This window comes from Aptenodytes patagonicus, chromosome 5 (genome assembly GCF_965638725.1).
Source record: "Aptenodytes patagonicus chromosome 5, bAptPat1.pri.cur, whole genome shotgun sequence".
Taxonomy (NCBI): Eukaryota; Metazoa; Chordata; class Aves; order Sphenisciformes; family Spheniscidae; genus Aptenodytes; species Aptenodytes patagonicus.
Window position 1 is genome coordinate 59,275,225 of NC_134953.1, and position 244,451 is coordinate 59,519,675.

Consider the following 244,451-nt stretch of genomic DNA (forward strand, 5'->3'; position numbering starts at 1 on the left):
TGGGCTAATCCTGTTATGAGATTTTAATGCCAAATTACATATTCAGACTGGAATGATACTACTTAAACTACTTTACAGATGAAGAGCATAATCATAGTTTTTCATTTCATACATTTTTTCCCTGTTAGTGCCTAATACCATTTACATAGACAAGGCTGTCAGTAATAGACAATGTCGACAGTAATCCATGTACAATGCTTGAGCTCCCGAAGTATCAAACTTTCCTCAGATATACCAGATTATATTTTGATATCTATGCGTATATGGAGTATCATCTGAAGTAGTGAGTAGGATGCAAGATATGCCACTCTAACTAGGGGATCAGGTGCAAAACGAGCCAGTTTGTTACACTGAGGCAAACTGTTGCTACAACCAACAGGGATATTTCTCCTTGACCCTTGCCACTGTTTTTCAGCTTATAAAAGCAGACCTCAAAGTAAAGGCGTCCCGTGAAAATGTGCTGAGCAGAAAAATACATGGGTGCTCAGTAGAAGAGAACAGCTGTGATTTACAGTCAGAGGGATATCCCTGGGAGTATGGTATTTCCATGCTAAGGAGCAAAAACAATGGCACCAGGGTCAACCAGCAGAATAGATGTCTCACCTGCCCTCTCCACATGTGGAGCACGCCGTTGTTAAAAACTAAAGCATCGCACTTCATTTGAGCTGACCTTAACGGGTAGCTGTTGCTCCAGCTGCTGCGGGATACCACGACAACAGGCAATGACACCAGTTGTGGTCCCCCCTTTCTCCGGGGCACTCAGCTTCATTAGATGCTGCACTAGGGTTTGTATTTGGTCAAACTTTCTGATGGAGCCGGGACAATCTGCTGACAAAGTGTGAATTATTTACGAAGAGTATCCGGATCACTTATGCAGTAGGTATGCAATTACCAGGAAGCCACTGGCATGTTAAGAAATACAGAAGTAAGCTCGTATTCATTAGTTACCCTTTATTGGATAATTTTTGGAAGGAGAGAGCATTCAAAAATAAAATGCGAGATCAAGTTTTGCAGTTAATATTCATCTCTAATAATGATTTTTCTGCTGTTACAGCCATGCTGTTTGTGCATTTCAAGCAGAATATGCCGAGTAGCACATCCTGAAGTAAAGGAGTGTCTTCATTAAAGCGTGTATGTCTATATTTCTTTTGCAAAAGCAAAATTACTCTTCAATTTTCTGTCATACAGAGACATTCAGGAAATACAATGACTCAGAGCTAGAAACTTAAGAAAAAAAACAAAAGTAAGATAGCTACTCTTGGTTAAATGCTAGAAACAGTAGGATAAAATTGATAGACCTGACTTGGTCCAATTATTATGCATGACCTGATGCGCCTTTACATTAGCTGCTAGCAAATTCTTTTTGTCATACTTAAATATTTATCAAAACAAACTTTGATTTACAAGTGATAGAAAACCTACAGAAGTCAGTTTGTTCTACAGACAGATGTAACTAATTATACAGTGTACTAACAAATACACTTACAAAAGAGCCACTTAACTATCAGAATTGATAATGATGATTTTTTTTAAAATCCACAATTTAAAATAAAACACACAAAAAAAATTTAAAATGCTATATAGATTACTCTATATGTAGCTTTATAATTAGTCTGAATAGCTAGTTAAACCTATTTCTAAACAGCATTAGCTAGTACAAGATGAATGGGAATTTCTCAGCTCCCTGGCTTTCCATGCATTTTGCCAAGTGACAATACAAAGATCACATCTCAGTTTTCACAGTAGATTATAAATCTCTTAACGAAGTCTTAAATGCTTTCAGATCTCTGAATGAAAGGTATAGCTAGATAAATCTAGGGGATCTTTGAAACGACAGGCGATAGACCATGACAAAGGGTTTCCTTTTCAAGGCTTTGGGTCCCAGACAGATGGAAACCAGTGGAAATTCTTCTTCTGATTGCTCTGCAAATTCCTGTTTTAGAAGAGAGGAGGAGAGGACTGCGGGCAACATGAGGTTTTAATCAAGAGACTAAGGCGGCCACAGCAAACTTGATCAAAACGTATAGGTATCGAACACAGACCTCAGCAATGCACAGAGGAGGCTTCAGGTTTGTGCCACCACCTCCACACCAGCTCTGGCAGAATTGCTCCCAGGTTCTGCTGATGCAAGTTTCTGGCTTCCAAAATAATATTTTACTTCACAAAGGTGGTTTGGGTGCTAAAAAGCTAGCGTTTTTAAAGCTCGGTGTCCTCCATCTGGTTTAAGTGCTAAGAATCTCTCTCATGCGTCTGGCAATCAGCACCTCAGGGTTTGAGGTTTACAAACGTACGTACCAGTTCCGGCATGTCCTCACAAATGAGTATTTTGCTTGCCTGAACCTAGATCATGTTTGTGAAGAAAGCTCAGAAACCACAGGCCATGGGGAGTCCAGCCAACAGCATTTCCAGGCTGGTACGGAGGGAGAGCTCTTCTACACTAAAACGATGAAATTTCCTTTCCGTTCTCCCAAAAATGCGTGAGTAGCACAACATATGGCAAAACTCAGTTTGTGAATCACCGCAGTGCTAAAAGATTATTTTAGCAGAGGCACATGCGCTCAGCGGCGTTGTACTATGAATAGATTGGCTTTAGAGGGGTGTCCCACGGCCGCAGTGCAATCTGCACCAGAGAAGTCCATATAAAGATGTGTTTCCCTTCCCTGGTGCAGTTCTTGCAAGCTTTTACCAAAGCCAGCAGGCAATTTCTGGTAGCAATGCAGCACGTTGCCTACTTTTCAGAAAAATGTAAACTTTACAAGTGATCTAGAAGGAAGCTCGTCCTCTAAACTCATTTGACAATCAGGCTTTCACCTAATGGTTTCAAAATGTCCTCCTTCTTCTTCCCTCTAATTGAATCATAGATGTACTAGTTTAACAGGTTTAAAAAATACAGTCCAAGTTCTTCAGTCTTAATGTTAGGGTTCATGTCAGCGAACTTTTCCAATACATCAGAAAAATAAGTGTATTTTCAAGTCAGTGCTCTCATTCCAAGGCAAAGGAGTAAAAGCCATTTACACCGATGTTCTTTGAATGCATTATAGAGGTGTAAAAAGCACTTGAAGCAAAGTGACCAAAATCAGTATATTAAAAATTTGTACTGACAAGCCTCTCTTCATTACTGAAGGAATGAAAGCAACAGGATGAAATTAGATTATAGTCTTTAAAATGTTATCAAAGTGCTTTATGCTATTGAAAGTTGGTCATGAGACTTTTTTCTTGCAAGAGCTGGATCCATATCCTGACAGAGAAACCTACCCCTCTGATTTAGCGTCTCCAAGCACTCCCCCCAACTCGTTTCAGTTATTTCTCTTCTATCATTTACAAACCCTTCTCCTCACACTCTTTCATTGCCCCATGTACTCCCCACTTCATCTCAAAGGGTGAGCCCCCCCGTCTACCTTCCTCCTATTGCCCTCACACCGATTCTGTACTCACCCAACCCTACACTGGCCCTTCAGTTCACTACCGGGGCAAAAAACTTGCTCTCAGAAGAAAGGCAGTCTGGCTTTGATGGTTTTTTTGCTGTTGATACAATTCATTTTCTGCCAATTTAATGACCTATGAGGTCAGACAAGCATCTGTGACAGTACAAGAGAAGGGACAGGAGCAAGAAGCCCCATCAGAGGAGAAGGAGAGCAGAACCAGCCCTTGTAGTGGCACACAGCTATTAAACCAACCTAGCTGAGTCAGCACACTGTACCTTCATGAACACACATGCAGGGTAGCAAGGAAATACCTTCATCTCCAGCCAGGAACACAACCACTGACTGATACAGAACAACTGACAGTCAAAATGGCAGCTGTGATGTACTGACATGAGAACGAATTGCATATATATGAAGGATACCATGAGGTCTTAGCAATCGCCCAAGGCAGAAAGGATTGCTTTTATTTGAAAAAATGAGTACTGATGAACCAAGTTCCTCTCACAAGTTACAAACAAGAGATGAAAAAGAGCATGAACTCACAGCAGGGTATTCAGGGCCTGCTTATCTCCAGCATTGGGAAATCCCTGCGAGGATCCCTATGATGATTCCTGTCTTCCAGGGGAATAGGAATAAGCTTGCATTTGGCAGGGGAGGGATGGAGGAGTGCAAACAGGAGAAAACCATTCTCGAGCTTTTGCACATTAACTTGCTCGTGTAAAATGTCTCTGATTCATGCAGTTTTCTATGCTGGAAGTATAATGAAATCTAGACCACAGATTTCCCTTCTCTAAGTAAGTTTTTCTCTTGCATGATTTAAAATAATGTGACATATAGGGGATAAGATTGAACATCATCTTCTTATATCCCCACAACTGACATTTTTACATTTACCTATATGGAAGACAAGATAAGGAGCAAATAATCAAATATTAAAACATCAGCAAAATGTGGACTAGCTAGTTCAGTTTTTTCTCTGCAAGCTCATGATAGAGGGAAGTGGGAGAAGAACCCCAGACCAGGAGAGATGTTGTTACAGCAAACCATTTAGACAGCTCCAGACACGTATGCAGTACTTTTTAAATATAGGATGGGGCACCTCTCCCCTACAGTTCTCATCACCCAACAGACAACATAAACACAGGGCATGAAAAACAGAGTGGGGAAAGAGTAAGAAAAAAGAGGTGTGGAAAAATTAATAGCAAGGAAAAGGAAGAGGAACTATTGTTGAAAGAATTGGCTGTTGGAGAAAGTTTTGAAGGGGAGAGAAAGAGTTTGGTGGAGGAAAGACTAACCCAGGCTAAAATCTGTCCTGACATGGACAGCTTACACACAAGAATTGCAGTGAATTGCCCTATTCTCAACCACACTAATACGGTCAAACCTTCACTTCCCTACTCTCTCTTTCCTGTGTTATAAACCAGGCACCCAAAAGATGATTCCAGAAGTCCAGGTCTCCTCTTTGTGGCCAGCTACCCTTTTATTCAGGAAGAGAGGGGTCCTTGGTGGAGATTTGGGATATTTCCTCTCTTTTGTGGCTGAGAGTGTAACTAGTTGGGATTTTTTTGGTAAAGACTCTTTAATGATCCTATAACCTCTGGCGGCAAACACTTAGTAGCTTGTTTCATTACATATGATGTACTTTGAAATAGCATCTCACCCTAATAGTTCTGCCAAACACAGAGGAGACAGGCTTTCCACACCAAAAAAAGAACCAAACGCACCCAGTGCAAAGACCACAGACTTTGCTGAATCCAAGCAAGGTGTTTTACATAAGGAACAAGAACCCAAACACTGACTTGGATAACATCCTTCCCAATCCCACAGCAGGGCCAGAAAGATACACTCATGTCTATAGGATGCCTCTTAAGAATATACCGATCACATAAAGGGGCCTAGTTGATTAGAATAAACAGAAATGTTCTCTCTGCCTCATGTGTATGTTTTTCCCATTTTCCTTCTATATCTGCTAATACCTGCAAGCAGAGCTGAAGACATTCAAAATTAAACTAGTCTCTGTAGAATGAGGAGATGAGCATATGGGCTTCTGGGAGCAGAGTTTGCTACCAGCCTGCCAGTCGGGTGTTATCACATACCCCCCGCAGCTGAGTGAACCTTCTTTGATTCCTCAAGTCTTTACTCAAAAGCCAATCAATTGCCATTAGCATAATATCGTCCTAATGAAGAACTGGGCCCACTGATTTTGCGGTAAGCCTTTGCACATGTAAGGATGCTGGGGACATTTTTATATGATCCTTCCTCTCAATCAGGTATGGGCAGATCCTATCAATTAGTTCCCATGTGGGTGAGCGACTGAGTGCCCCACAGCCACTGCGAATAGTCAGGCAGACGTCCAGATCCTTGAACTAAATGGCTGAACTGACATTTAAGCTTAATGAAACAACTTCTAAAATCTAAAGCACTTCTGGCCAGCTCTGCTCTCCCTCCCCAGCTCTGCGTCAGCTCTTCCTGCAGCCCTTGCAGCTGCTGTAGGCAGCCATCCTCCCCCTTGGGAGAAGTTAATCATTTAACAACAGCCTTGGCAGACTTCACCTGAGCTGTTATTTTGCCCGCAGCTCTCCCTCCCAATTCGCAGTAGCCTACTCCTTGCTGTGGCACTCTAGAAAAAGCAGCTGGGCTTCATTACTTCTCAAATCTTACTTTGAGAAAGTGACACAGAAACGTCTCATTTACATGTCTTCCTTCTTCTCCAAGTTGGGTGTTTTTTCCTCCGCCTCTTGCTTTAACGCTGCATCTGATAATGGCAATTACAGCCATCTAGCCACCTAGGGTGGCTACAGATCATCTGGATCAAAAGCCCTATCAGCACAAATGACTTTGAATCAAATGTAGTAAAATAAGAGTCTCTCCTTCCTGGTGGGAACTGGCAAGGGCAGGGCGGAGCAGAATCCAGTTGTGGCAGGGAAGGGTGTTATGAGTGAGCATCCTGCTGCTACCAGGCATAGGGGCTCAGGGACAATGAGCCAAGGGCTGCCTGCCAAATTCTGCTGCAGATGGGCAAGAAGAACAGCACACCCCACCTAATGAGCCCCAGAAAGCTCTGGTATTCAATTTACAGGACACTTCTCCTCCCTGCCATGCAGTAATGATGTGGAGGTGACTAAAGAGACTCTCTCCATTTCCAGCTCTCAATGTACACCTGGGCACAATCTGGCTCTCATTTAACTCGATCGGACTTCAGCTGCTGATTTCAAAAAGAAAAAGTCTGTGCTTTCTCATTTACTTTTGAGCACAGGAAGATATTCTGTTCTCCTTAAGAGTCAGAGGTGCATCTTTCAAAACAGAGGGCCAGAACTGGCACTGCTCCATCCAGCTAATGCAAATACATCCATTTACACCAATTAGGATCCGGTTACTGCAATACTATACACCAATGCATTTTAAAAATAGCATACCATTAAGTAGAGTCTAGGTTTGCATGTGTTAGTATCATTGCACAGCAAAGGAGACTGAGAGGTTTAAATATTTAATTGCCCCCTTTTTTTAGCCTTATATGGGAAGGGAAAAGTTACTGGGAGACTGAGGTTTTCTTCTTTAATAAATTAAGCTGTCATGGTAAATCAAAAACATGTACATGGATTCACTTTTTAAATTTAACTAGTTCATTCAGTTATTTCAAAAGTCTTTGAATGAAATGCCTAATAAAAACAAGTTGTACTGTGAGCAGCAGCAGAACTAACAGAGTGTTTCTAACAGGTTTGTGTCTGTGGCCCCAGCCTTTCACCCAGTGCATCACCCCGAGTTCTCTTCCCCGTGGTCTTTTGCAACACTACCAGTTCCCTTCCTGCATCCTTTAAGCCTGCTCAGCTTCATTTCTGCAGCTAAATTAATGGATAAGGAGAGGGAGTTTGCAAAAAATTTCATGAGTGTTATCAAGTCAAACCGGAGATCATAGAATCATAGAATAGTTTGGGTTGAAAGAGACCTTTAAAGGTCATCTAGTCCAATGCCCAAATGTTTAGGTATGGATAGCAATACAGAACTCTTAAGTTGCAATTTTCATCCGTAGCTTTTAAAGACTTCTGAGATGTCAAAATGATTATCTCCCTCCTTACATTTGGGGAAAATGCAGTACAGAGAAGCAGGGCACCTTGCATGATACTCCTGGCCTCCAGCAGAAGCAAGAAAAGAGCTTTCATCTTCCCAACCCCATACTCTAGCCTCCAAACCATTTCTTTACATAGAAGAGAATATTTTTTTTCCATTTTCTCCACCCATGTTACTCCTTGATGTGGAGGTAGTGTTCACGGTTGTCAGGAGGTTTTATATCAAGAGCTTTGGGATTATATGATTTTTATTTCTTTGCTTAGTGGATCTTTTCTTTGGACTTAATCTAAGCCACGCTGTCTCTAAAGCCAGCTCAGTCCTGGTGCCAGGAGGGCCAACAGACCCTCCCAGGAGGCAAAGCACAAGCAAAGCATGGTGAAAAAAGACACAGAGCCAGTGGGGATGGAGCTGATTTGCAACTAACAGCCCTGATGGACCTGAATGGTTTTGTGCAGGACGATACTACTCCATTTATCTGCATTCTTCTACTAGCTGGAGTATGGCAACCTGTCAACATTATAACAGAAAACTGACTGCATTCACTGAATTTAATGCAGATTTACTAACAATTTGGGCTAAGCTTAAATTGCATTTTTCAGCAAATAAATTAGTTGTATTTGAATTTTCCTTCACCTTTCTTTTCACTGCAAGCAAAAATATTATCTTCTATAATAGCATTCAATTTTAAATGTTTTCAAACTATGTGTGAGGCTCTGTCATCAACACTGATCCCCTTGCTGTTAGCAGTCAGCAGCAACTCTACACAGAACTCTTTCTTGACTGCCAGACACGTACTTTTTAGAGAAAGGGGAAATGTCTGCCAAATTGGTCTTATTTACCCAGCATCTTATTTGTTTTATATTTAGGGTCACAGCCTGGCAGCTATTACCCTCCAAATTCTGTTATGCAAAAACTTGAAATAATTCTCTTACTCTGAGGGGTTCCTTTGGGTTTTACACTGACACAGTTTGGGGTACGATGCCATCACTGGTATTAGAAGCTGCAGTGTTGGTGGATGCCGCAGTCTGTCCCTGCAGGATTTAGGTAGTGGTTTCTATTTCTTCCAGTGACCGTGAGTAAGTTAATTCACCTCTTCTGGCTTCAGCTTTGGAGATGATGCTTTCTCTCGTAAAGCGTACGATGTTTTTCTATGTATTGTCATTGGAAATTGCAGCTTTCACTTTAGTTTGAAACTTGCAAGAATTAATAGAGTTTTGCTTAAGATTGATTTAGAATGGTGGGCAAGGACAAAACCATGCTGGATCTGGCAAGCACAAAGAATACCTGCCCCGAGGAGATGCTTTTGCTTGTCTTCACTCCTACATTTTTCTTTTTATTTCACTAATCAATCACCAATGGCCATTATGTCAGCTTGGCTTCTTCTGACATACATACACTGGTATAATTCCCAGTATGAATGGATGATTGGCTGAGGAGGGGATCTGGGTGTTGCCTCTGGAGCCTGGCCTGCCTTTCCCATTGTATGTGCCTTCCTCTCTTGCCGACAGCTGATCAGACAGTGGTGTGGAATGTGCTATTTAATTTCTCTGCAATGAATCCACCAGCTCTGCCCTGTCATTGCAATTAGTCATACCCTCTCAGCGTATTATAATCCTCACATATCACATCTCACCAAGTCGTTCCTATAGTGTTAGGAACAAAGCTCGCTCACGAACATCACGAAAGAGAAGCTTCCAGAGGAAGTCACTGCCAGACGCTGCGTTTGGCGAGAAGCACCAGAAATAGGCAATTTGATCTAACATTAACCTACTAAAAATTAAGAACGTGCCGGTGTCTTCTGTGAATGCAGGACCATGCCTCTTGAGGCAAGGATAAAACCTTCCTCTGCCTGCTCTGAGCTGGGCACGAGGTATGACTTGTCCACAGGTAGACAGAGTGGGAGAGAGGCTCTTGTACCTCATTCCAGTCGGAGAGAAAGCAATGGTGTAAGCACAAACAAATTTCACATCGGTATATCCCCAGCTACGCCTTACTGTGCAGACTCCGTCCATGCTGCATAACATTGAACTCAAGGCAAGTACAGTCAAAAAGAAAGCTGACCTTAACATGCAGAACCTAGCAGTTTTCTTCTTCAAAGGCTGCCGTAATAGGTACACTTAGGGGTGTTCTCACGCCTTCTTGGGTGTATTTCCAGGACAGTTTAATTCTTCAATCCTTAACAACATATTAAATGCTACTAGATTATTTAGGCTACGTCTACACTAAACTTTAATACCTACTCATTTGACCACTGAAAGCAGGAAAATTGGCATCTGTTAGTTGTGGGAATGTAGATTATGATGCATCACAGAGTTTTAGCCCAGAAAATGACAAGGGTAATAGTTATCACAAACCACCACACACAGTAATGACAGACAGCTGTTGTGGTAATAAGAGACCAATCAATAATTCATTTGATATTCCTTGTGCAATTAATCATGATAAATTAATGTGGCTTTAATGTGGCACTAACATGCATTTCCTGGGCTATCCGATGTAATTTAACAATTACTGTGCCATCATTTTAAATTGCAGCTGTCCTTGCTCTGCAGACACACGGAAGTCATCAGAGCCACAACATCCAACAGAGATGGGATAATAGTTGGAAAGCTTTCAAAGACTTGGGTTCTGGGAGGCTCATCTGCCCAGCCATGAGCGTTTTGGTTTTGTCCCCCACCCTCTCCCCAAGCTACTTAGGACTATTACTGTCTTCAGGGCAGAACAACATTGCCTGCACCCAAGGAAGGCCGATAGTGTATTTGCTGATACTAACCGCTTTTTCATTAACCACGAGAAGTGTATGCATTCAGGTTCTTTAAACTACTGTACCCAAATACATTGAAGAAGCAGCATTAGCTATATCCAGGGGATGATTAAATACAGACAAAAGCTAGAGAAGTTGTAAAGTTGTTCTCAACTCACCTGTCACACTGAAAGACTAGGTTTTTTCATTAATAGCAAGCACTGCAGAGGAAAGCTCTTTAGCACGCTTCATGTTTGGAGCTGCTAAACTGGTCAGACTAAGAGGTTCAGAGCCATCGTTTGTAAAAGTGACAGACCTGTGGAAGGTATTTTGGGGGGGGAAGCTAAAAAACAAATTTGGGATGCCATATGGGTCATTACTAAGGTGTTGCTATCAGGAGAACAGGGAATGCTATTCTCAGGAAGACAAAATAAAACATAATGACTACCTTGCTATTCACGTCCCAAAACATGGGGCTCTATAAGAAGGCCATGTGGCTTCTCTGGCTATTTCCGAGCTATACTAAGGGTTTCCAAAGTCCCTGACTCAATGGTGTAGAAAAGCAGCACGCAAGGATGGCTGCTCCACCTTAAAAGCGGTACAGCCCTGGCTGTCTTCTGTCCTGCTGGCTGCTGTTCAGAGCAGCTGGGAGAGAGGGGCAAGGTAGGAACTGTGGTGCTGGCAGAGATTCCCCACAGGCTGGGCTTCACTTCAAGGCAAACCTTGCAACCTTTAGGGCTATTCACACCAGCAACCAACAAAACAGGGGGCCTGGCCTGGAGATTTTAAGATCATTTTTTATTTTTTATTTTTAAAAAACCCACAACAACACAAAAGAACTAGGCAGCCTAACTTTAGCATAAAGCACTTTGCCTTGGGCATCAATCTAATTGAGAATTTGTTCACACCTCTTTCTTAGGCTTAGAGTCAAATGAAAGATTTGTTTGATTTAGCTGCTTTGCAAACAACTCTTATAAACTTCTGCCATTCTCTCACCTCCCTTTCAAGTGCTATCTTTTTGTCCTTGGATGTTCTAAATTATTAACATATTTTACAGTGTGCTCAAGATAAAAGAGATCTTTCAACTTTCATTCTCTCACCCCTTGGTTGAGCCAGTCATGTTGTTGCTCACTGGATACCTTTGATCAACCTGCTTGTCGGATGTTAAACCACAGGACACCCCTAGTGAGAAAAGAATCAAGAGGAAGCCTTTCAGCAATCCCTTGCCATCAGAATTTTCTGCTGAGCTAGGGCAGCACTTTGAAGTCACCCAAGCTTACGGCCAGGCTCTGAGAGAGGTCACCCTTAACGTTAAGAAAAGCATAATTATAAAAAGGAGTACACATTTGTTATAAACATCTTATAAATCTAAATAGGCAGTGTAATACATATGGTTACAAACACTCTACCAATGGAAGTTGCTACCAGCAGTAACAAACCATTTACTGTCTTCTTTGACTCCAAGATTGGTCTTACTATGAACAAGGTCTCGTGTATTTACTAACCCCTTCTAAACTATTTTTCAACCTGTCCTTAATATGAAATGTCATTGTGATACAGTAGTACAGAGCAAGCAGTACCTTCCTCTGCATGTAACCCTGCTGGTTTTCTCAGGATTATTTAAAGAATATTATTGAAAATGAGAATAGCACAATGTAGTCCATAGAAAGTATAGCAGACAGGAGACAAAGCACCTTCAGCTCCATGTGAGGATGTCTATTCACATCACTGACCTATATTATAGACTGAAGACAGCATACGGTCTCTGCTATACTTCTGTGCTTATTTGAAGCTGTGTAACAACACCGTCAGATAGCCACATGTAAAAATAAGACACCGTGTTTCCCACCGTCCCATTTGTGTCCCCCTCACTGCAGCTGCCGGGACTCATATGTTTTCCTTCAGTGATCCTTTACAGTGCTCATCAGCACTGTACCCAGTTTCTTCAGGCACGATACTTTCTGAGGGGCTGCACAATGTATACAAATTTAACACTTATATGGGATGGTGGCATTCAGTGTAACTCTTCTGCCAGTGGTCTTTGAGCTGGTGATTGTACAGACCAAGAGTTACCCGAACAAGCAGAGCGCATACACCAAAACCACGGTGATGTGCATGGAGGCAATTCCTTCGGCATCAGCTGAGACAACATTTCAAAGACAGTCTTTCTAAGGGGCTTCCCCCTCTGCTGCATTAAACATCTTCTCAGGTAAGACTACACATTGTCTGTTGAAATGGCGAGGAGCTCTCGTAGACTGTTAGAAGTGGAACTATACCTTTTGGCAGCTGACACTCAAACAAGGAGCTTCTGAAAGCAGGCAGCACTCCTCTCCCCTGCCCGGGAGCAGCCGGTGTGTCCCAGGCAGGGGCACGGGGCCATCTAGAGGAGAAGGAGCTTCAGCAACAGAAACCGCCCTTGGGCAGCCTTGGTGTGCATCTGCGGCAGCTTCAGCGGGGTCAGGCCTACACCTGTGACTAAACCAGAAACAGGTCCGGAGAGTATCTGCTGTTGATTAGTTTTTCTACTGGTATTTGATAAAAAGTGAGTGAACAACCTTCTCTGTTAATGAAACCACCAGGGGATATACGCTGCTTTTTCTCACAGCAGGCACACACAGTTTGAACTACACTCTGCTTATAATATGTTATACGAAGCAAAGGTCACAGATAGGAGCCCATAAAGAAGTGTGAAATTTAAAGGACTGCAGTTCGGCGTCCCATTACCCTGTATGCAGGAAAATCTGGAGCTGGATTTTCATTGGAAAAGACGTGAGGCATTTGTAGCTGGAGATAATTTTCCACACATGGTCAATAGGATTAAAATGATATCATCTGCATCCAGACTGAAGTACAAACTACAGCTTTACTCAGTTATATATTGTTTGCATTCCTGGCTGTGAACCGTTTCTAGAAAGGCACCATCAAAGATACAGTGCAGTGACCTTCCAACCCTCCGGATGCCGGTCTGACAGAGCTAATACCTGTTCAGACCTAGTCCATGTTCTGTGCCTGCTGATTATGAAAACCCCTTTTAGACCAAAAATGTCTATTAGTTTTTCCAGATGTACATGTATAGCTCTATACAGGATGCAGCGTTGTCCCTTGTTTACCAAAGCCCTAGTTACGTTACTTACCCAAATTAAGCAGATGTCAGAACTCAACAGAGCTTGTAATACATACAAGATAGAATAATTCGTCACGTATTGCAAGGCTACTGTGAGAATTTTCTTAGGAAAGTGAGTTTATTGATAAGTTCTGAGGCTCCTGCTTTGCTTCAGAAATAGTACAATATTTTCAGAGCATGACCGGACTGGCTATGAACATTCAAGCACATTGCAGAAACAAATTCTGGTCCAAAATTTACCATCCTCACAGGTAAGAGACAAGTCAAATGAGAAGGATGTCTCAGAAAGGTGAAATGGCTTGACCATGGTCACGTCGTAGTGGCACAGCTGTGGAGAGGTGACAGATTATCCACCCTCCAGTCCTGTGCTCTTTTCTTAGAGACTGATGCCTGCAAGCACTGTTGTACATGCATGTCCAATGTTTTTAGTCTTTCAGGACCAACATCATAGGCATAAAAATCACAAGATACCTGTTACTGAGAAGAAATTTCATGTGTGTGCATTTCACACGCACACAGAGCAAGCTGTGGAGCAGGGTTGCTTTATGGCAGCTACTCTGTTTGCTTTGTCACTTAGGGAACAGGTTTCACAGGTGGGACATTCATATCTTTTTTACCTCTAGGTATTCAGATAATAAATAATTTTGAAGTTTTATTACACAACTGACATTTCTAATGGATTCCTACAGCAAAGTGCTTGTGTCTTTCACCAGTCCTATGGGTTGGTTTTTTTCTAGGACACAGTGTGCAAGTATAAAAGACACTTACATCTCTCTTCGGGCAGTGTACAGACATGTTAAGAGGCCAGTGACTTGAAGATGGAAAAAACACATTTCTTTTGTAATCTCAGAGATCTTCTGTGAATGTGATTCTGCAGACTTTGTAACAATGTGGCTCTTGTTTACTTAATGACAGTATCTGGCTGGCTTTTGAAACCTGAGCCTGGATCCAAGCTGTATGAATCTTTACTGTCTTGTCTACCTACATGTCATTTGTCCTTTTTATAGGTCTCAACATAGCTGCGTTAATTACTTAGTGATGGCTACAACTGATAAGCCCGGAAGAGTTGAGAGACGTACAGTTCTTTTAGGAAAACTACAATACCCCACATCCATACCTTTCATATCCAGTGTAAAGAGCAGAAGAACACAGGAAGTTTGGAGTGCAAAATTACCACTGTTGGGTTCTCAATTCTGAACGCAACCATAGTCTGATTTTGATATAAGCAATGGCATCTTCTCACTGAATAGACATGCCCTCCTGTGCATTCAAAACTAGATATTTCTCCTACACCTTGTCATTGCTCTAGGCCCAGCAGAGGTTAGAATACCTAAAAATACCAAGCTATTTAGACAATAAGATCAAAAAAATTACACAGCAACAAACCACCAAGGGCAAGAGGAAGGCACAAGTGCTGGTAAAAAGCCAAGCTTGCACGCACAAAACAGATTTTTATTCCATTCCTACTCAACCTCAGTTAGAAGCTGACAGCACCATGCTGGCGAAACCCAACCAACAAAAAAAATCCAGCTAAGTAACAACTGAAGATTTGCCTGGTAGGAATGGTACAAAAATCCTTAGACTGTTTAAAAGGTAATAAAGTACTTGCTTATCTGTACATGCAGTCTCCCTGATTTAATCCTGTAATCTTTTGTTAGAGAGTTAGACCAAGCTACCAGATTGTCCACTTCCTTCCCCCATCGTTCCTCTTGGTTGTCATGTCTATCTTCATCAGCTATTTGCCTTTCTGATAGGAGATCAGGCACGTGTGTTTGAAACAAGGAAGATCGATCATGACTGAAGGAAACGAAGTACAGCAGGAAAGAGTAGAAAGGATGCTTCTAAAACAAGCCAAAACATATTTTTCATTTTAAATACAGGCCTGAATTTGTCATAATACATGAAACTGCATCTGCTGGGAATGCACAGAGAACATGTAGATTCACATGCACTATAAATAGAGAAGTATTTGTATAACAAGTTGCGGAATAATGTAATAAACTACATTTTTCATCTGTCTGACAGTTCTACCTGAAATCTGACCACTAATCCATTTAAACTTGAACTTTATAGATTCTTCCAAACTATTCTGGACAACTGCTTTTTAACCTGTCAAAAATAAAGTTTTTTTCTGAGGCTCTGAATGACTATGTTGTGTTTTGAATGAGTGAAATACCCTTTCCACCACTCCCAGCATTATCAATATCAACGATTCTGTCAGCAGGATTCCCATTTGCTCTTTTATAGCTCTAGGACTCTGCTGTGTTAACAGTATCATAATTTGTTTTTTTCAGTTAAGTAAGCCCATATGCCTCTAATACAAACAAGGAACAGATTTATTGAGAAAATGGTGCTATTTTTAAACATTTTTTTCTGACTAATTTGCAGCCAGTTAGTGATGTCATCTACTTTGAATGTTAGAAAATCACAATGCTCCAAACCACTAAACTCTTGCTTTGTATACTCTTCTAAAAAAAAAAAAAAGAGCTTAGGAAACTTATATTTTTCACATGCAAAACGTGGCTAAAATGTTTCAGGTTATGAAACAACAGCCCATACACTTACGAAGAACATGTATGGCATTTGCAGTTTAAGGTACTGACAAAAATGTCATTTTGAATGTGTCACTATTTTCTTTCCAAGCACAGGCTTGGTAACAAAAACAGGTTTACAAGGAAAAAAGCAATCATAAGACAGTGTAATTAAGCTCCAGAGTTCACTGCTCAGTCGTGCGCTCTCAATAAACAGCTTCCCCTCTCTTGGACTGTCAACCTTAAGTCCTGCTCCTTCTCTTACTGACTATGAAAGCTTCAAGCTGCAGTGATTTGCTGTGCAGGATTTTTCAGTTTTCAGTCTCTTCCATCAAAAAATTGACATTTCAGGAGATCTTCATGCAACAACTGGCTGCAGGTCCCTGAAGCTAAAGCAAGTGGGGCATTGGGTGGAGTCAGCAGCTCCATGGTGGCTACTGGAGTCCTCCAGTTACAGCAGTTATATCACAGCTCTGCTGGGGTAGGGATCTTGCTCAGCGCTGCAGACATCCCAAGTGCCTGCCGACTGCTTGGGTCCGGAACAAAAAAAGGGAAGATTTTCCTCTTACTGTGTAGAGGCTCAAGTTCTCTAGGTATAACTCTTGATAAGAAAATCTGGTCCCAATATTCTATTTTTAAATTCCACCCCCCCACACCCCCCCGATTTAGACGTTGAGTCATTTGAAACAAACAAATCTAATGCAGTACTATTTGGGCCACTGATGATCTCTTAGCAATCTTAGGGAGAGTTAGTTTGAGTCAAAGTAAAATATATCAGAAATACTAGGATGATTCCCTTGTCAGCAGACAATGATAAACTTTGGAGAGCCATTAGCAGTGCTTCCATGAAGTAATAAATATTTAAAATCAGTGTGTAACAGCTGTACTCCAACAGTCTCTCTACATAACAACTTTACATCTGTTCTCTTCTCTTTTGGAAAAAAATGGAAAAAAATAAAAAGAAACCTTATGCTAATAAAAGTGTGTAACCCACCTCCTGACTTCAGATACGTAGAACCCAATTCTTCTTTCATTTATATAAATTCTATTTTGGTAAAGTTTCTACATATTTGAGTTGAGTTGATCCCAATTTCCTTTGGTTAGTAGGGAAAAATTAAACCTACAAACTCCAGCCAAAACATGATCCACTACATGGTTTAGAGCAGGCTCCTACTCAATTCTCACTGAAGAAATGGTCATGTATTAACATTTACACTTCTGAATAGGTCAAAACATAACCTCTGACCATTACTAATATGCTGGGGATCTGCACTTGTATTTATAAGGACATGGATTTTTCTTTCATAGCGTCTGGTTCTGTCCATAATTTCCAGTGTGATTTTTTTCCCCTGGGTGGAAGCACATTTAAATCCACAAATGACAACATTAAAATACTTGATTCAAGACTCCCAATAGCATTAAATTACAATGAAGTTGTGGCAGATTTACGCGGGTGAAAGAAAGAGGGGAAAATCATATCATATATATTCATAGGAAAGATTAGTTTATGTGGTACTGACCAGCTCTGTCTTGTTCATTTCAAATAATCCTGTAGCTGTTTGTTTCCTTTGCTTTCTGATGAGCAGAGAGATGATAGCATTGCATCTGTGAGCAAAAATATAACTTGATGGGTAAAATCAAATTAGCATACACTTCCTTAAGACAATTTTATATAATTGACACAACGCCCACTTCAGCTGTTGTTCACTTCAAACAAGTGCTTATAAAAAGCATTTGGAGGCAGAGATGAGTGGGAGTTTTCTGAATAAATGTGTTTGATTTTTGGTTTTGCTCTTTATTCATGAACCAGACTTGAAGGGACACACACGCTTGTTTTGACCAGGGTGTCATTTCTGTTGACATCTCTGTATCTTGATCAATCTAGACTTCCTTCCCCTTCTGTGCCCCAGCTTTCTCCCCACCCTTTGGTCTTGCAGTTCAAAGTCAAAGTTTACGCTTGAGTCAAAGCAGAGAACCAGACTATCAAATCCTCTATCCTAGGCCAGCAATACAGGATGGATACAGGTCTCTTTCTCTGATCTGTTTCTAAGAACAGTTTGTAAATGAGAAACCTCTGGAAGATGCAAAAGCCACCTGACTGAGCAGCTGTAGCATATAAAGAGCTGAAAACCGCACAGGCTGGAGAGGCTTTATCCTGCAAAGTGCTGAGAGCTTTGACCCAGACTCAGTAAAGCACTAATCACACAACTAACTCTACAAGCGCTAGTAAGGCACTCTAAAGTTAATAGCTTGGAGTTAATTGCCAGCTTGTCAATTTTGAAGATAATTATGTGGTAAGAGCTTTGCTGGCTCATGACTAGATTGCTGAACACCTTTCAGGTGTGAATCTCAGAAGCATATGAAATAGACTGAAACAACCTACATTCTCCAAAAGATGTAAGCAATGTAAAATATAACCATGAGAAAGCACCAAAAAATATACTGTGTTGCTTGTGTCCTAACATTTTTTTTTAAAAAAGGTGATACTAGTAACATTTGTACACAAAACTTTGTTTTACCATGTGCACATGATAATGGTTCTTAGCCTTGCCACATCCCTTCCAGTTTTAGCAAACAAAACAACCTTGCTTTCTATTTTATATTTGTTTAAAACACCCCACAATTCTGAAAAGCAGTGGTGTACTGGGGATGAAATAGTACAAAAGAAAGATAAAATAAAATTCTTAAAAATCACTCATGTCCTCCACTTTCATTCCCCTGAAATGAGTCAAGTACTACTCTTCAGTTTGACTTCTCATCACTTCTTCTCTGCTGTGTCAAAATATAACTGGAACTGGAAAGAAAACTGCTGTAAAGTAAAAAAGAATCAGAGAATAATATCCTTTAAAATATGAGCCAACCCAGTAACTTGTCTAAAACCTGTCACTCTGCTTTGGCTTTTAGAGGATATTTTTTATGTTCATACTTCCTGGAACATTTATTTTTGTAGTGGGGGAAAAGGGTTCCTAAATATACTGCTGTTAATCAGATGTTTAATTTATCTCTCACGGAATGAAACCAAGGAGTCATCAAAATAGAGCATCTGGTCACTGCATTCTCTTTCCAGCCACAAGATGGCAAACTAGGTTTTAACAGGCAATTAAATCATAGCGCCTCTGGTTTTAAGGCGCTTAGCAAAACACACACAGATTCTAACTGTATATTCTTTACAGTCTTCTCTTAGCAGCAGTGGTTTTAGAGAGCACAGGGCAGTCGATCCATATGCTGAGAATGCCTGCTGTATCAGAGAGGGAAAATGAAAAAGATCTAAAAGATCTCAGTACATTTCTACTATGCATGTTTTTGTTTTGTGGATTTCATAGGTGGTCATGAGTAAGGAGGAGAGCTCCCGGGAAGACGTAGGCCTACACTGTGAATGCTTAGCTGGGAACTGGAGGCTCTTGCTTGCATTCCTTTCTTGGTCACTAGAGTGTCTACCTTGTGGCTGTAAGCATAGCTGCTGCAGAAATATTCCAGCTAGCTGGAAACTGGCTTGCAGCACTGCCTCAGATGCCTGCAGAACAGCATGTCTGGCCACTTGAATATTCACCTAGCTTCTCAGATGGACTTTTCAACCTGTATTGAACTTCACGTTATGATAGCCACACTTCTGAAGGTATTCCTCCCCTACTGTACACAGTTCTGGCACAGACTATAGTCACTGCAATAGAGACATGCCCACTACCAGTTCCCTTGCCAGTCCCCCCTGTTTGTTCAACAAGTTCTCTGAAAACATGTTTTTTGTTTTATTCTTTTTGTCCCTGCACTGCAAGTACCGCTTCTGTCCTTCACCATCAGAAAACCCCCAGTCTCTATTGTGATTGCTTAAGTGCTACATCAAGATCTCCTCTGCTTCTTGCCCTTTAATTCCTAAAGCTCACCAAATTATAGCTGCATTTTTATACCTTGCACCTCCACATTTCCCTGTGTTTCACCATAATTTCTTTAACAATATTCAGTTCTTCCTAAGGATGATGTGCAACAAACTGCTTATTACACCAGGACAAACCACTAGTCCCTGAAGGCTTAACACTGATTTAACGATGCAGAAATTGACTCAGTGCCACCGTAATTAGTGAACATGTAAAAACTCAACAGGGGCAAACTGCTCACAGTAATGTGAACAGCATATTATACAAAAACAAGCTGTATTTCAAATCTCTTTTATGGAAGTAATTGAATTTAGAGATCCAATTTTATGAAGAAAACACATTTAAGTATGAACATTTGCCTTATTATATAACTGAAATTAAGATTTCTGCTGCTGCACTTATGTCAGCAAATTTTTGGCCTCTTTCCTCTCTAATCCCATGCCAGGAGTTAAGAACAGACGGCAAGCTTTTAAAAAACAAGCATGTTTTGTGAGCTGTTTGCAATTGAGGAAAAAAAAATACAAAATGAGAGGCAACCCTGTGTTTGAACCTGCAGCTGAATGCTCGGACCCGTCTTTGATCTATCAGACCCAGCAGTTCAAAGGCAAGAAGAAATCTGTTAAAAGCCCATTATCTGCCGCCACCAGGTGGCACCGAGATGTCCCCGTTCCCCATCACCAGGCGTCTGGCCCCCACCGCGCCCCCCAAATCAGAAAGTTCACCTTTGCAATTTCCTCCCTAGTTCTTACGAATTTAATGGGGGGAAAAATATCACTACAATGGGAGATGAAGACACCACCCTAAAACAAGTCCAGGTTGCCTGAGCTGTATGCACAAAAAGGGACGTTCGCAGCATTTTCTACAGTCTCGTAGGATGGTGTGCCACTGCATAATGAAACAATTATCAAACATATAAAACAAAGGAGTTCTGTTAAAGGATGTAAAACCAGGGAAGCCATGTCAAAGGAAAATTAACCCTATATTCTAGGGGCTTCTTGTGAAAGAAAAAATACTCTTAATTTGAATTCAGGACTTGCTGTCCTTCAAATTCAATGAAGCAGTCCTTTCCTTTCTAATTGATGTTGAAAACAAATGGGATTCAAAGGGAAAAGGGATTTTTTTTAAAACTGTTACAGAGTTTCCTCTTAAGAAATAAGAAGGAAGAAAACTCCGGTCACCTCTGAGACACAAGGCAGCATCCTGGCTTTGCAACTTCCATAAATTTTTTCCACTAACTAAGCCACAGGAGAATTCAAGAGTAAAATTTAAGAACCTTAATCACATCTTCAGCTGATCTTAAGTGTGTGTAACTTCGCAGTTACAACAAGGAATTTGTTCCAGCAAGTCAAGAGCTGTGTTTGGTAGAGAACGCCTTCTTTCTGAGGGGTGAAGCTGCTGGTTTGGACAGGTACCGTCCCAGCTACCGTGTGTCCTTCCTGCCCCAACTTCCCCCCCCCATAGATGCACCTTACAAGGGAACATTTGACTTAGGAGTTGAAATTTAAGATAAGGTGAGAACTGCTATAACTTAAGGACACACAGGGACAAACATCCAGAATCTGAAAATACCATGATAGCCAAATATTGCCACTGCACTTATAAAGACCCCCAGGTGTAAATGCTCAGCAATTTAAACTTACATATCTTCATCCCAGTCTTCTGTTCTTGTCACAGGTTTTGCCTTCCAGTTATGGTAGCTCTCTATGACTTCTGGGTCTTCCAAAACTAAAATGGCATAATTACCAAAAATTACATTTAGAGAGAATTACACACCAACCATTAAGTTCTCCAAAACTAGTGACTGCATAAGTCCTGCTGATATTTGCAGTACTCATAATAAAATCCCATTTTTATTATACTTTGTTATACATATTTTATTTTCTTGTAAGTCATTATGAATTTTCCTCCACATTTCAATGAGGCTGGTTCAGGACCAAATCGATTTACAGCTGAGTACTGTTATTAAATATGGACCCCCATGCTGTACTGCTGATCTCACATCCATGGATGGCAAATTCAAAGGAACTCTATCAAAATCACCTTGTCGCTTTCTAGAAATCACCCTAACACTTTCTAGCATAATTTAGGATTGAATTTGTCCACTTACACATAAGGGGGTGGCAAAACAGCACACATGCAGTTGAAGCACAGCCTCCTCTGCATGTGAAGAGATTATTTAGGTTGCAAAAATTATTCCACAGGTTCAGAGACACTTGCACTTGCTCTGTGTTGGCCAGAACACTCCTTAGCTCAGGCACCACTCCATGAAAATGCATCTCTGCTATTTCTAAAGACACCAGAGGACGAGAGGAAGGGCAGCTGCCTTTGTCTGAAATTATGTCCCTCATCAAGCTCTGCAGGATTTGTGCTTCCAACAGAGTTTGGGCTCTCCCCATCAGTCTTACACAAATAGACTTCTCCAAAGACAGGGTGCGGACACTGAGCAAGTGTGTGCAGGGAAAGGAAGGGGATGAATTATCTGGTCCCTTTGGCCTCCACTGTAATTGCACTTGGATACGCTGCTTCTGGACCCCAGTGGGATCTGTCAGTAAGTTTTCCTGGAACCAAACACCCTGGGGACTTCAGCACCAGAGGTGGCTTTATTAGGAGCTACCTGGGTCTAGCAGCAGTAGTGCTACTTACAGTTTTTGCTTTAGTTGTGCTGCTTGGCTTCCTCACTCTTCATCACCCCCAGTCTCCTGAACAACAGAGAACTGGTTAGCTTTGTCTTCATGGTGGAATCCAAAGTAGCACTGAGTTGCTTGGCAGGAGAAAAACAGAAAATGGGGACTGCCTGCTATTTGTTTTCCATACAGTACAACAAATAATAATAAAACCCTCATGCTGCAAACCCAGATTAGTAATGAGCCCATATAAAGCCCTTCTAAGAGACTAGCAATTACTCAGTTTGGTTAGTAAATTAGGCACAGCAAAATCCAGCAGTAGAGTGTTGGTCTTCACAAAGACCATAGCTGACGCACGCACTTTTCTTGTCACCTCTCAATGCTTTAATACTTGTAACTAACGACTTCTCAATACGATGGTGCCCAATGTAAATTCAGACTTCCAAGACTGTCCCAGCCAACAAGGTCATTCTCCGACTAGAAGGCCTTTGAGGTAAGGATCATCCCTTGTGCTGGGTTTGTACAATGCCAGCACATTGCCTGACTCCAAATCAGATACTGAAGGCTGGATTTCCAGCAGGTGTAAACTGACATGGCTGTCCTGAGATACATGAGCTCACGCCAACACACCATCTTGACTGCAAGTTTTGGACACCTGGCTAAAACAGCCTGACTACAGACACTATCTTAGTTACACTAGGATAAATCTGGCACAAGGACAGCATCAAGTCCATTATGTTCAATTTTGCTAAACCAGGCATGTCATCTTGCATGGATCTTTAAAATGCTCTCTTGCTTTTGATGTAGCTATTCTAGACCATGTCCTGTGGTAATCTTCAAATGAAATGCTTCTAATCCCTCTGAAAACATAAATACAGAACACGGGAGGAGTTTCTGGCAATTACAGAATTTGTTAGTTAACACAGGCACTCGTATAACTTTCACAAAAGAACATAATCAATTAAGTGGATTTAAAACCCTTACAGTATTAATAGTTGACAAATGGCAGAAAGAAATAGGTGCACAAAGCTCCAACAAACACAAGAGGAATGACTTCCACAAGAAATTGGTATGTCTGTTCATTACTGCTGTTAAAAGCAAAAGCAAAGATTATTTTAATAATCTGTCCTTCCCTTCTACTCCAAGGAAAATAAAATATTGTTTAAAATCATTTATAAAGCCAATCTAAAGCCAAGGGAAGAAATACTTTTGCCATTAGGTAGAGTTTTGTAAAATCCATTTGGTATTTTTGTGTGAGTTTTCTGCCTTAGTTTCAAAGTTACTACACAAACATTGAAAATAAATGAAGAAAAGTGCCTATTTAACTATGATTCCTTTATCATTCATCACATTGCTCTGTGGGCTATTCACACTGTAGGCCTTGTTCCTGCCTCAGATATACTCTATACATACGTTATCTTTTACTAAACCAAGTGAAAGAAACCGCAACCTAAGTAAGGTAAGGCAATTTTCAGTTTCATGACAGCTTAAAAGAGCCCAAGCTGGTGCTGTCATGACACGACCGTCTCTTGTGCTTTTGTCCACGCATTCCTATCCCTCCCACAGGATTCATCTGATCCTGCTGTGAACTGAGAGGGAAGCCATCAGAAAACCATAAAATAAAATAAAATAAAATAAAATAAAATAAAATAAGAAAAGGATCTTATTCTCCTAGTTTGGCTTCCTGAGCTGGGACACCGCAGGGTCAGGCAGGCACCAGCACTGGGGTTAGGGAGGGGGCAGGACCACAGCTGCTTTAGGGAGGTTTAAACTCCCATGGACCATCATCTTTAATCAGAAAGTCTCTGGCAGCACTCTCCCATTCCCCTCAGGGCCAGTTCTGGCATCCGTGGGATCTTTCTGTCAGATCATTCTGTCCACAGGCAAAGTGGGGAATGAGCAGCTTCCTTCTCCGGGCTTGGGGATGGGATGGGCAGTGAGCAGACGTGGTTTGTGGGAGGGTGCGACTTGCAAGAGAGCTGGTACGGGCACACAGTGGGGCTGCATATCTGGGAATGGAAAGGGAAATGAGCCCTCCTCTTTTTGACAGAAGTCACATTGGCTCATCTCATCTGGAACAACGCTCCTTGACACCACCCCAGCCCTGTGCGGTTTTCTGTCACAGTTTTACCATTGACTTCATGAGATGAGATTTTTGATTAGGTGTGTGTCTATTCTAGAGTAAGGCAAGAAAGAAGTTCCTGAGGCCCAATGTGCCCATGAGAGCACAGGGAATGCTTTTCCTCCTACACTGCTCGGAGGACTCCTACATCAGTGGATCTGCTTGAAGACTGTGGCTCCATCACCATAAAACTAATAGCTGTCAAGAGTGCTGGAAGCCAGCACTGACCACTTTCCTAAATCCCATCTTAGGACACTTACTCTGAAACAACTCCAAATACCGAAGATTTCTTTAGCAAGATGTTTTTATGGGAAGGAGGAAAATTAAAAATTGCATCCCCTTTGCTGGCCTCCACCAGAAACCTGGCAAACTTGCATGAGACTCTTGTCTACTTGCGGCTAGCCAGCATTGTCTGACTTGGCGCCCTCCTAAAGCTCTGCATTATCTCATTCTTATTACTCCTGCCTCTATAAAAATAATTGATTGGGGGGGCAGATTAAATTGTAAACAAAACTTATTGGGCCAATGCAATTTTATACATAAAACATTGAATCGCCCACTGTCTGCATTATGAAATCCCCTGTGATCCCACTACTGTCTATTATCTTTCAGGAAGTAACAATGAAAGTGAGAGGAAGACACCAGTTATGAAAAAACATGGACACTTGAGCTCAGTGATCAACATCATTTTTGTCTCTTTGATATCCTTCCAACCTCCCTTGCCATTGTAGTCCTGTAAAATGTCAAAAGCTGCTTGCCAGAGGCCTTTTGCTTTTAGCAATATTTAAAGCTGTGTCCATAAAAGGAAACAATTCCATTACAGATCTGAATTTCCTTCCATTCCACACTTGCAATTTGTGATGAAACCAGTGGAAGCTGTACCTGAGCATCGAAGGCTCAACTAGATCAACTTTGAAGACAGACTGAAGATATTTGTTTGTGGTTTGCAATCAATCTGATTCTGTACCTGAGCAAAAATTCTACAATGAAATCCTGTTTCCACCAGCGTGAATTAGAATCTAACTTCAGCAGGGCCAAGATTTTATCCTTAATGTCTCAGACACATCCCCATTGCTAGGGTCTGGAAATAGAATGAGTTACGAATCCACTGCACTAGTATTACCGGGGCTGAGAACTTCTTGTCCTTAAGAAAACTGTCAGCAGGCCAAGTACTGCCAAATTCTGGAGGGAAGCAAAGGCAACTGACTGAGAAAAAGAATCTGGCTCCATCTGCTAGTTTGAAAGTTAGCTTCAGAAATATTTCAACAGTGATGCCATGTACAACTCTAGCAGTACAAAAAAGAAATACATCATAAAAATGATCCAGGTTTTTTTTTTTCTTAGAGTGAATTCACTGGTTTCCCTATGCTATTTATTAATATAATAAATGACCTTAAAATATGCATTGCCTGAAATAAATGTCATTGATGAGGTCAAATTAAAATATCACTTGGCCCAACAATGACAAATTTTCTGGCTATGCTCCTGTAGGCCAAGAACTTGTTTCATTTAGGAACAAGAGTTGCTGGCAGTAGCTGGGAAGGAAACTGTTTGCCAAATGTCTCCATAGGAAATTAAATAATTGAGAATATTCACTAACAGGAAAAAGAAAATAATTGCTCTCTTTAGTATACAGACCCAAACACGCTGGACTTATGTTGCTTTTTCTGAAACAGTGGCAGTGAAAGCAGAATGTTCATTGTAATTTGTTACCTGGCAAAGCTGAGAGAAGACCCTTTATCTGGCTGGTAAAACTTCAGAGAAGAAACACGGTCCTTCTCAATATCAGGAAGTTCTGCAATGGAAAACAGGGTCTTTTAAAACATTGCTCATCGAGATCCTACTGGTATAAACTGAAGCTGTGCTGACTTTTTAACAGAGGAGGGACTTACCCTCCTTCCCTATCTTTAATAGTCATATAGGCAAGAACTGGCTATGCATGCGTTTGCATAGAGATTGGGCTTGATTCTTGTTTGCACGCGGTGTATCTCACCCCAGCAGTGTAATAAAAGAATAAGGGAAATGAAGGAGAGTCAGCTGACCCATGATTCTGATGGCCTTCTGAAAGCACAGCTTTCCTGCCTTCAGGCTAATGGGAACTTCTGTATAACCACCAAACTCTGGATGCTTTCTGCCACTGTAATGGGCTAAAGCATCTGATCTGTTGCATAGAAAAAAATGTACAGGATCCATACCTGCACCTTCCCTCTCCCTGTTGGCACTTACTAAGCAAACTGAGAGAAGTTCTGCCACCAGTCAGATTGCCTCCAGGCAATCCATTCTGGCCGCTGATCGCTGTAAAACAGAAGCACTGGGCTTAATCAGCCCCTGGGCTGCCAGTATGACACACACATCCTTTAAAAAGCCGGGAGAAGAGCTTGCCCCACTGTGTTGAGAACCAGCATGCCACTGCTGGGAATCACTAAGGAACAGGATTCCTGGCTAAAGGACTTATTTAAGGGCCAGCCAGGAAGGAATGGCAGAAATAGGATTCTCTGGAGGTGGAGGACTTTTAGGGATCTTCCTTTGGGAAAGAAGGTTTTTTCTTCCATTCCAGAAATATCTGAGCAGGGGAGGAGAAAGAGACATGAATGAGGGTTTCTGGCTGCTTTCGCTGGATGGTTTGAATGGACAGAGTTTTGTTTTCTGTTTGTTTCCTTGAAATAAAGCCAATATTTGTTGAGCGGCTGTGCTGTGCTTAGACTGGAGGGTAGAGAAACCAGCTGGTGTGTCAGAGAGAAAATATCAGCACTTCCCCTCTCCCTGTTTCATCTCAGCTGTGTTCACCAGAATGCACAAATTTTGCTGGGTCTCATTCACCACTACACCATTTGTAAGACCAGGCCACATATTTGCTTTCAAAACACTACTTCTTGCTCATTAAAATTAAATCAGCATTCAAATTTACTTGTTAATGGGTTTTAGAGTCGTTTAAAAAGTTTTTAAAATTCTTAACATTTATTTATGAATAATAACACAAAAAGAGGCAGTGTTACTTTCTGGGTGCAGGCTCTTTCTAACAGACCGCAAAACCATCTGCCTATATAAAGATATATTGGATTCCACCACTTCTGCTGCGTCCATGTTCACTGCATTTTCTGTTACCGGATTTGAAAGCATCACCTAAAGAAACGTGAACACACACATGAGTCTGTAAAACATAAGCTATCAAAACCCTGATTTCACACATAGTTAGTAAAATTACACAACTCTGTTCTGTTAAACTGGTTGCTTTGTGGCCAGAATAATCACAGTAGCCTTTTAATTTTGATATTTTGAAAAAAAGGACAGAATCTTCTTGTTCTTTTTAATTTCCCCCTTCATTCTTTTATAAATCCCAGCAGACAGCTGTAAATGACACATGAATTTACCATTTGTTTTACTCATATTCAATACAAAGTTGTCTGGAAAAATCATGCAAACACCTGGGGGACATATTCAGTTATGAGAGGAGAGTATAGTATCATTTAAAGTGATGGCAGGCAGTGAGGCTGGAAATGAGGACAGAAAGAAGGGCAAAGAGTGCTCCAAGAAAAAATCTGGATTAATTTGCCTTTAAAAAAACCCAACCCCCAACAAAAACAGAGGGGGCAGTAAATCTGAAACATAGAGGCCCATGTGGCAAAATGAAACTATGCTTTAAGTTATCACTGATCTTAAGACTCATCCCAACACTCTTGATGGAGATTGACAATACGATAGCCCAGAAAACTTAAAAGTAAAATTATCAACTTCTTTAAAGCATTTTTCTGAAGTGCAGAGAGCTGGGTGGGTACATGCCTCTTGAGCAGTTGACTTACACAAGATAAAAGAGTGTAAATCCTAAAGATCAAAGGAACCAGTTAGCCTGGTCTATCTAAAAATTAGCATTGGTAACAACTCCAATCGTAGTCATTCATTTCATCATCTGTTTTCATCAGACTTAAGGAGCTGCGAAAAGAGCCACTGGTGAAGAAGTGCAGAAGTGAAAAGAAATTATTCCTGTTTGCAAAGAGGAACGGCCAACAGATCCTATGTACCCCAGCTCGTGAGTCATCCGGGAGTTTGTATTTTAAAATTCACAACCATTGCATGATACATATTTTAATATTTTCTGACAGAGAAGACATGTAAACCTCCACATTTTTCCTTACCTGGATAGCAAGTAAAACGTTACTTTTCTTTCCACTTCTCAGGGTTGCCCAGGAAGTCTATACATGGCCTCCCAGATCCCAGAGTACCGATCCTCTGCACAAAGGGAAAACATTCAGATGCTGTATAACTTTAAGATAGGACAGCTTTGTTGCTAGGCACTAAAGGAACTAGAGGTCATTACTGTTTGCCCTGTATATCTTGTATTTTTACATGACTCAGAAACCTATCTATCTACAGACTTCCTATCTATGGGACTATTTGCATGGTTTCCCAGATATGTTCCCGTTTTTCTACCCAGAAAAAAATCTGTCCTGGCAAAAACTGTTAAAATTTCTATACTTGTCCAAGACTTTTGGACATTCAATGACCAGGCTAGAACAACAGCTCAACAGTTCCTACCAGCCTGTTGTATTTCAGCCCTGCAAAATTTGATGAAAAATGCACTGATAAAATGAACAGCGGTATGCCGTAAGTCCTACCTGGAAGGTGTCCCTGCTTCTTATCCTGGAGAGATATATGGCAACACTACCCAGGTGACCCCTGACTGTTATCTTCCCCATTCTCCTCTGTTCTTTCTGATTTTTCAGGAATTCACAAATTCCTCTCTGAGGTTCTAGTTAACATGGTCATTGCCATGGCAATTTGGTGGGTCTGTTCTCCTCTCCTCCATGGCAAAGAGCTGTTAGGCTGACAGCATCCACCTCATGTTAACGACAGCCTAAGTGTTTTGAATCACTGCAGGATCAAACCAAGAACTGGATGCTACCATCAGCTGGGTTCCTGCCACCCTCCACAAGTCACTTGGAACAGCACCATTTTTAGGAGCTGAACAAGCCCTCATGAAGCAGCCAGCAGTGAATAAACACAACTGCCTTACAGTCAGCAGGATGAAAAACAACGGCATGTGAACCAGGCTCTCCCCATATCCCTCCCAGCTGCTGCAACAGCAGAATATGGGAGAAACAGCATACGACCCTTCTTTCTGCACCGGCATGGAACAATCCAGCATTTGCGCCATCGACAGCTATTGCACCGTGCACCGCAGCAGCTTTTGTAGGATACAAACCAATGATAGTGTTAAGTCTCGATCCTGCTCTGTTAAGTGGTCTGCATATTTTCAGGGCTGAGACTAACTACCAGATAAGAAACTAAGTACATAAATTATCTTGCAAAGACATTGCCTACAAAGCAATGTTTGAAAGGAGCAGTATTTATGCTGCAACGCTGAGCACTCAGAAATTAGGAAATGCCAGATTTATGGCTTCTTGTGCAATCTTCATGGCTTGGCTACTTAGGAAGGCTAGCTTCCTTCAGACTGGAGATTTTTTCAGCATAAACTAACTTGTGCTCACATACAAAAGTAATTTTAACATTTTTATCAAATATCTAATCCATTTGATGCCAACTATCTTTGGATACAGCTTATGTGAATCTACTTTGGAATAATTATTCCATTTCTGCACTGTTTCCTGCTATACCATAATATAGTGTCTGGACCATCTGGTTTTTTGTGCCTTCTCTAATGCTCCTAAGTTAGTTTACCTGGATTTGACCTCTTTGAAATGCTAGCACACAAGACACATACACGCCTTTACGGCTGGGACTAATGGTGGTTTTACATACTCAGCATCCCACCCACCCTTAGCGCGGCAGCTCGGTCATGCAGTTTTTGCCCTGGGACCTGCTGCCCTCTGCACAGCCTGAACTCCTAACAGGAGTTACTGGAATTATCAGGCTCTGAAGGCAGGTCTCAGAGTGCCAAGGGAGAAGAGGCAATGACCTTCCAGAGGAAGAAGAGCACTCACATTGCTCCTGCTCATCAGTGAACCCTGTACAGATCTCTATGAATATGACTGTCCACAGCCACAGCTGTACTTCTGACTGGGGACCTTAAACTTCTGTATCCCCTTCTTCTTCCAGAACTCAGCGTCACTGTATGGAGTCATGTTAAAAACCTAATTGTTCAGTTTCCTCCTTCTCCTTGTCTAGCAATATCCTTATTGCATTGGCACAGATATTTTTCAAGGCAACCATGGCCATCCAACAAAGCAGCTGCCCAAATGTACAGAAAAGCATATTCACAGTAAACAAGAGTTAGGTTCACACTGCCCAGCAGTCGTCCTCCTATACCTCTTCCATAGAAGTCCAGATGAATCACGGCATGATGTGGGAGGAATTATAGCAACATGCTGGTTTGAGCCAGTGCCCAGATCCTGACAGTCCTGGTAGATCCTGTGAGGAAAGGGAGGATTTCTATTCTGGACACTGCATGCTTAGCCTGAAAATGTACAGAGCCAGGTAAGCCACCATGGGGGAGGAGTGGCTGAGGTGGAGTAGCAAAAGTTTAGATGCAAACTTTTGGGACAGTCATACCAGCAGAAACCTGGAGTTCAGCATGGGCTGCTCAGCAGAGCTTTTACCAAGCCTCTGTACTGCCTTCAAGTACTAATTTGCCTTTTTTAAAAAAAGATAAAAATCTCTAAAGTGTTCGCATTCTTTGGTGCATAAAAGTACTTTGGAGACAAGAAAACATGCTATGAAACATAACAACAGAACAACAAATATGACTTCTAAGGTGGCTCCTGAGCCAAGCTGAATTCCCACCTTATAGCCCTGCGCAAGCAAGGTGAGACTAACCGGGACCAGCGCTGAGCCGCAATGGGGATGCCTTCGGACGCTGATCACCTTTCCTGCAGCTCACAATGAAACCTCAGAATAAGCCAGGCCTACTGGAGAGGAACCGGCTACAGTGAAGTTTGTTTAAACAACATTGGTTCAGCATAATGATTTTGGGTAATACCAATGAAAAACAGAGATGGCAGTCTTTAAAGAAAACAAGCTGTGGCCTTCACAGACCACGATTTTGTTTCATTTGCTGGAAAGCTGGGTATGAGAAGGTGAATTTAACCGGAACGGGGGAAATGCAGGCCTTGGCTGGGAAGTACTGCACCAGCCTCTCAGATCAGCTATGGAGGACTCGGGAAAGGGCTCAGGAGCCGGCACTGCAGAGAAGTCCTGTGTAAGGGCTGTGCAGGGCAAATCAGTCAGTGCCTCCATGGCAGCCTCCTTGCAGGGCGGCCTCCCTGAGGTAACTCACCCCAGGGTGCTGCCGAGGGGGGCTCAGAGGGTCATGCCCACCATGTTCCCTGTGACTGGGCCCAGTGGGGTTCCTCTCTCCAGAGCAGGGAGTCCTTGCCCTCCTCCCTGGTTGCGGAGGTCCCCCACCTTCGTTTTCCATCCCCTCACATCTGCCACGCTGCAGCGTTCATCCCCCCGCAGCCCTCCACCCCGTCTCCTCCACCCTTCCATCTTCCTCACATTTCCATCTTCCTCACCTGCCTTGCCGCTCCCCTGGCTCCTACCTCAGCCCTCGCCACCTCATCGGGACTCCCCAGCCCCTCCGGCCCACCTTCCCTCAGACATCCATCTTGTTTCCCAGATCCAGACTTAGCCCAACTCTTCCTGCGCGCGAGGTGCACATCGCAGAGAGACTTGTTGCTCTTCTGTAGCTCCATAGGATCCATCCCTGTACATGCCCGTACCCCCAGGAACCACGGCGGCAGCTGCTCCATCCTGTGCAGAGAGGAAAAGGATGCAGACAGGCCATTACTGCCCAGTGCAAAGTAACTCATACCTTATTAGTGAGCTGAATAAAGCATGTCTCAGGCTGTGTGGGATCCACCGGCCATGTGTTACACAGCCCTGCTCAAAAGGACATACTCTGCCTTAAGCGGCGCTTTGGGCTTGGTGTGAGAAGGGCTAAATATGATGTCTGCTGTTAGGAAGTCACTTGTCCTTTTCTGCCTCTTTTGGCCTTAAAATGTAGGCAGGTGTGTGTGAAGGCAGGTGAGCTCACATTAAAGGGTATTTTTTCCAAGGGTGAGATGTTTTGCTCATGCGCCCCATGGCTCTTGCCGCCTGGCTCCTCATCTGGCCAGTGGCTGAATCATCCCGCAGCTGCGCTGAGAGCGAGCATCCAAACGCAAGCGACCTGGCAGTGCTCCTTCTATAGGGACCCATCAATTACAGACCGCACCATAAAGGCAGCACTTTCTGCCTTCCACAGCTCGGAATCGACCCAAATAAGCTCGCTTGTGTTTACACTGAAGGTGACTGGAGATAAGTGTTATCCTAGTTCCTGTTAGTTACTGTTTCGAAATGTTCCTGGATTTTTTTTAAACTATGGAAATACCTACCAAAAACATTTGAGTGTGTATAGATACATGTACCCACGTACATAAACAAACATACGCACATTGTACAAGCAGCAGTTGTGGTTTGAAAATTCACGTGCTTCGTATGAATCTAATAGATATTTCTGTTTTGTTTTAAATTCCTCAGATGTGCGAAAAAATAACCCAACAACTTCTTCATATAGGCCATAGGTTGCAGCATTGGAAAATGTTCCTTTGTGCCTTAAGGTCAAAACTCATTAACCAACAGTTGCTGTTCCCCTCTGCAGGAGCAGATAAACCACGGGGTTTAGGGTGCAAATCAGAAAATTAAGGCAGTACCAGGTTGCCAGTTCAAAACTGTTAGACACCATTCCCGAATGTGTTGCACTGGTAAAAGGAAAATAAAGGACACCACAGATGCTTCTAATAATTCCAATTTCAAGTCAATTTTCCTTCCTTTGTCTTAAAGAGCTTTTGATGTGTAGTCACAATATTGTCTCTCTCTCTCTGTTTTTAATAATTTTATATTACCTCAGCAATATAACTGTCCTGAAATATACTGAACTTTAATCTTTGAGAGATCAAACAGGAAGAAATATGATGGAATAGAGAGTGACTGACTTGGGGGCAATATTCTCTCCTCCTATAAAAGACAGCCCACAGCAAGATAAAAATTGCTTCTCAGATTCCATGAACATCACATCTTTAAGAGAGGCTTTCAGGCCCATGGAGAGAGCAGACTTGAGGCCACAAAAAAACGTCGTCATTGAAGATGCAGCCAAAAGAAAGCATGCTCTCACAGAACTTGAGGATGTGGTTTGGGTGACTACATGCTTTAAGATTGGTCCCAGCACCCTCAGACCTCCTTGGTTTAGCCATGCTCTGCCAGTCTAACAGCCGAGAATCGTTTGGCTACTGTCTTTTCACTGGAATAAATGTGCTGGCTCTGTCTCAAGCAAAATAAGTGTCTGGGACAAAGGTGCAAATTTGCATACCATGAAGACATTGTGATATCTGGGGAGGGGAATTTAGGAATCAGTACGCAGATCTTATGGATGCAAAGGAGGTGCTCTTTCAAAATGCACCTAGTGCTTCCTCTCCAAAAGACGTTTGTTCTCCATCAGCTTAACCCAGTTTCCTTGTTTTTCCACTGAGGTTCTCCAGCAGAACCAGAGGTGGTGAAATTCGGCTTAGCATGGCTGCTCATTCCATTCCCTGACCACACAATGATGATGAATTCATATTCTAGAGAAATACTGGTTAAAATATTGTAACATACAATAAAGATGCTGTAATTTTTTCTGACAAATAAAAAATTGACCTTTTTTTGTTTATTGTAGTACTTTGGAACAACAGTCAGGTTTTGAACAAAATTATTCTTTTGAACAAATGTGTTAACATGTCTCTCTGCTGGCTTGGGAACCTGCTTTATAACAAACTCTGTGCACACATCAGAACCGTTTGTGAACTTGTGCTGCAAGATCAAATTTCTCATAGGTACAGGTTGAAGGTACAGGGTTTCATCAAGTTCATTAAAACTCCTGAGGACTCTCCAGGAGGTAGAAAGCCTGACTCAGACACAACTAAAATGAATGCAAAGACTCCTGTGGATTTCAGTGTGTTTTATGTCAAGCCATAAGCAACAATGAGAAGAGTATTTTTCACAAAACTGGCCTTCCTATGAGATTACCACCTTTGCCACATGTAGACAGCCCTGTCTCCCTACCTGCAGCTTTATTGTGTTCATGAATTTCTAAGTAATATATAACTTATAACCAGTTATTGTGTCTTATGCTTGTACAGGGAGGGTGGATAATTGAGTCATAGCCACCTTAGCACTTTGGTGTACTTAACACCTAGTGTGACATGGTACGCAAGGACAGAGGGTGGCTTAGCCCATCACCCTCTTCCTACCAGCACTCCGCCGTGCCTCCTGAAAGGCAGTCCTGGCTATGTAGCTCCTCCCTTTAGCCTGAGCTGCGCCTAGCCTACCTTGACCAAGCTAGGCCTAATGGTATATAATTATATAAATTTATAATATATATATAGTATATATTAATGGTATATAATTATATGTTCTGGTAAAACCAGAAAACAGGTATCCTTTGGTCAAACGAGTCCACTTTGTGAGGAGGCAAAGACATCGCTCATACATATTGAAAAGAGTGAATCCTGCCAACGAGCCAAATACCTTCTGATAAATACAGTAACCAGAGCCAATAGACGCTGAAGGTACTCATTGCATAGAATTGGGTCCATAGGGAACAGCATGTGTTTGTACTTGAGATAGTTTTTGTATCATCACCTGCCTTACCGTCAGGAGTGTTTTGAGTTAGGTGGACATTTCAAAGTTCTCCTGGTGTACATAGGTTACAGAACAGTATTGGAACAACAAGCAAGTGTAATAGAGTATTTCCAAGCCTGCAACCTTCTTGGATATCCTTATTCATGTAAAGCAAATAGTTGATTCCTTTTTGACAATTTCTCATGCTCTGGATAAACATATGCTGGTATTTCTGAGTTTTCCAGCCCAAATTTCTGCACAAGTAGTTCTCTGCTTTACCTTCTGCTTTCAATCCAGAGAATGTAGAAACCCACTATAATCACTCCTCTGTGGGAACAAAGGATACAAATCTCCATTTCAGTCTCTGCATTTTGGTCTTTAAATCAGGAAATATTTATTCTTTTTTACAGAAATATAAGCTAACCTGGAGGGAATGAGATTCTCCAGATTGAAGGCTTACTAAACAGTGTTTATTCAGAGTTTTATTTCCAAACCTCTAGAGCTTCTCAATCCATTACTGCATTTCCAACAGTCTTGGCTGTCCTATCTCTTTGAAGGAAGAAGGGATGATGATTCTAGCATGTAGCATTAGGAATCTGGAAAATTCCCTCTTCCTTCGTTTGCCACAAAAATAGCTTTCATCTGTATGTCTGCATTCCCACCTGAGGAGTAACTCCTTAATTTCTGGCAACATTTATCCTCCACATTATCTAATTGGTTTTTAGAAGATTTTTTCCCTCTAATCTCTCCCTGATGAATTCCTGCCTCTCTACGTTAGCATTTGTTCCCTATGTACCGGTTGTGAGCCAGACTATGATTTCAGCCTCGCAGTTCACAAACTTCACCCGCTGAGAGAGGGAGAGAAGGGCAGGAGGAGGTCTTTGCAAGAGTTTTCAGGTGTATTGTTGGGTGCTGGTTTACATCTGTGAGTCTAAAAATATTTTAACCTTAAGGACCCAGCTTACTTTGAAATAAAGGAAAAACCCTAAATTGAGCTGTGAGTGGGCTTGCACTGTAGCTCCTGTTTTTTTAACATAAAACCACAAAGCGTGTGAGGGACTATTTTATGACTCCCATTGCTGCTCCATTAAGTATTAGGTTACTGCTTTCCTATCAGGGTGATTAAAGCTAAGTATGCAAATTCACAGCTAAGCTTACCTGCGTCAGACGGTGGTCCCATGGGAGCAAAGTGTGTATAGCACTGATGTGAGGATGGTTTGACTCGAGTGTGGCTCACGCTTGTCTTTACAGAATTGAACTGAATAATGGCATTATGCCTAATGTGTTCGGATTTGCCCTGATGGGATATGTATCATTTGTCATCCCAACTGGCAGAGACCATCTGTCCAGATGTCTCGTGAGCTGCTTCCATGGTTGTCTTTTCCAGCCTGTGTAGATGAAGAGAGCCACCTGAAGATACTTCCATTTTCTTCACACATTCACCCAGTGGAGGCTGTTACTTGACAGTGATGAGAAAATACTTTGATGTCACTGATCATGATATCTCAGTATCTTTTTCAGCCATGTTTTTGCACAAATATCTGTGTGTCAACTATGATGCAAAGATTCTTATTTCTCCATTGACTTCATTTACAGCATGTTTTTTACTGAAGATTTTGCAGTAACAGCATAACCTAAGGACCACAGACTTGTTTGGCTGCATATGGTTTCTTTCTTCTTACATATGTTTCTGAAACCATATACGTACGAAGTGGAAGACTGTCTTTAAATTGGCACTATCGAAATTTCAAGCCCTTAATGGTACAGGCTAAGAAATCCCATAGGAAAAATGGGTGAAAAAAAAGGCTTCTTCCTTCTCAGTGCATTTGATGCTTAAGGTGCAAAAGAATTGTTTGCACTGACGCAACCACTCGAAAAAGTATGCAGGAGTAGATGAGAGAAAAGATGGATCAAGAACGACAATACAGTAACTGTCTGTTGAACAAGATGCCAAGCGAGCGCTGCAAAGCAGTGTATGTATATAAGTGAGAAAGAGCAATCCCCTAGCCTCTGGTTATGTCAATAGCTATGGCTCAGAGAAAAACATCTCATCCATTCCTATAAAACACCTCTGTTCAAAAGTAATTTTTTAGCATTTGAGTCTGATAACCTGACACAGGTATAGAAGTTAGTAAGATGTAATTATTGTCTGAATCTTCAGTCAAAACTAAATTTTAGCTAACTTGTAACATATTTTCGTTACTGATCCAGCCGTAAATTCAACCCACATGGAAGCTGACATCTCAAATTCATAAAGTATCTCAGAAGTCACAAAAGTCCTTACTATATAATTACTGATTGTTCTTAATCTGCAAGTATGGTTTCACACATGTGCAATGGAGAGGAAGCTTGACAGCTCTGGATGCAGCTGCAATACGAGGTACCATGAAAGCTCATAGGATGCAGTGGACATAAAACTTAAGTGAGGGGCTGAAAGGGCGGTGCTGGCCCTTGGTACAGAGCTAAACGGCACCGACGAGATCACAGCAAAGACTGCATCATTCTCACGGGGTAGTTTTGCCGTCCCGCTTCTTTTGTGTGCTCTGCAAGTATCTGCACGGTCAAATATTCATTTAAGCCGCTGTATGTTACCCCTAAGTAATCTGTCTGAAAATGTTATTTGCAACACTCTCACGTCCCATTCAAAGTGAGCATTTCAGCAGACTCCCTACCTGAGCTGAGTGAGCGGATTTTAGCTCTCTGTTAAATACGAAACTTTTCAAATATCTTACACCAAGATGGAATAAATACCGGTACGTTAAAACAATGTTTTAATAAACAGCAGCATAAAATAATCAGTGTTTAATATCATCTCTGGCATGTGAAATACAAAAATGCACATATCTTAATTAGAAAATAGCCTTTGTCATTACATTTTCATGCTTGCCTAATTGAAATGCCCATAATTAATAAATCAATCATCAAGTAATACAGTGATTAAATGCATGCAGTGAAAACAAAGAAAAATATTTGTATAAGGTAGTGGCTGAATATCACCATAATATATTCAAGAACATCTACATCAGGTTAAAAATAAAAAGAAACAGACCAAGATATAAAATGCAGAGATGTATTTTCACTTCTGCTGTACAAAACATTATCACACTTTTGTGCAAAAAGATAAAAATAAAGTCATATTATACAACATTGTCAACTGAGCAAGATTGTTTTCATTCCGTGTACAATAAAAATACCATTCAGTACAAAAAAGTCTGTGAAAAACTGTAATGTACACAGCACTTTTGTAACTCATTAAAGTGGTTTCAAATGAATAATCTCGATTGCTTATACCTGAATTAATTTTTAGTAATTATACAAATGTCATATTTCTAAGTTGCAAGTTAACACTAATTCACATTATTAGAATTGATAGACAAAATTGCTATCAATGGATTTGCTGCCTCATGGAATGTGAGTTTCCCTTTTTTCAGGGTTACTGGAGTCATAGTTACTGAAATTACACATTGATCTGAAACAATAAATATTCCTGGGAAAACTGATTGTCATATATAAAATTGTGGTTTGGAGCCTTTCCATTAAACAGTTGCATAGCAACAAAAGGATATAAAATTTCTGCTTTAACTACTAGATTATGAAATGTTATCTTTGAATAAGTTGATTCAGGTTCTGAAATTAAAATACTTTAATTTCATTTCCTTTAAGGCAATTTCTTAAACTCCAGCCATCTTTAGCAGCCAATAGCAGATGATTTTTGTAGACTGCAAGTTGATAACTCAAGCTATTGTGCTGTCATATAAATGACTCTTTTTGGTCTGAATCTGAACGCAGACTCCCAACTTAACAAAAGACCAAAATCCTACCTGAAGTAATTTATCCAGCTCTCAGATCACATATTTGAAACATAATCCTTGACTGCAAAATTTACAAATATTTTAACTAGCTATTGGAACTGAAATTGCACACCCAGTAGATCTCCGAATATTTGCATCTCCTAAAAAAAGAGACAAATATTAAAATCTGTTTTCAGTATAAAAAAGTTTCTGTGATTTAAACCACATCAGAGGTTTAAAAAGCTGTGAAAAAAGCATATGATAAAATGTTTTTATTTAAAAAATAATCCCCCTTCCCCTTTTTGAATTGTCGGTGGCACTTAAAGAAACAATGCATCCATTGACAAAGCTGAGTATTCATACCACAATGATCTTTGTCTGGTTGAGTCTGCCCATCCTGTTAAGCAGTTAAACTTCACAGAAGATACTTGCTGCAATGTCTGTTAAACAACCAGAAGAATCTTTAATAAAATATTTGAATATAAATCTTTTCTACGACTTTCTAGTTTGTATTGTAAATAGTTATATGTACAAAGGCCTCGCTTATTTACAATTCAGCTGAAATCATAGATTCATTAGGTCCATGGATGCTGGAGTCTCCTAATAGGGAAGACTGCTTTGAGTCAATTTTGTACGGTTTCTGAGTTTTATTTCCAAAAACTGTAATACCGATTCCCCCTGGATGACTAGGAATTGACATATGAGATAGCAAAGGAATATTTGCTTCCTGGTTGGATCCCGAAGACGGCAAACTAGTGACGTGACCTGTGCTAGTCGATCCACTGGCACTGCTCGGAGAACGACTCTTTGGAGGAGGACAGTGCTGGATGACCCTGGGTGGACCTTGTGGTTGGTAGTGGGCAGCTGGGAAAGCAGCGTATCCTGGTGGAATCGGGTACCCATTGATCGGGATATATCGCTGGTTTTGAGGTATTGGTGGTCCGATGAACCCGGCGATTTGGCCTTGTGGTATACCTTGTGCTGGAAACATGTAGTTAGGGTACCTAGGATTACTGAGATTACTAACTGGACTTGCGCTGAGGGAAGTCGTTTGAGTGGTGGCATTCCCACCGGAGGGGGTAGTAGAACTAGTGTGACTTGAAAGACCCTCCCACGAGCGCAGCCTGGCATGGATTTCTTTAAATCGTGGCCTCCGGGATGGCAGATCATGCCAGCACTCTGTCATCAGGCTATACATTCTGGGAGGACAGTCTTCAGAGCATGGCAGCAGTTGTCTTTTCCTGATCATCTCTATGACTTCTTGATTACTAAATCCATAATACGGTTGAAGTCCAAAGCTGAATATTTCCCATAAAACAACTCCAAATGACCAAATATCTGAATCAGAAGAGAACTTGCCGTACATAATTGCCTCTGGTGGCATCCAGCGAATTGGCAAGAGAGACTTGTTTTGAACTCTGTAATAATCTGCTGAGTAGATTTCTCTTGAGAGTCCAAGGTCTGAAATTTTCACATGAAGTTGTTCTCCAATTAAAATGTTACGAGCAGCGAGATCTTTATGGACAAAAAAATGACTTGATAAGTACTCCATCCCTGCTGCAATCTGGACTGCAATATGCAGGAAATCCCCATGGTCCAGGCTGGATTTTACAGTCCCATCCTCATCGCTGCTGCATCCAACATCTGAATGCGGCGATCGCATGATGAGGAACTCATGAAGGTCTCCTTGATTCATGTACTCGAAAAGCATGCAGACAGGTTGTTCCTGGGTCACAACACCTAAGAGGCAAACGATGTTAGGGTGATGGAGCTCAGCCATGAGAGATGCTTCTTGCTGGAACTCTGCCCACTGCTGGGGGTTGTTAAAGTCTTTTAGTGTCTTGATAGCAACAAGCTGCGCATGATCCATGCCTGGAAGGTAGAGATGTCCCTTGTAGATCTTGCCGAAAGCACATTCACCCAGTTCTTCCATGAAACGAACGGCAGACAGAGGCAACTCCTTAGCCTTACTCTGTTAAAGAAACGACAGCAAAAACACATCAGAAAAACAGGACTGAAAACATATTTTTAAGTAAAAGATCTTTTCGCACAGGACGTCTGAAAGCCAAGCAGACCGACACAGGAACTCCCTGGGCCACATACCCATTCGGCAATGATCCTGCTCAGCCCTGTGAGATGCGGGCACTGGTGTGACAGCATCAGCCCCAGGCCAGATACAGCCTGAGGGACACCAGTACCCTAACATCAGCAAAGCTCAGGGCTGAGTGCCACCTAATCTCTGTGCACCCTGCTCCAAAACTAAATTTAGAATTACTTTTTACCCTCTACACAAGATCAGATAGAAGTAGTAAGTATTAGATCTAAATATATGCAGGAAGCATCAGCATTTGAGCAAAGGCATTTACGTCCTTGGGCTTGGGCATTTATATACTTAAATTGAATCTGACTAATTTCAGGAATTGAGGCAATTCACATACTTTAAGTAAGTACATGCTGAAGTGTTTTCTGGGCCAGGGCCTAAAGTTTTAGCAGAAAACTTTTCTTTTAAAACTATGTCCTTGTAGCCAATTCTTCCTTGACTTTGCAATTAACCCTTCAACGTACAGTAGAGACTATTTTGTTCACACTTGACTGAATGTTCAATCCTGAAACACGCAGGACAGAGTCAGCTGGAAAAATGAGATAGTGGTCAAAGAAGAAAGGCAAACTTTTTTAAAACTCTGTTGTTATTCTGGGTGCATATATTCACTCTTAGGCCATAAAGAAGTTGTGTTATTTTCAGACGTTAACTTCCACATGTGCTTGGAACACCTACACCCAAACCCACTCAGTTAGCGTCCTCAGTATAGCCGTAGGTAGTAATTTAAGGCTAATGAGTTTGGGATCTATGTTTTGCAAATTAGTGTAAACATTAGCATTTGCATTCCTGAAATAATATAATGGCAGCTTTACAGTGGCAATATAGGAAAAGAACTGACATTTAAAAAAATCATTAAAAAATGACGTTTTAGAATAAATGAATTCTAATCGTATTGACCACTTATGATTTTTAGACAAATACTGCATTAATAATAATAATATTAGTAGTAATAATAATATTAATAATAATAATAAAAAAAAAACATTTAAGCAGGCGACCAGTAGACTGTACGGTGATGGCAGGAAATTAGCTATATTGTTGAGGAACAGATGGTTTATATTATACAAATCCTTTAGGCTAAAACTTGTTTAGGTCTGGCATATTGTAAATTATATTTTAGTAATGAAAGTGAAATGACCTCTGTCTGACCTGAGGCTGGGTTCGTCTGTTTGAACCAACATTGTGGAAAACTATGAAAGAAAATGAAGTCATAAAGTTTTGGCAGGAAGGGCTCATTTCAAGTTAAGCGGTTATAAATCTGCTTAGTTTTTGTTTGACAAGTATTTGTCATACATCGGTGTACAAAATTTAAAGAAGTGTAAAATACATATGAGGCAGCACGCCAAAGTAAACCGAGTACAAAGGGAGAGCAGTAAGAGTGAAGCCCACCGCCTCTATCTCTTTATCGGCTCCTTCCATTAGGTGAATGACAAGACGAGCTTAGTTTATTATATTTTTTGAAGGCAATTAAAATCCCTTAAAACTGAAACAGGCTTTTGGATGAAATGCTAACGTTTTTATTTGTACGAGCAAACACACATCTACCTCAGTTGGAGCTTGACGTCTAAGACTGTTTTTACCCAAAGTTGACATTAATACTGGATACAGTATTTAAAAATAGGATTCTATTTCCTTTCTTTTAAAATTTTGTTTGAAAGGCAATCAAAACATTTGAGACAGGGAGAGCTGGGTTTCTCAGTGGGAAAATACAGACTTAGCATAAATAAGATGGAAAGCTTTTTGTAGCATATGACTGAACATAAAAAGAAAACAGTGCGGTCTATATTTGCAAACATTTCTGGGCAAGCTGCTTTCCTATGTTGTGTGCATAAGGCATCAGTGCGTCAGCAGCCTAGGTGGAAATTTTGACCTGATTAAAATGATGCTGACATTCCCATTATCTTCAGTTTAGCCAGGCTTGTACCCCAAATATCTAGTAGAACAGGGATCAAGAAGCAAATCCAAATTTATCAAAGCATTCCATGGAGGTTGGATTCAAGACATAGTTTTGATGCTTACCTAATTAAATGTTTTTTTGTATTGTAACCTACATTTTGGTATGAAGCATGTATTAACGAATAACATTTTCACCTACTCTAAGCTGTACATGAAAGTTGAAATTAAGAACTTTAAAGGAAAATCAAGATAAATTCACTGGGACAGTACGTGTGGGACTGAGGAGTTAAAATATAACAATAGACCAAACTCTGTCTGACCCCCTGAACAGATACCCCGCACAACAGTCCTGCTGGCATCCCGGCATCAGCACCCAGTGCCTATTTAAAACAGGAACCCTAGCATTAGCATTACACCATGTAAAAATGTCTCTGTATGCAGTTTGTATTACTAATGGGCAAAAGCAGCACTGCATTTTCCAGCACAGCCGCACAGTGAGTTTACTCTTATCACTGACTTAAAAGGAGTCTCCTACTGCTTCTGTGGGCTGGCAGTGAGCTGGAATTTTCCTCTGCAACAACCTTCTGTGTCTGCCCCTGACACACTGAGTCTGCGGCTCCACAGACACACGGGGCAGCACCCCGAAAGAGCAACTACTGCCTGGGTGGCACCGCTCCATCCACCCCTGCCCCTTGTAGTGCACTCCCTGTATGTCACAGGATACAGCTACTTAAGTCATTTTCCCTAGGTTGCCACAATTAACTCTTTATAACCTCATTCCATAAACTTGACATTTAAGAGCAAGCAATAGCGGCATCCCATAGCTGCTTTATAGAACTTAGGAAGAAAACTACTCCAGAATTTATTCAGAGATGGAGAACACAGCTCCTGAAATACAAGGGTAACCTTTCCTGATGCTGAGTGATTAGCTCTGCTGAAGGAATACCTACGGCAGCAATATTTGAAGATTAGAGTTCACATTGTTGAAACTCAATAAAATGAGAATTTGGATTCATGTTGCTATGTCATTTTGTAACAAAAATAACAGCTTACTCAAAGGCATGTCTGACTGTTTCAGATACTACAGTCTACACAGTTTCTATTCTAATTACTTGTAGACATTGATTTTCACTCTGAAATGCTTCAAAAGAACAATCTCCATCAAGTTGTTGAAGAGAATTGACATGGTGTGAAAAACAAGGCAAATACTCTTTCCAGGGCATTATTCTGCCTGTAGGTGGCAGAAGGCAGTTACAGCCCTGAAATGGGTGATACATACAGGTTTGTAAATTGGCTGCCCTGCCAATAAACAAGGAGCTCAAGGTTAATCACGCTTAAATCTTAAATGATTTTTAAAAATGCTTCATGAACCTGAGACTACAGTGAAGCAAAACACCACCAGCAACAAGATCCGCTATGCGTCAGCTGTGCTGGCCAGAACTGCAGGCAGATTTTTGAGGCTCTGTTTTGGTAATTTCTCTTTTTAACTGAGAGAATGGGTAAGCCTGAAAAAACAAGGAACAAATCTTTCCAAAGTGATTTCAGCTGAGTGAAAGATGATATATGACTACAGCAGACCCATGAAAAAACTATCTTGAGAAAATGCTGAATCACATCTTTATCTGCACTACTTTCTAACTTAAATGAGGCAATTTAGAGATGCTTCAGTAATGGGTTGCTTGCTTTATTACAAAAAACCTCCATCTCCTATTTATCCAGATACATGGACACATAGGAATTACCTCCACAGGTTCAGCACACTTGCTATGCTGCTGATGAGAAAAGTCCTTACAAAAATTACAGCTACAGGCACCAACAGAAACTGCAAGTTGGAAATCAGCTTAATATTTCAGTGCTGAGTTGATCAAAGCATTTCACTCCCCGCCTTTACAGACAGCAAATGTCAAAGCAGAAATAAGGGATTACCTTTGGTTTATAGGCGTTGAGCATTGACATCTCCACATTTTGTCCTCTTACGTGTTTAGGCTGTCTTTGAACGGGAGGAGAGGATGACTTCTGATTGTTGCGACAGATGCAGATGAAGAAGAAGAGTAAGGCTATGGCCAGGGGAATAGTAACACTTGGCACCAGGATATACAGGATTTCCATTTTATTCTTTTCCTTGGAATCCTTATAATCTGGTTCAGAAAAAAAACCCAAAACAATGAATGAAGTATCCCACAGAGTCAAATACATCCCTGGGTCAACTAGAAGAGTTAAGAAGAATAAAACATCCAGGTAATACTACTGCAATCCACCTTGAATGCTGTTTTATTTCCTTAATATTAACAGAGCAATTAATTTTGTTGAGTAACATTTCTATAAGAACACAGAATGGCCAGGAACAATTTCCCTGCAGCATGTCAGTTCAAACCTACTTATGGTCATGAAATAGCTGAATACTGTGAGGTGGCTATTGCTCGGAGTGAAATGAAGTAATGGTCTAATACAGGTCCACAGAAAAGTTAATTTCTAAAATAGTTTATGCAAGAAAGGCTCTGGTGGGATTATGGACTCCTTATTCTAATATGTATATTAGGTTTTGGTGCCATAGTTTCCTTAATCCAACAAAAATGTGGGGAGCTGTTAAAAAGGATAGTTTTACCCCCCTATTTATTTCCAGCCTCCTGTTCTCAACATCTCCTAGCATTGGCCAAAGCATTTGTGTGGCCACCCAGGGCACTGGAACAAGCAACATGTGCAACTGAAAACTTATTTTCTACTTAGTTTTAGGTGCAGGAGCAGGATGATTAGGGACTCTAGAGCAGAAGAAATTGAGAACACCTGGGAAATGGGAGGAAATGCATGGAAATGGCAAGAAATAGAGAGAACAGTCCTGTTTTTTATCCCAGGAAGTCAGGAAAGGGGTTCAAAGAGTCTGAACACAGACAAAAGCTGTAGCATAATCTTAAAAAAAAATCTTACATACTGAGGACTTGATCTAGAACGCAATCTGGCCGCTGTCATTAAAGACAACAAAAAAAGTTTTTACAAATATATTAATGACAAGAAGAGAGCCAAGGAGAATCTCCATCCTTTATTGGATGCAGGGGGGAACATTGTCACTGAGGATGAGGAAAAGGCTGAGGTACTCAATGCCTTCTTTGCCTCAGTCTTTAACAGGCAGACCAGTTATCCTCAGGGTACTCGGCCCCCCGAGCTGGAAGACGGGGACGGCGAGCAGGATGAACCCCCCGTAATCCAAGAGGAAGCAGTCAATGACCTGCTATGCCACCTGGACACTCACAAGTCTATGGGGCCGGATGGGATCCACCCGAGAGTGCTGAGGGAGCTGGCGGAGGTGCTCGCCAAGCCGCTCTCCATCATTTATCAGCAGTCCTGGTTAACGGGGGAGGTCCCGGATGACTGGAGGCTTGCCAATGTGACGCCCATCCACAAGAAGGGCCGGAAGGAGGATCCGGGGAACTACAGGCCTGTCAGCCTGACCTCGGTGCCGGGGAAGATTATGGAGCGGTTCATCTTGAGGGCGCTCACAAGGCATGAGCGGGACAACCAGGGGATCCGGCCTAGCCAGCACGGATTCGTGAGAGGCAGGTCCTGCTTGACCAACCTGATCTCCTTCTATGACCAGGTGACCCGCCTAGTGGATGAGGGAAAGGCTGTGGATGTGGTCTACCTGGACTTCAGCAAGGCCTTTGACACTGTTTCCCACAGCATTCTCCTAGAGAAGCTGGCGGCTCACGGCTTAGACAGGTGGACTCTTTGCTGGGTCAAAAACTGGCTGGACGGCCGGGCCCAGAGAGTTGTGGTGAATGGAGTTACATCCAGTTGGCGGCCGGTCACGAGCGGTGTTCCCCAGGGCTCAGTACTGGGGCCGGTCTTGTTTAATATCTTTATTGATGATCTGGATGAGGGGATTGAGTGCACCCTCAGTAAGTTTGCAGATGACACCAAGCTGGGCGGGAGTGTTGATCTGCTCGAGGGTAGGAAGGCTCTGCAGAGGGACCTGGACAGGCTGGATCGATGGGCCCAGGCCAACTGTATGAGGTTCAACAAGGACAAGTGCCGGGTCCTGCATTTCGGCCACAACAACCCCATGCAGCGCTACAGGCTTGGGGAAGAGTGGCTGGAAAGCTGCCTGGCGGAAAAGGACCTGGGGGTGCTGGTTGACAGCCGGCTGAACATGAGCCGGCAGTGTGCCCAGGCGACCAAGGCGGCCAATGGCATCCTGGCCTGTATCAGAAATAGTGTGGCCAGCAGGACTAGGGAAGTGATCGTGCCCCTGTACTCGGCACTGGTGAGGCCGCACCTCAAATACTGTGTTCAGTTTTGGGCCCCTCACTACAAGAAGGATGTTGAGGTGCTGGAGCACGTCCAGAGAAGGGCAACGAAGCTGGTGAAGGGTCTGGAGAACAAGTCTTATGAGGAGCGGCTGAGGGAACTGGGACTGTTTAGCCTGGAGAAAAGGAGGCTGAGGGGAGACCTCATCGCTCTCTACAACTACCTGAAAGGAGGTTGTAGCGAGGTGGGTGTTGGTCTTTTCTCCGAAGTAACAAGTGATAGGACAAGAGGAAATGGCCTCAAGTTGCGCCAGGGGAGGTTTAGATTGGATGTAAGGAAAAATTTCTTTACTGAAAGAGTGGTTAAACATTGGAACAGGCTGCCCAGGGAAGTGGTGGAGTCCCCATCCCTGGAGGTATTTAAAAGACATGTAGATGAGGCGCTTAGGGACATGGTTTAGTGGGCATGGTGGTGTTGGGTTGACGGTTGGACTCGATGATCTTAGAGGTCTTTTCCAACCTCAATGATTCTATGATTCTATGTTAAAGCACTGTCGTTTGATCTCAATAGGATTAAAGGGCTAATGGGAAAACCCACCCCTCTACCAGCTATATACTAATAGTGTGTCATCTGTGCAGGGCGGCAAATGCTGGCACAAAGGACACAGCAACGATGGTTGAAAGGAAAGCTAGAGCATGGATAAAAAAGAAGGATCCAGAAGAGGTTGGGAAGCCGGTTTATTTAACATAGTGCGAATGCTAGCTGCAATATTTGCTCCCTCTGCACACAGCTCCCTTCATAGCTAGGGAGCGAGTGATTAATTTTAGAAACATGAAACCCTCTTCTACCATTGCCCAGCAAGGCATAGCTGGGATATCAGACACTCACCTCCCTCCAGCTGGCTCTGGTTTCACAGGGCGTGTTGCTTAAAGGAAAGGTGCAGTGGGAGAGGAGACAGAGGCTCGGGGAAGGAGCTCATGTCCACGCAGCACCCGCTTGCGTTGACAAGGACATACCTTCCAGACGGACTGCTCCGAGCACGGGGATGCTGAAGCATGCTTTGCTCTGGTATTTCCCAGGAGCATTCATAAAGTTTAGGGTATAATTACACATGGATTAACACACTAACTGTAGGGCACCCCGAGAACTTTGAGGATCATCTTGAGCTGCAGAACTGGTGGCCGTTGCCTGGTTGTTTCTGAGGGAGATGGTGAATGTTTGCAGCAGCATCGGGCTTAGTGGATTCTGGCAGAATGGGGAATGTTTTATTATTCCTACAGGGTCATTTCAGTTTGTTTCTCTGTGTTTTCCAGGCTGGATTTGTAGAAGTGCTTAGCGGCCCACACAGATATCTTTTATGCACTTAATTAAACATGAACTTGATCTGAAGCTTGGGTTTGACTCAAATTGTGACAGAAGCAAAGTTCAAATGGTTCTGGATGTCACTTTGCATAACCCCTCTCCTCTTACAGGCTCACGCTGTTCTTCTGCTCCCCCCACGCTCCTTTTTGACCATTCTTTTTAGACTAAGATGTGCCATCTGTTTTTTAATTGAGAGGAGAGGTAGTCCAAATATTTCTACGGCCTTTGGGAAACAAGAGAGGACTAAAGCACCGTCCCTGTTACAGTTTCCCTCTGCCCAGCAAAAGGGCAGCATGTGCTCTCGCTCTGTCTTCAGTGAACATCCAGCTCTACAGTGTGGACCCACTGCGGGTTTCTTTCATGAGTTGCTGCCCTCTAGCATGGACACACAATCAGTGCCTTCCCCTCTCCTTCAAAACCTTCCTATGTTTGTCTTTGCTAAGCCTCAGGCTTGAATTGCTCCATGTTTCACATCTTCCTATATTCAGGTTGACAAACTGTTATAAAACGAATCTATTGCAGCTTGTGAGACAACTGAAAGATACAGTTGAAGAAAGAAAAAGAAAGCATCAGCACGAGGCAAATGGAGACCTGGGCACTAGTTCATCACCTGAGCTATTCCAGTCAAAGGGAATTATTATTCTTATTAAGTAGCAGCCCCTGCCGTGAAGCCTCATTAGGTTAATAGGTTTCTTGGGAGCCACCCTAATTAAATCCATTTCCCATCTAGGCATGTCCTGGTGAGGCAGAATGCACAATACTTACTAAAATGTACCTGACATGGCTCTTTCAGCCAGTGCAAACCCAGCAGAATGCAAGTCCCACATGGTATTTTGGTTTTAATATGCAGATTAACATTTAACAATTAAATTACTACTCACCTGATATAGCTCTATTTGTCTGTATTTAGAATAATAATGTCATATAACCCAGCTGTACAGCGAGTACCATTTAAGGCAGTGGTGAGAGGTAATTAAAACCCTTGTCAGGAATTCTTCAAGCTAGCCAGCCTATCTCATTTATTATCTAGTAAAACGTTCAAATCGGAGTCTTTTGCAACACATCCAAAAGCATCCTGCTTTCAACTATTTCAGATCAAAAGACTGAGCCAGTCCTGGGTTCTCAGAGCCCATCTAGAGGGGGCCTGGCAAGCAGCCCCCCCATCAACTCTTAATTACCCAATTATCCAGAAGTTGTAGAAAACACAAAACGCACATGGCTGAAAGGTCGTACAGCAACAGTTCAGTGGAGTACAGAAAGCTCAACAGCATCGCTGGCGGTGGACATGCAGAGACCCCTGAGCTTGCCCAAACCAAGCTGCCCAACCCCCCCCCGGGGCTGAGCTACATCTCCTCACCCGGATCAGCCCAGGCATCTGCGCCTGCAGCCGTGCAGCTCCCAGGGTGGAAAGCCAAGAACTGACAGTACACTAAGGGGAGTCCTGCTGATTGCTACTTAGATCCAGAATTTTGTACTGAAAGGCTGAAGAAGATCTTTGGAACAGTTTATATAGATTGAACTATTCTTGTGTAGTCAGTCTATCACTGTGCCTCATTAACAAGAAAAATGACAGAAGTTAAATGCATTGAAATAATAGCAAAAGAGATACAGGACTCTAAAAAGCGTATATGAATGTTAGAGAGGGTTTGAGATGCACATGATATAGCCCACACTGTCTGCCTTTCCCCTGATCTACTCTTTCAGTAAGAACATAATTTAGATCCCATTTTGGCATCTATTCCCATCTTTCCATTAATTGAAAAAGACTTTGGAGCAGGCTCAGAACATGTCTCATTGCAGGAATGTTCATAACCATAACCAGAAATAATTTAATTTGGTTCTGGCTATCAAACAGTAACATCAAAAGGTATTTCCTTTCCAAGGGGAAAGGTAATGTTACTGTGACAACTTGTAGGCAACATAAAATTTTGAGTGAAACTTTGTACCGTGAATTTCCAGAACATTTCTGGATGCATATCTGGCTTGTCCATGCAAATAGCTTTATTTTTGTCTTGGCACACTATCAATATTGGTATTTTTAAATGCAGATAAAACAATTAGGAACCATTGTTCAGGTCTTCCACCGGGTCTCAGAAAAGCAGAATAAAATGAGAGCTGAATCTCCATTTCTGTTCATTTTGCAAAACCAAAATGCAGCCAGGGCAGTTCTGTGAATACAAACTTAAAATACAGCTAAGAGGATCTGGCAAAGTAATCTCTGTTTTTTAAAGAAGGCCTGAGCTCTGTTAAGTGAGGTTTGCATTTATTAAAATGGCTTTTAATAAAGCAAGCAAAATGGAGAATGTATTATAACCACTTTGTGGATCAGCATCAACAGTGCAACTTCTGTGATCCGATTTAATTTGGACTCAGGAGTTGTACTGATCCTAACAGCAACCTGGAAAGCCTGGGACGCTCGGGCTGGTAACGCACTGCTGCTTCACCCCCTTCTGGGGAGTGCTCAGGTATTCCCTAGTAAAATATTTTCATGCCACCACTTTGCCAGCTGCACAGGCAGTATGTGCTCGAAGATCTCCTTGGGGTAGGGATGCTGTGGCTTTAGCTACAAACACTGTAGTTAGCCTTTCCTACAGCTCTCTTTTCAGGGATTCAAAAAAGACACTTTGGGCACAGCTCCCCCGAGCTCCTGTTTTGCAGGATAGCTGTATGGACGTGACAAAACCGTTCCCCTTTTTGTTCCAAAATGAAACGTAAAAAAGGTCAGTAATTACCACAGGCCGGGACGTCACAAAGCTCAGACTTAAAGTTCTCATCTAAGGTGAAGCACCATGGGGCATCCTTCTGGTTCCCTGGGTTGCGGCAGTAGGAGTGGCCCCCATTGAGCTCAGGGTACCTGATGGCGGTGAAGGTGTGGGTGTGAGGGTACTGCGAGTTCCACGGCTGGCACTGCCGCCCTGACCTGGTCACGCTCACCGTCCCCCGGTAATCTACTCCTGTGCTGTTGTAGCATTTGTGATCTGAAAGAAAAAAAAAAAACCCAAAGCAATAGTTGGTGGCAGCAAGGCAGATGGCCACAGCACCTGGGGGAGGCGAGCTGCCGGCATCCCCCAGCTCCAGCGTACTGCTGCTGGCCCAGGGCCGGTAAACCCAGTTTGAGAGCACGGGCTCCCAATTTGCTGCGGCTGTAACACAGGGCCTGCTTTGCATTCACATTCCTGGGAGGATTTAAAGCTTATGCTTCTGTAATGAAAACAGCTTATGCCAAGCTTTTTTAATATAAGATACACAAAAGAAGTAAAAACTACAGTGGGAACCTGAATTGCAGCCATTATTTTCATATGAAGGTGGAGAATTTGTGGGAGCCACGTTTTATATTTGCCTATTCAGATGTATAAGGGTTGTGAACAGGCTGCAGCCCCGCCTGATCAAAGAGAGAGCTCAGCTGATGCCTAAAATTAGGCTGTATTAGGCAGGGACAGCCATGGACCTGGCCCCTACGAATGTTCCTCTTGATAAGCACCCTATACTACACACGTGGTCTCACTGGAGCACATCGGGCTGCTGTAGTAGGACAGGGAGGCTGAAGATACTGATGTTCCCCAGTGTTTGAATGCTTACACTGTCATTGTTTCCTAGTTCATATTAATTAGAAAAGACCTGAAGCCAATAAACAGCATTTAGTGTGAACCCAGAGGCAGCTAAAGAAATAACTGAAAAAATATTTCTGAATTTCTACCCACACTGGACTAGCTGGGGGAGAAGTGCGGGAGCGGGGTAATTTGAGAGCATGGCGTCTGCAAGCTTTCAAAGCCCAGCACTAGTTCCAACTCTGATGTGCAAGCCCTTACAGCCAACCTTTTCACAGCAGTATTTTTTGCACAGAAGTACTGACGGTTTTCACTTACTTTTATTTATGGGATCTGCCATTGGAATCCCAATCCGGATACAATTGACAGCTTCGGGGCTATCTGGCTGGGGAAGATCTTCGCAGTTGGGCAGCTTTAATCTCATCAGAATCATGGGATTAGATCTTGCAAAAATATACTCTGTCTGACACAGAACATTTTCCAGAATTTCACATTCATCGCGGCACAAGTCTCGTGGCTTGGGAGCTGACGAAGTCTCATCACAGTAGGGGAAGGCGTAATGGCACAGCGAAGGAATAGCAAACTGGGAGCACTTATCCGACAAATGGCTGGAAGTGCCAATCATGGTGAAGGCAGCTGTAAGATATACAAAAGGATTTTACTTAACCCAGTGGGAATTTTATTCCTGTGCTCTTGCCTTCCCAGTATAACCCTCACTTTCCACTGCAACTATTATTTTCAGATGTTCAGGTGATGAACGGGCCTTCCAGAAATACAGAGCACTAATTACATTAAAAGTTATTAACGATGCTGATTTTGCTGACAGAGAAAATACATCTGGCTTTCAATATGGGATTAATGTTAAGCATGTTACCAAAACCTCAAACCTAATTATACTTTTTTTTTTCCCCAGATAATTTATAACGGTTTGCAAAGTCATATAATATTTGGATGTCTTTTGCCCAACAGGTGAAAACCAAAGTTTGTGCAGGCTGCAGGATGACAGTACCAGTACCTTCGTGGAAAATGACAGCTTTCATATTATCCCAAATGCCTTTTCAAACAAAATGGTGTAATATTATGAACTGTTGGCTGTATAGAAACCATTGGCCTTTCCTGTGAGCAATGCAAAAGCCTTTTTCGCAATGCTGAGAGTGTTTGGAGACAAAGGAAGAACACTCTAGGGGGAAGAGAAATTTGGAATATTCTGACAGCAAGAGAAAATCTGAATATAGAGAAGATGATTACCGTGGCTAGGACCTGGCCAAGGTTAATTTATATAAAAAAAATAGAGAAGTATCATGATATCTATGAGGCCTCAGTTTGAATTCAGCACCCCGATCAGCACAGCATCTCCCACAAAAACAATGAAAACCGGTTCTTTACTAAATCTAAAGGAAAAACACTACCTGCTGTATTATTTAAGCAGACTCTTCCAGCACCTAAATGATCTCAACCACGTAAAAATCAACTAAGTCTGGTCTCCCTTCGCTTTTAAAATCTGCCTGGGTAACAGCAGCACAAGGTAGCCTGGCTACGAGACTCCCAGAAGCTGTAAATACACAGCCCCTTCTCCTTGCAAAATCATTTTTTAGTTTCTTTTGGGGGAGCTGGATGAGCAGAGACACGAAGGCTGCTCCGATTGTCACTCTTCAGATGACTCCCTCCACTGACACTCACAATGCAGGAGTCCCGGGTGAGCTTTGTGGTGGGAAGCTCACAGCAAGAGAGGATAAAGAGCAAATAAAAATAGTATTGAGGTTTATAAAACTCTAGCAGCTTTCTGGGAAAATACAGCTTCGTGGGGAAGAAGCAAGTGCATTTTTTACCCACCTGTAATCTGATTTTCTATTTCACCTTGCATATGCAAAGACTCCATATAAATGGTTCGATTTCCAATAAATCGTGCACAAGCAATCCCCCTGTAGGGCTGGCAAAAACCATCCTCTTCATACTCATCACTGAAATCAATCATAAACACAAAAGGGTGAAACATTTCACATGCAACTTTGCAACAAAATGTCACTACAGGGAGCTGGCACTTGTATTATTAGAGGACGATGCAAAGGGCTTACTGCGTTTGTCTTGCACTCTGCGATTCGTTCTGGGTGACGCTCACCCAGCGCAGGAGCCCACATGCTGCCTTCCCCTCCATTAAGAGCCTGTGATAAGGGATTATATGGTCTTTAGGTAGTGCAGGGGGTATGGCACGGGCTTTGTGCCCTGGATGATTTTAACCTTAAAGGATTCCCACAGGGCTGCAGGTAGTTTTCAGTATCTCACAAATGATCCCAAAGTGAATATAAGGATTATATCCTTATATTCAACAAGATCTTGAACATTTTGGTTTTTTAAAAAAACTTCAGCTGCCTGGTAAAAACAGGTAATGGCATTTCGGGTTAGAAAAAATATGCATTAATGTTGTATGAAATGAATGCTTTTTGCATGTGGGGGAAGGCTATACGCAGGAATATACCCAGCCTTGATTAGAAGAGAAAACTTAAACTGCCTGAAAAAAAGATTTATGTTTATTTAAAGCAGCTAACATGCTGTTTTCTATTTTTGAACCAAACTTGTACTTAATGTTGATAAACATAGCAGGAAGAGTCACGCTAGCAGAGACAGAATTTAAAGTGTATATAGAAAATCAAACCACTCCCAGCACTGATACCCTTGAAATAGGAAATGTTTCTTCAATCTTCCGTGAGTGTGGCAACAGTTATTGCTAAAACAGAACCAAAGCTAAGACAGGAGTTAAATAGACAGATTTCTTTCATTAGGTGCTTTGTTTTATGCAATATAGGAGACATTTAATACATAAATCCAGATGTGAAATTATTTGCCAATATTCTTCAAACAAAGCAGAGAAAGGAAATTACTAAACCTCTGAAGACCAGACCAGTCACTGCTTATTTTGAACAGATAATCAACAGCTAAGTGCTGGCACACAACAGATAGTTTTATGGATGTTTTGAGGAGGGGTTTGCATACGTGATCACTGAAACATGCACTCAACTGCATGAATCAGCCCTTTTACTTTTTTGCTTTGAGAATCCAGTTGGAGATATTTGGGACCCATTTTCTGGAAAGACAGACACCTCGGCTCTGCTGAGGCCCCAGCAAAGGGAGATGCCTAATGAAAATTTGCTAATAATTTCTTTGTTATTCATGCTGGTACCCACCCAAGACAGCTACTATAACGCTCTCAAATTAGGAAAAATGATATTGGAATATCCCCAAGTATTATCACAGCTGGGTAGGCAACAGGTTACTTTCTTTGTGTGCTTTTTTTTTTTGCAGAATTCATCCTCCCCCAGATGCTGAAATCCTAATAGTGGAATCAGACTATGCCATTAATAGGGAAAAATCAGAGCTTTTTTAATCAACTGTGCCATTAAGTTTAACAAAAGACACTTTCATCCCCTCCTGAAGACCTTGGCTGTGAGTGCTTGGAAATGCAAATTACATTTAGCCTCTTTGAAGTCACCCTTTCATTGTGTGTATGGCTTAGAGCAAGCGGCCAGCGTGCTGGCGGGCTCCCCAGCGCCCTGTCACAGCGGCCAGGGCGAGCTAATGGGATTAGCGGGAAGAAGTGCTAGGATCGCCTTCCAGGACACCCCAAACATCTCCCAGCACTCCTCAGCTACCAGCTCCAGAGCACCGTCCCAGGATTCACGCAGCGTTGTTTTCCAGTTCACAGAGAGAAGCTAGACACCATGAATTAACTGCAGTAATTTATGACTGTGAAGACAGGGGGGTGGGAAAGAGGGATGGTAGAGATGGAAACCTCCTTCCACAGACATCTCACTTCAATTGAGAAATCAACGGGAAGGGGGATGATGGTCCCAAGCTGTTCCCAAGTACATTGAAAATTGGATTGCAAAAGCGCAACCTTTAAACTGCCAATTAAACTCTTCATTAACTAGAGCGATGGTAGGCTGCGACGCCACGGATAATGGATAGTACCCAGCCAACACAGATACTCTGAGATGTAAACAGAGACACACAACCACATCCATGTGTTTCTGCGTGGAGTCAGCTCTGGTGAAAGTATTTTTGCTCTGTTGGTTCTTGAAGAGAAGACAAAACAGCTGAAACCTGAGCTGAAAAACCACTATAGCTACTGCAGGCTCTGGAGGTCAATTCTCCATCTTCTAATCAGTAAATCCCCCAATAGGATATAATTTATTATTCATTTATTATTTATTATAATTTATTATGGAATTTAACTCAGGGACTACACCTAACAGCAACTGCTCTTGAAGGTGATCAAGCATTGCAATTTAAGCACACAACTAGATAGAGAAGACAAAACCAGAAGGAATGTGATTAACATAACAACAAAGCAAACTCACCTCACTCTGATGATCACCTTTGAACTAAAGAAGATTTAACTGCAATAGCTGCATGCAGCAAGGATTGCAAGTGAGCAGGGACACCAGTTTACCTGGATGGAAATGCCCCGAGGAGCAGGATTTTGGAGATAATCTGAGAAGGTGAAGATGAGAGTAAAGAGGAGAGCCTGGATCCCACCACCTCTGCCTCTGGGGCTGCATGCCAGCCTTGAATTCACAGAGGTAAAAAACCATAAGATTAGTAGCTCAAATGGAGCAGGCACTACTTTGAATTGTTTTGGAAATCAGCTCCATAATGGGGCAGAAGGATAAATCAAACGAAAGGAACAGGAGCATCAGAGTATGACAGAAGTACCCCCAAGACACAGGAGGACATGGTCCCCTAGTCTCCACTCCCAGAGCTGCTCCGCCAGGGCATGGTGATAAAGAAGGGAAGTACTGGGCTGTGAGGTTCATCTATTGCTCCTGACAGCTATCAGGAGCTCAAAATAGCAGCTCCCACAATAGAGTCCTGCTCATAGACTGGTAACACGTCATTGTGGTTACTGGCACATGCTCATCAATGAACAAGTGGCCACATCTCACTCCCTGGCTCCGTTTCTGTGTGATCCTTCATCAGCCATTCAGCGTCACACGAAATCCCCTCTTGGCTCTGCATCTCTTCATGATGTCTCTTCCCCTCCCTCACTCCTGCAGCTCTTTTCTATGAGGTGGCTCAGGAAGGAAATGTTTACATCTAGTAACTAGGGCCTCCCTGGGCATCCCTTTGGTCCTTGACAGGCAACCGAAGCTGTACCCAGCGATATCCAGGGCAGCTGTGGAGACAACGCTGCTGCCAATGCAGATGCAGCTCTGCCAGATAGACACTCCCTGAGCCATCGCTCCCCACAATACAGCATTTTTGGGGGGCAGCTGTCAGCTCTCCATCTAAGACCATTTCCTGCTGAACAGATTGCTGCCGAGGCTGAACACCCTCTGCTTGCCAGACGTTTCATCCAAAACCAGAGCCGTAGCCTGACATGGAGCCCACAATAGCACGCAGAGCTCCTACACGGCTTAAACACATTCCCCACCTCCTGCTGCCAACTGGCAGCCGCTTCGGCGGCTGGCTTTAAAATGCAGCTATCAGTTTCCTGGGATCAAGGCTGAGATCACCGATTCCTTTTACACAGTTCACGTTTTGCATACCTCACACGCTTTTTGTAAGCAAATCACAGTATCACTGCTCAAATGTGTACCTGCTTCATGGTCCTGATCCGATTCTACCCAGAGAGAAAGGATGGGTCCCTTTGGCTCAAACAGGAGGTAAATTAGGCCTGATTAAGCAATTAATGTGTTAAAATTTACAGACAAGCTCAAGTCCTAATGAAATGGAAGTCAAACTAAGCCCTAGGCATTGCTGATTGGGGATTGACTTAATCACTTACGCAAATTCTATGCTGAACTAGAGAGGCAAGCAGTCAGCAGGTGAAAACTGCGGATGCCAGCTTTCAGGAGCAACTTCAGCACTAGTCACAGCACAGGTTTCAGGGCCTGGGTGCTGCCCCCCCCCCCCCCCCCCCCCCCCCGACTCCCATTTCTTCTGCTGCCTGCACCCTGCAAAGCCCTGGCGACCATTCAGTGAAGGCTACACAAGAAAAAGGAAAACGCTGGATTTTAATGACAGACAGATGATACAGCAGTGTAGCGTTTTAAGATTATTTCTTTTCAGATTTGGTTTCCACTCTGTCTTCTGTTTGGGTCTTTAAATATTTCTAACATTGATATTTATCTTGGAGCTTGCCCATTGCTTTTAGATCCTGCTGCAGTTCCCTCTGCGACAATACTTCTGGCTTCATGTAATAATAGTACCATGGATTAAATTTACTCTATACTCAGATGTCTGTAAGTATCTGATTGCACAAAGTTTACAGAAGACTGAGTAAGAGATTTGAAGGGTGTCCACACCAATTCACTAACGTAATCTGACCTAACCTAGAGCCTGCATCAACATGGGATGCGCTGGGTCTTCATGCAGCCCAACTTGATCAGCATCTTTCTTTCTACGGATTACAGAGGCTGCATAGAAAGTTCAGCACCGTAATAAGGTACTTCATGTCTCTCTGGGTACATCTCAATATGAGTTAAGTGCCTGTATGAGCAAAAGGATCCTGTCCTTCACATATAGTTTAAGATGACAAAGGTCGTGACAAGGGTCACCTAGGTGGAGCCAGAAAGAGAGACCAAGTCACAGCACACAAAAAAATTTGCAAACAACTGACGAAGAATTCACTGTCACTGCTTGGGTTCATTTCCCCCTCTAATTTTCTTTTGTTTTGTGCTAGCAATATTTACCTCTGTCAACCCTGGGTCACCAGCAGCTTTTCACATACTGAAATTGTAACAAAATAATAAACCAACCCTAAACCAAAGAATGGCCGGTGCAAGTTCATGTTTTTCCTCCTTCCCTTTGCTTCTCACTCAGACCCTCCCAATGGCTTTCTTGGTGTTACCTAACTTCACAGCGAGATCCTTCTCTTCTGTCTGGGATATTCTCTTTCACCCCATCTGACGTTGGCATATTGAAGAGGTAAACATGAAAGCAAAAGAGTGCTTACAGCTCCATGTGCAAAGGTCTTACAGTGAATGAAAAAGCACATTCAGAAAAGGTAGAGTGGTTTGACCCATTGCTGGGTCTGACACTGCTGCGGGACTGCTGCATCGCTGCGGTGTCAAAACACAGGGGTGCTTCATGCTGTGTGATGGAGGTGCTGCTCTCCGTAAAGGTTACCCCATTACTGATGTCTGCCACTTCCCACATGCCACAAACTCCTTGGCCCTTTTCCAGGCTAATGCAGGATCAGCAGCAGGCAGCAGGACTGAGCGCAGCAGGCACTCCCGAGACAGCGATTTGTTAATAGAAGCTCAGAGGGTTGTTTCTTATGGGAGACACAGTAATGTGTAAAAATGTGAAAGGAAAGGAAGGGAGGACCAAAATCTCTGACTTTGCACTGGGATCCCAGTGGAGGTAGTTACATGGGCCGTATCAGGAGAGATCTCTCTATCTCATCTGTTTGCAGCGTGACAGCTCCAGTGAATCAAAAGGTTGATTTGCCTCCCAGCGCAGCACCTTTCTGTTGCAGCCTGAAACCGGGGAGAATTTCTAATTGCCTCTGACTTGAAACAGCAGCAGCTTTTTAGGCATCCCCATGCAAAGTAGCTTGCAGCAGCGGAAAAGCAGTAACAATCAGTTTGCAATTTGTTTCTTATTGGCTCGCACTAAACCTGGAAGGGCTGCATGGTATCCATCTCATCCAAATGCATCTCTGTAGTCTGGTTTCTAAATACAAACCATTTCTGCAAGATTCTCCGTCAAAGTCCACTTCCCAACAACCTCACTTTTCTTTGCCAGTCTTTTTCTAAATTACCAGAAATTGCATGAATCTAAACAACGTTCCCAGCAAATGTCAACAACAGGTCCAGGAACTTAGTTTAGCAAAAGCTTTGTAGCCAGGCTTTAACATGAGTTCACTTAGGAGTATTTAATAAATTAATAGAAAAACTGAACCTTGTGAGATCATGTTGTATTTATTTTTACAATATCCAATGTATTAAAAATACATATTCCAAAGATGGTGTAATTGTGTGGTCATTTCTACCACACCCCATGGATTTCTTTCTTTCTTTTTTTTTTCTTTTTTTTTCTTTTGCTTTAAGAAGGATTTGCATGAGTACCCAATGAGAAAGAATCATAAATACAGGACTCATTTTGATTCTTGAGCAAAAATGGTCAAAGGAGAGATGTAAGACAAGGCAGGACAAAGTCCCAAATGCTGTGAGTGTTCTAAGACAAGAGGTAGGAGCATTGCTCTCCCTCCTGATGCCTGTTCCAACACCAGCCTGCTAGGATACACACTTACACTTAGTAAGTGTTAGTTAGTTGGTTAGATGGGATCATTGGATTACCATTATTTTGGTAAGCAAATCTCTAACTGACAGCAATGTAAATAGGGGAGTGTACATAGAGGCAGTGAGGGTTTAATAAAAGCAGCAGGGGAAAGGACATCATAATGTTCAGTGACACTGGAAGGTGGCCGTGTAAAGCCAGCATGGGATTAAGGTGTGCATGCAAAGCCAGACTGATTTATGAAGATTAACCAATTTGAAAAGCAAAAGCAAATAAACGGTGTATTATCTCCAAGATCTACCAAGTGGAGATGGAATAGCTTTGGCTCTGTGTGAAGACTGTCCAGACATTTTTTTCACTTACAAGGTGAAAGGTATTTTGCCTTGCTTAAAAAACCAAAAGTTCTACCATAGCACTAAACTAGTCAGAGCTGTTTATCTAAATAATTTATATTCAACAGCAGAGTACTGATAGGAAAATGCAGCCAACGTTGCCTAGTTCAGACAACCAAGTGCTTTATATCCTTCTCTTTGCTTGCTGCAGTGGGACAACAGAAGTGCGAGTGGATGGCTCAGCTCCCGTCACCTCGGCACGGGCAAGTCTCCCGGCACAGCTGGGGATCCGCACGGCATCTGAGGAGACTCTTGTGCCCTCTCAAGAGCTGCACCAAAAGGGTCTTGCTTAACGCTTGAATCATGCACTTACAAATGCAGCCTAAAACTGGGGTTATGGAGGGTGTTGCATTAGGGGACTTGAGTTCATAATGAATGCTGATAGGTGACAGCACAGAGGGAAGGAACATGCTCTAGAAAACTTCGCAGTTAATTAAAAAGTGTATCAATAAATTATCTTTATTATTACATATATCCCATACACCCTCTGTACATGCATTAATGCTGTATAAATTATTTGTACATTGTTAAATAAATTGTATTTTTTTCTGTACTCATGTTCCAGCTTCACACAGAATAAAATGAAGAGTTTTTACTTGGCAGATATCCCTTAAAGCAAACAGATGAATAATATTCTGTCATACTTTCCAAAGAGCAAAACCCAGTTGCTTGCATCTCACTTTGAAAATGGGAACATATTGGCTCTGTTTCATAACAATATTTCAGAAATGTGAGGGCTGCATTTTACTTTGCAAAAAGAAGAGAATTGCCCAGACTTGCACGTCACTGTGTAATTTAAGGAAAAGTTCTGTGTAATATAAGCTATTGCTGCTTTGACACCCCTTTAAAGTCGCAGGGCAGCTAGGATTTAAATGGTTCACTAGAAAAGCATAGGCATAAAACAAAAAATTAATAATACTGTCCTTTGGCATCATTAAATTTACAGAGTCCCATAGCACCACTGATACGCCTGGTTCCTAAAAATAATAATTAAAAAGAAAATCAATAAGCAAATATGATCTGCGTAAGTAACTACTTTACTTAGTTGTTATCTCACATTCCAGACCGATAGCTGGTTTAACATGATGCCTCCGATCCAGAGCCAGATAAAGCATCCAAAATTAATGTGAGTTTGGGATGCTGTTTTGCATGGCTTAGCACATGGGATGGCACCGAGCAGCACAGGCCAGTGCTGAGGCCACATTATGGCCATTCTCCACTAAAACTGGGACAGACAAAATTCCCTGACCGTCCCCAAAATCTTACAATTACCCAAACATATTGGTCTGTGCATTTCTCAGGGTTGCATATCGTTGTACTCCCCTCCCCCAGTCACTTCTCATTAGAGGATTTCGGTGCTGAAAGGAGGCAGGGTTGTGCAGAGACATAAACATCACTGGTGAGAGCTGACATGTGTTTTCTACTAACCTCATCTGGGCAGCATGGCAGCATCCACAGTTTTGGAAGCTTAATAAAATACATCTCTCATGCAATTAATCCCTTGGCAAGGATGCACCAAAGCAATTACTGCGTGTTTTTCTTTGTTATCATAAGAAAGTTTTACAGTGTCTCTATCAAAATGACTCATTTGGGGGAAGCAAAAGCTGCCTAGAAAAGCTCAATAATGGTGGCCATGAATTTCATCTAAATATTGACCAAAAATAAATAAATTAGCTGGGATGTTGGCCTCTGAGATTCACTCTTTTTCTCCTCTTAAACACTTTATAACAATCCCTTCCCTACCAAAACTCCTCCTGCAAAGTCAATAAGCATTCCTGCAAGCAAGGGTGCGAGGCGGCCGCGCGCTTGCTCAGCAGCTGCAGCTGGTTAGGAAACAACCCTGGTAACAGCATTTGGATCTTTCCTGGCAGATTTCTTACATCATTATTCAAGATGAACTGCAAATCATATGCTCGTAGTTATGGAAATGGCAGGAAACTTCTTGCACTTATGTTTTGTTTGACAAAGCTATTTTAAGGTTACGTTTGGAAGGTCGATTTGTCCAAGTTTCTAGATGCAGAGGAAAAAAAATGCAAAATGTTTTTGAAGAGCAGTCAAGCAGGATAAGATTACAAGTGCTAAACGTTGCCTATTCTATCAAACCTTTGTACTGCACAGAAAAACACACTCCCTCCTCCTGGATTCCCTCACGGAGCTGCAATGATCTCACACACACGTTCCTTATCAGCCTCTCATCAGGCATTAACCTTTAGATAAGGAGTTTTTGATGAAATGATCATCAGCTTCACCCCATAAATCGGCTGCAGACGCTCTGCCCTGAGTGATACCAGACTTCCCCGCTGCCCCACAGGGGCTCAGGCCATTGGTCTGACAGCCCTCAGCAGCGGACAGACAGGACCTGACCATATCACATCCACATCCATCTCCTACACGGTGAGAGAGCAACCCTCAGGCACTGCGCTGGGAAGCTGGACACAAAATACAACAGACAGGCAAAGGGAAGAGACTTCCTCTGTCTAAGTGCCTCGGCCCCATCCCTCAGATTTTTTTCCAAATCCCTAATAACTGGGACCTTTTTGAATGCACATTTTGTGAGTGGTCTCAAAGCGTACTACAGCCTGACTGCCGCATCTCCACCAGCCACCCATGTCCAACCATCACAGCCTGGTGTAGCTCTATTTGTACAAGTGATATCAAGCCACCAGATCCGATGGACCTCCTTAATCAAACATCTCATTGCTTTCATATGCACAGAAAGTATTTAAGTGACCTATTTGACCAGGAAGCTGATATTCCCTGGAGACTGTTCTCCATCTATAGCATTGCCATATGGGAGAGTTACTACAGGTTTGCTTGGTGCTGCATGAGGCTGGCACTTTTCCACATAGGAACGGGAGAACAACACACCCTTCTGCCTCTCGGGGTCTGCCAGGAGGATATACATAGGACTACAGATAGGTCATATCACGAAGGACATACTCTAGATTGTATTCAGTCTCTAGTCAGATAAAAATCCCCAATACTAAGGAATTTATTCATTATTTAGACACATGAAGTTATGGAGGTTGTTCAGATTTCATTGAGCAATAAGATGCAGATTACATTGTGCATCTCCCCCACAAATTTGATTTATCCCCCTCATAATATACAGAAAAGTGCACCTCTGTGATATATTAAAAAAAGAAACTTTAAATATAAAAGAAATGCAGTCAAGGTTGAGTCACCTTTCAAATAGCTTGATCTGGACATTAAGAGCTTTATTCCCAAATACTTTACTGCCTCCTTACAGGCATAATGGGGCCTCAGAGCGAGTGTTCATGCAACTGATACCACATGAGAAGGTCTCTTTACACCAAAAGCGTGGCATAACCAGGCTTTAATGCATAGGGCGCTGTGTCCTCCGAGGAGTATTGGTTGGAGAAAACAGCAGGGACAAGGGTACTTTGAACCCCTGTGATTAGAAGAGGGTGAGAATAATAACAAGGTTTTAAGTAACACCTTTCTGTTTGCCTTACGTTAAACTGCTTTTGTCAGATGTCCTTTTTTTAAGGAAAAATTAACATTTAAAATTTTTCAGTTAGCATTGCTAATGATTCCTGTCTCTCTCACAACGGCTTATTCATTTCTGAGGACTGAAACTGCTCAAGTGTTCAGCAAAAGAGATTTTGCTTGCTCCTGTATGATACACACCTACCTTTGCAACAGGATAGTCAAGTTTTCTGGAATACATAGGAAATAAATGATGAGAACATCAAACCCGAAAACATTTAGTCTAAAGCAAAAGACAATTTTTTGGGGAATTCACACATAGACTATTTCAATAACATGGGAAAGTATCTTCATTTTCAAGCTATTTTTCCATCCTATGCATTCTTTTAATTTCTCTCCTATGGAAAGACACCCAAACTTCCCATTCTCCAGCAACGTGTCTTAAAGACCTGGTTTATTCCCTGACAAAACTATTGCAGATTGTTCTTTGCCCGGGAGGGACTTCTTATAGAAGGCAATATCCCACTTCTTTCTGGGCCTCAGGACACTGCAAATACAGCTTTGAACTATTCCTAACCAATAAAAAAACTTGTAAGCACCAAGAGTCAATATTGAGCACTACAAAATGAGTTTTAGAACTTCTGCAGCCCATTTTGTCTCTCACAACCTCTTTCCTGCTTTACCTTATTTTCTGAAGTCACAGCTTTATTTCTGCTCCTCCCTCCCCTCTCCTTCCTTCTAACATTTAATTTGTCTTACGTGACTCAAATAGGTCTTTCTTCTGGTGACCTAATATTTTAACCTTAAGCATGATGAAAAACAGACTTCACAAATCTGACACTTGAATTAAAATTGAAACACATGCCTCAACAGAAGTTAATTAAAAATAATACGTATAATGTTAGCTTGTTTAAACTATTATTTGACCAAAAATTTGCACCCATCAATAACTACTATAGTCCACAATTGCTACAAAAATAACAGTAACCACCATAAGCTCAAACTCACTGCAAAAATCAGCTATATTACTTCTCCTTTTATTTAACAAAAGTTTTCATAGATCCTGCCGAAGCTGCTGAGCTGAATTGCTGAGCTCTACCCAAAGAGGTGCTGGAGCACACAGCGTGCGCAAGGGCTGTCTGAACATGGGGGCACGGGTATGGACTTCAGCACACCGGTACCCCAACGCATGAGTCCTGTACCTGCTCAGCATTATGCACTGCTGTTAGATGCCCCACTACTAATTCAGATGCCAATAATTACTTGCAGATAACTAATTTTACAGGTGTGTAGCCTTGTTCCTCTCAACGTGGTAACTCTTGCCTTGAAATGCATATCTGTGGTTCCCTTTGATGGGATGGGGGAGAGGCCAGGCACTACAAAGGACGGCCAGCGGATGGAGAGCAACTACATGGAAAAAGATGATCTGAAATTCCAGACTCCTTTAAAAAATCTAGCAGAAAACGTATTTTTCTAAACGGCCTTCCTAGGAATTATGTCAAGGTAGGAATACAGCGTTTTTCTCTGCTGACGAGCGGTCTGGGGGTTGCTGGGTTTATGAGCATAATACTCATACTTTGGCTGGGGTAGCTGGTAAGTCCAAAACCGTTTTAAGCAGTTAGTCTTACTGAAATGGTTGGTCAAGTTTAACAACTGTGAAAACATTTAAAGTTCACATAACTTGCAGGTCTATCATAAATTCTGCTCCTGACAGACACACATAAATAGAGGCTCCTCAGCTGGGAATAGCCAGTCTGCTTTAAAGGGTATCATGCGTTATATTAAACCGAGAATGTCTTGTGAAAAAGATTGCTTTCGAGATAAGAAACTCATTCTTAAGACAACAAACATGAGTGAAAATATGCTTCAGTGAAAATTAAGATCTGTCCATCCATTCCCTAATGGTAATTGGATAAGGCACGGAGAACTTGTTTGTTTTCTTTAAAAGCATTTTGCCTCTCTAAGTAGGCTGCACAGACCAGTGTGAAGCAACCACACTTCAGTAACCAGGCTGGGGACCAAAAGATTGGTATTTTGGTTAGCCTTGAGAAGGATGCCCAGCCCTAAATTCTGAAAATCCTGATTTGAAGGAAGAACTGTGTAAAAATGGCAGCTTTCTACTCAGAAATGGGCCAAATCCCTTCTAAAACTTTTGTTCTTAGGAAGAAAGGCAGTCACTGCCTTTTCCTCCTGCTACCCCAAAACAGTGAACACGTTGCAACACACCTTCCTGCCTACTCTCTGGCAGTAGCATTAAAAGAACTATTAAGTACATTCTGACCTCTGTTTTTTTATTTCTTGTTGTGGTAAATAAAGATGGAAACATCTAATTTTGCAAGGCCAACCAGTTCGAAACACTACAAGCTTAAAGTGTTTGTCTCAGCAACTCAAAGAAAAGCCCAGCTTGTTTGCAGTAAGGTGTTTGTAGAAAACATGTAAGCTAATGCCACTTTGCAGCTCATTTACAGCCAATAATTGGTATTCAAGGTGAAAAAACCACTTTCCTCCCTCCATAACCAGCACCATGTTTTTTATGATTCAAGTGGCAGAAGAAGGAAAAGCTACATATTTTTCTGGACTTGTCCAAGTTTGCAGGATATGCAATTTATTGGTATTTACCACCACCACCACCACCACCCCGACTGTTTTATTTTATTATTTCAGTGTGTCAGCAATTGAGAATAGTAATTCGATCGAATTTTGCATTAGAAGTAATTATGCTAACTTGCCACTGTGAATGGATCACAAATTTCTAAGACATTTTACACGTGATTACTTGTGTACTTTTATGCAAACTATGTTCAAGGTACTCATAACATCTGGCTGTACCATTTCTCAGTAAGAAAGCGCAGCTGTGTCTGCCAGACTTCCTACCCGCCTCCACATGGCGCGATGGGCTGAGCTGCATGACACCAAAATTTTAGCTGTAATTCTGAAATTAATTGGTATTGATAAAATTATATGCATGTTGTGTATTATATTAATGCGTTCCCTCACTGGAAAAATATTATTTAAGATAATACAACTGTTTCTAGAACCTTGTTTTAACAAAGTCTGTCCTGGCACACTTTTGCAGTTGTACTTTATCAAATCTAAAAGCTGGTTTTTATCTTTGAGTAGGTGAAATGCTGGTTCGTATCAATACTAACTCTTATCGCAGTCTGGTAATACAAAACATGTATTTTACAAATGCATAAAAAATTAAATGAGGATTAAGCCAAACATCATTTAAAAAGCCATGCACACATACCATCCATGCAGCAAAGCGATTTACGCACAATGTGTGTGAGATGAAAATCAAAGGAAACACTGGTATTTATATACCATTGTTCCTTTTATGCAGCCAAGGAACTTTATTTTGGCAAGACCACGATTGCCCATTTTGTCACAAAAACACCTTATATGCTAAGGATGGAGTAACATTCCCATGTTATTCACACTGAGGAAAAATATGGAGCAGCTCCACAGAAACCCATGGAGTTCCTCTGTGTTTATCCCCATACAGCTGAGATCAGACTCTGAAACAGTCACAGCTCCTGATGCCAACTATTGCCCCAAACACAGCTCAACATCACAAAGCAAACATTCTCCAGATCATTCTTTCACATTTATCATTGCTAGAATAGTATTTTCTCTCATTATCTTTTGCTCCTTTCAAATCTGCAAAAGACAGTACACTCACGGAAGGTCAAATCCTCATCTGCTACTTGTGTCTGGGCTAGTTTGCATCTGTTGAGGAGGAAAAACTGACACCACCAAATTTTAAATAAATGCTAAAAAATTACCATGAGAAGCAAAAGTCAGACAAGGAGATTTCTGAAACTAGCATAGCTGCAAACAGTACAGAAGAGGCTTTTACTATGTTTTTAAGTCCAAGATTAAGAGATTCGGCTATAATTCATATTTGTTTCTCACAAGATGGATATGGTGGAACTGTCAACAATAACGCCGAGTAAATGCATTTATTTATTTATTTATTTATCATATAAATAAAACAAAATAGTTTCTATTCCAAAAGTAACTAAAGAAGGCATTAGATAGCACTACTAAAACCAGATCTTTTAAACATAGGCAGGTCGAGATAGCTTGCATCCAAGAATTATAAAAGACAATGTCTCCACGATCTCTTCACGGCTGTCGACCTAACCGACTGCCTGGCAACCCTTGCATTGCTGGTACTCACACACATTGTGGAAAGACCCAAGTGACTCCACGTCTGCTGGCCTTACACCATCCAAGACAAAACAGTGGAATGGCTGAAATGAAGACCAAACAACACAGGATTTGAGGCGGTAACAGAGCTGGTGGCAATTCCCAGCAGCTTACAGAAAAGAGACCTCTCAGACGTGCTTTGGCGAAGTCAAGAGTTGGGTTGTAAAGATAACAATGTTTGTATATTTAGAATCTTACAAAGGCATTTGACTTGACACAGCACAAGCATGTTCAGAAGTTAAAGACAGATAAAATCAACATGACACTTCTTTGTTTTTTTTTCCAAGGATATGCCCTAGTTAATTCAAAACCACCGGATTTGGAACATAACATACCCGAGAGAAGTACTGCAGCCTGTGCAGTCCCAGGACTGCAATGGTCTCTCCTCACCTCTAAAACCTCCAAATCTCTAAACTAGCTGTGAACCTTGAAAGGGGATCAGCTTGCTAAGTGTTCTTGGTGCTAATTGCTGGGCAGAACTGTGGCAAAAGAATGTGCCCATTCATCTTGAGCAAAATCAGGACTGAGAGAAAATTTATTTATTTAAAGTAAATTTACTGACATGAGAAATTTGCCTGGAAAACTATGGCAGGGTAATATTTGCGATTAATTTTTGCTTAACACAGATCTTTGTTGGCTCAGGTATCAATAATAGCATCCAACTAATAACAGGTCAGATGATAACTGCTTTCCTTCCCCACCGAGGTACCCACACATATTTTCCTGTTAACAAGATCAATAAACTTGACACATTCTGAAATCGATGATTAACTCCTTTTACAGTATTTGAAGTTGCCCAGGGTTATTGCTTTGAACAACCAAAGCTAGAGCGTCATGCATGTTTTTAATTATCAGGATAAATAATGTAACACCTTATAATCTTCTTCCTCGCACTTAATGATTTTGTGATGAAGTAACACAAATTGCGATTGAGTAGGCAACTACATACAGACGGGCTGCACAGCGATGTTATCTTTATAGGAAAACTCATTCTGAAGGTTTTACACCGTATTGCAGTAGTGAAAGCAGCTTGGGTCAATACAGATTTATTCCCATTTTTAATGTTTTTACTAGACTGAATAAACACTTGCCCCAAGACTGAAACCACTGGTTCTCCTAAAGACTGCGGAAGCCCAGGGTAAACTCTTAAGTTGAGCTCCGCGTGATTGACACGTCCTTGCAACAAGGAGCCACACTGTTAGTTCAGGGTGAGGATTGTTCCCTCCAGCTTCATGTGGGCTTTCACAGCCCCTTCATCACGGGGCTCTTGCTCACAACACTCCTGATGCTGGTTGCTTACAGTGTGACTGCCAATGGCATTGGGTGGCCCTTTTAAATTGCTGATTTTCAGGTGGTCTTCACAAAAGAGACTCATTTGAATGTGGGAATGCCTGAAGCATGCCTGTATTCATCATCCCCCGGGAGGGAGCAGAGGAGCTTGCTGCCAGCAGGCACACCGGGCCAGCCCAAGGGAGGTAGGACACTATTCAAGGTGGAAGAAGAAACACCCCATAATCACTGAATGAAATCACAAGATCTAAAGATACATGAGGGGTGATTCAGAAAGGAAATTTTGCAGCTGCCCAGCTCCTGGCTGGGGCAGTGATTTCGAGGGACAAGCAGTGGTCCAGCACATGGCTCCAGGTCCCAGTCCTGGGATGTCTCATTAGGGGAAAAAGCAAAGGCTCAGTACTGAATCCACCTGAAGGGGAAGGAGAAGCATAAAGTGCCCATGGGAACGGGGGCAGGAAGAAGGAGGCTACGTATGGACAGAGACAACTTTTCATGTGGGTGAAAGAGAGGCTAGGACAGGAAACAAATCTATCGCACAGAGGCCATATACACTTCCTCTCCACCTTCCAGTACCCACACTTTGTTTGCAATACTGTAATTATTATTATTACTATTTTTTGTTCACTTGAATAATTCCTACCACAAGCAACCGGAGTTTTCACTACTCTAATGTTTCAAATGCTTCATCTTAATTCACTTTTCAGCCTGCTGGTAGCAGGGCTAGCAGCTAGTAGATAAAACAAAAACCTGCTTGAAGTTGTGCCCAGAGTTGAGCTATTGCATGCTATTACAATCTGATGAACCTCCGACAGATCCCTCATTGCTCCTCCTTTTCTTGGTTCCCTATCAATGCAAACTGAAAATAGCAGAGGAGGATTTGTTTAAGGAATATCAACAACAGCTGGTCATTAAAGTAAAAGAAGAGCAAAATGAGAAAGAGACTGAGATTTGCCCACTGAGATTTTACTACCTGGTTATGCAGGATATTTTATTACAACCACAGAAACATTATAGGCCTTTAAATAGGATTTCCCTTATAATTAAAGGCCTTACGGCATAAGGGAATCTCACTGTACCTTGGAGATGACCTCAGACACTAATTGGTTTCTGAAATGTTTGACTATTTCTTTATTTCATCTCTTACACCTGACCAACTCCCATGGCTGTGCAAATTGCCAGAAGCCCAGGAAAAGTGCTGTAAGGACATTCGACAACCAGAAGTTGCAGGTTTTTAAGTAAACAAGACCATACAAGACTTATAAACACGCTTGCTCCATGTGACAGAAGTTCCATTTTCTCTTTCAGATAATCATAATAAAGATGACTGATTCACAATTTCATTTGTCAGTTTTCTGAATTAGTTGCATTTAACTCATTCCATGACAGCTAGAAATCATTTTATACCATAAGTACATGACACAGGTTGCACGATTATTTCCCTTCTTTCCTCCTACACCTAAAGACCTTTACACCCATCTCCCCAAAAATAACACCTGTACACATTGGGCAATAGTGCTAATGAGGCGACAGCCAGATGAGAGAAACTCAAGTAATGTATTCCCCTGCAATACCAAAGTCTTACGCTGACTGTCATCCCACAGCAGGCTGGTGTAGAGGGAAATCAAGGAGGTTGGTTTTCAGTCTTCTAGCTTTTTGTTGTGTTTTTTTTTAACTGCTCAAGATAGACCAGCAAACCCCCAAACTATAACAGAAAGCTCCAAAAGCCTGGGACTGGGAGGGAGGAGGCTCTGGCACTTGGGCTACATCGTAAAATACGCCCCTCCTCCCCAAAACAACAGTATTCATCTCTATTTTAGCAACTCTTAGACGAAGAGCCATTGACGAAGGTACTGTGTAGTAAATATACACAAATAAAAGAACAGACCAATAATCTCTGCCAGAAACTTTAAGATACCGTGTTATCTGAGCATAACACAAATCAGGTCTAATCTCATGCGAATCAGAGACACTCTAAAACATAATTTTTTATATGCCATCTTTGAGGACAAGACATACATTCAGGGCAAGTCCTTTCCAAAATAAAGGCGCACAAAGACAGGCTCTGTTTAGCCAGTACTGTAACCTGACCCGGTCCAGGAAGGGTGAAATTAATTGTAATATTGTCAGATCTTGCCTCACAGCCTTTGGGCTCAAAGAAATCCTTGTAAGTCATTTAAATTGCTCTTACGATTAGAGCTAAATGAGAATTTTTTTGATGAAAATTGTCTTAGAGAGAAAACATCATCTTCTGAAAAGTGGAATGTTCCACAAAAACACAGTGGTTTGGACAAAGTTGCTGCTGCAATCTTTTAGCAGCTCCAGAAGGAATTTTTGAGTTGGCTTCAAAATAGCTGTTATCTGGAATGACCACATGAAATATGGGAAAACCAGGTTACACCTCTGCTCTAAAGCAAAGCCAGCGTCCTTCTCCTCTCAAGTGAGTATATGCTGGGCTAGGGGCTTTGCAACATTTATTTTCTGAGAAAAATGCCTAATGGTCTCAGCTTCATTTCAACATGGAATAAAACCAAACACTGAAGGGTCAATATTTTTAATCAAATCCAATACTTTTTTCCAACCAGTCTTAGCTGCAGCCTTAACGTGGAGCTTAGTAGCACGGGTTCTCTGTCCTGGGGTGGATTGAACTCCTACCCAGACAACGTCTGCCAGGGAGTTCAGTGGGACAAAGGCCTCTGTGTGACATTAAGAATATATAGCATTAATAGGAACAATACTTGGCGGGCCTGGCTATTTGGTTTAACTCACAAGACTCAGTTTATTATTAGTCAGACACAGATTGCCAACTGTGCGTAATCATCTTTTTTTTTTTGCAACAGTTAAAGAATATCTCCATAAACACAATACCCTGAAGGCTGCAGGAGATGATCAGGGTAAGTAATGCAACTTTTCAGCCTTTCTTGATTTTTTTTTTTTCCTTTCTGTTGCCAAACAGAAGAAACTTCAAAATGATCCTCACTTTGCTCCTTTTTAAACAAATCAGGAAAATACACACACAGTCTGTAACTCAGGGTCAAATTATATAATTACAGGATTTCTTTAAGTGTTTGTATAATCACTGACAATTGAGATCACCAATTAGAGAAAAAAAAATCTATCCTCTGCCCGCACTTCATGTGTCAGCCCCCCAGGTTCCTGCATGGGATTTGAAATGTTCCTAGATCCACAGTGTTAAAAAATGATAATAAGGTATCTGAGCCTAGTTTATAAAGACAGCGTAAATTCACCTTTCAGTGTTATCCTCAGCCTTTATCAAACATGGTCTAACAAGCTCAGTGCAACAGGACTAATGCAGCAAGGCTAAACTAACATGCTAAAAAGCAGCTAAATATAAAAAGGCACAAGACCTGATCCAGTATTTCCAAAATGCTGAAAGCTGAGCAATTCCTAAGCAAGTAGGAAGCAAGCCGCTTTCAATCATTTATCAGCAGTCCTGGCTAACCGGGGAGGTCCCAGTTGACTGGAAGTCAGCAAATGTGATGCCCATCTACAAGAAGGGCTGAAAGGACAATCTGGGGAGCTACAGGCCTGTCAATCTGACCTCGGTGCCGGGGAAGGTTATGGAGCGGTTCATCTTGAGTGCCATTACATGGCACGTACAGGACAACCAGGTGATCAGGCCCAGTCAGCATGGGTTCATGAGAGGCAGGTTCTACTTGACTAACGTGATCTCCTTCTATGACAACGTGATATCTATGACATCCACTTAGTGGATGAGGGAAAGGCTGTGGATGTTGTCTACCTAGTCTGTAGTAAAGCCTTTGACACCATTTCCCACAGCATTCTCCTGGAGAAACTGGCTGCTCATGGCTTGGACGGGTGTACTCTTCGCTGGGTCAAAAACTGGTTGGATGGCGGGGCCCAAAGAGATGTGGTGAATGGAGTTAAATCCAGTTGGCGGCCGGTCACGAGCAGTGTTCCCCAGGGCTAGTTTTGGGGCCGGTCTTGTTCAAGATCTTTATCAATGATCTGGATGAGGGGATCGAGTGCACCCTCAGTAAGTTTGCAGACGACACCAAGTTGGGCGGGAGTGTTGATCTGCTCGAGGGTAGGAAGGCTCTGCAGAGGGACCTGGACAGGCTGGATCGATGGGCCGAGGCCAACTGTATGAGATTCAACAAGGCCAAGTGCCAGGTCCTGCACTTCGGCCACAACAACCCCATGCAACGCTACAGGCTTGGGGAAGAGTGGCTGGAAAGCTGCCTGGCGGAAAAGGACCTGGGGGTGCTGGTTGACAGCCGGCTGAACATGAGCCGGCAGTGTGCCCAGGCGGCCAAGGCGGCCAATGGCATCCTGGCCTGTATCAGAAATAGTGTGGCCAGCAGGAGTAGGGAAGTGATCGTGCCCCTGTACTCGGCACTGGTGAGGCCGCACCTCGAATACTGTGTTCAGTTTTGGGCCCCTCACTACAAGAAGGATGTTGAGGTGCTGGAGCACGTCCAGAGAAGGGCAACGAAGCTGGTGAAGGGTCTGGAGAACAAGTCTTATGAGGAGCAGCTGAGGGAACTGGGGTTGTTTAGCCTGGAGAAAAGGAGGCTGAGGGGAGACCTCATCGCTCTCTACAACTACCTGAAAGGAGGTTGTAGTGAGGTGGGTGTCGGTCTCTTCTCCCAAGTACCAAGCAATAGGACAAGAGGAAATGGCCTCAAGTTGCGCCAGGGGAGGTTTAGATTGGACGTGAGGAAAAATTTCTTCACCGAAAGGGTTGCCAAGCATTGGAACAGGCTGCCCAGGGAAGTGGTTCAGTTACCATCCCTGGAGATATTTAAAAGACATGTAGATGTAGGGACATGGTTTAGTGGTGGACTTGGCAGTGCTAAGTTAATGGTTGGACTTGATCTTAAAGGTCTTTTCCAACCTAAATGATTCTATGATTCTAAGTAAAAGCAATTTCATCTTTTCATCTTCACTTCCACCGTGGGTTGTAATACATGCACAATCCACACTGCCTGCCTCCTTCTGACCTCTGCGAGCACGTCAAGAAACTCTTTCACCTTATGTACTTTCTCTGTTTGGATGCACAGTGGGAATTAGCACAAGGATCTGTGTTACCACTTCTTGAGGAAGGCCACCATGCAGAGCTGAGAACTGATTTTGCCAAGAAATGAAATAGCAGTGCCTGTGTTCCTGTCCTTAGGTACCACAGAGCAGCTGCTGAAGTGAGCTGGGTGTAGCAGGATGCTGCACTAAGCTGCCTGTGTAGACTTGCACTTGAAAAAGATGTGGTGAGCAGGCAACAGTGCCATTCATAAGCAGACAAGTTGGCTTCAGGACGAGGGGAACAAAACACTGGGGTCAAGTTTTCAACTCCCTCAGTCTCCTGGGGTCTTGCTACAAATCCTGCGTGCAACATCAGGGGTTACTGACTATGCAACTGGGTCATATTAAAGCCTTGTAGAAATAAAAGCCCAAATACTCTTCAACTACTGCCTGTAGCATTCCACAAAGGCCATTTCTATACCAAACATTTATTTGCATATGTAGTTGCTATGGGTGATCCTGTGCAGAATGAAAACAAACCCAGTTCTTAATAGCACATTGTCTTTTCCCTTGTATTATAAAAATGCATTAGGGAACTCTGGCTCCCGATGTCCAAGTCATAATGTACTTTACTCACTTTTCCCTCCCCACTTAAAAAAATATTGACATCAGTGTAATTAATTTGTTTTCAGATAATAACAACTACGTCTCCATATTGTGTCATACCTTTCCTTCATGCCACCTGAAGACAGAAGGGCTTTCTGTTTGCACTACAGGCAGATAAGGGTGGAACACTTCAGCTAAAATTTGTAAAAATATTTATCAGATACCCTTTCAAAAGTGAAAAGCACTTTCTAAGGTCAATCTTGCTCCAAAGTACAGGCCAGTTTCTTTTTTGTAGACTTACCACAGCATCACAAAACACAGTTTAACCCAATTCATTAGTAAGAGCTGGGGTAAGAGCTCTGTGGCAAAGAACTCGGATTTTTGCAGCATTGCTCACATGAAAACCAGTGGATGATGCACAGCCGTAGCAGACAAGAACAATAATCCAGTGGCACAGGTTTTGCTCTGTGCCTCCAGAGACAGAGCTCAATGCTCTATTTCGTTACAGGCTACACATGCAATAGCTCGGGCAAATCAGCCCAGGGTGTCAAACCCAGACAAGGTGACCAGTGTGACTTCAGCTGCATCTGAAGTAGCACAAACAGCTGCAGTTAAGGCAACTGAAACACACCTTTAATCTTACTCTGGCTCAGTTTCCCGTATGTGGTCTGGGAGATAAGAGGAGGCAAAGAGGCAAAGGATCCTGGGATTCTCAGATAATGTGTATATTTAGCTACGTAAGTACCCTGAGGTAGATAAAATGCACTAGAATGCTGCCTGTAGCCAATTCATTTAATACAAGACACAAGTATGGCTTCCTAAACCCTGTACTACATTTACCCAGAGGTTTTAATTTATTTTTGCTTGCTCAGGAAAGTCCAAGAGCATGCCCTCTCCTAATCCATACACCCTGGTGCCTCAGCAGCCACCTTACTGCCTGTGATGCTACAGGAATGTCACAAAGAAAATCGCAGCAGAATAATCAGAACAAGGGAAAAGGCAAGACAGTGGCATAGCAGATAAGCACGCACCAGACCAAAGACCCAGTGAAGAGGACAAGTCCAGCTCTCCCTAGAAACATTCCATTTCCACGACTGGCATGCTCACAGCAGATAATCTGACTCTCAGACCCTGGCAAAACTAAGGGAGTATTACTTTCACTCAAATGAAGTAATGCAACAGAACGTAACATGGTTTCTGTCAGCATCAGCCACTCAGACTTCATCTTCATACCGCGTGATTTTTTTGCACAAATGTATTTATATTGGCCTCCACATAGAATATCCCACTTCAAGTTTGCGTCTCAGATCCTATATGCCGTATGTACAAGCTGTTGCACCAACACACAGTGGGGCTATAAAAGATCCCGCACCAAAACTCATGGGACTTGCCTTCAGTCCTCATTCAAAATTTCCACCGTCACTAAGCAACACAAAGGTAGTTTCTGTGACAGCCACAAAACATGTTACAGGACTTGAAATCAATACACCTCTTTCACCAAGATCCTGGGGGTCAAGCTTGGTGCCCAGCCCGGGTGCAGGAGCCCTGGGGTGCGGGGGGCTGGCTGCGAGCAGCAGCAGGGAGGTCGGTCTCAGGATGCTGCTGGAGTGGCTCTCCAGTGAATCTACTCTTGCCTCTTTATTGGCATTTTTTCTTCTATAAAGCATAGCTTATGGCCAAAAGGGGAAAGTCTCTCTGTTACTCTTTGAAGTCCACAATCAAATACACAGTTGGCCAAGTCTCACCTGGATGCTGGCCAGTGGTTATGTGTTTTCTCGTTGAAGGACCATGCTGACATCCAGCCACACAGAGCCACTGTATAAAAGATCTGTTTTACTAAAAAACCCAGATGTGTTTAACTAAAAAAAAAAAAAAACAACTTAATCACTGAAAAAGAGGATGGGAGAATCCTGTGGGGTTTGTGGTTTCACAAGCCTTGCAAGCTATTTCTGGGAATCACAAACCCCATTTGATTTTATGAATCAAATGCCCCTTAAAATTACAGCCCTTTCCTCTCCTCTTTTCCTCCTCTCCTCTCCTCTCCTCATTCCCAGTGGTTAAATAAAGAACAAAACAATACCTTATTTAGGTTATATATATATATATAGAAAGAAAAGGCTCCGTTAAGAATAAAAGGACTGTTCAAGAGCAATACTGACACAAGGACTATATATACTCTACTCAGGAGGTGCCAGTCCGTGGTATACACATCCAGTCTGATTTACATTCATGCCATTGTCTCTCTGCTGCACTGTAACCACTGTACATCCAAGAGCAGTAATATTGATGTGCTAATAATTTTTCTCCTCTAAAACCTAAAACACCGTGTCTTGCGAACTTACAGAATACTTCCAAGAGGTGCCACGCTGTTCTTCCAATGTTTCAACTGTAATAAAGTCAAAAGTCTCTGTTGTTGAGTGAACTATTTCACCTGCAGGTTAAGCCTTTTTGAAACACGCTCACAACAAAATAAATTGTGGGTGGTTTTCCGACACAGAATATACAGAGCATTTTCCTGAACTCTTCCCACTGGACTACACTCCAGCAGGGTTTGTCTAGCTCATTTTTAGGCTGGACCATGTGAAAGAGCGTTTTTGTTTTCTTTCCCACTATAGCTCTTGTGGCAGTTCTCGAACAGAGTGCAAGTGTGCTCCATCTCCTCTGATTTCAGTGATTTGTGCCTAGGATTTCTCCTGGACCGGGTGAAGTTCAGGGCCAGCATAGAGCCATTGCTCCAGGTAGTGGAAACAATACAGAATGAGGAAAAAAGGACAATAATAATAATGGAGAGGACTGGGCACACAACCATTTTCCAGGCCAAAGTATCTCTATTGTTATATTAAATTCTCTCATCTCCTGCAATCTGCTGTGCTCTGACCTCAGCCCTTTCTGATTTCGATCTCTGTAGCAACCAGGGAGACCTGAGGTTAAGATACACACTTCTATGTCCTTAAAGGACCAAACCTTGCCATGGATGACAGATAAAAAGTGAGTTTCAAAGTGATGTGAAGCATGGGAACTTCAAAAATAATGTTAAAGTTATGGCCTTTCCGGAAATTTTTAGAAGTGATGGCTACAGCCATGAACATACATGTGTGTACAATATATATATGCACACAGAAATATGCAACGCACAAGTATACACCGACACATGCTGGAAAATAGTTAACTAGCAAAATGTTCCCTTTGATCTTCCTCAAATTATTCAATTAATTAAATTTGAGTTTGCATTCATAAATTCCATGGATAAAAGGGCTAAATTAGCTGATGGTGGCCTTTTACACCAAGAGCCAGCAGGACCTGACTTATCTCACAGAAGATGCCCCCCCCAGACTCCAGCCTGTTGTGGAGGTGCCCTTGACACCATTCACTTTATGGAAACTATTCCAGTAGTCCGAGAGCCGGAGCCGGCGTGGCCACCCAGCTCCTGGGCACACATCTGGACTGCAGGACAGAGGCGTTGGCACTGTCCCCACAGCTCACTGAGCTGCTTGTAGCTGGCACTGTATCTGTAGCGCCTTCCGGCAAAATGAAAGATAAAATAATGATTTATTTATAAAGCAGGAACGTGGGTTGTTTTTTTTTTTAAACAAAAGAAGCTTCTTCAAGCTATGTCAGAAACACAGAGCAGCAGAGCACATTAATGGAATGTAACTCCACGGCCTCGCAGATAAGGGCTTTAAAGCTGACCTTTGCCAAACACGAGAGTTAAAGGAAGGACGTTCAGGTCAGCCAGTGCTTTACACTGCAGCAATACCTTGGGTTCTGGATTTCCTTATGGACTGCAGTGGTACGTTTCTGCTGGAGTTTCTTTCATTCACTTCAGACTGATTTGCAAATCAGACATTTGGCTCTGTCTAACTATAACAGTGCTTAAGGAAAGCAGAAAGACTAAGGATATAACACAGAGGTGAATTATTATGTTATCTAGCATTGCCTGTCTTCTTTTACAGAAGTCGTCCGTTTAACCTTTTTATTTTTAAGCTACAGTTGGCCCATCTATTTTTCTGCCATCACATCAGTGCAGAACTCTGCACCTATAAATTATGCAAAGAAAAAGTGCTGAGCATATGGATTTTTTTAAAAACATGATCCTCAAATTAAATCCTTAAATGAACAGAACATTCCACTCATGGTAGATTGATAACGACAACATGGGAAAAGCACGCCCACTGAGCAAGGCTGCTACTTGCCATCGATTTTGTTCATTGCTTTATCATAGGAGAAGAAAGTCATGCTGATAAGGCACAAACACTACCCAAGCATGAGTTTTCATTTCCACAACATCCTTCAAAGTGCTTTCCATATTTAGCCTTCATTTCACCACTGTAAAATAATATGATATGTCCTTATGATGATGTATGGTAAGTGTCCATTTGCTCAGAGCAACACCAGCCGTCAGCCTGCACAGCAGGCGAAGAGACGTAGGTTCCCATGAATGTATTTTGGGGAACTGAAATCAGCTGAACCACAGACCCACAGCCAGTTTAGCCAAAGCACCAGGACCTTAACTTTTGAGAAAATGGCAGGAAGATATTTTCTGACCCAGCTTCCAGGACTATTCCTTGAAGAACATGTTTCCCCATAGGACTTCCATGAGTCTTAAACAATGGGGAGGGAGGTCGACCATGTAGTACATCTATCACCCTGGAACTTGAATATTGAGGCTGGCATAGATGGGGTTGGTTTTCACAGATAAAAGCAGGTATTTCTCGTTACTATATTTATTGCTCATCTAATAGCAATGCGGAGTCCAAAAATGGCATCAAGACTATGAAAAACATAATAGTCTGAGGGCTGATGCATTCAAAGGGTCTCACAGGGAGCAAGCTCCAACTTCTCTTCATATTTGAAGAAATTTGCAATCAAAATACCAGAAAAATTATGTTTTAATCTCTAGAACAACTTAAATAAATTTGTTTTTCAGGCAAGAAAATTTAGCAGAGCTGTACAAAATGCTATGTTCCCCTGTGCTGAAGAGTACTGCTGCCTTTAGCCAGTAGTCCTTCAAATGCTTTTTTGTGACACTTACCTGGGCTCACTCTTACCACAGGCACTTCCACCAAATTTTCATTAATTTCATAGCTACGAATTTGTTTGCCAACTTGTACAGGGAGAAGGCTATGCATGAGTAGGCTATACAATACTTAAGATATTGTTTGCATGGAAAGAACAGCAAACAGCAAGGAATAGATTTTGAGGCAATTTCCCTCCTGCATTCCACAACATGCAATTTCTCTTTGCAATTTTGCTTCACATAGCTGGACCTAACCCGCTGCTGCTATCCGTAAGGCTCTTGCACTCATGCCACTGGCAGCAGATATGAACTAGGTTCAAGACGACATACACTGACCTTTTTTTTACTCTCATTTAGTATGAGTTCCAAGTTTATAATTTCTTTGTCATAGGCTCCTTCCTGATTCTCTTATTCCATAGATTAAATCTGGTTAGCTTCTACAGGAACGTTAACGTTCTCCATTCAGTAAAACGGAGATCCCTCTGCACATTTCTCTGGATATGTTTCTCTCCAATGTTTAGTACAATGTGACCTCTTACTAGACAGAGCCCACAACCTCCCAGGGTAATGAAGTATGATTAAATATCTTTTTTGGTTACAAAATTATAAGGCACAATTATAAAGTCAACTATTAAAGAGGACGTCTCACTTTTTTTTCACGTTTTCACATTCTTTGTACACCTGTATACCAATGGGCAGCGAATGCTGAAAACAAAATTAAAATCTTGGATTAAGTCACTTTAAAGCCAATTTAATGTTTGATATGGTGCATACAGAAAACAGTGACTGTTTGTTCCCTGGATATATGGGCTTTGCACGCAGAATAAGACAGGGCCATGTCAAGCTAGAAGGGTGCTTAGCTCAGGCGGAGTGTAATACTCCTAGTCTCCAAACTAGCACTCATGACACTAGTTTGTTTTTTCCTCATGGTCTGGATGATACTGTGTAGACATTGCCTTAGAGCTCAGCCCAACACTCACTGAATTAGAGGGACCATTTGCTGTAATTTCTCCGTAACTGGGTGAGGCTTTTAGCTAGTTAAGTTGTGGTCTTTTTTTTGCAGGGGGGACAAAAAAACCCCAAAACCATGCCAGAAAGAAAAATAGGAAAAAGGTTCCAAAATCTATTTTGTTTTTAAAAAGTGAGGCAATCCTGAGTGACCTAGACAGTGAAATTCCAGCACAGCTCTCTGCTTTCTGTGCTCACACTGCTCTCCTGTGGGTTTCTGACCACCAAGGATGTGTTGCTTAACCTTACAAATTTCAGAAACCCCAAACTAGGTGGAAGCAGACACAACATACACATCTCAACTCATTAATTAAGTCTCCGAACTGCTAAAAAGCACAACAGCCCCCACTTCCCACAGTACCATGAAGCTTTCCTCCCCAGAACATCGCAATCACAAAATGGAGCCTAAGTCCAAGCAAAGAGCTCCCCTTCCAAAACAAACTCAGTAACTTCAGGTCAGGTACCTTCAAAACAGAAGACAAAACCACATTTTATGATGTTCCATTAGAGGGCATCCTAGCATGTCCTTCTGTGGTCAGATGCTTCCCCTAATTTATACCCTCTGCAATACTTTGTGAACGATCTTCTATAAGGACAGTCAGGAACATTCGCATCCCCAAGCTTTTGCACCCCTTGTAATCATATTAATAGTTTCATTTTATGTTTAGTTGGTACTGTATTTCTCTTCTAATGGTGCAGCTTCCCTCACCAGGAGAAGCGAGTTTTCAGTATTGTTCCATGCATGTAAGATGTGAGTAAGCTGGACACTCTATCACAAAATTAATTTCAAACTTCAGAACAGTTGAAGATCACACTTGAAAACAATAAGGGACTACAAAAGTTGAGCAAGTTTGATCATGTATCGCGAAACTAAACAACAATGTGGCAACTGCTCAGACCCAGCAGCATGGAGTCAGCAGCAGGAACCAAACCTGAGCTCCAGGACACAGAGAGCTGTTGTAAAAACAGCCACTACTCCCACCCACGTACTCAATCTTTAAAAACTCAGTTTTAAGACAGTTTACTAATACAGGTACAGATAGATACAGATACAGTTTACGACCCTTAAAATCAGTAAGAAGCCCCTAGGTAGTAAAATCTACTTGTAGTGATAAATATTTTTCGGATTGGGCCTGACATGTATGAAGATCAGGTTCTACTCATACCTGTAGGTACACTGAAATCAGTTCAAAGACTGAAGGCACCAGAGGATCTAAAGGTAATAATATTGGAAATTAAGAAGTCTAGGGTAAGAAATAGGAGTTGACATGATAACATGAAAATATATCTATGAGACAGATAATTCAGTTATAATAAATTACCATATTATCTGACTTAAAGTGGAATGTAAAAGTGGTCCTGTCACACAAAATGAAAAATGAACTTCTGACTGCTGAAATGCAAGATTAATGAATCGACATAACAGACATGAAAAAACTTACGATGATCCTGGACTTGCTGTTGGCGGGGGACCTGGAAAAGTGACAGAAGAAAAACAGTGTGATGAGTTATGGCTAGGTAGCAAGCAGGAAGCTTTTGAAAACCTTTTAAAAGATAAAAGTAACAGTCTATCATGTTGGATGTGGTTTACGTAGTTTAACAGACGAGTCGCAGTTTCTCAGTATCAAAGACAAGACTGTATCTTGCAGCAATGACTGTCTGCAAAATGCCCTGGATGAGGACAATAAACAGGTGAGGCACTCATCTGCAATTCAACTGTGTCTCGGGCCATCACAGAAAAGGTTACAGCGAACCACAGCAGGCTTGTAGAAAAGCATGTTGTAACTGTAAGTGGGAGAAAACAGCATCATTTCCCCTATCAATCTTCATCATTTATCAGGGAATTCATCCTAGGCCGGATTCAGATGCATTGATCAAATTTGCTCTGACCTCAGTGGGCTCCGGCTGAGAAGGTTTCGTTGTTACCACCCTCGGTGCTTGTATTTTGGCAGCTACTGGAAGGACTGAGCGGGCTGGAGTGCATGTTCTTCGGCACAGTGCAGACTGACGAGTCGACTGCAGCAGATTTCAGGGACGTTCATACTAATGAGTATTTGCTCCAGAAATCGAATCGTGAGATTTAATATTGCTCCAGTCAGAAAAAAGAAAAATACTCACTATTTTCTACAGGAGCGCCTATAAAAGTATCATTGCTCAGATAAAAATCTTCTACATTTCAGATACAAGCTAAAGGACAACTGCCTTATCAGAGAACATCTAATGATTAATTTCTTATTAGAATTTAGAAAATGTGGGAGATTTATGAAAAAAGACTATGAAACTCATCACATATATCATTCATTGTGTGTTATTTGTCCAGTTCCTAAGAGGATTAACTAGGACTCTGTGCAAACATCTTCATCTCAGTGAATTATTTCCCTCTGAAATGTGGAGGTGGAGGAGAAGACACACAAAACCTGTTTCTTGTTTGGAATCTTCTCAGTCGTAAGATCAGCTTTGAAGGCAATTATCTCAATATAAACTTTGAAGAAAAAGTGCTCATTTTACCTGACAGGTATATATGTATCACTAACATGCCTCCAATCTATACTGCAAGCTGAAATTTCTCACTTACTAGAGACAAAGGAGGTCACTCAGGCACTTGAGAATAAAATATTTTTTCTCGTCTGGTCTGAATCCGCTCAGGTAGCATATCAATGAACATTGCTGTTTAGTGACCCCTGTGTTTCAGTCCTGCTGAAAGTAAAAGCCACCGTTACAGCTGGCAACACGGGCATCTCAACTGAGCAAAGAGCAAACAGGCAGAGAGGGTAAGCTGCCATCCCAGAGATGCTCCCAGAAATAGGCTAAATTAGACAGGCTGATACCACTACATCAGTGCATTCATTTTCAGTGGATAAACACACCTTTCTCCACAGTTGTTTTTCTAAGTAACAGTTTGAACACTTTAAAAGCAGAAAACTTACCAAATTTTACAAACAGCACACCAGTTGTAGAAACAGTCTTTCTGCCGTTAGTTGCAACGCACTGGAAGTAGCCAGTATCTGTAGTGTCAAGGTTCCTTATTCGCAGTCGAGACCCATAGCTTGTGGCACGGAAGGAGATCCTCCGGGGTTCTTGGACAACTGGAGCATCATTTTTCAGCCAACGGACTGTTGGAGGAGGATTGCCAGAGACTTTACAGTGCAGCTCTGCAGTCTGGCCAAGGGTGGTAGTTATGTTATTCATAGGTTCATCAAGCGTCAAGAAGTAGTCTGTTATGTTGAAAGAAAAAAGGGTGAATAAAGCATTCCAGCTCAGGAAATGCCTGAAGAAGGCATTTTAAAGAAAGCTCATTCTTGTCTTTGAAAGGGAAACAAAGGAAGTGGCTATCAGGTTTAGTAGAAAACTATAATACTTGTTAATTGATGTTTCAGGGCAGGCAATAGGTCCCACATCATTTTGCACGGTAATAAAAGGAAGAAATTTTGGAATTTCCATTGCACTATAGTAATGCTGTATTTCTTGAAAACTTCTCTTCCTTTATACACCCATGGATTCTCTCTGCTTTCTCAACATCACCCTATTTGCCTTTATTTAACACAGAAAAAGCAGGTAACACTACTTCTCTTTGTTCTTTTACTTTTCCTTTTTGTTAACCAATAAACCTGAAAAACGTATGTCGTGGTTTAACCTCAGTTGGCAACTGAGCACCATGCAGCCGCTCGCTCACTCCCCCCCAGCCTCCGGTGGGATGGGGGAGAGAATTGGAAGAGTAAAAGTGAGAAAACTTGTGGGTTGAGATAAAGACAGTTTAATAATTGAAATATAATAATAATAATAATAATAATAATAATAATAATAATAATAATAATAATAATAATACCACCACCACCACCAGAAGTGATGCACAATGCAATTGCTCACCACCCGCTGACCGATACCCAGCCAGTCCCCGAGCAGCGGCCCCTCCCCGGCCAGCTTTCCCCCAGTTTATATACTGAGCATGACATCACATGGTATGGAATGTCCCTTTGGCCAGTTTGGGTCAGCTGTCCTGGCTGTGCCCCCTCCCAGCTTCTTGTGCACCTCCAGCCTTCTCACTCGGTAGAGCATGGGAAGATGAAAAGTCCTTGACTAGTGTAAGCACTGCTTAGCAACAACTAAAACATCGGTGGGTTATCAACATTATTCCCATACTAAATCCAAAACACAGCACTGTACCAGCTACTAGGAAGAAAATTAAGTCTATCCCTGCCAAAACCAGGACAACATATCAGAAATCTGGCTGCTCATTTTGATGCCTCTGCCTATGCAGAGCCGCCCCTGCTCATGTTAGGACTCACAAAATATAGCAATATATGAAATTAATCGCTCAGAAGTTAAGATCCCAGAGCCACTTTCAACTAACTCACAGGGCAGTGTAGACAGTATGTTGTCAATGATTTTGTAATCACTAACTGCATACGTGAAGGAATAAGGATCATATCTAGGAGATGAAGACTTTTTCTCTCACTCAGTGAGAGAAAGTGAGTACTAAAGTGAGGCTAAGAGTACTAAAGTTTATCTTAAATCTGAAATAGGTCTCATGATAGGTGCAAGCAGAAGATCAAGAATTCTTTCATTAAGATAGAGAATGTTAAATCAAAATTTAGCAAAATTAATCTCTTCTAATCCATTCGTGAGCATTGCCTTCTCCTGCCAAGTGTAATTTCATTCTGCATCGTTCAGGAAGAGGACTATTTCGAGTTAACTGTATTAAACATTTAATTAAATTCTTTAACAGCAGAGAGCGAGATGGATTGGGTACGGGGAATGGAATACACGGGCTTTCATCTCCGTGTCACAGGTTCAAATCTAACAGTGGTCATTAGTGGCCAAACCCCATTATCATCTGCTGGCTGTCTCAGCAGGGCGGCCAAGGAATGAGAAATCCAGAGGCTGTACTCTGCTCCTGCGCCCTCAGAGCCAACCTGGGAGGTCAAGAAAAGCCTATCAGTAAGTAAGCCTGTGCTGTGCTGCTTATGCTCCACCATTTTCAGGTACATCTACTCTTAACTCTAGCAACAAGCCTGCCTAAAAGTATGAAAAAAATCTCTAGCATGTATAAAACCAGCTTAGCCAACTAATTAGCCAACTAATCCACTTCCCTAATTATTTATTTTAATCATGTCTTCACTAGCTACTCCCTTCATTATGTTTTGAGTATATCAATATCTCTTTCCTTTGTATTTAATCTGTTTAGCATGTAAGCTGTTACCCTGTATTTGCATAGCACTTTATACAATGCGTCCCTGTTCTCATTTGGTCCTGAGGAGCTATTAGGGTAAACATTTAGCACAAAGGAACTGCCCACACATATTTTTTTCACTGATCAACTAGCATTTTAATGTGCAGGTATGACACTGTGCAAAAAAACCCTACCTTTACCCATGCTCCCATGGATCTACTTATTTAGGAAATCTATGTATGGGGTAAAAAGGGCAGAGATCCCAGCCCTCAGTGAAGACAGACAACAGGGTTCGATGTCTCTCGCCAGGGGTGTCAGACTGGCCTTTCAGCTCTCCAGAATCATTTCTGCATGCTTCATTGCAAGACTAGAAATGTTTCTGACTTGCTATCTTAATAACCTCACCGGGAAGCATAATCTAAGTCAGCACATGTATTCTTGGGTTCTCTCCACAATCTGGGTTTAATAAAATCACGCTAATAGCATGGAACTGGATAACCGCATTTAATTATCCAACGTAACATTTCTATACCACAGTCATTATATAATTCCTGGTAACATTTCAAAGACTGGTTCAGACATCTACAGTATAACACAGTCAAAGAACAGAATGGCCTCAGTCCAGTGATGGTCTTGCTGACAAACACCACAGTAAATATAATATTTTAAAGGTCCTACGTATACAGGAGAGGCAAATAAAGGAGTAAGGATGTAGGGTAGGTTTCCAAAGGCTGAAGAAGGATTTTGAAGTATCAGTCACAACAGTAAGTCAGTGAAAAAGTATGGCTGTAATGCAAGAGCTATGATGCAACTTTTCTATAGGTACAAACAGAAATAGCCTCTCAGCGTCAGGAGCTTCTGACTCTTCTCTAAGTGTTCTCCATCTTCCTCCACGAACTACTACAGAAACACTAAAACAAAATGTATCTGCTAAATTCAGCTTAGCTTAGTCCTCAAATCCATAAATTTTGCATCCAAATCATAAATCAGATCAAGCAGATCACCTGAGATGAGATTTAAACAGGGCAGGTTTCAAGCAATTGGAACCTTCATGAGAAGATGTTTCTCACAGATAAAGCAGTTCTGTAACTGAAAATGAGCTGAAGATCTAACAGTGCTTCCAAAAACCCTTTTTTACTGAGGCATACAAAATTATGAGCATTCCTTCCCTGGCATGCAAGAAAGCCATCCACTGCTGCCCTTGCCCGGCGTGGAGGGACTGAAGAGAAGCCCAATTTTAATACTTGTATCTAAATCTTACCTACCAAAGCCCATTGAATCTCCAAAGCTACTGCCACCATCCTCTCCATTTAATAACAACTATGCAAAGAACATATAAAATAGTTCCACCTGCAGCCAGGTTTCTGTCCAGATCACCCCCCATCAGCCACTCTCTGGTGCCATCAGCATTAACATCTCTTCCTTCTGTGACCAAAGGCCAAGAAAAATGGGGGTAAATCCTCCTTTTGTGCTTTCAGCAGGAGGCGAACAGGGCTGATGAAATGGGATGGACCCACTGCTTGCACACATGATGAAGACACCGTGTCACATGGCCATGGTCTTACAGCACGCCACATTTTACCATGTTTCATTTGAGAGCCTCCCTGCCGTCACGGAGCTCCTTAGATGCCCTGAATTGACTCCCTCTGACCTAAAGAATAATTTTGTAGAAACATGATGGTTCTTATGTACAAAGTAATTACTGCGCTCCTAGGAATTAAACAGTCTAGTGGCACTGGCCATTGGAAAGTCTGAGTTTTAATCCTGGCTCTGAGTAGTCTTGGGTGAATCACTTCAGTTGTGATTTTTAGAAGAGCCAAAGGGAAGTAGACACCCAAAGCCAATCAAAGCTCACATGGGATTTGTGCAACTAAGTCCTTTTAAAAACAGCCTTAAACCTTTTGGCTCAATCTCTCCAGCTATAAAGTGAGGATAATAATCCCTCTTACATCATGGGGAAGCTGTTATGTACATTAATGAGATAATGCTCATAAAGCACTTTGAAGGTGAAAAGTGCTATGCTGGGATAAGCGCTGTTATTATATTTTAAGTTAAATCTCAGGGTTTCAAGAACATAACAAAAGCCGGTCCATATTTTAGAATAGCACTCTATAAAAACAGTTTGGAAACATTTTAATTTACAAAAGTATGGGGGAATAGCCTGAAAAAGTTCTAAATAAAATTTAGCCCACCTATAATTTAATAATAGTCAAACTGATTTTTTTTTAATTTGTAAAAACAATTTACTGCTGGGCCTAGACCCTGAATGCCAAGTTTCAGCCCATAGAGATTTTTTTTTTTAATGGCTGAGTTATAAACCCTTGAAAAATGCTGACAGCCCCTTTACTATAGCAGCACTAGCCGGTGCCCTATAATGAACTTTTAAATGACTTGAGATAATATCTGGAAAGCCAAGCCTGAAATATATTTCTGGTTTTGAGCTGTTGCCAATGCAAACACAACACATCATAAGTCATCTTCATGATTCTAAGCGCATAAATTGGAGACACTGCATATAAAATCCAAATATTAGGTATCCTTCGTGGCCAAACGTTTTGCTGGTTTGATGTTACAGAATAGCAACAGCTGTGCAAGGACAAAATGTAGTGCGTTGCATGTCTCGAAAGAAGAAAAGTGTGTGTATTTCCACAGCTACGTCTTGACATTGTTAAATAGGAGCCTGCCCAGTTGTAATAAATCCTGAAGTATTCTACTACTTTTAAGTGGAGCCCAGGTGGCTTTCAAAATAAAAGCTCGTCCTCTCTGGCCAAGGAATGTTAATCTCCTCTGTGACCACATGGTTACTCTATCTTAAATTACCAAAGACACATCTTAGAGCAGTAACACCCTCTTTGCTTCGAGGAGGATTTTGCTGGCCACAGTGAGACTTTTTTCCCCCCAAGCACTGTGCGCGCTATGTGTTTCTGATTTCACTAGGTGTTTAAAGCACGATGGGGATGCAGGATTAGACCCTGAAATGTTCATTTTATGAGAAGAATTGTTGTTTCATTTATCCTTTCCTTTATGCCCTTCTGATCTGTCAAAACATTCAAAGAAAAACTAAAATTAAAGTCTCCATTCAAGCCGTCGCAAGCCTGGAAACAGCTTTAATCCAGGTGCAACAGAGAGGCCAGTGTACAAAGTTAGTTCCCACTATAGACGTGTAACAACACATTTCTCTGGAAAGGAACATCTCCAAACCTTTTCTCAAGCAAACCTACAGCTGTGGGGACACCGTTTCCAGCTCCTGGACTAGAGAACAAGTTTAATTCTGGATTTGAAAGTTCAAATCTGCATTGCAGCACATAAAGCAACCACCTGACCCGGCTGGAGTAAGGCAGTTGGGACACCAGTCTTACAGACTGCTTATTACATTTATCTTTTTGCACCAAAGGATTTAGCAGCTCACTGGTTCTTTGTCATAGCATACATTGGCAAAAAGAAATGCAAAAAGTGTCTCAGTCAGTGACTGCAAGACAGATACGTTTAATGATCAGTAACTTAAAGAGTTGATAACCTTTGTCTAAAGGGAAAGAGCCTGTTAGTCACATCAGAGGATCTGACACAGTCTGTCCAATTTAATATACCAGTCTGGAAAGAAGCATTTTCATTCATTCAGAGCTTTGGGTAATCCACGTTAGTCCAGTCTGATGCTACTCTTGGACATGCCCCGTACTCACATGTATCAGCATCACCATTGAGCTCAGACCGTTGGAATTGTTCTCTTCGGAGAAAGTCAACAACCCAGAGCCCACCCTGCCTGAAGACGCTGGAGGGGCTTGCTGGTTGTTAAATACATACAATCAATTTGAATTTTAAGCTATTCCAGTTCAGTTATAGAAAGATCTCTTACTGAAGTGTGGCTATAGACAGAGCACATACTTCTCAGTTGGAAAAAGGATTAACCATTGATTGCTTGATCTGCCCATAACTCACAAAGGAAGACAACTCCCAGCAGGTCCAATCTGTGGGTCTGATCAACAGACCCTTGTTATTAAAAGGGGCAAGAGGAAGACTCCCGGCTGGGATTTCACTTATTTTAAATGAATAAAAGTAGAGGAATGACAGTGGGAGGAAAGGAATACCACACTCAACCCATGATGTGGCAACCCATATGAAGAATATCAGAGTTAAAGAAGTCCAGACAATCAAGCGGAAATATTCAATGTCAACTGTCTTGGGACAAAAGGAAATACTCCACTGCCTTTGCCTGCCCAGCTTCTTTTCAAATGAGTTCTTTCAGTAATGTGTATGTGCAAGACTCAGTTTGGAATACATGCTGCAGCTGTGTGTTGGGCTTTCTCTTCCCAGACACTATCTAGAGGGTTTAGTGCCACCCGAGGACAATTTACTGAACTGGAACAGGCTGACCACTGCCCGAGGCTTTATGGCTTTTCAGATGTCCACATGTGACACTCACGGTATTTGGGATTCTCAGAATTAATTGCTACTTTCTGATAATTAGCAGCTTAGAGATTGCCCTGGGCCATAGGGGAGGGAGAGCTTGTGGAGGGAAACCGGAGCACAGATGCCTGAGGACTTCCAGAAAATTATCTGGGGCTGAGCACCTGAATCCCATTGCTTTTGGATAGGAACTGGACAACTCACTGCCCTTCATGCCTATGTGAATTCTTAATATGCATTTGGGAGTTCACATCTGCCTCTCCTTTTATGAGTCACCTTTCAGGTTTAAGGACAGATGTCTTGGTGGTAGCTTTGACGCTATAATCTGGCAAGGGGAAATGAAACTTTTCCTTACTCAGGAACCAGTTTTATAGCACAAGTAGGAAGCCTCTAAACTTTATCACAAAAAAAGTGATTTGGAATAGGTAAACAAATGTCCACATCCAGCTATAAACCCAACTACTGAAAACCACCAAGGGGTTTTGTTGTCACTTTAGAAGCTGCTCTGCAGTAAAGAGCCATGTACAAAAACTCAAGCTATTAAAGAAAGGGTGTATAGAAAGGTATGTGCCTTAAGATTAATGCTGTAGAGTCAAAGAAAAGCTGTTATTTTTGACATTTTGACATAGCATCACTTTAGGATCTGGTTCTTATTAGCCCTTTCTGTGCCTTTTAAAGGTCTATTTTTTTTTAAACCAAATATGTCAGGAAATTTGGAACAGAAACTTACAATAAAACACGTCCCTTAACCCTCTGATCTATCAATCTTTCAAATAAACAAAGATAGCTGGATGAGCCAGAAAAAGGTTATTATATATAGTTACCTTATATATAATGGTCAGATATTCACTGCACACACTGAGGTCATATAAAAAATCCAATGTAAGTGAGGCATTTTGTGAAAGATTTTTGCCATGAATGCCCAACGTTACTCCGGGTGGTTTCTTTTTCAGGTTATGTTCTGTGACCTTCAAATTTCACACCCTGTATTATTTATAAATGAGACATTCAAGAAACACAAATTCTCAAATAAAAATGTACACTCCGTCAGTGGAAAAGCAAACAAAAGGAGCTAATGTACTGTGGCTAAAAAAATTTTCAAACAAAGTAGCAGTAATTTACTGCCTCGCTACTAATGGGACCCCACAAATAGAATCAGAATCCTGAGCCCCATCAGGGGAGCTTGATTTACCGAATATCCCCCAGATAATAAAGGAAAATAAAAAGGTAAATTGTGCATAAATGTGAAAGCTGTAATTCTTCCCCTTTCACCACGCGTATCAAATTCACATCCAGTGATTTCAAAAGAAAATCTGGAAATCTCTAAAGAACTGGGGCCAAAGTTAGGAGGCCTCAATCTACCTGGTTTTCTCCATGTTTGGTTTTGTTTATGTTTTTTAAGATGTAGTTTGCCTCCCTGGGAGATCAGAAAGATTTTCACTATAAGAACTCATAGCCAGGTCATATCCCTGCCTGGAAAGACTTGCAAAGGTGACAGCTTTAGCCTGGATTCATCACTAAGGACAGCAAGGCTTCCTTCTCCCCTCAGGAAGCCTCCAGACCCAAAGTGTCCATCAACAGTGTGTACCCACCGGGACGTCCTGCAGCCCCTTCTGTGCTCCATGGCCTCCTCTTGCGCTGTAGCTGCCGTGCAATCCACCCTGCCAGGGGATGCTCTGCCTGCACAAGGACCTCTAAGAAGTTAATGACACGCAGTCCCATGCACAGGGTAGTGGAGCAAACACTGCAGCTCTTCTATCCCCTGTTTTGGCCTTCCCTAGTTCTTGTCTGCTCAGGATCCCCAGACCATCGCAGGGGAGGGATGCTTGCTATAGGTGATCCTTTTACTGATATGCCATTGAATATTTAAGGATAAATCCCAGCTTAACCTTAAACCACTGTCTGATTTGGGGTGTGTTTTGTAAAATCCTGACCCTTGCTGCCAAGCTCTCAGGGGATTGTTTGCTTTCCGTACAACACCTGGAGCACTGCTGGACTGCTAAGTGCTGCCACAGCAGTGACTGCAAGGTCTATGCCACACAGAGAGGCTGTGAGTGGTGGGGAGCTCAAAGCCTGGGCTTGGGATCACGGATGTCTGGAAATTAAAATGGTTCACAAGCCCTGAATCACTCTAACGTTTTATACTTGTTTGCCAAAGCAGATAGGCCATGAAAGGGAAAGGAAAATAGGCAGTATCTGCAAAAATTCACACTAATAGGTTTTCTTTGGAAACTGAAGGATGAAGTGAAGAGCTCCTGGGAGGAGGAGGAGGTACCAGCAACGTGATAACGTGCTGCACCCCAGCACCAGTGTCCTCAGCTCTGGCTCAACCATGGCTAGGACACATCCTAGTGCACGGTCAGGGAGCTGCCACAATGAAACGAGCTCCTGAGGAGGCTGAAGGTGGGCATGGGTGGGACTGGGGAGGACCTGATCAGGTGAAGCTGCAGCGACAGCATCATTCTCTTATCAGTCCCATAGAGAATCCTATTCCAGTGAAAGTCCACCGAAGCTGAATTCTACTTACAGTTAAGAGAAAACAATATTTCAAAGCTGACTCTTTCTTGGCAGAGACTCCAATACTATCTTTGCCTAAGGATGAAGAGTTCCCAAACAATTCCTCTGCTGTACCAGATGTAAATAGGCTCTCATTCAAATTCAGGCCTATCTATTTCTTTCTAAACAAACTGACATCTGATGGAAGGAAAAGCCTACCCATCCACAGTCATTTTTGTGGAAGAGAAGCAGCTGAATGAAGGGCTCCTCACCTTTTTAAATAAGGATCAGGGAAAGGAAGAGCTCATGGTAAATCAGAAGCTTTCTCAAACAAAAAGCTGGAGCAGGAACTTGTCCTGTGGTGTAAGGGGAGAGAGGGGAGGCAATGCACAGGCAAGGAGAAATGAGAAACCAGAGTGCCTTAAACCACAGAAAGAAAGAAAGATTAAAAAATACTTGGGGCTGCCTGCCTTGCTCCCTCGCCTGCTGGCACACCCCAAAAAAGAGTTGCATTAAAGAACGGAGCACGGACCCCAAAAGCCAGCACCAGGGCAGAGCACCCTTGTGAACTCCACTTACTCCTGGTTTCATCCAGCCTTTTTGTTTTGCCTCAGGTATCACCTATTGCCACAGCCGATGTTGAAAAACTTCCAGATAAGGAAATTGCTTTAAGCCACCAAGAGCGAATGGCCATGCCGTGGTGAGTGCCAGGAGCGGTTACAAAGCCTGGTGCAATGGGGCCATGTAGGAGCTTCTCCAATGAGCTATGGTCCCTGCTGGACATCTGCTGGCTGGGCAGCTGCTGGCTCCCCCAGCCTGAGGGAAATCTCAACTAGCAACTTCGGGGTGAAAGGCTTCGCATCCTGCCACTGACCCCCTGAGACAGGCCTTTTCCTACCACCAGAGCCCCCTTTTTTCCCTGAAGTTCACTTATTTTTCCCTATATAATTAAATATTTATTGGATCACATTTTCATTTCTCTTCCTCCCTTGTGGCGTTCCCTCTGCACGCCACGATTTACCAGTTGGAAAAGAGAGAGAAATGCTCATAGCTAAATTTCTCTGGTTTTAAAAGTGATTATTTGTTATTTTCTATGCACAGTTTGTTTGTTTTTTTAAGGTTTTGGTGAGAAACCACCTCCTCCCTCCCATCAATCGTTGCTTTCAACAGCTCTTCATGGGTGGCTGCGTCTCTTTTAAATTCATTTCCTGTTAAAAAGAATAAACAGGCAACTGTTTAATGCTGTTGATTTAGCTTATTTAATAGAAATTGAAACCTGAATAGGGCTCAGTTGTAAGATAATCACTGCAGAACTCACCAAGCTAGGGAAAGTACCATATTAAGTAATAATTTCAAAATGCGGAATATTGTTTAGCAAGACTATGAGCTGCTCCTGCTTCCCAAACACAGGAGACATATTCGATGAAGAGATGCTCGTTTCCAGAAGGCAGCAGGTAGAGTTAGAGCCACTTAATGCAGACAGCCATTTAATTGGGAAATTTGGCTGGAAACCACTTTCATGTGGTGAACTTAATAGGCTTTAAAATGAGTTTTACTGGGATGCCTGTGTGACCTCATGGCTGACTGCAGCAAAGACAACTGAATGTTGATTTCTTGAGGTGCTTGTTCGCAAAAAAAATGGAAACTAAGTGCACGCCTAATTGTCTCCTCTGAGGTTTCAACTCACCAAGTCAGCATGCGCTGCCATATATTTGGCTTTATACAAGTGAGAGTTTCAAAGACCTTTAGTAGAACCAGTAACTCCCACATTAAAGCCCCTGCTTCTCTCTTAGACAAGACAAAACGTGTGCGCGTTACTTTGCTTGTGGGCAGACTGGGAGTATCCGCCCCTCTGACTAAGCTTTGTGGGCAGCAAATGCATTTTAATCACATATGTAAATCCATGTTTAGGTGTGTAAGCTTACAGCAGTCTAAATGCTAATCAGAGCGAGCAAAGGGGGCAGTAATCCCCCAGGAATGCAGGATTCAGCCCAATGAGTGGTAATTGCCGCATTCCAGGTGGATTAGAAGCATGAAACTTCATTTTACCTGTTTCTGACAATATAGCTCAGGAACAGGTGCATGGAAGTAATGCGGAAAATGGTTTAATTACTAACGTAGAGGTCAGGCTCAGCACTGGCACAGAAAGTGTAAGCTTTGCTTTAAGCAATAAGATGACTCAACGTCCAGGACGGTGGCAGTCACCCCAGGTTTCACCTCTGCTAGCTCTGGAGCTGCTGCTTTCCAACAGAGCCGGCACACTGAGGGTGGGACACCTGAACCCTGGTTGATACAATCCAGCATGAAGAGTATTTTGAAGAAAGCAGATGAGGCAGGCAGTCTGTGCTGCCACCAGACACCTTTCTCTGTTTCCTAGCTATGCCAATCAAATCAAGGCTTTGGAGAATGCCCACCTGGGGCACATGCTACTGAAAAAAAGGAGCATTTGAACTACCAGCTGACAGCAAGCCTAACCAAAATATGGGTTAAAAATCACCCTGATCATAAGAAACCAGTCTACACAAAACCTCCCATTAGGAATAACAACAAAGCAGCAACTGGGGGCTATTTTTCAGCACAGATCAGATACAATTTACTGTAAAATTACATTATCTTCAATATCTCTTCTGTACCTTCCCCTCTATCTAGGTTTTGGTTGGAGGCACACAGCCTTCCCTGCAATACATAGCAATCTATTGGCGCTTTCCCAATTGAACCCTTGGGCTCACAGTGGAGAACAAAGAATATATCACTGATGATCGTTTGCAAAAAATACTTCCACCACTTCAACGAAGTGTGACCCTGTCTTCTCCTGTGATCATGGGCTGGGTTCCTAGAGAAAAATCTACCCTGTAGGTTAGCAAAGGTTGCCTGCCAAGGATATCATAAGAGGCCTGAATTAAGACTGTCCGATTGCCTTCTCTCTGGCATTTCCTAACTTTTGAGTGTTTGGCTTTGTGGCCTTAACTTGCTTTTTCTAGGCCACTTATTTATTTCTTACTTTTTTGAAAAAACAAACAAAGCTGCCAAACAAGTAAAGAAACACGCAGGCATCCTGTTTGGGGAAACCACCGCCCTCACTTCTCCACAGCTTCAGGACGTCCCCAGTGCACAGCCCAAACCTGTGGACCTGCCATGGGCACCTGGATGAATCACTGCAGTGGGATAAGACATCCATTCTGTCAATGCCTTCCTTCAGCAATTTGCTGTGAATTGGGAATCCTCTGCTTAGTGACTACATGCTTTTCTCCCTTTCCCACCAGCAAGCATAAGTCCTTTGACTCTCGTCTTCTCCAATGACTTTCTCTGGATCACCAGAAAGTCCTGCTCCTTCCCTGGTGGGAAGGCAGACATGAAAGAGTCAACCTTGCCTTAAAGTACTCAGAACTACGTATTCTCTTCATACTTAAGCACAGAAAACATATTTATGCATAAACATAAAACATTACGAACACACGTTCATAAAAAACATTAACAAAATACAGACAAAAACATTTGGAAAAACCATCTGTGGCAGAACTCCACTATAGGAAATTTCAGTCTAAATAGTTAATGGTTGGCAAAGTTATAAGCAAATGAAAAGAGTGGCTGACAAATTGCACAGTTAGTGTGGCTAACAGCATCCTCCACTGTAAACGTTATGTTAGAAGCATTTCAAAGACCAGATTGACTTGGGAGCAGCAGGCCACTGCCTTGCAATAAGGGCTAGAGGAAGCTAAGCAATTTGGCTTAAATAATTGGTGGTGCATAATTTACAAAATGAAAGGGAATGAGAAATACATACCTTTTTTCACAATATACACCCTTCGGAGAGCTCCAAATCACACATAATTACCACCTGCAAATGTATTTTTCCCATCTATTAATTTAAAGCCTCAGAATTTCATAATAAAACACATTGAGGCAAACTGACTGCCTGATGCTTGTTAATTTTGAGTTCCAATCCTAAGATCCACCAGACAAAATGTCAAGCAGTTCATAAACCAACAGAACTCACATCTTGAAATATTTTTACCATGTGGAACATTTTACTAGTACAAGAAACGAACACAGCATTCTCCAGAAATCACAGAACCACACGTAATTAAATGTCGAATGATCACAAAGCAAACAAAGTTTATCTTAAATGCCTCCTCATCCCTTTGCTTGCTGATTTGGCCAAGTGAAGAAGAATAATTGAGATTTTTAAATCTGATTTCACATCTTTCTATTTTTTTCTGTCCACTTACCTTTATCTAATTCACTTGAGATGTTCCATGATGATGTAGGCATGAAATCAGCAACAACTGATGAATTTGCTCCTGGAAGGGAAAAACAGAAAAAAAAAAGATGCTCTTAATATATCGATTCTATATCATCAGGAGAGTAAAAGGCATGTATAAAGTTGCTGTCACAGTAATAAAATTATTTGAAGAACAGCAGCTATTAAAATGCACTCGATGCTTTATGTTGGCAGGCTGAGACATATGGGTAGCAGAACCACCGAAGTGGAAAAAGGCACAGGGCCAGCGCTGGAGTTTGTTTTGCAATGCTGTCACTGTGAGGCCTTGCGTTAATTAAGCAACCAATCTTTGAGATGTATTTGGCCCACCTTAAAATCTCTCCACGAGTTTTATAGAGGTAGAATGACTCTGCAATGCTACAGCTAAGAAAAACACAAATGCTATGAGGTTGCTGAACATGTTATCTATTAACATTTACAAGTGATTTTAATCCTGCAAACCCATGCGCACAAGAAGAGACACAGTTTATGCACTGAAATTAATAGGGCTACTTGTATGAAAAATCCTCCTACTCATGTAAACACAGGCTGGAAAGACTGATCTGATCATCAGTAGCATTTTCTCATTGCTATGATACTTTTTTCCTTTTCAAGAAAAAGTTGAATGGTGACCTTAGTCTTCATTTATATTTTTACCTTTTTTTTAACATGCAAACAGTAAGTTGTAGAGAGGATGGTGTTGAGGGAACTGCCAGCATACTTCTAGCCTCAGCTATAGGCCATGGTAAAACACCTCCCTGTATCTGAATGTCAACGATTTCATCAAACACCCATATGAGGACTCTGATGTGTAACTGCTGCCATAGCACTTGCCACATCCCAACAGGCTGTGGTGGCCGGGTGCAGTATCCACGATGAGATGTTTGTTGGGCTCCCCAAGGGTCTTTGCAAAACCACATTCAGCAGTGTAAACCCATCGTCACACAGTCAGGGGGGAATTACTGTCCTCTTGTAACAGCTGACCCACGTGTGCCTTATGACGCTCTTCAGGCATCTGGGAAGGACTGCTTTTGGAGCGCAATCTCTCACAGTCAGCCCCCAGGGATTAATACACATATATACGAGCTTTAGCGAGTGATGGTGGGAAGGGTGGGAAGATGGGGTGTGCACACACATTACGTGGCACAGAAATGCAGTGCACCTCCTAATTCCCTGTGTCCACCCAGCCCCAGGAAACCTGACCTTGAAAAGGAAGAGAGTGATGCTGGACTGGAGAGCTACGGCACTGAAAGTGGGAGTGAATTTGAAATAAAACCGAGCAGTGCTCAATGTGTCAGTGCCCAATCTGAGTGAAATGCTAAAAAGATTCACTACAAACTAACACCCTGTGGCCTGATCCTGCACCCTGGCTGGTCCCCCAGTGCTGGGTGATTTCACTCGGTCCCATAGGTGCATAGCGAGGGCAGAGTTGGGATGCTGAGTGTCAGCAGGATCCCAGGTGAGAACAGGAATATTTTGAAGTATATTATTTTTATTTTGACACCATCCCTTTAGCTTGTTTCCAGACATCTTTTAACTACAAAGCAATTTCACTCATAAAACTGTGGCAGTGCAAGGATATCCAAAGATTTTCTGCGTTTATTTGACCAGTTAGCAATTATTCTATTTCATTAAAAAATCACGAGAAAATTGTAAACACAAAGTCATACAAATGCATGAAGTTGTTAAGTTCAGATACAGCCACTACACTTTTTATAAATATCGTCTTTCTTAAAAGCCCACCTGGTAGTACTGCTTATTTAAGACTCTGTCAAGTATTTCCAATGTAAACACCAAATTTGAAGGCATTATAACTCACCTACAAACATGGCCCCTGGCCTGCGCAGATACGCAGGGCAGAAACCCACTGATGGAGATAGATCCTGAGCCCATGTAAAACGGCATCGCTCTGAAATCAGCAGTGACACCTATTTACACAAGCTGAGATTTTGGCCTACTGTGTCCATCCCTCCTTGTTCTTTACTTTTTAACAGTTGAGCTTCTTACCTAACCCAAATGTTAGGGACCACGTGGCTGAAAGACCTGCAAGGTTTAAGGAAAACAAAATGGATCCAGTGCTAATACCGCCTTCATGGTGACCACGATCATCCAAGCAGCTGGACACTGTGATTGACAGATATGCTCTGAGGCTAAAGCTGAGATGTGGGGTAGGTGACAAATAACCAGTGAGCAAATGCTGACCAGGACCCGGTTGGTGTCAGGCTGGTGCCAGAGGCTGGGATGCTCAATTTCCTACGCCTCCCCTGGGCCCTTGCCCTTCCATCCCTCCTACCCAAAAAAATGGGGCAGTTCCTGTAGATCTCTGATAAAACCCCTCCAAGAGAGGGATCTGAGGTGCCGTTGCCTCTCACACCTGCCATTGAGACCAAACAGATTCATCTCTTATGGCCACAGGGCACTGCTCAAACCCACAGGCAGTGGGTTATGTCATTCACACTGCTCACACATTCAAGTTTTGCACTCGACAATATATTTTCTGTAGGTAATATTACTTTTGTTCACCTGGAAATATTCTAGTATTAAGAGCCTACAAATGAACCGTATTCTGCAAACAGCTAACAAACATTAACCAAAATGAAAGAAAAAGTACTAATAATACTATGACCAAATATAATATTTTGCTATTTAAAACTCCAGAGTGTTCATATTAATGTTTTCTTAAACAGGCTTTGAAAACATGACCGTAAACCTCACAGAGCAGACATCCATCACCTGATCTACAGAAGAAACCACATTAGAAGACCAAACTTTACTATTTGTGAGATGGTTCTCCTGGCTGGTAACTGGTAATTTTCTGATATTCCTGAATTAAAGCTCCAATTTGAAAGCAATGTATTACTGTGCCCTTAGTAAACATTTTATTTGACTGAAAGGAAGATGCAAAGCTTGGGAACATACCATAGATTCAAAGTTAATGCAGGAAACAAAAGTATCCCAGAAAAGAAGTCCACAAGACATGCATGAATTTAATTTCTAACTGCGATGACTTAGGATTGCTGTGCACTGAAGTGAGAGCAGTGATACCTCTCCTTGGAAAAACTATGTTATAACCTTCAGGCCAAATTCGAAGCATGCTCTGTCAAAAGGTGAGCTCCCAGCCAGCCCACGGAGAGAGATGAGTCATGGATGGGAGAAGGATCAAAGCCTCGTCTGAGCAAACTTGTTCCTCCCCTGGAACCAAACCCACCTCCTGCTCCTGCCTGATCCGCCTCACTCAGTAACTCTGCCTCCAGGAGGAAAAAGGGTTTTAAAAAACAGACTGGGAATGAGCAGGACTTTTTTCCCTTTTGGGACACATTGTGTGCTAGTGAGTCAAAGAGCTGGAGCACCAAGAAGGTCACACTGAATGCAAGAAACCTACAGCTATTCCACCAATGACAGCTCAGAGGCCTGGAGGAGACCAGGGACCGGTGCTCAGCATCCATCACTCCACTCGTCAATAGCCCATCCACTCACTTCACCCACACATCCAACCTTTAAACTCCCACTAACCAATTGCTCCCTTTATTCTGTAAATCCCATATACAGGATTTACACACAGCGACTTGCATTTGGGGCACTGAAACAGTCTTGCCCATTTGCTGTCATGATTAAAAAAAAAGAAAAAAAATCTGCTTAATATTGCAACTGGATTTCAAATGAGGTGTTTAAAAATTAATCCTTAATTGTTAAAAATGCCCTCTTCTTATGCCCCACTTTAACTCTCTGAACAATAAGATTTGTTTTGAAAAAAAGTCAACCTGAGAAATGTAGCAGAGAGAACCATTATCCCATTAAGATTTTATTTACAGATGAAATCATTCCAGATGAATGATGAATCTCATCCTTAATACTGGAAAGATAAGTATCTGTTCAAACCTCTATCACGATTAAGAAACGTTGGTCTTAAGTTAATGAGAAATCTCAACAGTCAATTATAACCCCTGTGAAAAGCCAAGTAAAGTGTATTCAAATACACTCCCCACAGAGAAGTTGGCTAACATCTGATTTTATTACCATATTGCATAAGTGTAGAGTGAATTTCACACAAGTCAGTCCTTTTAAAGACTCTGTGATTAAATAAACTTCAATAAGGTTTACAAAAATCTGCCTCTGAAGAAAAACTGCAGAGCTAGTTCTTATCACAGGCATACACTACTGTCTCATTTTCTCACCAGAAGCAACCATTCCTCAGTGCTCAGTGTTTGTATTGTCACGGTTACAGACCCATCAAAACGATGGGGCAGCCTCATCCCCTGCCCACAGAACTGAAAAGGAGAAGATCCAGGCCCCGTGCCCAGGCTAATTAATATTTCTATGTGATACATTCGTAACGCAAAGTAAAGAGAATGTAAGTTGAAACAGGAAGAAGGCAGATAACTAAGATGACACCAAACCCAGAAATGATTGAAGATTTTAATGGAGAATAAATCTGCTATATAGAAACAAAGCAGAGAGTAAAATAAGTCTAAGAATGTGGATATTCTGCTTGCAAGGCCCTATGAGCAATGCATGAGGCCTGTACGGCTGCTAAGCATAGGAACGTACACAGTGTTGCCTGGGACAGGCTTTCTTCTCGGGTGCAGAGATGAAAATCCCAGGTCTTGCAGGAACACATCTTCTTAAGGTGGAAGATGTGTCTAGTTAAAACATGCAAACAAAATTTCGAAGTGTCTCCTTAATGGGCATCCTCTGTCTTACTTTAAATCACACCAGTGGGTCATTCTATACCCTAATTCTATACCCTCAAGACAATCTGGAGTAAGTAATTTTTTCTGATACAAATATGAAAGTGACTGCAACATATGCAATTCAGATCTCACTGTAGAATACCCAAAATAGAAAAAAAGCAAGAGGTATTTAGAGTAACCAAGGAGTTAGAAGTCTGAGTCATAAGATAAACTATACAAAATGAATGTTTAGACTAAATAAAAAAAGAAGTTTTCCATTTGCCAACTTCTTTCTGAAGCTGCGTAGAAAGCCTACCCCAAGCGAGATCTGTTATCCTATGAAGGAACTTGCCTAAGTGATAAAACCCCAATTTCATGAGACACTAAAAACAGGACTGGGCAAGACATTACTACAGACACAAATGGGAAGCTATCCCACGCTGTCAGAAGGGTCAAGACAGGACAACTTAACAGGAGATTTGGGCACAATTATTTTGGCCAAATCACCGATAAACATTTTATAGCAGCAGATTTACTAGAAGCATCAACACCCCTTAAAGAGGTGAATAAAAATCTTCAGAAAATAGACTCTTCAACTATCCTACTTGGATATACTATTAGGAAAACAGGAATCATAGATAAAGTTATACAGACTTAGAGCAAAACCCAATTATACTAAGTGCTCGGTATTTTTTGCTTTTCTGCACATTCCAGACCGACGCTTCATCTTTCTCTCTGTCTAGTTCCTACCTGACTGATCTCTTCCAGGATCTTCCCACAGATATGCCTCACGGCTGTTTTTCTTCTCAGTCGTATCTCCCTCATCTTCCTTTTTTGCCTTTTGCGTTTTCTGTTTCACTGATCCTTTGTAAGTTCCCCACACATTTTCATCTGATCTCCCAAGATACTATGTTTTGCAATCAGCCAGTTACCAGCCTATCCACAGCCCACCCTGGAGGTGCTGAAGGAAATCTAGACATACTTTCTGCAGACTGTAATGGATACAACCTATTATTTACCAGTTTTCTTGTCTGTTTAAAAATTGGCACCATCCTGAGATTTCATAATATATACCTCAAATTTTGCTTATATCTTTAATATGTGAAAAGATTTTATTTTCATGACATCAGTATCTCTGTGTGTCAGTAGACATGTCTGCATTATACAATTCTTGTGTTTCAAAAGGAGGCAGGAATCATAAATACTTCAATCAGTTGAATGAGGCAAAACTGCATGAAGACAGGAAATTGTTGAGAGCATTTCTGCTCTTCAGGTAAGGTAGGTGTCTCTCAAGGAGAATATACTGCCTTTAATAGTATGCAATACCATAGGTCAATGGCAAACCTTCTATTGATTAGTTATGAATATAGCAATTTCAGTAGACAATGATGTGTAAAAAATATGGTATATATAGCCTACACCAAACACAGTCCATGTTAAAAATATATTCCTGCAAAAAGACTCTGCATGTTCAGGTGAAGCTGTTGGCCTTTGTATGGTCATTTTAAATATTTTGAAAGAGAACAGCCTACAAATTATATGCAATAAAAACTGCCGGAGAACAGACCTTAACTAAAGATCTGTTTGGTAAGCAAGATGAAATGCTGCATGATGGCATTTCTCCTTCAAATGCTTAACATTAACTAGTTAGCTTTACTCCACCTGGTTACTCTATGGCGGAAAAAGCAAAGGCACAGCTTGTTCTGCCAAAACCTTGCATAGGCAGATCCGAGAGATAGAGTTTACCAGACGATTCCTGCAGAGTTCACCACTGCTGCCATCGCTGTCGGAAACTGCACTTTCTGCTGGCAAAGGACCCGCTGGAGCTCTTCAGGCTGTTCCATGCAGATAGGGGCAGAGATGATACTGCATGATGCTAATAACTTTCAAATGGTTAATTTTCCTCATACTATTAGAATGTAAAACTTTCAAGCACATCTATCTGTTATTTATCTGTAGTATATCATTATTGATAGCCTGGGGTAGGTTAACAATTGGCATTAGATAGGGAAATTTTCAACACCAATGAACAATTTGAGCTCTGTGGATTTCAAACATACAATACATTAATTTTCAGCTTCAAAAGTGAGACATGCAGCAGGATGATTTAATTTAATGCAGGACTGGAAATTGTTAGGAACTTCATTTATACCACAGCCTATTCCATCTATCAGAGCACCTCATCACTGCTACTGGCACTTTCATCAGCACGTACGTAATAAACAACCTCTCTACCTGGGAGTCTTTCTAAATGCCTCAAGCTCCCAAGGGCTAGAGATAAATTGAAGGATTAGCCCATTTATGATGCATGATCAGAAAGAATCCCGGTGCCCCATTTGTGATTACAGGGCAGGAAGCCAAGAGTGCTGCATGCACCTGACACCTCTGCCTTTACGTCTTCTTGCAGACCTGCTCTCTTTGATGAGGATACACCAGGAAAGCTTTTGGCTCAAAGGCAGGCAGTCACTGGGGTTTCCCGTACTTACAGGATACCAGTAATACCCACCCCAAAAGGCCTGCTGGGGAGATTAAAGCTTATTCTCAAACACACCGTTCTTAACATTTGTTCTGGAATATCAATAGGCAACATCGTCAGAAAATTATGCAATTGCTACGTACTCAATACCTGCAAACTCTTAAAGTACCTTTAAATGTTTTGGCAGTAGTCTAATGACCTACACAAGTCAGGTCAATACAGTATTTTTAGTAACTTGGTCTTTGACTAAGCTCGTATCAGTTAAAAACTGTTTACTTACACAGGACCAGAGCCACCTCTTGGAAGAAGAGGTTGTTAAGAAGCCTTTTTTATATGCTAATACTTTAATCCTAAATTTCTAATTACTAAACTACAATTCCTTTTGATTGCAGCTATTAATTACAGATTATCATTAATGTTATATGGATTTAGAAGTCACTGTGGAATCTGGGTGCACTTTACATTGCTCTAAATTGGGTCGTTAACAGTTCCACTTAAGAAGAGCACAACACTGCACCCTGGAGCAACCCACAGCTTTAATGACAGGGAATGAAGAAAAGAAATGGCCAGTTGGCTGAACGCCAGCATTTCATAGCTCACAGTTGAGTCTTTGTGCTTATGAACTGTAGAAATGTGGCTAGAATGGCACTTCAATGCACATCAACCAGACGTGAACCTCAGGCGCGTGAGCCTAGCGCAAAAAACGCTCTGCCTGGCATTCCTGGGAACAGCACCACTCAGGTGGACCGGGCATGATCCTGCATGGCACAAACTCATAGGACCTCTACCTCTACTGCCAAGGAAGCAGGAGCAAATCTAGAGAAAAAATAAAGGTTGGGCTTCTAAGTTAACTTGAAGCAAAAGCACTTTGTAGACAAGTGACTGGTGCCTTGGACTGTCCTGACTCTATTGGCAGTGCAGAGACAAGGACACAGAAGGAACATGTCCATCTCACTAAAGCTGGCAGCCTCTGAACATCCCTCAGTGCTTTTTCTAGGACGAACAATTTTGCTCTGTACAATCTGAAACACAAGGGATGTGGAAGCAAGATATTGGAGGAACACATCATTTCTTTGCCCATGAAGGCAGCTTTTATTGGACACGGATATCAGACAGTCTGGTTGTTCTTCAGTAGTAATAACCCTGGAAGGGAGCACAGCACAGCTGTTTGTCATGCAAACCTACAAAGGTTGGGTATTTGCATAGTAAATGCAAATTTCCCATCTCTCCAAACCTACCTGAGATAATACTGGATTTTTTTCCATGCTCTGAGCTATTCTCTTCTGAGCACCTCAGACTGGCGGAAAGACAGAAGAGAAAGTGGAAGTGGGAACGACACAAAGGAAGCTGGATGACTGCAACAGAAGAAAGCAAAAAACTAACAGCGGCAGCAAGAAGTTACTGGGTGGCTAGTCTGGGGTAAGAAGATGTAACAAGAAACAGAGGAGTCACAAAAACCCATCACAGTATCAAGAGGGCAGGGAGGTAGAGAAAAACGTCATGAGGCACTGTTAGGTGAAGACATTTCAATGCCAGGAATGGTGAGGAAGGGTCCGGGGAGGAATAGGAGGAGGCAACGTTCTCTGTTAGGCACTTTCTGGGGGCAACACTGTGGTGGCAACATCTGGGTTGCCTGAGATGGGGGCTTCCCTAACAACACCCCCAAAAGGTCCTGAATCTAAAGAGCACCGAGATACCTCCAAGCAGAGAGAAAAGGCTCTCTTGCAAAGCCTAAATGTCCTTACAACTCTGAGTGATCCATATCACCCAGCCCACACCTACTATGGATGCTTGCTTTCCTGAAGGCATCAATGCCATGCACAAGCATTTTGGGGGGCCTGCCCTTCTACTGACACAACATCCACACAGGTTCCCATTTACTTATCTCACAAAACAGCAGACTGAGCAGCATCCACAAGTGCACTGTTAGGATAGAAGTGTTTGCAGACGAAGGATGAAGTGCTGGGATAGGGCTTTGCATTGCACCTGCTCACTTGTCCCTGGCTTCCATCAGTGCCACTGCACTAAATCCACCCGCGAAAGCTTTAAAGAAGGCAAACGCAGCCAAATACAGGGTGGGCAAACATGAAATCATTTACATCCACCATAAATCACAGCACACCGTAACTCCTTGCACCTCACCACTTGAGGGCCAGAAATTATTGAAATGGATAAGGCTACTAGCAATCTACAATTAAACCCTTATAACTTGTGAAGAAAATTACAGTAGAAGTCTGCCATGTGCAAATTCATTATTATTTTTTGAGCTCGATAATTATTTTTGTTGCAGTGAGGAAAAATGTACCCATGTCAGCTCATGAATTAATGAACGGTCCTGAAACAATTACTTCTTAAATACACAGAAGTCTCCCTAGTGTAAACATGCTCCATTTTATACCATATCCTCTTGGTACAAGGCATACATTGCAACATGACTTATTGGCTGCATATGATGAAACAGTAAATGTTGCATGTTTGACGGCTTCAACCTCATGCCTAGGATTTTACATGGGTTGATGTTGATTAATGTACAAACTGCCAAATTTATAAAGAGGCTGAAACACAAGGATACACTGTGAAACGTATGCTAATAGAGCACAATTTATATAAAAAGGGGGGAATGTAAATACTTAACTGATGCCAGAGCTGGATGCTTTGGCCAAGTCAGGACTGAGCTACATTGATTGTTCAAGAGGAACTTACACCCTGGTCTAAACCCACACAAGCCTGATCTCAGACAGGCTTAAAGCCTGCACGTTTTAGAAGGTAGATTTAAAACTTAATTTCTTCTGCTAAAAGGCTGGGTTTTATAATTTTCCTTGAAGTCAACCAGATGACACTTGTGAGTAAGAACTGATCAGCATGCGTGTGGAGAACTGGGCTTGGCTCAGGTCTCAGCTGGGAGCACCAAGGGAAGCGCCAGGAGGCAGGATCCTGACCCAGATCCCTCAGTCTCTGGCGCATGCAGCCTCAGCATCCTTGAGAGACCAAAACCAAACCAAGACCCTCCAGCTAATTTGCGTTTATTAGCAGCCTCAAGAGAGGGCAAGGTCTCTCGGAGGTGAAGACTAAACTCCCTTTTCATGGCTCCAGGTTGGGTTTCAGACACAACAGTGACACGATACAGGCACGTCTATCCTTGTCCTGCCCTCATGGGACTCCAGATCAGGGCTGTCCACACACTCACTAACAAAAGCAATTATATAGGCAATTAAGTCTGCACAAAAGGTTTACGTCAATGCTTCAGAGGTTTATTTTTAATGCCTTCATTGCTGGAATGAGTTAATGTACTGATTTAGCCACCGTTACAACTTATTTACTATAGGAAAGTTTCCTGAATCCAAGGTTCGTCAGGATCTCCTAGATTCAGATACTCTCTAACATGAAAAATTAAATCAAAACTTAACAATAGGACCAAATTTATTTTCATTTCTACTTTTTGGGGGATCTTCAAATTGTTTCATCAGTGGCTTAAGCATGCTTTTGTACTAGATTCCCCATGAATTCAACAGATGCAGAATTATGCAAACTTCCAGGAGCTACTGAACATTCCGTCATGGGCATGCAGACCTCAGCACTGCAAGCCTCATGCTGGCAGCTTAATAATGGACCCAAATCCACAGGTTTGATGAAGTCAATCTCCTGAATCCTTAAATCATGCAGCAATCCTCATGCACTTTCTCAAGCACAGTCAGGACTAAGGCAATGGTTGGTGCAAAAGAGCCACTTCTAAACAACACAACTAAGACTTAGCAAGCCTCAATCTTAATTGCACCCAGAGGTACAAATGTCTGCAGTCTTCATGACCCCATAATGGCTTTGCCACAAAAAAAAACAGAGTCTGTAAAAGTTAATAGCCTGTACAATAAGAAATCAACAGGAGCAGGGCAAAGTTGGCTTGTTCAGTCTTAACTGCTTTTGCAGCCGCTGAAGCCTCATGGAAGGATAAACCACTGATGATTTTTTTATTAGCTCAACAAACAAGAAGCTAGGCATTTGATGTAATGCTACTGCAGGTCTACAGAGATTATGTTTCAAAGTCATGGCAACTGCCATACTTTAAGAAACTAGTTAGCTTGGAAATGGATACAGGTTTTCTCTGAAAGGCAGGGCAATGCAAATAAACACACTGAGCACAGTACATCCAGATGAAGTTCCAGTGGACCAACTGCTTGCCCAGTAGCTGCAAACCACACAGCTGCACAAAAGTTTTTGATTGCTGTTCCTAATTTCTTGTTCTTCAGGCCAAAGTACTGCAGTAATATCAAGCTCAGCAGGTGATAAGAGCGAGCGCCTGCCAAAGTATGCCCGAGTGTGTGCAGATTCTGCTGAGTTCAAATGAGCACATACTTATTATAGTGCTAAATTTGACTAGTGGGTTCATTAACATTAGTCAGCTCTGATGGCATCCAGACACACTTGAAATATTTTGTACAGACTACTTACAAGTAAAGGAAAACACAGTTTCTCCTTGAAAGCTTCGAAGCAAACAGGACACTGGGAAACTGAAACGGTAGAACGTCCCATAGCCTTCTCATTAGTTTCGAACCTAGTGTTTACAGACTGCTCCTCCAATTTTTCTCCATTCATCTGTAATTAGTTCCCAAACCACTCCTTATGGTCAAGCCAAATTTTTCTGCTGTCTAATTTTTCAACTCCCCTAAAGTTCATTCATGGGTCCCTTCCTCACTACGCCAGGAGCTACACCCCCTGTTTTGTCCTACTTCTCAGCTCTGACCATCTTGTAGAGAACTCAATTTCACCAAACAAACCCAAAGTTTTGATGCTACCAGAGGGGCTTCTGAACGAATGATGGAGAGAGACCGTGCACAACTGCAATTTTGGTCTCTTGAGGGGTGGCTGCATTTTCGGGTGGAGGGTTCCTGTCTGAGAGATACAGAGCATTGATTGCACAAAGTCTAAACACTCTGTCAGTGATATGAGAAAGATGTTGGAAATACTTATTTTTTATTCTGGCAGATTACCTTCTCATTTTTGTGATTCTGGTCAATCACAATCTACCACCTGTTTAGTTTAAATTGAAATGTTGAAGTAATCAAACTCCTTACCCTGTGGCTGTACAAGACTAAAAACTTTCCATTATTTAATACATGGATGCTCAAGGAATATTTGAACCTAATCCAGACTTTACTGAGATACCTGGAAAATCCAGCATCAATTAATGATTTTGGATGCTGTCTCAGGTTTTTGCATGTCTTTAATCCTCCTGAAACACCGCACTGCTAAGTTGTGTATTTTCTTACCCAGATTCCCAAATTAATTTGCTTTGACAGTGGGTTTGTGTGCTGCTGTTAGTCATGCTGTTTACATAAGGCCAGGGATAACAGATTATAGCATTACAAGAATCTTTTAAAAAATTGGCTATTAAAGTCTCAGAAAGGGTGTAACAGAAGTAAGAGAAGAGATTTTCTTGTGCGTTACCTGATTTGATAACGACATTATATTTGGTGATCTCAGTCCAGCTCCCAGCAGCCAAACACCCCTGTCACAGAAAGCACAACTAGCAGACGTAGTTGCCTCTTGGCAACTCCAAGAGCCAAAGGACTGAATTTCTCTCTCCCAACGAGTGATCTCTCAGTGCTAGTACTCTTCTGGGATATTAACAACTCAGCCTGAAGGGACCCTGAACTTCAGGTTAGTCCTATGCCTGTGAATGGAGAAAACCTCACCATTCTCATAGGAATGCAAATTGAAAATGTTCTCAATTTATGACAAAGGCAGGATAAAAATCGATATGAGCTGCAATAGGAGGTGTATTCACAAAAAGATGTGAATAGACCAAGAGAACTGGATTCAACAGAGAGGTATATCCTGGGTAAAGTGATCAAATTACTTCTGCTGCATTGAGGGCCATTGAGATGGCACTGAGAAATGTCCTATCTTTCAGTACAAACATACACAAACCGTAAATATCAATCATGCAAAAGTGTCTTTTTTTACCACATTTCTCAGCAAATTGTGTCTTGTTTGAAATGCCTGGGCTTGGTATGCCGAAAGCGGGAATTCACAGAAGATGTGGTTCTCTCCAAACCACAGAGCAAATCATGCCCTGTGATTATGGTTTCCTTGCATTACTGGCTTAAAGCTTTGAAACCATTTCATACACACACACACACATATATGCACAGACACACATGCGTGCGCACACAACTAAGCAGATACAGATTTTGGATTCAGATACAAAATCCTGCACACGCAGTGTCACACTGCAGACAGCACATTCCCAAACATCTCACCTGTGATGAATTTCACAGCAGAAATCACAGCACGATGTTCACTGAGAGGCATTTCTTGTAGCGATCGACATAATTTTGTTCTGCCTCAGGCTTTCTGTTTTAACTAAGCGAACCACTTGCTGACACACCAGGCAGCGGCATGCACAGCTCTGGACACAGGCTTTAAACGCAGCTGGGGGAAGGTACGCATTGAAATGTCTTGGACACTGTTTCGGGTGAGGTGTTAATTCCCAGCATTCTCCAACACTGGGAATCCAGGAGCTATGGTGGGTGCAGACATGGGAAACAGATGTGACTTGAACCACCAGGGGCAAATACCCACTCAAGGCATTCCCTGGTGAACAAAGCGGTTATGAAGTCCCGCTTGAGAATGAGGAACCCTGAAGTCCTGCCTGGTGGGAAGAAGCTCTGACTACTAAAAAAGTGCATTTCAATTATGTGACTGATGCAGCCAAACACTGTGGACACGTTTACTAATCAAAGCTTTGTTGCTGCTCCTTCAAGCTAAAATTGGTTGGAAACAAGGAGTTAATGACATAGATCATGCCACCAAATGTTAACCACTTCTACCTGAGCCCTTCAACAACACGATTAGCCTGGAGCTTTAGTAACCTGTACTGTCATATCCAAAGCAACAAATGCAATTTTTATTTCCACTGATGAGCAGAACCTCTGTCAAACCCCTTCCAGGATGGAAGTAGTTATTAAATGTATTTGTGCATTTGTGTGCAGCTTTATACAATGTAAAGCTGAAGCACAAGGATAGAAATGAGGACTAATTTGTCTTGCAGTAGGGTGTGTGAATTCAGGAGACTAATTTAGAAATAAGTGATGTTAGGTGACTGAGATCCTCTCTGTGCAAGCCTAATGAAGAGCAAGGACGAGCAAAACTAGTCTTCTGTGATACCTGGACATTACACTACCCAGCTTTGCCTTACAAGACAGAAACCAACCTTCTTTGAGTATTTTACTGGGTTTAAACACATAACAAACTCACTTAACAAATGGAATCAGAGACGAGCCTGACATCCTTATATCCTGCACACTTTACATCAGCCCAAAGATAGACTCTTACTTCCTAGGGATGAGAGGAGATGGAGGCGGTGAACAGGACAAGGCACCTGTGCATTTTCCAGCCTTCCAGCTGGCTCTTGCATGAGGTCTCCTTTTATGTTTAGAGACCCTTAAGTGTGGCAGGAGAAAAGAAAAGCTGTACACTCATTGCATTCATACACTGTGCAGCACACACTGTGGCACCCTAAAGAGACTGCTGGTTTCTCAGAATCAAAAAGCTGATTTATTTTTCTGGCAAACCTCCAGACATTAGCACAGCTGACCTTTTGGCTTCAGGGACACCCCACACCTCGCACAGAGCCAGCTCTGCACGTATTGCTGTGAGCTCTTCCGCTGGAGGCTCCTGTCCATATCCATACATTGCTCCTCAGTTCTGGGAGGGTTTTCACTGTGGTCGAGGGAGTTCTGACTAACAAGGATAAATAAAGGACTGCCCAAAGCTTTCAATGGCTTACTTAGTGCCATTATGCTTGACATTGTGCCAGGCAAGGAGAACTTGATCTCTGCTCCAAGTGGATAAACACTGCACTGCAGACACAGGAGTCTTGGAGATCTCAGCATGTATTTATGTAAAGCAGCGCAGGTGGGTTTACTTTTCAAATAAATAAATACAAAAATACTTCATAACACTTGGAAGTCAGCAGAGAACAGTGTGGTGGAATTAGCTTCTCATGTACTGGGTTGAGAAGAAAGTCCCAGTGGTAACAAGTGTCACTGATGAACGGAAAGAGCCAGGCTAGACAGAGGTCACTATGGGAAGCAGGAGATTCCCCTACACTGAGCAGTTAAATGCAGAGCAAAACCAACATGCAGAATTAGAAAAGAGAAATTTTCCCATGTAGGCAAAGGGACGTATTTGATTTGAGTAGGAACTTTTCCTTAACAATTAACTCTTAACAGTTAATTAATATCTCTATGTCCCCCACCCCTACTGCAGCCCCATCGAAAGGACTGTCTAGTAACACTAGGATCAAAGACAGAAATCGGGGAATATGCTGAAATTTTAACTGTTACAATTATCACTTGATGATGCTACTAGCTTTATTCAATGAACTAAGAGTCAAAAAGAGAAAACTCAGGGGAAACCAATGTGGTTTTTCAAGAGGCACTTGGTCTCACTTGGGCTTCCATTGAAGTCAACAGTAAAGCTGCTACTGAATTAGGAAATGCTGAGCACTTTTGAAAGCTGCACAAGTGGATGAAAAGTGCCTTACAAAGCTATTAGCTCACAACTGCTCTACAAGTTACAAGCAATGAAAATAAAGTAAAGTAAAAGCAAAGAAAGAGGTAGAAAATGTTTGAAAGCCCTTCTAAACCATCACACGCTGACTGCCTGCATTAGATAAGTAGCTAAAATTCTCTCGCAGTCCCTTTCATCTACACTCAATCTACTGAAGGCCACTTCATCTTGGTCTAGGCTTTAATTAAATTTAATGTTTATTTGCACATGCTAGGTATATCATAATTCAAGAGAGGGAAAAACCCCTGCTCTGCAGCCACCAGAGTCACCTTAGTGAAGTTTATGGAACGTAAATAGCTGGCACTTTCGCAGACTGCAGACGTAAAATAAGGCCAGGACTGATTGAACTGGAATAGTTATCTGGTCTTGTGGCGTGGGCTCACAGCCCCTTGACTTTGACTGTTGGTTTGGAGCTTTCTTGCACATGAAAAACCTCCTGGGCTAAACGGGCTTAGCACATGAACATGGCATTCTCTGGCCCGTAAGCTCTGACTGACCTAAAAGACACAACTTACATTTCATGCAGAACCATGTTACTAGAAATCATCAGCAGACACTGATCCAGGGCACTCCTGTGATGGCAAGCACAAACCAGCATGGCTAACCCCGCTCCAGAGGGCTATGTGAAATCCAGTGCCACGGTGTTTGCTGGTGGCACCTTGATAAACTGCAGGACCCTACAGATTATGCGCTCTTACAAGCAACTCAGACATGCTGAACCTTTTACCTAACTCAAATACTGAGGAGAAGAATTACATAACTCAGAGATTTGCTTTGGCACAGGGTGAGGACACTGTGGCACCATTTGTGTGTACTCAGCAATTTTAGAATCCAAGGATTTCTCCGCGTTGCATGCTTGGAGATCTAATAAGAGCACTCTGCGCAGTTTCTGGATGGTTAGAAAGCAGACAAATGAGAAAAATGAAGACTTTTGTTTTTACTAGGCTGTCAGTTAACATTTAGCAGTATGGCTCAAGTTCCCTTTTAAAGGGTGCTGTGCTCCATCCTGGCTATTATGTGAAAAATGACACAAGGTGCTGTTATTTAAGCAGTAAGTCAGCCCCTAATGACCTTTTATACACAAACATTTGTATTCTTCAAAAGGTGAACGTGGAAGGACAGGAATGAAGGAAATCTCCCTTTAGACAACTAAACTAGACTTCCAGCAGCTAGTGTATACACAGCACTATTAGAGCTCCACACTACTTGATTAGCAGCCCAAAAACATTTATCCACTTAAAGATTCTGCTTTCATTACCTCAGTTTTGGGGAACCATGATTCAAAGTTCTGTTCTTCCAAACACTGATGGCTAAGACTGGCTTTAAGGCGTACTGTGGTTGGACCATAAGGATATCCATAGTTATACCCAGGCTAACAGAGGCACAGGGTTTGATCCAAAAGGGAGTGGAAACAGTGCTTTACTTCACCGCTGAATGACTCCTTCCACTCAGCTCTGACAGGAGAAATATATCGCATTACTGCAGAAAGAGAAGTGAAAATATGGCATTCTTTGGTGTCCAGAAAAGAGAAAAGAAGGATGGATTTAAGGAAGTAATTTCAAACACAGGGAGCTGTTGTACAAGAGCAATTATGAAGACTATTTCCTCATGCTTATCTTCACACTAAAATAATAAGGTCCTTAAGTAAAACCAGACACGGGACCGAGGGTTTTATAGTCTCTTCTCCATGTACTACTGGAGCAGAGACAGCTGGTGGGACAGAAAGGGAAGATCTGTAGCGAAGCATGCATTAAGTCGCATGGTGCAGTTTCTGAAAAACCCTAGACATAGGCTGTTTTTTGTTGAAAAAGGTCAGGAAAATAAAAAAAGACAAAGCTAATCCTCGAAAAATAATCTTCTAAAGAAACAGAGCAGACTATGGAGAAAGGATCGGCACACTGTTTGGAGGGAATCAGCAGAGACAGCTTGAGAATGATCCTTTCTTTAACAGTATGCAACCCCTGCACCTTGATTCTCTTTCTACTAATCATTGACTCTCTGTCTTTGACAGGGTCATAAAAACGGCAAATACCACCAGAAATAAAAGATTAAATAAAAATGGTACCCAGGAGAAAATGGAGATGAGACCCATAGCAAAATGGTAATTTCATCAGGAGTATCTGCCCAGCTCATTTGATTATAGTCAACTTGGAGGTAACACTCTTCAGGAGCTGTGAACCTGGTTTCTACATCTGCATAAGCAGTTCTTACACAAAGAAAACTTTACATCTGTGGACATCACATTTAGGTTAACAAGTCAAAAAGACATCTAGATATAAAACATCAAAGTGAAATGTATGAAGGCAGTTTACATGCATGAGTGGAAAAATGAGGAGGCACAAAGCATTAGCTCATTAGCCTTAGCCCCACTTGCAAACTGGACCATCGTTTCACATATGATCAGTTCACATAAAAATAGCTCAGATACTTGTATGCTAAGCTGGAATATACGCCTACATCTCAAAACACACTTCTGAAGGACTGATATAGAAGCTGCAGCTGCAGAAAAATATCTTAAAATATCCTTCCATAGTCCCACAGTACTTTGACAATCTGATGGTACAAACAGTTACTAACACAAACTATTAGGAATACGCATTTTTAAACCCCAGGTAAGACAGCTAGCATTTCTGTCTTGCTTTCCTATTGCATGTTTCTATACATTCAGAAACATGGTGAGTGATACAAAGAATAAGCATAAAAATGGTAATTGTATGTAAGTCGTATAAAGAGAGGGAAAAACCCAGTAAAAACAGGTCCAAAACGTTGAGTGATAATTGCAAAGCTAAACAAAGAAGACTTCGTTGAAGACGAGAAGGAAAGGAGAAAAAAAAAAAAAACAACGCAACCCAGATCACACATCTTTTGTGCCAACTGCCTGATCTTTAAACTTCATCAGTAATGACTGCTGAAAGCCCTGCGTAGTCCAAGCACCAAGTCCGCTATAGAGATATCTGGCACCCTTATTTCACAGCAAAGTTGATTTATAACTTTGCTTCGTAATATTGCACCCTTGGAGCACTGGGTATTTTGAAAACCTTCATAATGAGCTTATTTTGGGGTGAAATTCTCATAATGCTAGTTGGCAAAAGTTTAAACTGAAAATCTTTAAAGGTATTCCACTTTTAAAAGATTTACTATGAACATAATAGCAAATATGGTTGGTATCAGGAGCCAAAGATTTTTTTTTCAGCGTAGAGAGAGTAAGTAGTCTGTTGTTTCTTACATCTGGAACAGTAGTAATCTATTCCTTAAGCCTGAGCAATCAAATTACTCTAATTTTCTGTTGTCTTGGCTTGAATAAATATTTTCAAGACAAGTTATGTTAAAAATATGCACACACTGACTGTACAGTTAAATGTGCTTAACATCTGTGCTGCAGTTTAGTGTGGCAACTTGGAAAGGTATCCCAATGGAAAGGGACTTTAAAAAAATCACTCAGTTTCCATTTGAATTAATAACCTACTAAAGAATAACTATTGTAAAAAATAAGATGAAAGGAGGGGGGAATTTAAATTAAAAATACAGAAATGGGGGAAATTAGAAAAAAAATTAGAAAGAATAAAAGGGAGGCTGGAATTCCTGCAGCAGCTTGCACAGGAACAAATCTCAAAGGGATGGCAGGCTGCAAGAAACACAACCTTTCTTCATTTGACGGGATTCAGAGCTGCCCTGGCCGGGCTGACTGGGCAACTGGGGAAAAAAAAAAAGAAAGTGAGAAAAATATTAGGGGGTGTCTGCCTCTAGAATCCCCTCGCAGCCCTTGCAAGTCTCACCATGAGAGGAAGTGATTTGGATTGCAGTTATTTGCTAGTTTGTTAGAAAAAATGGAAAAATGGACTCTCTCATTTCACTATCAAGTTCAAGGACTCTGAAATGTTGAGTGAAAAAACCAGGGGCAATTATTATAATTATTTCTGGCAAAAAGTAGCAGGGAAATGCTCCCACTTTTACATGCAGATTCTAATGGGTGATGAAGGGAAAGCACAGTTTGTATTTTTGGAAACCTACATTAACAAAATCAAACGCATTCTGCAAGACTTCTGTCTGAGGAACAAGCCTACGTACCTACAAGCATAGTGGATGTGGGTAAAACTGTAAAATTTTGGATCAAAGTCCCATGTGCTTCTCATTTTTTCCTTATGCATCAGTGACAGGGGTTGACAAGCATTTCTTAAACTATAACAATACTTCCAGTTTTAAACAGTTCATCTAAAAGAGAAGTTATTTTTCATTTACAAGGCACCACTTATATTCCAGCCCAACATAAGGAAGAAAATGAAGGCACTTAACTCTTTTTCACTAAAGTAGTTTTTCCTTTCCATTGCCTTTTTCCCCCAAGTACTGCAATGTTAGGACATGGAGAGTAGATCTGGTACGTAGGTCTTTTTCAAATAATTGTCTTTTGTCATTTTTCATTTTAAGAAATAAACATTTGGTATTGTTTTTCCTTAACCGGCAATGTTTGGTGTAGTGGGAAGCTCTGGGTATAGATGAAGATATATACATCTGTAGACATTTATTCCAGCTGTTCAGATAAAAAAAAAAGTTGCTGTTCTTCCTTCCCCCTGAAATCTCAACACTGATTTCAAATTACAACATTTTGAAAGCTAATGCCCTCTTCTGCTCTCTGAGTCAGAAGTTTGCACTCCCATCAGAATTTCAAGCTCCTTCCTACAAACACAAACGTAGTGGTTTTGCTTTCAGGAAAAACTGCCTTCTGTACAAGCACAGCATTTAAGCAAAATATCAATAAACCCAAAATAACACTGCAGTAGTGATACTTCCCATTCATCTACTTGCTGCTGTACAGATGCAGGTTCCCGGTGCCTCAAAGCCTGGCTGAGCTCAGCCGCTCTGCAGCAGGGCAGAAGGAGGGGAGGGGATGTGGAAACGCAAGAACTGCACAGCTTTCTATCTCCTTTGAAGAGAGAATTATGTCTGTTGAGATAGAGTGTAATTGATGTTGAAAATGCATGCGTACTAATAAATTAATATCACAGCAAACTCGAATTACAGATTTATGGGAATGCAATATAGTCCATTTGGTAAACAGATCTGAAGTACAGACAATTTGGGAGGATAAGAAATACAGAAGCTTGGTTTGCTTCCAACTGAGGAGATTAATGTCAATATTTAAGAAAGCACCAATTCACTTGCATAGGAAAGGGAAAAAAAATTCAGCCATCTGAAACAAAATATTGGATTGCCTCAGTGCTAGAGGATTATCCAAATATAGTAAAACTTCACCCCACTTCTTTTTCTGTCTTTGAGTCCGTCAGATATCACCTAACTGCCCCTTCCAGCACTGTTCTTTGGGAAAAGCGTGAGATTGGAAATGTTGGAGAAGCCGGTTCTTATTTTTCAGACAAAGGACAATTCTCCTGTATCAAAGCTGCTCACCTCTGCTGCAGAGCATCCCCACTCCTGCACGCCCATAGTTCGTAACTCATCTTGACGACTATGAGCCAGGGTTTGATAACCATTTAAAATGCTTCATGCTGCAGAGAAATGCCATTCTTCCTCGAACGCCATTTATAGTAAGTTCTTCTGGAGGTGTGAGGTTTTTTCCAGAAGAACAGCAGCCCTAGCCTAATTTTGTGTATTCCCTGAAGTGCAGATCTGAGCCAGGTGAAGAGGAAGGTCTTCCACCATCCTTTCCCTCCTCCAGTAGGAAGACACCCACCATAAAGAAGCTGCCCGGGGCCTTTTACCAATCACCAAGGTCCCTTTTTATGCTCTCTCTCCCTAAAAGCAGACCCTCTGGGCCACTCAGATCAATATAATACATTTTACTATGGAAGGAGCAACTCAGAATAGTTTAAATGCATCCGTCCTTGTAATTCCTTAGAAATACTCTGAAAGGTCAAAGGTTTAAAGCCAGTTCTTTGAAAAGAATCCCATAATGCTGAACTTTTAAAGGAACCTTAACAGGAATGTTAATTACTCGGAGTCGCACGTGACACACCCTTAACATGCCAAGTGCCCAGTAAAACTTTAACAAAAAAGTCTCAAATCCATTTTTCCTGAATGCCTAGTTCAGCAGAGTGCTTAAGCACGAGTAACTTTAATAAGACTTAAGCATGTGCTTAAATACCCTACTGTAAGAGGGGCTCATGGTCCATATCATAAAGGGACTAGAATTAGATAAACCCAGTCCAAAACACCAAGGATACCAGGTGATCCTGAGTCCCTGAGCTCTAAAGGAAGAATCATTGTGAATTAGTGTCTGTCTGTATCTGCTTTATGAACCTCTCACAGTCTATTTGTTATGAAAATGTACCATGTTAATTGAAAATGTTAATATGCAGTCCTTTTCCCTATCTGATAAAAATGTACTACCCATCCATCAAAATAACTGTTGATGAGAAGAGGCAAAATTCTGCATCAATCTTTGAAAGCACATTGTAATCTGATCCCATCAAGTGATTACTTACAAAGGATGGCAAAAGACGTGATTTATTTTGAGTATCATTAAACTCTACCATACTGAAATAGCGCACTGATATTTTCTGGTTTTAACCACACACTAAATTTTTATTAAGCCCATATGTGAATGCATGAGCGCTGTTTCTGAGAATTCATGGACCTTCTCAATTTGTAACTGTCTGCAGTGACACAAATGATGAACGCATTTCTTCCAAAATTTTTCATATTTATAAATTTGGGTTATTTCTAGGTTCTTGTTTATGTAAAAAATATTGATTATAGAAGAACTTAAGACAGTTTGTCCAAAAAGTTCCAATTTAAATTCCTTTTCCATTAACAATGCAAATACTGACCACTTTTTCTTTTTTGAAGAAACCGTGTATATCTAAGGAAGGCTTTCACCATATAATTAATATATCACCACCTTGAAAAGACTCAAAGTTTCCTCAAGATGTATCAGTAAAAGCAGACAAAACATCTCTTAGTTATTTTTCCAGAAGATGGCCTGAAATTTGCATTGCATTAAATCCCAAATGACAGTGTAGTCGTGCTTATAGAATCATAGAACCATAGAATCATTAAGGTTGGAAAAGACCTCTAAGATCATCAAGTCCAACCGTCAACCCAACACCACCATGCCCACTAAACCATGTCCCTAAGCGCCTCATCTACACATCTTTTAAATACGTCCAGGGATGGGGACTCCACCACTTCCCTGGGCAGCCTGTTCCAATGTTTCACCACTCTTTCAGTAAAGAAATTTTTCCTCACGTCCAATCTAAACCTCCCCTGGCGCAACTGGAGGCCATTTCCTCTTGTCCTATTGCTTGGTACTTGGGAGAAGAGACCGACACCCACCTCGCTACAACCTCCTTTCAGGTAGTTGTAGAGAGCAATGAGGTCTCCCCTGAGCCTCCCTTTTCTCCAGGCTAAACAACCCCAGTTCCCTCAGCTGCTCCTCATAAGACTTGTTCTCCAGACCCCTCACCAGCCTCGTTGCCCTTCTCTGGACATGCTCCAGCACCTCAACGTCTGTCTTGTAGTGAGGGGCCCAAAACTGAACACAGTATTTGAGGTGCAGCCTCACCAGTGCCGAGTACAGGGGCACGATCACTTCCCTACTCCTACTGGCCACACTATTTCTGATACAGGCCAGGATGCCATTGGCCTTCTTGGCCGCCTGGGCACACCGCCAGCTCATGTTCAGCCGGCTGTCAACCAGCACCCCCAGGTCCTTTTCCGCCAGGCAGCTTTCCAGCCACTCTTCCCCAAGCCTGTAGCGCTGCATGGGGTTGTTGTGGCCGAAGTGCAGGACCCGGCACTTGGCCTTGTTGAATCTCATACAGTTGGCCTGGGCCCATCGATCCAGCCTGTCCAGGTCCCTCTGCAGAGCCTTCCTACCCTCGAGCAGATCAACACTCCCGCCCAGCTTGGTGTCATCTGCAAATGTACTGAGGGTGCACTCGATCCCCTCATCCAGATCATCAATAAAGATATTAAACAAGACCGGCCCCAGTACTGAGCCCTGGGGAACACCGCTCGTGACCGGCCGCCAACTGGATTTAACTCCATTCACCACCACTCTTTGGGCCTGGCCGTCCAGCCAGTTTTTGATCCAGCGCAGAGTCCACCTGTCTAAGCCGTGAGCCGCCAGCTTCTCTAGGAGAATACTGTGGGAAACAGTGTCAAAGGCCTTACTGAAGTCCAGGCAGACCACATCCACAGCCTTTCCCTCATCCACTAGGCGGGTCACCTGGTCATAGAAGGAGATCAGGTTGGTCAAGCAGGACCTGCCTCTCATGAACCCATGCTGGCTGGGCCTGATCCCCTGGTTGTCCTGCTCATGCCTTGTGAGCGCCCTCAAGATGAACCGCTCCATAATCTTCCCTGGCACCGAGGTCGGGCTGACAGGCCTGTAGTTCCCCGGATCCTCCTTCCGGCCCTTCTTGTAGATGGGCGTCACATTGGCAAGCCTCCAGTCGTCCAGGACCTCCCCCGTTAACCAGGACTGCTGATAAATGAGAGAGCAGCTTGGATTATCCTCCTTTTCAAGTGAAGCCAACATGGAAACTTGGAAGACCTTTTGCTAGACAGTCCTTGCCATCTTCTTCCCTCCCCTAGCTTTGAATGTAGGGATTATCAGAATGTGTCCAGTGAATTAATGAAATGATGGCACAAGCAAAAACAGCATCTTCAGTTGAAAAATAACTTGCAAAGGTTGAAGGGAAACAGCAACATAAGGTGAAATGCGTTATTACAGATGATTTCACAGGGAAAGCCTTGGTATGTGCTGTACTTGACTGGAGGCTGGGAATCAGATTACCCACTTTTTTTCAGACCTTTTGGTTGTAAACGCTGCTGCTGGGATGTTGGTTCCTTGTGAACACCAGGTGAACGTGGAAAACTGGGATTTCTTCCTAGCTGCCACAGCATTAGCTCCATCCAGGAGCACAGAACAAGGCAGGACAGATGCAGAAACCTTTTTTTTTCAGCTAGAAAGAGTCCCCCGATGAAATCACAGCTCTTAATGTAGGAAAATGTGGGAGAAGGTTGAGGTTGGGCCCCTCACCATATTGCTTTGGCTCATCCTTGGTAGGTAGAAATTGCCCACCTCTGGAATACTGCATATCACTCATTATGGACACCGGGTCTGTATCCATGTGGACAAAAGGAATATTTAGATTTCTGCTTCCATGAGCTGATGATCACACAGCATTATAACAAAATTTGTCAGGCGTTCATATCTCTTTGTTTTGGCCTCGCTCCCCAACCACCCCAGCACCTCCACATTATCACCACCCAGTAAATTCTCCACAGGTCCTCTGTGATACCTACTCCCCTTCAGATACCAAAATTACATCCCACAGCACTCCCTCTCTCTCCCTTCAGGCTTACTTCTGACACTTACACTTCCAGCCCCAAGTGGGTGTTTATCACTTTATTTCTTATTGGATCTCATATATCTTAAAGCTTTTATTCTCAGACACAAAGCAGCAAGAATCAAGTAAAAGACATTTTACAGGTTTTCTCCAGGTAGCTTTCTAAAGAACTCACCTGTCTACACCAAGCAAATGACTTGGCTGAAGAGTAAATACCACTATAAATGCCACAAATTAAATGGTAACTGAAGAGGAAAGATGCATTGATTTCTTATCTCTGTTTATTTCGCTATTCCTGCAATTTTCTGTCACTTTTCCCCTTCATATCGCTTCATCATGATGTTCAAATTCACAGGCTCATCAATTTTCTGATACATTTTCATCAGTTACATTTCTGCTACACCAGCAAACAGTCAGTGAAGTACTTTGAATTGCATCACTCACAAATTTATAATTAGAAATATTTTAATCGGTCTCTCTCATGGAAAGAAAGATAACTTATCTTTCTTAAAAATAAACAAATCCAAATGGAAAGAATTCATTCATAATTAAATCATTCTCTGCAGAAAACCTACAAGCAAGATTGATGATTCATGGAAGAGATAAGAAGATTAGAAATATAATTTTAAAATTGTCTTAAGGGTGAAAGTTTACACCCACATCAGTTAAATGATATCCATATCAGTTACAGAGAATGAGCTTAGCTCAGTCCCAATTAAAAAAAATATTAGCAAAATAAAACTATAAAAATAAAATGAATAGGCAGCATCTTTCAAAACTGTAGTATGCTCCGAAGTGCAGAAAGGCTTAAAAAGGAAGAAATATTTAAAGAAATTTGGAAGGTTTTAAAGTGGTGTTTAAATATTGTACAAATAGTTTCATGTAGAATTTTTTAAAGCTTTCCACACTTTGGTTGTGTTAAAACAGTGTATTAAAATAAAATATTCCAGAGTGGAAAGATGAAGGCAATCTGAAACACCCATGAATTAAAGAAACATGGGGTATAAGCAGGAATCCGCATGACAGCCACTCACAAACTGGGGATGTGTGAGCCAGTTTTAATAAAGAGCTGCCTTTGGCTTTCATCAAAAACTTGAAACACGCCCAAGCCATACCCAACACTGAAGAAATTTGGTTAAGTGCTCTTTTCTCTTCTTTCCCATATCTATCAGCACAACTTGATTTCAGGCAATAATCTTTGGGATGGAAACTCAAATCTCAGAAAATTTCAAAGATGCCTGTTCTCATGGTATTCCAGCCTTGCTGGAAATAGGAATTACTGTCCTCCAGCAGACGAAAGAGAACCTAATCCTGAAAGATTCACAGTCCAAATTCCAGCCCAAAAGCATTTGATATGCTTGGATAGGCTTCCCATAAGCAGTTGAACTTTGTGTGCTGGCATGAACTCACTGTCTGAATCTTTTGAAGTTTGCCCTACCAGATTATTGATGTACATCAACGTTACAGCAGAGGAAAGCCAGCCAGCTGCTCACAGTGGTATCATTATCTTGAAATAGCTGACATATTTTCCTGGTATAACATGAACGAGCATCTCCAGAACTGAAAGTGCATTAATAGCCCAATATGCCAACTTCAACAGAAGCGGAGGAAGCCTAGCATCTCCCAGCACAGGGCAGTGTCTGGCATTACCATGCCAGCTCTCCCTGGTCGTACCGCCCAGCACAAGGCCAGGGATGACTCTGTTCCTGGCACTGGTACCTAATTAAATGAAACATGGTAACCCATCTTCAGAGGAAACAACAGAACTGAGCGCTGGATCCAATCTGACACGAGGCAACAACAACTGAAGGTTTCTCAGCCATCGACCGCTGACTGCGACAAATGATTTAGGTAAGATACAAAATGAGTTGCAACTGCTCAGCTGGCACATTTGATTGTCCCTCCCTTCCTTCCTCAAATTCACTAAAGCACAAGAGATCTGCAATTTAAAAGGCAATTTATCCATAAAAACGCATGAGGAATCTTCTTTGCCCTGCTGCCAAAAAGCAGTACCAGAAAAAATTCAGGTAATTATAAGAATGCAAACACATGGACACACACTACTGTTCGTAAGCATTGACTTGCTCAGAGATGTCACATTTTTCTTGTTGTGAAATCTACTGTGTGATACATTTATCAATAGCACCAACAGTACTTTCATTAGTGGACAGATATTTAAAGGAGTGTGACATGGTTTTAAATATTTACCAGTTATGATGCTGCAATATTATTGGAGCGTACAAGCCAGTTGGTCCTTCTCTGCCTCCAGCTTGGCTGTCGCCAGTGCCTTTCTCTCTGTCGGATCTCTTTTGGAAAGTTTTTAGTGTACCTTGGTGAATACTGTGATTTCAGTAAAGCTGGTATATGAATTACATTTTATTAAATGTCATGGTAAAGTGCTCAGGCACTGATGCACAGCCTATTAGTAGCTTTAAGATTTCAGTGTTTTGGTGGGAATGCTTCAAAACTGAAGTATGTTTTCTTTGGCTAAAGCACCACCATTAGATGCAGTTACTCCTGACATTTTAAGAATTGTTTTATGACTGTTTCCATGGAGGTCAAAAAGGAAATTACTGTTCCAGGAATGCTTAGATAGCATCCACAGCAACACAAAAGCCTAAGTTCTATAGCTGCGTTCTGGCCAGTCTGATGGTGTGATGATTAACAAGTTGTGCTGCCATAGAGGGCCCTGAGCTGGGAATGCTGCTAGGAATACTGCTTCCTAAGCTGAACGGTGAGTTCCAGTGACTGATCCAGCATCTTCCAGGTCATACATTTTCCTGCACGCCCAATTATTAAATTTTCTTCCTATACATTTCATCAGTTGCAATTATCATTTGTATTGTTTCCCTAACAACTGCCAGACATTAGAGAGATCAAACAATGAAGGCCCCCTCCCCCCCCCCCTTTTTTTTTTTAAGAAAGTCACTCTGCTTAAGACTTCTGTAAGAATGGTGACTGTAAATTTATTAGCTTCACTTACTATGAGGAAGCTGTTAAAGGCATCAGGAAGCAGCTCGATAACCAAGGCCATAAAATACTTTAGAAATTAATGAATGAAAGATGGGCTGAAGCCACAAAGTGTGGGTCTGGTTCTGTTTTTTGAACTTGTACAGAGTTCACAGATGCTCACAGGCAGGGCTTTTATTCCAGAAAGTAAAGCATCACTGCTCAAGTTTAGAGCAGAATCAAACTTTTTCTGAAGCTCAGAGTTATCCCAAATCCTTGGGTTTTGTTCTGATACATTGCTAAAATGAATCAGAAATTCTGTGAGCTGGAAACTGATACAGCTGGCTTTGGTCAAGCATTTCCTGAGACAATGCTCAAGAAAGTCTCACTACTGCTGCTACCACTAGTTATTGCATGCTTGAAAGACCATGTTGATAAAGAATAAGATTCATCCCTGCTTAACAGAATTCATTATCCAAATAGTTAAAACACAGGAAGGGGAAAGGATGGAGCAGCACTCAAGCAAAATGATGGAGGTAACTATTGCCCCAAGCCAGAGTGCGCTATCCGCTATACTGCGTTAGCCCTTCTGACCTGTGCTCTCCAAGAGCGCAGAGAGAGGTTGATCACTTACCTTCCTCAGAAACAAAGAGAATTTGAAGCCTTACCCAAGTTCTGTTGAAATCAGGGAATTCGCTACTGATTTAAATAGACTCATTGAAATTGAAATTCATCCTTTGGATCCTGGTGCCTATATCAACATCTTTTGTTTAGACAGGGAGAAATAAAGTCTTTATGTCTCTATCCCTATTTTGTCCCTCAAAAAGAGAAATACCCTGGAGAAAAGGACGCTGGATATAAGAGCTCAGAGACTCACACACCCATATAGCCTTATGTTCACTAAATCAGACCTTACATACGTTATCATATACTGAAGGTGCATTCTCTCCTCAAAAATGAAAATTACATTTTAAAATATAAACCAACCTTCCTTCCTTCCTCATCCCTTTAGACATCTGCATTAGCACAATGAGACCAGTAACAGCTGCAGAGACTCACTATTCATTTTTTTTCTTGTACAGTTCCTGTGTCTCTAAACTATACTTGCTAACTGGAAAAGTATCCACTCGAGAGTCTTCTAGTTTCTTTACAGCATTAACCACGGTATCAATAGATAGGGTCACAGACCACCCACAAGACAAAATGGCAACTAAGGCAGTTGCTTACATGGAAAAAATAATGTTAGAAAACTATTTGATGTATTTTTAGCCTCTTTTAATGCACTTCAGCAGCTGGAAACAAGGTGGGAAGCCAGAACCATGGGCCAAGATCCAAAAGCCATTGAAGGCATAGGAGCTTTTCCATGGACTTTGACTGGCTTTGAATCAGCATCGCTCTGGCCAGGCTGCCTCCAATACTCAGCTCAGAGCTACTTGATTAAACTGTTTTCTGGGATTACATTCTTGGTTTCCCTCACATATCATACATGAGCTCTAAAGAATTACTCGCAACAAGATTCTAGGAAATGGAAGATTTATGGGGAAAAAACCCTCTGCATACAAAATAAAAAGTCTTATCCTTGAGAAATGTGCATAGCAGAGGATAGAGATGAGAAGAATTATTTTGGCACTTTCTAGCGCTTAGAGCTATGACATTATTTGTAGCATCTGTTTTAACTGATATTGTAACAGAGAGGGAAAAGGACAGCTTAGCTACAACTTTAGATGACAGGTTAGGCTTCAGAAGTACTATCTGCAGCTTCTTTGAATAAAAGTAAATACTAGAGTCCAATTTGACTTTCTATACTCTTTAAGCATAATTACAGAGATAAAGAACTCTTCATTTTAAATACACTGATCTTTGGGACACAAATCTAGGAAAGAATCATAAACGTAAAAATAATTCAGAACTGTGATTAAACTAAAAATCGTATTTTTAATTAAGCTTGTTGATTGGTCTGCAATATTAGAGTGCCATATTGCTCTGCCTGTTCTGCCTATCTCCCACTCACGGCAATACAAGGAACATAGCTCATAAAGTAGATTATGGGCTTTCTGTAATTATTCAAATTTGTTTGTTTAATGGCCATATTGAGGCAAGGCATTCTTAGGAATTCCACTATCATAATATCTGGTCATTATTCTGAGTGCTTCCCAGATTTGCAGTAATTGCACAGCCAAAGAAAAGTCCTAGCGTTAACACAAGCAACGTGCGAAACTTCCAGAAAAAGTGGTATCATCAATTTTTAAAAGTCAAGCATCACTAAAATTGGTGAGGCCATTCATTCCCACCCTAAAAAAGACTTCCAGGCTGTTTACAACAGCGGTACAATAATTCACATTTAGGAAAAAAAAATCTCCTTAACTAAGGAGGATGCTATTTTTCCATCTGAAAAAGTCTGCTGTGAGACCTGAATCAAGTGGTCAACTGTTTTAGCAAAAGTTGTTACAAGAAACCACCTTATTTAGCTAATTCCGTAACATGGCAGAAGCTATTCTAATATTCGAACAATTAGCTTTTTGGCAGCACATACTCTGGAAATAACTGCATAACTGTCCATTCTCCTGACAACTTTCTTCCTGGATTTTTTCCTTAAATCCCATGAATGAAGGATTACCCGGATTTATGTAGCAATTTAATACCTTCAGGAAAGAAAAAGCACACAGTACAGGAAGACAAACAACAGGAATAGAATGGATCTATCATAATTTAAGTTAAACTCGCAAATAAATTTATCCTGACATTGACTGATAAATATCTAGACTATTTGAACTTGTTTCCTGGATTGTGAAAACTATCCTGCAGCTGCTTCCTCTGACTGCTCCAACTTGCTGGATTTTAGGGAGCATGGCTACACTGCAGCGGGAGTTGTGTCAACGAGAACAAGAAGTCATAGCAATTTATAAAAATTCACCCCTTTCACATAGAGTGCCGTTTTGGTTTGGTTTTTGAGAAGTCCTTAGGAAATGTCATTTGTCTTGCAGGCTGTTCATACTATCTGCCCAAATGATCTGGCCTGGATATTTTTTAAAAGAAATGTATATAATTTTAAAAATGAATGCTTAGTCTTCAAATATCTTGTTGAGTTGACCAAAACTGAAAAATTAAGATGTTTCACACTGAGATTTCGGGATTAGATCCATATAGCATTATTTCCCCATGAAGTGTCCCAGACACTGAATATTCCTTTATCACCTGGATTTAAATTCCCCATTTATTCAGACTAATGGGTCCCTGAGGTATACCGTAACACATGTCCAAACGAGGTGGCCGCTTTCCCATTCTTCTCCCTGCCCACCATGAATATCTCAGGACATTGCAATCTACCTCTACCACCACTGCTCTTGCCTCCCACGCCTTATCAAAATGGGGATGGGGTTAAGCAGCTTGAATTTTCATTGCATTCTCTGCCAGCAAGAATTAGAAAGCCTCTGCGACCTGAAGAGAGGGAGACTCAAGGAAACAGTAGGGTCAGCGCCTTCGCAGCCCCACTGATAACAAGGCTTTTTTTGTCAGCATCTCAGCAAAGAAAACTTTAAGGAAGGATTTGTGAAGCAGTATAATGAAATAGCTTTGCAGATACTGATGGGGAGCTCCTTCCACACATGAGGGGAGAGGTACGAGAAAACACAAAGTCATTTGTTTGAAACTTTAATGAGTAGACGATGAAGGCTGAGCCAGCAAAAGGCAGGCACTCCCCTTCTAAGCCCGATGAAGTATGATAGAGAACAGAACAGGCTGGGATGGACTTTGAAAATGAAGGGAAGCAGCTTGCATTTGATACAGCAGGGGAAGAAGAGGCAGTTGAAAGCACACGGAGAAAATGGAGCTAGGCAAAGCGACAGCCTAGAGAATTTATTTTTACTATACTGCAGCATATGAGTCCTATTTAACCCCTTTTGGGCTGGCTCTTAGTTGGGTGTATATTACCCCATGAGCATAAGGGATTTATAATTAAAATCCTGTGTGTTAATATAGATGGGTGGATAAAGGACAGAAATCCTCCATGCCCTGACAGAGAAGAGGCAGAACTGTGAGCTCAGCCCTTACAACCACCACAGAGTCTACATGGCAAAGAGCGCTTTTAAATGCTCCAGATGTGAAAAGGTCTTTCCATTTGAGCTTGCAGTCAATGCCATAAGGCATAAATCCCCACGAAACCAGGTTTCTCTAGTTCATGTGCTCATACTCAGTTCTATTTCACATGGCTCATGCTGTACAATTCCTGGGGGGAGGGAACAGTTAAATCTGGCCAGAAATTGCAAGGGAAGAGCGGTGTGCTCTGGTGATTCCTACCAGCTGCATGGCTCCAGCTGGGACCCAGCAAGAGCTCAGGGATGCTGCCTCTGAAGGAGGCCAGATAGCACTGATGTCCTTATCACTAATACCTGCTGCTGCGCGAGGCTGTTTCCCAGAGAGCGGGAACACAGCAGGGGCTGGGTGGTTTTGGTTTTCACAGAGGTTGCCTCTTCCAAACCACGTTAATTCTGAAGTTGTCTGTCAGCCTGCTTCAGTGCAGATCAGGATCAAGCCACAAACGTTCACATGATAATTCTTCTGTTCAGCTATTTATAGACTTTTTACATGTAATAGATTCTTATACGCTTGTCCTGTCTAACAGTAAAGAGATGAATGATGGAAAATGTGCCTCTGAGCGTCATCTTTGGATGGAAACGATAAAGATATATATAATGATCAAATGCTTTGATCAAAGCAAATGGAAGAACAACTGGATGCAGATTTAGTGATGGATGTTTGTTTCATTTCCCTACAATGGACATACTGTTCCATAAAAAATGGGGGAGGAATGGAGCACGCGTCATGCTTTCTTACTGTTGCTTTTGGAGGAGTCATGGTGTAGGTGCTGACTTTTGATTTCCCAAAGGGGCATGGAGAAAGGGTTCAATCAGCCTTTGATCTGCAGGTCAGGAGGTTCTCTGGCCCCCACACACCACGTGAGTTTAGATGCTCCACAGTTTGACTCTTAATGTCTTTGATGATTGTTTTTTGCTGGCTAAAGAGCCCATCTGCTTTTGAATGGTGATTCTCAGGCTGAAGCCACTCTACCTTCAGATGACAATGTGTGTTTTTTAACCTAAAAACAACAAATCAGCTATCATTGGCACAGGCATTGTGTAGATTCTTCCCTCTTCACTGTTGGAAAGTAAGAGGTTAAATCCCTTTCCATTTTAACAAAAACATATTTTAACTAAATCCAACGCTCTTTTATTTAACTTAAAAAAAGAAACGGGCATGCTGTGCTCTAATAAATTTTTCCTTGGCACTCTCCCTTCTCTTTGAATCTTAGAAGGGGGGGGGGAAGAGAGAGAAAGAGACACAGAGAAAGAGATTAACTATTTCGGCTAGGCTGACTGCCCTTTAAATTGTCAAAAAGCTTGAAAGATATATGAGCTTGCTGTACTGACAGTACCAGTAATGTAGGTCAGACCCTCAGGGTCTCCAAGGCTTTCAGATCAGCCTATCTGTAGATAGTAGACACAGGATGTCAGCATCTCATTTAACAGCTCATAAAAAGCCCCAAAATTGTGACATGGTCAGGCTGGGCCAGAAGAATGCTTTTTATTTTGTTTAATCAACAATTGCTAAGTCAACCTGGCAACACACATGAAGTTAAATCATGTTGAGACTTCACTAGACCATTCTGAGTGTCTAACTTTCCCCTCTATGTTGGGAAATCACATTAACATTTTCATCTACTCGTCTCTTACCTGTGCAATATTATTCCCTATTGCACTCTCTGAAAAGCTTATTTCATGTTACTGCAGCTGACCCAAGCAACAGAGTTCCCACCACTTACTTTCACAATTAATCCTCGAGGCTAAAAAATTCTGCAATAAGGACTTCATTCTGGACGTTTGCTCTGTATTTTCCATTTCTTAGTTTCACCCATCATTCCCTTGGACTACGTTAAAACAGTTGCTCTCCTTTCTTGTATTTTCCTTTACTATCCAATACCGCCCACTTCAAGGGAGTCAGCATTTCCCACAGAGCTAATCCCAGTTAGCTAATCCCACAGCATTCTCCTGGAGAAACTGGCTGCTCATGGCTTGGACGGGTGTACTCTTCGCTGGTTCAAAAACTGGTTGGATGGCGGGGCCCAAAGAGATGTGGTGAATGGAGTTAAATCCAGTTGGCGGCCGGTCACGAGCGGTGTTCCCCAGGGCTCAGTTTTGGGGCCGGTCTTGTTCAAGATCTTTATCAATGATCTGGATGAGGGGATCGAGTGCACCCTCAGTAAGTTTGCAGACGACACCAAGTTGGGCGGGAGTGTTGATCTGCTCGAGGGTAGGAAGGCTCTGCAGAGGGACCTGGACAGGCTGGATCGATGGGCCGAGGCCAACTGTATGAGATTCAACAAGGCCAAGTGCCAGGTCCAGCACTTGGGTCACAACAACCCCATGCAACGCTACAGGTTTGGGGAAGAGTGGCTGGAAAGCTGCCCGGCAGAAAAGGACCTGGGGGTGCTGGTTGACAGCCGGCTGAACATGAGCCGGCAGTGTGCCCAGGCGACCAAGGCGGCCAATGGCATCCTGGCCTGTATCAGAACTAGTGTGGCCAGCAGGAGTAGGGAAGTGATCGTGCCCCTGTACTCGGCACTGGTGAGGCCGCACCTCGAATACTGTGTTCAGTTTTGGGCCCCTCACTACAAGAAGGACATCGAGGTGCTGGAGTGTGTCCAAAGAAGGGCAATGAAGCTGGTGAAGGGTGTAGAGCACAAGTCTTATGAGGAGCAGCTGAGGGAACTGGGGTTGTTTAGCCTGGAGAAAAGGGAGGCTGAGGGGAGACCTCATCGCTCTCTACAACTACCTGAAAGGAGGTTGTAGTGAGGTGGGTGTCGGTCTCTTCTCCCAAGTACCAAGCAATAGGACAAGAGGAAATGGCCTCAAGTTGCGCCAGGGGAGGTTTAGATTGGATATTAGGAAAAAAGGGTTATCAAGCATTGGAACAGGCTGCCCAGGGAAGTGGTTGAGTCACCATCCCTGGAGGTATTTAAAAGACGTGTAGATGTAATGCTTAGGGACATGGTTTAGTGGTGGACTTGGCAGTGCTAGGTTAACGGTTGGACCTGATGATCTTAAGGGTCTTTTCCAACTTAAACAATTCTATGATTCTATTTGCCATTCTAAACTTGGAGGAGAGAACATGGCATCTGAAACAACATTGTGTGGTAACTATTAGCAAAGGCTGACTTGTAATAATTACAAATGTACTTTGAGATAATACATTCCTTTCCTCTCTTCGCGTCCTTGCTGTTTAGGGAAGCTGCATGTACTTGAGGCTGAGTGATAGGTGTTGATTTTGTTTTTTTATTTTCTCCACTCAAACGAGTTTCTCAGGGCTTCCAGACAATTTTGTGAAGTCTCTTAAGTGATTTTAAGGAAAAAGAGGAAAATATGTTTTCTGCAGCCAGTTTCAGGATATTTTATATATAGTTTATATGTAGCACTTTTAGGCATTTCTAAAGGCATTAGAAAGACTACAATATAATCTCCTTTTTCCTTCCCTCCTCCCTAATTTAGTTTGGGAATCTTCACGCCCTCCTGCGTGACAGACCCCTGCACTCATCACCTACCTGCTAATACAATTCCCAAATCAAGGCCTGAAACCTTACCAAGAGGCTGCATTTTAACACCCTGTTCCTTTGCTATGTGTTTCAGGAGGAAAAAAAATATTAAACTGATTGGAATCCGAAACTCTCCTCCCAAGTGGCTGAAGTTCAAGCAGCCAGAATAAATTTTCCTACAGAACTGCCCTCTCACCCTAGCAGAGAAGAGACTCCATCGCAACGTTTCATGGAGCAGCAAACACAGAAGGATACGCTGAACTCATGTTGTTATAACCTAGGAATTCAGAGAGTTAACAACAACCCGCTGGGGCAATATAAGCCTTCATTCCTAGTTTTTCAAATACTGCATCGCAATGGACAAGAATACAAAAAGATCATTCACCTACACATTTCTCAACAGTCTAATCAAGTGGGACTGTGGAGTGGCACATGCTTGCTGAGAGAATTTCAAGAGGAGGAGGGCTGAGTAACATTTAATAACTTTGAAACGTGATAGCTACCTACAAAATAATGTCATGGTTGGGAACAATGGTATTTCAGAAGCTACTCACAGAATGACTGAATTCATTGTTTAAATCTACAGGAAATTACATACTGGTGGTACTCAGTAATGTAGAGATTTGAAAGTTTCTGTTCACCTTATTGGAGTGATATTTTTGAAATATTTGTCTTATAATAAAATCTGAAGAAAGCTAGAATTTTAACTAGAAATCTCTTGCTCATAGTTCAATTTTAATAATGTGTTTAAAAGTCCTAGCTGACAAATGAGATTTGAGGTTTATGGGATAAATACAGTAATCTTGTGTATTCACTTCAGAGCTTTTTTTTTACAGCTTGAACTTCGCAAGCCAGCTGGAGCTCTCCCTTTGCAGAATCTGCTAGAGATGTATGAAAAACAAATATGGAAACCTCTTGAGTTAACAGCCACCTCAGCCATCCTGTCTTTATCAAGACTGTGCATTTTTGGCTATGCCAAGTGTCAAGGAAAACAAATGTATATAAACGAGCTCTCTTAATGAGAGTTTAACAGCAAAAGTAAACTACAACCACTTAGTGTTATCTCCGTTGTGTCACATGGGGCATTTGAAATAATTAGAATGTAACCTAAAAGATCTTAGAAGTAAAATTGTCTAAATCTAGTTCAACAAAGTTAAATTACTGCATGAGATTGTTTTAAAAGCCTTTACATCATTGCTGATTTCAGTCTCATGCGTGACAGCATCTCCATGCTGAGGCTCCCAGGCCTGTAATCATTTCCCTAAAAGTATTAAAGCCCTTCCAATACGCGATTGCATTACGGGTTGTATAATGTAGTTTGGAACATGCCAAGAAAATGTCTCCAGCTTTACTTTTACAAATATGGCAATGATCAAACCAAAGCATGATGTGAAGGTTGATTATATTTAAAGCAATTTAACATGTTGCAACAACGTTATACTTAATGCTGCCCCATTAAATGAAACTGCAATCTAACAGCAATACAAACATGAGGTCTATGGACCTGGTCCTACAAACTTGATTCACATCAGTAACATTTACCTACATGACTAATCTCCCTGAGGTAAAGATAATGGATGAAAGGGAAAAACTGAGAAGCTGGTTACAAAACGTGGCTTCAGCAGTGCAATTCAGCAGTTAGGTTCTTACTCTAAAATGGCTAAAAGTAATGCTTAATCTCAACAGCAACTCGAGTGTTTCTCATCCGTTTCCATCTGTTTCCGTGTTTTCAAAGATTGCTGTAGGACACCAAAAAGCAACTATTAGTAAATTCTGTCAGTGATTTCCCTCTTCCAAACACCTCCCCCCAAAAGCCAGGTAGAGCCACAGCCTTTTGGTGGCTGCAAACACCACTCCAGAAGGGTCCACTGCCAGAAGGCTAGTTGGGGTTCAGGAGTTGGAGAAAGCTACCCAAACCACTTCCACTTAACCAACGACTGCTGCATAGCAGAAGGATATACATATTCACAGATATATTCACAGATAACACTTTTTTTGTGAGGACAGCTCCAATAGTATTAGGTTAGGGATCTGATCAGTTGTGAAATGTTTTTTTATTTGCATCATTTGATTACTATTCACTACTGCTTTTTTTTTTTAATCTATATAGGACACATTAAAATCACATAAATCTAATTTACAAAACTAGTGAGGAATGCAACATTGCAATACAATAGCAAAGATAACAACTTCATAATAATTTGTAGATCGCAGACCACAAAAGCTCTACAAATAATAGCTTCCTTTATTTATATGTCAACAGATTTTATATTCCCCGATGATCAAGATAAACAACTACGCATCTTTCAGAAATAAATAGGCAGATGAGATGGAAAGCAAACAAAACCACAAAAGACCAAAGTATGCCAAAGCAAGCTACTAAGGCATTCCCAGAACTGCCAGAACAGGTGTTACAAAGGGAACTCTATGGTTAACACGGTAGCCTTTAGACTTAACAAAAATGTAACTGCTTCAAAGTACTGTAATTATCACTGTCTATGCCATGTAAACTCAACTCCATTTATACAGAAATGTTCTGAAACCACCTGTTACTTTTTAGGGACAGTAGAGGACCCTCTCTCATATGCCACAATATCATAATAAGCAGCACAGCAGTAAATTATTTTCACTGGTAATGAGGAAAGTGACTTTACCAGCCATGCTAGTCCACAGAAGACATTTCCCATCACTGAATACATATTTTTAAAGCTGTGGATTCCAAATCCTGCAGACTACTTGCTAGCTTCCAATAGCCTTTCTTGTACCCTCATCATCAAACTTTTACCTGGACAGATATGACGGCAGTATGGTTCCCGAATTCAGCTCATGGCCTCACAGAGTACCATAAATATGGTTTGCTGATGAGAGGTGCTGCCACTCAGTTGCTAAGAATTATCCATTTAAAAATCAAAGTAAAGGTTCTTGTCAATTCTGACAGTACTGTCAATGTTTCAGAAGAACTGTACTTTGAGACCTAACCAAAGCAGCTGCATCAGGGACAATTATTCCTGCAAGACATATTGGCACCACAGGGTATGTCTTGAGGAACCACAAACCAGTTCAATATACTCTGATTCGGTATTGGAAAACGTATAAAAGCAAGCCCAAAGATATCATCTGGACAGTGATGAAAGTGGGTTTCCAGTCTCTCAGTGATGCACTGGTCAACAACTTATGAAATCTTCTCCAGTCTTCAAACCTACATTTGGAATCATGAATTCAGTTGGGGTGTGACACAAACCTTCAAGTCAGCTAAAAATCACTTGGTAAGCCGCCGGGCTACGCCATAAACAGCTCATACCAAATTGAAGACGACACATATCTATTGAGAGAAGTCCTGTGGGAATGCTCAGGAAGTCTCACCTCCACCAAACACATTAATTCCTTAATAGAGCTCACTAATTATCTACTCACTTTACTGCCTAAGACTTGCAGGATTATCCTGGAAGGGCAATTTTCCCATCCTTAAACAGGTCCTCATAGTTTTATTTTTAAAGGGTCCATATGCAAGGACTTTAAAAACCAATGCATATGGCCTCAGTCTGAACGGAACGGAAGAGGAGGGTGGGAATGTAGTGGTGGCAATGCTAATGCAGTGCTCAAAGGCTGGAGTCCTTTGACCCTCCCCCGTAAAACGTCTGCCCCTGCAAGTAAGAAAATATTTTCAAGGTAAGTCCCAGTTCAGTATGTCCCTGCACAGAGACATACTGAAAACTGGTTAACTGTCCTATTACACACAAAAATAAAGTAATTATCCTGTATTGATAAAGACACCATGCTGCCATGGTAGTCAGATGCAGCATTTCCAGTAAGAGCTCCAGAGACAATAGAGCTCAAGTAAGCCGAGACAGCCTGGGATGTCCAGAAAGGAGAGACATGAATGCCTTTTGCTAAAGCCCATGAAAAGCTACCAATTTCTCATTCTTGCCACTCCCTGCCAATAACCAGTGTGAGTTTGGAAGAGGGCATGGAAATACACAGCTCTGCGCCACCACTGATGAAGGTGCCACCACTGATGAAGGTGCCACCACTGATGTAGTCCTTTTCAGCAATGCAAAGATCAAGGGTGTCAATTACATGGGTGTGCAGCCTACCGAGGGTCTAACTTTGTGTGTCAGGGTTAACTCCTGCAAGATCTGACCCTTGGAGGATAAAAAGCTCCAGTGCAGAAGGCTACTCATGCCCTCCTGGCTGTCCCCTCAATCTTTTCAGAGCAGCTCATCACAGTTCAGCCCTAACGCTTTCAAAAGTGAGCAGCCCTTTAAGAAACAACCTTTAAAATACAACTGCAGACATCTTTAAATTATTTAAACACATAATTGTCTCTGTTTAACATTTGAATTAAACAAGAATATAGAGGAAATATTTAATTCCACAATTAAAAGGAGATCTGTGTAAGATGCTCATCACCTTCGTAATTTAGCTGACATTCAAAAGTAGACTAAACATAATTACAAAAGCTATGAAGATTTGTAGGTAAACCATCAGTGCAGTCACTTTTATTTTGTCCATCTTGATTTTGCAAATAGACTTTTCTTAAGGAGTTAAACATCTCTTTGTAGATATAAAAGCTATTTCTTTTTGGGGGGGGGGAACATAAAAGCATAGCCTGAGAGCTATCAAAGTTGAAGTTCAGCTTTGTACTGCAAGTATCTGACCTATTCACTCAGTAATAGGCCTAATCAATCTTACTATCTCCCACAGTAGTGATTCATTATAGCACAGGCCTTATCTTTGTATCAAAGTCAAGAAGAAAGGCAGACACAGATATAAGGAAATACTTTTCTTCTCTCTGATACGCTGTACATAGTTTAAATACCAGCACTGATAATATGTTGGACACTCGTGAGTCCCATGTACACTTAATCACTCATTTCCTTCAATGACTAAGAATAATACCGGCATAATTTACTGTGCTTTACCCCCTACTTCTTCCAAGACATCTGGCACTCATCCAGGGAGTGGCACTTCTGAAGCAGGAGGACCACGGTGAGGCTTTGAGGGATGGGGAAGGCGGTCTGAAGGCTGCATAACTGATGGGAAGATTATTGTTGCCTGCATAACTGATGGAAAGAAAATCTCTTTCAGCTACAGAGGTATTTCAGAGCTCGGGAGACTTGGAGAACTCTGCATGACCAAGACTGCTTGACCCCTCTGGAGCTAGCCAAGGCACTGTCTCCACCTTCTGCTGCAGGCAGACTGCCTCTCTAAGTTATGCAGAGCCTTATTCACAGTCCCATTTCAATCCTTGTAGAACTTGGATAACCAGATAGCGGGGAGGGGGGAAAACAGCGCACTTTCACCTCCAGCTTGGCTAGGAAACCTCATCTCTCCCTCCCCTGCCAGAGGGAATTTTGCTAGGAACAAGTGTGTCAGCATCGGCTCGGTGATGATCTTCCTCCCTTGTGCTCAGCCTGGCTGAGCGGGGTGGCCAGACTGCCACAGCTCTCCTCCCGCTGCCATGCCACTCGAAGCCAAATGCAGCGTGCAGTGAGATGAGGCCACCACCAGCTCTTGCACACACAGCTGGCCAGCCTTCTTGTGCCAGACAGATGTGAGGGACTGGAAAGGCCCTTCCTTATAATCATGATAAACCTGGAGTTGTATTCGTAGTTATGCTTCTGCTGATGACATCATTTCTCCATAGCTATTTAGTGGGGGTTTTATGTCTGAACCAGAATCAAGGATTTGCACTGCCCAGAAGCAGCACACATTTTGGGGGGCTTTTTTCCCCCAAAAATGTACAAAACCATTGTTCCACCATATAAAGCATCATTTAGTTGTTTCTAATTTCTCAAATGCAAAGGGACTGATGTAAAGGAACACACAGATATTTGTCATCTGGAGAACATTCGTCACCTCACACCCATTTTCTTATGGCACTCCCTTTCTTTCTGAGCTTAAGACACTTGACCACGTCACTTCAAGACCATAAATCGCCATGTGCTGCTGCAAAGGATCAGCCACTCCATTTAAAACCACAGTTGACTGTGTCCCTTTCACAGCGCCCCAGTAAGCAGAGTAGGAGGGAAGTACTCAATACCCCTAACAACAATACTTTACTTATAAAACTGACACCTTCAGGGCCTATCTCAGAGAAAACTGAAGGTTAAATCAGACACCTAGAAATGGCTTATTTCTAAACTCACTATGTTGAGTTTTTCGCACACAGCCTTGAGAAACACTGCACTTTATTATATCGTTTAAAAGGAGCTAGGTCATCTTTGGCATGGCAGTTTCCATACACGAAAACACAGTAATTGATCTGAGTGAAACAAAAGTGTACCGACCACTTAGCATGTTTTATTGCTTTTACTACTGTGTGCACCTGCATAAGTCCAGGAGTGCAGTCCCTCAAGGCCCAATACACAGATTTATATACTCTTAACACATCTTAAAAGTTAAGGAAATGATGCATTTTTCCCTCAGAGGGATTTGATTTCTAAAAATCCTAAAGACCCTTTCACTGTCATTCCTGTTATTTATGCAAGAAGAAAGGTACAAACTACGAGTGGCTTGTATTTAAAACAACAGGCTTTTTTCACCTCTGCCGGTAGAAAATATTGACACTGTATTTTACGTTGTTAGCTGGACCCAGGCAGGATGGGGAACAGCATTTCCAAGCAGAACCTCCACTGTGCCCTCTCCTGGGAATGATGGTTCACTGGGATTCAATTAATGAGAAAAATGGGTGCTACAGGCAGACACCCATAGAGCTAGCTTCTTCTGGAAAACATCTACAGTAAATACTTTTTGTTTGCCCTTAAGATGCAGTCCACACTGTGTTTTGTAGATGCAAGCAGTTAATCCATTTTTGTGGACAAGATACAAACACTGGATTGTGCAGCTGCCTGTATTCTGCTGGTACAAGCTTGCAGGAAACGTATTTCAACTTGCTGGCTCTCTGAAAACAGCAGAGAGAATGGGAACCTAGATTTGGGTCTGGCCATATGCAAATTAAATCTAGGCCATTTTAAAATTTGTTCGACTATTTTCAGTATGAGCACTTACAACTATTTTGCAAATGCCATGAGGATGTCTGAAATCTTGTTTAAATTACAGAACTGAGAATTACTGAAGCACAAACACCAAAACAACTGTTCTTCCAGTTTGTTTCTTAACCTTTTCCTTGGAGTGACATGAAAACTTTCTTTTCTCCCTAGAGACTTTATACAAGTGTCAGCTTCAGTCATTGCAATTTTACAAGACTATAAAGTTAGCAGCCTCTAACATCCAATTAACAGTTCCCTATATAAAGCAAAACCAGTTCCATACTATTGTATTCATAACAACCTGAAGCTGACTGCATCTTTTCCCTTCCTTGCCTAAACACTAGCTTCCAACTCACTTTCCTTAGAAAATTGAAAGGGGAAGTAAGAAGGATTAACACTCCTAATAAATACTGAAGAGATGAAACTTCATCTATCTGCCATATTTAAAAAAAAAAAAAAAAGATTTAGAGATATGTAGGTGGACCAACTTGGTTCAATTAGAAGGTATGCAGTTAAGGCATTTGACTTTTACCTTTAGAGATATGTAGGTGGACCAACTTGGTTCAATTAGAAGGTATGCAGTTAAGGCATTTGACTTTTACCTTGCTAACAACTCAGGGTATTTTCAGATCATCTCAGAAATATTTCCACAGCTTTTTGTCTTGTGTTCTCTTTCTTACTGTCATTTGAGATCAGAGCCATACCTGAGGATCTCCGGTGAAGCCCTGGCTACTGTCTAAACATATTAAGAGACAGTTCCCAGTCTCACAGGCTTGTAGCTTAATGGACAGTACAAAAAAAGGAATGAAGTGTTATCATTAGTTTTGCAGATGCACGAGAGGGGCACATGAAAATTAAGAATTTTACCCAGGTCACACAGTGTATGTGTTCACATGAGGAATGATATGATGTCCTTGTAGTTGTAGTCCAGCACTTGAACTGTAAGGCCATTTTTCCTTGCCAGCTAAACAGGCTGATAATTTTTTTTGTCACCCAGATCCAGTGGACAACCAGCTGAACACGTGGCAGCAGCACATCCTTGCAGGCCACTCACCTACAGCCCTGTATTAGCAGCAGCTTAGCCAGCTGGCCATGGGTAGCAATCATTCCCCTTGAGCAGGGACTTGTGAGACCACATCCGGAGCCCAGTTTTGCCTTCCCGCATACCTTTCATATGAGAGAGAGTAGCAGACTAGAGAGAGTTTAGCAGCAGAATGCTATGATGGTCAGGGGATGGAGTCACATCATGTAGGAGGGGAGTCCCAGGGACCTGGGCTTGTGTCACCTGGAGAAGAGAAAGCAGAGGAGAGATCACAGAGCAGAGGAGACAGAGCCAGGCTCCTCTTGGAAGTGTACAGAAAAAGGCCAAGAGACAAGACCCACAAGTTGCAGAAAGAGACATTACAGTTGGAAATAAAATCCCTGATGAGAATGGCTGAGCACTGAACAGGGGCCCAGAGAGGCCGAAGCACCTCCACCTTTGGATATTTTCAACACCAGACTGGACAAGGTCCTGGGCAACTTGAGACCACTTTGAAGTTAGCCCTGTCTTGACAGGTTAGATGAGCTGACCTCCAGCGGCTCCTTCCCACCTACATTTTTCTATGATTTCTAATTTCTATGCATCATTTTATTAAGCTTACACAGGTATCAGCCACAAAGTATGTGTGAAAGGCAGGTCCATGAGCAGCGTGACACTTCTACTGTCACTTGTTCTTAATCCTGTAAAATTTTCACGAAGCAGCAGTCAAGAGTTCCATTTGTTAGGTCTCGGACACTGCACAAAATGGCAAGTTCCTAGGCAAAGGCACTGCTCGCAACAACAGATTTTTGCTGTGTGTTCGTGCGAAAAAGTGTTATCCCCATCCCATATATCTCTTCCAGAAGTACTGCTTTTTTAGATGGAAGTATGTCCAAAAAAACTTTTCAGTGAGCAATGTTGCTCTGGCAATGGATCAGAACATCAGCTTCCAGAGAGCTCCAGGGCTAAGATCCCACACAGCTTTCAACAGAAATAGCTGGCCAAAACTTTTTCGTGCAGTTCATCTGGGGGAGAGGAAAGTGATCCATCTACCTCCCCCCCCCCAAATTTCTTTCTCTAGCATGTGCCTCAATCAGGTTGGCTGTCACACCAGATCATGTCATCGGGGTTATGACATCACATGACTGAAACAGCCCAGAGCGATTGATGTAAGACAGATTGCATTTGACACCCAGGGAAGATTTCAGTCCATGTGTTTGCTATCCCAAACCCTTTGTGTTTAATTACTGTAACACTAGATCAGCAGAATGCTGCGAGCAGGTTACCAAGCCACTATTCCCTGAATCAGCAGCCTGCGCAGGAAGATCTTGTCCTTTCATAGTCAGCAGGCTGCAAGCTGAGACATCAAACTAAATATCTGCAGTAAAACAGGAGGCCAAATCCCACTTCCGTGGAAGTCGAGGCTAAAGCTGAACCCCTCATTTTACCTCGCCGACATCTCTTTAAAAGTGATTCAGAAAACAGTCCTAAGGAAAATACATGGTATATATGCACCAAAAAGGACAACTCTCTGCCTCTAACTTACAAACGACAGACAAGTAGAAATACAACGTATATAATAAGCTCTCTATTTTACCCAAGAGCAAGACTTAAGTCAGTTGTTTTAGGTAAGAACGTGTCCTAGTACTACATCTATTTTTTAAAAAGATAAAACTTGGAGCCAGACTACAAACCTATGACTTATTTACAAAAATAATCTAAAATAAATCAATCTTTCTCATAAATTTAAATTTTTAAAATTCTCAAGAAGGAAATACACTCATTTAAATGGTAATATTTTGTAAAAAAAAGTTTGAATTATTTATCCTTAAGTGTAGGGATTTCTTCTACACTTTCTTTTCCCTTGTACTGTTCTGTTGTGGTTTTGCCAGGCTCCCTTTTTCCATACATCTTTCAGCACTAAAAGGAGTTTCTTAAACAGGTGTAAGCCACAGCCCAGGTGGCCTGCCTCCTGAGGACTCTCAGGACTGTTTTTTTTGCTATAGAGTATGACTCCATGTACTTTCCCCTGTAAAGATAAGAAGAGAGTGTCCACTGGGTTTCGTCAGAGAAAAAGATACCCAGAAATAGTGGAGGAAGAAATGGGAACTTCGTACTATTTAGGGTGACAATTGCTCTGACATATCTGGCTATAAAAACTTACTCCCCTGAGTTCACCCTGTCTCTCACCTGATCTACACAGGTAAACAGCCTGCCTGAGCTGCAATGGCAGCACCACATGTAGGAGACCAATTAGATTTTCCCTCGAGCAAAATTTGGGAAAAGTTGCTTGGCATGCGATACATCAGCTCCACCTATGCCATTGTTCATGACAAAAAATGCCTTTCTAAAGTTAACAAACTTCAAATGCTTTTCATTGGCAAGGTTTAGATGCATCTGCATAACTCTCCAATTACCGATTCATCTACCAAAATAAAGAGTCGCCTTATTTTTATTCTGACCTCAGAGATTCAATTGAGACTCAGCTTTGCCACCTGGGAAACCTGCGTGAATGAGAAGCTGGAGGAAAGATAAGAAGTCAGCTGGGGAAAATAAAACTAGTTTAACTGAAAGAGAAATTTTGAAAAACCTTAAGTAGAGTTTTATTCCCAGGCAGTATTACATTCCCAGGAAGGGGAGATAGCTCAGGTGCGAAACACTCTCAAAGTTCCCTGCTTGGCACTGCAGGCAAACTCCTTTCTCACTCATTTGGTTTCGGCCAGGATAGGAGCATCCATCAGGTTTCCACCAAAGGAGCGCCCCACTAAGTACTTTTTACTCTCTAAATAATCTAGGCACAGAGGTGATCACACAATCATCGATCCTCCTTTATTAGTAGAGATAAGAATCAATTCCTTTGCTGCCTTTTAGACCTTTGCACATGAAACTAAAAGTAATACTGATCTGCTAATGGTCTCGTACATGCTTTTGGCTTCCAGGATCCTCTGTCCTCTAACCTGGTGCATGTGTTCAACTCAAGTAACACTGTCCTTGGACGTGTGACAAGTTTCAGCTGGGGAGAAGAAGGGGAGGGGGGACAAAAAAAAAGTAAAGACCTTTTACTCTCTTATGAGATTTATGACATGAAATTCGTGCCAGTTTCAAGTACGGTCCATGTGAAGGGTCAGAAAAAGTTCACAGGTTTGGCATTTTGTTTGTTGTTTGGGGGAGGGGGGGTTGGTTTTTTAAAAGATATAAAACAGAATTAACTTCAAAAATTTACCATGATTTCTGCACATCCTAGGAGTAAAAAAAGGCTTCTGGGAATACCTGTATCAGTCTGATGAAAAGCTATACCACAATTCCCCATGGTTTCTGCGTTTCTTTAAGTGTGCAAAACCTGCGTAGCTTGTTAACAAAGTCTCTTTTAAAAGAAGATAGGCACTGTAACAATGAGTGTTATTTTGTAGATCAGCTCCAATAAGCACAGTGTTTCCTAGGAATGAAAACTTGGTTGAAAGAAATGTATTCATAATTTTTAGGATTCTTTGAAACTAAGATTAAACATAAATCTAGAATAAACACTAGAAACATTAACCTCAAGGAAATAATGACTGCACATAAAAGCTAAAAAACATTAAAAGGAAAATCAACAGTAGTTATCTAGAAAAGAAAATACTATACTTGTCTCTGAATTCTCCAGTTCATTATTATAAAAGAAAAACCAAAATCTCTTTGGCTATCTGAACAAATGTTAGAAAAATGAGCAATGACTGAGAAATAATATATAGTGTGTTACTATTCACATTTTTAAAGCAATAAAGCGTATCTTCTTCCCACAGCATCTGTGCATTAGATTAACCATGAGCGTTACCTAGAACAAAAATAAGCAAAACTATATAGATTAAAATGTAGCGTTTCCTTGACATATTACTAACTTGGACATGCAATCCAAATATAACAGATTGCCTTCGTACAGATACAGTGATTTTATTTCTGCCTGCAAAGAAAGCAATTCAGGGTGGGTATATGAAACTAGCGGAGGAAAAAGCAGTTTAGGGGCCACCACATGAATTTCAAAAGCTTTTGTCACCCAAAACAAGTCCAGTACCTCTCTGATGTAATCACACAGCTTTCAGACATGTTTAGCTGGTACTGGCATGAGAAAAGATTTTTTCACAGACAAAAGTTTTAAAAATCTACAAAAGCAAAGCTGGGGAGGAGGGAATTTTTTGGGAGTCTAGACAGGACTCTAAACAAACTTCAAAGACTAACACACTCCCACTACAGCTCATCAAGGGACCAGAGGGCTGCAAGGGGGGAAAGGCCCTCAAAACCCTCTCAGACATCCTGGCTACCACTCCAAGGAGGTGAAGCCCCGAGACAGACTAGATAATATCCTGCTACTTAAGACCTAGAAAAATAACCTACAGAAGTTATTAATTAATTCCCAGCAGAAGGCTGCACAGGCAATGAATCAAAAGATACCATATTTCTCACCATTTGCACTGTTTTCATTAAATAAAGCTAAAAATCTACAAAAGCCCTCTTTTGGATTATGTCAGACAGTTGCCATCTCCAAAAGGAACTAACTGCATTACTTTCTTACATTATCCATGTTAGATATATGCCCAAGCAGACTTCAGCGTGGCCCTTCATATATAACCAGTTGCTTGCAACAGACCCTCCCCTCAATGAGGTTTTACTATCTAAATAAAAAAATGGAACAAGAGCAGTATTATCACTACTTTACAACTTGGGAGGGGGAAGCTGATTTACAGCCACCCATAAATCTGTGCTGGTGCAAAATAATCAACCCAGATCTCTTGGTTTGAACAGGCTTTTTTTTTTCTTTTTTTTTTTTTTAAAGCAAAAACACATGTTGATTGATGACACAATTTTTTGTAGGTTCATATTGATCTTAATGAATTGTTTATGTAAAAACAAAAGCTTCATACCATTCTGAATCCTCTTTAGATGGCTTCAGGGAAATAGTAATTATTTCATTTGAAATGACCTTTCATTTCAAATTGTTGCTGAATACAATTGAAAACTTAAAACAGTCAAAACCAAGTGAGATGGTTTGATTTTTGACTCAAAATGAATCTTTTTTCCAATGCTTTAACAATTATTTTTAAATTTTCCGTTTGTTCCACACTAAATGCTTTACTTCTCAAAAAATCTACTATATGCCAATTCTGAGAGCCGGCTACTTTGCTCAAAGAAAAAAACTGAGTGATCCAAGTTCAAATCCAAACCTCAAACTCCACAAGTGATTTGTTATTGTAGCTGTATCCCACTGTAGCATCCTTTCTAGCTATGGCTGAGAAACTATAGAGGAACAAACATGAATGGAGAGGAGCAAGGCAAAGGGCAGAGGGAATGGAGAGCAGACCAGAAAGAAGCCAGGTAAAGGTCTAGCAGTAAGAAAACAGCTATTCTGAAAGCTGGAAAAGGCAACTTTCTCCACAGACCGCCTCTGTGCAGCAAAACAAAAATCATTCTGGAAGCAGAAGATGGTAGAAAGGAGTGGGGTTTTTATAGCCTATGCTGGGTTTGATTGAGGACATAAACTTCAGCACTTGAGGGATACTCTGATAGTATCAACAATAAACAACCTATCAGATGTTTTTGTGTGATGAACACCCAGGCCACGTCCACCAAATATGATCCCCGTAATTTCCCCCGTGCTCACTGGTACCTTGCTCCTCCTCCTCAAGAAGAAATCAAACATTTTGAAACAAAAAGAAACATCTCACATGTGGCTATTCAGAAATATAATAATATTGTATTTATTACTATTATTTTATTTAGTCTCTTCTAAAAAGAAAAATGAAAGTAACACAGGCAAGTACTTATGTATCTGCACTACCACAAACACAGTTGTAAGTCCCTTGTTCACACACAACCAAAGAATAGAAGAAAAATAATATGGTCAAATTCAAATAGAAGTCACCCAGGAGTTGTATTTTGTGTATTAGAGTTGGTTCAGCTAAGTTCATTCTTAACTCAGCTGCAAAAAATCTACATTATATGTTATGGAGAAAACACGGATACAAGAAGATACACACGAACCGCAGGTGACTGCTACAGGACCGACTCTTAACTGCAAACTCCAGAAGGGTCATTGTCAAGAGCAGAGCCTGGAGTTTTAAAACACAGCTTCTTGAGATGGTCTGCAAAGCAGCTCTGGAAAGGCAAGCCTAAATCTGCAAAAGGCATTGTGGGGATTTCCAGCCCCACATCAGCAATCTGGGGGTTGTGAAAGCAGCAGGATTTCAGGCCTCGGATCGGAGAATGCAGGTGATTTGGCACAACAGGAAAGCCTGGTTCTAATAATACAGCAAAAATCTTACTGTTTCTTTTGATTAACATGGCATTCATTTTGGATTTCTTGCTATTTAGTCTATGCAGGAAAATGATAATAACCAGACCTGACAACCTTGGAGTTAAGAGTGGACTTTACCTCATTTTAAAAAAGGGCAGCTGCAGACTTTACAAACAGCCCCTGTCCCATCTACTAGTGATGCCACAACCCCTTTACCCCTGTACAACATCGTATTTACCTGCACTTTCTAAAGCAACCACAGGGAATTCCAATCTTTCTTTATCTTTTAAACTGGAGTGTACAAGTTATTTTCTCCTGCACCAGACAGGATTTTTTGAAGGAATATCAGCTATTTAATTATATTTTGCAAATTACTCAACTTCCAAGGTTCAGCAGTGGCTAAAGACATGCACACTTCTTAATATTTACTTGTATCACAGACAATAAAGTACCTTCTATTTGTGGAAGCCCATCAAAAATAAAGTCTGAGATAACATGGCTTTTCAAACCTTCTTGTACATTTTGTTTATTATTGTCCCTTCCCCAGCTCTTATCCAAACAGTCCTGACAGCTTGTTTATTGAGAGCTCTGCAGAGGTCTACCTACACAAAGTGTGCTGGTGACAGAATCATGGAAAATCTCTAACTACAGCCTGACCTTAAAAATAATATATATTAAAATAAAAAATAAAAATCACAAGAGCAAACTGTTTAATTTGTGGACAATACTGTAAAACATTCTCTAGTGGCTCACTGCCAATTAGTTAGAATTTCTACCTGAAATGTTACCTGTGACATCTTTCAATTTGATATTATATCACCAAATATATCAGGCAATATAAAATCCACCCATAAAACCTCTGCCCATGGGACTTTTAAGTAAAAGTAGAACTCATGATTCCTTCTGCTGAAGTTGCATTAAAGCAGAGACATAAATGTTCATATATTCAGTGAAGCTATTCAATGAAATTATATGTACGTTTATGTGTTATATATAACAGTCTATATATATTTGTGTAACAACATATATATGTTGTTTTCTAGACAGCTAAACTTTTTTTTAAGTTTGATTCTGGGAAAATGTTCAGTCCTGACCAAAAAAGGCACATTTTTATCCCTGATACATTAAAAGCACAAGTTGCAGCAGTTTAGCTTTCTTAAGTACCACTCCATTAACATACTCATCGTTTAGCCAGAAGGAGCACTGGAGAAGATGAAAGGTAGCTTAGTTTCCAGACCTTCTCAAAAAGGTAGTCTGTTCAATGCCACGTGGCCATGGGAGCTGTTTAACGAAGACACTGAATTAAGACAACCCCAAACTTACTTTAGATGTGTCATCAGTCATCCAAAGGAACTCTGATTTACTAACATCTCTGGACTAGACTCAACAGTTACTTTCTAAAACACCATCGCAGCACCTATAACGTGGTTGCAGCAGTTATCGTTCAGGGATAGCTCACTTGGCCACTTGCCTTTAACAACACTTTTAAAATACACTTGTAAACACAGAGTGAAATCCTTGCCTTGTTGAAGTTCCTCAATAAGGTCAGGTTTTCGTCTACAGAGCTTAACATGGATAACATGGTTATTAAAAGCAATAATTAAAAATAGCTTATTTAAGACAATTTAGGGGCTTTTCAGAACTACATATAAAATGGAGCCTTTTAAATGAGATCATAAAAGGTTTTATAACTAAATACTACGATAGCAAGCACATGCTGAGATGCTGAAATTTTGTACTGAATCCACATTTAAATACAGCATTAGAGCATTGCTGCAGGACTCCAAGAAACTAAACAAGCCAGAGAATTTCTACTCAGAACTAAAACTGTATCATTAATTCCCCAGGAATGTGCTATACCTTTGCTTCATGCCTGTTACCCAGCACCGAAGAGTCTACAGGTCAAACACTGACCTTGACTTCATTCATCCTTCAGCCCTGCAACAGTAAACCTATTGCTACCCTTGAGGATGCACAATTACAGCTGAAAATAATGGAGTTGAAGAGGTGATGCTAGAACTGGAACTGATTTTGTAGTTCTGTGAACAAGGCAGGGAAGCTATGAAGAAATCCAATTTCCTTTTTCAGTGCCACGCTGGTTTTGTTGAGCTCAAATAAGTTCAACCTTTCATATGTCTTTAAATTTTAAAATATGATTAAGCAAATGTAATTCTGAACCTGCTCATGGAGAAGAATGCTAGAAAAGAAACGGTCTTTCTACCAACAGTTATTAGACATAGGTCAGTCATGCCCTTGTCTTATTTGGATTTCCTACCCCATGCAGATCTTGGCTGTGGTTCAAAGAAGCTTTACTACATCTTCTGCACAGAAAAACTGTGATAAAGAAAAGGAAAAGGCCCTCCCTGGGGCCCGGGTCAGAGACATCACTAGGAAGCTCCCTGGTTTGGTACGGCCTTCTGATTACTACCCACTGCTGGTTATACAGGCTGGCAGTGATGAGGTTGCGGAGAGAAGTCCTGCAGCGATCAAAAGGGACTTCAGGGCACTGGGGCGACTGGTTCAAGGATCGGGAGCACAGGTAGTGTTTTCCTCTATCCCTACAGTGGCAGGGAAGGATACTGAAAGGAGCAGGAAAACACACCTGATCAACGCGTGGCTCAGGGGCTGGTGCCGTCGGAGGAATTTTGGCTTTTTTGATCATGGGGAGGTTTACATGGCACCAGGCCTGCTGGTGACAGACGGAGTCCAGCTGTCTCACAAGGGAAAAAGGATCATGGCTCATGAATTGGCAGGGCTCATTGAGAGGGCTTTAAACTAGGTTCGAAGGGGGAAGGGGATAAAACCAGGCTCGCTAGAGGTGAGCCGAGGGGTGGCGTGCCGATGCCGGGGGCGAAATCGATAGCCCAGCTCAAGTGCATATACACCAATGCACGCAGCATGGGCGGCAAGCAGGAGGAGCTGGAAGCCATTGTGCAGCGGGAGAGATATGACTTAGTCGCCCTCACAGAAACATGGTGGGGTGACTCTCACGACTGGAGTGCTGCAATGGATGGCTACAGACTCTTCAGAAGGGACAGGCAAGGAAGGAGAGGCGGTGGGGTGGCCCTGTATGTTAGGGAGTGTTTTGATTGTATAGAGCTCAACGATTGTGATGATGGTACGGTTGAGTGTCTATGGGTAAGGATGAGGGGGAAGGCCAACGAGGCAGATATCCTGCTGGGAGTCTGTTATAGACCACCCAACCAGGATGAAGGGGCGGATGAAGCGTTCTATAAGCGGCTGGCAGAAGTCTCTCAATCCCTAGCCCTTGTTCTCGTGGGGGACTTCAACTTCCCGGACGTCTGCTGGAAATACAACACGGCAGAGAGGAAGCAGTCTAGGAGGTTCCTGGAGTGTGTGGAAGACAACTTCCTGACACAGCTGGTAAGTGAGCCTACCAGGGGAGGTGCCTCGCTCGACCTGCTGTTTACAAACAGAGAAGGACTGGTGGGAGATGTGGTGGTCGGAGGCCGTCTTGGGCTTAGCGACCATGAAATGATAGAATTCTCGCTTCTTGGTGAAGTAAGGAGGGGGGGCAGCAAAACCACAACCATGGACTTCCGGAGGGCGGACTTTGGCCTGTTCAGGACGCTGGTTGAGAGAGTCCCGTGGGAGACGGTCCTGAAGGGCAAAGGGGTCCAGGAAGGCTGGACGATCTTCAAGAAGGAAGTCTTAAAGGCGCAGGAGCAGGCTGTCCCTGTACGCCGTAAGAAGAACAGGCGGGGAAGACGACCGGCCTGGCTGAACGGGGAGCTCTTGCTGGGACTCAGGAAAAAAAGGAGAGTTTACCGCTTGTGGAAGAAGGGGCAGGCGACTCAAGAAGAGTACAGGGATCTCGCTAGGTCGTGCAGAGAAGAAATGAGAAAGGCAAAAGCCCAGCTAGAACGCAATCTGGCCGCTGTCGTTAAAGACAACAAAAAAAGCTTTTACAAATATATTAATGACAAGAAGAGAGCCAAGGAGAATCTCCATCCTTTATTGGATGCAAGGGGGAACATTGTCACTGAGGATGAGGAAAAGGCTGAGGTACTCAATGCCTTCTTTGCCTCAGTCTTTAACAGGCAGACCAGTTATCCTCAGGGTACTCGGCCCCCCGAGCTGGAAGACGGGGACGGCGAGCAGGATGAACCCCCCGTAATCCAGGAGGAAGCAGTCAATGACCTGCTATGCCACCTGGACACTCACAAGTCTATGGGGCCGGATGGGATCCACCCGAGAGTGCTGAGGGAGCTGGCGGAGGTGCTCGCCAAGCCGCTCTCCATCATTTATCAGCAGTCCTGGTTAACGGGGGAGGTCCTGGACGACTGGAGGCTTGCCAATGTGACGCCCATCCACAAGAAGGGCCGGAAGGAGGATCCGGGGAACTACAGGCCTGTCAGCCTGACCTCGGTGCTGGGGAAGATTATGGAGCGGCTCATCTTGAGGGCGCTCACAAGGCATGAGCGGGACAACCAGGGGATCCGGCCTAGCCAGCACGGGTTCATGAGAGGCAGGTCCTGCTTGACCAACCTGATCTCCTTCTATGACCAGGTGACCCGCCTAGTGGATGAGGGAAAGGCTGTGGATGTGGTCTACCTGGACTTCAGCAAGGCCTTTGACACTGTCTCCCACAGCATTCTCCTAGAGAAGCTGGCGGCTCACGGCTTAGACAGGTGGACTCTGCGCTGGGTCAAAAACTGGCTGGATGGCCGGGCCCAGAGAGTTGTGGTGAATGGAGTTCAATCCAGTTGGCGGCCGGTCACGAGCGGTGTTCCCCAGGGCTCAGTACTGGGGCCGGTCTTGTTTAATATCTTTATTGATGATCTGGATGAGGGGATTGAGTGCACCCTCAGTAAGTTTGCAGACGACACCAAGTTGGGTGGGAGTGTTGATCTGCTCGAGGGTAGGAAGGCTCTGCAGAGGGACCTGGACAGGCTGGATCGATGGGCCCAGGCCAACTGTATGAGGTTCAACAAGGACAAGTGCCGGGTCCTGCACTTCGGCCACAACAACCCCATGCAGCGCTACAGGCTTGGGGAAGAGTGGCTGGAAAGCTGCCCAGCAGAGAAGGACCTGGGGGTGTTGGTCGACAGCCGGCTGAACATGAGCCGGCAGTGTGCCCAGGCGGCCAAGAAGGCCAATGGCATCCTGGCCTGTATCAGAAATAGTGTGGCCAGTAGGAGTAGGGAAGTGATCGTGCCCCTGTACTCGGCACTGGTGAGGCCGCACCTCGAATACTGTGTTCAGTTTTGGGCCCCTCACTACAAGACAGACGTTGAGGTGCTGGAGCGTGTCCAGAGAAGGGCAACGAGGCTGGTGAGGGGTCTGGAGAACAAGTCTTATGAGGAGCGGCTGAGGGAACTGGGACTGTTCAGCCTGGAGAAAAGGAGGCTGAGGGGAGACCTCATCGCTCTCTACAACTACCTGAAAGGAGGTTGTAGCGAGGTGGGTGTTGGTCTCTTCTCCCAAGTAACTAGCAATAGGACGAGAGGAAATGGCCTCAAGTTGCGGCAGGGGAGGTTTAGATTGGATGTAAGGAAAAATTTCTTTACTGAAAGAGTGGTGAAACATTGGAACAGGCTGCCCAGGGAAGTGGTGGAGTCCCCATCCCTGGAGGTTTTTAAAAGACGTGTAGATGAGGCGCTTAGGGACATGGTTTAGTGGGCCTGGTGGTGTTGGGTTGACGGTTGGACTCGATGATCTTAGAGGTCTTTTCCAACCTCAATGATTCTATGATTCTATGAAAGGGTGAGAGGCAGCTGAGCAGGCTCTTGAGAGATGGAAGAGCAGGGAGAGAAGCCAGCAGTAATGCCTTTTCCTGGGCTGTTCCCTCTTACGTCTAAGCCAGACAGGGTCAAGCAATGAACCGTGACTCCGCCAAGTCAGCTTCTTCCCAAGGCTGCTCTTCAGGGAAAGCACTTACAGCAACTTCTCAAGCAGTAACTCAGGGCCAACATAAAAAAATTCTGCCTGGCCCAGCTGTATTAGGAGATTTTTCCTAACAGGTAGTATTTAGCCAGTAGACATTAAAAACTCTGAATTGTAAACCTGTATTTGGGGACTTTTATAAAGGCAATTTTTGACCTTCAGGCTTCACAGCACTGGAGTAGTTACAGTCTATCGTGCCAATGAGTATTTAGGGAGTCTTAAATCCAGAGACTATTTGGCTGTTGGGCATGCATGCATCCAAGAGTCACAAATTCTGATTAAAAGTTTGCTGAAAAGCAGGAATGCCATGTGACTCCCCCAAAAAGAAGAGAGCATCTTAGTCTCACATTGTTTTCCATGTCCAAATTATCCAAAAGGCATTAGTCCATATAGTGAGCTAACTGCCTGGAAAACTTCAAACTTACTAAAAACAAACCCATTTTTATATTATTTACAAAACTTTTTTAAAAAAGACTCCCTTATAAAACCATAAAATAATTTCTGCTTTTGCCCCACATGTAACACAAGAATCCCTGAAAATAGAATTTAAACTGGAAAAGCTGACAGGAATTTAGCAGAAAATTTCTATACAAAAAGAAAGCCACATCCTAAGTAGAAAGGCACCATCCTACCTACTCCTTTCACTGCAGCAGGAAAAAAATTCCAGATACATTTAAAAACTTAAATGAAAACTGCTAAACTAGTCAAATAATCACAGAGTCTTACTATGCCTGAAGACTAATCGACAGTGCATCTCTTTCAGTACAGCACCTGACAGAGCCTCTGACAGGCCTATTACCTTAGCACTTTGTGATTTCATTATATGAAAGACAAATGAAAGCATCACTTGGCCGGATAGCTCATACTGCCTTCAAAAAGCACAGTGCAAGTCAAATTCAATAGGACATCATCTTTACCCTTAACACCTCCCCAAACATTCCCCTAATTGAAATTATTTCTTTCAAAATAGTAAAAGAAGTGTCAGAAAACTTAGAAAACAATACACGTGGCAAGGCGCAGAAAGTGCTTAATGACATTCAACACCCAAATTCCTCTCTGATATCTCTGCAGCACTCTGCCTGATGATTCAGTAAATGAAGCTGGAGCACAGCAAATCCAGATGAGCTTCTGACCTGTATACTGAGATGTCTTCCTGGCTTTCTATTAAATCTTACGTAACATAAGATTTATGTTACGTAAAAAAAGTAAACGTAATGCCATTCCTTTGCATCCTCTACATATTTAGATTCCTGGGTCAGTGGTTTTTGCCTATCAATGTATTTCATATGATCTATAAAATCTGCATAAGGACCTCTGGAAGTTTAACAACAAGCATCCTGTGGATGCAATACAGTACCTAAGCAGACGCTTAAATTCTTCACTATACTAGAGAAGGAGATCATATCTAAAAAAGTGCTCAACATAATCAGACCAGTAATAAGTCAATATGCAAAGTACAAAGAACCAGACTGTTCAATACTCCGCAGTACATATTTCCTCCCAAGGAAACCCTTAGTAAACGTAAAAAAAAAAAAAAAAATGGTGGTGTAAAACTCCCCAGCCCTTTCAGGTACAGCAGAAGTGACAGCACTGCTGAATCTCATTAAGATGTTTAGCATTTGTTGTACCTTGACAGAAAGAAGCATCTCCAGAAGGCTATCCTTGCACAGGTTGGCTCTGTGGGCAATACTGGATAACTACTGCCAGCGTTTTCCATTTCCATCTTTCCTTTTTCTGATCATGAACAATAAATCTGTAAGTCCCAGATTAACAATTAATTCGAAAGCAGGCACTTGGTGGAACATATCTTCCAGGATGTATTTGGAATAACAGTACAGATCCTCACGAACTGTACGCTGGGATAGCTCTGCTAAATTTAGTAGGACTATAACAATTTATATTCACCACCCACTTACATGTTAAATATTGTCCCAAGCAATCTTGCATATTTTTCCCATCTTCTTCTGAAATTTTCTTTTCACAAGATGCCAAACAAAGCAATATTTACTCTTTTGCTAATACAGGAATAATTGTTATTTATCAAATCAAAGAAGCTATCTGTAGTATGTTTTTTGGCTGAAGTACACTAAATTTAATTGCTGAAATACCCTTTAACTTTGATAAAAAGGAAAAATAACATTCTGTATTGCTAGAGGAATTTCAAAGCATAAAAAAGGCTGTAAAATAACATTAGCGACTCAATTTCAGAATGTTTTTCAAAAACGTAACCCCAAATGTCAGCTATGGTGAGCCCTGCCGTTAATCAGCTTATGCCACTGCTTTACATCAGTTGTAAGATCAGAATACTCTTGGTAGGTACAGAGAGGGCACTTCTCCTTCAGAGACAGGGGAAGAGGGGATGAGTTTCGTATTCCCAACAAAAAGCCACAGAGTTTCATGTATTTTATTACAAATATTCTCCATCTGAGTACTGCTAGTAAACAAAGCATACTGTGACCTTAATTTAGGTGGTAACGCCAGCCACCATGTGGGGATAAGACCAGTCTTTTCTGAGGTCCATGAAGTACAACTATGAAAACTTGTTAGATCTGCCCAGACGAGCAGTCAGGAGGTTTGAGGCAGCTCTCAATGCTGTTACAACTGGTTTGCTAAACTCTGACACTTCCTTATCACAGGGGCAACAGGGAAGTATTGACATATTTTCTTAAGCACACTGTGTAGCTCCTCAAATGCTAGCTGCTGGTAGAATATGTAGTAACCGCTAAGACAACTCGTGGTTAAAAGCTGGATAGCGTCTGTCCCATGAAATGAGGGCCTAATCACACATCACAGGCACTTTCACTTGCCATTTACTTCAACAGGCTGAAATGTATTCAAGTCCCACCAGGAGGACCACCTTCCAGAATCAGGTACTGATTCTCAGTTATGAAATATATTAAATAAATAAATAACTAAATCACAACCTACATCTGGAATAAATATCAATCAACGAGCTAAAAAACCATACTGTTCAAGAGGCACTTGTATCAACCTTTTAAATTCTCACTTGGTAGTAGAGTAATACATAGACTGAAGCAATGTAATAAAAATGTCTAGTCCCAGATATGGTACATAAGGGTTAAGTGTACAACCTGTTGATTGCTTAACCTTACCTAAAACATATGGCTTTGCACTTAAGGGTAAACCCAGGGAAAGAAACCCAGTGCCCAGAGTGTGTGTGAAATTCTTTCAAAGGTCACTCTAAGGCAAAATGTATCTAAACACTTTGCCTGCACACATTTGTTTCAAGAGACTTCACTGCTCCCAGCGTACAAAGATTTCTGAGCTCCCTACACCCCTACTAAAACAAGACAGCCTGTTAAATAAATTAAGCAAGTGATTCATCCACAAGCAAAGGAATAGTTAGTAACTGGTTTATAAGCATAAGAAATAGCCAAATACTCTATTTTACTGTTCTTTGCATTGTCTAATACTGGATGGATGCATGTGGTTTCCAGCATCTTATCATCTTTTCATCAAATAATAATGAGCCAAATACTAAAAACTTCTGATGACTCTTGCTCAAGGCAAACCCAAAGGGGGGCTGAATAAAAAGCACAGAGTAACTCCTGCATCATCTCAAGTGAACAAGGTGAGACTCAGCCCCAACAACAGAAAGTCACAGCCTGTAGAAGCAATTCAGGGTAAACAGCCACGCTGTGGGAAATATGACTTCAGGCTTAAGTCCTTTCCTTTATTCGCTTCCTCCAGTGTTCTCAACATACAGGGCCCTTACATGATTTACAGCACCATACAAATACACACTATGCACTACAGTATGTTTCTAATAGCTCTCATTTACTTTCTTCATGCATTCCCTTAAGCAAAATTATAACAAAAAAGATGTGAGGGTTTTGGTGTCCAAAAGGTAGCCATTCCTTTGCATCCTCTACATATTTAGATTCCTGGGTCAGTGGTTTTTGCCTATCAATGTATTTCATATGATCTATAAAATCTGCATAAGGACCTCTGGAAGTTTAACAACAAGCATCCTGTGGATGCAATACAGTACCTAAGCAGACGCTTAAATTCTTCACTATACTAGAGAAAAAAAGTGCTCAACATAATCAGACCAGTAATAAGTCAATATGCAAAGTACAAAGAACCAGACTGTTCAATACTCCGCAGTACATATTTCCTCCCAAGGAAAATGCAAGTGAGCTCATTCTGTGAGCAGCACTCTGATTAACTCTCTCAAACATAAGGAAGAGCAGGAAGGAACAGGAACTTCAAAATCTGCATTTAGAAGGAAGCTATTAACGGGCAAAGCATAAAAATTGAGTTAAAAACCTTTAGGAAACAAATCTGATAAAGTTACTAGACAAGAATGAGAAAATCTTAAAAATACTCCTTTCTCATGTAAGAAGCAGCAGAGTGCTTTATAAATAATATTATCAATTTTCTTTCATACATTTTTGTACAAACTCTTGAGAAATCAGTCTGCTGACCTAGAGGAAAATCAGTAAGTGGCAGGACACCAGTTTGTGCAACTTGTGAACCTTTAGACTTGCACTCAGAACAAGCCAGCTGTTTTGCTGAATACTCATTTGCCCAGAGCAAGTAACAGTTGAATGTTTGGACAAGTCATAAAACATACTTTTTGCATCGCTGTATAAACTGGTGCCAATGAAGGAAACGTTTTCAAGATTAATATACTCGCATAACTATGTGCAGAATATGAACTACTGATTTAGGCATTGATTTTGGGCTCATTGAACTCCCATGGTGCTTAATGAGAAAATGGTCAATCACTTCAACTTTAAGCTAAATTGAACAATCCTAAGTCTACTGTGCTGTTATTTATACTATTGTGCAGGAGAGTACCATTTACAATGTGAACTGCTAACGTAAAATCTTACTCCTTAGGTATGTACAATAAAGAACCACACTGAAGGACACTCATTTTCTCTTCTTCAGCATGCTAAGCTTATGTTAAGGCTAAAACTGAGTCAAGTTGCTAACCAGTCCCAGCAAAATGATCCCTAGTAATACTACGGCCACATTAAACATTCTGTAAATATAAATCTGGTCAGCAGGTTCATGTTTGCAGGTACCACTACATGTGTAAGCACTTGTTTATAAGGCAAAAGTAGGACTTAGGGGATAAATAGTGAGAGGAGATAATAGGTACTAAACATCTTTCTTTGAAGAAAGGGAAAAATTTAAAATGCCACACAGACAACAGAGCTGAGAGGTTAAAAGTTAAAAATCTGTAACCCACTAGCAATAGTAATTTCAATCCATAACAAATACTTTCATCAATAGTTACCTTTTGTAGATAATATCTCAGGCACCGAAGCATAAATTATCCACATACTGCACAGAGAATTAAGAAAACAGCTCTGGTTAGCTGAAGCTCAATGTCTGATTCTGAACTACATATTCTCAAAATATATAACAAGTAGTCACTAGTATCTCACTGTGGGAACATTACATAAAATACTTTTCTGTAAAGAATTTCATAGCAGAGTGCAGAGTTTTAGATACTTATCTCTGATGAATCAAAATGGGACTTGTGAAGGTTAAGGCCAATACAATGCTGTATTTTACTCCTTAGGTGATATAAAATGATGCACATGTGAGTAAGAAATAATAGATGTTCTACATCTGTACAAAGTAACAAATGGTCAATCACATTTTTATAACTTTTGATTCATATTCTTGCCTTTTTTTTTTACTACCTTTAATACCATACCACTTACTAACATTGCATTTTATAGCGTAGTCAAGTAACATGGGTAGTAAGGGAAGACAGACAAAGCAACTTTATCACTGAGATCGAACAGAAGTTTGTTGGTAATACTATTAAATGAAGTATGATGTAAAAGTCACCAGATTGCCACATCACTGGCAATCCAGGATGTACCTGCATACTTTATTAGTGTTATTTCAGTTCCACCTCTATGTGTCACCATATAAACACAAATAGTTACTAGTACATGCTGTACTACTAGGAATTACTGGGAAGTAAATTTTCTCACACAGGAGGACGCCCTTTCCTCCCCATTCACAAATGGGTCTATTTGGGACTTAAGTGGTGATAGTGCCTTATACAGCCATCCGCATAACGTAAACTTCATATGTAATAATGAATTGGTTCCTACCAGTCCTGTTTTGTTAGCATTTTGCTTATTTGAAAGCAGCACTGGTGCCATCCAATATCACACACTGCTAGATGCTACCCCTGGTGTTGCAAACAGCTGTTTCCAAGCCTGCAGGTAATCAGCCTAGGCACTGAAAAGGACTTCCAGTCCTCTACCAAAACGTGTGGATTCTAGAGTGACTTCAGAAATCATTATGGCTTCAGGTCTACTCTAATTAAAACGAACTCCTCCCCCTTCTTCCCTGTTAAGAAGCAGCATGAATAGTTTCTATGGTGAATGTTTTGATGCAGAAGAATTTTAGAGACTTGTGGATCCGTGCACATTACTTTCTTGTGCTCCAAGTGTAATACAAAGAAAAAATAACCAGGTGTCACAGAAAAGAAACGACTACATCATTCCTTCAGAGCTTCAACAAAAATGAACCAGTAATGACTAACATGCACTGAAAGATAACCTTAAAAAAACAAAACAAAGAAATACATTTTTCCCATGTAATCACCAAAGGGTCTCTTGAAAGTGTGTAATAACCAAAATGAACTTAAAAAAACATTTCAATAAAAGCCAGTTTTAAAAGTATAATATTAAGCTAATTTGCACAAGCACACTAAATTCAGAAGAGTTAAATTCATGCTAACTCTGTCTCACATTCCTCTGTGCTGTTCTCCACACTAGATGATGTGGTGACAGACATGAAGGGGTGAAATCATATCACTATCTTTTGAAAATTGCCAGAAAAGTGATTTCTCACCATAAGGAATCTGTAACAACCCTGAAGTGTTTTAGCCCTCTTGCATTTGACTGCTTTTTTCCTTCCCTAGTGTAACACAGTCACCCACCTAAAACTCACCATCTCAGCAGTTTCATGGTGATACTAATCCAAAAGGGTTTTATCTCTACTCTGACAATTTAATTTACAATTAAAATTTACGTTAATAACCCACATATCTAGATGATATAAAAAAATAGATGTATACTTAAGTTTGTTTAATGTTAGTACCGGCGAAGCCTTAAAGCAAAAATCATGTCTGGAAACCTTATCTGAAAATTACTGCCCCAATAGCACAATATCGTGCTCCATCATTAAAAGCCTGAGTTAAGCACTCTGAGTACATGTCTTCTAAGTGAAGCATGGCTTTGCAGGGTTCTTCAACCACACCGTCACAGCACACATGCACCAAATCTTGACACTAGATAAACTCCACAAATAAAACTGTAGGAGCACAGGCTTTTCTTCTGATTTTAGAAAAGATCAAGACTTACACTGACTTCAGTGGAACTGGATTGCAATTGCCGTGGTGAGGTCGTAGGTCATTGTGTTACTTACCTAGTCTGAGGATATCAATAGGCTCAAAGGAAACATAACTGCACTACAAATGAAAAGATGCACCCTTGGAGAGTTACAGGCTAGAGCCGAGACGGGACACTCTAACGGACATTACCCCCATTTCACAGGAGCACAAAAAACTACATGGCTACTACATGTAGCCAACTACATGGCTACACCACTCCAAGCGGTGCAGCTCTCAAAAGTTCCCAAAAGACTTGGTCTTCTTCAGAATTCATATGTATATGTAGGTATACAACTATTTTCAAGAGACTCATTTTTCCCTTATTTTCCTCCTCAAACAGATCTTCACTATCCTATAGCAGTGTCCTTTACACATCTTGGGGGTTTTAACCCCCTTCCCCCACCAAATTGCTTAATACTCAATAGGAAACAATCTTCATATTTTGACATTTTCAACATCTCCATCTCCCCTATGTCCCAGTCTGATGGTTTAACTAGAAAGTATTTCTCTTTTCGCAGAAGTAAATTATCCTATTTGACTTTCTTATAAAAGAGAAACCTAGAAGGTGTGTCAGGTCATCCACAGGACTCTTGTCCTTCAGGGTCATGTTGGCACAAATGTTTTCCCCAACAGCTTTTCTGTTGGGGTTACATCCATAAAGCTGATCTAGTTGTAGTATATTAGAAGAACTAATCGCTCTTAGTTCTTCATCAAAGACCATGTTTACTGAAGAAAATAATGCAAAGAAAATCTGTTCTTACAGCCCAGTCATCTCCTTACTAAGAATATAGTAGGACCATGCTTCACGGCGATTATCAGAACTACACTCTCAGAGACTGACAGCACAGTGGGGGGTGTGTTTCCAAGAGTGTTTTTCAGTAAGAAAAGCACCTAGTGATTCCACTATTTATTGCAAACCCACTAAATTAATCTTTTCTAGCATTACATTAGAATGACTTTATCTAAATCTATGTTTAAAGAATCCGCTATTTAACATGCTAAGACCTCACTGTTATCAGTTTCATCACAAGTGAGTTTACCTAAGTTTACTTCTCCACACAACCGGTAATATGAAAAAAAGAAAAATGGGTTATAGGACAGGACAGTAATGAAAATGTTGTCTACAGCAACATTAACTGGCAAGTTAAATTTTTGAGGTCAGTAGTATTACCATTACGCATAAATTTATATCCTTAAGTGATTTGTTGAATTGGAGTGTTTGTATACTTCTCTTCTTGGAAGTTAGTCAATCATTACAAACTGTTTTTGAAGACAACCTATTAGGTTACATGTCATATATTTTTCCAAAGCTAAATTGTCTGAATTTTGCTAGCCATAAAAAGAAGAGAAGTGCAAAGATTTTTGGACTTAACCATCAGTTTCTCCCCTTCACTTTTTCTGGGATATGCAGACCAGACCTCTCTTAATGCAAAGCCACTGTTTATTATTGTCCTGAAACACACACATTCAGACATTCCCTAATTGTGAAGGACAAATACACCAGTGATTAAGACTAGAAGAGGAAAATGAGGAGTCGTTTGAGGTTTTCTCAGTGTATGTGTTCAGTTAGTCATCTTTTCCTGCTACTTATTTTTCATGGCAAGCTCTGAATTTTCACCTGGGGTTCATCAAAGACGTGTTCAGTTTTGTGTGTACAAAGTGAAAGAGAAGATGATGAGGTTATTCTGCTTACTGCACACGCTCCAGAGGTAGCTTGTGGGGTGGTCTGTTTAGGTCCAAAAAATTTCTTAAAGGAGTAACAGCATCATCAGAACTAGCCTGAACTGACTCCTCCCTTGCAGAGTCTGATCACAAAAGCTACAGCTGTAATGGGAATGGATTAATTTCTCACCAGGTCAAGGCTGAGGCACATTAGCTTAGGTAGCACCCGAAGGAAGTCTGTACTGCAGCTTTCCCATGCTGTGCTTATTCTCTGGGTAAACAGAAGACTTCAGTCTCCACGGTTGTCAATCTAGCACATTTAACAACTAAGAAGTTCATTTTATTAAAGGAGGAAAAACGTAGATTTCCATCACTCCTTATAAAAGAGCTAGAAAATGTCAAACATGTAGGTAAAAGTAATATTTCAAAACGGCTCAAGCCTAAACTCCCTTTCCCCTCACACCTGCATGGTGATGAACATGTGCTATATGTCTCTGTACTGGCTCAGTATTCAACATTTGAACTGGACCTGCTCCAGCTTTTGAATAAATATCTCTTTTGGGGGAGAGGGAACTACATTCCTTAGTCAAAATACAGTTTTTCTTCTCTTAAATTTTGAAAGAAATGTGTACTTGTGAAACATTAGGAACCAGTCATGAGAAGAACTGAAATCCTTTCTATCTCCAGCCTCGGCAAAGAGCCCTGCTCCTTCTGCAACGCATCCGTGACCTCCAACCTAACCACATGTACAATTGAGATGAGAGGGCCTGCAGTCAGAAGGTTATTTCTGGGTTTTTCTAAGTAATGCTTATTTCCAATGGGGGCACTTTCGGAGAACTACATGAGGCACTATTCAGAGGGATACGATAACCCATTTGGGATCAAGATGACAACACCCACTTTGTTTCACACGGGGTGCTAAATTATGAACAGTTTAAGTATCTTGGGAGTCCTCCTGCTCAATGGTGAGAGACTGCCACCACAATTAGAACAATAATAATAATAAAAAGAACTTCCTTCTGTTCCAAATAGGTCTTTCAGTAAACAGTTGTGCTTACAATTTATTAAGCAAGATTACATAGTATCTATATTTATTAGGGAACATCATACTATCTCATCATTTGTGCCATGTGCAGGAGAACAGATCAAATAATCCATAAGGTAACGTACACAGATCTACCTCCTATGGCCTACTTGTGCTCAGCTGGGTTTGCTGAAGACCACGACTGCGGGAAGTTAACCCCAATATTAGGATCCTGCAATCACAGGTCGTCAGTTTAGTGCAGTCGAACCACGGCTCCATGCAGCAACAGCAACAGATGCTGAGAAAAGGAAGCTAATGCCTGGCTCATCTTGGGAACATCAGCTACTAGTTTCATGCTCACAAGTAAAAGCATGCAGAGTTCGTTCAGATGGTCAGCCCTGTCACATCGAATGTACAACATAAACTTCCACCAGTCTGGAAACGCTCAAGGTTGGTAAGTCTGCTGTGTGGGTTACTCCCACAGGCTCAGTTTGTGCATGTACAAGTGGTGGTAGAATTGGGTTTCAGGATAATAAGAGCAACTTTAAATTCTAAAGAACTCTTTAGAATCCACATTTTAGGTATGTGGTACAAACAACCTAAGAAATTAACATATTCAAGAACAAAGAGACCTGTGAAAAAGCATAATGAAGGAAGCTGAACAGAAAAGAAGAAAGGAACAGATGTCAGACTATACTTAAAGCGAAGTTACTAGTTTATTTTCCCACTGATTTGAGTATCTAAAATATATGTTTTTGCCAAGGCAAACAGGTGATTAAAATATATTAAAAATCCCAGTAAGCAAAGGGCTACATTTGTATTTGCTTGACATTCGTTAGCCACTCCCAAAGTTACAGCATATGCATAGCATAGCAGTAACAATATTAATTTTACAAAGGCTGACTGTTTAATTGCAATTAACTGTGGCCTACAAAAGGAACGATGCACACTCTGGAGTATACATAAGCCTCATTTACCCTGCAAGGACAGCGAGATGAACCTGGCATGAAATATTAAGATCACAATTGATATTGGCAAGCCATCTGACGGGAAGCTGTTAGCTTGAAAGAGCAAGGATTATACAAAGGAGCAAAGAGTAAAAACACAGCAGTGAATCAGCTCCACAAAATGTCCTTTCATTGAGGAGCATCGGGAACGGGTGGGCCGTTGGCAGCAGGCAGTACGCAGGTTGCTGAGGAGGCAACAGCCGCTGTGGGGAATGCCAAGGGGTGCCAGGAGGTGCGGGATAACCTCCAGAGGAGGGAAGGATGGAGGACACAGGTAGCTGCGACGGCTTAAAGTGACATGTAGGGTGATTTGGTGCGGTCTCCTTTTATTCAGGCACACTGTACTTCTTATGAACTGAATGAGTGCCATCTTCAAAATAATTAAGTTTCTTGTCCAAACTGCTCCTGTTGGAAAGCTATTCCAGTGCCTAACAGCTTTTCCACTTTGAAAACATTAACTTAAATTTACTGATGGCCAGTTTAGACAAATTTAATTTTGCATCAACATTAATCTCTGCCTCAGTTACATTCCCTGCCTTTCTGGCATTTATGAGGATAAATGCTGTATTCATACAGAGCAGTAACATTCAGTGTAGCAAGCACTTGGCTTGACTGAACAAGCCACATCTGCAGTCTCACCAAGGAGCCTGTCCATGTCAGTGATGGTCTTCAGAGTCATAAACCAAAGCTGTGCAGAGAATTCCAAACGGGGTCTTTCCAGAACCTTTTACTTGTACACTGAAACCTCCCTTGCTCCACTATTAATATCAGTTACCTGGTACACCCTAGGATGTCATTTGCCTTTTCATCTGCCTGCCCACACTGATGATTCCCAGTCAATATCCTGTTGGTTGGTACACTCCCATTTCCCTTCTGCTTTTTTCCACGTTCTCCCCATGTTCCAAAATGGAAAAAACACAGAGGACAGAATCGTACCTTAGAGAAATCAGGCACAAAATTCCTATTTACCTGGAACAATAAGCAGGCAAAGGAAAAGGGTTCTTCGGAAAACCAACTGTAAGATACATAAAGCTTCTTTCAAAGGAACAGAACTTGGGCTGGACCAAGAATTTCCATCGGCTATGAGAAAAAGAAAATCAGGATGGGTACTAGAAAAAACATCATGAAAGGAAGAGAGGGACCATGTTGCTAAATGAGAATGTTTGAGACTGGCTGGACAGGGGCACAACAGCAGCAGCAGAAGAAAAAAGCCAAGATCATAATGATGCTGGGAAAGGAAATCTGCAACCCTGGGAAGACCGCCTATCCAAGAAACCGGGGCACACGCATTCTACATGTAAGCACAGTGCGGGTTTCCTAGCTCCTCGTCTTTCTCCTCCCTTCAGAGCTGCAAACAGGCTTGCTGGAAGAGCTAGCAAAGTCCCTGAGAACATGTTAGCAGCCCCTGCGGTATGATCTGCTCTGAGAAATATTGTAAGTATGTGTTTATGTATTTTGCTAACAGTATAGCTGTTGTGCAACATGTTTATGCAATAACTGCAAATAATGTAAGGAGGTCTTTGAATATGAGTTTGTAGTGGTTTGTAAAGTTAGTGGTTTTCCCTGGATCCTTGGGGTTTGGTTTTTTTGTTTGTTTTGAGGTTGGTTTTGTTTTGCTCTCCCCACTTCAGGTGCAATGTGCAATTTCTTGATATATTGACAGACGATTACAAGCAGTATTTCCAATACACCTTCCCACTGAAGATGCATCTTCTCTAAAATCCAATTAACACATTTTAAAGGACTAAATTTCATTACAATGTCACATAAGTCAATCTGATGACATGACCAGGGCCTAAATTTCTAGTCCTGGCATGCTGCAGTAAAGTTCATTCGTCTCAAATTTGTACTGACTTCTGTGGGAACCATATTTTGTACGTGTTGTACGTGACTGAATTTATACTCTAGCACGTGAAACATGTATTGATCACCCTCCTAGACATTTGATATGGAAAGCTAACCAGAAATCCTGAATAACAAACAGCAACAAAGGCACAAAAGAAAAAAAAAAACAGATGACCTTATTGCTACAAAAGCAAGGCTTTAATCAACAAAATTAATTTATGTTTGAAAAGGAAAAAAATCATTGGATTTTAAAAATGCTGGTCAGAAATTCTTTAAGAGAGTGAGTTTCCACTGGAGAATGCCAAACCTGCACAATCAAAACATTACCTGGAGATGGTTCAGTTCTGAAATATTTGCTGCAGAGCCCTGCCAGGGTTATGATAGAACCCTCACTGCTGACTACAACCCCACCAGGCAGCCTTGCTAGGTTAACGGGGAGCTTGCCCTTCCAGCTCTCAGCCCTTTGGCAACGTGCCTTCCAGTTCCCACAGCTCCCAGTTGCCGGCATGCCTCCCCTCTAGTGCAGCTCCCCTGGGGGGCTGCTGGGAAGCAGGGATCTCTGGCTCCACGTCAGTAGCTGATGTGGAGCCAGAGCCTGCAACCATAGCTGAGCCAGACACTTTGGAGCCGTGGCTCCTAAGACTTCCAGTTTCCTGGCTTCCCTTCAGCCCACCTGGCAGATTAAAGGGCAGCCCAGAGCTTGGAAACATCGTTCCCAGGACTGTGTCTCGTAAGGAGCCTGGGCTCTCCATGCCGATGGCTCCACACGCCCCCCAGGCAGCTTGCCCTGAGTTAGGGCCCCATTCCCCTTACAGAGAATTTAACGCTTTTGGCTTTCAGTGCAACCCTGAACAAAACCACAGCTTTTAAATGTTCTAGTCCTCCGCGAGTGCTAATCATCTTTCTCCACACAACTCAAATTTTAATCCTTTAAAAACACAAACAAGTTAATTCATGGGGGAGAACGGGAGCAAACAGTTCCCAGTTTTGTAGATTACACAGATTCTCTGCTTGCATTTGTGCCCCTGTAGCTTTCATGCAGCTGCCTCCAAAACGTGGTTACAGCACTGCCTGCTACGCTTTTCTTGCACTGACCTGCCAAACCCCCAATGCGTGCCAACAAAGGTGCAGGAGGCATTCGGGCAATACTGTGCTGCTACACACCAGCAAAGCTGCAAAATTGTCCTGGGAGTGACAATTCCCATTAAAGTTCTCAGAAGTGGAAAAAGATCCAGGCCAAAAAATAGTGTATGTAATTTCACAGCTTTCTGAAATAGGTTTATATGAAACAAAGAATGAAATTAAGAATAGCGTTTGTCCTTTGAAATAAAACATAACCTCAAAATAAGAAACTAGCCCTGAAGGTTAAGAAATGCTTTAAAACTTCATCACACAAAAACTCCCTGACCTTTTATATCAACCCTGAGGTCTCCTCTCCAGGATAGATGCTTTGTTAAAGCAGTTTAACTGGAGTCCTATTAATAGCTTCATCAAGAGATTTCACTCTCTCTAATTTTTTAAAATTATCAGCCAGAGCACTATGCAAACCCTTTGAAGCCAATGTATGCAGATGGGCTCTAGTAAGTTTCCCTTCAGAACGATAGGGCCCATCAACTGTCCCTTGTAATACTTAAAGAAAAAACACAGGTGTTTCTCTGGCCCGCAGGAAGAGGAAATACCACACTGATTAAACCTTGAACCACACTCGCCAGGACAGACCTGAACCTCCTCCCGCCCTCTTCATGCCTCCCCTCCCCAGTTCTTCTAGTCAAATGAATGGGCAAACATAATTTGTAACTCATCTCAGAATTTGCAAACGTAATTTGATAACCTCTAATGAAAGTCAGGGAGAGCGCCGGTGGAAGCGGCACTGGCCCACAGGGATGGGGTGAGTGTAGGTAATCTATAAAAATCACAGCATTCTCAATTTTACATAAGGAAGAAAAGAAAAAACCTTAAAAATCATGATTTTTTTTTTTTTAAAATCACCCTGAGAAACACATCACAGATTCCCAAGTTAAGACACCATTTCTTATTCCTAGAAGCTCTTCCATAACACCCGTTTCAAGTCATTCCCCTTCTGATGAGCGGCGTGAGATTTCATTCTGCTCCCTCTCTCCCTTCGCTTTCTGTACCCATGCTTCATTTTTTGCATCTAGACCAAAATACACCCTTGAGCACTTAAGAGCTACACACCCTCTTTTATATTAAAATATATACACATATAAAAACATCCCAGCTCACTGTTTCCAAATGTCTTCTCCCCTATGTGTGAACTGCCCACTGTTGCTAGCACCACGATACTGTAATGTCAGAGAGCCCAGTCGTGATCGACCCGCATTACGCTGAGCTGTATAACCCAGGCATAGCCTCAGCCCCCCCGGAGTTTGTGGCTCTGAACCGCTTTGAGTGCTATTGGCTCGCAGAGCCCAGGAGTGGAGAGACAAAAAGCCTCCTTTGGGAGTGGAGTCAAATTTTCTTTTCCTGGTACAGCAACGCCTTTTGGAGCAGGAGGAAAAGCAGGTCATGTGAGGGCTCTGCTCTCCTCTTTGTCCTCTCCAGAAACTAACAGCTGATGGATCCCAAATGCATTCGTGGTGTGCAGAGAAAGTGTTAAATAATGAATTCTTTTACACACATAATGCTTAAGTCTCAATGAAATCACATCGGCTTTTTTTTCCTTTCCCAAAATCAGGCCCACCAATGCTTTCTTTCTTTAAGAGCCAAACAACATTCTTGGATAGCAGTTCAATATCTCAAGAGGTGTAAATCACCACACTCTATCTTATTAGAAACATTTGAAAGAGGGCAAGTGCTTTCAAAGCCATAAACTTCAGATTCCATACGTGTTCCAAAGCTGTACTGAATACACATTCCTGACTCGAACTGGTTTTAATTTGCAGTCCCTTTAAAGCACAAATGCAAAAGTCTAACTACTAAATCAACTTAAATAACAATAACAAACCATTTAAAAAATTGTCCATTTGCAACTTATTTAAATAAACTGAAAATAGGAATCACTCAAATGCCTAAAGCAATGCAGCAGATGTATGTCCAGTGCAAAGGTAGCCTGCAGCTCCTGGGGAAATGCAGTGTAATCACTGTTCCACCATGGATTACTTATGGTCACAAGCCTGACAGAGCATTATAAACTAAAGCAACAATTCTCGCTGCCTGCTGCAAAAGGCTAAAAATCCCTAGACACAATGAGAACAGCAGAATGAAACCCACATGACAGTTAAAAAAAAAAAAAAATTGCCACATCCTTTGTGAACACAAACAATTAAGTCATGAGGAGATAAAAAACATACCTGAAAGCGTGGGGGTGGGCAGGCACATGCCATTTGTGCCAAAGCACGCAGTTATAATTTCTCAGCAGCAACAGTTGTTATGGTGACTGGCAGAGTGCCCTTTGCTCTCCAGCAAGCCTTTTAATTAAAGATATTGCCAGTTATCTCTAACCGCAATCACTGTCTTGGTGATCAGATTGGAGCGGGTGCTGCAGCACATCTCCCTTAGGAAATCATGGCGCCAGCGCTCAAAAGGCAGCTATGGTAAGAGCAGAGTTTTCAAATACGTGTTAAATATACATGCCCACAAAAATTTGTGTTCAAAGGTGAGCACATGAAGCAGATAAAACGCACTCGCTGATGCAAACGCATGTGTGCTTGGAATGCCTAATTAAAAAAATTAGCTCTGCGAAAATTCTCAGGGAACAAGGACTACTAAGAAACGCTAGTGTTGGGAATTGGGGGAGTGCACGTTAAAATCATAACTGGGTGGGAAACATTTTTCTTCCCATGTATAATTTTTAATGATGGAAATCTTTCCAGAAGAGTTTTCAGTATTTCATTAGAATTTAAAATCAAAACAACATACTTTTAAGGAAAAATGGAAAAAACTCTGAAATGTATAATTTTGTACAAAACTTTGCTTTTAATAAAAAAAGTAGACTTTTTTCCTGAAGGCAGTTTCAGCCAAGCTTATTTGTAAGGTATCTGGAATTTACAGTATTTTACTAACACAGAGGAGATGGCTTGCTGCTCTGTATTCAGAGAAAGCACCTTTTGTCAGCAGCTGGGAAATATCTGAATAAAGAACACAAGAATAAGTGTCATTTAATCACTGAGAAGCAGCCTTCTCTCTCTCTAATCCATTGTTAGGAGAAAATGCTGTATTATTGAAAGCCTATTAGTGACAATACGGACTTGTACTGAAACATGGGACATGTCCAGAAGGTTTACTTCAAGGTTCTAAGTGTTCAAGAAATATTATTAACCTCAAGTATTATCACTTAGCAAACTGATTTTAACCCCTCAAAGTCTATGAGGCAACCCATTCAACCTATGAGCAACCTGATCTAACGCCAAAGCTGGACCTCACTTCAAAGCAGGCACTGTTTTGAGCAGGGGCTTGGACCTGATGACCTGCCTTTCAGCCTAAGTTGCTCTGTGATTTTATGTTTATCCATCAGAAATCTTTAAAGACATTCAATATATCATCATCAATATGTGCAAATCACAGGCATTTAATAACAAACCTTCCAAACATTGCTCATTGGTTTACCTTCTTTTTAGTACAGTAAAAAAACTGAGCAAAAAGTGGAACTGTAAATAAGCTGCCAGGGTTAATAATGACTTGCAACCATGCATTGCGTACATATATATTATACCCAAAGTCTAACTATCTCCCACTGGCCAGCAAACATCAAGAGGCAAGAACAATAAGAAAAAGGTTTAAGTGGGCTTTAAAATCATGAGTTGCCTAACAAGTTCAAACAGGGATAAAACATGCCATGACCTTACACAGGCACAAGCCTTGTGCTTCTCGGAGTACACAGGGACTTACACTTCTATTTTTCTCCACAAGCCTAAAAATACCATATGATGAGGCAGTAAATTCTGTCAAGTTAGTCTTTATTAAATCCTGATCACTATCCTTGGAAGCAAAATTAAGTAATTTAAAATCATTACCTCTGGAATGATGAAAATATGGTGCTTAGATGGAATTAGTGTGAAAGGAAAAAAAAGTTTTTTTTCCAGTAGGAAAAAAATGCATGTCACAGGTGTTCCTGCAATAATAACACCTCAGGCTGTGATGTTTTTGGGTCAAAGAAGGTGACAGAGGTCAGGTCAGGTCAGTACCTTGATGTGAGACCTCCAAGTGAAGGCAAAATGCTGCAGGGAATACTGATGGTGATTCCCTGAAGGTGATACTCAGCCCTTCAAGCTGCACTGCGGAGGTTCATGACTCCAGGAGGCAGTGGAAAAACCAAGTCAACAGCGGCATAAGTTACTGTGGGTTTGCATGTGCTGCTTACTAGAGGAGACAGGTCTTAACCACTTGTGGTTATTCAAAAAGAAAAGAGAGAGTTATTAACTCCAGTGAAATGGAGCAATTCATTCAAAAAACAACCCAAACTCAAAAAAAAAATAACTAAGCAGAACAAACAAAAACACAAACCCCAAGAAACCCTCAGGAAAAACAGCTATGAGAAAGCAGCAGAAACAAGGAAAAAAACTTCAGGAAATGGACATAAAAACAAGTTGCTGCAAGGTAAGCGAAGAGTGTACTGCTCTCTAACAGTAACTGCTTCTGCTTATACTCTAATCCAGCAGCTCCCCCAAAATGATGAGTTCACTTGCACCTCACCTCACCGGACTGAACTCTAAACATAGACAGGGGCTCAGATCAAAGGGTTTGTTATCTGCGACCCAGGCCTCTGTAGAACAAAGGAAGTTTCCATGATGCTTTCCATCTCCATTCTTCAATCAAAATGAGGAGAAAGCTATCTCAAGACAGAAATAAAATCCACCTACAGAACTGTGCCCTTCAAATTCTTTTTTTTGTCGGGTTTTTTTTCCTCTACATTCTTCTGTATTATATACGTTTATGTGTTTTAGTCATGGGATAAGTCTCCCAAACCTATGGATTAGCAGAAGGATGAAAGGCAATGGTATACAGGAATAAAGATTTGTTTTTACCTTTGCAGTGAGTCACTAAAGGCTGCCAGCTTGGAAAAAGGAAAAATACCTTACCCTTGCGTGCCAACACAGCTACTGTGAATTCTTTCTCACAAATAACTTTGCATGCAGCATAGGTACTTGTATAAATGGACATCTCTGGTCATACACCAGCAGCCCACACCTGCTGTGTATCATATAACCCTGCCATTGTAGTTCATCCCTGAACACCACAAAAAGAGACAATGTTACTATTAATATTTGCAGGAATAAATAGGGAGTTACCCTGAAACAGGACGCAAAATCCATGAGACCTTGCTAGGTATTAAGTAGTAAGACTTTCCACACTTTTCCCAACCACTAGCTCAAGCTTTTACTCCGTACCAGTTGCCTTATTTTATTTTGTAAATAAGACATTTATACAGACAAGTCTTGAAGGAGAAGCACAAAGATGGTGTCTACATGAAAGCACTACTACCCAACAGATACATAGGGAGCTCTAGCTAATAGAAGTCAAAAGACAGGAGTTCTTTTGACTAGTTTTTGCCCTGCATACAGACAGATTTCCACCATATATTCTTGATTATGCCAGAACCTGCCCCACACATGACTTTGGCAAGGGGTTTCAGTATGCGAGCCAAGGACTGAAAGACAGTGCAAGACAACTGGCAGTGGAAAGGTATACTTTCTGTATTTGTTTGTTTGTTTTTTTAATGTGCTTGCCAAATAGTGAACTCTTTCTAAACATTCTTCAAATCAGTTTAACATTAGCGAATGACAGATATGCGAAAAATACCTGCACTTTCAATCCACTGCAGCCTGCCCCTGTCTCAGGTACACAGGTGTGCATCACTAAGGCTGACCCCGTTCACAAAAGCACACTATGTAAATCATCAGATCTCTTGTAAAATCAGCAGTGCAGCTGATCTTACAAGATACCAAGACCCACACCTGCATTGCTGAAAGCAGGAGCAAGCCCTCAGTGTATGCATACTTTTTCCCCTCCATTCATCTTTCAGATTTATTCTTGTCACTAACAAAACCTATTTCCTCTGTGAACCTTACAGAAAAGAAAAAAGAATAGCATGGAAATAACTTGATAAATTGTACGTTACTTACAGCCTGATCAAAGCCCACTAAAATTCAATGTGAGTCTTTTTGTTGACCCAACAGACTTTGGGTCAAGCTTTTAAGCACTTACTTAATTTCAACCTTAGCATTTAGAGTGCCTAAGTTTTCAGTATGAAAATACCAAATTTCTGATGTTTAGTGGAATCTATCCGTTTGACTCAGGCACATTACGGATTTAAAATTTGTAAATGATCAACACTGAGAACAAAAACAGTAAGGAAAACATATTTATTTCCAAATGGAAAAAGCATAAAGCAATCCTGGAATACCATTGTCATGAGAAGTGAAATCTGGAAATTTGATTCAGCACTGGATTATCAGCTGGTCCCAGTGCAGCACTTTAATACCATTTGCTATACTTGTTTTGGAGTCTAAAGCCAGGCCGGCATTACATAGGACCTGGCAGGTGCTTTTCATTTCTTTATGCATGGTTACATATAACAGCTTTCTTCAGGCAATCGCGTAGATCTTTACAGCACATTTCACTAATAGTTGTACAGACAGAAACAAAGTAATAAATTATTAACTTGTTAAGAAATTAAAACCATCTTTCTTTTAAGCAGGAGGGTGCTTTCTGTTACTATTTTTTCATTATTTCCATGAAAGATGGAAGTAAAACATAACACAAAAAGCACTACCTGCCTTAGCATGAAACTGAAGATGATTAAAATTGCCAAACTATTCTATGTCTGTTCTACAGAAATAGTGTGGAGCCAGGTACAAATTACTGGAGGCCATAAAGATTCACCAATTTACATCTAGAGTAAATGTGGCCCTATCAAAGCAAACAGTGTCAAAGACAAGAATTACAAGAACAGAACTGATAGAAGTTAAAATCAATTACCACTGTTCATGTACTAAGTACCTAGCAACTAGATCACATACCTAGAAATCATACTGCTTGTCCCATGAGAAAAATTATTCCCTCCAGCTACAACAGATTGCCATAGCAGTCAAACAGTGAATTATTACAACTCTTCCCATTTCTCATGTACTGTAATTTTCAATATAAAATTAGTGCCAAGCAGTCACATTTTTTGGCATCTAGTTTGAAAGTAAATCCTTACAATTTTCTACTTAAAAATTATTAGGATCAAATTAGAATTTCAATCTTCCTACTTACGTTGATATTACAGAAGTAGTAAATAAAGACTTTTACAAAATAAAAGTTTTCCAACAGTTTCATGCACAGAAAAACGTGCAACTGCCCAGACCCAATGGAGAGAACAGAGCAATACAGGAATCGCCTCTTGAACCCAACAACCTGCCTCTCACAGTGACCAACATGGGAGCTAAAGGAGGCAAAACAAACCAAAAAACCTCCCCATATTTAGGCAGGAAAGAGAAATCTGCCTTCAACCTATATCCAGTCAGGGCTGTGGAAGGTGTAAGAGTTGTACTCTTATTTTTTTAATGTTATCTACAGTTTCATGCCAACTGTAATCATTCCAAGTTGCCTTAGCTTGCAAGGGATGGCTTAAAGTAATCATTTCTAAACAAACTAAAATTAAAGTCTCATCTGAAGTGCAGAAAACACACAAAAGCTGTTCTGGTCTCCCTTCTGTACAGGTTCTGTGCATGTCTCCAGCTCTCTTCTGGGTTTGTTTTTTTTTAGATTATTTTTGAGACTATAATCTCTAAAAAGAAACCAGCAACATATCCATTCAGTCAGATGGCTGTAAAATCAGCTCAGCCTATGACTCTCACTCCAGCCAAAAGTACAAGTCTTCTGCCCAAAAGATTATTTTACTTTTGGAAAAAATGTGGTAAAAGATCATGTTTATACTATATGGGTCCAGTGAAGTAGAAGCTCAAACAAAACTGAACAGGTATTAATATCCATTATGTAGGATTTTAAAAGACAAATGTAATCTAATATATAACTTTAATTTCTATTTTAAGAATTCAAAATCTCCAATTTGTAACTAAGGACAAACCTCTTAGAATTGACACCATGTTGGTGCTCTCATCACACAGTGCCCCAAGTTCAGGGCATGAAATCACCTCAGTTTTAACTCTCTAACAACAGAGCACCTAAAATGCATTTGTGACTCTGCATCAGTATAGTTGCAACTCCTAGAGCAAATCCTGGAAAACAGAAATAAGAAACATGCTTCAGGGAAGCTACTAATGACAAAGAGAAAACCAGACAATAAAGGAGAAAAATTGGAAAGGAACAACTTAGAATCATAGAATAGAATCATAGAATAGTTTGGGTTGGAAGGGACCTCTAAAGGTCATCTAGTCCAACCCCCCTGCCGTGGGCAGGGACATCTTCCACTAAATCAGGCTGCTCAGAGCCCCGTCCAATCTGGCCTTGAATGTTTCCAGGGATGGGGCATCCACCACCTCTCTGGGCAACCTGTGCCAGTGCTTCACCACCCTCATAGTGAAGAATTTCTTCCTTATATCTAGTCTAAATCTACCCCCCTTTAGTTTAAAACCATTCCCCCTTGTCCTGTGGCAACAGGCCCTGCTAAAAAGTCTGCCGCCATCTTTTTTATAAGCCCCCTTTAAGTACTGATAGGCTGCAATAAGGTCTCCCCGGAGCCTTCTCTTCTCCAGGCTGAACAACCCCAACTCTCTCAGCCTTTCTTCATAGGAGAGCTGTTCCATCGCCCTGATCATTTTTGTGACCCTCCTCTGGACCCGCTCCAACAGGTCCGTGTCTTTCTTGTGCTGAGGGCTCCAGAGCTGGACGCAGTACTCCACGTGGGGTCTCACCAGAGCAGAGCAGAGGGGCAGAATCACCTCCCTCGACCTGCTGGCCACGCTTCTTGTGATGCAGCCCAGGATATGATTGGCCTTCTGGGCTGTGAGCACACATTGTCGGCTCATGTCCAGCTTTTCATCCACCAGTACCCCCACGTCCTTCTCGGCAGGGCTGCTCTCAATCCCTTCATCCCCCAGCCTGTATTGATACCGAGGGTTGCCTCGACCCAGGTGCAGGACCTTGTACTTGGCCTTTTTAAACCTCATGAGGTTCACACGGGCCCACTTCTTGAGCTTGTCCGGGTCCCTCTGGATGGCATCCCATCCCTCAGGCATGTCAACCGCACCACTCACTTAATACATTACCAGTTTTCACAGCTTTTGCTATGGTTTATGTAATATTTTTATGTTATGACATTGAACACAGATACAATGGAAATATGAGACCACCACCCTTTGTACATTAAAATGGTATATTTACAAAGTCTGTAGCCAGGGCTTTCACTTACTGTCTTCTCACTAATGCTGTACTTGGGCATCCTGGTTGGCAAAAAACACTTAGGGTTTGATTCAAGACAGCTGAAAACTAATGAAAGCTAAGGATACTTTATATGAATGAAAGTTAGGCTGAGTGCTGTTCTCAGTCTTGCTATTGCACCATGTTATTTTGAATTTGATCTCCATGTGCCTCAGTTTCTCCAACAAGAAAGCTGGGAATTTCATGCAAACTTGGAAGCACTTTGAAGTCAGCAGATAAAAGGAGCTCTATAATGGAGGTCTATTATTATTATTTTATTTGTAACACAGCTCATTGCCATTTATGGAAGAAAAATAAAAGAAATTTATATACTAAAGCCTTCTGTCTCAACCAATCTCAATATTCACACTACAGACCTAACCCACCACTTACTAGAGCCAGTGGAAAGACTCCTATTAAGTTGAGTAGGCTTTGGCTCACATTCCTGTTAGAGAATCATAGAATCATTAAGATTGGAAAAGACCTCTAAGATCATTGAGTCCAACTGTCAACCCAACACCACCATGCCCACTAAACCACGTCCCTAAGCGCCTCATCTACACGTCTTTTAAATACCTCCAGGGATGGTGATTCAACCACTTCCCTGGGCAGCCTGTTCCAATGTTTAACCACTCTTTCAGTAAAGAAATTTTTCCTCATGTCCAATCTAAACCTCCCCCGGCGCAACTTGAGGCCATTTCCTCTCGTCCTATCGCTTGTTACTTGGGAAAAGAAACTGACACCCACCTCGCTACAACCTCCTTTCAGGTAGTTGTAGAGAGTGGTAAGGTCTCCCCTGAGCCTCCTTTTCTTCAGAAGACAGGGTAAGTATAAAGGCTCTGCCCTACGAGCAGAGTTTATGCTGTTTCAGCTGCCTTTGAACCTTAAAGAGTTGCAAGACAGACAAGTAAGTGGTAGTAGATACATTGGATCGGACTTCTACTGAAAAGGAAGATTTTTCTTGTGCGTGTTCTGCACAATGAGAATGGCATAGTAATGCAGAATAGATGCCATTTCTCACTTCAAATCCCCAGGGAGATAAGCAAATTTAATGTGTAAATCAAACACACTGAATTTTCATCTCTCATATTTAAAGCACACTGGTAAAAACAGGGAGGGAAATAGCAATTAATCCAATGTTCATTCAAGATTTGTTTGGACAATGGACTGGGGAAAAAGTTGGAAAGGAGAGAATCAGGCCCTCCTGGGAGCATCCTCAGGCATCTGCTGCAACTGGATTTTCCTGTGAAATGATGTGCTCCAAGTTTCAACTTTGTGTCTACAAACCCACCCCTTGAAGGTCTTGGCTCCTTTATCTTTGCCCGTTTCCTGTGATTCCAACAGAAATACTCCCGCTTTACTCCAACACCCTCAGCATCTGCCTTGCTGGGGCCACAACACTGCTGATTTTTAACTTGACTCGCCTGGTACCAGCTGCACAGTTCGTTGGCTAACATAAAATGGTTAAAGTAAAAAAAAGACAATATAAATAACCCATGCTTCTGGCTGCGGAATGACTAGAGATGTTTAGCCCAGCCATGATGAAGCAGGTCTGCTCTTCAGGCAAATCCATTACAGTACACGACACCAAAAAAAATTCTGTATAAACATCTCAAAAATATAGCCAAAAGTATACACTAAAAGTAAACCAAGCACAGAATGGACTTCAGTGGCTCTCCCACTGCCTAGAACTTTTTCATTAGGAAGCAACTAAAAGCAACTAATAGACAGGATGACTCAACTGGAAGTTGAAGCAGTTTATACGGTCTGGTTTTCTCTAAGCACTACAAGTATTCTCACCGCATTTTCACCTTTCCTGAAGAAACTACTGAAAACTAAAAACCATATATAGCTGTTTTAAAGCTTAAAAATGAGAACAAGCTGCTGTTCAGAAAGTAAATAATTTATAATAGATCCAAACAATTAGGATTAACCAGCTTCATTTAAAAAAAAAAAAAAAAAAGAATGTTTGATTATTCTGAATTGTGTTTCGGAAACCGTTTCTACCTTATTTTTCTTGGTAACACATTTTCATGCTACAAAAAAGGCATCAAACGATGAAAAGCATTTGTTTCTAGTTCTTAAGTAAAACCAGCAATGTTAAACAGGTCAGATATAATAAATACAGCTATTTCAAGGGAAAGAAAAATGTTTTCCTGTCCTAACTTTGAGTGACAAGAGAAAATTTTTACCAGCTTGCAACTCCACTTTATTAAAAGTGTTCAATTTTATTTAATTGGATATATATGTATATGTTATATTGGGCTTCTTTGTTGCATTTTTCAAATTAATCATATACCATAGAAGCAACATTTTAAAGTGAGTGATGTTCTAGACACCTTTAAAAGTTCTCATCTGTGGCAGCCACAGTCTCCTACCCCATATTTTTAAATTTTTGATACTTGGATTACCCCGGCAGGAAGGCGATAGTCCTTGAATAGAGCTTTTTGTTCAGCATTCTAATAGCTTCCAGCACTTGCCCCAGCCCACAAGATACATATCAAATTTAGTTAGACATCTAGGCCAGACGTGAAGAATTTCTCTGTCAGATCTAGTAAACTCCAACGGTTTAACATTTTGGCATCTTGAGGGCAAGGAGGAGACAGCGAGGCAGCAACGGTGCCTTGCAGCAGCCCAGTGACACATGGCGGTTCTTAAAAGGAAGTTAATGAATGAGGCTACTAACCTCTGCAACCCCTGAAACTTCCCTATTTTAGATTAAAAAAAAAAAAAGAATCGTCCATCCTTAGCTGTATTCAACTCTATATCCTGAAAATGAGGGCTGCTAAGAGATGCTTGCCGTTTAATAATCCCAGAGCTCAAATCCACTGCGTATTTCCCCATGAGACACTAAAGAAATTTCAGTCAGCTTGAGGCAACTCTCTTTCCAATTTGGTTTAGATTTGTTACCAAGACTTTAAACCTAACAGAAGGAACTGGTAGGCAATTTGTACTCTTGCATTAAATTATTGTGGTTTAAACCCATTTATTTTTATCTCCTACTATTCATACTAATCTTCTCCCACACAGAACTGGTACAAAGGGAATAAATTTCTATTACCCAAAATGATTTACCAATTTGAAAAGGGGAAAGAGAGCAGTGGAGAACCCCACAACCAGAGCCTGTAAGAGCAGGGCCTTGCCTCCTGCTGAACATGCAGGATGGACACTCCAGGCGGCAATCTCCTGCAAGATATTTTCTTACACGCAGTCCACTCTCAAGAGGGTTTGAGCTTTTGGAAGAAGGCCTTCTCTCTGGGCTGGGCAACTGTCTTGTGGGAGGAACTGTAGAGGCAAATGCTTGCAGAGCACTGTGAAACCGCAAGGCTGCAATGTGGGGATCTGCAGCAGGGCCAGGGCAGCGCGAGGCCTTCTGGGAGACCATGAGAACTCACTGCTGAATTCCAAGCCTGGCGTTTCTCATTTGGAAGTAATTGCCCTGTGCAATCCATCAGGAGGGGCCAGAGAAGATATCTTTGTGAAGTGGAAAAAAATGAGTTCTTAATTTATATATGACAATTAAACCAAATTGGATTGATTTCTTTTTTTTTTTGCCTTTTGCCTTTTTTTTCCCTTTTGCTTTTTTTTTTGGAAGACTTTAAAATGAACTATAAGTCAGAAGATCTGCCAAGGCTCCCTTCCCTAATTAAACACATAACTCGTATTAAAAACCTTTTTAGTCCAGCTGCTGAGAGACTGTGGAATAGCGGAGATGTATGGTTTGTGGGAAACATTGTGTTCCTTCTTGAATTCTTCAGCTTTCACAAAAGACAGCATGTGAACACTTTCCATAAATACAAACTGTGTTTTCTAATTGAACTACTGTCACTTCTATATAATGAGTTAGCAAACCAAATGAAAGCTTACACAAATATTTTCAAAGTTAAAGTAATCAGCTTCAAATGAAATACAGAACTTCTCACTATAGCCATACCTTTAGTAATTCAAGCAACAGTTTTTTTAAAAATAAGTAATAAAATATCCCCGATTTAGACAAGGCATTGCCACTGAAAGACTACAACACACCAAGGGTATGGGTAATACACCAGAAGGCTTACACAATGAAAGATTAGAGATTAACCAAATTTTCTCTTTAAAAATTCTTTAACAAGGTGAAATTCCACTTTAGAAGCAAGTTCATTGGCTGTAGCTACACCAGCCTCAGAGTTCAAAATGCGATATGCACGTTTCTTACAAAAAACTACTTTTTTCCCTGCAATTTAAAGAGTTTAGGCTGGTTTATCAGTGTTGATTATTAGATAGAGACAAAACAAGTGTTTGGTCTTTAATTACCTCCACCCTACTGGAAGTGCACATGGAAGTTATATGACATACCATATACTTGCACAAGAAAATAAAGTGTTCCTTTTGCTGCATTTGTTGTTTTATTACTATCAGATTGGCTTTCTACAAAAAAACAGCGCTGCAGGTATTACATACTCAAAGCTTTCTCTCGCTTAGAAAAACAAAAGAATTGAGAAATATCAAAGACCTAATCCTGTGGAAACAGCTCTTTCTTTGAAAAATCCAACTGTTTTCAACCCTAAAGTAGCCAATTTACTTGTACATTTGTAAAGTATAGCATGGGTCAGGACTTTCTATAGCCCAGTCTGGCTAACTCACACTTACATCATCTCGTTTCCAGTATCCCCCACGTCAAACTTGAGGCGTGCTGTCAAACGTCGCCTTTGGAAGCCAGCCTGACCCAGCTAATGTCGATGCAGAAAATCCTTCTTACCTAGTCGGAATCATTTTAAATATACAAATTAATGTATCAAAAAGCTAACTGCTCTTATTTTTCCCCAAACAAAACCATGTGCCCTCTTTTACACTAACTCTGTCACAATAGGTTTATTATATCTCTATATCCTACATTCATTTTTGTTGTACCAGATTTTCTTACATCGAATCGCAAAACTAATAACCTGCCCCCAGCTCAAGAAGTTCCCTGTCTGAACCTTGGAGCATCCAATTTCTGCACTGTTTCCTACACTGTTTCCCAAGTGTCATCTACTGGCCATCCATCATCAGAGGCAAGCTGCTCAGTTACACGGGTCTTTGGTCCAGTCTAGTAGGCCCACGGCGGTCTTCTGAACCCAAGGACTATTAAGTGATCAAGCATCCGACGGAAATCAAGTAAACTATCCTGGTTCCACAAACAAATAATACACACTGAAGAACAGATCTTTAGCAGGGAATTGGCTTTCACACCCACTGATGTTAATCAGCATGCCTTCCATTATCAGAGACTACCCAGATGAGTTTTCATCTTTTTTTCCATAATAGTTGGAGGCTCTGAAAGACCCATTTCTGCTGTGCTGCTCACACCCATGGCAGAGACGTGTACTAAGGGGAAATGGGCTCTTCTATTCCCCATTAACAGCCGTCAGCTTCATGTTTTTGTAATGCAATCACCTTGCACTTCTCTGTTCAGAAGCCCCTTGCACGTAACAGAGTGGCATTACCCTAAGTAACAGCAGCAACAAAGGAGCAGGCTGTGAGGAGCTCAAGATAACATCAGCCTTTAGCGATCTGACCTGCTTCGCTTGATGAGGGCTAATGAAATTAAAAAAAAAAAAAAAATTAAAAAAAAAAAAAAATCACACTACAGCTCTTCCATTATCACGAAATTCTCCAAACCGTTTCCCAGCTCATCTCCTATTAGAGCAGCACTAGCCGCCTGAGAGCGTGCACTAAAAAGATTTCACCCTATCCTTTCACACTTAGGTCATCATTACACAATCTGAAGTCTTTATCGCAGAGCATCTCAAGCGGATTCCCCACAGTCTTCTCACTGTCTAACAGCAACGCCAAAAAGATGTAGCAAAGGCTAATGGAAAGCCACTTGTGCATGGGCTGCTATAACCATTTTGCAAACCTCAATATTTGTTTTAAAGACATCTCCCGATGTGAAAAATGGTTCTACTTCGTCATTAAAAAGAGAATGTTGCAGACAGTTAATCTTGACCATTTATTTTATATTGTCCAAACCAAAATATTGATACATCTGGACAAACTCAGTCCAAGAAAAGAGCACCATTCCCAAAGCATTCATGAACACAACCAACAGATCATAAATCGTAACTATCCAGAACTGACCACAATTAAATAATCTGTCAAGGGAGGAGGTAGGCAGCCATTCTGGCTAGGTTCAGACCGCTGATAGAAATTCAGAAAAGGCTAAATTAAAAGTATCAACAGTTTGTTGGATTGGTGTCTCCTGAGTCACTGAGTTAAGACAGTCTAGGCTACAATAAACCCCCCTAGGGTAGGTCAAATATTTATTAAATTGTTGTGCCCAAGAGACTCTCACAAACTCAGGAAAAATCATTTATATGCTTTGATCAGACTCAGTTCAGGACAGCACTCTGCCTGCACAACTAGCATGTTCACGGAGAGGCATCTTCTTGGGTTCAGTGGCAGGGAAATTTAGGGCGACTCCATCCGAGAGCTCAGCTTCAGTTATTCCATCTGCACAACCTTGCTGCTAATGGTGAAAAAGGTGATGTTATGCCAATCCTTACAGAAGGAAATTTGTGCTACAAGACACAGCACTGCTGGCTGTGCTGTGCACTGGGAGTCATGAGATCAGCTAAGATTATTAACTCTTGTTTTAAAGAGAATTTTAAAAAAACAGAAAGATTTAAAAAAAAAAAAATCCTCCAATACCTCCAAATTTTTTTCTCCTGTACCTTAAAGAAATTCAAGCGAAGTTGATGAATGTGGGATTCCTGGCTCTGAAAGCAGGGGAGGATCAGGGTAGAAAGTGATCACCCCGACAAGACAATAGCTGCACCTGAATGCCATTACAGATAGAAGGAAAAAGAAATTTCTAGGCAGAAACCCAAAGCTTAATTCCAGCTCTGCTGAAATCAACAGTTTTGCCATGAACTTCAAAGGAATTGTGATCCCCCCCTCATATTTTAGAGCTAACAAAACCAGCAGAACTGAGAAGGGTTGTAAATATTACTAACTACATCCCCCAATTAGCAGACTGCTTATACCACTTAATAACTTCAAATCTGTGAGAAGGACTGAGCCTGCAGTCCTCTATTTTAATTGCAAGATGGATTGCTAAAATGGAAAGTGCTATTGCAAGCTGCTTCTGGATGCCACCACTTCTGCTGGGACCATCAGAGAGCAGCTCGAGCCACCATCCATACAGTTCTTTAATGTCTTTTTCGTTGTAACAGCACCCTAAGACCCAGGCTAATAAATCTAGACAAACTATTGCTTCCTGCTTGGTAATTTTTGCTTTATGTCTCTGAACTGCAAAGAACTGGGGGGTTTTACCCATATAATCATCTAGACTTGATACCAACAGCGATTGCTCATCATCATACGAAGCACAGGAACCTACAACCTGAGTTTTCATATCCTACAGTAACAAAGGCACACATATACAGAAACAAAAACAATTGCTGGGAAGGATCGAAAGCACTCCTCTGTTTAAATCAATGCAACCCACCGCTGAGAGCAATATGCACTCTTTGCTCTTCAGTGAACGTACTGAGACGCATTCGTTGTCTAGTATTTATTCAGAGTTCATTTCTTAATCATAACATGGACTACTTCAAAACTACACAGGAACAAAGGCACATTCACAAAACCCAAAGTATTAAAATTATGTAGTCATATAACTAGTGTTTGATTAAATGTATCTTGCATGGCAAAAGACAACCACACAAGTAACACACGATTTCAGTTTATTCTCTATGTGCCTCTAAATTCCATTAATTAACTGAAACCATGACCTTGATATTTCCATTACAGTACTATTTTAAAAGTGAACACAAAAGCACGAATTCATCTAGGTATATCTTTATTTATATGAAAACAGTCTTTGCAATCAGTAATAAGATCTCACCGCTGTACTTCAGTCTGACCTCAAAAGAAAACTAAACAACGATTTCTGTACCACTGTGCAAATTATAAAAAATGAAGGAGCATTCCTTCCCATCATGTCTTATTTTACAATAAAGAGGTACTTTCCTGGCATAAAAAACCCTCAATGTTTAACGTTCCCTTTAAACCATCTACAGCAAGTCACTCAACCTGAACACAAAAGTTGGGCATTAACTGACTTTATCCATTTTCCTTTTTGTACAAATGAAAAGAAACAACGTATAAAAGTGAGGAAAAACCCATCAAGCTGAACATAACACATGCAGATTTTGTGACTCTTGGGTCATACAAAGCTGTGTGTGTTACACAGAACTTATCTGTAATTAATAACAGATCTGGACTTAGTTATGCTTATTTACACAAACAACCTACAAGTAAACCATACGCAATGGTTAATAATTAAATGTAAGCATCTGTAATAACAAATTGATCAAGTGATATGAACAAAAACACATTCTTATAAATTGAAATCTCAATTTGAATGATGTAAAAAAAAAATTCTCAATCTGAAGAAGTCTCAATTTGTTTTATTTCAAGAAAGAGGCATGTCCAAGTTATTCTGTGAATTTCATAATTCTTATCACTTTTTTTTTTAATTGAAAAAATAAGGAAAAGTACAGGTAGTAACCCTGCTATCATCGTCTTCAGCATTATTCGTAGCAGTATTAGGTAAAAAGTTCAAAACGATGTCATTCATTTCATTTGAAGCACCACTTTAAAATACTACCTTTAAAAACTATTTTTTTTTTCCATTGACACACCACCAGCAAAAACCACACTGCATGACATTTAATATCGTTTGCATATTTTCATCTTTACATAGACATGCAGATAATTACAGCATTTCTATCACTTAAATCTTCACAGTTAAAGTCCATTGGAAAAAGTACTCAGAAAAGCACCAAAGAGGCTATGAGTCTTTGCTCATAATCAAGCGTTTGCTTGATTTTTATTTGGAAGTCATTTGAATTACATGTGCTTACTAGTTCTTTTCACAGCACTGTGCTCCTGACAGAATTTATCAAATCAGTGAGCTCCTTGGGAATGAATAAAGTTATGAATCAACATAACAAACAACGACTGTCGTAGTAGCTTAATAGATCATATCATTGCAAAATAATGATAGGAATGTGCCTCATCCGAGTGCCCACATGATTGCTATTTGTACATCTGGTCAGGAAGCACAATGCAGCCACTCCTGACTCCTTGCAAGCATTAAAGGCCAGACAGAGCTGCGAAGATAAACAGTGCTTTTGACGAGGCACTCGCTTTGATGAAATAAGATTTATTCTCAAGAATTACTGGAGCTGCTCACAGCTTTCAGGAAGAAAATAAAGAAAAGGAAAATACATAGGCTGCTGGAGTGAGACTAATGATGATATATGCTTGACATTAAAACTGCTAAAACCAGGCTGCATGTTGGTAGATTGTGTCATGTGCCTGGAAGTCTGGGCACTGGCTTTTGAGCCAGCAGCCTCTAGTTTCTTGTGCTGCTTTTAACAATAACTTCTTTTGTTGCCCTTGCCAAGTCACTGCTCTACTTCTGCTGCAACGAGAAGAGGCCAGGGCTTACCTACCATTTGGAGGCTATGAGCTTCAACTAATATTTGCAACATGCTTTAAAAACTGCAATCTCACCATGCAAGTTCTTTGAATTATTATTATGAAACCAGCATTGCAGACAGGCAAGTGACAGGGACATTTGCCAATGGCAGGAAGAAAAGAATAGATCCACGTGCCATGACATTTTGCCCAACTTATCTGACACAAGCACAGCGAAAAAACAATCAGTCCCTGTTCATTTAACTCAATGCTGATGTTCATGTTCCTGCTCATTTATCCACTCTATCCATTGTTTTCTTCTGGAAAATAAATAGCAGAAGAAAAAGCTGTGGTAGGCGGCACTGTGACACAACCTCCACTGTAACAATTCAGAGGACCGCTTTAGTGAACAGGCAAAGAGAAATGAGTCTGCAGTTGAGTGACTCCCCACTCAAAGAAAAGCCATCAGTTACCCTGCAGACATGGTCTTCAACAGCGGGTCCAACAAAAATGAGCAGTACAATCACTGGAGAAGAGATGAGGATCCTCACCTTTTTGCTAAGGGAAATCTAACAAACCTGTATTTTCTGCAACCTTATTTCCACCATTCTAAGTACAGCAACTCCCATTCTGTAGATCTTCGCAAGGGTGCTACACAGAGCAGAGCTGAGGTTGTGCTGGAGACATCGCCTCTTCCCTCCCTTCAGCTCAAAGCAGGATCAGCTGTACCACAAGTAGCTGAACATCCTTAAAGACCATGAATAACAGCAATTCCATGAAAGCTATTCCATCATCTAACTAACAGTTCGGTCTGTATGTCCCTTGCTGTTGTTTAAGACCATAGCTAGTCCTAATCTCAGTGGACAGGAACAACTATTGCCTTCCAGGAAGGCAGCTCCTTAACATATTGGAAGCACATTATCAAGTCTGCCCTCTCATGTCTGCATGTAATAAATTAAATTTAATAACAACTGTTTCATTGTTCAGTTCTCTTACTTTTGTCCCCAGTCACAGAGATTAGGGTTTATGAAGATCTGCCACAATGACAGAAAGCAACAGGCTGAGTTCTCCTAAGAAACAGCCTGAGTCTTTGTCGCCTTTCCTCTCCAGGTGGCAATGCCAGACGCCGAGCTTTCCTTCAGTAACGTAACATGACAGAGTCTGGAAGCACAGCGCGAGAGCTGAAGCAAAGTCCAGATAATTCTGCAAGACCAAGAATTGTAGCTAGTAACAAAAATAGCACAATTCTAATGCCTATAGCCTGTTGCCCTCCTGGGAGAGCAAAGCATCCCACCTTTAGCAGTAAGCCCTTTGCTCTGATTTCAGCCCTCCTGCAGCATAATCCTCAAGCAAATCTTCCTTTCCTCCCCGCTGAACGTAACACCATGTGCACTGCATTCTCTGTGAAGGGGATGCAGGGGTTGAATACTTCGCAGAAATGCAGAGCATCTTTAGTTGTACACGCTCTAGAGAAAGGTACAGGCTCTGTACATCTGAGAAAGCAGGGCCACACATTCATCGTGCCCTGAATCACCTCAAAATTATGTGTATGTTTCTCTTAATCAAATTGCAATTATTTAAAAATATTTTCCATCTCTACCCCCTTATGACTCATTCTGAATGACTCCAGCAGCAGCAGCTGCTTAGTCTTACCTTATTTGAAAAACAAAACCCAAACAAACAAAAAAGCCGACCCCAACACCCCCAAAACCCAGCATCGAGCAATTCATCCAGCAGAACTTTGGAGAGGAAACATGAAATCTCAGACCCACTGCGTACCAGAGTTTTGCATGCACTTCAGTGACATCCAGATTTCACCTCTCATAGACTTACAGCTGTGCAATGTGTGCATAACGTGTCACCGTGGATATTGGTCCAGATTCCACATGCTTCAAACAGAAGATTTATAAGGTAAAATGCTATGTAAGCCAGCAAAGAGAAAACAGACTTCTTATTTGCTCATTTTAATACCAACTTGAAGGAATTAGACTTTTTCCAAAAAGCAGCTGTGGAGAAACAGAACAAACTGCATATTATCTCAAAAAAATAAAGGCTTCAACCACAGAGGCCTTCAGTCAGGTGTCTTCCTATCTCCTGAGCAGAGAACACAACAGTTCTCCCCCAAATAACAGCAGAGAAAATTTACAACTAGAAAACAGAAGTCTGTATTAAATCATTTCCCAAATCAAACATGTTGTAATAAAAAAAAAGGAGAAAAGGGAGTAACTACAGAAGGCCTGAGCCAATTCACTCTGCAAAGACCAGCTGAATTCTTACTCCAGCCCCTGTTGTACATGGGGTATCTAGTCACTAGGACATGACTACAATGCCAGCTACCCACATCGGGTCCCTGGGTATCATCAGCTGCAGAAACCAGTGCCTCAGTCACGCTAGTGCAATGGGCTATGAGACCCAAGATGGCAGTTTGATTTTTGTTGGTGTTATTATTCCTTTTTAATCATAATGCAGAGAACATTCAAAAGCTGCTACCTCAAATTCATTCCCTGGGAAAACGCCTGTTTTCTGATTCCACACTTATTATAGATTCCTACCCTCGCACACGAAGAGAGAGTAACCCAAATACTATCCCATCAACATTACTGATTAATTAATATTAGCAAGGGAGAAAACTTTAGCTAATACTGTTATAATTACGAGACAAAAAGCAATGCCTTAATATTACCAGCCCACCAGAAACAGAACCACCATGTTAAAGCAACACTCTGCTACCTCCTGTAGGAGCTCAAACAATGGCCGCATTGTTCAGCAGCCTCATCTCTGCTGAAGGCCACCCACATCTTCCCCACTCCAGGGACAAGTCAAAATCTTCCAGCTCAATAGACATCCAGTCAGAGGAGAAAGCATCTTTAAAAGGCTTGTTCATTTTTCTTGGACAAGAAGAGAGTTCAGCCTTTGCCTTCAAGCCAAATCCCTGAAAGGAAGGGAATGAGTTTGAAGTTCCTGAAGATGGACATGCCTCCAATGCTCAGGCATTTTGTATCAGACAAGATTGATTTCCTCCAACTACAAGAGGCCTCGGGTGTAAACGATCCTTCACAGCTTCATGGCTGGGAGCCAGCATTAGACTGAAACACAAAGAACGCATCGTGCTTGCCTCAAGATGTCAGGAGCTTTTGATAAATTAAAATTCATTTTGGTAAATGAAAAATTCCTGGAATCTTTTGTTCATGCTAACATGTGCAATAATATTTCAAATTTAAATAAATTACACAAAACCAAGTAAAAAATTAGTAAGTCCTTCTAAAAATTGTACAACCCCTCCATTTTTTAAAAGTTTAAAATGTTGTATTACTTTTTACCAGGCCTACTACAAGAAAGAAAAACTAAATGCAACCAACCCTAAAAGTGCTGGAGAAATGGAAGGGGAGAGGAAAATAACAGAAATAAACTAATGTGCCGTGCCAGATGAAGTCCAAACAAGCTCTGTCCAAAATCAGCTGTGGCTCTGGGTACACAGCACCAAATACTCGCCATGGAGGGGGGGGACAATGCTGTGAAGGATAGAGTAGATCCCGCAGTGTACAAGCACATCCTATGAAGTTTTAAGAATTTTCAGGGTTCACCTACAGACCAAATGAGGTTCTGGAAAGAAGATTTGCCAGATGTCCCAATATAAATCAGGATTTTTAATATTTCTCCTGATGTCCCATTAACCTCATCAGTATTTCCATACATGTCATCTGGCAACCTTCTCAGGATGTCCAGTAAAACTAGGAGAAACATGTTAATGGCAGAGAAGAAACAAGAGAGAAGCCCTCACAAGCCTGAATTCAACTCCTTCAGTTTGCCATGCCTGGAACAGGGGAAGAACAAGGAAACAAAGGAAATCAGCTTGTGTGTAAAGTAAGCACAGAAAGAGTGAATGCAGCCCAGATGGATGAGGTAGCCCAGATTCTGTACATTGCTCTAGAAGAGAAGGACAGCACAGGAATCGGAGCTTGTCTAGGTGGGGTGGGGCGGGAAGGAACAAAAAGGAAATTCTTTTATCATCCTTACTTCAAAATAAGCTTTCTGTAGCCTAAAATAACCGCTCCTATTGACATGCATTCAAACACACTGCAAACTAGTATATTGATATTGCTCATCTGGAAGGGATACAGTCTCATCATGGATGTAGGGCCACACTTCATACTAAACATTTCACAGCAGCCAATGAAAGCTGCATGGCTGCACTGGCTCAGAGCATGAGACCTGAACTGCCTTCATTACAGCGGGAGACACACAAGAATTGCTTGGGGACAGCTGTACACAAATATCTGCTGCTATCAAACAAATTAACTTTTCCTTATATTAAAAAAAAAAAATCCACCACCATCTAATCAGTAAGCATTTGTCCCTCAGAAGAAAGCTTTTTTCTTTTTCTTTTTTTTTTTTTTAAGACAGTATTTCTAACAGGTATCAGGGAAACTTAATCGGTCCTTAGAAAGTATTTAGGTATAAAGAGGTGCACAGAGTCATTGCTATCTCCATCCCACAGCAGAAATAAGATATTTCTTGAGAGCTGAAAGGGATATAGTTTATCATGTCCATTGAACACCTGCCTCCACTTAACCCTTTTGGGACTTTCTGCTTCAGCTAGTCTTTTCAATGGGGTTAGTAGATCAACAGGGCTCTAAATTCTTCAGAAACTGTTTTCCCCCTGCCTCTTTTCAACAATATCTTACCAGACAGTCTTTCAACACAGGGTCTCCATCCTTATGATTTTTGAAAAGACTCCAACTGAGGGATCACAGAAAGTCAAGACAAGGCAGTTTTGTTTCTGCCAAGTATTTAAGCTCAGATACCCCCTGTTCATTATGTCAATCAGTTGTCTGGGCTAGGTCAAGAGTTACCCGTAGATCCAGATACAATATACATTTTACAGAGTGGCTGTCTTCTTGTCCCGCTCACAGAGGCGGAATGCTCCTGCACTTCATGTGCTACACACTGTTCCATATCTAGGCATGGATGTACAAAATTTTTGCAATATATAAAGTCTAGCAATCCACCCAATGGTGTATTTGCAGTATACAGACAATTAATCCTCATCTCTATATGTATATAAAATTTATAGCAAATTTCTTCATGCACTTTTGTTTAAAAATAAAAATTATGTGCAAAAGCAAAGTGGGTACTGAGAAAAAAATAAGAAAGGGAAATGTCACAAAGGAAAACGAGCTTGGGGCTTCATTAACTTGAAAGTGAAATTTTTTCTCTTTTGTTGGGACGTTCATGTAAAATACTTGAACTAAGTGAACAGCACTGCTCAGACTACAGTGAGAAGCTGACAGCAGAAATTAGGTCCGCTGCCTTCGCTGTTTACATAGAGCCGCAATACGATAGGTGCTTTAAAGAGAGATAAAGATGACATTCATCCTAATCAAAACTTAGAAGCTTTACTTCTAAAGAAAACTTGAGATAAGATTAACTCAGTAGCATTATCTCAGCATACAAGCCTAAGTGCGCTCTATTTATTTACATACTCTATTCTGAAACATATTGAATGTTCTTAGTTGTAAATAGCAAAGCTCAATTCCCCCAAACAGTCTGTTTAAATAAGACAAGCATTGTTACAGTTTTGTTGTTTGGTTGTTTGGGTTTTTTTTAAGACTAAATGCTGTATAATCAGAATTGGAAGGATGGAGTTGCAAATGTTTGTGTTTTAGTGCTGAATGCTACAGAAAGCTGGCATCAAAAGTACAATAGAAAACAAAGTTTGGTGGGAAGTTCAGATGCTTGACTACCCTGCTCTGAATAGAGCAGAAAACTTCTATTAGTTCCCCGCTGTTTCAGCCAGGCTAGGTCAATTCCCCCGCCACGCAGCCAGGAGACTTTTCCAGTGTTATCAGCATTAACCCTCTTCATGCTGCTCAACAGAGCTGCCTCGGACAAAAATGCACACTGCTTGGTGCCAAGAAGTACTGCCAAGAAGCAGTGCTGCTTTCCAAAATTAAGTTCCAAGCTCTGTAACATGTACAGGCCAATTACTTTAAAATATGGGATAATATGCACATTCTCAGTCCCGTGCCCAGAAAGCAGGCCATTATCTGGCAGCGTTTGCAATTACATTAACTGCAGAAAGTGTGAAAATTTTTGTCACAGAGAAAGACAACCAGGATTTCTACTCTGTGTTGACAGAATAAGAGCAGCTTATAACTAGTTGGAAATAATTCATTGCTTTTTCATTGCAGAACAGGACATGTCAAACACAAAGTGCTCAAAACAGGAACAGTTAACCCAAAGTACATGAAAAAATTGCTCCAAGAACACCCTATGGAGGAATAGGGTGTTCATGCTGCATGTTAAGTATTGCGCAGCTGATTAAAAAACATAAAATGCAGCATTTTATAAACACTAACTCATGTCTATGGTTATACTTTACTGTATCTCATCATTTTTTGCTATGTCATACTTAAAAGCTGAATCAAGTACCTGGCACTTTAGCAACAGTGTCAGGGAAAGTACCTGCTAAAAGTACTGCTGGGCTGGTTTGGATTTTTTCAAGGCTATACCGCTGAACTGTCCCACCTGTGACACGACCAAATACTACAAGAGAGTAGCATCTGAATGCTAAGCAGCTACAGTTAGAGCAGGTGAGAAAATTGGTTTCCTCACCTGAGGACATTCTTTCTTCATTGAAGTATTTCTTAAACAAATTTACAGTTGCTGTAAATTCAAGATCTCCAACTAAAATCAGATTTTTTTAAAAATTGGGCAACAAAAACTAAACCCAAACAATTTGTTTACTAAACATGTGAATGAGGATTTCTTAACTAGAGTTTGAACCCCACCCTGAAAGGGAATGGGGTTGAGCTCCTTGTCCTTCACACAGTTTGGATGTCCTTGTCCTTCACACAGTAAGATGCCAGCAGGAAGAGGTGGTTTCACCTGGATAAGAGGTGGCAGGAGACGAAAGCATTCCTTCATCCTCTTCACCTGCGTCCACCACCACCGCTTTGCTGCCACAGGCTGACAAACTGCTGTTCATCGATGATAACAGCTTGGAAAAAAATGGGAGAAACTCCAGGGAAGTATCTTAGAGGAACATAGAAAAAGACGGCTTCATCATCACCCAGAGCACACCGGGTAGGAGTAACAAGCTAGAAGGAGACACACCAGACTGGCAGAACCAAGGACTGGTTAAGTGGGAGCCAATGGTACTGGGAATCCAGAGGCTCCCACAAGCCAGACTGGACCTGGAGAAATGCACGTGCTCTGGACCTTTGGGTTTTTGTGTCCCCTTACATTTTTCTACCATGCCAGAAATATTTCATGGCTTCAAATGTTTTGACAATGAAACACTGCATGGAGCAAAATCATGTTACAAGGCAAAAATAAGGGGTTGGAAGTACAGAACTGGGTGGAGAATGATAGCAGTGGGGATGCTGGGAGTCTGCTAGTGTTTTGACACCCTGAGTATAAAACCAAGATGCAGTATCTAGCATGACACTGACTCTCTGATACCAGTGTGACCAGCAGCTTCCACTATGCCCGTACAAATATGCGTGCCCCGACAGTTCTGCCACCCCCACCCCCCCCCGTGCAAGTGGCCTGAAGGTGACAGTACCCATCTGAGCAAGGAGAGCTCAAGGTTTGAATCTTGGGTAATTATCTCTTTGTCCAGTGTCATCCTAGACAAAGTTATTTAGCCTGTCTATGTCTCCATTTCCCAAGTGAACAACGGGAATAGCAGTCTTTGCCTGCCTCAGAAGGAATGTAATGAGGAAAATGATGTCAAAGATCGTAAGGCTTTGGGGTATCTACAGTGATAAAAACTGCGTAAGTACCAGAGGATAGGAAAAAACTGTGTCTTAACCAAAAACCAATATGGAAACCACAGTGCTTTGAAGGGCAGCATAGGTTCAGTTCAGCAGTAGTGTTTAATAAAATGGATGATTATTAACCCTCTTCATCCCTCCTTGCGCTGTCAGCAAACAAATACCTGCACAGAAAGAGAACTGCCTCTGAACAACGCTTCCTTCCTAGGCTGAAACTCTGAACAACCCTTCACTTTGCTCACTTCAGTAAAATTTTGGCAATCCAATGCACCGACGCATGGTCCACTGAAGAGTTTTTTGCTTCCCCTGAAGCGGAGTGCCTGAGTGCCAGCCGGGGGTATGCACACACACAGCCTTCTGAAGAGGATGCTTCCCCCAGGGAAAGAAGAAATGAGTCTGCTGTGCCCATTTAAAATACTTTCTTCCTCTCCTTTATACTCAGTTAAGACGACACTCTAAGCGCATGTTTAATGCCCAAATGTGTCCTTCCAATGGAAAAACACATTTAGAAAGGCTTAAATAGCTGTGGGAAAGAATTCACATTCAGGAGAGGATCCAAAATGGTGGCCACAAATCTGCCCTGTGGATTTTGGGCAAGGCAGAAGAAGAGTTCAAGCTGTCTCCATTTCTGTGCAGCTGCAGCATGCTGTGCAATGACTGAAAAAGTGTCTTCCCACTTACTGCAGAAATAAGTAGTAAAGTGTCAATGGTTCCAAAGCTCAGAGGATGACAAAGAAACCAAACAAACAAACAAACAAAAAAACAGTTGCTATTTTTCCAAACAATTCTAGGAATACAAATATGGTTTTATAGATTTAAGTAATTTTTCTTAATGGAGAAAAGGAATAAAAAAAAAGGAGTGCTCTAATACCAAAGACTTATATAAACTTCAACAAAAGCTAATTTCAAAGAGGAAATCTTTAAATACCTAAGAAACAGATTTTTATGCCAACAAGCTAAGCGGCAGGCAGACTGCCACGTGCCAGCATAAGGGATTCACATAGCTGTGAAGAACTTGCTCCATTGTTTAAGCAACTGATTTGCTGAGATAGGTGAACTGCAAAAGCCTAACACCCTGAAACTTTCTTCCAGTGTGGTAGCCGCATCTAGGCATAGGCATACCAGCAACTATTATTCTATTAACTACATATGGCAGGGAAATGAGGGAGAAAAAACACAATATGCCACAGTTCTTTCCCACAGAGACTTAGCAATATCAGGGGATCATACTGTGTTATTTAAATTTGTGAGACTAAAAATACTGCTCTTTATTGCTCTGGAATTTAAAGACTAAGAGCAATTACACGATCTGAGGTAACAAACCTAAGGATATATCATAGTTCCTTCCTGTGACCTGAATTTGGTATGCATTATTTTTCTGCAGACCTTTTTCCGTTAGTAAAACAAACAAACAAGCAAGCACACGCTACTAATTGTATTTACATCACACATTATCAACCAAATCTATATTTGGGGTTCTTTCAAGACCACCAACAAGGCTCACATTACAGGGACTTGGCATTAAGTAGAGAAACACAAAAAACAGAAAAAAAACAGAAAAATCTTGCAACTGTAAGAGTAATGAAATAGATGTAGGTTAAAAATATGTTTATGAAAATCCAGGAGGGGAAGAAGATACATTCCCATCTCAAAAGGGGAATCTCTCTTAATCTCGTATTAAAATAATACTCTCTAAGTCAGCTTTTACAGGCAGCAGTCTGAGATAATTAAAGAATGATGGCAAATGTGGTCCCACCACTCGTCCCCTCCTCCAGTCTAGGAAACCTGAAAATCTGCACAGACATTTAAACATGACTGAGATCACAGAAACAGAAGCGACATCTTCAGTCAGCAGAGGTCTGATCCAGAGCGAGCTGAAAGACTCCCATTGACTTCCCAAGGTCCTGGACCAACCCGTACATCCAATCCACTGCCAAGGAGGACTTGCTGCCAGAAATATATTCCCCTGTAGTTCTGCCCAGTCCAATTTAAACATCTCAAGCAATGTAGCTTCAATAACCTCCCTTGCAAGATTATTCAGTCCAACAGATTTTACTCTTAGGAAACTGCTTCTGAAATTTAGCTTAGGCTTCCTTGTCTGCATTTCCCTCCTCCTATTTATAGTCATGTCTTCCTTTGCGTTACTCTAAATAATACCCCTTGCCCTGCTAGTAACACAAATCAAATGTACGTGCACAAAAGATCATCCCTCTTAACTTCAACATGTTTTCATTTTCCCTAAATAAAAACAAACCACAGAATCGATTTTGATGTTTTTCCTCTAAAGTTTCACCCCAATTTGTTGAAAACTGTTCCAGTATTAACTTTCCCATAGCTGTATATAACATAGTAAGTGTGCTTCCATGACAGCTGTAGAGAAAGCCCACTAACCTCACTGATCTTATGTATATTCGTTTTCAGGTTCCTTTCAGACAAATATCAGAAATCAGGTTTGGGTGTGGTTTTTACCACTACAAGGTATTATGAACAAGTATCTATTTATTGTTGACGAAGTGCCTTTTCCTTCCTTTGTGACAATGCCATGCAGAGTTCCCCAGCAAAGGCTACAGATAAATACTCAACAAAACTGCAGCTGGTCGGACTCCACTCCTGCATTAGAAGCGGTTAACACTGCCTTTATGGGACACTGCGTGAGAATGAACTACATTCAAGCAGTATTTGAAAAACTGGATACATTATAGATCAATAATAAAAGGGGAAGAAAAACCTAAAAATTGTTAGCGGTGCCCCCTGGAATGACTGTATACACTGTAGGTGAGCTGGTTCCTTCCATGTGCAGAAGAAAAAAAAACATTCAGAATTAGGAGAAAAACCCAAACACCTCTGCAATGCTCCCCAGTGTAGCATCTATATACATACACACGCATCTGAATAAACGATGTGCAAGTTTCATATTAATGGCCACCGTGTTTATGAGCAGTTAGGGCAAGAGATGAGGCTGGCACTGAGAACCAGGAATGGTTAAACTGCAGCTCTGTTCAGGCAAGTTATGTTGGATGTTTCCTTTCTCTCTGCTTTATTACCCAGGCCATGAGCTTACCAGGAGTGGCGGCCTACAAAAACTGTCTTTGCATCATGTGCAGCTTAACAAGGCCTTGAGGAACTACTGTAAGAAAAACAGCAAAACCCACCGAGAGAAGTAGAGCACATGTGCATAATGCAACAGAAGGGAAAACAGTCCCACTCCAAGCAGGAGGTTGGACTAGGTGACCCCAAGTCCCTTTGAGCAGCGTTACGAGGATTCTATAAAATTCAGGCATTCTGCATCCTGGAAAATAGCATGATTCTGGCACAACTGACTGACACCATTACACACGACACAAAACTTTTCACCTAAAGTCTAATTAATAAATATTAAAAGCCTGAGTTTGATCCTTACAGAACAGTGAGCAGCAGCAGACTTCACAATGAGGGTGATGTTAGATGGAAGTTACCGTGGCAAAAAAAACATGCCGGGGTCTCCAATGGATGGAAGAAAAACTAAACATAGCACTCAGACTTACGAGATTACAGTTCAATCCATTTGAGTAAAAAACTGAGTATTAAAAAAAGGGGGGGCAGTATGTGTATATATGTATTTTGGGGGGAAGGAGGAAGGAGAAAGGGTAGAGTAATACTTGTTATTTGAGCAGGGCATGCCTTTTTTTCCTTGGCAATCTCAGCCTCCTCTTTTCAACAGACACATCCTTTGGGGCCTAAATTGTGAGTTAGACACATGTACATAGAGAAACAGGCCTCTGTTTTCTGTATAACGACAGACTACTTATTTTTCAGTACAGACAACCCCTCATATCTGGTATTTAACTTATATGTAAACTAGTCCCAGCAGAGCTACCCCTCTTAATGGTTCACACAACTTTGGAAAACGGATTTTTTTTTTTCCTGCTCTTGGACTAGACTCATCACTGATGTATTAACTCAAAATGACAGTGAACCTAAGTCTATTCGGTTTTGTGGGTTGGTGTTGAGTGATTAGGCTTCTTGGCAGACTTGAACTACTTGGGAAGTCAGAAGTGAATCAAAGACTATTACACAGATACAGAAAAACATTAGAGATTCTGACATACTCAATCCTTTCAAAATGTTTGATGTTTTGCTGTTCTCAAGTGACTCGTGATTAATAAAGTAGACATATTTGTCATCTCCTTGGACAGAACTAAAAATGTACTTTGTTACAAGGAAAGCCTAATAGGCTTTTAGAGAAATGCCACAGGTGAATACCACCCACAGCACTGCTGTCCTCCCCCAACATGCAAGAGAGACGTGCAGTGCAGAAGCTCCCTTCCTTTTATAAGAAGTCCTGGGAGCAAGGACAGAAGAGGGTTTCAGGATCATGTACTATACAGTTTAGGTCTGAATAACGTTTGTTGTCTGTGAGCTTTCATATCAAAAAATATTTTATACTCCATCAGGTCCTAGGTGAGAAACAATTTAGGTATGGTACTATTATTGCTTTAATTAATGTGTATATTTGTAAAGGCCTGAAGAAATAGCTGAGGGAAATATTCACAAAGACTAAATGAAGCCTAGGAAAGCTAGTTTCTCTAGGATTCCTTTAGAGTCACCAGGTTAACCAGTGTAAAATAGATGTGACAGAGTCTGCTTGCCATCTCCCTCCTCAAACCCTAACAGATGTAAAACTAATCTCTTGTTAAAGACCTGTCACAACACAGACTTCATAGCTTCCCAAGACTGTGAAGAGCTTTCTTCTCCTTACCCTGGGAATTTTTTTCCTCATATCTAAATTAAATCTATTCTGCTGTGAATTAAGCCAAATATCTTTTGTCCTAGCAATCACTGCCATTGGGAATAAGCTGTTCTCTTCCTCCCTGTAACAGCTTATGTACTAACAAGTCATAATATCTGCCTTTTTTTTTTTCCTCTCCTTTTTGGTGATGCAACAACCTCTGTTCATTCATCCTCATGGGTCATGTTTTCTTAGCTCCATGATGATTCTTGCTGTTCTCACTGGACTTTCTCCAGCTGATCCATACCTTTCCCAAGATATGCTTCCCAAACCTAGGCACAGTATTCCTCCAGTTGAGGTCTTGCCCATGCTGAGCAGAGGGACAGACGACTTCTTGTACCCTGCTGGTTCTATTGCTGTTGATGCAGCCAAACACAATGTTTGCCTTCTCCTCACAGTACGCCACTGTTGACTCTGCTCAATTTCTGTTCCGTGAAAACTCCCAAATCGTTTTAGAAGAGTTGCAACCTAACCACATTCCTATTCTGTAATTTATACAGGTGATTACTTCTTTAGAAGTTTAATATATTGCACTTACTCCATTTCATCATATTTCTTCTGACTATTTCTCCCGTTTAGCAAGATCATTTTAAAACCTGCCTGCCTGCCAATACCCTCACAGTCCCTCCCACTGGTGTGTCCTCCAGCACAATTGCTATTCCATTTCCCAAGTTGCTACCAGAAGTACCAAACCACTGGGCCCAATGCTTTCCATTTATTTAGAGGCTTTCCATTTTCCCTGCAAACCCCGAGAGCCATCCTCGGCATGCAATTACTCTAGTCCTGCCTTTACACTATACTAGTTTCACTAAGAAAGACCCTCTGTCTGTAGATGAACTGTAGGAATGGCACATGAGATGTGACATCAAAAGTTTACATGAACTCAAGATACGTCATCTCATGTTCTCCGCAAGACTCAATAAACTGCTGTAAGAGGAAAGGAGATTGGTGTGACAGGATTTGCTCTTGACAAAACCATCTTAGCTTGCTATTTATCTCCTTGTTATCTTCCAGCTGCTTGCAAATAATTTATCTGTTGTCAAGCAGATTGAGGTATAATTCCTTGGCACTTCTCTTTTTAACAGGCTTTACGTATGTCCTTTTTTTTTTCTCCCCCCTTCCCTTTTCTTCCCAATTTTCTAGGCCTACCCCCATCAGTACACAAAGACAGTGGCTCTCACTCCTGAGACTGACTGGGACTGAACAACTTCCTCAGAGGTTAAAGAATTGACAGGAGCAATCTGAAAACATCTAATTTATCCAAGTATTCTCTATCTGTTTTTTCTGATTCTAGACTGAGATTGCAGTGCTTACATCTTTACGTTCACTGCTGTTTTTTCAGGGCAGGATGGAAAGCACAAAAAAAGAGCATTAAAGATTTTAGCCTTTGGTTTCACCTATCAAGAATTTCTCCTGTGCACTGAATCACAAGTCAGCATTTCTCTTGCCTTTCTCTTTTTCTGCTTCTCTCATTATCACTTAGAGCTTTAGTCCTATTCTGTGCCTTAGCTTTTCTGATTTTGTTGCTGTGTTTATCCTAAGCTTTTATACCCATCTCTGGTAATCTCATTCACTGTTTTCAGATGCCTCCCTCTTGTGCTGGAGGCCGCTAGCTCTCTTTTATTCACACCTATCATTCCCATATACTAAGAGGATGTCCTCACATCAGAAGTATAACCTCTATAAGTAACTATAGGTTCCCTTAAATACTTTTTCTCTTTAGATTTGCTTCCCATAGGATCTTACTATGAACTTTAGTCTTTCATCTACCAAATCACAGTATTTTTTATATCATCCCTATTTCCTAAGGATTTTGAACTCCATCATTCAAGACTGTTAATCAAAAAACTTTTCAAAGTCAAGATAGGAAATTTAAAAGCACTTTGTCATTTTATATTAGATAGCTATACATTCAGCTAAAATTTGAACATTATATGATAAATGGAAGTGCTCCTTGGAAAAATATATTCAGCATCAAGTTATTTATCATGTAGGTGTATGTCAAGTTGGGGTTGGGGGGCTGTTGTTTTGGGGGGTTGTTTTTTTACATAGCATCTCAGCTGTTACACTTTAAGAAGTGTTACACACTACTTACATAATGTTGTGAGTTCATTTCTTTTCGCAGGATATATTAGCATATAGGTAAGATATCACTGTTTGTTGTGTGGCTGATCCGTGTTCTTTTATTCTCCCTTTGCTATATAAACCTGATTTTTTAGATGTAGATTTGGTTTTTAGTCCAAATTTGCATTTCAAACATTTGACATGTCTTATATTGATTTGAAATGCATGAAGCACCATATAGGACTTCACGCTTGTCAGACTGCTGCACACCATGACCTCTTCACACTTTTTCTTGATGCTCAGATGGCAGTCAGAACTCGGGGACAATCTCCGCCAGCAGCAGAGCAAGCCTTTGATTGCAACTGGAGTTAACAAACCAGTATGCAACATTGTGTAGAAAAGAGTGTTTCAACCCAATGTCATGCAATTTCAAGAAATGCTAGCAAATGCATTTATTTCATGAAGGTAACAACTTCTGAAATAATTAGCAACTTCAAAACCAAGTTGGTAATGACTTCTTTCTGTCAACATCCCACTCCCCTCCCCAAATCCAGAAACCTGGGAGGTAGGCAGCTGGGCATGGCAGAAGACTTTTGTAGGATTTGGGAGGTAGTGCATGGGTAGGAGACAGTGACTGAGGAGTTTGGGCAAGCCCAAGAATAAGGATTAATGTATGTAAGATGGCTGCACATATGTACAGCGTGAAAAAGAGTCACACATAGGCAAGGTCCCAGACTACTGAAAAACAAAAACAAAAAGAAAATTGGGCTTTGATCTTAAAACTTTGGTAAAACAGAGGCGTGTGGAAGATAAGATCCCTGGCTTTTATACCAGACCTGCTATGGGTTCTCTTTTCGAATCTCAAACAAGCTATTTTAACCTGTGCCCCTCTACATGTATCTAAAAGGAGAAAATACGTAACTAACAGCAAGACACAGTGAAAAATTAAAAATTGTTTATAAACAGTTCTGAGATCCCTTGATCAAACCTACTATAAAAAAAATTGATAACTTCTGGATACTATCACTAAGAGACAGCAAAGAAATAAAAATTGAGCACGCTATATTTCTTTTAGATGGAACACTGAAAAGATTTGCTTTTTTCTAAAGCTTGCCAAACTGCAATAAGAACCATATTTTCTGCATGAAATTTAACACCCAGAAGAAACTGTAAAGGACCAGAGGGTCTCCTGTCCCTGTACACTTATTACTGCTGTAAGCTCCATAAGGATATGGAAAGAACACACTCTAGTTTGCCTTTTGCGATGTAAATACAGATAAGTGCATTCATCTGTATGCTTCAAAAAAAGAAAAAAAAAAAGAAAACCTACAGATCTTATTAAATAAGTTATCACAAGATATATGAAAGTGGCAGAAGTACATTATTGCAGTATGTAAGTTCAGGCATATCATTTTTTACATGCTTTATATGCTTTGGGGTTTATGTGCATTTTCCTTTAGCTGCACTGCGTATTTCTCAGGACCCAATGAAAAAAAGAACCTGATCTTTTGGCACACAAAAGTTATTTAGGTACTCCCCATTCTGATTCAATACGTATCAATGGCCTAAGCTACATATTATCAGCAGCCAAGAATATCATTCAAGAAACAATACCAAAGTATGACAGGTGTTCAAAACATGCTTTTTATCCTTCTTCTGCTTTCCATCATATAGCTTTACCTACTACAGCTTCAGATAAGCCAGAAAAAGTGAGTGCAAATATTAACTGTAATATATAAAATGTGCACATTACTCTACGAGCACCTCCTCTTCCGCACCAAAATCATTGAGAAAAAGCAGCCACTCCAGTTCAGAACAGGGTAAATCCAAACAGATTACACTGAAGTACTGCTTTATGCAAGATTTAGTAGAGACCACAATAATCATAAGTCTGATCCCCTGCATGACACATGCCACCATTTCCTACATCCAGCAATTCTTGCACATAGCCCACTGTGGCTGCGCATTGTTCAGAAAGTCAGCCTTGATTTAAAGGCTTCCAAGTGATGAAGAGTCTGCCACATCATTTGATCATTTGTTTTCAAGACATAACTCCTTTCAAAGTGAAAAACTTAAATAAGAAAATTGAAGTTGGCTCCCTTTATTTCTAGCTGTAGATGTTGTTAAGAGTATATTTCCATTGCAAACCACAGTAAAATGGAGAATTCCATGAGCAAGTTGGGCACCAGAACTGGTGCACCAGAAGGTCCACGAGCTAGTAACTCTGTTACACAGAGGAAATTGCCTTGCCTGAAGCATCATGCAGCTATAGATAGCCTATGCCAGGCACCCAAGGTAAATTATGTGGTTTTACACTAAACTAGTCTGATTTTTGCAGAGTTAAGTCTGTGTATTTAAAACAAACTCTGAAGAAAAATACCTTTTTTGTTTATAGGAATTTGCTTTCCAAATAATTTCTAGGCACTTGTCTCTAAAGATAGCATTTTCCAAACAGCTCAGTTCTCTGGATGCTGACGAATCCTTTGGAAATGCACCTGGGTGACTTCAGGACTTTCAGTCATGTCACTGTGACTATTAGAGGTTCAAACCTTGGCACCCATCCTCCTGCAGAGACCATGCACATGGATCCCAAGGAAGGTAACTGCATCAGGGAACGTGTTTATACTGAAAAAGCCAATTTCAGGATCAGACCTCAGCCTTCATTTTGTGGTGCTTTAATGGAAAACTACAAAGTGAGATTAAGTCTGCAGCAAAATGAGGATTCCTCCAGCACAAGACTAATTAAGGAAGAACAAAAGCTGTTCTCATGCTAGAGAATACCCTATCACCCCCCTTTTACCCCTATCTCCCTGACTGCTTTTATGAAGTTTAATCAAAAAAATAGAATTTGTTATAGTCCAGTCTTAAAGTTCGGATGAAACCAATTGAAATCTTGAATGGACTGTAGCATGTTAATGATACTGTACTCTCTTTTGGCTTCCTGCCAACAAGCGAACAGTGCCAGTATTTGCAGACTTCCAACAGGAAATTAAATAACTGCCCTGTTGGAAATATAAACCCATTTACAGTGGTCAGACTTGCGTTTTCCAAAACAATGATATAGTTTGTGCACATAAAACGCCAGGAAAATTTGTAAGATTTAGCCAAACAAATACGAAACAAAGCCTTATGAAAAGGTGTTTTGCACAGGTCTACAAATTCTAGCTTTGTCAGGTGTATTTCCTGACCTAAGGCTTATGTAGGAACAATTATAAAGGTCTTTACTGAGTATGTTGTATACACGCACCCCCAACACACACACACCCACCCATGGCCAATGACTGAAGATTAACAGAAGAGCTGCTTATTTCCCAATTTTCTATATTCTTTCACTGACTTCTTGAGAAGTGTTTTGGGCAGCTTATAAAGTGCCTGCTGGAGACTTGGGAGAGTCTGTGCTTTATTTTTAACCTGTTGTGTGACTTTTGGTCAAATCTCTGCTCCGGGCTACTGTTCCTCCTCACACACTTCATTATATATTGAAGGGAGAGGCAAACTCCTGTCCCTGTTGAAGTCAATGGAGTTTTACCACTGACATCACCACCACTGAGATATAGACTATAAAAGTACCAGAGAAAGGAGCCTGTTCCTTACCAGGTGTTTGTACACAACCTGAACTGTGGCATAAATCTTGTCCAGGCCCTGCAGGTGCAATACACAGTAAAAACAATATTATTTAAGTATTCTTTGCAAATTTGATTCTTCTCTTCATTCTTCTTCATCACCCTGCTATTGCAACCTTTTTCCTCCACCAGCTCCTTCAAAGTACTGTGCCATTTAGAAGCAGAAATGACATGGACACACAAGCCAGGAGAGGTATAGGAGGTAGGCAGCACGTTAGCCAGAAGCAGAATAGTTCAATAACCAGGAATAGCAGCAGCATAATTTCCACACCTAAAGGATTAGAAAGTTGTCCTTCAAATTTTTGCCAATACTAAGATAATGACAACTGTAGCGTTATTTCCTAATACTATTTCTTTTTAAAGTGACACCATGCACTGGTGCAAACCAAGCACACCTTACCTATTTGTTAATGAAAACTTCACTACATTCACTGTAAATAGTCTAAAGTTGCAGGTATAGAATACTTCCCCCCCCCCGCCCCCAATAGCACTACCTAGTATTTTTGCACAGTAGGGCCTTTCATTCAGGCATCTGAACCTGTATTACACAGGTGGGTAAACATTATTATCCTACTTCACACAGACTGGGAAGGAGACAAATTGTTGCAGAGTAAGTCAATGGCAAATCTGAAGCAGAATAGCATTCTCTGCACGGCAGTCTCCTCTGAAGTCAGCAGTCAGCTCTGGAGTAAAGACAACTTGCAAGAGAAATAGTTTGTGGGATCAAACCCACTAAGCAAGTTTCTCCCAGTAATGAAAATCATACGGGAATAATTGCTTGAAAAAATCCTGTTTCCCTAAGAAACACTTCTAGGATAGATTGAAGATTCACAAAAAGATACAGATTATCTACATAGGACCTATATATTTTAAAACCTCACCTATAGTTTTATGTGTACTTACATAAAACTAAGAATTTTACATGTACTTGTGACAGCAAACTAGAAAGACACCTCTACATTACTACTTTTATTGCTCCTTCCCTTCTTTCTCTTCCACCACACAAGTTGGGTTGAGGCCCTTGAAAAATGTGATCAGTTACACCATTACCCTGGCATGCGATGAATTATTTGCATCTTTTAGATTCACATTCTGCATAAGTTATTTGACTTGTGAGCAGAAAAATAAGCAAGGAAAAAGAAGCATATTTGCAAGTGGCAGGAAAAGTAGCAGCAGGGATACAGCCTTAAAAAGTCTCTCTGAGATCTCAGGTGTCCCAGGACATCACTAACCACTGGTCAGGTCTCACTTTCAAGTCTCACTCTTGTAAATGAAAAACAACTCAAACTCTCACTCACTTAGGCCCTGATCCAGAAAGGCACTCAAGCGAGTATCTAACTTTAAACACAAAACTAGTCCCATTTAAATCAACTGGACATCTCAACTGTTTACAGTTACAATATATGTTTAAGTGCTTTGCTGGATTGGGGCCTTAAGAAGAGATTGTTATTTAACACTTTCTTCAAGGTATCTTGCCAGTTTCTTGTGCCTCAACAAACTTCATCTATTTTCCATCCACTGCATCTCCTGTTGTTTCTTGAACACAGATGTCCCCAGTCTGAACACTTCAGATTCTGCCACCACAGTAATCTAGGAACCAGCAGATACTAAATGAAAAGACAAGTTACTATTTTCAAAGTTTTCCTCAAGACAAGAATAAATAAACAACATTCGCTGTCAATAGAAGAAAAAGGCAAACACAGGCAGTGGTGCATATGCTGTGGGGCAAAGGGAGATGATAGGAAAGGGGAAAACAAACCAGCCCTGCAGAGGAGGTAACAGCTTGAGGCATTTTTCTTCACCACAGCCATTGCCTCTGTAAGAAGATTAGCAGGAGGAGTTCTCACTTCTTGCTGTAGCTGATAAAGCACCAGAACTTGCCATAGACTTGCCTGCCGAGAATGACCGGAGACATCTGCAGCAATGCTGTGTGGAACAGCTTTTTCAACAGAAGCAGAGCATTTCCAGCATCAGTTTGCACAGAATGGCTTCTCCACCAGTCTCTCCTTGCACTATCTGATGCAAAGACTCGTTTACACAGTCCCCAGCCTAGGGTGACGAACCAGGGACGCACAAAGACGCATCCCAGTTGGATGAGACATCATCACAGCAGATGGACCAAGAAGCACTGGCAGCTCTTCGGCCTCTTCTCCCAGCTCTTCCACTGCAAAGAAACTAATCACATAGACAGCAATGGTATTATTTAAGTAATCAAAGGGAACAACTTCTTTTAAATCAGAGCTGAAGAAACTGCTTAGACAGACCTCAAAATAATCAGCAGGGGATCACTTTGAAAAAACAAGACTCCCAAGGACCATGGAAAAAAAACACACTGGAGAACAGAGATTAGAAAAGAGGAAAGAAACAGCATGAAGAGGAAGAAGTATGATGTGCTCTGCTAACTGCACCTCTTAATTAAAAGAATACAACTCTGGCTCAGTGAATTGATGTTACTGCACATCCCTGCTATAACATATTTTTAAAAGGGATACATTCCTGTTCTTCAAAATGCTGAAGGATTTATATTCATCTGGATACAGTATGTTACAGAACTAAAGATATTACAAAAAGATAATCTCTAGAAAGCCTGTACTGTTATTCATATATTGAAACATAAGTAAGATATTATTGGTTTGGAAGCTGTCAAGACACTTCTTTGTGTGCTGCAACAGAAGTCAGAACGAGACATTATCCAGCCTCTATGAAAGGCTTCCATTGGACACTGGAAAAAATCAAAGGCCAGAAATCCTTTGGGGTGTTGACATTACTTTTCTAAACTAAATCATTACAAGTATAGTTCCCATTCACATAAAGCTAATTTTATTTGAGATATAAAGCTTCTAATATAAACAAAATTTTTGAAAGAAAAATAGGTCAATCATTTTAGCTGCCATGCCAAATAGCGTTGCAGCTCTGTGATTTGCTGATACCATTATAGAGTTTGGGCATGTGAACATCTGTAATTCTGCTCCCCAGTACATTCTCCCCTGAAAAAGTAAATTGGTACAGATGGATTTTTTTTTTTTTAATAACGCCAGTCACTAAAAACTGGAAAATAAGAAAAAGCACTGGAAACTGCATTGTCATTAGCGTGCCTGTATTGTATTAGACCAGACATGTCCCTGCTTGGAAACAAATTGATTGCATTTCTTGGTAAATCAGTCACACTGTGGATAATATACCAATCATTCCCTAGATTAAAGAATAAGCATCTGCTTATAAACACAAAACAACTGAAGTTATGCAGCAGTGCCAGCTCTTCATGGTATGTTATATTTCTCTGCTGTTCATCATGTGCACCTAAGAATTGAACCGTACCACATTTCTAACACCAGATCAGGGTGTTCATTTAAAACTATAACTGCCCTATGCTTTCAGCACATGTACAAAAAAATGCATTTAAATACATTTTTTAAAACAATGCATGCAAAGTACGTCATGGAGCACTTATCAGTGACTACTGCTACCCATTCATGATTTCTAAGAGCTACCCTTCCTTTCATCTATTCTTTATTAAGCAGCTCAGATGAGCAGGCAAGCCTTGCAGCATGCTTGGGAAGTCAAGAAATTTGGAGTCTTGCTGAACCAAAGGAACTGGAAACTTTCAAATCATGGAAGCTTCAACAAAGACAACTTATTACCAGCATCGGTCACGGTATGTATTTATTCTGCATTTACATTAGTGTAAGGAAGAACAGGTTTGGTCAAAATATCTTCCTGTGACTTCAAAGTTTCAATTAAGCAAAGTATATCCCAAAATTAAAAGGATGTTAATAGAAAACATCTAAGCAGATGTTGGCTGACACAAGAATACACTAAAACCCAAACAAAACTCCAGGACTTTGAATTGCCAATAGACATGATTTGTCAGAGTAGCTTAATAGCATAGCCCCAAAGTGCGCCCTGCTCCTCGTAAAAGAATGTGAGTGAAAATGCAGCTGCACTCTGGATCAGATGATGCTTCCAAATACTCCTGGCATCTTTGCATAAGCCTTCTACCAAAGACAATATAAATCACAAAGTTCAGTGTACGGCATTTCACCTCCAAATGTCAACAAACAACAGAGTTCCATAGAGGGAAAGTTCATCATTAAGAAACACAGAACAAAAAATAACAAAAAACCCACCCTGGAAAGCAGGCACTAACACTGAATTTCCAAACCTTGAGCGTTTGTGCTCTCCAGGGGTGACCCTCCTGTATATTGTATCTTCAGACATACCAGTATCCAGATACAAGGGAGATGGAAACCCTTGAAACGCCTCGGATTAAAACTGGCCCAGGACAGAACCTGTTGGTGCAGGCCAGAAAAGGGCTGCCAGAACCTCGCCTGCCAGATGCACCCCTTTTCCAGCACATTTTCACCTGGGCTTATATCCAAAATAAACCACTGAAGTCCCAAATCGCAAACATCAAAGATGAATGAACATAAAATATCCAAAATGTTTCCTAGTTTGGCTCAAACTAGTAAATTCTGCAGAACTCTAGCAAGGATCAAATCTTGTGCAACAGGAAAAAGACACTTTAAGCTGTCTTCCCTTTCACTTCATCTGAACAAACATTTGATAGATTCAGGCAAAACAGAAAAATCCTGAAGACTATAAAATCCTTTTTCTACATACACAAAAATCACTCATTTCAGAACTCTATAAAGTGATGAGAAAACTAATAAAAGCCAAAGAAGCCACATAGGAGACTAAAAATGGGAGTTGTTTCCCAATCAAGAGAACTAATTTAAATGCACAGCACTAAACACTTCCTTTTTTATATCTCTATATTCCTCCAAAATGTGAAAAGTAAGTTCATGCTCAGAGAACTCCTGTTATTCTCCTTGAACGGCACATGCAATTACTAAATATAGGCTTCAAGAAAAAATATTGTCCCAAGTAGCAACAGCTTTCATCAAATACTGTAAATGCTTTCCTGACATACAGATGGATTTAAAATTTGGAAATGAAACCGCTTATTTCAAGTCATACATTCAGTCTGAGAAATATTTCTAGTAGAAATAAACAGTATCTTTTCACTAGGATTTGCCTGAATTGTATACTATTTATTACTAGGCAAATGAGATGCCTTTTAATTTCCTAGTATATATTTCTTTAATAAAAAAGACAGGATATTATGGTTAAGGTTGGTGGACAGCATGAGAACATATATGGAACAAGAAGTGTAACCATTTGCATTTGGCCATTCATTTTAACCCCATTATGGTATGAAAGTCATGCAAAGAAGGTTGGATAATATTTTGTTTAGTGAAATCAAATACCCCCTGAGCAGATATTTCCCTGCATGCAGAGCATTTGCTTTCTCCCTTCCCCCAAACAGCTATGCGAGAATAGACACTGTTTTCTCATATGGCAAGCGCTTTAAATGACAGTCGTCTTTCATCCCTGAAAGCTGAGACAGCTACACATCACAGTATGGATAGCACAGATCAAAACTATCCTTTCTCCCGTGGCATTTGGTGCAGGAAGCAAAAGCAACACTATATCCTGCTTAAAGACAGAATCCAAAGTATTCAAATTTCACACGTTCTGCAGTGGGCACTTAACATCTATGGGAAAAGGGGCACCGGCAGAACTCCAGACTATCACCATTTGTCAATTAGTTTTCCTCTGCTGCACAAACCTACAGAAGAATAAGCAGCTCAGTGGTACCACCGTACATTTTAACAACACTGCAGTTGATGGGAAATACTCAGGAGTTGTACCAGTGTAACGGAGCAATGTGGCAAAACAAAACAAAACACCTCTCCCATTTCTTTAAAGCACCACATGTATGTTAAGTCCCAATGAAGTCAATGAGAAGAATTGCACTTCTCTGTTCTTCAGGGTAAGATATTCTAGGATACTCAGCACTGAAATTGCTTTCTATAAAGGACTCCCTTTGTTCACTGCTAGATGAAGCGTGCCTGGAAACAAAGTAGCAAAATTATTTTCTAGGAAAAAAAATGGATTTGATTTTAAAAATAAGGAAAATATATCAAAGTAACTTTTCAATTTACTTTCTATGTCTAGTAGTAACAAGTACCATCATTAACAGGAATGAGTTCATGCTAACTGTTTAAAGATGCATCTTTTAGGGCGGTAACATCACACTCAAGAGGTGGGCTTGCACCACACATCATCACTTTCACGTTGAAAGCGACTCTATTTTACCCAGAAGTCCCAAGAAAAGCTTGGAGACTGATTCCACTAAGGCCGAAATTAAGACAGATAAATCTTTTTTGAACGGTTAGATAATTCCCATCCCAAGTCCAGCATAGTAGGCATTCTTTTATATGGGAAATATTTTAACTGACTGAAAGCAATTGCCCACTAAATTTCCTAAAAGATGCATTACATGTATTCTTTAAAGAACTCTGTCAGGCTCTGTTGCTCAGATTGACTATTTTAATCAGCATTACTGAATGACTGAGCCCCAGAGGATCATAACCACTTGTAGGATCTTTAAGACAGCAAATCAAGTAGAGATCAAAAACTAGTATTTCCTTCCTGCACCTCAGTCATCTTCATTGTAATCACCAACCATCTCTGATGTCAGTAATTTACAGTAAAAGTACAGTAACAAAGAGCAGGATAATATCAGGCCTTGATACGTGATGAAATGAAAGCTAAATTAGCACAATAATCCTTCAAGAACATAAGTGCCTTCTCAAGGAGCCTGACACTAGCTTATACAGGCAAGGGGAGAAAAAAAGTGTATAAAATTAGCTTCAATGGGATAATGCAACAAAAGCAAAAGAAAGTTGAGCCTGCATATCACCACATAACTATCCTTTGCAGTATTTCAAATGATTTTACAGTTCTTCTGACAGATATGTACATAGACACCTCTCAGCAAATTACATGGAATATATACACACTTAATCCCCTACTTGCAACATCGAGACAGAATTCTTCCCCTTAGGCCTTTTCAGTTATTACAATTAGTCCATGTGAAGTTACCCTTGATAATCTCAGGAGATAATAACTGGCAGGGGAAATAGTATAACAGAACATCTGACAATTACAGGGTTTGGGTAGGGGATTTCTGTAGAGCTGACAAAAAAAATACCTAATGTACAAAACTGTGCAGAACCCTACACACTGCATTTTTCCCAAACGAAAGGCAGTGATGGCATTGCTCTCCCTGCTATGACCCTTGCTGGATGATCTGCGATGCCTGAGGCAACAGCTTCAGTCATTTATCGACACAACAGGAAGAATGGTGCCAGTTAAGACATTTGAGCTGCATTCAGTCGAAATCTTGAAAAAGGGGACTGTGCTTAGAGCTACCCATGGATTTTTAAAGCTGGATGGTACCATTATACCAGAGGTACCCCACAATAAACATAATGCAGGCCAAAAAATTCGCCCAGTGCTTAAGAGCTCCAAGCCCAGAGCCTTCAGAAAGGCCTCAAATGAGAGAACTGAATAGGCCCCATGAACGACGACAGAGCAACCTTAGATGTTCAGCCTCCTTGAAATCCTTGTAAAGGTCCCACATTTATAGGAGCCATTTCAACTGGCAGCCGTCACACAAGAAATTATATTACCTAACCAAGAGCCTTATGGCAAGGAAAAGCAGGGAGTTTGCAGGTAGTCTCTCTTTCTTTATTGAACAAATTCTCTGAAAATTAACTTCACCTACTATTGACACTGAGAAGACCTTTTTCCCCTTCCCCCAGTGCCAACTATGAACTTTTGAAATTTTCAAGACAGATCAAAGAACTTCCCCAGAACTATTAGGACCTTCACAGATAAATACATTTTGAAACCTAAGAGACAAGTGTGACCACTGCCAAATCTGGCTCCCAATTAAAAGCAGTTCAGGAACAAAGGAATGGGACAGTTAGCTTAATGCCCAACCTAATCTGTCTCGCCCTGAATAGGACAATCAACAAAATAAACCAAAAGCAAATCAGTCTGACTTTGACATTCCCTGTAGATTTTCATCCTCAAATGAAGACGGTTGACCACAGAGCTCCTCATATGTGGATTATATTTGCTGCTATGAAAAGTAGGAGACCAAAGATCTTAAGAGTCCATACGGAACGTCAAATTTCTGCAGACAAAATATTCTCAAGTTTTGTGAACCTTTTACTGCTGCCCAGGGTTCACTACACAACCAGTCATACAAGTCAGAAATACTCATTAGGATTGAAAAGAAGATTATGTGTTAAAAAAAATATATAATAATCACAAAACCAGAATGTGAGAACATTAATCACATCCTACAAACAGACTCTTAAAGGAAAAATGGCAAATCAGATACCATCTCCCCCCCGCGTAATGGAAGAAGGTCAGGAGAACATCTTCTTTTGATCCCTGATGAATTAGAATTTTGCTAATGACTAAGATTCCTCTACAGTGAGAGGATGCCTTTACAGCTTCTTCCCTTGCCTGGGCCTCTTTTTGGAGAATTTACGTAGCAGTAGGGGATAAAAGAAGCAAAAATCTTTCAACGGTTCTTTTTAGCTGGGCATCTGAAGGCCTTCCTAAAGCTCTTTGCTGTACTAAAAGTCTGGTTTATACACACGTAAAATGCTACTGTTCTTAATGTCATGAAGAACGTGTTTTTCAACATATAGCAACTATCGTACACAGAAAAATAAAGGGAGAGATAATGACAACATCCAACTTACGGCCTGGCAGTGGAATGACCCATAACTTCTGAGAAACACAGTCTAGAACTATGATGGGCCTCCCCTTGCTCTGCTGGGGAAGGCACTGTGCTCCACCACTGCATGCACTAGAATGCATTCTGTTATCCCACAACAGGTTTCAATTATTCATCTTTTACTCAATTTCAGATTTACTTATTTAAAAGGATACAATTTTAACAATAAATCTCATGGACAGTGTTAATTAAAAGCTAAATCTTGCCCTGAGCCGGACTTCCAAAGTCTATGAGAATGTTCACAGCCCATTTATTTATTCCAGCATTGTGTCAGTTATTAAATTACAGTAAATTAAAAACACAGTGACAGACCAATAGCTAAAATAAGCGAGGCTTGTTGCATCTCACTCACAAAGGTTGCCAGACTTGGGCTCTGACAGACTGCCAAGAAAAGTGAATTTAAAAGCAAGGGGCCCTCAGTTCAAAAACATCCTATCGTGAACATGAAGTGTTTCAACCTCAGAGATGCCAGCAGCCCGGCATTCCCAAGTTAATCATAACTGCTTCATGCAATACTGGGCAAAGGGACCATGCTCTCAAACCACAACTCTGGACCATTCAGACCTGTAAAAAGCATCGGCAACGCTACTAAGTTGCCCCAGATATTAAAAGGAAATCAATGAAGAGGCTCAAGCCTCATGAGCATCTACACCAGCTAGAAGGGGGCCAGCTTTGCACCAGCCAGAGTTGCCGGGAGGACTTCTGACATACTGCTAATTACACCAAATGCAACTCTCCTGCCCAGCGGTAGCAAAATGCACCAAATGCCTAGACAGGGCCTGAACAAAAGAAGAACCCACTTAGAATTTCAGATTTAATCGTTGGCTGATAGTTATTTCTAAACTACCACATTTTCACTTCTAATTACCAGCTTCCCTCTCACTGCCAGCTGCTCAGCTGTGAGATATTACTAGCCCTCCAGGGCTACTAAGCTCTCAGGAGAGCTCTGTGCTTCTACTCTTCATAAAAACGCAAAGGGCACACAAATCAAAACTGGGAACCATTTTTTTCATTTGGAGAAGACCTTTAAATGTAGAAAGAGAAAATGGTTCAAGATACCAGAATCAAGTCAATGGTCAGAAGCAAAGATCCACCTAGTGCTGTGACCTTTTGAAAGCATTTAATGACATAAATCCATTTCCCTGACAATCAACTGGGAATCAAATGACCTCTTGTCATTCTGGGTGAAACACACTGAAAGCAGAGCTCAACATGGTGCTCTCTACCCTCAGCTTGTTCTGGAGAAAAAGAGATGTCTCCATCATGCTACAAATTTTCACTGAACTCACAGAGAGATAATGTATTTAAAAAAAAATAAAAATCAAAACATATGGAATGAATAATTAACATATAAAATAAAATTAAAAATGAACATGTACAGAATGCTTGTTATTTATACAGCACATCAAATATTTCAGAGTAAACAAAACAATTACAAAGATACTTCCTTTTATTTGAAGCCAAGTTAATTTTGGAGAAGAGATGTTCAACCATGATAACTGACCTCTTACAGGAAAAACTGGGAGAGGCAAAAACTGTTGTAAATATCATGTAAACTCCACAGCACTCAGATATACAATAACTATAAAGGTGTCACAGATGAGAGTGATATTCACTGTACAATAAGGATGATACCTCTCCATGAAGAGAAAGGTGAGGTAACAGAAGTTTTGCACAGAGGACATCACTTGATCAAAAATGGATCTAATCTTAGTTCTAACACTGAATTTTTTTTTTTGTCATTTAGCCAAGCTTCTGGCTTCTCCTAGAGACCGTTCTGTGTACACTATCACACATCTCTGAGGACAGAATTACTGAAACCGAATTCAACAGAAAGAAAACAAAACCCCTCTCCAAGTTACATATTCCACAAATGTTCAAAGGTATGGATGCTGAGGTTGTGAGACAGGCTTGTACATTTTATTCGGCTGCTGCTACAAACACAATGACAGCATTACAACACAGCATTTCTCCTCCTCCAACCAAGTCAAAAAGGTGACTTACCACTCGCTTTGTAGCTCAGAGCAGTAACGAGCACAGGCATAGATAATTTTTTTCTGCAAGTGGGATGAAAACTTAAAAGCTTCATCAAATACAAGAATCGTCTGAAAACATTCAAATCCCTTTCAAGAATACACCCGCCTGACCTCCCGGGGGGTACTGAGTCTGGACGAACCCCTTCTGTTTTTTTCCAGATGTCTGCCTATCGCAAGGACTTCAATGATTAGCAGTTCCATAACATGTTCATATTTGCAACAAAATGTCTCTGGCAAGCTGTTTTATATTATCCAAACATAGCCAGTGCATAATGCTATGTAACAAAAGCTGGCACCAGGTCTAAGAAAGAATAAAGAGAAGTGCTTACCACAACCAACAGACTCTCCTAGGAGAACATCAAGACTCCTATGCCCTTATTGTACGTGCTTCAAACTTTTTAGGATGTCCATCAGCCCAGCCTTGTCACCATAGTCTGCAATTCATTCTACCATCCTGGCATTTTCTGTTACCCAAGAATCCTTATACATACGTCACCACCTTTACATCCCTGCTTTTAAACCAAAGCCTTCAGGAAGAGCAATCCTATCATCAGACACGCACATTCTGTTCAAAATTAGACAAAAGCTCTCTGGAAGATGGTGGAAAAGTCACTTTAATTGAAAAAACTTTAACATAGCAAATATCATAATAACTTTTCTATAGTGCTAGTGCTAAAGGAAATGCTTAGATGAAAACAAAACAAAATACTAACCTGCAGTTAGTATTATGTGCTCTGCCTAGCACAAATTAATCTATGTACTTACTACTGGAAGCATTGCCATTATTTTTCAAATAATGGTAGTTACATAGTTGTAACAATTTAAAGAAACAAGGAAAGGTGGTGGTGTTATTATTAGGCCTTATTAGGGTCCACTCTTGCTCCCAGATCTAAGCCCACATTCTGCACTCAAAAGCTTGTCAGCTAGGCTAATGAAAGATAGCACTTTTCCCTACAAATGCCATTCCTGCCTTTCACCTAGATGTGGTTAGGAGACTGAAGTACAAAGACAGGTTCTTTTCAAAGTGGTATTACCCCAACAAGAAGAGATGAAGTACCAGACATGATTTAAGAAGGGCTCTAGTAAAATTTCTCACTCACTGCATCATCCCAAGCATCTTCATTTCTCCTGACCAGGCTTCTGAAGCCTTTGGACTGATCTGCGCCCTATGCCCTTTCTGATGAGATTTTGAGAAGTGCTTGGCTCTCCCAAGCAAATGTGATAAGAGCTAAAGGTCCTCCTGAGTTTTGAAAATAAGGCCACACAGGTCATAAATCCCTCCTTCTCCAGCATGTATTCTCAGCACTGAAGCACACAGTTTCTCTGAATGAGTAGCCATTATGTTCTGTATTGACCAGCCACAACGTGGACACTCTCAGGCTGCACATTACACTTGCATCATCAATCCTTTAAAGCATGGCTTAACATCTTCAGGAGGGACGGTGCCACCTCCTTCAGAGGAGGACAAAATAGCTCCCTCTCAAGAGGAATGCTCACGCTGTGAATCTGGAAGTGCATATCCTTCCAAAGACAATCTCAAGTTCTAAGGGTAAGAAATGCATACCCTCATATATTTCCAGTCTCTGGAGGGAGTGTGCGATGAGGTTATAAAGTTGCTGAACATTTTTCCTTGCTTATCTCTGATCTTTCAATTTCCCATGGCCTGCCGCTGTGCTCCGACACAGAGCTTCACCACCCCATTTCTTTCCCAGATCTGCACGGAGCAGATGTTCAGACCTCTGCTGCAGACAGAGCAGAACATCTGGGAACGGGACAGGAGTACGCACAATTGACACCCCTCAGAGGAAAGGAGCAGAAGGTCACAGGAAGTCATCGTGAAGTATCAGTTTCAACATATGACCTGACTAGTTTGAAAAAAAACTTTTAATAAAATGCAGGCTTCCACCGGGGCCTCCACTAACTGTTTTCTCAAGAACTCATCTAGTTATGAAACTTTACCATTGCATATTGGGATGGCTAAGTCTTAACATAAACCTGGTCCCAAATACCTGTTACTGAGTGAAAGCATGTCTTCGTACAACACAACGCAGAACAGGGCATCAGCAGCAGTTATAAAAAACACACAACATCTGCACAAAGTTACCAGCACTTTTGCTCGAACTCTTAGGAGGAGAGTGTCTTGCCTCTACATACGGTGACTTGCCTCAATTTTTTTTTTTTTAAACCTTCCCTGACACCAACGCCAGACAGATCTCCTTTCCCTTTGACATTCCCAAAGCACCATAAACACGCCCAGGCTCCCTGCCTCCAACGCGACAACAGAAAGGCCCGGGTGTGTTAAGCCATGCCTGGACCAGCACTACTGAACTGGCATGTAATTGTCCCGATCCAGCTAACAGGGACACGCTGCCCAGACCTTGCCCACATCAGTGATACAGGATACTTCCTGCAAGAGACAATTTTTTCTTGTTCTTCAATGTCCTGTGAAGGTGCTCTGTAGCACCTCACTGATCAAACACAACCAGAGCCTCTATGCAGCCCTCTGAAGAGATTTTGTTAAAGGAGGATATCAAGTACAATTACCCCATGGAACTCAGCAGAAGTAACAAAGCAGACTTGACCTAGGCTTTCTTCTGCTATTTCGTGCCTTTGGCACGAACTCCAGCTAATGACTTGTTGAAATATGTTAGAAAAAGCCTAGCATTGTACACAGCACTGCTGAAACGCAGTACTGGGCCCACAATTAATTTATACCTGTCAGTTCCTCCTCAACAGGAGCGATGGGGCTTTGTGCTCCTGTTGGTGACCATTCTGCATTATTTTTCAGGAATCACAGCTAACTAATCATCCTCCAAATTTGTGTCCATCCCAGCAATGTGCACCATGGGATTCCTTTCACAAGTCACTAACCATTTCCTTTCATATACTGCTCTGCAGATTTACGTGGAAACAGTGGCACTCCAATGTCTCCACTTCAGGAGGAGATCCTGGAAAGCAATCTTCCTCACTATGGGATGCTGGCATGGAAGTATGCTGAGAAGCCTGCACTATTGCTTTCCCTTACTAAAGGGTTCCTTTCTAAAGCTACTTCTTTTTCCCAAGCTGTCTGACTTTGGCGGAGCACCATTTTCAATATCACATTGCATTAGATTCCAAATATACGCCAAGTTATTCTATTTTACATTATATTCCCAAGAGGACCTAAAAGAACTTTACTATTAAAGAATGGTAATATTTAGAGCTTTATTATTATATAACACACTAGTGTATCTATTTAAGCTGAAATTAATCAATTTTTTCACCTTAGCAAACTTCATAGCCTTTCTATGCATTCTGTCATTTCAGCCCAATTAAAAGACATTAAACATGAGCAAGCCCCTCACGTGCTACACTCCTGACGGGGGGGGAGGGGGGGGGCAGTGACTCTGTTTGTAAACAGAAATAATTGTAACTTCTTCTGCAGCACCTGACCAAATGAAATTTTACACCAAATGCAAAATTTCAGGAATTCTAGAGCGCTCTTCATTCATCATAAAGTATGTAAAACTGTGATCACCAAACCTACAGAAGCATCCTTCAGCTAACACCAGTATTTTGTTATTATTTCCAAAGAATCATAGACAATTGCTCTCATTTATTCATTGCACAATTGTCTCATTTATAAAAATAAATTCATTGATTCATTGACTTTCAATATCTCCATGATTAGAATGAAAAACAAACCAGAATGGAAGAAGCCCTACAAAGTCACTTAACTATTCAACTGCTGCCCCAGCCCCAATCAATCCAAAATTTCTTTAAGCTCTGCTTTAGTGAGTTGGTTCCACAGCCCTCCCAGTGCTGCACTACCCTTACCACTAGAAACTGCTTTCTACCGTTGTCCTAGTTTCGGCTGGGATGGAGTTAATTTTCTTCATAGTAGCTGGTATAGTGCTGTGTTCTGGATTTAGGATGAGAATAATGTTGATAACACAGGGATGTTTTCATTATTGCTTAGCAGTACTTACACAGTCAAGGCCTTTTCTGCTCCTCACACCACCCCACCAGCAAGTAGGCTGGGGGTGCACAAGAAGTTGGGAGGGGACACGGCCGGAACAGCTGACCCCAACTGACCAGAGGGATATCCCATACCATATGACGTCATGCTCAGCATATAGAGCTGGGGGAAGAAGAAGGAAGGGGCGACGTTCGGAGTGATGGCATTGGTCTTCCCAAGTAACCGTTACGCGTGATGGAGCCCTGCTTTCCTGGAGATGGTTGAACACCTGCCTGCTGATGGGAAGGAGGGAATGAATTCCTTGTTTTGCTTTGCTTGCGTGCACGGCTTTTGCTTTACCTGTTAAACTGTCTTTATCTCAACCCACGAGTTTTCTCACTTTTACTCTTCCGATTCTCTCCCCCATCCCAGCGGGAGGGGGGAAGTGAGCGAGTGGCTGTGTGGGGCTTAGTTGCCAGCTGGGATTAAACCACGACAACCGTATAACCAGATTCAGATTTCACATAAACCTTCCCTCTGCTTTCAAGCACAACAGAATCTTGTAAGACAACAGCCTCAGTTTGCTAATTTTTAAAAGCAGAAACTTGGATCAAAGATAGCATCTTAACAATAAAATAACTTCATTTGATATTCATTTAAGTGTTTCAATACATAGGAGTCACTGTCAAAATGTAAGCTGCATTATCACTGTCATGCCTCTACCTACGCAAGGCTGGGTGTGGGACTTCCCAGCTTGGCCAAGGCTGGCCCTGACACAGGCTGTCTCATTTCTTTTGGTTCAGGGAGCAACTTCACCAGTGAAGTACCAGCACATATTACCTGGGTACCTACAGCAAGACGAGAACATCACACTGAAACAGTAGATAAAACACATGACTTTGCAGCCCAAAATAACTGCAGCTCACAGTCTACCAGATTACCAAAAATTGTTTCTTAACATACAAAATTTCAAAAACATGCACAATTGTGTGAACATAAGATTTGCAGTTGAGGATGACTGAGTTTTTTTCCAGGGCTTGGGGAAGAAAAGGTTTACACTTTTTATTTTGTATTAGTTAACTTTCTAGATATTTCTGGCTTGCAAGACAATTGCTATGTGGAAAGCAGCTGCATTTAGTTAGAGACTTTTTAAAAGAGTTTTCAACTCTGAGGTACTCTTTTGAGTCTCAGAAGACTGCTGCATTTCTACATGTGTTTCCAAAGAGCCGTATCTAGTGTCACACCTCAGGGAAGCTTTCCCCCCTGCCCCCCACTTTTGCCTAGATTTAGGTATTTGTATTTAAAATCCATACATAAGCTTTATGGATTTTAGAACGCTCCCCTGCCCAGATCTCATTTACAATGCTTTAAAGTTCCTGTGTGTACATAATCAACACAGCAGTTTCAGTAGATGTTAATTATAGAAACAAAGAAATGATGTCCTGAAGATAATTTGCTGATACTTCAAGCAACTTTTGTCAAGAAACGTGAGACTACAATTGTGGTAAGTCAAACAGTGACATCTACTCTCATCCTCTTATAGGCTTATGGCAACAAAAGCATTTTGTTTGTTTGTAAACTCGTAAGTGGATACTGGCTGAAATAGCAGCCTGTTGACCTATGGACGAAACAATTAACCACCAGGGTATTACAGGGACTAATCAAGAGCTGTAGAACTTTATCTCACAAGAGGCAACTTTCAAGGAAATCAACAGTACCCCCTATAATCTGAAACATAATCTAGAGATCTGTGGTTTTACTATACACTTTTAAAATGCTTTTATACTATTCACGCTTCTTCCATTGTGACTTCTTACAAAGTTACATGGTAAGGAATAATAAAGCTGAAGTGGTAATATCCATAGTCAGATACTGCAAAAAATGAAAAAATATCCAAGTTAGAGAGTTCCTGTTACTTATATTCACATTAACTTTGTGGTTTTGTTCAGAACACTTGGGTCAGCCCGTGAGCACCCTTGGGAAGAACACGCATTAAAGACAGCATGAATGTGCAAAGGAAAATGCGCTTTTTGTTTTGTTTTGCTCTCTACAAGGAAGGGTCATTGACAAAAAGGAAGCAGCAGGAGACAGGGAAAAGTGAAGAGGAAAAGGCAAAAAAGAGCTTTTGGAAGGCAACACAACAAAACAGTTTTGGTCACTTGACAATATCTCAACTAAATGGACGACTTAGTAATAATCCCCCCAAAAGAGATGTGACAATAGCTGAGCAGGTTCCTGGCCTCCAAGCAGATACACATCTGACTTGTCCTACTGAGCAGCATCAACCTACTCACATGAGGCCATTTGTGCACATCTGTATACATTTACTGGATTAGAGCGTCCAACTGGGAAGTCTCAGGAGTGGGAGTCATGTCTTCACAGATGTTTGGACCAAGCGTAGCACAATGAGGCTGTGATCCTTCTGGACCTCAGGGAGCTAACAGCCCAAACTACTCTTCAATATTTTCATTGTGTTAGACTGTCAGATCTTGGACTCCTGGCCCATCTTTTCTGGTAGTAGAAGTTAGGCTACTACCAGAGATGGATTTTTCATTGCAGTCCTTATTTCACATGCCTGGAAAAAAAAAGTCTTTTACTTATTTAGTGGTCCATATTCTATCTTTTTGAAAAATGTGAGGGTAAAAGGGTAGGGATTGAAGGGTTCTGTATGGTTGGTTGGGTTTCTGATGGAGCAAAATCTATTCACCCAGCCACTACAGTTATCTTAAAGAAATTTGTAAAACACTATAATAGGTTTTTGGTTTGGTTTTTTTATTAGAGTGTTAGGTTCCCTTATTCTTCTACAAAACCTAGATCTTTAACAAGTTTGGGGGAAAATGTAGTATGTGGTTGTAACATGTGATAGATGTCTATCTATACAAAAATAAATAAAACACTTGATCTGCCCATGAGTCAACACTGTAAGTTTTTGCCAAAGATATTAGTTAAAATACAGGAAATATTTCACTGTGGAAAGTAATTGTGCATAATGACTACATTAATAGTCATACATAAAGGTGAATTCATATAATGAAAGATACTTCCCAGCAGAATTCACAGTAAATAAAAAATGGCCAGTTTTGGACACAACGTGATCAGCTGCTTTATGTTTGTGGGGTTTTTTCCCTCCAGGCTCTTAGAAACCCACAAAATTTCATATTATAACCCTAAGGTTTTGAAATTATCTAAAAAACAGGAAAAAAGATGGCCTGTCTTTTTTTCCTCACCCTTTTAAAAATACAGCTATTTGTTAAGCACATACAGCATTCCCTGGAAACACTAGAAAATAACATTTGAAAATTTTCCCACTGAGATGTCACGGAGAATTGCTACCCAAAGCTAGAACACCATCCAGCCATTGAATCTGCACCAGGAGACTCCCGTGTCCAACAGAGCCACACTGCGATGTCTGGAAGTTAGTCAAACAGGTCCACTACCTAACACACAGTCCCAGGTAATGGCAACATTAGGGACTCACTGAAGCACAGAGAGAAAGTCAGGCACAGGCATATGACAAGGGCATTGTATCTGTTAGCTGCGACTCACTTTTTAAAGGCAGTTATCCTACAGTATCTGCAATTTGGCTCAGAGGTTTTATAACCACAGCTTTTTCAGTTCTGAACTGCTAAGTATTTAAACTCATCACTTTATCTCTTCAGTGTTCACTTTCTTCCCTTCTTTAAATACTAAGTATGGCCATATTATCAACCAGGACTTTTCAGAAGTGGCTTGTGATTTAAGCACCCACCATAAAACACCTTCAAGGAGACGGAGTTCATGAATATCCACCTCTTACTGAAATTCTCATGCAGGCGTCCAAAAGCACTGCTCACTTTTTACTGACTTGGCCTCACAAATCAGTCCTTCTTGCCTAATTCCATCTAGGTCCCTTTATGCATGTGCTACGCTTTAAATGTAAATCATTTGCAACAGGCTGAAATCAAAACCCTAGTAAGACAGAAGGATCACAAAATAAATATTACTTGTTAAAGCTAAATCAAAGAGGCTTTCTTTAAGGCTATTATTAAAAAAAAATTTAAAAAAAAAAACCTTCTTGGAAGACTATAAGGGCGATGAGATGGCAAAACATCCCCCAAAGCTGGAGCTAAAGGACAAGTCATCATTGATAACACCACCTCGGGAACCATAAATCACGTATCAAAAGCAGAATTGCCTGGGAATGGTTACACTTAACTAATAACTCGGCCAAACACTTGGAAGGGCTTTTTACGAAGCAATTAAACACAGATCGAGTATAAAAGTCGGAGTTCGTTAACGGGAAGGGGGGGGAGCGCTGGAGCCGCCGGGCTCTCCGGCGTGCGGAGGGGCCGCGCAGCCCCGCAGCCCCCCTCGGCAGGGCGGCGTCCCGCCGGCGAGCAGCGCCGCGCTCCGCCGCGCTCCGCTCGCCCCCACAGCCGGGGCAGGGCGCCCGGCCGCGCCTCAGGGTCGGCCCCGCCGCGCCGGACCCCACGCGCGCGGTCCGCGAGGCGGCACCAACGGCTCGGCGGGGGCTTGATCCCGGCCCCCCTCACAGACGCCCCCCCGGTATCACCCCCGTCCCGCCGCGGGCGAGGGGAGGCTCCCGCGGGACAAAAGCCGGGACGAGGCCCCGCACATCCCTACCTTGCGTGGCGTCCCCCAGCTCCGCCCGGCTGCCCGCGCGCAGCAGCAGGAGCAGCGGGAGCAGCAAGAGGCTCCCGTCCCCGCCGCCCGGCTGCTGCATTCCTGAGCCGGCGCCGCGCTACTCCCACATCCACCGCGCAGCGCCGGCGTCCCGGGCCGGCCCGCGCACCGCCGCGGGGCCGCGTCTCCTCCCGCGCCGCCGACCCGTCCCACGCCGCGCCCTCGGGGCTGCGCTCTCCTGACGGGCGGGGAAGCGAGCGCGGGCGGCCGCCGCCTCTGCCGCCCTCAGCCCCCTCACTTGTCACTTTCCGCGAGCTCCGCTCACAGACCGACCCGGCCCCGGCCGAGCCCCCCCGGCCCCGCGGCAGCCCGGCCGAGCAGCGCCCCCTACTGTCCCGCCCGCGCCGTTGCCGCCGCCTCCCGCCCCCCCCCCGGCCCGGCGGCCGCGAGCCGCAGGGGGGCGCTCGCCTCGCTTCTCCCCGCCGGGCGCCATTTTCCCCGGCCTCAGTCGGAGGGTCTCCGCCTGGCCCGGCGCCTGTCACCTGCGAGCCCACGCGGGTGGCCGCCGCGCCCCTGCCCTGTGATCCAGAGGCCGTAGGAAGGGGAGGTGCCGGCCACCGTGCCCACACGGCTGAAGTGCCCTTCCTCACAACCCACCTCATTCTTCCGAGCAGGTGGATTTATGAAAGCACCAGTTAGGCTTACCCTCCCTTCTCCATTTTGCTTTCCGAGGGTCTGCTGCTCATACAGTAAATATGATCCCTGGGATCATGCACCTGGGGGGGGGGAACACTCTTCCAGACAGAGTCCAGTTTTGTTACTTGCTGCCTCCATTCCTAATTTTCCAAGGTCTCCTGGTCTTCCCGCATTGTGCATGAGAGCCAGAATACTTTGTTGGCAAACTTCACTGAGGAAGCTCCCCAGCGACAAAGTGAAGGATGCCATGTCAGTAGAGAGGTGGTGAAATCACCATCTTAGGGTATCCGACTCAGAACTGCAAGCACAGGTCAGCCTGTAGCTGCCCCCCACACCAAAGCTTCTCAGAAGGCTCATAGCAATGAGCATGGCCAGTGGTCAGGAGCTACTGGTGCACATCTGAGCCACAAAATGGAGGCACACGACTGACACCAGCTGCCTTCTGTCCCTGGGAAGGGCATCTCGCACTGCCCAGATGCAGCTGTGGCTATGGGGAGGGCACCTGGTCAGTTTTACGTAATTTAAATTTTATCCCACTGAGCTCTGTGGATGTAGTGTTCTACTTTTTAGACCATTTCTGTTGAAACAAAGCAAAGAAACTGAGAACTAGCAGTGTGGAAAAGTGATTTCTCAACTGTTCTTCATATGTGGGTTTATAGTCAAGAGCTTCTAATTTTCCCCTCACAACATTTCCAGTTTACTGGATCTCTCCTACTTTTCCTGTCAGTCAGGACCTCAGAAGTCCAGTTTGCATCTTAGGAATCATTTTCAACCCTCTCTGCCTTAGTGAAATCAACATTTAACATACTAATTTCTCCTAGTTTAGCTTTTATACAAAAAAAAAAAAAAAAGCCTACCTGAAAAGAAGTCAGGTGTAGCTGCTGCCTGGGATCATAAGTGCCAAGAGCAGCATTTTAATCCTGCTCTCGTTCCCCCATTCTCCAGCACATCTCAGGCCAGGCTGGGGACCGTCCCCACGAGCATGCTTCCTACACAGCTGTGGCCTCATTACAAGGGCTCAACCAGCCCATGACATGGTGCCTACAACCAGACCCCAAACATGCTTTTCCCTCTCGCTGGTGACAGGAAGCTGAGCTTTGTGGGCAGGACAGTTGCAGTGCCCTCCTGCCAACACAAAGTACCAATTCCCCATACATTATATCACAGCTGTAACTGTGGCAGGCAGATTCAATAGTGGATAGCACTATTTTGCTGGAGTTGAAGGACACTGCCAAAGCTGGTTGAAGCTACTAGGAATGATAACTACTTTTCATTCAGGAGAATGATCACATTCTTGGGATGCTTAGATTAGGTTTAGGATTTCAAAAGTCAGCAACTGTTCAATGAAAAGTTCATAAGCAGAGTGGAAACAAGGACAAGATTAAAGGAATTTCCTCCTCACTTCCTGCTAGATCAGATCCCACCCCTCTTAGGCTTGTTTTCTGCCATATGAATCTTGTATTTCTTGTCAGACGCTAATAGAGTTTCAAGAGGAGGAACAAACCCAGATAAGCATCTGGCTGCATGTTAGGAAAGGAGATTGGGGTCTGAAACCACCTTCTCCTCACATATGCAAACATGCACATATTCCCCTCAGACCAAGGAGGACAATGGCAAGAGATCAGCCACTTCCTACTGAAAACTGACTAACATACAAATATGGACTAAATGGAAGAGGCAAGCCAGGCTTGATAACTGCCAGAGCTATTACAGGATCTGGGTGTGACACATGGAAGGGACTGTCTGCTGCTGGGACCTGGGTGCCTATGTTTGCAGCGTGGTGGAGTTTAATTTCTGCAGCATTAGACAAAGTAGCTCCTTGTTCGAGGTGCAGGGCTTTTTGCCACCTTGCTCCGATATGCCTTAGGATGCAGTTGCACAGCTGGCTGAAGGCAGCTGTGCTGCCACCTCCCCCCCCTTTCCCAATCATGCATTCCTGATACATTCTTTGTGTCAGCTCTAGTAGTTGCACAGCCACACAGGACCTGCCCTTTCAGCAGCAGTATGAGCTTAGGCCAGTTTAAACCAACCACGAAGCTCAGACCCTCCAATACCAGCCAGAGACGATTCAAATCAAGGTTAGGAAGGACCCACACCATTGGCTTCCCCAGGCAGCTACGTGGTCTTCCCAGTCCTGCACATTGTTTCTGACGCAAAGAACCAGGAGCCAAGGTGGTTCAAGAGCTAAGCTGACAGATAGTTACCTCTTCAGAAGGGAGGTGTTTCTGCCAGTTTAGGTCCTTGAACCACCTTTTTCCCAGGGCACAGCAAATGCTCTTTGGTCCTTAAGGGACAGGGAGTTGAAGGGGGGCCACAGTCAGCAGAACAGGGGTCTCACCAGCTAGACCCTGTCCCACTACCCCCAAGCAAGGGCCAGGTCCAACCAAGACTCTAGATCATCAGGGAATTTCGTGGTGGTGAGGCAGGTCTGAGATCAAGCTGAGAAATCAACCACAGGTCAGGGTCCATTCCAGCAATGGTCACTGGGACGCAGCCCAGGATTGCCAGGCAGGTCCACAGTGATAAGACAGGTCTGAGGTCAAGCAGGGAAGTCAGTCCACATGTCAGGGTCCAGACCAGCAGGGTCCATAGGCAGGCACAGGGATGTTGGAGTTACAGACTACTAGTCCTCCAACATAGCTCAGGCAGAGGCTAAGGGGGCACCAGGGCTGAGCTTAAATAGAGCCCCTGTGCAAGGGTAGGGTGGGGTTGGAGGCCCTAGATGAGGCTGGTCAGTCATTAAGAGCTATGAGTGCCCTCAGGGTCCTGACACTTGTCGTCTAGATAGAGGAATACTAGAGCAAATGCCAGTGAGAAGGTCAGGCCATACAGCTGGGATAGGATTTCTGCAGCACCAGCCCAGACTTGCCCGCCCTGACGGTCTAAGGTGACATTTCAAGTTACTTCTAAGCTGATCTAACAGCAAGCTGCCCGCAATAAAAAAATCTCTTTTGTTTCCTGTATGTTCATCCAGGCAAGTCCGTTCAGCCAACTGGTCCCATGGAAAACTAACCCTCTGATGAGAGAAAAGAAGAGCAATGCTCCTCCAGATCATCCAGCTGGGTCAGCTCCCCCCACAGCTGCTGGGGTGTTAGATCCAGCAAGGGTGAGTGGGACCCTTGTTCAAGGGTGGGGTAGGAGCAGTTGAACCACTGCTTTTGGCAGCAACCTGCCATTGGACTTGTGTAGCTGTAACACAAAAGTGTTTCCTTCATCTCTCTGTTTGTTGTGTAATGAAGTAAGATGTCCGTGAGGTCCAGATACCTCTGAGCTGGGCACAGGGATAACCCACAGTGGGTGCCTAGAGATACAAAAGAAGTCTACGGCAGATGGGGAAACTAAATGCAGATTCCGCAAGTCTTCAGTTAGCTTCTAAGTGTTAGATACATGCAGTGTGAAAGGATAAATCACTTATAATTAAAAAACAAACCACTTATTTTTAGCTGCAAATCTACCAAAGTGCATGCAATTAGCAAACATAAATCACTTCCTGGCTTGAAGACTGTTCAGCACAGCACATAAATGAAAGTTAAAACATACATTTTGGGAATACATGGAACATCTGCTCTCAATCCGCAGCATTTTGAAATCAATACAAATATTCTCCCTACTTTTCCTTTAACATGCTGCAGCCTGTCATACCACAGTGGAAGAACTAAAAATATATTAAACAAAGGAACTAGAGTGGACACAGCCCTAAACACCATAAAATGAATAGCACAGAGTATTCATAATGAATCCCACTGGCTTGGGAGGACAAATTAGAGAGAGTTTCTGCTACATGGTCTGCAGGATGCTTCGGAGATGTAATGCACAGATAAAGCTTCAGAAGGTGACTCTGGGGAAAAGAATCAACTGTTTGATGCATGTTTATGTATTTTAAAACAACGAAAGGCTCGTAGTCAATGTCTTTGTGGAATTAGTTCCCGCAGGGAAAATGTATTACACACAAAACTTTTTTATTCTTTTTTTTAATGAAAAGATAGCAAAGAAGCTGACTGCCTGGGAATGATTTGTAAGTACAATAAACCTCACAAGAGGATGATAAGCGAAATATTGTAAGAGAATAGTGTCAGAAGTACAGCAAAATAAAAGAGAAACATTACACATTTGTAGTTACTGACGTGTGTTCTTAAGTATCATGTCACATTATAAAAGAATCCTTGTTTTCCTTTCCATCTTTCACTAATACTCCTATTAATCTATACCAGATTTTTTTCATTCAAGCATTTGAGGCGATACCAATCATCCTTTGCCCAGTTGAAATTCAACTAGAATTACACCAGTGTGTTAAGGCTTCCAGAGTGGAACCTGGAGATGAGGTTAGAACTGCCCATGGATTCCTAGAATCTGTGCATCCATGGAAAGACCGCGTGTAAATCTGATTTCACCACTGATTTTTAAATGCTGACATGTCATGAAAAACAACAATTGCTGGTACTTTTTACAGTTTGGAGATTTACCTATATCTTACACTGTCAATTCTTTAGAATAGGAATTCTGTCTAACTTACGCGAAGACATTGTCTCACTTGATGCATCCTTCGTTTTCTAGCTGAGTTTTCAGGAGTAAGTGCAGTACAAATAATAACAAGTTGCTTTAAAAAGAACAGGAGATACGAGTGTAAATCTTCTGAATTCTCTAAAAAAAATCAGCCACTGTACAGAGAAAAGGCATGTACAAGAAAGACATATATCATGCTATGTGATTTTTTCCAGCAAGTTAGATGTCTTGTAAAAGTCTGATACAGATACTGGGCAACAAGCACGTGAAAAATTATACTTTATACGATCATGTAGCAAAAGCTTTCCCTTTTGTTCATAATTGCATGAGAAAATGGTTGATAAACTTGGTGGTCCTGAGAGAACACTATTAAGCAATTAAGGCTGGTTTCAGTATTTGTGTTTTCAGCAGGAGTAAGAAAAGACACCAAAGACAGGGAGGTAATGCATTGCACTTGACGCATTGTTTTAGTTAAGAGTTAAATCCAGTGCTGGTCCTTGTCAGGATGTTTTCCTGACATGCCTATCACTGCCTGAATGAGGCAGGTCAGCTGCAGCCATCGTGGATTATGCTTCAAGGTATGCCCATAGGTAGTGGGATACACATCCCCTGCCGGGGGGCCTTTTTCTATTTTGAAGGCAACAGGTTAGGCAGATGAGTAGGTGCGTTTGTGCCAGTCTTTGAAACAGCTCTGTCTCCTTCTCAGGCTGAATTTTTTTCTTTGCCTTAAGAGGAAAGCAAAGGACTGGATAGCCGTAGGGAATGGTGGAAGAGAGCACCGTCAGGGGTCAGAGGACAGGTTGTAGCCCTGGGGAATGACAGAGGGAGTATCAGGAGGTTCAGTACAATCTTGTTCAGATAATCTAGTTCAGTCTGTGATCTGGGAGTACTTTGAAAATTGGCTGGAGACCGTGGAAAAGATAAAAGGAAAAGCCTTGAAATAGACCACAATTCTCTCCCTTTCATATGTGTATTACACTGGAATTTTATGTATATAGCAGAAGGACTCTGTTCTTTATATCCTTGAATTACATACCTCCATAACATGTAATGTTACCCTTCTGGAAAAATGAGGGTGATAGAATGGGACACAAACACCAGCAACTACTTAATAACATATGCAAATATTGGCATACTTATTATGCTTTTTTTGTTGTTATTACTTCATTTTTGTAACTGTGTGTTGGCACCCCAGCATTTCATTAAATTTAATATCCATTGTGCCGGGCACTTTCAAAGCGTTAATTTAACAACCAGACATGGTACCGAGCAGGACGGGCAACAGGAGAAGAGTGTAACAGCAATGCTTCCAAATAGTCACACAGGCTGGTTATTTACATTTCAGATGCTGAGCTTTGTAGTTATCCTTCGGGAGGAAAGAGTTGCAATTGTTTTATCTCTGACTTTCTCATTAGCCCCAGAAGTGAGCCTTGAAAAGAAGGCAATGGATTTACAGCTTCATTCAGGCATGACCAGGTTGTACTTTTGCAAAATATCTCAGGTAATTTCAGGTGAAACTCCTTAACTTCAAAGGGGCCACGATTCCTCTTGCAGAGTTTGTTCGCATTTTCTAAAAGGAATCAATTAACCCAATCCTCAAAAATCTGATTCAGGGAGGAGGTTATTAAGGCAATAGTTTGGAAAACAACTGATATGACACTCAACTGTCTTAATCCATGACTTCACACCATTTGCAGGTAGCCCCAGCCCAACTTGTAGTAAGTAGTCCTGCCAGGAAGGACCATGGCAGTCATCAGCATGAGCAAGGGAAATTTCACCACCTTCCTAAACAATATCATCTTTGTTGCCAGCTATGTAAAGCAGTAAAATACTTCAGTCATTAGAGGAAGAAGAATGTCACAATTTTTGCAGGAGAAAAATAGATTCCAGAATTTGTGATTTGACAGGTTAATAAAAAGGCCTGTACATTTGCCTTTGCAATTTATTTACTTGTAAGTCTACACAGGGATTTTGTTAGGGATTTGGCATCTTAAACAGGTTTTTATTCCAACAACATTTCAATTCACCTTTAAGACTTTCAATTAAGACAAACTGAACTAGAGATCCATCGGTGGAATTTGCATGGAAGGTAGCGGGGGGTTGGCAAAGCCATGATAGCAAGTTTTAGGTATCAGGTTTATAGTCTTGTATCGTACTATCTAACATCTCGTATTTTCCACTCATTTTGCATGTAAAACTTTTATTGATATCAGCATGAGTTTAGCACGCCACTAAAATGGAGACTATGCCCCTAGGACACAAAATGATGTAAAGTACCCCGTTTAGTTATAAGAATTTGGCTGCACTAAATCTTGATGTTGAATGTTTGGTTTAGCTCCCCCATAAACTTCGTCTGCTGGATTTATATATTTTGGCTCCTTTTATTTTGACTCTAGTGGCTAAATTTGCAATGGGCTTAAGTGAATGCAATTCCACTCACACCAGCAGCAAATCTGCAGCACAGTGGGTATTTCTTGTTATATAAATATAGGGCCTCATCTGGCAAGATGCTGAGTGGACTAACTTGGTCGGGTTTCTGTGAGATCCGAGAGTGCTCAGCACCTCGAGGGAGAAATTCCAGACCTTGCAGCAACTGAACCTCCACACAGCATGTCTGTGGTCATTTTCTATAGCCCTTTGTCCGAATCAGAGTACACAATACATTTGCTTATTGTCTTTTTAATCACAAACACAAAAGCTAAAAGATTTATTTTCCTGGTTCTTACAAAAGCACACCTCTATCTGCAACGAAGAATTATGTAAATTATGAGGATGATGGAGGGTTTTTTTCCTCTATAGCTCTGTGAAATTTAGCTTTCACCCACATGGGTGTGGGTTTTTTTAAATAAAGCAGTATTTCAATAATGGCTTCAGTGGGATTTTTTAATTTTTTTGCTCTATTTAGAGAGGGTTTTAAAATCCATTTCAATTCCAGTGAAAATGTCTCTGATCTGATAAAGGAGATGAAGTCACTGCATAGGCTTACTATTTTATTTCCATAAGGTTTGAAAGTTTTGTTCCCTGCAGTGTTTTGGAGCCCAGGAGTGTTCATCTGTTTTGTAAAAGGAAAGTTCTATGGAGCAACATTTGGTCACTGTTGTCTGAATTTCATTATTCTGTTCTCCAGACTAGCAGAGGGGAAAAGTGCAAGTTAGCTGGGTCACAGTCTGAAATGTGAGAGCAGTCAACTTTTTCTGAAGTTTATGGGAATGAAAGGAAATTTAATACTGTTCAAAAGAGAGATTTAAAGTTGCATCATGTGAAAACAATTGGAGAAGTTTAATCCTGAGGTCTTGGGTTATTTGGTAACTTACATGACCATTTGTCAGCCTGCAAAAGATGAAGTTGGCTTTGCCTCTGTTAACAGTTGGCCTCTGTTTTGGAGTGGTATTGCAATGCCAAAGGAGCAAATACAAGTTATATTGGGTTTATAGACCACTACTAGTTCTATTCTTCTTTATCCTTTCAGCTCATGACATGTCTGCTTGTCTCCTCTGGGTTGCCAGTGCAGATCTCCCACCGATCTCAGCAACACGTGCTGACAAGCCTTTCATGTAAAAGGGACTACAGAGCTGGACAGCTTCTTAGACTTTTAAAATGCTGAATACATATCCATAATTTAACCTTTACCTCTCAGGCTGCTTCAGGACTCATACATTTCATTGTATGTGGAATAAAAGTGATGGGACCCTGGGATGTAACTGAATACTTAATATTTTGTAATGTTTCTAGTGTATCATTTATGCTAAAAGATGTTGATTAAAACATTCTTTACATTTATATTGCTTTCCATGGAGTAAATGAAACTGAAAATCTACAGAGTTTAAATGCATAAAAAAATTAGAGAAGTTTTCCAGAATGTTCCATCACAAATTGCATCAAATAACCCTTAGCAAAACTGCTTACTGTTAAGAAAACTCTCTTATAAGGTAGTATACACCTCCCTGTGTCATGTTCTTCTCCTACCACTGATACGTCCTCTCTGGTTTTGGCATCTGCATCAGTGTCTTCTGTTTGGACTCAAGGCCTCTCTACACAGATTTAAAGTAATGCTGATCATTATTAATGGGAAAAAAATGAGTGGGGTCAAAATAAAGAAAACTTGTTTTTGAAGGACATTTCATATGCTTTTCAATATTGTTTTGAGGGAGGTGAGTCCCACAAGACTGGCTTTTAAGATCTTTGGGGTTTGCATTGGTACCAGGAATCACTGACCCATGCAGCTGGCAGGAGTGCTGGAGCTCAGGGAATAGGACCACGTACATAGCACAAACATCCTTACTTCTGCTTCTGGGTTAAATATTCCCAGTTGCCCAGCGGTGCCGGAGTGCCCTGGTGCATCTGCACCGGGGGCTTTTGCCCATGTTCTGAGCTGGGCGAGTACCAAGCTGCTCCTGTCCGGCTGCTGCACGCTCACCCAGGCTCCGCAGCAGAGCACGCTGGTTTGTGCCCAGGGTTGTGGCTGTGTAGCTGCCACCCAACTGGACAAGACGTGATTTAATCCATCCAGCTCAGGTTTGCAGTGATTGATGAGCCTCTTTCCCTTTGTTTTGCAGTGCGATTCATTTATAAGTTGCTTATACCAGCTCTGAAACTTGGGGTTTATGTCCTTTTTTTCCCAGTCAGTGCTTCATTGCTTCAGTGTACCTTGCAACGGACAATCACTGCAGTGCTGTAAAGTGCGGGAGTGAGGCAGTCCCATGTGCTATTGCTACTACAAACACTGCAGTTGCTATGGAAGATGTTCTTTGCTTTAACAGCTGTACACATTACAACATCTTTTACTAGGACAAACCTACACAGGTTTGGCTACATGGCCAAAACTCCCAGGCCCCCAGCCACCCTCAGCCAGCCCAGAAGGAGCCACCGCAGCCAAGGTGAGCCAGAGGAGCCACTGTCTTGCTCTTCTCCCATAGGCGCTCTCCAGCAACGTCACAAAAACTGCAGTGTCTGCCTTTTCTGCAAGCTCACCTGATCGTACAGTAACTCCTCAGACATCCGTGCTGGAGTTCCACAAAGGGAATTTTAGTCAATGCTGAAAGCACAGACCAGAGGAGGGTTTGCAGATGTTGAAGTTAAATATTGATCTTGAAGTCTTGTGTTCCCACACAGTACCACAAAAGAGAAAAGAAATCTAGAGGGGAAAAAAATATTATGTACAGAGAAGATGGCAAGTTGGAAAACTATGAAGGAGACTGAAGAGGAGGAAAAGCAGGAAACAAAGAAGGGAAAAAAGATGGGAGAAGAAACTCCAAAAGTTAAGATGAAAGAAAGATCCAGTATGCAAGCACTGAGCTACAAAACCATTAGGCATAATTTTGCAGGAATTAGTGCATAGTGAGAAGAATCTGTAGCACTTCCCTGGATCTAAAAAACAATTCCTATGAAACACCCAGTGGCTATGCTGTTTAGCATCAACCCACTTCATAATGGCAGAAAAAATTAGTAGTATGTTATTTATATATGAGCTGAGGTATATTCTCAACCTTCTTTCTACCGCACCATAAGTTTAACATACATGCACAGGGACATTCAGCTACTTAGTGGGTTTTCAAGGCCTGTATATAAAATTGAAAAATGCAGCTCAGCTGCTTTTTATAAGACATTTACAATAATCAGTTCAAAGTAGAACATACAATAGCTGCTTAAAAATTGACTTTGATTCCCTCTATGATAGAGAGCTTACCAGTACAGCCTGGGTATTTGAAACCACTAATGTCTAGTTTAGTTTTTTGCTGCTGTTTAATTTGCATGGATCTATTCCATCTCTTCTTTTTTTTTTTTTTGTGAAAGCAGAAAAATAAAATGTCTTACATTGCTAGTGCTGCCATAAATGTTACCAACAGTAAATGCTTGAAATGCTGCCAGAAGCTCTACTGTCCCACCTGCATCTGCGAGCGAGATACTAATTAACAGCCCTGTACATGTAGCACATTTTTGCTTGCAATTTTACTTTGCAATAAACTAAAAAATAAATGGCTTCAACTTACATTAAACATTTTGCTCAATCAAAATAAAAAGTACAACAATGAGGAAATTTATCCTGACAATACAGAAGCAGAAAGATTAGCTTTTTAAAAATACCTCCCTGATTTTCTCAAATCAAAACAATTTGCTGAAGAAAACAAGTATCTGCAGCATCACAAATCACGATCCATCTTCACCGGGGTGCACTTACGGAGGAGAGCAGCGCCAGCTCTGCACGGTGCCCACCAGCCCCCAGCGCAAGTCCTGGCCTTTTCTCAGCCCCCGGAGTTCCACCCGGACATGTAACGCAGCCCAACCCCACAGCTCTGCAGGGTAAATGCCCAGCTTTTGGTGGGGGATGTCTTCACGACTCTCATCACATACAGATTTTAATAGCACACACACGCACAAAAGTCTAAAATGTTGGCAGCTTGCATCCAACAGCATGTTACTACAAACAGAGCAAGTTATAAACTAGCTGGGTGTGTTACCAAAACACAAACACCGCGTTCATGCCCTGTAGATTCCCTTTACTTCCGCCGGGGCAGCTTTGGCCATAATCTGCCGTATTTCTTTGTGTGTCATGATTCTAATGACCAATATCAGAATCCCATAATATATTTTTAAGCAAGATACAAACAGCATAAGTAATGATACCCAGCAGTTTTGCGTCCTTCATCCTTTATACTTGCACCTCAAAAATCTCCCACCATCCTTCCAGCATCCATCGTGACTCCAATTTACTGAGTTTCCCACCTCCTTGCAGAGCCCCCACCTCCCCTCTCCCTCCTTGCCCCAAAGCTGCTGGTGTGGTGGTGCTGAGCTGCAGTGCCTGCACACACACACAGAGGCCAAGGGCAGAGCAGGCAGAGGCTGAGGTCATACCACAACTTTTCTCTTAGGAAAATAAGCAGAAGAAGGAGTAAACAAAACAAAACAAAAAAGCTTTCCAGCAGATCCTTCCACAGCTGACCAAGTGCGCTGCTGCTGACATTGCTCTGGAGCTAAAGAGTTACGGCATCCTTTTTCATGTGTGTAAGTACCAAACTCCTGAGTTTGAAGGGCTCCTACAGTGTCAGGGGTTATGGAAAAGAAACTCAACATTAACAACAGTGACCGGAGACAGGATGAGCCAGACCTTTGCCATGAGCCAGACCTCTGCAAGCTCTGCCCTGCCTGCCAAGAGAGGAGGGGGCGAGAGGAGCTGGTTCAGGGGCCCTGTGCCACACCACGCGCCCCAAGGGGCGAACAGCAGAACACTGTGGAGAAGCACCAGAACCTCGTGCCTTTCTTTTGAACAAACAATTATGAAACAAATAGTTCCACTGGCATGAGAGACGATGGTACTGGGTTTCCTATGGGTGTGTGTTTTGGGCATGCAGTCCTGTGTGGATTCACTGATGTCTAGAAAGGGCTGAGCTCCCAGAGCCGCCGTTCTTCAGCAGAGGTCTCACCAGGGTTTCTCTCTCTCTGCCATTCTGCTGTGAAGTACCATTGAACCGGCAGTATTTAACATCTTTGCTAACTCTACATCTATATCCAATTTGAAATATGTCAACAGATTTCCCGGTGTCACCTAGAAGAGACACGCAAAGGTGGGGTGACTGCATGGGACTCTTTAGGAAACCAGGATAAAAAATTCACAATAGCGATGTGCAGGCAGGCGTGATACCCATGCATCGCCCATTAAGAAGTTAAACTTGAGAAAATAAGTTTCCTTTGATTGCAGGAAGTGTGAGGGAATCTCTGATAATAGGGTTTTCATTTTAACACTGAAAACCAGAATGTTTTAAGAATGTTTAACGGAATGTTTTTAATTTTTAATAAGCTTGACGGGTTGGTTAAATCACACAGGCTGAATGCTGCCATCCTGCATTAGGAAATCTGTCCTTAAGGTATCTAAACTTACTGACTTCTCTGCTTTCCATATAACCTAACATTTCAACTTCCACAAAAGCAACAATTTTATCAGGAGGACACTCAAAGCTAAAAACCAGTAAGCATGGGGTACACTCTGACCTCTCAAAATTGGTGGGAGCTTGTGTACTCCTGACAAAGGCAATTGGGGCCTAAGTGGGCCATATCCATTTTAGCATGCTAATAAACTCTGATTTAGCTATTTAAAATAACACTTTCATACTAATTAACTTCTTCAGCCTAAGATGCTGCTTTCTGCTGATGCTTTCATTTTGCTTTGCAAAAGACTACGCTTCACCCTGAAAGATGCAGGCATCTGGAACTAGACAGGACCATCATTTAAATTTTTTTTTTCTCTGTCATCCAAGTGGTCAGACTCACAAACAGTTCAAATTTCTTACGAAGGGAGAAACACTTCTAAACTGTTGCTGAGCCAAATTAAACCCCAGCATTGTTTAAAAAATCACACTTTCATTTTGTGCCATGGATTGTAAGAGCTGAGCATCTGAATACTGCCATCATAAATTTTTTTCTTTGAGGCTGACTATAATTACAGAGTATTTTAACACTTTTATCTTTGGGCTACACTGGGACAGGATAGATTTGTAGTCTCTGTCTCCTGTTTCATTCATTTTTGCATAGTCAGAAGGAAAAAATACAGAAAACTTTCTCTCTCCTTCCCCTCTTTCAGGACTAATGTGTAGCATTAGCATAGCCAAAACCAGACTGCAGCGATACATTCAGTTCAGGGAAGGAACAATATTAGTGACCTGAGCAGGAAAATGCTTATTGACATGCTTGCCTTGAAACAAATCTTAAACTCAGGAGAGCCTCTCTCTTGGTAAGGATCCTTGCAGGCAGGTGACCCCACAGGAGAAGGCAAAGCCCCACGTGCCGCTCCCCCTTGTCAGTTCTTCCTCGCGCGAGGGATCCTCCAGCCAGGGCAGATCTTCAGCTTCTGCTGCCTTGATGCCAAATGGCTGGATTATGTACCCTCCGAACAAGTCATCCCCCAGCTCTCAGCACCATTCAGAGATAAAAGCTGTTTCTCATTTCAATAGCAGCTGTCTCCAGCGCTTTAACCCGCATTTATCAGGTTTATTCTGCATAACTGGATCCTGCCCCACCTTGCTCATGGCTCCTACCGGCAGTCCAAGCCTTGCTGCGGCTGCCAGGAACAACTGCCTAAGTCATCCTTCATGGAAGTGGAGGAGCTGATCATTTCTGAAGGTCTCCCGGCCTCGCCATGGGAGGTTAATGGCATTGTGAAGGGACACACATGACTGGTAATTTTGTGCCAGAAACAACACAAGCACTCTGCTTGCGAACTTCCTAAACTCCTCCGCTTCCCTCCAGCTCCCCCCGTCTCCCAGGAGCGGTGGATAAACACGGAGTCAAATGATTCAAAGCTTCGCATACTGACTCCTGTGACACAGGACTTTCTTTGCCCATTTATTCCCTCTACAACTTACCTTTTTTTTACCTTCCTTTCTGCTGTGGATGCAAGGAGGTTCACCAGGACCTGAAAGAGTGGAGGAACGACCCTGAGGACTCCCCACACAGGAAGCTGTACACCATGGTGGGAGCCGCAGCACGTCTAAAAGTCACCCTGTGGCAGGCACCTCGAGGGAGCAGAGTGAGAAAGGTTTTTAATAGTTCTTCCAGAATGGCTTTTATAAAGGAGGCAAGGGAGCTGATTTGATTTGAAGTTGGTGCAAAGTCTTTCTAAGCAATGCCATGATATTAAATAGAGCCATTAAATACAGCCAGACTCCTCTAACGTTCATCTCATCCCAACTACTTCTAGGGACGGGGTGTGTGTGTGTGTGTGAACACCAGATGTGTGAGTGGCTTCTCTGTACTGGATGATAGCCAGGAGGGACTGATGGAAGTGCAGCGTTTAATCCCTGGCAATTAGGGAATGCCCTGCACTCAATGACTAGTACCCTGCTATTGTAAAATGAAAATAAACAAGTGGATAGAAAGGTCGAAATTATGGCAAACTAAATGTGCCATGGGCAGAATTTCTTCACCAACCTTTGCCTCACTGTAGTTTCGCTGGTGAGGTGGACAGTGTTGCTGCTTTGTCCAGGAGCTGGTGGGATGCCGGGAGACGTTACCAGTGCCCAACCCCTGTGTGCAGAGGGCTGCTGTGCTGGGGTTCGTTTACCAAGATGATGCAAATTATAACCCGTGCCATTGGAAATGGGAGGATGGATATTTAATAATTACTTCAGATGCTGTATGAATCCATCCTAACGGCTGCAGCTTTGGCTCCTCTCACATGCTGTTACACAAGCCTGGAGCATGCCGATGAGTTTCAGATCTGGACTGTTGCTCCTCGCTAGGATTCCTCATCCTAATTAAAACTTAATTTGTTCCCTGTAATCAAGCTGTATGTGAGTATTTCTGAGTACTTAGCCACAGAGGAAAATGTGAGTTTACAGAATTAAAGTGCAGGTGGGATGCTGTGAGCAGCAGGTTCTGCGCTGGCATATAAAGCCTTTTCCCATAATGGGGAATAGGGCCATTATCTCCGTTAATTCTGGCTTGCAATCAGAACCTGTGAAAACAAAGGCAGTAAAACGAAATCCGTCACTGTTTTGAAGCTTTTGTGCCTTTCAGTCTCCATATATACCACCCCACTTCCCCCACCTCCACCCCAGTGCCAGCTCCTGATCCCATCTCATTCTTGCCACACTTCCCTGTCCCCTGCTCCTTCACCCACACTCCTTGGCCCCAGCCTGGCCCTGCTCCTTGCTGATCCCAGCTCATGGTTTCTGGGATCCTCCCAGAGCCTCCCAGATCCTCCCAGAGCCGAGGAGTGCAAGGGAATACTAGGGGAAGGCATGAGAAGAAACTCTTCTGATGGTGGAGAAAGTGCACAGAGACACTGGGATGTGCTGGCAGTCCCACATGCCTGGACAGCGTGTGAAAACATTGAGGAAAAAAATGAGAATTGGTTTATTTTATTTGATAATTGGCTTATTTAATTTGCAGCCACCTTCCTCGCCTGAGCCTGGGCATAGCTGTCAGTCCTGTGATGGAAACATACTGAATAACACGTACTCTTCACAGCAAAGCTGAGGGAACAGATTTTTTTCAATGGCAACTGGAAATTTTGCCCAAAACCCTGCATGCTGAAGATATGGGGATTAGACTTATTTATCACATGGAAATACCCCACAAAAGCCAGCATTGTGTAGCGTTTTCCTGAATTGTTTTAGCTAGTCTCAAAGTGACCTTTGCTTTACCAGGCTGGGTTTCAGCTTTGTGCCAATACTTATGCTCAGGAGACTACACTTAGGGAACATCTTGGCAGCCTGTGTACTCACTAAGGACTTGAAAGATGCAATAATTTTGTTTTGTGAATGAACGCCTGGATTATAGATGAAATCACGCCGAAGTGAGGTGTAGCAAGACCCAGGGTCCATCGGAGACTGCCCTGAGACTCTTTACCAATGCTGCCATCTAGAGAGAAACAGTCCATCTTCCACGGGTGGAGTATTGTCAGATCCTACAGAAGAACAGGATTTCAGAGCTTTTCTGCCTCTGGCACAAGGGTTCAGCCTTTGGTGCTTGCTGACACCAGCTAGTAAAACCATCACCCCGTGTGCTGGGAGTCACCCCAGCTGCGGCTGCCTGCTAACTTCACTTCTGGCAATGGCACCTCTGCAAGACCCACCAGACTGGGACAAGAAATCACTGAGCGGCGGTTTGGTAGCTGCGCTTGCTTTTGTCGGTGAGCTCTTGTGATGTATTTTCATTTTTGTGCAGTGGAAACTGGGTGCAGAAATCAGATATTGCATTACGTAAACTTGGGGTAAAGATTAAAATGCATACGACTAGTGAGACATCTGGACCTAATTGGGTTCCACTGGGACAGGAGTCTATAGCTTTAGTCTGAAGAGAAGCAAAGAAAGAGCAGGAGTAATTTTTCATGCAAATACCCATCTGTGCAGAGACGCTGAGTCTCTGCAAACACCTCCGTTGCCACGTCTTTGGCAAACGTGGCCCATTAAGTGCCGTACAGGCTGACCATGTTTCTCTGTTGTTGCACACAGTCACTAACTTGGAAGGAATCCGCTATAATACAGCCCAGGGGCAAAAGTGAATTTCCTGACAAAATTATGACTAACTGAACCTCGGAGTGTAGAACGGAAGTCTCCCGTGTTCAGAGCTATACCAGTTATCCTTAACCACCAGCCACTTTTCCTTCATTTGCTGTATATTCAGAGACTTGCTGGCACTCAGGCAGCTGCCGAGACCTACGTCCTGCTCAGTGACCTAGCAGGCAAATCTGCCCAGGCTTCCCCAAGAGCAATCTTTTGCCTGTAGCCATCTCCCTCTCCCATGCAAGGCTCCAAATCCCACGAGCTGAACAGGCAAGGGCTGCACAGGCACAAATTGTTTGTCATGGGGGAAGGGTATTGCCAGGGAGGAACAGTTTGGGCTCCGCTTGTACATGCAGTGGAAAGGAACAGTTGGAGGAACTGTAGCTGAGATAAAGCCGTAAGAGTGCGGGAAGGTTTCCATCTCATTCTGAAGATGCTGAAATAAGTCAGGAGCCCCAGGAGAGGAGAGCTGCGTGCCGCCATCGAGCCATTAGCACCATTATGGGCAAGAGAGCAGTTTTTAATACACAGAGTTTGACTGAAAAGCGCCCATGGTTCCAGTAGAAGCAACTCAGGACTGACCTGTTTTAAAAAGAGGCCAACCATAAACTATGGGGTCACTTGTTCACGCAATGCTTAAAAGGCAAATTAGAGCAGCCAATTTGTTTTTCCCCCTGCTAATCCCAGCTTTCTGGTTTAGTGCTTTGCAGCCGACGGTGAGGAAAGCCTCCGAGACCCGACCCTGCCAAGCGAAGCGCCGGGCTCACAGGCACAGAACCACAGCACAGAAAACACAGCTCTCCCAGACTTGGGCACAAGCTTTCCCCGGGTCAGCAGCCGCCACGCTGCTGGACGACGATGCTGTACACACACACTCATGCTCACATACATACACCAACGGCTGATCAGCTGTTTGCAGAATGCAGCCCACAGGTTCTGCCAGCACAGCAGCTTAGCACAGCCTGCCTGTGGGCAGCAGCGTTTCTCACTTTGGCTTTTTGCCTTTATTAATATCTCCTTTTTTCTCTTTACCCTAAGACTGATCTAGATCATTTTATAGAGCAGCTATTAGGGTGCTAACACAATTTACAAAATGTTTTATTTGCAATTCTAGTTTGTTTTTATCATCACATCAGACTAAAGCTCTATGGTACAAATGTAAATTCTTTTCTCTCTTCGAGTATTTTATAATCACCAATTTACATTGTTTTCAAGTTTGTTATTAGCTGACCGAGAGATCAAATGTTTCCGTGCCATATGCGTCCCTACAGAAGAAGCTGTCAAGTAGATTTAGTCTTGGTCTTTCAAGCACTCAGAAGAAAGGAGACTCCCCAGATTAATTTGAAAGCTTCCTTGCTGACTGCATCTGCCCTTTCCTGGCTGCACGGCTCGTGCTTCCAGACCGATTCATTTGACTAAAGTCACAGCAGTGTCTGTGGTAAGGATGCCTGACACGCGGTATGGAAATAGAGTCCTTCATTAAAGCCCCAAATACTCCAAACATTTTCTCCACTAAAACAATTACAAACCTCCTCTGCAGATTAAAAAGGGAACAGTGAGCCGGCTCCATGCTGCCGAGCAGCAGCAAAGAGAAGATGTTTTTATCATAGCCCAGCACTAAGTACCTTCAGGGAACAAGGGCTTCTATTAGAGGACTGAAATCCATATTTGCCAGTAAAAATGTTGGCAAAAAATCAGAAAGGAGGTTTCACAGCAGTGATTCGCTTGAATAGAAAAAGGGGCAGATGAGTTCCATGCTCACCCACATGAGCTGGGCCAGGGAAAGGGGATGGAGCAGAGATCTAACAATAGCAGTGAAAAGCAGTGGGGTTTGGTCCCGTGTTCCTGCTGCTCCTCTGCTACAAGTGCCATTGTGGCAGGCGCTGGGCTTAAGCGCCCCATGAGACAGCGCAAAAGGAGGACATGCGGTTGTTGCCACCCAGAGAAAGGCTGGAAGCAAGGATTTACAAGTGAGAGATCCCAGGTTTCATTACCAACCTCCAGCTCCAGCCATGCATCTTTTTTGACAGAGGAGATCAAAGTCGAACAGAGCACCCAGCTCACACCACAGATGCGCCTGGATCACGCAAGTTCACTTCAATACACCTTTCACTTACATGAGGACATCAGTAACAAATATGGGCTGGACTGCATTTAAGTTCCCTTTGCCGGTTTGATGTGAGGTTTTTTTTTTCTCCTTTCTCCCCTTAATGCAGATGCCACAGTGTTCGCTGGGATTTTGGATTTCTTTAGTGGTATTTTGTTAAGTGACACAGCATGGCTTGCTCTGGGTAAAGCATTTGCGCTCCCTATGAGAGGAACGCGCCTGCTGCTCTCTGCACCTGTACTGCCTCCCGGGAGGTTTTCCTTTCACTCGGCAGATTGCAAGCAGGAGGAATCAGGGGCTCAGCAGCAGCTGTGGAGGGAAAAGGTGCAGGAGTGAGTCCCCCGGGAGCCCGGCCGTGCAGGCAGAGCTCTGCACCTGCGCACAGTGGTTTGGGTAAGAGTCTTTGGCCACTCAGCACCTTCAACACATGGACTTTGGAGATCGACCTTCAGCATCTGTTTTTTCTGAAGATCCCGATCACCAAAGCTCCTCTCCCTCACCATGTGCTAGAGTGGAAACTCTGGTCCATCTCCATGCACGAGTTGTTTGGGTTTGTTTTCTCCTTTTTGCTCGGAGTGGGAGAAAGCCATATGCCACCGCTGCTATTTTTCACTGTAAACAGGAATCCTTGTTGCTATAGTTTGTGGCCAGGCCTTGAGCACAAGCATTGCTTCCTCAGACAGATGACACAGGGTTTATTCAATAATCTCCTGGTATTCTTCTGCATTGCTGACCCGAATCCATCCAACACAGAGGCCATGGCTGGTCCAAAACCAGAGCACAGGGCGGACAGGGCTGTGGTGGAAGCGGCACAGCTGCAGCTTTCCCCCTGGACCGTTTCTCCATGCATCCCCGTGGGCATGGCTGGCCAGCGGAGCCGGGCTGCAGGAGGGAGTGGGGACAGGAGCTCTGCGCCCCCCACCCAGCAACATCCAGCACCAGGGCTCAGGCAGACAACAAGCAGCAACAGGCTGTGAGGTTTTTTGTTTTTTAATATGCCCCACACCAAAGCAGCTCTGCCAGCAAAACTGTTAACGCAGATTGAGCGGAGAATTCTGTCTGTCAAGAGACACCTCACCTCTGTGAGGAAGATGAGATAAAGAGCCTTTTGTCAGCATATCTGCAGCTACCTCAGAAGTGGTGCTGGCAGTGTCCTGGTTAGGGTGCGTGTGGGATGTTTCACATTCCTGGAAAACAGAGCTGTTCCCTCAGGCCTGCCCAGGGACCCAGCCTGAATTTCAGCTGCATGGGCAGTACCACCACAGCAAGGCCCCGTGCTGCTGAGCCCAGCCAGGGCAGAGGGCAAGACGGGGCATGAATGTTGCAGGGATTTGGGTGACAAAGGCAAGCAAACCAAAAGGGGAAAGCCACCTAAACTCATTCCCACTAATGCAACTACTTTTATTAACATAGCTTAAGCCTTAACAGCCTGGAGATGGAGGGAATAAACCAACAGGGTCTTGTGGATTTACCTGGGGTTATTTTCCAGAGTCCCTCTCGTTGCTGGAAGGTGTCACCTCCATGGATGAGGGGCACTAAGTCAGCAGCATGAGCTCGTCTAGTCCTCTCCAGGGCAAAGTCAGCCAGTCTGGCCAGGAGCAGGAACATGGCTCAGCT

The 244,451-nt window shown here is 41.8% G+C and overlaps 1 protein-coding gene across 2 annotated transcripts; it reads right to left on the reverse strand.

Annotated features, from left to right (window-relative positions):
* Positions 1-37,889: 37,889 nt before the first annotated feature.
* Positions 37,890-223,629, reverse strand: ROR1 (receptor tyrosine kinase like orphan receptor 1). Of its 2 annotated transcripts, none has more exons than XM_076340006.1 (9): positions 223,530-223,629; positions 97,559-97,630; positions 84,187-84,474; positions 82,702-82,732; positions 53,876-54,003; positions 52,361-52,678; positions 51,227-51,472; positions 44,817-45,028; positions 37,890-40,865 (listed from the first exon to the last, which is right to left on the reverse strand). In XM_076340006.1, exons 1-9 carry the CDS (start codon positions 223,627-223,629, stop codon positions 39,441-39,443), a joined length of 2,820 nt encoding a protein of 939 aa, XP_076196121.1. In that variant the 3' UTR covers positions 37,890-39,440. The 2 variants fall into 2 exon arrangements, with proteins under 2 accessions (XP_076196121.1, XP_076196122.1); XM_076340007.1 differs by lacking the exon at positions 223,530-223,629 and adding an exon at positions 169,580-169,634.
* Positions 223,630-244,451: the final 20,822 nt, after the last annotated feature.

Coding starts and splice junctions, on each gene's coding strand:
- ROR1 (XM_076340006.1), bottom strand. CDS start 223,629: ATGCAGCAGCCGGGCGGCGGGGACGGGAGCCTCTTGCTGCTCCCGCTG. Junction 84,475..97,558: donor CTCAAGTGAATTAGATAAAG/GTAAGTGGACAG, acceptor TCAACATAACAG/ACTACTTCTTGACGCTTGAT. Junction 52,679..53,875: donor AATAGAAAATCAGATTACAG/GTGGGTAAAAAA, acceptor TATATCTTACAG/CTGCCTTCACCATGATTGGC.